We start from the raw sequence: 267313 nt of genomic DNA on the forward strand, positions 1-267313 counted from the left end.
TTTTCAGCTGTGCTACCATAATTGCAAAAGTGTTTTCTAATGATCAATTAGCCTTTTAAGATCAACTTGGATTAGCTAACACAACGTGCCATTGGAACACAGGAGTGATGGTTGCTGATAATGGGCCTCTGTACGCCTATGTAGATATTCCATAAAAATCAGCCATTTACAGCTACAATAGTCATTTACAACATTAACAGTGTCTACACTGTATTTCTGATCAATTTGATGTTATTTTAATGGACAACAAATGTGCTTTTCTTTCAAAAACAAGGACATTTCTCAGTGACCCCAAACTTTTGAACGGTAGTGTATGTGAACTGCACAGTTTAATGCGAAAAGTTTTATAAACACAGTATCGGTCTATATTGTGGTTTGGGCCAACTCCAGAGAGGGTTGTGTTCAGTACACATGAAATGGAAGAAAATGGACTGAAACTATCTGAACTTGACCAATAAGAAACACTTTGCAAAGCGTTTTGCTTCAGTGTGCCCTAATGAACAAGACCCAGTCCCCAGTATGGTAATCAGTGGTTAGCTAAGCGGCAGCATCTAGGCACTAGGCTAGTGTGTCAGTGTCTGACTGACGGGTGGTGTGTTAATAGGATGTGGATTTGGCCCCAGGGGAGGGGTTAGTATAGCCCTGATGAAACAATGAAGCTGGTCAATACCCTGCCGTCAGTGAACACTGCTGTCTAATCTGACAGCAGGGTTCTTTCTTCCTCCCTCTCTCATCTATAATCAATGCTTTTTAATGTGATTGTCTAGGCCTGAACTGATATAACAGTACAATGCAGTGTTGGCGGTTGGGTAGGCAATGGTTTAACTGAAACAGTGGTTAATAACTGTGACATTTGTGGTGGGTAGTCTGTGTTAAAGCTGATTTAACTTCTTATTCATTACATATGTATGTGGTTATAATGGCATGATATTTACAATGTTCATCAATTGGGCTCTCTGCTCTAGCTCTATTGCCCTCCATACGCAAGACTAGGTTAAGACTATGTTAAATCGTTTTGTTTTTTAAACAATCCCTCCCCCTCATCACCATCATAACTGTGCTTTATGTTACATCGCCACCTGCTGTTCAGCGTTGACATTGCATTTAGTTGTTGAAGTAAGTCCTGAAGGTCTCTGATATGGGCATCAGTTACACCTGATTCTGCTTGGGGTATGTGGAACATACACTGCTCAAAAAAATAAAGGGAACACTTAAACAACACAATGTAACTCCAAGTCAATCACACTTCTGTGAAATCAAACTGTCCACTTAAAAAGCAACACTGATTGACAATACATTTCACATGCTGTTCTGCAAATGGAATAGACAACAGGTGGAAATTATAGGCAATTGGCAAGACACTCCCAATAAAGGAGTGGTTCTGCAGGTGGTGACCACAGACCACTTCTCAGTTCCTATGCTTCCTGGATGATGTTTTGGTCACTTTTGAATGCGGGCGGTGCTTTTACTCTAGTGGTAGCAAGAGACGGAGTCTACAACCCACACAAATGGCTCAGGTAGTGCAGCTCATCCAGGATGGACATCAATGCGAGCTGTGGCAAGCAGGTTTGCTGTGTCTGTCAGTGTAGTGTCCAGAGCATGGAGGCTCTACCAGGAGACAGGCCAGTACATCAGGAGATGTAGAGGAGGCCGTAGGAGGGCAACAGCCCAGCAGCAGGACCGCTACCTCCGCCTTTGTGCAAGGAGGAGCAGGAGGAGCACTGCCAGAGCCCTGCAAAATGACCTCCAGCAGGCCACAAATGTGCATGTGTCTGCTCAAACGGTCAGAAACAGACTCCATGAGGGTGGTATGAGGGCCCGACATCCACAGGTGGGGGTTGTGCTTACAGCCCACCACCGTGCAGGACGTTTGGCATTTGCCAGAGAACACCAAGATTGGCAAATTCGCCACTGGCGCCCTGTGCTCTTCACAGATGAAAGCAGGTTCACACTGAGCACATGTTACAGACGTGACAGAGTCTGGAGACGCCGTGGCGAACGTTCTGCTGCCTGCAACCGGCATGACCGGTTTGGTGGTGGGCCAGTCATGGTGTGGGGTGGCATTTCTTTGGGGGGCCGCACAGCTCTCCATGTGCTCGCCAGAGGTATCCTGACTGCCATTAGGTACCGAGATGAGATCCTCAGACCCCTTGTGAGACCATATGCTGGTGCGGTTGGCCCTAGGTTCCTCCTAATGCAAGATAATGCTAGACCTCATGTGGCTGGAGTGTGTCAGCAGTTCCTGCAAGAGGAAGGCACTGGTGCTATGGACTGGCCCGCCCGTTCCCCAGACCTGAATCCAATTGAGCACATCTGGGACATCATGTCTCGCTCCATCCACCAACTGGTTGCACCACAGACTGTCCAGGAGTTGGCGGATGCTTTAGTCCAGGTGTGGGAGGAGATCCCTCAGGAGACCATCCGCCACCTCATCAGGAGCATGCCCAGGCATTGTAGGGAGGTCATACAGGCACGTGGAGGCCACACACACTACTGAGCCTCATTTTGACTTGTTTTAAGGACATTACATCAAAGTTGGATCATCTGTAGTGTGGTTTTCCACTTTAATTTTGAGTGTGACTCCAAATCCAGACCTCCATGGGTTGATAAATTTGATTTCCATTGATACATTTTGTGATCTTGTTGTCAGCACATTCAACTATGTAAAGAAAAAAGTATTTAATAAGAATATTTCATTCATTCAGATCTAGGATGTGTTATTTTAGTGTTCCCTTTATTTTTTTGAGCAGTGTATATTATATGATAACAACGGATAATTCAAATGTTTCCAGCTAAGGTACAACGGCCTGCTAGAAACCATCAGGATACGAAGAGATGGCTTCTCCTGGCGACCATCGTTCAAAGAATTTGCTCAGAGGTGTGTGTGTGTGTGTGTGTGTGTGTGTGTGTGTGTGTGTGTGTATTGTGTGTGTGTGTGTGTGTGTGTGTGTGTGTGTGTGTGTGTGTGTGTGTGTGTGTGTGTGTGTGTGTGTGTGTGTGTGTGTGTGTGTGTGTGTGTGTGTGTGTGTGTGTGTGTGTGTGTGTGTGTGTGTGTGTGTGTGTGTGCATTAATTGTAACATGGCTACTAAAATCTTGGCCAACACAAAATATTTGATGCATGATATTGCTGTGCACTGCAGTTTTATTTTCAGCACACCGTGCTAAAATATTCTGTCTCCCCTCTTCAGGTTCAACATTCTGCTGATCAAGCCAGATTTACCACTAACCAAGGAAAGGTATGTATGTATTTATTATTATTTATTTTTTAACCTTTATTTAACTAGGCAAGTCAGTTAAGAACAAATTCTTATTTTCAATGGCCTATATATAAAGACACTTGCACCCGTTCCTGCAATTAAAAAAGATGCCATACACCATGTTAGGTGATTTCGTAGACATTTGTCCATCTTATTAAATGTAACCTGTGTGGTTGGTGTCTTTTTCAGCTGCATGTCCATCCTCAACACTACTGAGATACATGGCTGGAAGTGTGGGTAAGGCTTCATTAGTTGCTCTTGTTGTGTTCAATGAATTGGTTTAGACAATGATTTGCCACAATCAGTCTGGGAAGACTAACTTACTTACTGCTGACTCTTCCTGTTACAAATCTTTCATAACTTCATCCAAGCATGTCGTTTGGGCTGTATTCCAATCAGATTATTCAGGTTTTTATGCTGGAAGGAACAAGTCAGTGAATAGTTGATTTAGATTTCAGTTTCAATATATTTGGATCGCTGCCTCCATTGAGACATGGGAACACATCACTAATAATTCTCCCAGGTTCCAACTCGCCTAGTCCAAAATGCAGTCTTATAAAACTGTCAACTGAGAATCAGTCTGTCAAAAACAGCTCATTCTTCAGTTAACAGCTGTGTTGTTTTTGGCTTGTGAGGACAGCTCAGGGTTTATATTGAGTAAAGATCGTTATCTCTTCTCGGTTCCCGCTCTTGGTTTCTCCTGCTCTGTGGCTCTTTAGAAATGTCCAAAAATGATACTACATGATCAAAGGTATGTAGACAGACACCAGCTCGTTGAACATTTCATTCCAAAATCATGGGCATTAATATGGGTTTGGTCCCCCCTTTACTGCTATAACAGCCTCCACTCTTCTGGGAAGGTTGTCCACTAAACGTTAGAACATAGCTGTGGGTACTTGCTTCCATTCAGTCACGAGCATTAGTGAGGTTAGGCAATGATTTTGGGTGAATAGGCCTGGCTCGCAGTCGGTGTTCCAATTCATCCCAAAGGTGTTCGATGGGGTTGAGGTCAGGGCTGTGTGCAGGCCAGTCAAGTTCTTCCGCTCTGATCTCGACAAACCTTTTCTGTATGGACCTCGCTTTGTGCACGGGGGCATTGTCATGCTGTAACAGGAAAGGGCCTTCCCTAAACTGTTGCCTCAAAGTTGGAAGCACAGAATCGTCTACAATGTGTATGTTGTAGTGTTAAGATTTCCCTTCACTGGAACTAAGGGGTCTAGCCCAAACCATGGAAAAACAGACCCGGACCATTATTCCTCCTCCGCCAAACTTTACAGTTGGCACTATGCATTGGTGCAGGTACCGTTCTCCTGGCATCCGCCAAACTGATTCGTCCATCGGACTGCCAGATGGTGAAGAGTGATTCATCACTACAGAGAACTCGTTTCCACTGCTCCAGAGTCCATTGGCAGCAAGCTTTACACCACTCCAGCCAACGTTTGGCATTGTGCATGGTGATTAGGCTTGTGTTCGGCTGCTCGGCCATGGAAACCCATTTCATGAAGCTCCGTACAAACAGTTCTTGTGCTGACGTTGCTTCCAGAGGCAGTTTGGAACTCGGTTGTGAGTGTTGCAACCGAGGACAGATGACAGATGAGCTGTTGTTGCTCCTAGACGTTTTCACTTCACAATAACAGCATTTTTATAGTTGACCGGGGCACTTCTAGCAGGGTAAAAATTTGACAAACTGACAATCCTGTGACGGAGCCACGTTAAAATTCACTGAGCTCTTCAGTAATGCCATTCTACAGCCAATGTTTGTTTTGTCTATGGAGATTGCATAGCTGTGTGCTCGATATTATACACCTGTCAGCAACAGGTGTGGCAGAAATATCCGAATCCACTCATTTGAAGGGGTGTCCAAGTACTTTTGTAAATATAGTGTATGAATATGGCTTAATGACAGTACTGAAGTTGATTGGAAATCTTTCTCTAATTTTCTATCTGATTTAACAGTGCTTTATGCAACAATTCCCCGTGCAAATAATGCTCAATATCTATAAACATTGTTTTAACTGTCTCCCCCTTTTTGTGGCAGCTCGTCTCGTATGTTCTTTAAGTATTGGCACCAGGAGGAGTTGGCCAGGCTGTTAGAGAGACTTGGCAAGGCAGCACTTGTCATCCAGAAAGGTAAGGGCCACAAACTGTAGTCTCTGGAACATAATCTCTCAAATGTCTGTCAAAGTAATTTAATTGCCATCTGTGAGATGTTGCTGCTTTTGAACTCAGGCCTGAGGGTAAAAACCCTTTTCAGGTCTGTGGACTAGGTTATAAACATTGAAATCAATCACGATGGGACATGATTAAACAAACATTACCATCAGCAAGATGCTTGCAGTTTTAAGGGCTACCTTCAGTCTTTGCGTTGCGACCCTCACCCCACTGCAAGATAGATGATGATTTCTCTGGCATACTGTCCGGTATCTTGATTTCATGGCCTGTGCTTACTGTAGCATCATTTTGCATCGTAATGTGGTCCTTTATCACAAATAGCATTCATTAATGTTTCTCTCCTCCCTACCTCTCTCTCCTTTCTATGTCTCTTGTCACTGCATCTCTCTCTCTCTCTGACATTCTCACTGTTGCTGTGTGTTGCAGACTACCGTTCACTGCGCTGCAGGAGGAAGTACCTGTCCTTGCTGGTGGAAGTGCACAGACAGAGGCAGGCCCAGAGAGAGAGGGCAGAGAGAGAAGCCAGGGAGGAGGAGGAGGAGAAGAGGAGGGAGCGGGAGCTGGAGGAGGAGATGAGGAGGCGACTGGACATGGAGCAGGAGAACAAGAGTAAGGAAGCAGAATATCTCTCTCTCCCTCTCTTACTCACCTATAGTGCATTTGGAAAGTATTCAGACATCTTCCACTTTTCCACTTTTTGTTATGTTACAGCCTGATTCTTAAATGTATTTAAAAAATGTTTTTAGAAATATGAGCAAATTTATTAAAAAAATTAAAACAGAAATATCTTCTTTACATAAGTATTCAGACCCTTTGCTATGAGACTCGAAATTGAGCTCAGGTGCATCCTGTTTCCATTGATCATTCCTTGAGATGTTTGTACAACTTGATTGGACATGATTTGGAAAGGCACATACCTGTCTATATAAGGTCCCACAGTTGACAGTGCATGTCAGAGCAAAAACCAAGCCATGAGGTCGATGGAAATATACATATAGCTCTGAGACAGAATTATGTCAAGGCACCGATTTGGGGAAGGATACCAAAAAAAATTCTGCAGCATTGAAGGTCTCCAAGAACACCATGGCCTCCATCATTCTTAAATGGAAGAAATTTGGAACCACCAATACTCTTCCTAGAGCTGGCCACCCAGCCAAACTGAGTAATCGGTAGAAAAGGGCCTTGGTCAGGGAGGTGACCAAGAACTCGATGGTCACTCTGACAGAGCTCCAGAGTTCCTCTGTGGAGATGGGTGAACCTTTGAGAAGAACAACCATCTCTCCAGCACTCCAACAATCAGGCCTTTATGGTAGAGTGGTCAGACAGAAGCCACTCCTCAGTAAAAGCACATGATGGCCTGCTTGGCGTTTGCCAAAAGATTGATGAAGAGAAAAAAAAAACTATTTCATTCATTTTAGAATAAGGCTGAAACATGAAAAAAGTCAAGGGGTCTGAATACTTTCTGAATGCACTGTATCTCCCTTACTGACAATTCACCTACTTGTTCTGTTTCTCCCTAACGCTGTTCTAATTGAGTTCTTTACCTCCACCCTTCTCCAAACTCTCTCTGTGCACGTTGACAAACACATTTCAGTCTGACTTAGATCAATAATTCAGCATTCAAGAATGTGTAATGATCCTTGTCACTCATTGTATGAGTACACTGAGTGTACAGAACATTAAGAACATTGTCCTAATATTAAGTTACACCCCCCTTTAGCCCTCAGAACAGCCTCAATTCATCAGGGGTGTCAAAAGTGTTCCACAGGGATGCTGGCCCATGTTGACTCAATGCTTCCCAAGGTTGTATCAAATCCTGTGGGTGGTGGACCATTGTTGATACACATGGGAAACTTGACACAAACCAGTCTGCCTGGCACCTACCATACCCTGTTCAAAGGCACTTAAATCTTTGTCTTGCCCATTCACCCTCTGAATGGCACACGTACACAATCCATGTCTCAAGGCTTAAAGATCCTCCTTGAGTAGCTGTAATTTTTCAATCAATACTTCACTGGAGGACTTTCTTCAATACAACACAGATATTCAATGATATACAGTTGAGTCTGCACAAGAACGTACTAGAAATGGAGTTGAAGTTCTCACCAGACCGTGACAATATTCTGAAATGCATTTAGAATAATAAACAACTTTTGTATCTTTGGTTTTTGATGTTATGGTCTCCTCCCCTTCATCTACACTGATTGAAGTAGATTTAAAAAGTGACATCCAATAAGGGATCATAGTGTTTACCTGAATTCACCTGGTCAGTCGATGGCATTGAAAGAGCAGGTGTTCTTAATGTTTTGTACAGCCAGTGTAGCTTTGAGTGCTGTGTTAATCTGGGTGGGTGTGTGTGTGTCTCAGGGCCATTCTCTCCACCTGTGCCCCTACCCAGGAAAAAGAAGCCACAGCCCCAGCCTCGCTCTACCCTGCCCACTGCCACCCACCTGGCTCCTGTCCCACGGCCCCGCAGCAAACAGTTTGAGGTGAGCCATACTCAAGAGTCTACACCGGTAACCTTGATTTTAATTGAGAACTGTAAGAAGTCATTTGCAGGAGTAATCTCATGTTGAGCCTCTCTGTTTTAAACATCTCTGGTGCTAGCCAGCACTGGCTAGCCCACAGACAGCATGTTGGTGGGAACCATGCTATTGACTGATCTTGTACCCTTTGGCAATCGATGTCCCACTCTATACCCTGACATCCACTCGCAGTCTTTGATGACTAAATTTGACCCTAAACTGAGCCTTAAACGACCCTACGATTTATGATTCCCTCTGTCTCTCCCAGGCCACTCCCTTTGACAACCTGGAGGTGCATATTGAACTGGCTGAGCTGGTGGGCCAGGTAGGGGGAGAGGAGCGAGCTAGGGAGAGGAGCAAGAAGAGGAAGAACACCATCCGCTGGTTCAAGGAGACGCAGGCCCGCAAGGTGGTCCACAATGGAGCCTTCCCCTGCTGGTTCCATGGCATGATTACACGCAGGTCAGTAAGAGAGGATGTCAAATGCACATGTATGCAAATTCTCATTCAGATTTAATTGTGGTTTTAACAAGTCTCTCTGTGTATGTCTCCTCTATAGACAAGCAGAGGATTTGATGACGGACAAGCCTGTGGGCTGTTTTCTGATTCGTGTGGGACAGAGCCGGGAGGGCTACACACTAACATATAAGTAAGACTGAGGATGACAAACTGGATTTGAACACAGATTCATCCACCAAAGACACATGAGACATTAAACCCCTAACCTCCCGTTTGGACCTCATCTTTTGTGACCTATGTGTACCCTTTGACCTTGGCCTCTCCGTCTATCCACTGTCAGGGGGGCGAACCGGTGCAGGCACTTTATGATTGAGATGCAGTCCAACGGGAAGTATGTGATCCTGGGGGAGGATAAAGCCCACCCCTCCCTGCCTGATCTGGTGCAACACCACAGCCAGGTGGGCATCAAGCCCTTCAACGAGCTGCTCAGCACGCCCTGTGGACAGGTCAGCATCGGGTCAAACCCCTTTTAGGGTCTGGCTCCTGTCAAATACTGTATTGAATATACCCACAGTTGAACAGGGTCTGCCAGGACCTGTATGCAATACTGAACAGTAACAATGCATCGTCAAACATTTATGCATTTTATGTTGTCTGGGAAGAGCCATAAGCTGTTCAGAAAGCTTATAGCAAGTATTTTATAATCTACAATCTACATGCATGGACTGATTTAATGTAAGCAAATTTGAATCTGCTGTTTCAGACATGTGACCAGAACACAGACTACGAGGACTTGAAGGGCCTGGACCTCCTGGCTACAGCCAACCACGGGAGCCCCAAGTCTGGGGAGGAGGGTGAGTCAACCCCCGACTCTGTCCACCTGGAGCTCCAGCGGCTCTTCCTGCCCCCGGGGCAGGGCCCCAGCCTGGAGTCCCAGAGACCACCTGTCCTCAGGCGGATATCTGACCGAAGACACCGGGCCGTGGCTGGAGGAGGGGAGGCCCGTGGAGGGAGTAGAGGGGAGAGAGGAGAGGGGGAAGAAGAGGAGGACGAGACTGACCACAAGAGCAGGTCGTTCCCCCGGTTGTATCCTTCCATCCGATTGGCTATGAGGGAGATCCAACAGGTGAGAGGCAATGATAAGGAGAGGGAAGAGGGAGAAAGGATGGATAAATGGAGGGAGCGAGAGATGAAGAGGCAGACTTTAATGTGTGATTGGACACATGGTGTTGAGTTGAATGGCCTATGTATTAATGCTGGATCCAGGTTACCATTGTTTATCAATGAAATTACACACCTTGAAATGTCAGTCTATAGAACTGATTGGGTACATTTTGGTCTATTGCTAGAACTTGTGTAGGTACATCTGCGTATAGATAGCAGTCATTATATGGTGTTGTTGAACCATTAAAGGGCATCTGCACTTCCTGATTTGACCTTGTTATTCATCCATGCTCATTAAGAAATGCCAGTGGCCATGGCTGGAGGCAAATAAGAGTTGTCTTGGCGGGTGTGGTTGTTTCTGCCATTCAATCACAACAGAAGGACAGTAGCTAACCAGTTTGAGTTGAAACATTATTGAAAGCAAGCTGGCAACATGCATCAAATATGTAATAGGTTTGCATGATTATGAGCTAGCTAGCTAACAGGAGCAAACCTGTCTTCAGGTACAATGTTAGCTATGCATATCTTCCTCTCTAATTTGTATGTATTTAATTTAACTTGTGCACCACCCTATGGGACTCCCAATCACATCCGGATGTGATAAAGCCTGGATTCGAACCAGGTACTATAGTGACGCCTCTTGCACTGAGATGCAGTGCCTTAGACCGCTGCACCACCCAGGAGCCCTAATAAGGCTGATGGAGCAGTTCAGAATGCTCCATCGTTCACATTTTAGGCGCAGCAATGTGCACATGGCAGTAGACCTGTGCGCAAATGTTCCAAAATTCCATTTGCGGAAAAATACCGTTCTAAAATGCACACCACTCATGCGAGCGGTTTCATGGACAGAGATGGAAATGTAGAAAGAGGGGAGATCTAAAGATGCAACAACCATCATGGGTTGCTAATATAACTAGGATAATGTCTTTGACTGATAGACAATGATAGAAAGTTGAAAGAAAACCAATAGAACAGGAGAACTCATATGAGGAAGTCTTTATAAAATAAACGTCTCCACATTTCTATGGTGCATTTTGGCTATAGGCTTTTCTTTGAAGCAAGGTAAGACATGCCTCATAATATGAAGTCCAAGTTTCTCATTTTAATAAGAGGGCGCCTTTCCTTCGGTGGGCGGGCCGTTTGGGGAAATTTTGGCAAAGTTCGAGTATACCCACTTCTCCAGGCGCCACTACACCACTGCTACTTACCAACAACACACCAGTCTCAGGGTTGATTGTTTGACAGCCCATATCCATATCCTGGCAATCTGTCCAGGTTTGTTGAATAACTTTATGGACTCCCATGCACACAGCCAAAATGGGAATCCCATTTTCACTAGAGTAGCTACTTCCCAAGAAAGGGCAAGTACGAACCACACGCCTTGTCTGGGGAAGAGGTACCAGTTGGCAAGTTTGCTTTGAGTGACCCGGTGCCCCATGTGGTCAGGGTGTACTGATTTCTGACCATTCTATTGGTCCTCCTAAGGAGATGTCTCTGCCTGCCCATGGTACTGTGCCATGCAAAGCGACGCAGTCACTTACCAAACTCTGTTTTGGACGACACTTACTTTATGAACAATAGTGGTGTGTGTAAAATCACTGGGGGGAAAAAAATAAAATAACATATTACAACCTATGTGTTGTGATAATTGCATTGTTTGCTCTATAACCTGTTAGTTCACGACCTTGATATATATATATATATATATATATATATATATATATATATATATATATATACACACACACATACAGTTCAAGTCGGAAGTTTACATGCTTCTTAGCCTAAATAAATTCAACTCCATTTTTCACAATTCCTGACATTTTAATCCTAATAAAAATTCCCTGTCTTAGGTCAGTTAGGATCACCACTTTATTTTAAGAATGTGAAATGTCAGAATAATAGTAGAGTGATTTTTATTTCAGCTTTTATTTCTTTCATCACATTCCCAGTGGGTCAGAAGTTTACATACACTCAATTAGTATTTGATAGCATTGCCTTTAAATTGTTTAATGTGGGTCAATCGTTTCTGCAGCATTTTCCAGATGGCCAGGATCAGAGCCCTCTATCTCTCACAGTACCACCAACCCCTCCTGGAGGAGGACCGGTAGGTCATAGTTCTGGCATGCAGGGCATAACATTGTGCAATATATTGTTTTTAGACATGTCTCGATCAAGTAGAATAGGGAATGATGTCAGCTCTATTAATTTACATTTCATTACGTTCCCACGCAGCCTCCCAAAACACTATAATGTTGTGCAAGTCTGAGTGTGCACGCCTTTCTTCTTGCATGTATTTTATATACATATAAATAACCAACCCCTTTTCAAATAGAAACAAGTATTTAGCCAAGCAGTGGTTTACACTGTCTTATGCTATTTTTGTGTCTGTTGCAGATTCATAACCCATGGGATGGAGGGAGTTAATGCTATTTGTTGTTTTTCCCCAACTGAATGAGTTAACTGGACCATATTCTGTCTAAGCTTTATCCATGAACAAATTATAAGGAGATACATCCTTGTTTACTAGTATTTTATTTTGTAACGATTTAAATTGATGTGTGTTAAGGGGTTTTATGTTTCTGATTGTATTGTTTGTTTATTTAAATGTAAATTATGCAGTGGGAATGTTTACATTCTGTGATTTACTGAATATTTTTATTTGTTTACATTTTAGATATCTGGTTGTCCTCAAGTTTGTTTTTTCCCCCCATCATAATAAAATCTGCATGAAAATGCTTCGGTGTTAACACATCATGGCTCTTTCACTTCAGTCATCAGTGAGTTTTTTTTTTACCGTTAAAGAATCAGCCAATAGGCACGCAGACCTGTAGAGAGGAGTGGTTTTGTTTTTTAACTGATATATTTCCATCCAGTGACCACATTCAGAGTAGTAGACAGATCACAACAGGAAAACAGGAGTCTGACACTGTGACATAGATCTAAATCAACCAAATTAGACAGTGGCATATGTCTAATCAACCAGATACTGTAGGACTCCAAATCTCCTTGATGGATCTCAGGGTTCTGGCTTTTGTGCTGTGTGTCACCATATACTCCATCCAAGGTAATGTGAAAATGTGTATTTATATACTGTGTGCACAACTCCAGTCCTTGAGGGGCATGATCTTGCTGGTTTCTAATTGATTCAGTATTGATGGATTTTCATTAGGCATTTTTGGGGATTGGTTATTCATCTGTTACTCCGAATATCATGTGAATTCTGGATCTTTGTGTAGTTCTGACATGGTTACTGTAATGAATGAACTGCCTCTTTCAGGAGCCATTCCAAAATGTTGTGTTGGGACATCCAGGAACATTCCTTTGAGCTTACTAATGCGAGTGGAGCGATATGATGTCCAACACAACCATGGTGCATGTGAGATCGACGCTGTTGTGTGAGTCCTCACCACTTGTTCTGTAATGTCACAATTTCTCGAAAGAAAATAGTGCATGTAGGCAGTGGTGGAAAAAGTACTCAATTCTCATACTTGAGTAAAAGTAAAGATATACCTTTAATAGAATATGACTCAGTCACCCAGTAAAATACTACTCGAGTAAAAATCAAAAAGTATTCGGTTTTAAATATACTTAATTCCATTTACTTTTGATACTTAAGTATCAAAAGTATAAATACTTTGAAATTCCTTATATTAAGCAAACCAGACAACACAATTTTTTATTGATCGATAGCCAGGAGCACACTCAAACATCATTTACAAATGAAGCGTTTGTGTTTAGTGAGTCCGCCAGATTAGAGGCAGTAGAGCTGACCAGGGATGTTCTCTTGATAAGTGTGTGAATTTGACCATTTTCCTGTCAAAATGTACTGTAACAAGGACTTTTGGATGTCAGGGAAAATATATGGAGTGGAAAGTATATTATTTTTCTTTAGGAATGCAGTGAAGTAAAAGTTGGCAAAAATATAAAAAGTAAAGTACAGATACTACTTAAGTAGTAGAACGCCACTGCATGTAGGGCAGGCTACTGTCTTTGCTAACACAACAACCCCATAGGCTTGCCAGAAAAGATAGACAAGCTGCTCTAACTTGATTATCCTGAAATGGCTTGGTAGCTAGTTATTAGGTTGGGAGATTGAGAACCTGACTAGCTAAAGCCAACTTCATAAAATTGCTAGGTGGCTTGTAGTATACAGAAACATTTTGTTTTTTAAAAATGTATTTATCATGAAGGAATAAATAGGCTACTGTACATGGCTTGTTCTAATTAATTAATTTACAAACATACCTCCTGTGAATCGTGCCCATCACTTGCAACTAAAATCATATCAAACTCTTTCTCCTCCTCCACTGATGACTGTCTGCACCACAGGAGGCTGCTGAAGGGAGGACATCTCATAATAATAACTGGAATGGAGTAAATGGAATGGTATTAAACAAATGGAAACCATGTTTTGATGTCTTCAATACCATTCCACATATTCCTTTCCAGTCGTTACTATGAGTACGTCCTCCCCAATTAAGGTGCTACCGGCCGCCTGTGGTCTGCACACACTATAGTGTCTAGCGTCCTGTCTACCATATCTCTGCTCCGTGGTGCACCTAGGAAGGAACCACTTACTGGGAAGAATGGGTGGTGGTGGTGGTGGGGGTACTCTTTGCCTGGTCCAGTCATTGTGCCCCCTCCTGAAAATACAGCTGACAGATCTTTTTTATAAACAATTATAAAATGAAGTTTAGTAAATCATTTAACATCTGGAGAAAAACATGTGGACAAATCTGAGCAGATCGATGGGCATGACACCTCTGGTCTTATCTTTCAAGATTCCCTATTCCCTACTTCTGTTACACATGCCAATAACCATAAGACTGGTGCGGGTGCATTCCAGATACACATTAGAGTTCCATCATCATGTTAATGTGGTTGATTAGATGCAAAATACTTCTTCAGGCATTGTAAAGATCAGAGAAGTACCTATATCTGGACTGCACCCTCAACATCCCACTATCTTCTTGTACTGTAGATTACATGCCAATGGGAGGAAGTACTGTGCAGACCCAAGAGTGAAGAAGGTCCTGGGAGTTGCCATGCAGATTAGGAAAGCTCAACTGATGCGGGAAAAACTGAACTCAATCATGAGAAGATGAGGGTATAGATCCTGCCAGTTCCCTACAGTGGAGTCACCGTGACAACTTTGATTAATGTGTTTTAAATTCAAGTTTTTTTGTTCTGTTTACACATTAAAAAAATATTTCTTTTAAATTGCCTTTTATAATGTTCATATTTCAATCATTAATAAATTAACTGTGATTTTCAATTAACCCTAATTAGCTTTTGCTTTATTAGCCAACTCAAATGTGGTGAGTGACCAGTGTAACGGATGTGAAACGGCTAGCTTAGTTAGCGGTGCGCGCTAAATAGCGTTTCAATCGGTTACGTCACTTGCTCTGAGACCTTGAAGTAGTAGTTCCCCTTGCTCTGCAAGGGCCGCGGCTTTTGTGGAGCGATGGGTAACGATGCTTTGTGGGTGACTGTTGTCGATGTGTGCAGAAGGTCCTGGTTCGCGCCCGGGTATGGGCGAGGGGACGGTTTAAAATTATACTGTTACACCAGCAATAACAACTAAAAATTGGTGAGGCTGAACAAAATGCACATGGATAGATTAAACAGCTTGTTGAACCTCCGATCAGTGAATTACTTCCTCTTCAACATAGTGATTTAAATGAGTCAGTGGTTGGTGATCTGATCCAGGGTTTCCACTCAAGCAGCATACTTTGTGTTAATTAATTACTCTCTAGAAGGCACTGCATTCCCCAAAACATTGATTATTGGGTTTACCCATGAAATTATTGGGAGCATATAGAGTATATGTGACTTATTTTACAATTCATTTCTTTTAACCATATGGGTTACACCCCAGTGAAATATGAGAAATAAAGTATTAAAACAATGGAAAGGATTTGAATGCATTATGTTTTTTAAATAATAAGTCTTTACACGTTCTTGTTGATGGAACGTTTTGAAGGGATTCCGCAAGCCTTTGCTGACAGCAGACGACATCCTGAAAAATAGTGTTTGTGCTTCTCCTCGGGTTTAGAATGAAGACTCTACTCAAGTGTAAATGTGACAGCTTTTGGCACTGCGCAGGGTGGTTGAGACGGGAGAGAAAGGTGATATGAATATCAGCAGACCTACATAGTTTGTGTTCATCAAACGTGTTGGATTTGACATTTTGAACATTGAGATATTAAAGACATGATAGAGCAGACGCATATTATATTAAGGAGTGAGATCTGTAGAAAGACTGAGTGGCTTTGGAATGTGTTGGGGGATGGGGAGAGCACCGTGTTGATTCAGGAAAGATAGACATCTGTGGATCAGGTAAGGTCAGGAGGTGAGGTGAGGTCAGATCCCTTTAAGGGAGTAATAAGGGTTTGGTATCCTGTTGCCCTTTTCTTGTTGAACCATAAGATGTAAGGATTGGAGAGAAGGAGGAGTGTCTTAAGTGGGATGTATATAACTGATGGTGAAATGTTTTGCTGTCTGAATTACAGCTGTACAGAACCTTTGGGCAGAATTAAACTTGGTTAAAAAGCTTCTCTAGTGTCCATGAGTTATTGACTAAGAACCTAACAGATGGCGCTGCGAGCAGGATTCACCACGATTTGTAGTCAAACCAAAGAGTCCAGATCAGTGGAGCAGAGCTGGCAACAAACAAGGTAGGCAAGTTCCTATATCTGTTTCCACTCATTTTGACATCTTGGGAATCTTTGGCTGAACTAATTATATGATACGGACCTGGAGAACCTAAATTTAATTCTATAGGCCCATTGTGTAACGACCAGTCGTAGCTTTATAGTAAATGATAAGGCCCGGAAGATAAACTCATACAGGCTGTAGGGTAAGTCCTAGGGGGTAACTCCCTAGTAGGTTGGCTCCTGCTAGTACTATAAAGTTAATAGTAAATCCCAGTAGGTTGATACCTGTGATTACTAAAATATAGGGTGAGTCCCGGAAGGTAAGCCCGCCAGACTGGAACCTGCGAAGGGTAAATCCGGCAGGATTGGTTCACAGCATAGCTAGAACGGGGTGAGAGCCTAGTTGTATTGGCCATAAGTGTGTGTGTGTGAATGCAAGGTTAATTGTGTGCCCTGTTGGGGTGGTGAACCATGGCAGACTATGTGGAAATAGGAAGACAAGTGTGAATAATTTTGATGTGGGTTAGCAATAATAGTGATATTTGAGGAAGTACTGGAATAGGACAAAGTCCTGTCCGTATTCTCCAGTAATAGATTTGCGAACGTGTATGTTATCGGTTCTAATACAAGGTATTAGGTGCCGGGACCAATGAACTATTGTAATGATCTTCGTCTGTTGTTAGTAGAGAGTCAGACCGAAATGCAGCGTGTAGGTTACTCATGACTTTTAATGAAGAATAATGCGGTACATGAAATAACTGAAAATACAAAAACAACAAACGAGTGAAACTAATACAGCCTATCTGGTGACTAACACTAAGACAGGTACAATCACCCACAAAATACAACGCGCACTCAGGCTGCCTAAATACGGTTCCCAATCCGAGACAACGAGAATCAGCTGACTCCAATTAGGAATCGCCTCAGGCAGCCAAGCCTAACTAGACACACCCCTAATAATACCTAATAACTCATCCAGAACGCCGCAGCCCGTCTGGTGTTCAACCTTCCCAAGTTCTCTCACGTCACCCCGCTCCTCCGCTCTCTCCACTGGCTTCCAGTTGAAGCTCGCATCCGCTACAAGACCATGGTGCTTGCCTACGGAGCTGTGAGGGGAACGGCACCTCAGTACCTCCAGGCTCTGATCAGGCCCTACACCCAAACAAGGGCACTGCGTTCATCCACCTCTGGCCTGCTCGCCTCCCTACCACTGAGGAAGTACAGTTCCCGCTCAGCCCAGTCAAAACTGTTCGCTGCTCTGGCTCCCCAATGGTGGAACACACTCCCTCACGACGCCAGGACAGCGGAGTCAATCACCACCTTCCGGAGACACCTGAAACCCCACCTCTTTAAGGAATACCTAGGATAGGATAAGTAATCCTTCTCACCCCCCTTAAAAGATTTAGATGCACTATTGTAAAGTGGATGTTCCACTGGATGTCATAAGGTGAATGCACCAATTTGTAAGTCGCTCTGGATAAGAGCGTCTGCTAAATGACTTAAATGTAAAATGTAATACACACTCCCAATTAATACAAACCCCAATACGAAATACAACATATAAACCCATGTCACACCCTGGCCTACCCAAACATATAACAAAAACACAAGATACAATGACCAAGGCGTGACAGAACCCCCCTAAGGTGCGGACTCCGGGACGCACCTCAAGAGCATAGGGAGGGTCCGGGTGGGCGTCTGTCCATGGTGGCGGTTCTGGCTCGGGACGTGGACCCCACTCCATAAATGTCCTAGTTCCTCCCCTTCGCGTCCTAGGATAATCCACCTTCTCCGCCGACCATGGCCTAATAGTCCTCACCCTGATCCCCACATAACTGAGGGGCAGCTCGGGACAGAGGGGCAGCTCGGGACAGAGGGGCAGCTCGGGACAGAGGGGCAGCTCGGGACAGAGGGGCAGCCCGGGACAGAGGGGCAGCTCGGGTCAGAGGGGCAGCTCGGGACAGAGGGGCAGCCCGGGACAGAGGAGCAGCCCGGGACCGAAGCAGCCCAGTACTGAGGGGAAGCCCGGTACTGAGAGGGAGCCCAGTACAGAGAGGGAGCCCAGTACAGAGAGGAAGCCCAGTACTGAAAGGAAGCTCAGTACTGAGAGGAAGCTCAGGCAGGTAGTAGGCTCCGGTAAATCCTGGTTGTCTGGCCGATCTAGATCTAGGTTGACGGGCAGATCTGGAAGAGACTGGTTGTCGGGCAGATCTGGAAGAGACTGGTTGTCGGGCAGATCTGGAAGAGACTGGTTGTCGGGCAGATCTGGAAGAGACTGGTTGTCGGGCAGATCTGGAAGAGACTGGTTGTCTGGCAGATCTGGAAGAGACTGGTTGTCTGGCAGATCTGGAAGAGACTGGTTGTCTGGCAGATCTGGAAGAGACTGGTTGTCTGGCAGATCTGGAAGAGACTGGTTGTCTGGCGGCGCTGGGAGGACTGGCGGCACTGGCGGCGCTGGGCAGACTGGGAGCACTGGCGGCGCTGGGCAGACTGGGAGCACTGGCGGCGCTGGGCAGACTGGGAGCACTGGCGGCGCTGGGCAGACTGGCGGCACTGGCGGCGCTGGGCAGACTGGGAGCTCTGGCGGCGCTGGGCAGACTGGCACTTCTGGCGGCTCCTGGCAGACTGGTGACGCTGGGCCGACTGGCGGCGCTGGGCAGACAGGAGACTCCGGCAGCGCAGGAGAGGAGAAAAGCTCTGGCTGCGCTAAACAGGCGAGGCGCACTGGACGCGCTGGGCCGACTGGGAGCACTGGCGGCGCTGGACAGACAGGAGACTCCGGCAGCACAGGAGAAGAGAACAGCTCTGGTTGCGCTAAACAAGCGGGAGACTCCGGCAGCGCAGGAGGGGAGAAAAGCACTGGCTGCGCTGAACAGGCGAGGCGCACTGGAGGCCTGGTGCGTGGTGCTGGAACTGGTGGTACTGGCGCGAGGACACGCACAGGAAGCCTGGTGCGGGGAGCTGCTACCGGAGGACTGGTGTGTAGAGGTGGCTCTGGATAGACCGGACCGTGCAGGCGCAATGGAGCTCTTGAGCACCGAGCCTGCCCAAGCTTACCTGGCTCGATGCCCACTCTAGCCCGGCCAATAGGAAGGGCTGGTATGTGTCGCAGCTGGCTCTGCACCCGCACTGGAAACACCGTGCGCTCCATAGCATAACACGGTGCCTGCCCGGTCTCTCTAGCCCAACGGTGAGCACAGGGAGTATGCGCAGGTTTACTACCTGGCATAACTATTCTCCCTTTTAGCCCCCCCCCAATATTTTTTTGGGGGTGACTTTCCGGTTTCCAACCGCGTCGCTGTGCTGCCTCCTCATACATGCGCCTCTCCGCTTTAGCTGCCTCTATTTCCTCCTTGGGACGGCGATATTCTCCCCAATTCCTCCTCCCATGTCCAAATCTCCAATTGATGCAGTCTCTCCCATTGCAACTGCTCTTCACGATCAACAGGGAGAGTAGGCTCAGGTCTATTCTCTGACTCAGCCACTCTCTCTCTGCGCTTTCCCCGTTACCTTCGGTTTTCGCTCTGTATAGCAATGCTTTCCTTCTCGATTCCATCCGTGTATAGCCCTCTTCGCATTGCTGTAGGGAATCCCAGGCGGGCTCCTGCACTCGCTCTGGGTCGGCCGCCCACCTGTCGATTTCTTCCCACGTCGTATAATCCCTGCTTCTGCCGTCCATAACGTCCTCCTTTAGATCCTGACAGTTCACACGCTGCTCGGTCTGTGAATGGTGGGTGATTCTGTAATGATCTTCGTCTGTTGTTAGTAGAGAGTCAGACCGAAATGCAGCGTGTAGGTTACTCATGACTTTTAATGAAGAATAATGCGGTACATGAAATAACTGAAAATACAAAAACAACAAACGAGTGAAACTAATACAGCCTATCTGGTGACTAACACTAAGACAGGTACAATCACCCACGAAATACAACGCACTCAGGCTGCCTAAATACGGTTCCCAATCCGAGACAACGAGAATCAGCTGACTCCAATTAGGAATCGCCTCAGGCAGCCAAGCCTAACTAGACACACCCCTAATAATACACACTCCCAATTAATACAAACCCCAATACGAAATACAACATATAAACCCATGTCACACCCTGGCCTACCCAAACATATAACAAAAACACAAGATACAATGACCAAGGCGTGACAACTATTTATTATCCAGGGAAGTGTGTAGTGCGATCTTAGAAAATAGTTAATAGAAGGCATGTATTATAGACGGGAGTGAATAAATCTAAAATATCCTGAACACTGTAGGGTGTGTAGGGAGTAATAACTATTGATTGACTATTGAAAAATGGAGCAAATTAGATCAAATTGGACATTTTCCTGCTGACGGATAATTTCAAATCTAATAAAGAATTCAGGGAGGCAATTATGACTTGGCATAAAACCTGAATCAAGAGCTCAATATACCAATGTTTTGATGTCAGCATTCTAATCAACAGAAAATGCATCACGATAAACCTGGAATGAGTACTGGTACTGCTACATACGGATTGGGAATGGGAGTGTATTTAATTCAAGACGATGTTTTGAGAGTGGAATATAACTCAGCTCAACTCAGACGTGCAAGGGGTTAATAGGGCCATAGAGAAAATGCCTACCTATAATTCAATGGCCAAGATAAGACAAAGAAATGTAGCGGAAAAGCATCAAAGCATAGGGAGACAGCCAGTGTTGCCAATTTAGCGACTTTGTTGCTATATTTAGCGAGTATTCAGACACATGGCCCCATCCATCCTCCTCTCAATACGGTGCAGTCATCCTGTCCCATTTGCAGAAAAGCATCCCCAAAGAATGATGTTTCCACCTCCATGCTTCACGGTTGGGATGGTGTTCTTGGGGTTGTACTCATCCTTCTTCTTCATCCAAACACAGCGAGTGGAGTTTAGACCAGAAAGCTCTAAATTTGTCTCATCGGATTACATGGCCTTCTCCCATTCCTCCTCTGGATCATGCACATGGCCAATTATGCAAATTAGGTTATGACATCATTTTGCGACTTTTAGGACAGCCAATTTCTACTTTCCTTACTGAGGAACATTGGCTGTTTTAGGTGTGGGGCTTTTGGTCATTGGAAAAGGGAGTGTAAAGTGGATATGGAGCCTGCTGTATTCGTAGCAAATGCTGCCAGGCAAGAGTTTGCATCTTTTTCAAAAGAGTAACAACTCATCGTTTTGAGATGAGCAAGTCTGGAACTTTCACCTAGTGGTGTATAGTCTCTGTTCGATTGATAAGTGGTTCATAGAGATTACAGTTTCTATGTGATGGACGACAAGACGTAAGAAAGCACGTTTTATCTAACTTTTAGTAGAGTACCGATGGGATTTACAAAAAATCCCACTTGGTATCATTTTGCATTGAAACAATCATTTTAAGGGTGTCAATTGTAGGTTATGTGATGGTACAATAATCAAGAGTGTGAGGGAAGTGTTTGTCGAGTTAAAGAAGCAATTGTGTCAAGTGCCAGCATTGGGATTTCCAAACATACAATTATCTTTTAAAATGTTTGTTCATGAATAGGAGGGACGTTGTGGCGCGGTGGTTGCGCAGAGTCCTGGGGGAGAAGAGAGAGACCAGTAAATGTACTGGTGTAAATAGCAAGACTCGGTGGCAAAAGGAGTGCCACCGTGCCTTAGGGCGGTACAGGCGACTGAAATGGTGTTGCATAACACGGCTTCCATTACAATGGGTCAAAAAGTAGATTTGTATGTTCCACACGCATTAGCAACCATAGTGAACAGCACGAAAGCACAACATGTTAGTAGTGCAAGATGGACAAAATGGGAGGTAACGTTAAATGGGGAAAATCTACAATTTCATAAGATTGATGCTTTGAAACCTGCGTCGTTAATGCTGTTGTCTGGGGAGGGTGAATTGCCTACATGTGACCCAGATCAGATTACTCCTAAACCTAGGCCTGATTTGCAAGAGACATCATTAGAATTTGGAAAAGTATTGTATACAGATGGCTCTAGTTACATGAACGCAGAAGCGAATAGAGTAACGGGGTACGCTGTGTGTGGTATGCATTTGGAGTAGTTTATTATTTCGGACAGCGACAGGAACACCAATAACAAAATGGTCTGGGGGTAGAGTCATGTGTTTGAAAGGGGAAAATGACCAGTTCCCTGAGGTCCTGGTCTTTGGGTACTTATACAGTGGTACTGTGTTCAGGCTGCATATAGAAAGAAAAATATATGTTAATAAGGGATGGCAGTTACATCAAATGGATTGTGATATAGGTATTGCTGATTTCATGTTGTGTTTTTGTTTTGATACAAATATTACCAGATTGGGATCCTGGAGTGGGAATTCTGTGAGGGGTAAGGGTGCTAACTTCATGATCTGGTAACTCTTCCTAGAGGTCACCAGTAGAATAAGGGAGTATGGAGTAATTTAGAAAATAGTTTTAGCAGTAACATTATGTTATGCTTTTTTAGAGATGTTATTAAGAAAAGGTTAATTTCATAATTCGTCATATAGTCAATGTTTGTCTGGTTTCCTGAAACAGAAATGTACTGGACTTAACTGTTGTGATCTGTGCTTTTTTTTTAGGTTATCATGGAAGGTGACGTCAGATCGTGTCTTAATGCATGGTAGGCTAATTTGACCATAGACAGTGTGTGTAGACCTCAAAACCCTCCCTAACCGGCTGAAGAAAGAGCGACAAAGGCGTGCAATGAGAGACAGTGACTTTTACCACTCCTATCTGAGTCCGAGCCATAAACCAGGGCCAGGGTGCTGAGAGCGCGTGTGGAGTGAGCGTGGAGAGAGAGAACAAGCTCAGGTGAGAGAATCCTGTACGTGGGAGAAAGGGAGGTGTCTACTTGGATATTAAAATCGGGACATTATCAAGGGCCATGAAATGTGACAGGCAAAAGTTACATGTGCCGTTGGGAAAATGAACTGTAAACGATATCTAAAGAAGACACACGAGAACGATAAGTGCCAGGTGAAGGAAAGGGGGTGGAGATTATACGCCCTGCGAACTATTTAGACTAAGAATGCATTGAGATACTGATCTTTCTTTACCAGGCCAATTATGACAGGAAAACAGGGACAAAGGGTGGCTGTAATTGAGAAGTGTTATGACCAACAATAAAAGATGTCTATAAGTTGATAAACCAGAATTTGAGCCCTAGACTCAAAGTAAGCATTGAGGTCAGTCGATCTAAATTTGGATTGGATAATTTATCAAATGTTTTAGTTGTGATTGGGATACAGCAAGAGAGAATTGCGAAAGCACGATGAGGGGTGGGGGCTCTGCCAACATTTATTTGGAAGAGAGGGTCTCCAGAAACGTATCTCTAAGTGTCATCCTGAGGGGAAGGGGTTTGTTTGGGGGAATCACTGGATGATAGCTTGGGACAACCATGAACATTGTTTTTCTTTTACCCTGTATTCAGAATTGTTATGTTACATTGCATCAATGAATGGTGCTAAGTTATTAAACATATACTTGGTTTCTCTTTTCTTTTCAAGTCAATATGTTTTTAGGTTTCGTGAAACATGAGGGTGTTCATTGTTCCAGAGGAGGGACTGATGTAGACTAACTGATTCGAGAATGTGTTAGTATGTTTATAACTGTAGAAAATGCATTAGGAGTATAATGTGTTATGGGTTAGATGTAATGATAGAGGAGTATCATTCCCAGAGACTGAATATTGATATGGGAGAAGCTCATAGAAGAGGGATAGCAGCTAGCTGTACACAATATGGGGATTTAGTTTAACATTATGGTAAGAGTAGAAGAGATAGTGGTGGCATTTCAGACACTATGGTACACTTTCAGGACACCTGTGACTCAACGTTTTGTTAGGTTGGATATTAATGAATGAATTCCAATTTCTAACAGCCGGTGAACATTTGACAGATTACATGCAGGAGATGTTCTCACGATAGGCACTGTAGGGACAGTAACGGAAGGAGCAGTATTAGTAGCGAAGGATGCTATATTGACAGCATGCAATTGGGCTACTGCGCAAATGAGGGGTATTATGAGACTATAGTCGAGGGCCATGTTGGAAGTAGCAATTGTTACTAAGTAGCAATGGTTACTTTAGTAGCATTGTTGGGATATCAGTTTATGATGACTCATGTCACATGGACTGGTAACTGGGGGACCGATGGGAGGACAGGGGATGCGGTTATTCAAATATCACAAATGATGTTGTCAGGAAACAACCCATGTGTTGCAGTGTGTATATCCTCAGGTGAAAGCAGAGATATAACCAATGGCACGGGCTGAATACTGAAGAATGAGTGTACATCAAGAGACACCAGGCGGGGGAGTTGGGACAGCGTTGGTTTTGGACACACACTACTCCGTACAGTACCTGCAGTGGTAAAGATCGTCATGTCTCTCCCTGGGGAGACTGAATAGTTCTCATGTGAAGTGAGGTTCAATTGCATAATGGGTGAGTGAAAATACCATGACAGAGGAAGCGGAGTGAGAGAGACACGATTCCACTGTAAGACATACAGATGGGTTGAGTCTGGGAGCTACTTTACACATCATAGTTGGGTTGGGTTAGATGTTTGGGTTGGGTTAGACTCTTGCTACGTAAGCTTAACTTTCTGAACATTCGAGACGTGTAGTCCACTTGTCATTCCAATCTCCTTGCATTAGCGTAGCCTTTTCTGTAGCCTGTCAACTATGTGTCTGTCTATCCCTGTTCTCTCCTCTCTGCACAGACCATACAAACGCTCCACACCGCGTGGCCGCGACCACCCTAATCTGGTGGTCCCAGCGCGTACGACCCACGGGGAGTTCCAGGTCTCCGGTAGCCTCTGGAACTGCCGATCTGCGGCCAACAAGGCAGAGTTCATCTCAGCCTATGCCTCCCTCCAGTCCCTTGACTTCTTGGCACTGACGGAAACATGGATCACCACAGATAACACTGCTACTCCTACTGCTCTCTCCTCGTCCGCCCACGTGTTCTCGCACACCCCGAGAGCTTCTGGTCAGCGGGGTGGTGGCACCGGGATCCTCATCTCTCCCAAGTGGTCTTTCTCTTTTCCCTTACCCATCTGTCTATCGCCTCCTTTGAATTCCATGCTGTCACAGTTACCAGCCCTTTCAAGCTTAACATCCGTATCATTTATCGCCCTCCAGGTTCCCTCGGAGAGTTCATCAATGAGCTTGATGCCTTGATAAGCTCCTTTCCTGAGGACGGCTCACCTCTCACAGTTCTGGGCGACTTTAACCTCCCCACGTCTACCTTTGACTCATTCCTCTCTGCCTCCTTCTTTCCACTCCTCTCCTCTTTTGACCTCACCCTCTCACCTTCCCCCTACTCACAAGGCAGGCAATACGCTTGACCTCATCTTTACTAGATGCTGTTCTTCCACTAACCTCATTGCAACTCCCCTCCAAGTCTCCGACCACTACCTTGTATCCTTTTCCCTCTCGCTCTCATCCAACACTTCCCACACTGCCCCTACTCGGATGGTATCGCGCCGTCCCAACCTTCGCTCTCTCTCCCCCGCTACTCTCTCCTCTTCCATCCTATCATCTCTTCCCTCTGCTCAAACTTTCTCCAACCTATCTCCTGATTCTGCCTCCTCAACCCTCCTCTCCTCCCTTACTGCATCCTTTGACTCCCTATGTCCCCTATCCTCCAGGCCGGCTCGGTCCTCCCTCCCGCTCCGTGGCTCGACGACTCCTTGCGAGCTCACAGAACAGGGCTCCGGGCAGCCGAGCGGAAATGGAGGAAAACTCGCCTCCCTGCGGACCTGGCATCCTTTCACTCCCTCCTCTCTACATTTTCCTCCTCTGTCTCTGCTGCTAAAGCCACTTTCTACCATTCTAAATTCCAAGCATCTGCCTCTAACCCTAGGAAGCTCTTTGCCACCTTCTCCTCCCTCCTGAATCCTCCCCCTCCTCCCTCTCTGCAGATGACTTCGTCAACCATTTTGAAAAGAAGGTCGACGACATCCGATCCTCGTTTGCTAAGTCAAACGACACCGCTGGTTCTGCTCACACTGCCCTACCCTATGCTCTGACCTCTTTCTCCTCTCTCTCCAGATGAAATCTCGCGTCTTGTGACGGCCGGCCGCCCAACAACCTGCCCGCTTGACCCTATCCCCTCCTCTCTTCTCCAGACCATTTCCGGAGACCTTCTCCCTTACCTCACCTCGCTCATCAACTCATCCCTGACCGCTGGCTACGTCCCTCCCGTCTTCAAGAGAGCGAGAGTTGCACCCCTTCTGAAAAAACCTACACTCGATCCCTCCGATGTCAACAACTACAGACCAGTATCCCTTCTCTCTTTTCTCTCCAAAACTCTTGAGCGTGCCGTCCTTGGCCAGCTCTACCGCTATCTCTCTCAGAATGACCTCCTTGATCCAAATCAGTCAGGTTTCAAGACTAGTCATTCAACTGAGACTGCTCTTCTCTGTATCACGGAGGCGCTCCGCACTGCTAAAGCTAACTCTCTCTCCTCTGCTCTCATCCTTCTAGACCTATCGGCTGCCTTCGATACTGTGAACCATCAGATCCTCCTCTCCACCCTCTCCCGAGTTGGGCATCTCGGCGCGGCCCACGCTTGGATTACGTCCTACCTGACAGGTCGCTCCTACCAGGTGGCGTGGCGAGAATCTGTCTCCTCACCACGCGCTCTCACCACTGGTGTCCCCCAGGGCTCTGTTCTAGGCCCTCTCTTATTCTCGCTATACACCAAGTCACTTGGCTCTGTCATAACCTCACATGGTCTCTCCTATCATTGCTATGCAGACGACACACAATTAATCTTCTCCTTTCCCCCTTCTGATGACCAGGTGGCGAATCGCATCTCTGCATGTCTGGCAGACATATCAGTGTGGATGACGGATCACCACCTCAAGCTGAACCTCAGCAAGACGGAGCTCCTCTTCCTCCCGGGGAAGGACTGCCCGTTCCATGATCTCGCCATCACGGTTGACAACTCCATTGTGTCCTCCTCCCAGAGCGCTAAGAACCTTGGCGTGATCCTGGACAACACCCTGACGTTCTCAACTAACATCAAGGCGCTGTCCCGTTCCTGTAGGTTCATGCTCTACAACATCCGCAGAGTACGACCCTGCCTCACACAGGAAGCGGCGCAGGTCCTAATCCAGGCACTTGTCATCTCCCCGTCTTGATTACTGCAACTCGCTGTTGGCTGGGCTCCCTGCCTGTGCCATTAAACCCTACAACTCATCCAGAACGCCGCAGCCCGTCTGGTGTTCAACCTTCCCAAGTTCTCTCACGTCACCCCGCTCCTCCGCTCTCTCCACTGGCTTCCAGTTGAAGCTCGCATCCGCTACAAGACCATGGTGCTTGCCTACGGAGCTGTGAGGGAACGGCACCTCAGTACCTCCAGGCTCTGATCAGGCCCTACACCCAAACAAGGGCACTGCGTTCATCCACCTCTGGCCTGCTCGCCTCCGTACCACTGAGGAAGTACAGTTCCCGCTCAGCCCAGTCAAAACTGTTCGCTGCTCTGGCCCCCCAATGGTGGAACAAACTCCCTCACGACGCCAGGACAGCGGAGTCAATCACCACCTTCCGGAGACACCTGAAACCCCACCTCTTCAAGGAATACCTAGGATAGGGTAAGTAAGGGTAAGTAATCCTTCTCACCCCCCCCCCCCCTTCTCCCCCCAAAAAAAAGATTTAGATGCAAGTGGCTGTTCCACTGGATGTCATAAGGTGTATGCACCAATTTGTAAGTCGCTCTGGATAAGAGCGTCTGCTAAATGACTTAAATGTAAATGTAAATGTTTTATTGGTTAATGCATCATATGATAGAGGGGTAATTGTACTCTGAACAACATGTTGAAGGCATTGATGTGAAAGCAGATACAGCGCTGAGTTACCTCAAGAGGATGTAATGCTGATTAGGGATACACACTTGCATATCAAGTGACTTGCCTATCAGGTGAAATGGAGGAGATGGGGAACAAAGTGAAAATGACATGACTTGGGAACACCTCTCGGAACCTGGGGCCGAAAGGGGTAGACTGGGCGTAAGCATGAGGAAGCTTTTTAGAGCTTTCATTTTTGTGGAACTCGGCAGGAAAGTATCTGGGAGGCATAGAGTCAGGTAAAGAGAGAGTGGGAATTGTCAGGGTCTCAGACTTTGGTTTTCATGCATATATAATTATGCATAGTTTATCACATTGTTAATACTGTTATGTTTTGTGTCTTTTTGTTGCTTTCCAAGTCTTGTGCTCTGACTCTCTTAGGAACCAGAAGGGGAAGTAGAGAATCTAAAAGCTGCTCCATATGACATATAACAAGACCGCAGATTCAGCTGGAATGGAATTTTGTTATGTGTGAAAGATGGAAATAAAAGATAGATGGAAATAAAATAGGCCATAAGTCTCTGAACTTGTAAACCTTTCGGTGAATGTTTGTTAATTGTTTGTTTAATTAATGTTTTATAATCATTGTAGTTTTTTTATTCATGTTTTATTATCATTTTTTATCCATTTATTAGTCATTTCCAAGTTTATATAAATGGCGTGGCTTTGAAATGTGTTGGGGGATAGACAGATGGACATCTGTGGATTAGGTTGAGGTCAGGAGGTGAGGTCAGATCCCCTTAAGGGAGTAATAAGGGTTAGGTATCCTGTTAACCTTTTCCTGATGAACCATAAAAGATAAGGATTGGAGAGAAGGAGGAGTGTCTTAAGTGGCATGTATATAACTGTGATGGTGAGAAATGTTTTGCTGTCTGAATTACAGCTGTACAGAACCTTTGGGCAGAATTCAACTTGGCTAAAGCTTCTCTAGTGTCCGTGAGTTATTGACTCTGAAAAATAAGAACTTAACACATGAAACATCAACGCTTATCTGTATTTTGCACATATTCATCCTCATGAGGACCCTGGTCCTGATCTGCCTCAGAGGACCGGACAACTAGACAAGCTGATCTGCATGGTTTACCAACATTGGATTAAAACAAGCTTATATATTCGGTTCTGATGGGGTACAGCAGTTGAACTAAGCTCATGAGGAATTTATAAACACATATAATTCATTCATAAGTTTTTAAAAAAACGATGTAACAACTAAGGATTCTAGCTTGAAAATAGAAACATTGATGGTGTACCTTGAGTTTAGTCCTTAACTTTCTAGGGAGGAATTTGAACCTCCCCTTGCCTTCTTTCACAGCCTCAACCTGAGGAGGACTGGTATCATTTTGGGCCTTATTGACAGAGATGTTGGCTCCAACTCATCTTTTCAGGTCTGCCGATTTGAGGGAGGACTTGACACTAAATAATATATATTTTTAAAGCCTGTTGCACAATAATTTGGGATTTAATAAACTACATTAATGCAAAAATATTTTAAACACATCTACAAATATATTTTTTGTCGGCCTAAACATTATAGTTATTGCACAATGTCAAAAACCAAGTAAACATGTTTTTAAAGCCTGTTACAGTCATTTCTGTTTGTTTAATTAACTTCTTACGGATTTTGGTCCCTGTACAGTGACCTGTACAGGGACCAAAATCAGCGGAAATTTCAGAGCGCCAACTGTTGTACTCTATAAAACTCAAACTTTCGTTAAAACACACATGCAAGGTACTCAATTAAAGCTACACTCGTTGTGAATCTAGCCAACATGTCAGATTTGTAAAATGCTTCTCGGCGAAAGCATGAGAAGGTATTATCTGATAGCATGCACTGCCTGAAATACCTGAACGAGACCTAAACAAAAGAATTAGCGGTAGCCGGCACTACACAAAACGCAGAAATAAAATATAAAACATTCATTACCTTTGACGAGCTTCTTTGTTGGCACTCCTATATGTCCCATAAACATCACAATTGGGTCTTTTTCCCGATTAAATCCGTCATTGTGTACCCAAAATGTCCATTTATGAAGGCCGTCTGATCCAGGAAAATTCACCTTTACAAGACACAACGTCACTTTTTAAAATTAAAAAAGTTGCCTATAAACTTTTACAAATCACTTCAAACTACTTTTGTAAACCAACATCAGGTATTAATAAACGTTAATAATCGATCAAATTGATCACGGGGCGATCTGTATTCGATAGCAGCAAGTCTTGAAATCATCGTCCATTTTTTCACTTTCATAACTTCCTCGGTGGACCCCAAGACAGGAAGTGCCTATACGTCATCCCACCAAGGATAAACATGCAATGAAATGCCAGTATTGGCGACATCGTGTGGAGGCTGTAGGCATTGTAAACGGGACCTCATCTATTTTCTATTGCCATAGACAATACATTGACTGGCGGATGAATATTTTTTGTGTGTTTTTGGTGAACAGTTTTCCTTGGGATTTTTACTCCTAAACACGTTCTGTTATAGCCACAGACATGATTTAACCAGTTTTAGAGACTTCAGAGTGTTTTCTATACACACATACTTATCATATGCATATACTATATTCCTGGCATGAGTAGCAGGACGTTGAAATGTTGTGTGATTTTTTACAAAAAGTTCGAAAATTCACATCATCCCTAACAGGTTTTAACAAACTGATGTACATTTATTTTTTAAATACAATTAAATGAGTATGTTGTGAATTAAAGTAGTGAACAGTTTAGCAGTAAACAAGAGAAACGCTTTAATGCACCACTATTGGCTCTCTTTCTCCCTCCTGTGGTTAATGATATATAGATTCAACAGTATCTAATAAATTGTTTGCACTTTTTGCATTTAATACTCAGCAGGTGTGTCTCCTTAATTTGTTTGTACAGCGCTGATGAAGGCAAAAGGCCAAAACCTATGCAGACAATTGTAATTTATTCATAGCCACTTGCACTTTCAATTTCTTTCCCGACTGGATTAAATGAATACTTTTTTTTTGCATTTCGGCCTCCCTGGTTTGTTTTTCATGGTTTTGACTACGAGTACCTTTTGAACTACAGATATTTTGTCTCCTACGCACCGGCAGCTTTCCATTCTAGCCTGACTGCAAACCCTCATGCTGGCTATCCCCTGATAATGATAAGGCCTACAGTCCACACACCTGGTCGGTGTCATCATCACAGCAGATGGTGGCACTCAGGACAATGCAATACAGAGTATAGAAGTTGGCCCTAATATTTTGCTCCCTTAGAAAAGATCCAACAGTGTAGCTTTTGTATCATGACACCTGAACAAAATCAGCATGGGATACTCATTCCAGCATAGAATATTATGCAGTGATAGAGCACAGATTATGGGAAATTATGTGATATTATGTTGCCCTTGCAGATTATAGTCCCTCCATCCGAAGGCATGTATGCAAACAGACATAAGCTCTGTGGTCCATGTCCTTGTGTAACACAGGGAGGATGATGGAGTCGGGCTAAGCAGTTTCTATGGCAACAGATGAAGAGCGGTGCTGCAGTAAACAGTGAAGTGGTGAGCCCTGAGACGATCAGGCTGGTTCCTCCTTGCTCCTCTCACACTCTCCCCTGTTGCGCCCATTATCTTGGCTACTGGACATTATCTTGGCTATCATTCCATTGTCAAAGCATTATAAGGAAGGCAGCTAAAGTATAGTGTATAATAGTCACACCAAGATATGTGAGTAACTAGCCTTGCACAAGCTGGAATGGCTCATAGGACCAAGAGCCTGTCTCCTGTTTCTGTAGCATGAGGCATATAGGATGGGAAGAAATCCCTGGCAGAGCGCACACGGTTGATAAACCCATTTATTTTGACGGCACCTGAGGTCACCTTTTTATTCTCCTTAGCCAACCACTTTTATAGCTTCATAATCTAACAATCTATGTACTTCGGGACAGGTTTCTTAAATATAGGGCCCAACAAACCACTTTACTTTACAAAGCCAGTACAAATGATATGACAGATAATTTTATTGGTACACTGTACAATTTGGACAAGTTGAAATATTACATTGATTAACCAGGATGCTACTATTTTCCAGAATATTTTCTCTCTCTCAAATGGCTACCATATGCACCAGAAAACTGTTTACAAATAGAAAAATACAAAAACACACACCCATTTGTGAGGGGAAAAGAATGGACAATGAAAAACATGTCGGAGTTTATAAAGCTATAGTACTTTCGTGAAGAGAAATACAAACAATGGAGCAGGATTGATAAAGGCAGCCTGAAATGAGTCGAGAACCAAGCTGCCGTAGCAATCTTGGAGATAACGGAATAGCACATGGCAAATACAGGTGTCATTTCTATGGTTCTTTCAGAGCTGATACCTTATTAAAAATAAGAATTTGTTCTTAACTGACTTGCCTAGTTAAATAATGGTAAAATACAAATAAAAAATGAGTATAGAGCGGTGGTCTGAACCACAGATCAATTCCCAATACCATCTGCAATCTATTTTCTGGTATTAAAGGCTGTGACTGTACTATATAGGCTACCTTTTGAGGAGGGATGGCGGTACATGTATTCCCACAGAAGGTGCTAAAGGTTGTTTCATACAACTCTGTGAATACATAAGCCACAATGAGGTTGGCTTATAAATAAAAACGGATGCCGTAATTGAGACAGAAACAAGACAGACATACAAAACAAACACTCATACAAACAGAGTGGATGATGTTGCCTGATGTTTGGCTTTCAAATTGAGATGTCCAACGCTATCAACTATCAAAGACAGGAGGGGCGATCAGCCACACACAAACTGGTACACTTTATACACATTCACACACAAACTGGTACACTATATACCCATTCACACACAAACTGGTACACTATATACCCATTCACACACAAACTGGTACACTATATACCCATTCACACACAAACTGGTACACTATATACCCATTCACACACAAACTGGTACACTATATACCCATTCACACACAAACTGGTACACTATATCCCCATTCACACACAAACTGGTACACTATATACCCATTCACACACAAACTGGTACACTATATCCCCATTCACACACAAACTGGTACACTATATCCCCATTCACACACAAACTGGTACACTATATACCCATTCACACATAAACTGGTACACTATATACCCATTCACACATAAACTGGTACACTATATCCCCATTCACATACACAAACTGGTACACTATATACCCATTCACACACAAACTGGTACACTATATACCCATTCACACACAAACTGGTACACTATATACCCATTCACACACAAACTGGTACACTATATACCCATTCACACACAAACTGGTACACTATATACTCATTCACACACAAAAACAGATACATGCACAGTTTTCAAACTGTCAAAAAGTGCTGTCTTGTGCTTGAACATTTAACACTGTTGGTTGTCACACCAACACATTTGATCAGCATGGACTGCCATTTCAAAAGCAACAGCAACCCTGAAGACAACTGTCTTCATCAGCACATAGTAATGTAGTTAGAACAGACTGAGTTAAGGCCACATGGGGAAAATCAACAGATCATCTCCATTAATTCAGGGTAAAGAAGGTGAAAGAAAAGTTGGTGTTTGCATCAGATGTCATAAACGCATATCAACCCTTGCTACGTCAGTTCCCCTGCATACCCAAGAGTACAATGTCCTGCTTGTCTGTTTCAGGATGACGAGGTGTGACAAGATAAGATGCACATTCCAGAAGCTCCTTGTCAGTAGATCACAGGTTGATGGAGTATGTTCTTCGTCAGCAGGCATCATTGAACTTAAGTGAAGATCTGAAGCTTTTCCAATAGGCTCCATTCTCTTCCGTTGATGGCCACCAGGGGGTAGACATGCTAAGAACCTCATGTCCAGCTTGGCCACCCCTACTCCACTCATCAAAAGAGGGAGCCACTGCGGTGGAAGTGGATCGGAATTACAGTAGTGTGCACATATGGAAGGAAACTACAATAAAGACCAGATTTTGGTTGTGTTTGAAGGATGAAAAAGGAGATATAGTAGCAGGCCTACAACAATTTCAAGTCAACAATGCAAGAATATTCACAATTTGTATTACCCACTACGTTTAGTCTCCAATAGACTCCAATTATGGAATATCCTACCTTCTATAAGTTATCTCTGAAGTCCTCCTGTTATGCACAGGGAATTTGCACTCTCATTCCATCTATATAACAGCAGGTCCTTTAAGTCAGGGAGAAGGGGGTATAAACTATAATACAAAATCTGATATGATCCCTTTAAAAAATATATTGTTAAAGTAATATTTAGGAGGAGAGCAAGTTCTATGCACTTGGAGAAAGGGTTGCAGTATCCTATTGGTCCTTTAGGGAGTGTAATTGTGGTTGTGAGCTGCATTATGCTCAGTCCTCACTCCTGCGATCTTCTGTTGTTGAAGCTGGAGTTGTTACTGCTGCAGCTCTCCTCATATGTGGGAGGGGGTTCTGTAAGATACACAGACAAACCAGAGAAACAGTCAGACTATATAGTAGGCCATTGTTCACTAATCATTGATCATCATACTGACACAGTTTGGGGGTGACTCACCATGTGTGAAGTCCCAGGTGCTGTACTCAGGGGGGAGTATGAGAGGACAGGACGTGGGTACTGGGGTGGCGTTTCCTTCTGTGAAGAAGGGGATGGTGGCCCCAGTTGACACACAGAACAGAGGTGTTGAGGTGTCATTGGCACGTCGCTGGCTGGGGGGGGAATCTACACCGGGAGCGTAGCTGAATGCACTGGGGGACATGGTGGGGGGCTGGCCGGATTGGTCCTGCTGGGAGTGACTCTTTGTGGGGATCTCCTCGCTGACTGAACCCCCTGCACCCAACACCTCCTCCAAGTCCTCCTCAGCCGGGGGCGCGCTCGGGGTAACCCCTTCTGGGCCGGGGTTGGGGCGGATGGTTGTTGGGGCTGGAGTTGAGGGCATAGATCGTGACGGGATCAAGTTGACAGCGATGTTCCCGATGTAGATGGGTAAAGTGACAACTGTCTCGGGGGACTTTAGTGATACCTGCAGCGGTCACAAGATACAATGTAAATGTGTTTAAATATCCTATCATTCCAAGATGCTCCTTTAACACTCCAATGCAGCTATTCTCATCTCAATATCAAAACATTTATGGGTAACAATTAAGTACCTTAATGTGATTGTTTTCAATTAAAATTGTAAAAAAGAAACAAAAATAGCTTCTTAGAAAAGAGTAATTTCTCAAGCAAGAATTTGGCAAGGACTGTCTGGGGTTGGTCTGAGGGGGAGGGGAAAACTGAAAACTAGCTGTTATTGGCAGAGCGGTTTGGAACGCTCTTTCTTATTGGTCTACTAATACTCTTGGTCGACCAAGAGTTGTCTGTTCTTTCGACCAATCGATTGGACAACATTTTTAAACATGCATTTTTCCATATATAGACAAATCCTGTGTTTTAATCAAATCAACTATATACACTGAACTTGTCTAATGCTTTAAGTGAACTGTTTGATGAAATAATTAAGAGACACAAATGACTAGAGGGAATCCGACGGCAATTCATTTGATTGTGCCATCTGGCTCAGACTTGCTGCACTGTGTAAAGAAAAAGAGAAGACAGCAGTGACTGTGTGACTAGCACCCGTTGTCTCTATCTCTTCCCTGCTGCAGCGACCACCACATAACATCAGTGTGTATTGCACTGTCCATGTTGCTGAAGCTGCAACATAATTACACCAATTTCTGACTGAAAAGTTCTGTTACCGAAATCCCTCATTGCTCTCTTTATGTGACACATGTATGCTTCGAATGCACGTGACCAATAGGGCCTGACCTATAGCATATCATAATCACGTCAATAAATTGGTTATAACAAACTCTGAACACCGTAACACGTAATGGATGCAGAGGAAGTGACAAATAAACTCGAAGCAGGTTGCTGGTTGCGCAGGAAGTAAAGGGGAAGATGTGTGGAATAAATTTGACCAGTTGTGGAAAATACTGGAGATCAAGAAAAATAAGATAAGAAGCAAGAACTGTGTGCATATTGGGCCTGTGTGTGCCAAACAGGCGCTGTTAGTTTACAATATAATTTTTCTGACCGTTTGTAACATTGTAAACACTAAATAAATGATTAGCGTACCAGAGAGTCTGGTGTAATTCTTTATTATTTTTGGTAAAGCCTTTATTACAGCAAAGACTAAAAACAGTCGCATTCATTCGTGAATGCAATTTCTGAAATGGAACGGTTTAGTCCTATTTATTGTTTACACTAATTAGTCAAATTAACGCTTTATTTTATTTGAAAACTAAAATGCTTGATTGCGTTTCACATCATGAGTGACTCGAATGAGGTGTGATGACATGAACGAATGAATCGAGGATTGATACAGTAGCCTATATAACTATTGAAATATAGGCCTAAGTAAGTTACGATATTAAGACTAAACAGGATGTGCTCTTAGACCTACGGTGGTTATACAAGGCTGCTATACTAAGCCTACTAATGATAATGATATAACTTATTATTATAATAATAATAATAACAATAAGGAGCTCAATGGAAAAGGAGGGTTATTATTATAAATAATAATTTCTGACATTTGGAACAGTGTAAACAACACTAACTAAATTACAAATAACATCAGAAAGGCTGGTCTAACAAAATGTATTAAGAGCATAGCTGTAACGGCTTTCTTGTGGAGAAGGAGAGTCGGACCAAAATGCAGCGTGATGATGATTCATGATATTTTAATGAAGGAAAAACTATACATGAAGAAACTACAAAATAATGAAATGTGAAAACCGAAACAGCCCTATCTGGTGCAAAGACAAAGACAGGAACAATCACCCACAAAACACTCAAAGAATATGGCTGCCTAAATATGGTTCCCAATCAGAGACAACGATAAACACCTGCCTCTGATTGAGAACCACTCCAGACAGACATAGACTTTGCTAGATACCCCCACTAAGCCACACACCCAATACCTAACAAAACCCCAAGACAAAACACACCACAATAAACCCATGTCACACCTCGGCCTGACCAAATAAATAAAGACAAACACAATATACTTCAACCAGGGCGTGACAATATCAAAGATTAAAAACAGCCCAATTTGTTAAATTGTTGCGTGAGGCTTGATGCTCACGGAATCGGTAGGCTATCGACCAAACACTTAAACAGGCAACAGAAGCAGGATCTGTCTTATTTCTGTAGATATGTATGGATGATTTATAAAGCCAGGCACGTTTAACAGTTAAGGCGATTGATTATAGACCTAATTAATTTTGCGTTTCCTCTCTCCTCACTTTTCTTAGACAATTAAGACAAGGGCTGTTTTCTCATCTCCTAACTCCGCTGTTGCCTTCCGCCACATTGTTTTCAACACCAATGTTGATGTGATCCAGAACCGAGGACAGCGACCTCTATTCAACACGAGAAAGCGCATGTGTTATAAAATAATAAAATCTTTATTTCTGTTGTACCATTGTTCTTACATATTATAACCATATACAATTTCAGTAGCACATTGTCTTAAGACTGATGGACTGGGCCATCCCCACAGCCTCCAGAATGGATCAGTCCACTCAGACAGGTGTCTTGTACACCATGTTTTTAGTTTTTTTGCTACTGCTCGACTACAAAAATCTCAGTCGACCAACAGCCTATTGACCAAACAATCGAACAGTCGACTAAATGGGGTCAGCCCTACGTCATTTTCCCAATTTCACAATCTTTTCCAACCTCATAGTGTGGAAATAGATATAAAACACAGGAAAATCACATTTTTGACTGCACAGGGCCTTTAAGGACTGTACTGACAAAAATAGCTTTGCCATACTGTATTAGGAACAAGAGATTACCATAGTTATAATCCCTGAACTCACTAAAGAAACATCAGACTGAGCATGAATGATTTACAGCATACTACATCACAGGTGCATTGGGTTAATGAGAGGATTATAGCACTATGATACAGTATGAGGAACAGTGTCTGGTTTATATTACAACTTTATTTAACTACAACTATAGAAAGAACACTGTACAACTGCTACAAGTCTAAAGCACCACTTGTGAACAACACTATTCATTGAGGGGATCCCAACAAGTGCACTTCATTGAGGGTGTTACTAACCTGGATGAAGTAATCGATCTCTATAAGGCTACAGCCGGCCAGGCCAGACTGGGGGAGGGGCGGTACGATGATTTGCTCCCGCCACTCAGCGTGTTTCCCCGCCTTCACTCCCGCCCCCTCTACCTCTGCTATGGTCCGCAGGTCGAAAACAGCCCGTTTGGTCTTATAAGTCACTTTCTGATCAGGAGAGATTCATCAGCGTGAAGCCCGTCAGACCAACATACAGATGAGACAATACAGATCAAAGCATCACATCACTTCACTTCACATCAAAATATACGGTATATCAGCATTTGCCCATAAACCAGTCAGACTATCTGTTTTGCAGGACAAAATAGGTAGAGCACATGAGACATTAAATAGGTCTTGGGTACCTGTATGAGGCTGGCCAGCACACAGCCTGTGTCCTTGCCTGACTTGTTGTGGATCTCAGTGGCTAGTCTGATGATCTGGCCTGGTGTGTATCCCCTCTGGTCACTGCAAGCCTTCATCATGAGGGTGCCCGTCTTCACCAGGAGGTAGCTGAACCTCTTAGTGGTCACAGCATAACTGGGTTGCTGGGGAGAAGCAGTCATAGGAAGGATAAAACAAGCCGTTCCAATGGACAGGTGAACAGAGCATAGAAACAGAGAAATTAGAGCTGGGGGTAAGGAGGAGTCCTCCCGTAATCTTTAATAAAAGACCAGATAGGAGTTGTGCTGTGCTCATTGTGCTGAAATCAAATCCCATAACTATCAAACTAAATAAGGCATGATCAAATAAGTGGGCACTCTATGGGTAGTTCACTGTCCTCTTCAGACATTATCTACTGTTCCAGAAGATGGTCTCCAGCCAAGTACTATATCTAGTTATTTTTTTAGGTAATTCCATTGAAATGACTGCGTTACAAAACAATTTGATTATATTGTTGAGACAGTGTTGACTGGTCATTACTTCAATGTTGGGCACTTGGTTGAGGTTGAGCAGGTTAAGTAGGTAGAAGGGCCTCTGGGCCTTGTAGTCCTTGGAGAAGCGAGGTGTGTCTATGATGGCTCTCACACGGTAAACAATCTTCCCAAAGGGCCCTTCAAAGGAGGTCGGGGCAGCCACTTGGTTGGGCAGAGAGAAATACAGCTATTAGACAGTGCAAGATTGACCACAGAAAGTTCAAGGTTGTATACAAAAATGTACTCATGGAGATAAATCATTCACGACATCAAGTGCTACAGCTACTGCATCGACATTAACCAAAGCTGTTTCATTTATTTCATAAAGCCTGTGCTGTCTGCAGATGAATCCTATAAACAAGGATATGAGATTCTAACTAAAACAGACTGGCAGTCTAAAATTATGTCTGGTCATTGTGTGTGCTTTATCAGAGAAATGCCAGTCAGTGCTTGGTCTGAGCAGTGGGAGGCAGATAGATCAGATCAGGGGGACAGATACTCAGTGCTCCTAGCAGCGCTGTCACCAAGTGTCTGTGCTCATCTGTCTGAGCTGTACAAATCCCCTCCTAAGAGGACAGGAGGAGGACACTGTTGATTTACACAGTCCAGAAAGGACAGATGATAAAGGAGGAGGGGAAGGGAATGAGGAAAGGAAACTGAAGAAGGGAAAGACAAAAATAACAATTCTGAGAGGTTGGATGGAGAGAAGGAATGGAGAATTACAGGATGAAGTTCAGGACAAACAGAGATACATCTACAGTATATCCTCAATCCGAATACATTTACAAAGGTCTTACTGGGTAATAGAAATGTCCATCTATTGTTTTCAGCTCATTCCTTAAAGCATGACAGGTGCTGATACATTCAAATTAGAATGCGTGGTGTCCACTGATTTACCCATTGGCCTTGAACCAAACACATTATTGTACATTCCTATAAATCATTGGAATAAATAGATTGATTCAATATGGTAGAGATTTCAAGGTGTACACAGAACAAACAAGTCTCTGGACTTCTCAGTATGATCCATTCTAATTCTGCACTCCGACTCATTTAAATTATAATGTCAGTAGTGGGTGCTGCACAGGGGAATTTCCTGCTGTCAATAAGGATTAGTGAGGAGCAGCAGGCTGGGTGTAAAAGGCTTGGCAGAACAGACACAGACAGGCTCCTGGCCAGAAGGAACCCAGCACCAGGGGCACTTGTCTGACTGAGTCTATGGGCCTGACAAAAAGCTCTTCCACTATCTCTTCTCCAGCATCCTCCACAGAACCAAGGGCTCCTGTTTTTAAGTCTTTACTTGTCAGTGTTTAAGTACATCCACCAATCCTCACAGCATGAACAGCAGTTTTAATGTAGCATCCTATTTGGAGGAGCTCTCGAGCCTAGATGTTAAAGCCTCCCCTGTCAGCCCCTGACCTGGCAACAAGCAGGGGGCACTGTCACTGGGTCACTGCCTGGATGATCCTGTCATCAGCTCTGGAATTATCATGTCTTCTGCCTGTTCTGTAGACGAGGGTGGGGGGAACAGCGTGGGGGGGGGGGGGTATTCACAAGGCGCAATTAAACACTGACAGGACTAAAGGACTATATATAGACATCCATCCCACCCCACCGAGCCCAGACAGAGTGGAGCCTAATGGACAGACACTGAACTGTCTGTGACCTCACACCTGCATGTACTCGAGTTCACAGTCCAGTCAAAAGAAGCATTCAAAATGTCATGTGTTATTACACAGGGGTGTGTCTGTGGGGACACAATATGGCTCTCTCGGCTACTGGCACTTGTTAACTCTGCCTTTGTGTTAGTACTTGGTCGGGGATGACTTACATGGCCAACTTTGACATATATCACCCACTTAGACAGGAGATATTGGCTGACTGAAGCAGTTAGGATTAAAGAGCAAATTTAGTATTTTATTTATTTATTTTATTTTTTATTTCACCTTTTTTTCCACCTCAACCAGGTAGGCTAGTTGAGAACAAGTTCTCATTTACAACTGCGACCTGGTCAAGATAAAGCAAAGCAGTTCGACACATGCAACAACACAGAGTTACACATGGAATAAACAAACATACAGTCAATAATACAGTAGAGAAAAGTCTATATACAGTGTGAAAATGAGATACAGTGTGAAAATGAGATAACGTAAGGGAGGTAAGGCAATAAATAGGCCACAGTGGCGAGGTAATTATGATATAGCAATTAAACACTGGAGTGATAGATATTGATAAATTAACGTAATAAGCAACCTCTGTCACGCCCTGACCTACTTATCTTTGTTTTCTTTATTAGTTTGGTTAGGTCAGGGTGTGACAAGGGTGGTTGGTTTAGTTTTTATATTGTCTATGTGTTTCTGGCCTGTCTAGTGTTTTTGTATATCTATGGGGTTTTGGTATGTCTAGGTATATGAGGTCTATGGTGGCCTGAATTGGTTCCCAATCAGAGACAGCTGTTTATCGTTGTCTCTGATTGAGGATCCTATTTAGGTTGCCATTTTCCATTTTGGTTTTGTGGGTTATTGTCTACGTGTGTAGTTGCCTGTTAGCACTCTAGTTATATAGTGTCACGGTGTACGTTTGTATAGTTTTGTTCAGTGTTCGTTCTTTATTAAAGTAGTATGTCCGCCTATCACGCTGCGCCTTGGTCTCATCAATATGACGAATGTGACAGAATAACCCACCAAACAAGGACCAAGCAGTGTGAAAAGGAGGAACAGCACTTAATGGGGAGATGGACCTGGGAGGAGATATTAGATGGAGCAGGACCCTGGACACAGCCGGGGGAGTATCGCCGTCTTAAGGAGGAGTTAGAGGCAGCGAAAGCGGAACGGCGATACTATGAGGAGAAATACAGGAGAATAAAGGAACAGCGAAGATATGAAGGTACACGGCTAGCACGGAAGTCCGAGAGACAGCCCCAAGATTGGGGGGGCACACGAGGAGATTGGCTGAGTCAGGTAGGAGACCTGAGCCAACTCCTCATGCTTACCGTGGGGAGCGTGTAACTGGTCAGGCACCGTGTTATGCAGAGATGCGCACGGTGTCTCCAGTGCACTATTCTAGCCCGGTGCGCTCTATTCCAGCTCCTCGCATTTGCCGGGCTAGAATGGGCATCCAGCCAGGAAGTATTGAGCCAGCTCTATGTTCTGGACCTTCAATGTGTCTCCACGGTCCAGTGTATCCTGTGCCTCCTTCCCTGCACTCGCGGTGAGGTGTGTGTCACCAGCCCGGTACCACCAGTGCCGGCACCGACGGGCCATAGTCCGGGGTCTACAGCGACGGGCCACAGTCCGGGGTCTACAGCGACGGGCCACAGTCCGGGGTCTCCAGCGACGGGCCACAGTCCGGGGTCTCCAGCGACGGGCCACAGTCTGGGGTCTCCAGCGACGGTCCACAGTCTGGGGTCTCCAGCGACGGTCCCCAGTCCAGAACATCCGGCGAGGATCCGCAGTCCAGAGTCTCCGATGATCCACGGGTCAATGATACAAGAACGGACTCAGTGTAAAGAAAAGCGGCGGCGTCCAGAACCAGAGCCGCCACCGAGGTTAGATGCCCACCCAGACCCTCCCATATAGGTTTAGGTTTGCGGCCGGGAGTCCGCACCTTTGGGGGGGGGGGGGGTTACTGTCACGCCCTGACCATAGTTATCTTTGTTTTCTTTATTATTTTGGTTAGGTCAGGGTGTGACAAGGTTGGTTGGTTTAGTTTTTGTATTGTCTTGTTGTTTTTTTCCCTGTCTCGGGTTTTTGTATATATGGGGTTTTAGTATGTCTAGGTATATGTAGGTCTATGGTGTCCTGAATTGGTTCCCAATCAGAGACAGCTGTTTATCGTTGTCTGCTTGAGGATCCTATTTAAATTGCCATTTTCCATTTTGTTTTTTTGGTTTGTACATGTCAGCACACTTGTTACATTTACATTACATTTACATTTAAGTCATTTAGCAGACGCTCTTATCCAGAGCGACTTACAAATTGGTGCATTCACCTTATGACATCCAGTAGAACAGTCACTTTACAATAGTGCATCTAAATCTTAAAGGGGGGTGAGAAGGATTACTTATCCTATCCTATCCTTATCCTATCCTTACATAGCTTCACGTTCGTGTTGTTGTTTTGTTCAGTGTTCGTTCTTTATTAAAGTAGTATGTACGCCTATCACGCTGCGCCTTGGTCTCATCACTATGACGAACGGGACAACTTCTCCTTTTGAAAGTGGCGTCAATATGAGTCAAACATTCTAGAGTCAAAATTGACGACAAAGTGTATATAGGATACATTTTCTCATAAAGTCAGTCTCGTCAAAAATGGCAATTTGTGAGATAATTAGGAATAAAATATAAAAATGTAAATGTAAAATATATGTCATGGAATGAAGGGTACCGTAAAAGTCTTTCTTGAGTTGGGTTGATTTCCATCCTGCCCACATGCTTACAGCTGGCAGCACCCAAGTCATCATAAATTCGGAGCGCACCGATCATAATGCCCATGGTAAACTTGGTATGACATTCGATATCCCTATGGGAGCTAGTTAGGGACCACCGGTAAATTACACAATGTACATGAGACAATATTTTTTTAAATCAATAGCTCCAAATTTCAATGACTTAACCTCAAACCACCTATAAATTGTAGAAATTCATATACAAATATTTAAAGCATTTAATGAGACAACTCAAATCTGGGCAACATGAAAATATTGCCTCATTTACATTGTGTAATTTATTGATGGTCTCTAACTATCCCCAGATGTAGGCTATCCAAAGTCAAACCAACTTTGCCACAGTCGCACACCGGCTGGCTGAAGCTAATTGGGGAAAGAAGTTGGCTAGCTTGCCTAGACACAAGACCTTAAACTGTGTTATTGAGAAGGGTGAGTGACTAACTGTGTACTGTTTTGCCAGTGACAGTACAAACACTTCCCATGTTTGACCATACACACAAGACACCCACATCAAAGCACACCTCCAAAACCCAAATCTCATTCTCAGTCGCATTTCCTAATGAGGGGAATTGAAACCGAGGCTAAATCAGGAAGTTCAGCCCCTCTTTAAGGTGAAGTGCATAAAGCACAAGGGCAGAGACAGAGTCAATAGTGTGCCCTACCTGTGATATGAAAAGACATCTCTTTATTTACCTGAACAAACTGTACTGAATGTTCTTTCGTTGTGAGACAAAGAGCCAAGGGCATTAGGCAATACTACAAAGGCAACAAACACTGTGCCTGTTCAGAAACTTCACGTTATCAGCTGTTTTACCAGTTTCCTTCAACGTCACAAACAACAGTTCTGGTATACTGTAAAGATTTTTTTTTTTAAATTGACCTCAGTATGGTTGACATGGTGGCATGCAGTTTAACAGGTTTTCCAGACTAATTCCAAACATACCTGGAATGAGAAATTGAAAAGGGAAGCTGTGCTCGCCAGCTGCCAGTGTACCTGTAAGAGAGATTTCACTTGGTCAGATAGACAAGCAAAATCACATTTAGACAGACAGACACACACAGACAAAGAAAGCAAGACAGACTGACTTAGTAGCCAGTGTAAGTTTTCACACAACCAGCATGGCTACCACTACATTCTGCAGCGATACGCCATCCCATCTGGCTTCCGCTTAGTGGGACTATCATTTGTTTTTCAACAGGACAATCACCAAAAACACCTCCAGGCTGTGTAAGGGCTATTTGACCAAGAAGGAGAGTGATAGAGTGCTGCATCAGATGACCTGGCCAAAGCATGATGTTTCCACCCCCATGCTTCATAGTAGGTATGGTGTTCTTTGGATGCAACTCAGTATTCGTTGTCCTCCAAACACGACGAGTTGAGTTTTTACCAGAAAGTTCTATTTTGGTTTCATCTGACCATATGACATTCCCCCAATCTTCTTCTGGATCATCCAAATGCTCTCGAACAAACTTCAGATGGACCTGGACATGTACTGGCTTAAGCAGGGGGACACGTCTGGCACTGCAGGATTTGAGTCCCTGGCGGCGTAGTGTGTTACTGATGGTAGGCTTTGTTACTTTGGTCCCAGCTCTCTGCAGGTCATTCACTAGGTCCCCCCGTGTGGTTTTGGGACTTTTGCTCACCGTTCTTGTGATCATTTTGACCCCACGGGGTGAGATCTTGCGTGGAGCCCCAGATCGAGGGAGATTATCAGTGGTCTTTTATGTCTTCCATTTCCTAATAATTGCTCCCACAGTTGATTTCTTCAAATCAAGCTGCTTACCTATTGCAGATTCAGTCTTCCCAGCCTGGTGCAGGTCTACAATTTTGTTTCTGGTGTCCTTTGACAGCTCTTTGGTCTTGGCCATAGTGGAGTTTGGAGTGTGACTGTTTGAGGTTGTGGACAGGTGTCTTTTATACTGATAACAAGTTCAAACAGATGCCATTAATACAGGTAACGAGTGGAGGACAGAGAAGCCTCTTAAAGAAGAAGTTACAGGTCTGTGAGAGCCAGAGATCTTGCTTGTTTGTAGGTGACCAAATACTTATTTTCCACCATAATTTGCAAATAAATTCATAAAAAATCCTACAATGTGATTTTCTGGATTTTTTTTCTCATTTTGTCTGTCATAGTTGAAGTGTACCTATGATGAAAATTACAGGCCTCTCTCATCTTTTTAAGTGGGAGAACTTGCACAATTGGTGGCTGACTAAATACTTTTTTGCCCCACTGTATATATACAGTACTACCGTTCAAAAGTTAGGGTCACATAGAAATGTCCTTGTTTTTGAAGAAAAGCACATTTTTTGTCCAGAAACAAAGACCTTTCTTCTGAAACTTGTCAGTCTATTATTGTTCTGAGAAATTAAGGCTATTCCAGGTTAGAAATTGCCAAGAAACTGAAGATCTCATACAACGCTGCGTACTACTCCTTTCACAGAACAGCGCAAACTGGCCCTAACCAGAATAGAAAGAGGAGTGGGAGGCCCCGGTGCACAACTGAGCAAGAGGACAAGTACATTAGAGTGTCTAGTTTGAGAAACAGACGCCTCACAAGTCCTCAACTGGCGGCTTCATTAAATAGTACCCGCAAAACACCAGTCCCAACATCAACAGTGAAGAGGCGACTGGCCTTCTAGGCAGAGTTGCAAAGAAAAAGTAATATCTCAGACTGGCCAATACAATGAAAAGATTAAGATGGGCAAAAGAACACAGACACTGGACAGAGGAATTCTGCCTCGAAGTTCTACCTCCCTGATTTTATTATTAAATGACATCAAAAAGATTAAATCAGCTCTCTTGACTGTAATTGTGCAGTTCAGACGGCTTAGTGGGTTGTTGGAGCAAAGTGCTTTCAACACCAAAGTTATGGGTTAATTAATCAGTATGGATATAGAATATATAAAAATAACAAGGAAAGACTATGGATTATACTATATATGTAGACAGGAAGAAAGAAAACAGAGTTGAACAGCCTGCTCTCTGGTAAAAACACTGGGTCTGTAGGTGAGAGAGGTGGTGTAAATATTAAGCAACATATTGGTGGTACGTTAATCTAACCAGCATAAATTGTGTTCTTCACAGATCACATACTGAACTCCCTGACCAGTACTAGGACAGAGCACCACCAGACAGTTAAACAGATGGGATCTGTGGAGCACAGCACATCTCTTCTCTTGATCAGTAATTGTTAGGCACAGCCATGTTTCTCATCTGAGAGGGCAGACAGAACATTTAGTGCAGGAACACCCATATGCAGGGAACTACTACTTTAGCTGATGGCAGTTTCACTAGTTTTGTCACAAGAGCTGTGGAAAATGTTAATTATCCCTTAGAGTGATCACCAATATAAATGCAAAACCACTCTTGCGGACAAAAACCCAATCGAGAGGCAGAAAGCTACATTATCATACATTTTATAATCAACAGAGATGAAGGGGGCTGTAACACGGCCACTGAAGAGCCTCTATTTAGATTCTCATTCTATACCTTATACTCTATACATGTTGAATCAGTAGCCCCAAAATGGCTTCCATAGTCCTCACCTTTGTCAGCTACAGACAGTGTGCTGCTGAAGTATTGCTCTTCCAGTGTCCATGACATGTCGTTCATTTTGTTGGAGACCCCACATGATCCCAGGCAGTTCACCTTAATGGCTGGAATGGAAAGAAAGAAAAGAGTCAATCAACTGTATACAGTTTACTATATAGTTTACTAACTGAGTCCATAAGTCCTATCATCCATAACTCCCTAAAATGGTAGTTCTCACAATGTTTTTTTTAATCTAAGTAATGAGCTGGTATAGAAAAACAGAGCCCATAAATGGTATGGATGCTACAAACACCGAATACCAGAGTTTTCAATTAATGGTGTCTTTAAATATGTTTTTCTGTTGACTAGAAGCCCAATATTCAGAGAGAATTCCCTTTAGAGAGAATACCCTGAGTCCTGGTGTGTTCACTGTGTTGTATAAAAACAGCAGCACTCAACATTCAATAGTGATGGGTTGGTATAGTTATTTGAATCACAGACTGTATTAGCCTCGCCACTCCACCTGTTCGATGGGGCTATTGATTATGTTGCTGAGACGCTAATGCAATTCAAATCCAATAGCTAGCCTTTATGGGCCGAGCCAGCCAGCCTTGCCCCATCGGGACAGGCAGACTCTACAACTACGTCAAACTTCAGGTGAACCAGATGTTTTCTGGGTAATATTATCATTATATAACCTAGATATGTACCAGGAGATTAGATCATGTTTCATGATGCTGCATACATGCAGCCACTACTAATCTGATGTCCTGTGATAAGCTCATATCTCCTTCTTTGAGAATGAACCAGAGGGTTATTTTGATCAGACTGCACACAGCGGTCACAACACATATGACGTCCCACTGGGCACACACTGGTTAAATCAACGTTGTTTCCATGTCATTTCATTGAAATGACATAGAACCAATGTGAAAAAGACGTTGAATTGATGTCTGTGCTCAGTGCTCAGTGGGGTGATGTATGGAGAGGGTCTGTGTGGTTTAAAGGCCTTTGTGTTGAGTTGCATACCGTTGGAGAGAAAAACACAGCGAATGCCGCAGACTTATTAGCATCATAATGACCCGAGGCACACCACAGACCCTCACAAAGCATGATGCCTTACTTTGGTCATTAGTGGCGGCTGCTGCAGTTGGGCAAAGGGGCTCTATTCTCTCTTAGTCATAAATAATCTTACAAAACAGACTTGATTGTGTTGTGTAGTTATCAACAGATGGAGAGGGAGGAGGAAATAGGAGAAACAGTATCAGTGCTGCCAATATTCATGTGAAACTGGTGTCGAATGGACGCCATTTTGTGTTCAATGATGGTTAGAAAAAAACATATTGGAAAACAAAATGTATTGTTTAACTGCTGTTAAACCCATCATCAGCCTGCTGTGTTCAGCCATGTTTGAGTGTTGAGATGATTATGTAACAAGTTGGGTAAGCCTGGGAGATTTTCTGAAGCCCAATTCACCAAACACAACTATATCTATCTATCTATCTATCTATCTATCTATCTATCTATCTATCTATCTATCTATCTATCTATCTATCTATCTATCTATCTATCTATCTATCTATCGTCTGTCTCTCCTCCCCCCTTCCTTTCTCTAAGGAGGAACTGAAACCTTTTGATAATGTGCAGTTGAACACAATGTTCACACAAGGTCACTTTCCTCATCTCTTACAGAAACCTGCATCGCCATAGCATCATGTTCCCTCATGGCATCACATTGTCAGAAATTGAGGGAGGGAGAAAGAGGTCAGATTTAGAGAAGAGAGATCTGTGCAGGGGACGGAAGTGGTGGCATATGACACTGTGCAGTTATGTGACAGAGCGACCACAGGCTCACACCCACACCCATGCAGAAGCCTGTGTTGGCACCAGAGACACACACAAGTAGCAGATGGCTCCCCTCCACCGGCAGAGCTTTTCTGTTCTGCTCTGGGAGAACAACAGCAAAATTCACAGTGCACAGAAAAGACCAGCGCCCTTCAAACTAACGGCCCATGTGGGCATTAAAAAAACAATGCGATCTGTTTCTCAAGCTATCTGCCCCATTTAGCATAATGCACCTACACACGTCTTTCTTCACCCTCACCCCATTTGATATCAACACATTTGTTTAAGAAACTAGGCATTCTTATTTAACTAGGTGAGTCAGTTAAGAACAAGTTCTTACTTACAAAGATGGCCTACCCGAGCCAACGATGGGCCAATATTGTGCACCACCCTATGAAACTCCCAATCACAGATGGTTGTGATACAGCCTGGAATTGAACCAGGGTCTGTAGTGATGCCTCCAGCTTTGAGATGCTGTGCCCTCGACCACTGTGCCAATCGGGAGTATGTCACTACTTCACAGGAAAGGCATTCGAACAAAACATATATTTTTTTATCAAAATGCATTCTTGGGCAGAAATGCTTTCTAGAACATGTGAACTTTCATGTGCCTTAATAACAAACTTGTAAATACATATAACATTGTTAAATTAAGAGCCTGGTTGGTTTAGCCACAGAAAAGACAGTAACCTTCTCGCTAGCCATGATTGCCTGAGATAATGGATAGGCTGGACATGCTGAGAGATGAGTTCCGATTGGTCTGCCATGTAGCGCGCTTCTGTCTATAGCATGAGCTGCTCAGAATGTGTAGGTAATCGTTTCTACTGTGCCTTTTTTGAAAGATACCATGAAGAACTGCAAAAGTGTAGCTACAGCTCTTCAGCATCTGGAGGACGATCCTGCTATGCTGACTCTCTCTGACTGAAAATGAATCAGAAATCCCTGATATAGGTCAAAACATTTTCATTGAACCAGAAATTGGCATTGTACATCGTAGAGTCTTCTGAAACGGCGATCAACAGTGTGGTTGTCACGGAAGAACTTGACTGAGTTTTGAAATCACTGGAATGCCCAGTGGAAGCAGAGTGTGATAGGTAAGGAGATGATGAAAGCCATTTGCATTGCTAATTATAGCCTAATGTTAGCTAGCTAGCTAACATTGAACCTTGTTGCTTAGCTTTAGCTACCTGCAGATTCATGCATGGTGGCTAGCTATGACAATCAGTTTGTATTGCTAGTAGCATGGGTTGGGATTATTGGCACATTCAAAACAACTGGGAACTCTGGAACTTGGAAATCTCTGACCTCCGACTTCAGTGCGTTGACGACAACTGAGAACTTGGAAAAAAATAAGCTCCTACTGGGAAAAATCATTTTGAATAGTAGTCTAACTCAGAATTCAAACTCTGGAACTCAGGCCTCTTTCTAGAGCCCCAACTTTCCGACCTGAAAATCACTGACGTCATGATTTGACCTTGTCTTGAAAGCACCATTAGGTTCATTGTTTAGCTAGCTAGCTAGCAAGCTACATGTCTAAACAAAAGACTCTGCTTTGCCAGATGATTACATGATCCATCAAGTTAGCCATGTGTATCTGTGGGTGACTACGGTAATCTATTGTATTTCAAGAACATGTGTACATGTCTAGACAATACTGACCTCTCCACTTAGCTAGATGTGGCTGGGGGGTTGTAATATTTCTTTCACATGAACCATTCATTTTGACAAGTGTGTCTGGGTAAGAATCATCTAATAATTATAAAATATTTATACAATATTTATCTGGACACTGTCTATTTTTGATATTGCTACTATGCAAATAACCATTCCACTGTACTGTTTACACCTTCTGGGCCAGCAGGTGGCCTAGTGGTTAGAGTGTTGGGCTAGTAACTGAAAGGTTGCTGGATCAAATCCCCAAGCTGAAACTGTAAAATTATGTTGTTCTGTCCCTGAACAAGGCAGCCCGGTAGGCCATCATTCTAAATAAGAGTTTATTCTTAACTGATTTGCCTGGTTAAATATGAAATCCTGTGCATGTGCAACTTAGATTATATTTGATATAGTGTGTGTTTACCGGTAATGTGAAGGACAACATGACCTGCACCAAAGTCAGATTAGGATGTAGGCCAAGGACTAGATAAAGTGTATTTTTGTTACTACTTTCATCACTTTTAGTCTTGAAATCTTAGGTTATTTACTACACTACCTTACTCAGTTTAGCACATGGCCACACATGTGAATCCTTAAAGAGATGGGTGGGGCTAAGGCTTAAGAGGGTGTGAATAATGCTGAATTGGTGTAGACAAAGAAGATTTCTCCAGTAGGTTTACCAAAACATTTGAGGTCCATTTTCTCAAAAGTGGGGTTACAAGTTTATAAACTTTCAAAGCAGAATTACTTTTCAATTGTTCCTCAACTGCAGTGTATGATATACCGTTTTCTAGCTTTGAGTCTCTACTTTTATCCTATGTAAAAAATACAGTTTAAAATGTTGCTACATAGGACCGAATTGAGCCGGTCGGTCACATTTGTGAAGGGGAGGGGCATTAAATATGTGTACACTGTACACAAACATAACTAGCAGCAGCAGCTGGCCAGTATTTACAAACCCTTGTTGAGACAAATATAGTAAATGGCAGGAACAGGTTGGGTAATCACTCTTGACAGTAGAGTTAGCTAGCTAGCTTCTCTAATCTGCTATCCCCATCACCACAGCAGAAAGACTGGCAGGCAGTAGTTGGGTTGAATGGTGAATAACCCTGTGGTAAGAGAAGGGGCAGATTGGCAGAGAAGCTGGATGGCTGCAATGGATCGGTATTTCCAGTGCCACTCTGAAACAGATGGAGCTGTTGTGTGAGTCTGTCTGATGGCATCATGACACAGGAGAACAAGGCATTAAAGGCAGAGACCACAATATGTGTTAATATGTAGCAGATGCCGGCTGCCAAAATTCACACCAGGCAGGGTTGAAGCCTTCCTAACACTATTCCAACACCAAGTCAAGGGTACCTAAGACCAAGCTCTTAAAAACATGGGTTCATTTCCTTCTGGATCATTCAAGAGTAATAAAGCTTCCAACTCATCTTTGTTCATCTTCATCTTCAATACAAACTACAAAAGCCAGCTACTGTATTTGGACCTACACTAGGGCTGGGAATTGCCAGGGACCACACAATATGATATTATCACGATCCTATATGTATTGCGATTCAATACAGTAATTTTATTGCGATTCCATGTTACAAACATATTGCTCACCATATGTCTGCTGCAGAGGGACAAGAGAGAGGCACGAGAAAACAAGTTTTGATCAGTCATGGAAATAAAAGTACTGAAAACAAATTGGCTCCCTACTTAAAAAAAAAGTGGAGATCAAGCTATGAAGGAAAAATACTTAGTGCAGGTACAGCCAACAAGCGCAAAAATAATATTGTGATATTGTCAAAATGATACGATATATTGTCAAAAATAATATCACGATATGTAACTGTATAAAATGTTTTCCCCATCACTAACCTACACTGTAAAAGCATTGTTTTTACAGTAAATTACTAGAAGCCAGTTAGTTACCTGTAAGTTACTGTAAAAAGGTACAATATGTTACTGTAAATCCCTGAGAAGCTTTGGTTTAACAGTACATTACTGTTACAGTAAAGTGCTGTTAAACCAAAGTTTTGGGGGAATTGACAGTAGCATTTCAAGCATTAGAGCAAGTCAAGCTTTTGCCCTCAAAGGTTTGCAATGCCAGGAAGTTACACGTGTCTAATGAACAGTAACTCAGATAAGGCAGCTAGCTACGTGGCATACGTGGCATCATATGACTTCCTGTCATCAAATTACATTGAGTGACAGCATGTCTATTGTCCACAGAACTATATTCCTTCACACACCTACAAGCAGTGCCCACAGGGATCACTCACACATAGTAATGTGAACAAGAGTTTAGCATCTTTAAGTCATCTCTCACCAGACTACCCGTGAAGTATTACAAACTCTACATGTCAAACAACCACGAAGAATGATCATTGAATGCATTGTGTCTTTGTCGAGTGTCTGTGTTCACTCAAACACACTGGAGTCTTTCCAAGGCCTCTTCAGCCTTCCACGGTTCAATAAGTGTGTCAGGGAAACATGGCTGTAGGCGTGGAGAACACCAGCTTCTTTTATTACAGCTGATCCCAGAAGGATCAGACAGCATAGAATACTCCATCTCTACAATACTGGGACTATTAATATGATCAGGACCTTTGACACACAGTTTTACTATATCCACTCAGTCAAGAGCTTCAAATAGTTCGCATTGTCACTCTTTCTTTTTCTCACACTTCTTCCTGTAGGTTTGAAATACATTTTTTTGTCTATGTATGAAGGGCTTATTTATACCTGACATTCCAAGCTTTCTTCTCTTCCCACAGGATTGTCTATCTTTAGCAGACACTTTCACGGAAGCTGTTATGCAATTTTGCATTACTGTTTATAATGTGTCTGTGTTATTTCTAACTTAAGATACTATAGCCCCTGTGAATGGACATGGCTGTTTAAACATGTGCTTCATGTTATAGGCCTAGTTCATCTTTTGTTACATGCCTAGGAGGATAATCCAAACATCTTTAATGGGGGAAAAAACTCCTTGGTAACAGATAGAGGGTTGTCCCAGCCTTTACTGTGTAACCAATCAGGGCCATGATATAAAGAAATGCATTTACAGAACATGACTCCTAGTGACATCACTGCATGGCAGCAATGAGTCAGCATGTGAGCCAGGCAGTAGGAACTGGCAGGGAGGCAGATAGACAGACTAACCCTCTGATAACGATATTTCCTTGTTTACGTGCACCCTGAGTAGGGTTCTAACTGGTGGAGCTGAAAACAGAGGAGCTACAGCGGGTTTGTTTAATGTCCGGCTTTTAAGAGAACAATACAGACAGAGGTAGCTCTTTATCCCCCAGCCAAAAGAAGGAGCAGGCAGACAGCTGGACACATTGGCTAAGACAAGGGGAAGATTGTGCCTGTCCAGAGGCTGGGGTTTCATCACAACTGGGTCAGGAGTATTAATGAGCATAATAAGAAGGTCTGCTGAATCTGTTGGGAAACAAGGAAGAACATTCCATGGATGGTCTCAGAGGAACCTGACGTCAACAGTAGCATTAAACACCAGCACACAAGTGAATAGACACATGCACATAAATTCCTCTAAGATAAAGCACCCTTAGATAAAAAGGGTGGAAACTTTCACAGAGCCAAATCCATAGAACTCCCCTTAGCTACAGTGGTGTTTACCACACTCATAGTGGTGTTTGCTGTGCTCATAACAGTTTAACATACTACAGGACAGCTTCTGAAGCCCTGGTGAGATGACTTGAATGTTTGTATGCACAGCATATGTCACATGTAAAGGTACCACAAAGAAAACCTTGGTAGCCTCCAGTTTTAAATTAGGCCTATTAGCAGTGCAGAGACCCCCCATACTTACTGTAGGCATTCTCAACACATCTCATCCAGACACTACTTACTGTAGGCATTCTCAACACATCTCATCCAGACACTACTTACTGTAGGCATTCTCAACACATCTCATCCAGACACTACTTACTGTAGGCATTCTCAACACATCTCATCCAGACACTACTTACTGTAGGCATTCTCAACACATCTCATCCAGACACTACTTACTGTAGGCATTCTCAACACATCTCATCCAGTCACTACTTACTGTAGGCATTCTCAACACATCTCATCCAGACACTACTTACTGTAGGCATTCTCAACACATCTCATCCAGACACTCCAGTAATACAATGCCACACTCACTATCCCCATCAAATCTTAAAGCGCTGCAAACAAGTAGAGAGAATCTGGCTTTCCACTTAGTGCTCTCCCTCCTACTCCCTTTCACTGTCTCTCAGTAACACTCAAAGAGCACACAGACAGTTTATCTAATTATCTAGAAGTTAAAATGCCTGTAAGCGAGTTCTGCACCGACAGGACTGCAGAAATGTTGTTACAGCTAAGGTTCCACAAGACTTGGGGTAGTTTCTCTCAAAAGACAAGTCCAATCGTTAGGATTTGCATTTAAAGTTAAATTCCTCCTGGATAAGCCTTTGGTTAGAGTAACCAAGAGCATCTTTATTCAGCGTAATAGGTACTACCAGATGGATGATTGTGTCTTAAGGTATTTTGCATACACCATTTTCTACTAGTATAGTAGAGTGCGAATCATTATGCTTGCATTCAAAGAGTGTGTATGTGTGTGAATGCGTGTGTGCGTGCATGTTTAGTGTGCATAAGAGGCTTAGCCTGGGGGAGGTTATATAATGCTACATGTTTATCATTTTCTCTCTGCGTGCTCCCGCTGTAGCACCATACCCAGACCTAGACCCAGACCTAGACCCAGACCTAGACCCAGACCGAGACCCAGACCTAGACCCAGAGCTAGACCTAGACCGAGACCTAGACCCAGAGCTAGACCTAGACCCAGACCTATCCCCAGACCTAGACCCAGACCTGGCCGCAGACCTAGACCCAGACCTAGACCCAGAGCTAGACCTAGACCCAGACCTATACCCAGAGCTAGACCTAGACCCAGACCTAGCCCCAGACCTATCCCCAGACCTAGACCCAGACCTAGACCCAGAGCTAGACCTAGACCCAGACCTAGACCCAGACCTAGCCCCAGACCTAGCCCCAGACCTAGACCCAGACCTAGACCCAGACCTAGACCCAGACCTAGACCCAGACCTAGACCCAGACCTAGACCTAGACCCAGACCCAGACCAGGAGTCAGAGTTAGGAGTGAATCAAAAGAGAGAGCACTTACTGACCACTATAATCTCAACAGAGGGCTGTTTATGCTTAGTCATTATGAAAAGCTGCTTTGTCTGTCTTCTCCTTTGTCCAGTCAGTCTCACATCCACTAGTGCAGGACAGACAGATACAGTACATTACCATACGAGTTTGGCCTGAAGTTCCCCTAACATACATCCTCTGTCTGAACCACAGTCTCGCCCACAGAGCATCTCACCAAGTCACCACTACTGCCAGCACATACCATGTACCATAAACTCTTGACCTCCTTTTTAGACCATGTACATTTTACCATGTGTCTTGTTAATTTCCTCCAACCATCTTGCAGAGTTCAAATCATTTGTATTTTATTGAACCTTTATTTAAGTAGGGAGTCATGCTGAGACCACGTTCTCTTTTGCAGATGAGCCCACCATACACATCAGTAAACAACTATTATGCTATACATATCTATTAGAAAATACATTCAAATCAAAACACAATCACATGAAACAAACACATTCTTCAGTAAAAGGCCCTCTAACATCCCCCTAAATTTCCCTAGAGGCACCAACTCCACCAACTTTAAGGACGTTTGGAGATCATTCCTGATGAAAGGCGCAAAGAAACAAAATGCAGATTTACCTGACTCGGTGGCGATTGAAGGGATCTCCAGGGTTAGCCACCCCTGAGTCCGGGTCTGGTAACTTATACGTCTGAAGGTTAACAAAGAGGTAAGGTATGGCGGAAGTTTTTGCAAGAGGGCTTTATAGACAAAAAGAGCGCAATGCATCGATCTACAAGATTATAAGGAGGGCTGGCCTACTTTCTGGTACAAAATTAAATGATGTGTACTGAGCCTGTAATTACCCAAATTAGCTATGATAAACTCTGTTCAAAGGCTTCAATACAGTGGCAGCTGCATTCATATAGACTATATCGCCATAGTCAATATCTAGAATGAATGTTGACTGAATGATATCTTTTCTGCTATTTAACTAAAGACAGGACCTGTCCCTATAGAAGAAGCCTATTTTAATTCTTAATTTCTTAACCAACTCATCAACATGCCTTTTGAAAGATAGCGTTTCATCAATCCAGATGCACAAATATTTATGGGACATGATCAATGAGGGCACCGTCCATAGTACGTATGCATAAATCATGAGATACATTTTTACGTGATTTGGAAAATAACATGTACTTGGTTTTAACTGCATTAAGTACCAATTTCAACTAAACAAAGGTTTTCTGCAGGGCAATAAAGGACGATTGAAGCTCTGACAGAGCCTTTTCAGCTGTGGGGGCAATAGAATACACTACAGTGTCATCTGCATACAGGTATTTATTTTTTCACAGATGAACCAATATTGTTAATATAAATAGTGAAGATGTCCCGCATACTCATGTTCCCTTTCTCTGGCACTCGACGGTCTACTCACCACCGGACCTGGCAGCCCACATTACGCACATCTGCTCCCCATCGTTATGCACACCTGGACTTAATCATTAACTTGATTACTTCCCCTTTATTTAGCCCTCAGTAGCCTCAGTCTTCAGGCAGTATTGGTTTTGTTTACGTTCAGTACGCTACTCCTGTTTTGTTTATCTTCATGCTTCTTATTATTAAACTCACCTTCTGCATCTGCTTTTTGAATCTCTGTGTATACGATACAGAATACTGCCTGTCATCTACACCAACATCACGACCAGCTGGCTCTACTGGGTACGACCATGAAATAATTCCTCCATGTTCTCCACCGCCTCCAGACCACCAGCGAGGTTCTCCATACCTATGATGGAGGGCCTCCTATCGCATGTCGTTAACCACTTGAACCTATGGGGGCGCTGTGTCATTATTGGATAAAAAGACGTGCCCGTATTAAGCGCTGACGTCTCCAAAACTGCAAAGATATTATCTGTGAGTGCCCCAGAACTAATGCAACAGGCGAAACCAAGATGAAGTTTCATACAGGAAATGCTCCAGATTCTGAAGGCGCTGTGTTCCAATGTCTCCTTATATGGCTGTGAATGCGCCAGGAATGAGCCCGCGCTTTCTGTCTATTCCCCGAGGTGTCTGCAGCATTGTGACGTGTTTGTAGGCATATCATTGGAAGATTGACCATAAGAGACTACATTTACCTGGTGTCCCGCCCGGTGTCCTGTGTGCGTAATCTGTAGGTCCATGCGCGTTCCATTTCTTCAGAAGAGAAAGTAAAAATCCATCGTGGCAGTTATCGTCGATAGATATGTGAAAAACACCTTAAGGATTGATTCTAAACATCGGTTTGCCATGTTTCTGTCGATATTATGGAGTTAATTTGGGAAACAGTTCGCGTTTTAATGACTTATTATTATTATTTTTTCCTTACCCAAACGCGATGAACAAAACGGAGTGATTAGTCGACACAAATAATATTTTTTGTAAAAAACGGAACATTTGCTATCTAACAGAGTCTCCTCATTGAAAACATCTGAAGTTCTTCAAAGGTAAATTATTTTCTTTGAATGCTTTTATGGTTTTTGTGGAAAATGCTAACACTAAATGGTACTTTAGCCATCAATACTGTTACACAAATGCTTGTTTTGCAATGGTTGAGAAGCATATTTTGAAAATCTGAGATGACAGTGTTGTTAACAAAAGGCTAAGCTTGAGAGCAAATAGATTAATTTCATTTCATTTGCGATTTTCATGAATAGTTAACGTTGTGTTATGCTAATGAGCTTGCGGATAGATTTACACAATCCTGGATACAGGTTTTTTTTCGTAGCTAAACGTGACGCAGAAAACGGAGCGATTTGTCCTAAACAAATAATCTTTCAGGAAAAACTGAACATTTGCTATCTGAGAGTCTCCTCATTGAAAACATCTGAAGTTCTTCAAAGGTAAATGATTTTATTTGAATGCTTTTATAGTTTTTGTGGAAAATGTTGCATGCTGAATGCTAACGCTAAATGGTACGTTAGCCATCAATACTGTTACACAAATGCTTGTTTTGCAATGGTTGAGAAGCATATTTTGAAAATCTAAGATGACAGTCTTGTTAACAAAAGGCTAAGCTTGAGAGCAAATAGATTAATTTCATTTCATTTGCGATTTTCATGAATAGTTAACGTTGTGTTATGCTAATGAGCTTGCGGATAGATTTACACAATCCTGGATACAGGTTTTTTTCCGTAGCTAAACGTGACGCAGAAAACGGAGCGATTTGTCCTAAACAAATAATCTTTGAGGAAAAACTGAACATTTGCTATCTGAGAGTCTCCTCATTGAAAACATCTGAAGTTCTTCAAAGGTAAATGTTTTTATTTGAATGCTTTTCTGTTTTTTGTGTAAATGTTGCCTACTGAATGCTAACGCTAAATGCTACGCTAAATGCTACGTTAGCTATCAATACTGTTACACAAATGCTTGTTTTGCAATGGTTGAGAAGCATATTTTGAAAATCTGAGATGACAGTGTTGTTAACAAAAGGCTAAGCTTGAGAGCAAATAGATTAATTTCATTTCATTTGCGATTTTCATGAATAGTTAACATTGCGTTATGGTAATGAGCTTGCGGATAGATTTACACAATCCTGGATACAGGTTTTTTTCCGTAGCTAAACGTGACGCAGAAAACGGAGCGATTTGTCCTAAACAAATAATCTTTGAGGAAAAACTGAACATTTGCTATCTGAGAGTCTCCTCATTGAAAACATCTGAAGTTCTTCAAAGGTAAATGTTTTTATTTGAATGCTTTTCTGTTTTTTGTGTAAATGTTGCCTACTGAATGCTAACGCTAAATGCTACGCTAAATATCAATACTGTTACACAAATGCTTGTTTTGCAATGGTTGAGAAGCATATTTTGAAAATCTGAGATGACAGTGTTGTTAACAAAAGGCTAAGCTTGAGAGCAAATAGATTAATTTCATTTCATTTGCGATTTTCATGAATAGTTAACATTGCGTTATGGTAATGAGCTTGAGGCTGTAGTCACGATACTGGATCCGGGATGGCTCGACGCAAGAAGTTAACCATGCCCGACTGTCCCTTCTGGAGAAGTATGATGGTACTCCATCGAAATGCAATGGCTTCCTACTCCAGTGCTCCCTCTATTTCACCTATCAGACATGAGCCTCCACCACTGAGATGTCCAAGGTTGCCACGGTCATTTTCCTGCTGACCAGACGGGCATTGGAGTGGGCTAGGGTCATCTGGGACAGAGGAGAGGAGGAGCTGGGTTCCTATGAGAGGTTCATGGCTCTGTTCAGTGGGCCTTCAACCATCCTCCACAGGGCAGAGAGGGAGGTGAGCGACCAGCAGGGTGCCCAGACCGCTGCGGAGTACAACCTCACCTTTCGGACTGTGGCAGTGGATGGAATGTGCCGGCGCTCTGCACTCTATTCCACAGTGGACTGCGCGAGGAGGTCCAGATGGAGTTGGCATGTCGGGAAGACAACATATCCTTGGAAACTCTCATCGCGATGGACATCCGTCTGGATAGCCTTCTTCGGGAGCGCCAGTGTCCACCTCGTCACTCGTCTCCCTCCTTTGACTGTCCTGAGGAAGAGCCTGAACCCATGGAGGTAGGGGCCAAACTTCTCCGCAGCCGAGCGGCATCACCGGAGACAGCTGGGGCTCTGTCCCTATTTCAGCCAGGAGGGACACCAGCTTCAGCAGTGTCCAGTGTGTCCCAACCTGGGGTCCTCTAGAGCAGAGAGGTGGCCCCATGACCATCCATCTCCCATGGTAGGCATGAGTATTCTATTATCATCGTTTTCCACCAAACCTTTTCTGGTTCCCTGGCTGGCTGTCCCTCAAGTGTTGTCTCTACAGCTCTAGTGGACTCCGGTTCCGCTGGGAACTTCATCGACCAGGCCCTTGCCTCCTCCCTGAACTTACCGCCTGGGGACCAGAATTCCCGGAGGACCTGACCTGCTTTCCCACACCCACGTTTGTGGAGGGTCCTGTGAGTCCCCTCCAGTCTATCAATCTGTCCTCCCGAATTGTTGGCCCTGTGTGTTGGGACGTATATGTGAATATTTGCCAGGCTGTGGAGAGGGAACCCGCTCATGCTATCTGCCCTCCAGAGCGCATCTACGTCCCCACGGGGGTGAGAGATTGGCTGTTGACCTGGGCACAAACATCCCTCGCCGCTGGACACCCAGGTATCACCCGCACCATCCAATCCCTCTCCAACGAACAGGTGGAGAGGACCAACTAGGATCTGGGGAGGTTCCCAAGGAGTCACTGCCAGGCCCGGCAGGGGGAGTGGGCCAGGTTCCTTCCCTGGGTCGATTATGCCCAGAAATCACTTCGTCACTCCTCCACCGGACTTCCTTCAAGGGCGTCCTGGGATATCAGCCGGCCCTACTTCCATGGACTCTGAACCAGACGGGCCCTTGCAGTGGACGAGTGGTTACGACGCTCGTCCACTGCGGTGTTGGGAACGCCATTAAGGCCTGATTGGTGGATTGTTGCAGAGATGTCTGTCCTTCTGGAAGGTTCTCCACAGAGGAACTCTGGAGCTCTGTTAAAGTGACCATTGGGTTCTTGTTCATCTTCCTGACCAAGGCCCTTCTCCCCCGATTGCTCAGTTTGGCTGGGTGGCCAGCTTTAGGAAGAGTCTTGGTGGTTCAAAACTTCTTCCGTTTAAGAATGATGGAGGCTACTGTGTTCTGGGGGACCTTCAACGCTGCAGAAATGTTTTGGTATCTTTCCCTAAATCTGTGCCTTGACGCTCTACAGACACTTCCTTCGACTTCATGGCTTGGTTTTTGCTTTGACATGCACTGTCAAATGTGGGACCTTCTATAGACAGGTGTGTGCCTTTCCAAATCATGTCCAATCAATTGAATACCACAAAATCAGTGGATTTTCTTTTCAATCTTGGGCAAGGCGTCTAACACATCAGTACAAAGTTGTTGAAATGAGAGAGGGGCAAGCAGGCGACTGGCTGACCAGGGTCAATTAAACCATAATTTCTTTCAAATAAAAAGCTGAGATAAAATGCATATTAAAAGAATCACTTATCACATTTTTCTCAGTAATGATGCCAGAGTCTGACACAACTTGCTTAGCCAGAGAAGGAGAGGAATTTCCACGCTTCAGTGCATTAACTGTTTAACATCAGCCGAGTCTGAGAAAGAATTTAGAAAGTAGCTAGATTAGTTTTCTTGGTTGAAGAAGTGCATCTATTTCTCAATATCTGGAAAAGCTGCCAATCAGCTACAGAGTCAGTTTTTCTAGCCTTGGCCCAGGCCTGATTACTCATCATAACAACATCTGAAATTTCTATAGAGAACCAAGGATTTGTTCTATTTTATACTCTAAGGTACTTAAAGGGAGCGTGTTTGCCAGAGAGATAAAAATAGATGCTAATTCAGGGTCAGGCATGCAGCTGATAGAGAAGTCAGAGTAATACATATCATGAAGAAAAGCTTGTGGGGTGAAAATGTTTCTTCATAATTATATGAGAATCAGTGTTAATCTGTTTGGTATCCCTAATTGGACAGTGATCACTGAGATTATTAGCAAAGACACCACTGGAGAAATACTTATGGGCAGGGGTGAAAGTAGATTTATGTGCCTAAGTAGATATCTATGTGCCTAAAATACTACACTGAACAAAAATACAAACACAACATGTAAAGTGTTGGTCCCATGTTTCATGAGCTGAAATAATAAATCCCAGAAATGTTCCATTCACACAAAAAGCTTACATCTCTCAAATGTTGTGCACAAATTTGCTTACATCCCTATTAGTGAGCATAAATAATCCATCCACCTAACATGTGTGGCATATCAAGAAGCTGATTAAACAGCATGATCATTATACAGGTGCACCTTGTGCTGGGGAAAATAATACACCACTTTAAAATGTCAAATTTTGTCACACAACACATTGCCACAGATGTCTCAAGTTGACAGAGCCTGCAATTGGCATGTTGCCGGAAGGAATGTCCACCAGCGCTGTTGCCAGATAATTGAATGTTCATTTCTCTACCATAAACTGCCTCCAATGACCACGCATAACCATGCCTGCCAAGGACCTCCATATCCGGCTTCTTCACCTGTGGGATCGTCTGAGACCAGCCACCCGGACAGCTGATGACACTGAGGACTATTTCTGTCATTAAATAAAGCCCTTTTGTGGGGGAAAAAATACATATAATTGGCTGGGTCTGGCTCCCAAGTGGGTGGGCCTATGCCCTCTAAGTCCCACCTATGGCTGCACTCCTGGCCAGTTATGTGAAATCCATTGATTAGGGCCTTATGAATTGATTTAAATTGACTGATTTCCTTATATGAACTGTAACTCAGTCAAATCTTTTAAACTGTTTCAATTTGCTTTTATATTTTTGTTCAGTATAAATAAAGCCTTGATCACCAGAATAATGTCATATATTTATAGAATGATCAATGCATCATCAACAATCTAGTTGACATCGGTAAAGTTTTCCCTTTCATTTCTGCTTTTCTCACAGAGCGAGGATTTCCAAATGACATCATTTCCCATTCCGATCTTGTCTCATCGCTGCAACTCCCCCAACGGGCCCGGTAGAGGCAACGGTCGAGTCATGCGTCCTCTGAAACATGACATACAAAACCGCACCGCTTAACACCCACCGCTTAAGCGGGAAGCCAGCCAGACAAATGTGTCAGAGGAAACACTGATCAACTGATTACTGAAGTCAGCCTGCAAAGGGACCAGGGCGACTGATCCGTGTAAAGGAAAGAATGAATAGGGCCATGTATCGTGAGATTTTGAGTGAAAACCTCCTTCCATCAACAAGGGTATTGAAGATGAAACGTGGCTGAGTCTTTCAGCATGACAATGATCCCAAACACACCGCCCGGGCAACGAAGAAGTGGCTTCGTAAGAAGCATTTCAAGGTCCTGGAGTGGCCTAGCCAGTCTCCAGATCTCAACCCCATAGAAAATCTTTGGAGGGAGTTGAAAGTCCTTGTTGCCCAGCAACAGCCCCAAAACATCACTGATCTAGAGGAGATCTGCATGGAGGAATGGGCCAAAATACCAGCAACAGTGTGTGAAAACCTTGTGAAGACTTACAGAAAACGTTTGACCTCTGTCATTGCCAACAAAGGTTATATAACAAACTATTGAGATAAACTTTTGTTATTGACCAAATACTTATTTTCCACCATAATTTGCAAATAAATTCATAAAAAATCCTACAATGTGATTTTCTGGATTTTTTTTCTCATTTTGTCTGTCATAGTTGAAGTGTACCTATAATGTAAATTACAGGCCTCTCTCATCTTTTTAAGTGGGAGAACTTGCACAATTGGTGGCTTACTAAATACTTTTTTGCCCCACTGTATCTGCTCCGAATTAAGATTCAACGATGTCTACAGAAAGAATGGGGTGTCAGCTATGAAATGACACATTGACTTACTGAACTACAGTAAGTGAAATTAATTTACACCCAGTAATAGAATTGCGTTAATGAAATTTCATCACGGGTCCCTGATCTGATCGCTCTCATCCAACACTTCCCACACTGCCCCTACTCGGATGGTATCGCGCCGTCCCAACCTTCACTCTCTCTCCCCCGCTACTCTCTCCTCTTCCATCCTATCATCTCTTCCCTCTGCTCAAACCTTCTCCAACCTATCTCCTGATTCTGCCTCCTCAACCCTCCTCTCCTCCCTTTCTGCATCCTTTGACTCTCTATGTCCCCTATCCTCCAGGTCGGCTCGGTCCTCCCCTCCCGCTCCGTGGCTCGACGACTCATTGCGAGCTCACAGAACAGGGCTCCGGGCAGCCGAGCGGAAATGGAGGAAAACTCGCCTCCCTGCGGACCTGGCATCCTTTCATTCCCTCCTCTCTACATTTTCCTCCTCTGTCTCTGCTGCTAAAGCCACTTTCTACCACTCTAAATTCCAAGCATCTGCCTCTAACCCTAGGAAGCTCTTTGCCACCTTCTCCTCCCTCCTGAATCCTCCTCCCCCTCCCCCTCCTCCCTCTCTGCAGATGACTTCGTCAACTATTTTGAAAAGAAGGTCGACGACATCCGATCCTCGTTTGCTAAGTCAAACGACACCGCTGGTTCTGCTCACACTGCCCTACCCTGTGCTCTGACCTCTTTCTCCCCTCTCTCTCCAGATGAAATCTCGCGTCTTGTGACGGCCGGCCGCCCAACAACCTGCCCGCTTGACCCTATCCCCTCCTCTCTTCTCCTGACCATTTCCGGAGACCTTCTCCCTTACCTCACCTCGCTCATCAACTCATCCCTGACCGCTGGCTACGTCCCTTCCGTCTTCAAGAGAGTGAGAGTTGCACCCCTTCTGAAAAAACCTACACTCGATCCCTCCGATGTCAACAACTACAGACCAGTATCCCTTCTTTCTTTTCTCTCCAAAACTCTTGAACGTGCCGTCCTTGGCCAGCTCTCCCGCTATCTCTCTCAGAATGACCTTCTTGATCCAAATCAGTCAGGTTTCAAGACTAGTCATTCAACTGAGACTGCTCTTCTCTGTATCACGGAGGCGCTCCGCACTGCTAAAGCTAACTCTCTCCTCTGCTCTCATCCTTCTAGACCTATCGGCTGCCTTCGATACTGTGAACCATCAGATCCTCCTCTCCACCCTCTCCGAGTTGGGCATCTCCGGCGCGGCCCACTCTTGGATTGCGTCCTACCTGACAGGTCGCTCCTACCAGGTGGCGTGGCGAGAATCTGTCTCCTCACCACGCGCTCTCACCACTGGTGTCCCCCAGGGCTCTGTTCTAGGCCCTCTCCTATTCTCGCTATACACCAAGTCACTTGGCTCTGTCATAAGCTCACATGGTCTCTCCTATCATTGCTATGCAGACGACACACAATTAATCTTCTCCTTTCCCCCTTCTGATGACCAGGTGGCGAATCGCATCTCTGCATGTCTGGCAGACATATCAGTGTGGATGACGGATCACCACCTCAAGCTGAACCTCGGCAAGACAGAGCTGCTCTTCCTCCCGGGGAAGGACTGCCCGTTCCATGATCTCGCCATCACGGTTGACAACTCCATTGTGTCCTCCTCCCAGAGCGCGAAGAACCTTGGCGTGATCCTGGACAACACCCTGTCGTTCTCAACTAACATCAAGGCGGTGGCCCGTTCCTGTAGGTTCATGCTCTACAACATCCGCAGAGTACGACCCTGCCTCACACAGGAAGCGGCGCAGGTCCTAATCCAGGCACTTGTCATCTCCCGTCTGGATTACTGCAACTCGCTGTTGGCTGGGCTCCCTGCCTGTGTCATTAAACCCCTACAACTCATCCAGAACGCCGCAGCCCGTCTGGTGTTCAACCTTCCCAAGTTCTCTCACGTCACCCCACTCCTCCGCTCTCTCCACTGGCTTCCAGTTGAAGCTCGCATCCGTTACAAGACCATGGTGCTTGCCTACGGAGCTGTGAGGGGAACGGCACCTCAGTACCTCCAGGCTCTGATCAGGCCCTACACCCAAACAAGGGCACTGCGTTCATCCACCTCTGGCCTGCTCGCCTCCCTACCACTGAGGAAGTACAGTTCCCGCTCAGCCCAGTCAAAACTGTTCGCTGCTCTGGCCCCCCAATGGTGGAACAAACTCCCTCACGACGCCAGGACAGCGGAGTCAATCACCACCTTCCGGAGACACCTGAAACCCCACCTCTTTAAGGAATACCTAGGATAGGATAAAGTAATCCTTCTCACCCCCCCCCCTTAAAAGAGTTAGATGCACTATTGTAAAGTGGCTGTTCCACTGGATGTCATAAGGTGAATGCACCAATTTGTAAGTCGCTCTGGATAAGAGCGTCTGCTAAATGACTTAAATGTAATGTAATGTAAAATCTGTACAACACAGGAATGCATAATTATGGATATGAATGTCATTCTCTTCATGATGTTGTATCCTAAATAGGTACACAAAGGTATGTAATAGTCACCTTTGCATATTCGGGTATTATTCTACACACTGGCTATTATTTTAATGAGCTCTGCCCCCAAACAAGACCAGGCCAAATCTGAACCAATCATTGACATCAAAGTTCAGTACAGTACAGTCGAGTTTAGTACAGTAGAGTTCAGTACAGTACAATACATTATAGTGTACTCAACTCTAGTGTGCTCTACTGTGTAATGTACTGAACTCTACTCTACTGAACTACTGTGTACTTTACCTTTCTTTACTGCACTCTACTGTGCTGTGCTGTCCCAACTTGTGAACCCAACTGTGTTTGTGACTACTATCAAATCAAATGTATTTATATAGCCCTTCTTACATCAGCTGATATCTCAAAGTGCTCTACAGAAACCCAGCCTAAAACCCCAAACAGCAAGCAATGCTGGTGTAGAAGCACTATGATTTCCCATTATAGCCAATTTAATTGCAGTAGTTCCATTTTCAAGTTTTAATCACTTAATAATTGATTGACAAAATTGATACCAGTAAAAGCACTATAACTAATTGATAGGTCTACCTTTACTTGTTACTTCTGAGAAACATTCGTTATCCTCCCTCCTCACGAGGGAGAGAAATGTGAAAATATCTTAAAGATATGTGGGTTTTTGGTAACTGAATTTGAAGGCACAAGGCAACGTTTCTTAAACTTACAGAAGGCAGACAAATGTCTCCAAAACTAATATATAATAATAATAAATAATAATATATGCCATTTAGCAGACGCTTTTATCCAAAGCGACTTACAGTCATGTGTGCATACATTCTACGTATGGGTGGTCCCGGGAATCGAACCCACTACCCTGGCATTACAAGCGCCATGCTCTACCAACTGAGCTACAGAAGGACCACAACTAAATATAAGTGTTGATATTAGTTGGCCGGGGTATTTTTTTCTGCTAGATGGTTTCTAAGTTCCCTTTTCCATCTGTTTGACCAGAAATAAGGATTAATAAGAAATAAGGAAATAAGAAATAAGGATTTTTAGGATGTAATGGTTGGAAAATTTATATTTGCCTTCATTTCTCAAAAAATATGAACTCGTAGCTTTCATTTGACACCGAATTGTACACATGTTGGTGCTCATGGGTCCTTTTACATGGAAATGACTTGAGCTGGAGGATCTGCTGAATTAGTGTGGAAGGATTAGATTGTAATTTGTGGAAATCTGTGAAATCTATGCACATCAATGTGTTTCTATATTAAGGCCTGGTTTTAAAGACTCATTCAAGTCATTTGTTTAACTACTTCAGAGCATTTCATAGAATCCTGAGCAGTTCAAACACGGGTGAAATGAATGTTGCAACTCTTGCTTACCCTTGTGCCAAATAGGAAATCATAATCAGTTTGGGTCATTTTGTGATAAATCCTTAAATACTTTTTCCACTTGATCTGACACAGCAAACTAGGTCAAATAGAGAAATCTGTGACCTGATAAATGGATTTCCAACATGATTCCATTACCAAACAACTGAATACGAGTAGCATAAACTGTTGTGTGAGATGATGTAAACTAGAGGGAGATGGAGAAATTCCTGTGGCCAGAGGAGCCTTTGTTTTGAGAGGAGAGGGGAGGGGCAGAGTGAGAAAGGGCACCTGGAACCTAGACTATTACAGGTGGAGAGGCGAAGAAGGAGAGTAGAAACCCCCTCTCTCCAGTGGCCACTGATCTTAAGAGTTGCTGGCATGGTAACCAACACACACACACACACACACACACACACACACACACACACACACACACACACACACACACACACACACACACACACACACACACACACACACACACACACACAGGCCTTCTGACCTGTCTCAGGTAACAGAAGTTGTACACTCAGTAGACTTGTGTTGGGTAGTCAGCTCAGACCCATCAAACCTTCCATTTGGTTTCCAGCAGTAGAGAGTGGTACTGTGGAATGTGTGACATTCCAGAGGAGCTACCAGCCCCACACTACCCACAACAAAACCTCTCTAGTCTCCAGCCCACCACTACTGTCTCCAGGCTGTGTTCACTTGAACCCTGGCCTTTCAAGATAATCGTTCCAATGCTTGATCAATGTTTGCATCCTTGTCATCATGAGGGTTAAAGAAAACTAGTCAGTTAGAGGAAATCAGTTAGTTTCGTAAGCTTATACAGTACCAGTAAACGATAAAACAGCCAATCGCCTGTGACATTGTGTCACAACAGATAACAGCACACGCTAAATGGAAACTCTAGCTGGTGGGTAGATAATGACAATAAAAATATAATCTGTATCTCAAAGCAGGATACCAATGTTCCTGCCTCTTACACAATGCATCAGTGGTAGGTGGCTCATCCATCCCCACCCAGGAAGAGTCTGATCTTTAGACTAGCTACCTGTCTGCACTGATCTGTAACAATTGAACAAGTTAAAGCCACTCAATTGATGGGCATCAGCTTATTGCTTACACTTGTCAAGAAAGGAAATAAACTACAAACCCCTGTCTCCAGTGCAGCCAAGTAGACTAGCCAGGCAAATATAACTTTAGGGAACTAAGTCCTGTTGGCTGTCTGTTAGAGGAAGAGATTAAGGGAAGAGGAGAAAGGAAAGGAGCGTGGGGGTTGAGGAAGTGGTGGGCTTCCACCGAGGGCTTCTGATAGAGTAGAGGTTTATGAGGGAGTTGGGGTACGCAGGTCAGAAAAGGTCCAATCATATGTCTGAGCCAAAAGGGGAGGTAGTGGGTGGTGGCTGTTAATGCTGCCAGGACTGAGCAATTCAACAATATTGTATGAAGCTTTTTTAACCATTGTAAGTAATCCCATCAACGTCTGAGGCAAAGCAATACTTGGACCTTTTGCCTCATAAGTCGTACACATCTAGCTAATTAATCATCAACAATCTTCCCTCCACACTCCTTCAGGGCTATGATTAGGACTGTGACGTTCATAGAATGATCATAGGTTATTGGTTAGACAAATGACCGTGGTCACCGTTAAAATAGTTTGAATAGCATTTGTTTTTTTAAATACGTAAATTTTCCTATTGTCTCCGCTCATGACATAGGTTGCGTTCCCCTGCAAAGACGTTGCATGCATCAACCAATGGTTGCGTGCCACATCTTCGACTGTGCCGTTGGAAACCAGATTGCTATAACATAGGATGGTTAGCTTATAGGTAAAATACCTATCCAGGTGTTGTAAGATTTGGCAGGCGTCAGCAACGCCTGGGCAGAGGAATGGGCCCTGAATGTGCTGCTGCTGCAGGGAGGGGGCATTGCTACAACACCTTGCTTGTTTCAGCCAACAAAGTTTCATCACGTTGTAAAGACTCAACGGCACGAAAGCAAGGCTGTTTTTATTTATTTACAGTTATTGGAGGTTATTGTATTTTCATGATGGTCTTCATCCATAATCTTTGGTTACATGATTATACAGTAATTGTGCCAGACCTAGCTATGATTATATCATGATTTAGTTAAACTCCTCAGTCTAGACAGACCAGGGAGAAACTGAGACCCTGGCCCTGTGGGGAAGTCTTTCTTTGTGACTCACAACCATTTACAGCCAGGAATGCAGGGACAGGGAGTGTTTGCTGAAGTGGGTGTGAGACAGGAGTCATCAAGGTTAATGCTGGTTAGTGGTTACCTAGCCAACTCATCTTCACCAGGGAATGAACCATAAAAGTTCAAACTGATTACATGACCTTACCATCCCAACAACATGTGTTTGAAAGCCTTGTGTTTTGTGGGTCTTACAGGGCAAACTGAAACAAGCAATGTCAGTCATTACATTTTAATCACTTAGCAGACACTCTCTTCCAGAGTGAGTCCATACATCATACTGGTCCCCTGTGGGAATCAAAGCCACAATCCAGGCATTGCAAGCACCATGCGCTACCAACTGAGTTACACGGGACCACATGACATGGAAAGGTAAAGAGTGTTTTTAGTGAGGGCAGTGGTTTCTGGTACGGTTAATGAGTGTTGGGTTACTGTAAATGTTTGTCTGTTTCTGTTTGCACAAGCTCAACCGAGATCCATTATCAGCCAGCTACAAACAAACAGGCTGAATAGGTCCAAGACTGATTTCCCCACCTTGCTGTTTGCAGTATGCTTAGGCTTGTACAGTTAACCCAAACAGGCATTATTATTCTCTCCAGGAGAGTAACATTCCAGATGCTAGTAACTACTATAGGCCTGCACTGTTTTATTTCTGGTTTATCTATGTTGGCCCAGTTCCAAGAGGTTATTAGATAGACTGTAGAGCTGTTTTTACCTGAAATGTTAGGTTTCATTTCCTTCAAGCCTCACCTTTGGACACTTTCTTTTCCTTACTATGTATCTGTGTTTTAAGTATTACTCTCGCTAGAGCCCCACTACTAACATCACATTGAAAGTGCAGAAATCAGGCCTTGTCAGATGGATCAGCTGCAAGAGCCAATGATATATTCTGACAACAACCTGTTTTCTGTTAAAAGCAGGAGTATCAATACAGTGTTGTTACCTTACTGTATCAGATGTCTATATTCAGACTGGGGCCCACTATGCTGCTCACCCGGGGGAAGCTCCAGTCAACACAGAACAGCACAATGAATAGAATAGACACCCTGACTCTCACAGCCACCACGTCAGATCTATAAGGGAAGGACACACTCTTATTATAGACTCCGCGGGTTTCCCTGTCACTGAATGAATGCTAAGTTGAATACACAAAAAAATGTAAAGCCTTGGTGTACCCGTGCTAGCCTGTAGTGTACCCGTGCTAGCCTGTAGTGTACCTGTGCTAGCCTGTAGTGTACCTGTGCTAGCCTGTATGTGTACTTGTGCTGAATTAATTGCAAAGAATCAGACCTAACGTTTTTTCTGGATATGGCTAGAAATGCACAACTAAATAATAACAAATTGTAATAACAGGTGCATTATTTGTGTGTGTTTATTTGTGTTTGTCTTTCTCTGCTAACTAATCAATACAGACTAATGGTCTACTCTTCATCAATAATACAGTTGGCCACTTAATCTCCCTCATCATCCATTTTACAGCTCTACATACTAACCATAGCAGACACATCGGGGGCTGCAGACATCACAGTACTTACTAATCTATTTATTGCAGTACAATACTGGGTAACTGTATACACCTCACTCAGATCACAATGTAAATACATGGCGGCTATGGAGCAAATCCATATAGCTCATATGATGAAGTAATGCATGTAATAATGGTACACATTTAGCATACACTGTATTGCCTGATACACATATTTACCCACAGAAAAGACGCACCCATGTGACTTCAATTAGATCGATCTCCTTTACTAAAATATCCTCACAGCAGTCCTGTTGCCTATAGTGACGATGGCATAATGAAACACAAGAACCAGTGTCTGATGTTCCTCAACACGATTCAGGGCTTGCTAGGGCTGGCTAGAGAAATAGACTTGGCTACACTTCAGCAGAATCATTTTAAAAAGCTCTTGAGGACGGTCTCCTAGGGCCTCACAGACTTCATGCAGACTGACTAAATGAGAGGAGACTAGGCTGATTGTGTAGAAACTAGGCAGCTCACGGACAATGGTGCGGCAAGAAGAAAGAGAATAATTTCACCCAATTTTGCCTCCTCTCGCTCTGAGGAGTGGAGCTTCTATAGGCAACATCCATGGTGGAAAAAAACTCAGAGGGAGAGATAAGACTGAGTGCTGACATGTGTCACAATGGACAGTAGGGTTGTTATCATTGCTTTAGAGTGGGGCAGCAGCAACCATATCAAGAGTAGATGGGATACATGTGTCATACATTTCAACACTGGCATTCCTAATGTGAATCTCAATGTTAAGGATAGGACACAGAAAAACACCATGTATTTCTCTTACTAATCTAAATGGATTTTGGTTGGATTAAAAAAAGGTTTATCTGTCTGGTGTTATGAGATGGATAGTGAGGGGATTGGAATTGGACTCTTCTGAATGTACAGCCTCTGATAGGAACACAGAGTATTCCTGCACCCTATTCATCAGGTCGTAATGTTTCACCAATCACTGTATAGAAAAACATGACTGGCATTACTACATTAAGACAATTTCTCAGGTCACAGACAGGGCATTTAAAACAGTCTGTCATTGATCAGATTTAGAGCCAAGGCATTTAACGGATGATGATGCCATAAATCAAATAGGGCAGCCATTGCATTTAAAAGGATGATTTCATTGATCACATAACTAAGCATTTACGTTAAAGTCAGACAACATGATTCAGACAGGAAAACATTCCTATTCAAACTTACTAATAAGATACCTGAATAACACATGTAGTATAATGTCATTTCAAATTTAGATCAGATCCATCTGCAAGTGTTCACCAAGAAAGCAAACATAGATTGAAGAGGAACTTGGCAAGTCATATGATGGATGCTTGCAGAATACTTTGCATTAGTCAGACTACATTAATGGAGGTTCTGGGAAGGGTTTCCATTTCAAGTAACCATACCTGACAATGTGGAGGGCCAAAGTCTCAATGCCTAATATATGCTTTATATCTCACTAGCCTCGTGTGCCAGTCTGTGACCTCACAAATCTGAAAACTCTGTACTGTATACAGAATTTGGTTGCAAGCAAGGAACTGTTTAATAATGTTGTGTAATGGTCATATATCAGGTGAAAGAGAGGAAGGTGCAATAACTTTTTGAACAAGGGTAATTCGTCAGGTTCTCCATTTACAGTTGAAGTCGGAAGTTTACATAGTTTACATTCCTGACATTCCTGACATTTAATCCTAGTAAAAATTCCCTGTCTTAGGTCAGTTAGGATCACCACTTTATTTTAAGGATGTGAAATGTCAGAATAATAGTAGAGCGAATCATTTATTTCAGCTTTTATTTCTTTCATCACATTCCCAGTGGGTCAGAAGTTTACATACACTCAATTAGTATTTGGTAGCATTGCCTTTAAATTGTGTAACTTGGGTAAAACGTTTAGGGTAGCCTTCCACAAGCTTCCCACAATAAGTTGGGTGAATTTTGGCCCATTTCTCCTGACAGAGCTGGTGTAACAGTCAGGTTTGTAGGCCTCCTTGCTCACACAGGCTTTTTCAGTTCTGTCCACAAATTTTCTATGGGATTGAGGTCAGGGCTTTGTGATGGCCACTCCGATACCTTGACTTTGTTGTCCTTAAGCCATTTTGCCACAACTTTGGAAGTATGCTTGGGGTCATTGTCCATTTGGAAGAACCATTTGCGACCAAGCTTTAACTTACTGACTGATGTCTTGAGATGTTACTTCCACAGAATGTTTCTTCCTCGTGATGCCATCTATTTTTTTAAGTGCATCAGACCCTCCTGTAGCAAAGCACCCCCACAACATGATGCTGCCACCCAGGTGCTTCACGGTTGGGATGGTGCTCTTTGGCTTGCAAGTCATTCCCCTTTTTCCTCCAAACATAACGATGGTCAATTATGACCAAACAGTTCTATTTTTGTTTCATCAGAACAGAGAACATTTCTCCAAAAAGTATGATATTTGTCCCCATGTGCAGTTGCAAACCGTATGGTTTTTGTCATGGCGGATTTGGAGCATAGGCTTCTTCCTTGCTGAGCGGCATTTCAGGTTATGTTGATATAGGACTTGTTTTACTGTACATATAGATAATTTTGTACTTGTTTCATCCAGCATCTGACAAGGTCCTTTGCTGTTGGTCTGGGATTGATTTGTACTTTTCGCACCAAAGTACGTTCATCTCTAGGAGACGGAATGCGTCTCCTTCCTGAGCGGTATGATGGCTGCGTGGTCCCATGGTGTTTATACTTGCGTACTATTGTATGTACAGTTGAACGTGGTACCTTCAGGCGTTTGGAAATTGCTCCCAAGGATAAACCAGACTTGTGGAAGTCTACAATTTATTTTCTGAGGTCTTGGCTGGTTTCTTTTGATTTTCCCATGATGTCAAGCAAAGAGGCACTGAGTTTGAAGGTAGGCCTTGAAATACATCCACAGGTACACCTCCAATTGACTCAAATGATGTCAATTAGCCTATCAGAAGCTTCTAAAACCATGACATAATTTTCTGGAATTTTCCAAGCTGTTTAAAGGCACAGTCAAATTAGTGTATGTAAACTTCTGACCCACTAGAATTGTGATACAGTGAATTATAAGTGAAATAATATGTCTGTAAACAATTGTTGGAAAAATTACTTGTGTCATGCACAAAGTAGATGTCCTAACCCACTTGCATGTTAACAAGAAATTTGTGGAGTGGTTAAAAAACAAGTTTTAATAACTCCAACCTAAATGTATGTAAACTTCAGACTTCAAATGTACATAGACATTATGTGAAAATTGTCTCTGGCTATAGACTGATTGCATTCTCCTATTATCTGACATGAATCCAGTTTAAGATCACTTCTAGACACACAATATAAACAATAGATTCTTTGTGTAACACCATGGAAACCTTACAAGCTGCACTCCACCTTGCCTAACCTACCTTCTCTAGAACTGATCATCCACTGTTGGTCCAAATCTACCATATCAAAAACAGCATATCTATGCAAGTCCTAAAATATTCCGTATATTTTTACTAACAATTGACCAGATTCAAATGAGAAAATCATTACACAACCACACCTGTTGACTTTCTATGATCATGGTTTTGCTTCACGACATACCGTTATAACTAGCAACAGATGTGAAACTGTGAACACTAAGCTACAGGTCATACTAAACTAGAACGAAACAGAATGCGGTAACGTTACAGTATGTAGCCTACTGTCTGATTTGATCTCTTACCAAAACAGCCGTAAACATCTGAAATCAGCTGCTGTCTCAGTCAAGAACAGGCATGTCCACTTAACCCAGCACCAATGCGCAATATGTATCAAACATAAATATAGGCTACTTCAATCCTATTTTGCATGGCAAAATACAAATAGAACAAACAATAGAACACTTTAAGGACGGTATCTTCTGTTTAGGCCATGTAAAGAGAGGAAAAGTTCCTCTCTTCCCGTTCAGTTCGTCCACCGAAATCGAACCCTGATGCGCTTCATTGAGCCAGTGATACATACAAAAAATATGTAATCTTACCCTTATATTGCAGTGAGGTACCGGTTGTAATTTTCACAGACCCACTTATGGATTCGCCAGGGCTGTAGACCACTTTGTTGTTGGTGAAAGTAATATCGAATTCCTTAAGCTTACCCATGACTCCGCAACCCTCTGCGTCTCACAACAAAAAGCGCTTAGTGGTGCGCGAGACAACGGTCTACCGCTGAAAGGAAGCTGAGCAGACAGAGCTCTCTTGGCCCAGCTGCAGCACGCACGACACCCAGTTTCCAGTAGCAGTGACGTCATTACGACAATATTTGATCCATTATTTAAAAATTATATGCGGATACATTGAATCTATTCAAGGTTGGTACTCTTCCATAACTGACCACACAATGTAAATCTTTGGTTATTTAGGTCATTGTGTTTAGGCCACCTTGACAGTGTTCACAGTACACATCCCAGTGTAGATATTATAGTAACACTGTATCTACAGTAGTAGCCAGTTTTAGCTAACAAACATTGGCCTTCTTTGCATTATTCTATATTGCTACAACTCTTTCTCAGACATCCAATCATTGATTGAGTTGAGCTCCCAGACCACATCCACTCAGTAGTAGCCTAAGCCCTAAGGATACATCAAACACTGGATGGTGGGATACCCCTCTCTCCATCCATTCATCCATCCATCCCCACCCCCACATCACTAGAAACGAGACACAGCAGGGAAATCCCCATCTCCAGAGTGTAGCTACATGCTGCTGACATCATCAGTTTGTCCTACTCAGCCCAGATTCAATTATGCTTCTGAGCAGAGGAATGTGATGTTTATAGCTCTCAGCTCTTAGCGAAAATAGTCAAAGTGTCCTGGAGAGATTGAGCTCCCAAGCTGAAATGGGACTTGTACTTTGTTCCCAAATGAAGAGCTGGTTCTGCCATATTAATCTAAGGTACGTCATCTACCATTTACTGCTTTAATAGTGCATGCACTGTAATTGGTGATATATTGAAGTGCAAGTTGGTGAAACATACATTTATTGCATTCACACACACACATGCATGCACACGTTCATGCACACACACGAACAAGCTTGCTTGTGTGTGCATGTGTATGTTTAAAAGAGAGAGAGGCGATAGAGATAGAGCGAGAGAGAGACGATGACTGAGCTGTATCCCAGTCATTAATTGCAGAAAAAGCAGAGTACATCCCATGTAATGAGACATATGCTTCCACGACAACAGACAGACACGGCCGTTGCCAAGTTACTACCGGTATCCATGGAAATGGTTTTGATCTTGTTTGAATAAGTATTCAATTTTGAAGCAGTGTGTTGTACTGTATACTGTTTATCCCCCAGGTTGCTGATTCAGACACCTGTAGAAGTAAGTAGCTGAAATAATCATCTTCTTTCACAGTCAATCCCCATCTATTACTCAATTTATGAGTAATTTACAAAATGTGTGCCATTTTCAACTACATTGGATAAATCAATCCATGTAAACGTGATGCCAGCAGCAGTCCATAGTCACATGATACGGCAACTGAAGGTGTACTGTAGATGGATGTACTTGTAACACCAGCATGTAGAGGCATTCAGCTATCAGGACTTGAAAGCAGTAGCCCACATCATATTACACTGAACGTCCTCATCCAGACACCTACTAGGTCCAAATCAGGTAAACCCATTTATAATGTAACCACTGGTCCAAATGTTGGTAACACATTTGCTGAATGGGAGGAGGGCATCCAACACAACCAGGATGTTGTCAGGGTGACCCAAAAGAGAAGTGCAGCAATTAATCGGTATGTACACAGACAAAGGCTTAGCTACATGTAGACGTATTAAAACTTAAACACTGAAAAATGTTCTTTACAGTATTTGGATTGTGACTAAATGTTCAACTAACTATCAACAAATTGCTTACCTACTATCCAGAACCCTAAACTTAAACCCAACCTCAGCTCTATACCTAAACCTAATCCCAGCATCTATAGCCTATCAGCCATCCCAACCTATCTGATGACCTGTTTGATTTCTGAGATCTGATTATTGACACCTGTTTAGAAGTATAGCAGTAGCTCACACAAGATGAATTAATCGCATTTGGCTTGATGCGGGCCTTAATTGTGCTATATAGTTTGGACCAGAAAAATCAAGCAAAAGTGTTTTTATTGCTTACTAATATGGTTCTTCGTGTTTTTATGTTTCACTACAGATCACGTCAATCAGAAATGTTGAGTGGACTACGAGCAAGTGAAGGCAGTGATCCGGACGAAGCTGAATAATGAGGGCAGGGTGTAAAGATAAGATAATTACTTTATTATCCCCATGGGGTGATTTGGGTTGCGGCTCTGTGCATACATAACACATAATCGGAAATAGCATAGACAAAAGACATATACAGACAATAAATACAGGTAGAAAAAGTGTAATTCATGAGCGAACAATGGTTCATCTGTACACTATTTGTCATGTTCTGACCATAGAAAGCCTTTATTTTCTATGGTAGAGTAGGTCAGGGCGTGACTAGGGGTTTAGTCTAGTTTATATTTTCTATGTGGGGTTCTAGTTTGTTTTTTCTATGTTGGTGTTTTGGTATGATTCCCAATTAGAGGCAGCTGGCTATCGTTGTCTCTAATTGAGGATCATACTTAAGTAGCATTTTTTCCACCTGTGTTATGGGATTTGTTATGTTATTGCACGTAGCAGCGCTGTAGTAATGGTTCGTTGTTAGTTTATTGTTTCTGTCTTTGCTAAGTTTCACTTTATTCATTAAAATTATGTGGAACTCAATATACGCTGCGCCTTGGTCCGATATTCATTCCAACGATAGTTACAGAATATCCCATCAACCAAGCAGCGTGTCCAGGAGGAGGAAGTATCCTGGACTTGGAAGAGATTCTGGATGGGAAGGGATCCTGGACTTGGGAGGAAATCCTAGCAGGATAGGATTGCCTTTTATGGCGGGAGACATTAGGAGAGAATGGAGGACAGAGACGCCGGGGTTCACAGTGTTAGCTGTAGGTCTCTATCAACCACAATGTTAGCTGTAGGCCTCTATCAACCACAATGTTAGCTGTAGGTCTCTATCAACCACAATGTTAGCTGTAGGTCTCTATCAACCACAATGTTAACTGTAGGTCTCTATCAACCACAATGTTAGCTGTAGATCTCTATCAACCACAATGTTAGCTGTAGGTCTCTATCAACCACAATGTTAGCTGTAGGTCTCTATCAACCACAATGTTAGCTGTAGGTCTCTATCAACTACAATGTTCAGGAGCCTTCCTGCTGCTGGGACAAAGGATTGTTTGGCCCTTTTTCTTTTGTACCCTGTAACATCGCCCAGTGGGGAGTAGCTCAAACTCCTGGTAAAGAGATTTCTGGGGTCCATCAGAGAACTTTCATGAAGGCTCTTATATCATAAATGACATCCAGACCTGCCTGCTTGACCCCTAGCACCTTACTAGCAGAGCTAACATGTTTCTCTGAGAGACACTAGTATTTCCGTACCAGCAAATTATGTTAATATGTTAAGATACTTTCAATAAATGGCTTGTGAAACAGTGACAATAGAACACGATCAACATTAAAATAGCTGAGTTTCCTTAAAAGTACAAATCTGCTTAGTACACTTTTCCCATTGTAGCTTGTGGTCAAGTACAACACATAGGTATTTATACTGCTCCACTACATCTGTCTTGTCCCTTAACAGTCGGCCGGGAAGGTGTAACATTTTTCCTAAAATTCGATGTGCATCTTTTTGGTCGTTGTTGTATTGAGCACTAAGTGAGAGTCGTCACACCACATGAAAAAGTCCTCCAAGACTGGCACATGCTCCTCCTCGCTACCCTGGAATAGACTGACCAGTGCTGTGTCGTCTGCAACCTTGATCAGGTGTCTACCAGGGTAGGTTTTAAAGTCAGTGTACAATGTGTACAACAGTCGAGAACGTGCACAGCCTTGAGGAGATCCCACGCTAGTGGTGCGCTTGTCTGAAATCCACTGTACCACCCTGACCTGCTGTGTCCTATTGTTAATGAAATCAAGGATTTGAAGCAGAGGCAGTAATTCTCTCATGTATGCGCGCACACACACTGCTTTTCTCTTGGCTTAGTCTTAATGAGTTATTTAAAGTAATGCAAAGAGTTTGTTTTATTAATTTGTCATTACAATTGACCTTGGGACTATTAGAATAAAGTAATTTCACATTTCTGATCATTTTTAATTTGTGTATTGCATTTAAGAAAAAAACCACATGTTTTGATTCTGAGCCTTATTAGTGACATATGTTATATGCATTTAATGTGCAGTTGTACTACAGTAGCAGTACAGAGTAACATTACTTATCAGGAATCAAGGTAAAACACAAGTGCAGACTGTGTGAAGTAACAATGTTTATTGTAACCACAGGGGCAGGTAAACGGCAGGTCAAGGCAGGCAGGGGTCAATGATCCAGAGCAGAGGCTACGGTACAGGACAGCAGGCAGGCTCAGGGTCAGGCAGAGGTGGAGCAAAGGTACAGGATGACAGGCAGGCTCAGGGTCAGGTCAGGCAGAGGTGGAGCAAAGGTACAGGATGACAGGCAGGCTCAGGGTCAGGTCAGGCAGAGGTGGAGCAAAGGTACAGGATGGCAGGCAGACTCAGAGACAGGCAGTGGTCGGGCGGGTACAGGGTCAGGACAGGCAAGGGTCAAAAACCAGGAGGACAAGAAAAAGAGGGTCTGGGAAAAGACAGGAACAACCGCTGGCGAGCTTGAACAAACTGGCAACAGACAGAAAACACAGGTATAAGTACACAGGGGATAATGGGGAAGATGGGCGACACCTGGAGGGGGGTGGAGACAAGCACAAGTGAAACAGATCAGAGTGTGACATAACTGTTTATTGCAGTTTGACTGCAATACTACAGCAATATAATAACTGCACTTTTTACTGCAGTAACAAAACTGCAGTAGAATGTTTTCCATCAAATATCATTTTTACGGAAGTCAGTTCAGTTTTCGTTTTTACATCATGGTCTCATAATAAGGCAGTTTTTCTTTATACATCCTGGTTTTATAATTACGTAGTTTTTCTTTTTACGTCATGGTCTGCATGATGACGGTTGTTAAATTGGTCCCAGATTCAGCTATGTTATTCAGCACAGACATAGTGTTTAACACTAATATATAGACAGCAGGGTTAGAGTTGGGGTTATGTCTATGGTAAGGGTTGAAACAGGGTGTAGACATGAAGCTGGGGTTAGGTTGTGCCAGGGTGTGTGGACATGAAGCTAGGGTTAAGGCTGAGCAATGGAGTGAACATGAAAATACAGTTAAGGTTAGGGTGCTAAGGTTGAGCCAGGGTGTCAACATAGGACAGAAGGAAAGTGTGGAGAGACATGGCAGATGACAGTGAGCAGGCCTCCTCTTGCTGAATTGTTGGTAATGAATTAGCTAACTTAATTCAATGCATTTGCTGTCTTATTTGACTGGTTGTCATGTGTTGTCAATATATTCAAATAATTTACAGTCAAAGGTTGTTTAGCTCGTGGGAAATACTCATGCCATTGTCATTCATGTCCAGTATGAAGGGTGACAATTAAAACTTGCATCATGATTCCATCTAGTAGTGATTTTAAAGAACATGCGGCTTGTAATTCAATTCAGCTTCATTTTATTCAATCTCAACTTCAAACAATAAACATTAAACAAACTGAATAATATGCCAATTGGACCAGCTGTAATTACCAAAGACTGAAAAATATAATTAACCTTCAACCTGCATTCAAGTAATGACTCTTTAAAGCATCCAACGACAAGTATTCAATATAAAGCAATGTGCCAAGTAAAGCCCCCCCCCCCAGCCTAACAATGCTGGGGCAATTGTGCGCCGCTCTATGGGAGTCCTGATCACGGCCGGTTGTGATACAGCCTGGGATCGTACCCGGAGCTGTAGTGATGCCTCTAGCACTGCGATGCAGAGCCTTAGTCCGCTGTGCCACTCAGGAGGCCCCCAACCAGTAGTCTTAAGTATAGATTTATTTGGTTACAATATAGTTCTATCGCACAATCATGGCAAATCTAAGGGACAGTTTCCACCAAACACAGGATTATATGTGTCTATGAGTCTGGTCACTCTCTCATGTACTCTCCTCTTCCTCCTCCATCCCGAGCAGGCAGGTTCTTGCGATGGCACCCGTCACGGCATACGGGTCACAGTTGGCGGAGGGCCGGCGGTCTTCAAAGTATCCCTTCCCCTCCTGGGCCACCTGGCGTGGGATCCGGATGCTGGCCCCGCGGTTGGCCACACCAAAACAGAAGTCATGGATGCTGGAGGTTTCATGTAAGCCTGTGAGGCGTCTGATGTTGTCCTGGCCTCCGTGAGGGTCGTACACACATATGTGCTGGGAATGGCGCTTGCTCAGCTTCTCAATGGCCTGCTCAATATGTCTGTTAGAAGAGGGGAGAGTTTAGGTGTTGGACTAAATTATGTAGTTACACAGCCTCAGAAACTTACTTACAGTGCAATAATGTTTTTGCAGTCATACTCACTGCAGCCCCCCTTCTTCCCGCATCTCCTTTGTGCTAACGTTGGTATGGCAGCCCGCCCCGTTCCAGTTCCCCTTCATTGGTTTGGGGTCCAGAGTGGCTACAACTCCAAAGTCCTCACACACACGGTGCAGCAGGAAACGTGCCATCCATAGGTGGTCTCCCATCTCTATCCCCTCACACAGACCCACCTGGAATTCAAACTGAGAGAGGGAGATAAAAGGAGAGTTAGGAAATATTATATAGCAATCTGTAGAACCTTCCTGAAAGACTTGGCATACAGCATTGTAGCAAAAGTTAAATGTTTACCTGAGATGGCATGACCTCAGCATTGGTGCCACAGATTTTGACTCCAGAATAGAGACATGCCTTGTAGTGACACTCCATAATGTCCCTTCCATAGGCGTTGTCTGCACCAACCCCACAGTAGTATGGACCTGAGAGAGAGAAATAGAAAAAGAGAGAGTTAGATGAGATCAAAATCAAAGGCCTATTTGATAACATTAGGACTTATAGTAGGACTTCTAGAAATACAAAGATATATTTCATATATATAGTGATTTTCCAATTGCTTAAGACCATTTACATTATGAAAGGACACATGGTAAAATATAGTAGGGTCAGTCACCTTGGGGTCCTGGGAATCCATTTTGGGGCCAGCCATAGGGGCGACCATCCATGCCCAGGAGAGTATACTCCTGCTCCATTCCAAACCAGGGGATATAGTGCTTCACTTCCTCCATCATTTTCTTACAACCTGACCGCAGGTTACTCTCTGTACACGAGGGAAAAGGTGTATATTGCAGGGTTAGTTTGACTGATAGGAATATGAGACAGTCAAAGCAGTCAATTAGATAGACAGCAGCTTCGATCATAGACCAAAACCATTTGGTCTCCGTGTCTGTCAACTGAAGTAAGAAAAGTATCTCTTGTTATGTTTACAATTACCTGCAGGCAAGCGGTTGTACTTCAGGACCTCACACAAAACCAGTTTGTTGGATTCCAGTGTAAAAGGGTCCCTAAACATCGCCACTGGGATCAGGAACATGTCACTGTTGGATCCCTCGGCCTGGTAGGTGCTGGAGCCATCAAAGTTCCACTCTGGAATATCTGTCAATAGCAATACCAACATTGGGGCGGCAGCGTAGCCTAGTGGTTAGAGCGTTGGACTAGTAACCGGAAGGTTGCGAGTTCAAACCCCCGAGCTGACAAGGTACAAATCTGTCGTTCTACCCCTGAACAGGCAGTTAACCCACTGTTCCCAGGCCGTCATTGAAAATAAGAATATGTTCTTAACTGACTTGCCTGGTTAAATAAAGGAAAAATGAAAAATTAACATCATGGAATATAATGCAATGTCCTAGATATACAGTGCCTTGCAAAAGTATTCATCCCCCTTGGTGTTTTTCCTATTTTGTTGCATTACAACCTGTTATTTAAATAGTTTTTTTATTTGGATTTCATGTAGTGGACATCGTCCAAATTGGTGGAGTGAAATGAAAAAGAAAAATATTTTGAAAAAGTTTTTTTGGGGGAAAAAAAACAGAAAAGGGGTGGGTGCATATGTATTCACCCCCTTTGCTATGAAGCCCCTAAATAAGATCTGGTGCAACCAATTACCTTCAGAAGTCACATAATTAGTTAAATAAAGTCCACATGTGTGCAATCTAAGTGTCACATGATCTCAGTATATATATATATACACCTGTTCTGAAAGGCCCCAGAATCTGCAACACCACTAAGAAAGAGGCACCACCAATCAAACAGCATCATGAAGACCAAGGAGCTCTCCAAACAGGTCAGGGACAAACAGGTCAGGGTTATAAAAAAATATCAGAAACTTTGAACATCCCACAGAGCACCATTAAATCCATTATTAAAAAAATGGAAAAAACATGGCACCACAACAAACCTGCCAAAAGAGGGCCGCCCACCAAAACTTACAGACATGGCAAGGACCACTTTAAGCCGTACACTCCACAGAGCTGGGCTTTATGGAAGAGTGTCCAGAAAAAAAAGCCATTGCTAAAAGGAAAAATTAGCAAACACGTTTGGTGTTCGCCAAAAGGCATGTGGGAGACTCCCCAAACACTCTGGCCCATTGAGACTAAAATTGAGCTTTTTGGCTATCAAGGAAAATGCTATGTCTGGTGCAAACCCAACACCTTTCATCACCCCGAGAACACCATCCCCACAGTGAAGCATGGTGGTGGCAGCATCATGCTGTGGGGATGTTTTTTATAGGCAGAGATGGGGAAACTGGTCAATTGAAGGAATGATGGATTGGGCTAAATATAGGGATATTCTTGAGGGAAAACGGTTTTAGTCTACCAGAGATATGAGACTAGGACGGAGGTTCACCTTCCAGTAGGACAATGACCCTAAGCATTCTGCTGAAGCCACACACTTGAGTGGTTTAAGGGGAAACATTTAAATGTCTTGGAATGGCCTTGTCAAAGCCCAGAAGTCAATCCAATTGTGAATCTGTGGTATGACTTAACGATTGCTGTACACCAGTGGAACTCCATCCAACTTGAAGGAGCTGGAGCAGTTTTGCCTTTAAGAATGGGGAAAAGTCCCAGTGGCTAGATATGCCAAGCTTATAGAGACATACCCCAAGATACTTGCAACTGTAATTGCTGCAAAAGGTGGCTCTACAAAGTATTGACTTTTTTTGGGGGGGGGGAATAGTTATGCACACTCAAGTTCTGTTTTGAGTGTGCTGTTCTTATTTCTTGCTTGTTTCACAAAAGTTAGTTCTTTTGCATTTTCAAAGTGGTAGGCATGTTGTGTAAATCAAATGATTCAAACCCCCCAAACATATATTTTTATTCCAGGTTGTAAGGCAACAAAATAGGAAAAATGCCAAGGGGGTGAATACTTTTGCATGCCACTGTACATATATGGTCACTGTGGGGACGACGTTGTCTATGTTTGTAAGAAGGAATCAGGAGGATAAAGTTATGGTCAGATTTGCCAAATGGAGTGAGAGGGTGTGCTTGGTATGTGTTTCTGTGCACAGGTGACATGCTGGTAAAAATGGGGTAAGACGGATTTCAGTTTCCCTGCATTCAAAAGGCACATCTGAGCTATCTTTGTTGAAGGTGCATGGTAACAATTGAATAGCATTGAATAACAGAAACCCGCACTGCTCTTGCTAGTATCACTGTTCTTTATTAAGCTTTACTCATAGGCCTGAAGGCCTTCGTCAGAGCTTTTGTGAGTGTTCAGTGCATCGAATATGTTACCAAATATAACAATGTGCATTTCAGAAATATTCTAATAAAGTATTGCCATAAAACATATTAAACATGTCTGTAAAACCAAAATGAGGACATCAACCTATCAAGTACCTATCAAGTAAAAACGTCTGAGTAGGCTGAAATGGTTTTAACTACAAGGCATTAGTTCATGTTCACATTTATGACATAACATTCATGGAAATTTCATCATTAAGACATTTTGGGAATAATGTCTAGAGGGTGTATTGCTCAGAGTATTATTTATATCCCCTCTGTCTGATATCTTGACTTTCTCTATACCATAAAATCTAAATGTAGAAATGTCATGTTTTTGGTCATTAAAATGTACTGCAACAGGATAATAATCCCCGTCGTTTCTCCTGATTTAATTTATGTTCACTAATTCTCTGTGAGAATGACAGGTTGTTCCTATTTAACACAACCCACATGGACATTTAATCATGTAGATAACATGGGTGGAGGAGCACGTAATAATGTCATTTATTTGGAACCGTTTTCCTGCATGTGGGTGGCAAAAATATTCACACATCACCACATTGTTGCACTGTGCTGCCTCTGCATTTATAGCTACCATTCCGAAGAGGGCGTAAAAGAGCCTGGCTCATTTTCTTTTGTGGCTGGCAGTTGGCATAGACCAACTTGTCACGTAAATTTCGACCTCTCCTAGATACAATAAATGGTGAGTTCTTAGCAGACAAAACTGGGTCCGAGGATTAATCATGCCAGTGTTTCTTGACAGGTCGCCCACTTTGCGGGAGCTCAAAGTATATGTGGTGGTGAACATTACTGAGTGTTCTTTAGCTCTGGAGCAGTGGTCACCAACCTTTTCTGAGTCAAGATCACTTTGAGTCAAAATGTATGCCGAGATCTACCGCGCTGATTTTTTTTATTAACATGATTTAAAAAATGTAAGCCTATGCAACATTAACCAATTAAAAACAGTACTGTAGCAATGATGTTTGTGCCGTAAACTATAGGCCCAATACATTATCACGCATACTGGCTTTGCTTGAATTTACCTGCCAATGAATTGTTCGGGACATTTGAGGTAGGCTATATGATCACACCGGTAATTGATCCATTGTTGTATTACTTGTGAGGCACAGCTGAGTGAGCATACATTTACATAATTTGCTTTTTATTTTACTGGGCTGATGGTGTCTGCATCTGATCGTCAGTCTCAGATGCAGGCACTGATTTTTTAAAAAGGGACACCGTCTTCCAGTTGATTGCGAAACTCGAGTCTCACCGGATTATTTCTGCCTCGTGCAAAAAAACCATGTTGTTACTCCTATGAACAGAGAAAGTGAAATATTCCTTGATATTAAAAAAATACCCAAACCGGTAATAATAACAACAACGCCTATAGATACTTTCCTACTCATTCATTACTGCTGCACTGCTTGTTGCAGCGCTGAGTGGAAATAGGAAGAACGAGTATTTAATGGCTTATAAAAGTGTTGAATACAAAGTGTTGACAGTGCTGAGTAAGAATTTAAACATTAACTCACTCATAAAAACAGCAGCTCTTTGCTGTATTCGTTGACAGTCTCCCCCTAGTCATTGTTTTAAACGTTTTGAAATCTCACAGTATAAATTTTGCTGTAGCTTTCTTTTATGCCTGCTACATTACTGCAGACTCGGTCATTTAAGTAATCTGACTGGCCAGCGGTGTGGTAGTGCACTTGATTTCCTCTCCAGGCCCACCGGAAGCAAGAGTTTGTACCTTCAGACACATGAAATGGCAACAGTTTGCCTACCCGGCGCGCAGGGCAGCTGAATTGGCTGCACCTACCATCAACAGCCCTAGACAAATAAAAAAAAGGAACACAAGGCTTTATCGTTGTTTTTTTACAGACATTTTTGACAATTGACTAGTTGTGAGCTAGAGCTGCCATCCCCTCCTGTGGGGAATGCTGGTGTGCAGACTCGACATCTAATGTGAGATAAATACAGTCTTCTGTTAATCCCGTTATTGGTGAGATCTTGTTTGTAAAATCTGTAGCTGATGGCAATGTTTGCACTATTCCTGCGACCACTGGGCTGCTTGGATAATTGCCTTGTTGTGTTTTATGTAATTCAAGCTAAATGTACAGGCATGTATGGCACATATGCAGCAAAGGTAGTCATATTCAGGCTGTGAGATAAGGTTGTTTAACGTGGCATGCTCCAGATTTGAGTTAATATCCCTTTGGAGCACCAGTGTGGGATCAGTTCTATAGAAACGTTAATTACTGAATTGAATCTCTTCTCTGTATTTTTCATAGTCTAAAACGACCACAGCCCCCAAATCAAAGTGGACACAATGCAGATAGCCCGGTTAGCCAATGTGTGGGAGCACTGGTTGGTCGGCCCAATTGAGGTAGTATGTACATGAATGTATAGTTAAAGTGACTATAGGTATATGACAAACAGAGAGTAGCAGCAGCAAAGATGAGTCTTTCATTAGTTCATTGAGTGCCTGTTCTTCTGTCCTAGTGAGGTTCTTCTGAATATGGTTTGTTTTTCTCGAATATACGGATATGGCTTCTTGTTCGACTAACCTAGAATAGGTATTAAGCGAGGAGTTGTAAACCATAGGACATAATTTACCTTTGGGCTTAAAATGAGTAATGGTTCTTTGTTGTCAGTTTCTCTGCATTAAAATCACTGGCAGTGCTGCCTCTGGATGTGCATTTCTAGTTTGCTAATGGCCCGATACAGCTTGTTGAGTGTGCTCTTAGTGCCAGCATTGGTTTGTAGTGGTTAGACAACTATGAAAAATATAGATGAAAACTCTTGGTAAATAGTATTGTCTGCAGCTTATCATGAGGTATTCTAACTCAGGCGAGCAAAACCTCAAGACGTCTTTAACATTAGAGATTGCGCATTAGCTGTTGTTAACAAAGAGACACACAACCCCCCTTTATTAACCTTACCTGCAGCTGCCGTTTGGTCTTGATGATGCTTAGAAAAACCAGCTACATGTATATTATCCAATTTCTTGTCAGCCATGACTTCGAGAAATATAGGGTATTACAGTTCCTCAGGTCCCGTTGATAGACCAGACCACAGTGAAGCACAAAACACTTGGCCCATCTCACAGAAATGTACATTGTGGCATGCGAAAGTATTCACCCCCTTGGCATTTTTCCTATTTTGTTGCCTTACAACCTGGAATTAAAATTGATTTTTGGAGGGTTTGTTTAATTTGATTTACACAACATGCCTACCACTTTGAAGATGCAAAATATTTTTTATTGTGAAACAAGCAAGAAATAAGACAAAGAAACTGAACTTGAGCATGCATAACTATTCACCCCCAAAGTCAATACTTTGTAGAGGCACCTTTTCAGCAATTATAGCTGCAAGCCTCTTGGGGTATGTCTCTATAAGCTTGGCACAACTAGCCACTGGGATTTTTGCCCATTCTTAAAGGCAAAATTGCTCCAGCTCCTTCAAGTTGGATGAGTTCCACTGGTGTACAGCAATCTTTAAGTCATACCACAGATTCTCAATTGGATTGAGTTCTGGGTGTTGACTAGGCCATTCCAAGACATTTAAATGTTTCCCCTTAAACCACTCGAGTGTTGCTTTAGCAGTATGCTTAGGGTAATTGTCCTGCTAGAAGGTGAACATCCATCCCAGTATCAAATCTCTGTAAGACTGAAACAGGTTTCCATCAAGAATCTCCCTGTATTTAGCAAATTCCTTCAATTCTGACCAGTTTCCCAGTCCCTGCTGATGAAAAACATCACCACAGCATGATGTGGTCACCACCATTCTTCACTGTGGGGATTATGTTCTCGGGGTGATGAGAGATGTTGGTTTTTCTACAGACATAGTGTTTTCCTTGATGGCCGAAAAGCTCTCATCTGACCAGAGTACCTGTTCGATATGTTTGGGGAGTCTCCCACATGCCTTTGGGTGAACACCAAAGGTGTATATTGTTTTCATTAAGCAATGGCTTTTTTTTCTGGCCACTCTTCTGTAAAGCCCAGCTTTGTGGAGTGTACGGCTTAAAGTGGTCCTATGGACAGATACTCCAATCTCCGCTGTGGAGCTTTGCAGCTCCTCCAGGGTTATCTTTGGTCTCTTTGTTGCTTCTCTGATTAATGCCCTCCTTGCCTGGTCCATGAGTTTTGGTGGGTGGCCCTCTCTTGGCAGGTTTATTTTGGTGCCAGGTTCTTTCCCTTTTTTAATAATGGATTCAATGGTGCTCCGTGGGATGTTCAAAGTTTCTGATATTTTTTCATAACTGTTAGTTGAGAATTATCTGTTAATTGAATGATTAGAATATTCCCCCCTGAAACATATAATTGTATGGAATTGATTAGAATGTATAAAATCATCATCAATAAATGTGTAGTTCTCGCCAGAATTAGGGTAAAGCAATATGTCTTTATGGTATTTTAAACACAGACTGTCTGAGCTTGGTGCCGACCTGACTAGAGGTTTGGGAGAGTACAGGAAGTACGTCTCAAGGACAAGGTCACTGATCTCTGTCGGCTGGGTAGAGAGACAGACAGTGTGTGCGTAGCAGGACATTGTGTGTGTCTGTATGTGTGTGCGTCTTTGTGTGTATGTGTGCACGAGAAGTCAGTATATAATGAATTGTTTTGTATTCTTGACTTTAGAATGTTCCCGTAAATAAACCTTTTTGACTATTTTAGCTGGGCCTCCGTCTGTTTCATTCGACCAGGACCTTACACATTCTGGTTTGCAGACTGAGAGTAATATAATTAAATTGGGTTATGTACCTGGAGAACATCATTCTCTTATCAATTGTTCCTTCGAGCCGGATCTCAATACCTGCCTCTGTCGTCCCAAGGAACTGCTGAAAACCATGCACGGGCGGATCCAGGATCCGTAAGACCTGACCTCTGAATTGAGGGTTTATTTCAGGCCAGTGGTGAACTGGTACACGACAGAGTTGGTGACGAGATCCAACCTACATTGCTTTTCCCAGTCTTCAAGACAAGGTCAGTAATCTTTATTCACGAATTTGGGGGAATAATTTAAGATATCACCAAGCGTCACTTTTGTGTACGTCGATAGTTAACTAATTGTGCAGGTCCGCAATGACCTGAGGTACATGTGCACTACCATGAAATAAAACTAGCTTAATAGATCTGGTCACCTTTGTGACGGCCTGCAAGGTTTGTTAAAGCCGGATTTGAATAGGTGTTGTGAGATAGGACAGGAATTTTGTACAAATAGGATAACTTAAATGTTTAATTAATGTAGTATTAGCCATAGATGAAATTCAAAAGACATACCTAAATAAAGTCCTCATGAAAACTGGTTGATAGACAGTGAGGATATTAACTGGGTTGTGTCTTTGTGAAATAGACGGTAATTCTATGCGAACAGGATAACCCAACCAATTAAAAAAACTATACTGAAATATATTCTAGAAATTGCAGGGAAGCCTAATATAGCGGAGTAAGATACGAGATATTAACTTTAAAAGTACTTCTCCACAACTTTGTCCCTGACCTGTTTGGAGAGCTCCTTGGTCTTCATGGTGCCGCTTGCTTGGTGGTGCCGCTTGCTTGGTGGTGTTGCAGACTCTGGGGCCTTTCAGAACAGGTGTATATATACTGATATCATGTGACAGAACATGTGACACTTATTTTGCACACAGGTGGACTTTATTTAACTAATTATGTGACTTCTGAAGGTAATTGGTTGTGCCAGATCTTATTTAGGGGCTTCATAACAAAAGGGTGAATAAATATGCACGCACCACTTTTCCGCTTTCCTTTTTTTGTCATTTTTTTAAACAAGTTATTTTTGTAATTTCACTTCACCAATTTGGATGATTTTTCTGTATGTCAATTACATGAAATCTAAATCAAAATCAGTTTAAATAACAGGTTGTAATGCAACAAAATAGGAAAAACGGAGGGAGATGAATACTTTTGCAAGGCACCGTACATATCTCAACCAGAAGCCATCGATATCTGCACTGAGCTAAAGGCTAGAGCTGGACATTAATCTTGAAGCTTTGAGGCAAGCAACTCTGAACCATGCATGAGAGCACCAGCAGTTCCGGACGACTGTGTAATCTCACTCGCCGTAACCGATGTGAGTAATGCCCCAGTTTACATTGTGACGTATTTCGTTATGCCATAAGTCATCTTCACAGAGTCTTGTCCCACTACTGAATGGACAGTGTAGTGTTTGTATTGCAAGATGTAGAAGAACCTGCCTCGTCACAGATCACATTTATTTTCTGACATTGCAAAATATGACCTTTTCATTCAAGACAGTATAAATATATTGTCTCAGGTGATAATAAAACATGTTTTGTTAAGCAACTTTTTCCTCAACTTGTTTCTTTATAGCATGTCAAGCTAGCTTGCAGCTGAAAGCTATGCAAGGTTGAAGATACCATTGTAGCTAGCGACCTCTACCTAATAATTATCATAAAAAAACAAATGTCATTACCATCACAATAAACTTAAACGGTAGGCAACATTCATATAATATAGTTGACTTAACAGACAGGAAGAATGGGTAATTGCTAGCTATTCCATAAAGCCATCACTGAAAACGGAATATTTTCATCTACTTCTGTTTGGTAACTTCGTGTTCTTTGATGGACTCTGGCTGAACGGAAGACGACGCAAAGTTTGAAGAAAGTCAAAGTATGCAGCCTTCAACCGCAAGGAGGGGAGTTGCTTTTTCACTCCATTGTGGTCGTCCCCATTGAAATGCATGATAGCTGGCGCAACATGCTTATTTGTAATGTGAATGAGGTTTGAGATCTTTAAACAGGTTAACATTCACAAGGACGTGCCAGACAGATTACCAGGACGCGTACTCAGCGAATGCGCTGACCAGCTGGCAAGTGTCTTCACTGACATTTTCAACCTCTCCCTGACCCAGTCTGCAACACCTACATGTTTCAAGAAGACCACCATAGTCCCTATGGCCAAGAACGATAAGGTAACCTGTCTAAATGACTATTGCTCTGTATCACTCACATCTGTAGCCATGAAATGCTTTGAAAGGCTGGCCATGGCTTACATCAACAGCATCATCCCAGAAACCCTGGACCCACTCCAATTTGCATACCATCCCAACAGAGCCACGGATGCAGAAATCTCTATTGCACTCCACACTGCCCTCTCCCACCAGGACAAGAGGAACACCTATGTGAGAATGATGTTCAATGACTATAGCTCAGCGTTCAACACCATTGCGACCTCCAAGCTCATCACTAGGCTCAGGACCCTGGGACTGTACACCTTCCTCTACAACTGGATTTTGGACTTCCTGATGGGCCACCCCAAGTGGTGAGGGGCAACAACACAGGCACCACACTGACACTCAACACAGGGGCCCCTCAGGGGTGCGTGCTTAGTCCCCTCCTGTACTCCCTGTTCCCCCATGACTGCCTGGCAGCGCATGACTACAACACCATCATTAAGTTTGCTGATGACACAACAGTGGTTGGCCTAATCACCAACGATGAGGAGACAGCCTATAGAGAGGAGGTCAGTGATCTGGCATTGTGGTGCCAGGACAACAACCTCTCTCTCCTTCAATGTGATGAAGACAAAGGAACTGATCGTGGACTACAAGCAATGAAGGGACGAGTATGCCCCATCCACATCGACAGGGCTGTAGTGGAGGGGGTCATGAGCTTCAAGTTGCTCGGTGTCCACATCACTAAGGAATTATGATTGTCCACACACACCAACACAGTTGTGAAGAACGCACAACAAAGCCTCTTCCCCCTCAAGAGGCTGAAAAGATTTGGCATGGGCCCTCAGATCCTCAAAAGGTTCTACAGCTGTATCATTGAGTGCATTTTGAATGGCTGCATCACCGCTTGGTACAGCAATTGCTTGGCATCTGACCTCAAGGTGCTACAGAGGGTAGTGTGTAAGGCCCAATACATCACAGGGGCCAAGCTCCCTGCCATCCAGGACCTATACTATATATTCAAATGAGTGGATTCGGCTATTTCAGCCACACCATTTGCTGACAGGTGTATACAATTGAGCACACAGCCATGCAATCTACAAAGACAAACATTGGCAGTAGAATGGCCTTACTGAAGAGCTCATTGATTTTCAATGGTGTACCTTTATAGGATGCCACCTTTCCATCAAGTCATTTTGTGAAATTTCTGCCCTGCTAGAGCTTCCCCAGTCAACTGTAAGTGCTCTTATTGTGAAGTGGAAACGTCTAGGAGCAACAACGGCTCAACCGTGAAGTGGTAGGTCACACAAACTCACAGAACGGGACCGCTGAGTGCTGAAGCACATAACACGTAAAAATTGCCTGTCCTCGTTTGCAACACTCACTACCGAGTTCCAAACTGCCTCTGGAAGCAACGTCATCAGAAGAACTGTTCGTTGGGATCTTCATGAAATGGGTTTCCATGTCCGAGCAGCCACACAGAAGCCTAAGATCAGCATGCGCAATTGGACTCTGGATCAGTGGAAACCCATTCTCTGGAGTGATGAATCACGCTTCACCATCTGGCAGTCCAACGGACAAATTTGGGTTGGGCGGCTGCAGGAGAACGCTACCTGCCTGAATGCATTCTGCCAACTGTAAAGTTTGGTGGAGGACGAATAATGGTCTGGGGCTGTTTATCATGGTTCGGGCTAGTTCCAGTGAAGGGAAATCTTAACGCTACAGCATACAATGATATTCTAGATGATTTTGTGCTTCCAACTTTGTGGAAACAGTTTGGGGAAGGTCATTTCCTGTTTCAGCATAACAATGCCCCCGTGCACAGAGGTCCATACAGAAATAGTTTGCTGAGATTGGTGTGGAAGAACTTGACTGGCCTGCACAGAGCCTTGACCCGAACACCTTTGGGGTGAATTGGAACGCCGACTAGGAGGTTGGCCTACTTGCCCAACATCAGGGCCCGACCTAACTAATGCTATCATGGCTGAATGGAAGCAAGTCCCTGCAGCAATGTTCCAACATCTAGTGGAAAACCTTCCCAGAAGAGTGGAGACTGTTATAAAAGTAAAAGGGGAACCAACTCCATATTAATGCCAATGATTTTGGAATGAGATGTGCGACGAGCAGGTGTCCATTTACTTTTGGCCATGTACTGTATATACCAGGCTGTGTCAGAGGAAGGCTTTAAAAATGGTCAATGGCTTCCCGGACTATCTGCATTGACGCTTTTTGCAATATTTTGACTAGTCCCATACTGTACGCTGTTGCTACTGTTTATCTTCTATCCTGTTGCCTATATACGTACATTGCCAGCAGCATACCACCCCACATCCCACTACTGGCATTCTTCTAAAGCTAAGCAGGGTTGATCCCTGGATGGGAGTCCGGATGCTACTGGAAGTGGTGTTGGAGGGCCAGTAGGAGGCCCGCTTTCCTCTGGTCTAAAGAAAATATCCCAAATCCCCAGGGCAGTGATTGGGGACATTGCCCTGTGTAGGGTGCTGTCTTTCAGATCGGATGTTAAACAGGTGTCCAGACTCTCTGTGGTCACTAAAGATCCCATAGCACTTATTGTAAGAGTAGGGGTGTTAAACCTGGTGTCCTGGCTAAATTCCAATCTGGCCTTCATACCATCACAGTCATCCAATCATCCCCAGTTTACAATTGGCTCATTCCTCCTCTCCCCTGTAACTATTCCCCAGGTTGTTGCTGTAAATGAGAATGTCTTCTCAGTCAATTTACCTGGTAAAATAAGGGATAAATGAATGAAAATATCTAACTCAATTAACTTGTACCCCTGCACATTGACTTGGTACTTACCCTATTTATATAGCCAAGTTATCTATACTCATTGTGTATTTATTCCTCTTGTTATTATTTTGACAAATACATTTGATTCAATGTGTTACCCTCTATTCCCTGTGGCTCTCTGTCCAGGGTGCGAGTCTTGTTCCTCAGCCCCTCCCCGGAGCCATCGATCCAGATGTAGGTGACCTGACACAGGTCCCCCTGTGGAAGGGACATGTAATGCTGATGGATGGCCTTGTTTAGACGAGAGCTGACTGACACAGATGCCATGGCTAAGTGTAGAGTCTGAGGGGGTCAAGAAAACAGAGAAACAGACACTTAGAACACATGCGGTATAGTGACACATATAGTGGACTGGCAAAAAGTGCTCTTCACTGACAAGTCGCGGTTTTGTCTCACCAGGGGTGATGGTCAGGTTTGCGTTTATCGTCAAAGGAATGAGCACTACACAAGGCCTGTACTCTGGAGCTGGATCGATTTGGAGGTGGAGGGTCCATCATGGTCTGGGGGGGGTGTGTCACAGCATCATCGGACTGGACTTGTTGTCATTGCAGGCAATCTCAACGCTGTGCGTTACAGGGAAGACATCCTCCTCCCTCTTGTGGTACCCTTCCTGCAGGCTCATCCTGACATGACCCTCCAGCATGACAATGCCACCAGCCATACTGCTCGTTCTGTGCGTGATTTCCTTCAAGACAGGAATGTCCGTGTTCTGCCATGGCCAGCGAAGAGCCCGGATCTCAATCCCATTGAGCATGTCTGGGACCTGTCAGATCGGAGGATGAGGTCTAGGGCCATTCCCCCCAGAAATGTCCAGGAACTTGCAGGTGCCTTGGTGGAAGAGTAGGGTAACGTCTCACAGCAAGAACTGGAAAATCTGGTGCAGTCCATGAGGAGGAGATGCACTGCAGTACTTAATGCAGCTGGTGGCTACACCAGATACTGATTGTTACTTTTTGATTTTGACCCTCCCTTTGTTCAGGGACACATTATTCCATTTCTGTTAGTCACATGTCTGTGGAACTTGTTCAGTTTGTCTCAGTTGTTGAATCTTGTTAGGTTCATACAAATATTTACAAATGTTAAGTTTGCTGAAGAAAAGAAAACGCAGTTGACAATGAGAGGACGTTTCTTTTTTTGCTGAGTTTGTCACTTCCTTTGGTTCCTTCCCCAGACGTCATTGTTTCTGTTTCTTGTCTGTGCGTTGTTCGTGTTTCTTGTTTTGTATTGTTTTTATTTATTATTAAATGATTCACTCCCTTAACTTGCTACCCGACTCCCAACGCCTACATTACAGAGTGACGCCTCGCCAAAGGGAAGCATCAGGGAGCGTTTTTTTGTTTTTGATTTGGAGGTGATGTCGGGTTCGGGGTGTCAGAACCAGAGCTACCTGGGAGGTCTCAGCCGGTTTGTCGGATTCCCATGCTTCGGCGGATTCGAAGGGTTCCCCTGCCTCAGCGGGATCGATTGGCTCCCATGCCTCAGCGGGATCGACAGGCTCCCATGCCTCAGCAGGGTGAAAAGGTTCCCGTGCCTCGACGTAGGCAACCAGGGAGGTCTCATCAGGCTCTCACACCTCAGCTGGTTCATCAGGATTCTGCGCCCTAGCAGAGACGACTGGTCCGCACCTGATCTTTGGGATCGTCCTTGTTGTTGGTGTCCTGCGGTTGGAGGCGAACACGCCGGGGAGGCGGTACTGTCACGTATGCTCTCCGGCTTCTAGGTCGCCATGCTCCCGTGCCTCAGCTGAATCGACAGGTGCCTGCGCCTTAGCAGAGGTGACTGGTCTGCTCCTGATCCCCGGGATTGTCATCTTGGTCGGCATCCTGCGACTGGTGCCGTGCATCTGGGAGGGGGTACTATCACGTGTGCTCCCTCTCCGGGCTCTAGGTCACCAGGCTGCTCGTTATGGCACACACCTGTTACCATCGTTACGTGCATCAGCACATTATGACACTCACCTGGACTCCATCACCTCCTTAATTACCTGCCCTATATGTGCCACTCCCTTTGGTTCCTTCCCCAGGCGTCATTGTTTCTGTTTCTTGAACATCAAGTTCTTATGGAGTTATTACACAAGTGGAATAAGGAACCGTCACTATTCCTCTTGTGTACAGTAGTTAAACTCTCAGCTCATTCCTATGTATTTAAAATACAATTACTAAAGTATTATGTGACATGCTACTACAATGTTGCTCCAAAAGTAGTTACAGTTCTATTACACAGGCACAAGAACAGTTTCATGTTAAGTGTTACTGAGAATGCTAACAGTAACAAAATATGGCTATTAAGTGTTGAAAGGAAATGTTAATATCCCAAAACCTCCTTCAAGTATAGCCACAGTAGGTGGAAAATCATGTTTGTATTCTGAGTAAACTATCCCGTTAAGATGGTATCGTGTGTTTGAAACAGATGGACAAAGTTTTTTTATAAGCATCCATCTTGCTGTTTGCAATGTTTGTTTACTTCTACTTCACTACATTCATAAAGAAAAGAATGTACATTTCACTCCATACATTTTCTCTGACACCTAAAAGTATTTTTAGAAGGCTTAGCAGGACAGGAAAATGGTCCAATTGACACACTTATCAAGAGTACATCCCTGGTCATCCCCACTGCCTCTGATCTGGCAGTCTCACTAAACACAAATGCTTCATTCACCTAATTTCAGTTTATGTGGCAAAACAAGCAGTCATTGTATATTGAATCATTGTACCATTTTAACCGCTGTGAAATATATTTTCAATAACCAAAAATATTGTACATTCAGCTGTTTGAAGCTGTACAAAACCGAAAGTAAAAGATGCAAAAACAAAACTCCAGAACTTGGGGATTGTGAAGAGACCTTTGCTGGCATGTCTTGTGGGGTAATGAATGGGTGTCCAAGCTGTGTGCTAGTAGTTGATGCAGACACCTCGGTGCATTAAGCATGTCTTACAAAAACAAGTAATGATGAAGTCAATCTCTCCTCCACTTTGAGCCATGAGCGACTTACATGCATATCATTAATGTTAGCCAATTGTAATTTTCAGAGGTAGTCCAGGTGCGACGAAACTAGAGCCTGTAGGACCTGCCTTGTTGATAGTGTTGTTAAAAAGGCAGAACAGTGCTTTATTATGGACAGACTTCTCCCCATTTTAGCTACTGTCAACATGTTTTGACCATGACAGTTTACAATCCAGGGTTACTCACAAGCAGTTTAGTCACCTCAACTTGCTCAATTTCAACATTATTTATTACAAGATTTAGTTGAGGTTTTAGGTTTAGTGAATGATTTGTCCCAAATACAATTGCTTTTAGTTTTTGAAATATTTAGGACTAATATATTGTGAAACTAACTGCAGTATGTCGTAGGAGTTTCACTTTCTATGACATAATCTGTACTTCCAAAGTTATTATAGAGAAACATCTTTACTTACTGTTTTAAGTGTGAAGTAAGGAGAATTGATTATACTGAAGCAGTGCTCTGGTCTCTCTTCCTCTCTTTTCCTCTCAGCCTTAGATCATCCAAGTCGACTGAGACAGTTAAACCGGTTTAGGGTTTTTCACAGGTTATGTAAATGAGCTTGTTGTGACGTAGTCTCATCACTGACATCTGACTTATCAATCAACCAGTTTACCTTCTTTGAAGCTCAGTGTCTTTCCTAGAAATAATGACATGTTGTTAAACTTGTCTCTAAAAAGGTTTCTTTAATCTACATCAGGCTTTGATTCGTTTATTTAACCATGATTCAATTTTGTAAGCCTTGTAATGTAAATATAGTGTCTTGTGATCAGTGGTGGAAAAAATACTAAATTGCCATACTTGAGTAAAAGTAAAGATACCATAAAATGACTCTAGTGAAAGTCACTTTGTAAAAATACTAGTTGAGTAAGTCTAAAAGTATTTGGTTTTAAATATACGTAAGCATCAAAAGTAAATAGAATTGCTCAAATGTACTAAAGTATCGAAAAAAGTAAAAATATAAATCACTTAAAATGTCTTATATTAAGCAAAACAGCACAATTTTCTTGTTTTTTTAAAAATTAACGGTTAGCCAGGGGCACACTCCAACACTCAGACATCATTTACAAAGAAAGCATTTATGTTTAGTGAGTCCGCCAGATCAGAGGCAGTAAGGATGAGCAGGGATGTTATCTTGATAAGTGTGTGAATTGGACAATTTTCCTGTCAAAATGTAACGAGTACATTTGGGTGTCAGGGAAAATGTACTGAGTAAAAAGTACATTATTTTCTTTAGGAATGTAGTGAAGTAAAAGTTGCTATCACTGCTTGTGATGTAAATATACTGTTCCGTGTCAGAATATGTGCAAAAAAGGGCTTAAAACATGCATAAGCACTGACCCACTCAAATTCCACAATGTGTTTCTATGTGCAAACACTATCATACATTTCTTAAATTCAGTTTCAATTCTTGAGATTATACATTATTAATCACTAAATGAACATGAAAACCCCTTATAAAACATACAACCAGATTTAGACAAACATTGACATTGGACCAGTACAACTGAGGCAGCCAAAATCTTCCCTCCCACGAGAAATAAACATGAGCACCCACCTGTGCCATCATAGGCAGGCCATCTGCTGAGAGAGGACTACGGCTGTTTGTTGATCCAGGCCTTGTATGCAGCTCAGTGCACAGGAACACACAATTACACAACACGGGCCAGTAGGGAGAAGGATGGCTCCTTGTTAAACGTACCTACTTTCCACTAGGCTGGCTTTTCTAATACGGACCCAGTTTTCTAATGACACTGACTACTGTTCTGACATTGGGGGCTGGCCAAAGGACAGAAGGGGTGGGTATTTCGGAGTCTGTTTCCATGCTGATGAGGCACAATGCCCGAAGCACATGTATGCTGACAGAGTCAACATCTACTGAAGGGAGATATCAGGTGTCTCTTGTGTATATTCAGATAATATTCCAGGCATAATGAGATTGGGAGAGACACTATGTAAGCATAAACTGCAGGAATCATCTTTTGAAAGGTAAGTATGAAGCCACTAAATTCAAACATCTTATTTTATAAGAAAAAGATGCCGAATAAATGCAATGTGTTTCACACAAAGGAATGCTGTTTTGCAAGCCATTTCACTGATTCCGCCCCAGTCATTACCATGAGCCCACAAACCTGGTGTGGTTCATTGTGGTTGTTTTTTCAGTTATATTTGATTAAAGCCACATCCACAGTAGACACACATGGTGGTCTTTACTGTACATTAGTGTGAACATGGCCATGACAAACATTTCTTTATTTTCTCTGGTGGCACCTAATTGGGGAGATTCAGATCAAATCAAAGTTTATTTGTCACGTGCGCCGAATACAACCAGTGTCGGTAGACCTTACAGTGAAATGCTTACTTACAGGCTCTAACCAATGGTGCAGAAAAAAAGGTGTGTGTGTGTAGGTAAGTAAAGAAATAAAACAACAGTAAAAAGACATTTGAAAAAAGAGTAGCAAGGCTATATACAGACACCTGTTAGTCAGGCTTATTGAGGTAGTATGTACATGTAGGTATCGTTGAAGTGACTATGCATATATGATAAATAGAGAGTAGCAGAAGCGTAAAAAGAGGGGTTGGCGGGTGGTGGGACACAATGCAAATAGTCTGGGTAACCATTTGGTTACCTGTTCAGGAGTCTTATAACTTGGGGGTAAAAACTGGCTTGTGGGTAAAAACGGGCTCATGGTAATGATTGGAGTGGAATAGGTGGAATGGTATCAAATACATTCCATTTGCTCTGTTCCGGCCATTATTATAAGCCGTTTCCCCCTCAGCTGCCACCTGTGCTCAGTGCAAAATAATGAAGTGTATAAACAAAAAGGACACTTAAAATTCCTGGATGCATCTGAAAGACTCTAGCATTATTTTTAAGGTGTGGTCAGAAAAACAGATACTAAAGGGGAAAAACATCTGATTTGGAATACAAAACACCAAATAACATGATCAAATATGACTAACAAAATCTAGATGAACAGATACGTATATACACAAACAGTGGAAAATAAAGTAATATTCAGCCTTTCCACACTTTCACAGACATTTCCTCATGTTGTACTGTTGACTAGACGTAACATAGTATATGTGACAAAATGTCGCCGACAGAGAGGGCTGCCTCGCTTCTAGTCCTTAGGAAACTTTGTAGTATTTATTTATTTGTAATGTTTTTTTTCTTACATTTTTAGCCCAGAAAATCGTAAGTGTTATTACATACAGCCGGGAAGAACTATTAGATATCAGAGCGATGTCAACTTACCAGCACTACGACCAGGAATAGGACTTTCCCATGTGGATCCTTTGTCCGAACCACCCAGGGCATTTGAGCTGATTCCAGAGGCTGACCCAAAACCACGCCGCTAGAGAAGAGGTAGACGGAGCGGTCTTCAGGTCAGACTTCGGAGGCGCTCACTGCACCCACAGCGTCAGAGTATATTAATAGCTAATGTCCAAGTCTCTAGATAACAAGGTAGAAGAAATTAGGGCAAGGGTTGCTTTCCAGAGAGACATCAAGGATTGTAACATATGTTGGGGATGAATCCAAATTAGTTAGGTAACATTGATAAATAAGATGTTTTATTTACATAATAATGCTTATGTGAGATATTTGTCATTAGGATGTTTTCTTTTGGATAATACTGTTGGCAGTTGCATTTTCCTCTCTTCTCCCAGGGCTTAGTCACTAGGGGCCCAGAGAGGGGAGAGGTCAGGCTTGTCTTCATATGTCAATATATCTGTTAAACCATGTGATGCTATGAATAATATCAGAAGGGGAGGAGGACAGAATGGAGGCTTTGTCTTTCTTGTCTGTAACTATTGTATGTCCCCTCTGAGGTATCTTGATTTAGTATATGACCTAAGAGGCTCACTGTCTTCTCTGATCTTGTCCAGGAGGGGGTGTATTTGAGATTGGAGTATCTAGAATTGACAATTGATATATGCCATTGGATGAGGTAATGGTTTGGTAATATGAAGTACCAAGAACGAGAAGTAGAACCTTGTCTAAGAGAGCAAACTGAACGATAATTTATAGCTAATGCTGTCTGGCTATGGAATACTCCTCACATTTAACATTTACATTTAAGTCATTTAGCAGACGCTCTTATCCAGAGCGACTTACAAATTGGTGCATACACCTTATGACAACCAGTGGAACAGCCACTTGCATCTAAATCTTGTTGGGGGAGAAGGGGGGTGAGAAGGATTACTTACCCTTACTTACCCTATCCTAGGTATTCCTTGAAGAGGTGGGGTTTCAGGTGTCTCCGGAAGGTGGTGATTGACTCCGCTGTCCTGGCGTCGTGAGGGAGTTTGTTCCACCATTGGGGGCCAGAGCAGCGAACAGTTTTGACTGGGCTGAGCGGGAACTGTACTTCCTCAGTGGTAGGGAGGCGAGCAGGCCAGAGGTGGATGAACGCAGTGCCCTTGTTTGGGTGTAGGGCCTGATCAGAGCCTGGAGGTACTGAGGTGCCGTTCCCCTCACAGCTCCGTAGGCGAGCACCATGGTCTTGTAGCGGATGCGAGCTTCAACTGGAAGCCAGTGGAGAGAGCGGAGGAGCGGGGTGACGTGAGAGAACGTGGAGTCGCAATCAAACGGCTCAGACACGAGACGTATGTGGCAGGGTCTACAGAAAATCACGGACTACAAAAAGAAAACCAGCCATGCCACAGACACCGACGTCTTGCTTCCAGACAAATTAAACACCTTCTTACCCGCTTTGAGGATAATACAGTGCCACCAAGGGCTGTGGGTTCTCCTTCTCCGTGGCCGACGTGAGTAAGACATTTAAACGTGTTAACCCTCTTAAGGCTGCCGGACCAGACGGCATCCCTAGCCGCGTTCTCAGAGCATGCGTAGACCAGCTGGCTGATTTGCTTACGGACATATTCAATCCCTCCCTGTCCCAGTCTGCAATCCCCACATGCTTCAAGATGGTCACCATTGTTCCTGTACCCAGGAAGGCCGCCTCAATATGTCCACAGACGATGCCATCGCCATAACACTGCACACTGCCCTATCCCATCTGGACAAGAGGAATACCTGCAGTATGTAAGAATGCTGTTCATTGACTATAGCTCAGCATTCAACACCATTGTACCCTCCGAGCTCATCATTAAGATAGAGGCCCTGGGTCTCAACTCCACCCTCTAAGACCAGGTTGCAGCCAGTCAGCCAGCCCAGCCCAGCCAGTTCTCCACTGCTGTACTCACAGATCAAATCCCCATGGGCAATGTGCTATTCAATCACAGCAAAGAGATTCTTCAGCAGATCAAGCTCTTCAAACATGTCAAAGTTCCAAGTTCAAGAAGAAGTATTTTAGTCTAAGAATCCACTTAAGGGGTTGGAGAATTGTCTGAAGTTCTGCTCAACAGATGCAGTCTTCAGCACAGGCCTTCCTGTCAATCCGTACACTCTTCCCAGCAGCCCTCCTCCAGTCTCGTCCCCTCTGTTCTGCAAGGCTGGCTGCTGATCTGCCAGCTGCTAGGGCAAACTCGTTATCTGAAAGGTAGAGAGGAGGTATTAACATCTGAATGTATTATATAATATATACTAAATAGGTTAATTATATAGCTTTAGCCAACCATTGATTCATTTGGCCTAGGATAACAAACACCCACACTTTTGTTATTCATCCCATAATACGCGATACATAACCCTTGCCTTTTTCTCCATATTGGCATGGCTCGTTTGGGGGGCTTGGTGGCTTGACTCCGGTACTGCATCCAACCCAACAGTTTATGAGCTATCATTATACAGCAGGAAGATGAGTACATTGGGATCCATCAGAACAAACGGTAATGGGCTGCTGTGCAGTGGTGATGCCCATGTTGACTAATAACCCGCAGTCCCCGTGGTTATATCCGCTTGGTGGATAGGTTTAGTTAGGGTCATTAAATATTGTGTGGCTGAAGGGCAGGTGGGTGGCGGACAGATTGAATAAAGATCAACAGTACCTTTAAAAATCCAGAAAGGTACAGTACCAGGCAAATTTGGACACACCAACTCATTCAAGGGTTTTTCCTTATGTTTACTATTTTCTACATTCTAGAATAATAGTGAAGACATCAAAACTATGAAATAACACATAACACAATAATCATGTACTAACCAAAAGCGTTAAACAAATCAAAATAGATTTTAGATCTTAGATTCTTCAAAGTTGCCACCCTTTGCCTTGATGACATCTTTGCACACTCTTGGCATTCTCTCAACCAGCTTCACCTGGAATGCTTTTCTCTCAACCAGCTTCACCTGAAATACAGTTGAAGTCGAAAGTTTACATACACTTAGGTTGGATTCATTAAAACTCGTTTTTCAACAACTACACAAATTTATTGTTAACAAACTATAGTTTTGGCAAGTCGGTTTGGACATCTACTTTGTGCATGACACAAGTAATTTTTCCGAAAATTGTTTACAGACAGATTATTTAACTTATAATTCACTGTATCACAATTCCAGTGGGTCAGAAGTTTACATACACTAATTTAAACAGCTTGGGAAATGTAAAAAAATTATGTCATGCTTTAGAAGCTTCTGATAGGCTAATTGACATCATTTGAGTCAATTGGAGGTGTACCTGTGGATGTATTTCAAGGCCTACCTTCAAACTCAGTGCCTCTTTGCTTGACATCAAGGGAAAAATCTAAATAAATCAGCCAAGACCTCAGAATTGTTTTTGTAGTCTGGTTCATCCTTGAGAGCAATTTCCAAATGCCTGAAGGTACCGCGTTCATCTGTGCAAACAATAGTACGCATGTATAAACACCATGGGACCACGCAGCCGTCACACTGCTCGGGAAGGAGATGCGTTCTGTCTCCTAGAGATGAACGTACTTTGGTGCAAAAAGTGCAAATCAATCACAGAACAACAGCAAAGGACCTTGTGAAGATGCTGGAGGAAACAGGTACAAAATTATCTATATCCACAGTAAAACGAGTCCTATATTGACATAACCTGAAAGGCCGCTCAGCAAGGAAGAAGCCACTGCTCCAAAATCGCCATTAAAAAGCCAGACTACGGTTTGCAACTGCACATGGGGACAAAGATCGTACTTTTTGGAGAAATGTCCTCTCGTCTGATGAAACAAAAATGAACTGTTTGGCCATAATGACCATCGTTATGTTTGGAGGAAAAAGGGGAACGCTTGCAAGCCGAAGAACACCATCCCAACCGTGAAGCATGGGGGTGGCAGCATCATGTTGTGGGGGTGCTTTGCTGCAGGAGGGACTGGTGCACTTCACGAAACAGATGGCATCATGAGGAAGGAAAAATATGTGGATACATTGAAGCAACATCTCAAGACATCAGTCAGGAATTTAAAGCTTGGTCGCAAATGGGACTTCCAAATGGACAATGACCCCAAGCATACTTCCAAGGTAAAATGGCTTAAGGACAACAAAGTCGAGGTATTGGAGTGGCCATCACAAAGCCCTGTCCTCAATCCAATAGAACATTTGTGGGCAGAACTGAAAAAGCATGTGCGAGCAAGGAGACCTATAAACCTGACTCAGTTATGAGGAATTGGCCAAAATTCACCCAACTTTTTGTGGGAAGCTTGTGGAAGGCTACCCAAAATGTTTGACCCAAGTTAAACAATTTAAAGTCAATGCTACCAAATACTAATTGAGTGTATGTAAACTTTTGACACAATGGGAATGTGATGAAAGAAATAAAAGCTGAAATAAACCATTCTCTCTACTATTATTCTGACATTTCACATTCTTAAAATTAAGTGATGATCCTAACATTTTACTAGGATTAAATATCAGGAATTGTGAAAAACTGAGTTTAAATGTATTTGGCTAAGGTGTATGTAAACTTCCGACTTCAACTGTGTATCCCACATATGCTGAGCACTTGTTGGCTGCTTTTACTTCACTCTGCGGTCCAAACCATCTCAATTGGGTTGAGGTCGGGTCATTGTGGAGGCCAGGCTTTCTGATGCAGCACTCCATCACTCTCCTTCTTGGTAAATAGCCCTTACAAAGCCTGGAGGTGTGTTGAGTCATTGTCCTGTTGAAAAACAAGTGCTATTCCCACTAAGCACAAACCAGATGGGATGGCATATTGCTGCAGAATTCTGTGGTAGCCATGCTGGTTAAGTGTGCCCTCCTGCAACCAGGGCAACAGAGTCTGCAGGTAGACTTGCAGCAGTATGGCCGCGTTGCTAAGACGGCCAAGAGAGCAGACGGACCATATGTCATGTCGGCATCAAAAAGTCTTGGGGGCATGCTGGCTTCAGTCGTGGGTTCTGCCCTATAATCTCCCAGTCTGGGAGGACCATGTCAGCTATCATGGTGTCCATGGTCGGGTACTCCCGGAGGCCTAGTGACTCTGCGCCTGCAACATAACTCCATGGTCCAGTCTCTGCTGGGTCGGAAGCGCCCCCTGGCAGAGACCCAGCTCTCCTGCAAGGCCTCACGGAACTCAGCAGAGATGGGGACAGATGGAGAGTCATCACTGTCCACCAGTTTGATTCCCAGTGCAGTGGGTACCCGAGTGAGTAGGCTCCTCATAGACTCTCGAGCCACTGGGGGCGATGAAGCCCCGCTGCTGGCTTCTGATGGCCTGTCAGCCTGGTAGCCCCGCTCACGGTGATGAACAGGTCAACAAGGAACAGCTGTCAGCGCCATCGAAGCTATCGACCTCCTGATGCAGGGCATGCACCCTGTTCAAGGTGGTCCCAGCGATTCTGACTGCTGCCCCCGTCCAGGACTGGCAGCAGATGGGCTCTGCCTGTAGTGGCGCCGACCACGCTTCCTGGGAGGGGTATTTAGCCCAGTAGAGGGACTCACCACTCGTGAGGGAGGGAGCTCGTCCCCAGCCTGAGCCCAAGCCTGGCTGACACACTTGCGCATGGCCTCCAATCGCACCAGGTGCAGGTGTTATGAGAACACCAGACAAAACAGGCATCCAGTAGGGCGATCCACCGCCCTCTCCATGTGGCTCAAACCCAGACAGTGCATACACGAAGTATGCGGATCCCCAAGGGGGAAGTCACCATCACACAAAGGGAAGCCATTAGCTCAGCCAAACAAACAAGGCCATGAAGCAAGGGTTCTACACCCTGGGAGAGCTTATGTCATGATCCGCTTGGAGGAATAGGAACCCGGTGAGGGATAAATTACCCAGTACCTCTGCAAAAATTGGGGAAGACCCCTGTGGGAAAAGCATGCAGACAAAAAAAACAGCAACCAGGTAATGGATTTGATTGATTTGTTTTACGCGAAATGCAATACTACCTAGCCGGTTTAATATCCAAGCAGTAAAAACAGCACCATATGATGGAGTAATTCCGTTAAGGAACTCCAGTTCATGTCTCAACGTATTAGAAAGCCACGATACTCTTACACTCTGCAGGGGAAAGAACAAGAAAATGAACCTGCAGGGTAATTAGCAGAAAACCTGCGTCTTATAAATTGATATATTCTTTATACAGCTTATTAGCGTACACCTAATATGTTCCCCGTGTTGATGATGCTTATTATGCATTAAGGTTCAACCAAAAGATTACATGTAACAAATATGAAATGAAACACGAAACAATTAAATATGTGAAATTGAATTAAACAATAATGTATGTTGATGCCAATATTATGTACAACAGTACAATCATTTCTATATGATAACAATAGCCTAATTGATTTAATATGCCATAAACTATTGTTTTTTTTAACAGTTTCACCCAATTTATTCTAATTAACTTGACACAATCATTATGACACATCCCTCACTACTGAAGATATCCCTCTAGTGGTGTGGGGGCTGTGCTTTGGCAAAGTGGGTGGGGTTATATCCTTCCTGTTTGGCCCTGTCCGGGGGTGTCCTCGGATGGGGCCACATTGTCTCCTGACCCCTCCTGTCTCAGCCTCCAGTATTTATGCTGCAGTAGTTTTTGTGTCGGGGGGCTAGGGTCAGTTTGTCATATCTGGAGTACTTCTCCTGTCCTATTCGGTGTCCTGTGTGAATCTAAGTATGCTCTCTCTAATTCTCTCCTTCTCTCTTTCTTTCTCTCTCTCTCGGAGGACCTGAGCCCTAGGACCATGCCCCAGGACTACCTGACATGACTCCTTGCTGTCCCCAGTCCACCTGGCCGTGCTGCTGCTCCAGTTTCAACTGTTCTGCCTTATTATTATTCGACCATGCTGGTCATTTATGAACATTTGAACATCTTGGCCATGTTCTGTTATAATCTCCACAGCCCGAAGAGGACTGGCCACCCCACATAGCCTGGTTCCTCTCTAGGTTTCTTCCTAGGTTTTGGCCTTTCTAGGGAGTTTTTCCTAGCCCCCGTGCTTCTATACCTGCATTGCTTGCTGTTTGGGGTTTTAGGCTGGGTTTCTGTACAGCACTTTGAGATATGAGCTGATGTACGAAGGGCTATATAAATAAATTTGATTTGATTTGACTACTGTGATTGATTGCACTAATTGCACTGTAACTGAAATCTGGACACTAACTGTAGATCTATAACCTATCACACAGCCTTAACTTCTGCAGAATTAAGCATTTATTGCAGTAAAATTATACACCAAATGTAGGCATAATTTGGGCTTGGGAACAGGAGTGGAGAAGTATAATTTATTTATTTCTGCATCTTAAGAAATTGCAATGCTCACATGTTGTCTTTATCAAAAACGCATAATAAAAGCTGATAGTTCTATGCACGTTGGGTCGTGTATAATATCAGGGCGGTTGCGTGTGGATTCTTAGCAATTGCAGCGGGTGCAGGTGAAAAAAAGCTTATCCGCGCACCACATCTGTTAAGGTATTGGAAGAGGGCGGATGGCACGAGCCTGGAATGGAGGTTGTCCGAGCAGCGGGAGCCAGGATCGGTGTAAGCGGGTGGAATATTCTGTTTATTTTCAAGAGCAATTAAATAATTCCTTTTTATGGAACTGCATCCGAGTTTCATTCAAGGCCAGCTCCCTCCTAATTTGCGTGTGTGTTTGCACTGTGTTTAAACCCTTTACAATAAAGATCTGTGAAGTTATTTGGATTTTTACAAATTATACTTGAAAGACAGGGTCCTGAAAAAGGGACGTTTCTTTTTTTGCTGAGTTTAGTAGACATATCTAGGAAAACCAATGTTCCAAAGGCTGGGCCTAATATAGTGTATGAGATGTCATACAATAAGTTTTGTAGTGATTCCTATGTTGATGATGTAAAAAATATTTGCTGGTCTGTGGTGTGTACCAGACGCTGCGCTTGACACATTTATGAAATTCCAGTTACTAGTAAGCATTCACCATTAACAAAATGACCGTAAAAACGGATTGACGGGCAATTACATGGTGGAGATGCTACATATCCACTTATAACTGATCGGAAGGATAAACACTCCAAACAGCCTACCCGACCACTCAGATGTGTACACATGGTCCTAAAGCAGACTGTTGCCTCGTTTTATATCACATTCCAATGATAAAACTGGGGGGAGACAAAAATGCAATTTCAGAAAGTGAAAGTTGCACTTTCACTTTCTGGGAGTTCCTTACTAATCAGTAACCTTAATATATCAATTAAGTATAAGGGAGGAGCAAAAACCCGCAGACACTCAGCCCTCGGAGGAATGAGTTTGACACGTGGTGTAGATGAAGGGGAGGAGACTGGATTTTTAAGCCTTGAGACAATTGAGACATGGATTGTGCATTTGTACCATTTAGAGGGACATGGAGCCAATTTGACCACTTTGGGAAGAAGCACTGGAGTCAACATGGGCCAGCATCCCTGTGGAACGCTTTTGACACCTTGTAAAGTCCATGCCTCAACGAATTGAGGTTGTTCTGAGGGCAGAAGATGGAGGTGCAACTCAATATTAGTAAGGTGCTCCTAATGCTTTGTACACTCAGTGTATGTCATAAACCCAGAGTACTCACCACACTTGGCCTCGTCATCTTTATCTGCACAGTCTTCATGAAAGTCACAGATATTACCTGTTACAGTACCCCCTGTATATAACCTCCTATTGTTATGTAAATGTTTTGTGTTACTTTATATATATATATATATATATATATATATATATATATACACACTTTTTTTTTACATGAGTTTATTTAGTAAATATTTTCTTGACTATTTCTTGAACTGAATTGTTGATTAAGGGCTTGTACAGTAAGAAAGCATTTCTCTGTAAGTTCTACACCTGTTGTATTCGGTGCATGTGACAAATACAATTTGATTTGATGCTTTGATTCCCCGCTCGTGTTGGTAGCCTACTCTATTTCAATGAGACCACACATACTAGGAGCACTTGAACTCTCACGCCCAACTAGGAGAGGTAGTCTACAGAAGTTGAAGCAGCATATTCTGTGTGTGAATAATGCAAAAAAACACGTTATTTTAATACAATAGGTCAGCTAACGCATCTAAAGCAGGAAGAGGACCGTTTCTAAATAGTCTGTGGGACAACAACAAATATTTTCTTCCCAAAGTCCTCTGTCTGACCGCCCGCAGAATGAAAAATGCCAACCCTGCTGCAATGATCTGTGTCGGCACCTGCAGGTTCTGCACTCTTGTACACAGTCAGTACACAACACTATGCTCATCATGTCTTAGCAGGATCATATGGTGACAGGGGTCCCAGCAGGGTCAGACAGCCAGGGAAGACCAGCTCAGGTGAATTTTGCAGCATATTAACAATATCAGATATTGATATAAAGTTCAGAATCTTAAGTATAAAGCTACATTCTGGGATCTGGGAATAATGGTCGTTTGAATTATTGAACCATTGATTCTATTCTTGGATAATTGTCAACGGAATTTCATAATTCCTATATGTGTTCATTAATTAAAATCTATTTGTAAGATTCTTATTTGCATAAAATAGACAGAGACCAGTCTTATCAAAATTAGATAATAGTATTTATTCTCGGAGCACGCTGCCATGGAACCACGAACAACAGTTTATATACAAAATATGACGTCATTGATTATAGAATGAATCTCCTCCTCTCGACCAAGACAAAGCAGGTTCAAAAGTTAATTCCAGCTCACCAGGGCACACACATGACACACAATATAACTGGATTAACTCCTGAAGTTTCACCATAATTTATTACCACTTTAGCAGACAGTTCCAGATACGGAAAACCTGTCTAACAAAAAATGTGAGGAAGACCTGGTAGAAGCTATTGATAATGATGAATGGATACAGATATGTTTGAATGCCCAGTCATGTTCATATAATCTCAGACATATGGTGCATTCGGAAAGTATTCAGATCCCTTGACTTTTCCACATTTTGTTACATTACAGCCTTCTTCTAAAATGGATTAAACAACATTTTTCCTCACCAATCAATAAACAATACCCAATAATAACAATTTATTAAAAATAAAAAACAGAAATTTACATACATAAGTATTCAGACCCTTTGCTCTGAGACTCTAAATTGAGCTCAGGTGGATCCTGTTTCCATTGATCATACTTAAGATGTTTCTACAACTTGATTGGAGTCCACCTGTGGTAAATTCTATTGTTTGGACATGATTTGGGAAGGTACATACATTCTGATATAAGATCCCACAGTAGACAGTGCATGTCAGAGCAAAAACCAAGCCATGAGGTTGAAGGAATTGTCTGTAGAGCGCTGAGACAGGATTTCCTCAAGGAACAGATCTGGGGAAGGGTACCAAACAATTCCTGCAGCATTGAAGGTCCCCAAGAACACAGTGGCCTCCATCATTCTTAAATGGAAGAAGTTTGGAACCACCAAGACTCTTCCTAGAGCTGTCCGCCCGGCCAAACTGAGCAATCGGGGGAGAATGGCCTTGGTCAGGGAGGTGACCAAGAACTATAGGTGACCAAGAGTCTATAGCCACGTCTCCACGGCAACCCTCAGCACGTTGGGAGTGGATCTGGAAAGAGGTGGGGATGCGACCTAGGAAGAGGTGGCCTCCAGCCACGCACGCTGATGCTCTCAGGATGCCAACACCACCACCTGATGAGTGCCCTCCCTATGCACAGAGGCCTACAGTGGGGCAGGCTGCAGCCCTGTGAAGCCTAATGATAAATCTAACCTTTGTTATTTGGTTATCTAAAACGTTATATTGTACTGGGGGAGGGGCACAGTGTGGCACATTTGCTAACCCTTGACAGTAAAACTGCTGTTTGTATAAGGTAGTCGGACAAGGGCAGTAAGATCAGAAAAGCAAGCATTTTTTATTGATTCAATGTACTGTATGAATTGATACCTGGGTCCCAGAGGACATATTTGAGATGCATTCGGCAGGATGGAGAGGACTGTTTCATCATGGGAGACACCATTACTGGGAGAGTGTGCCTTCACTTTAGACACTACCATGAACCAACCTGACGTGTTCCTACGCATGAGCTTATCTAGTCAACATCGTAAATGTAAACGCATGGAGTTTGCTAAACGGCATTGGCACTTGGACTGGAACCGGTGCTTTGGTCAGATGACATGAACATGGAGTTCTGATTGCCGCTTTGATTACTTATGACTGGCCAACAACAACAAGCTAAATGCGCCACTCTCGTGAAAAGCAAGAGCACCAGCATAAATTATAAAAATGCCTCTCTCGCTCTACTGCGGCAGTTGTGTTTGTATCTGTACAGGTCCTTCTGGACAAGTCAGTTAAAATAACACATACAGTGCCTTGCGAAAGTATTCGGCCCCCTTGAACTTTGCGACCTTTTGCCACATTTCAGGCTTCAAACATAAAGATATAAAACTGTATTTTTTTGTGAAGAATCAACAACAAGTGGGACACAATCATGAAGTGGAACGACATTTATTGGATATTTCAAACTTTTTTAACAAATCAAAAACTGAAAAATTGGGCGTGCAAAATTATTCAGCCCCTTTACTTTCAGTGCAGCAAACTCTCTCCAGAAGTTCAGTGAGGATCTCTGAATGATCCAATGTTGACCTAAATGACTAATGATAAATACAATCCACCTGTGTGTAATCAAGTCTCCGTATGAATGCACCTGCACTGTGATAGTCTCAGAGGTCCATTAAAAGCGCAGAGAGCATCATGAAGAACAAGGAACACACCAGGCAGGTCCGAGATACTGTTGTGAAGAAGTTTAAAGCCGGATTTGGATACAAAAAGATTTCCCAAGCTTTAAACATCCCAAGGAGCACTGTGCAAGCGATAATATTGAAATGGAAGGAGTATCAGACCACTGCAAATCTACCAAGACCTGGCCGTCCCTCTAAACTTTCCGCTCATAGAAGGAGAAGACTGATCAGAGATGCAGCCAAAAGGCCCATGATCACTCTGGATGAACTGCAGAGATCTACAGCTGAGGTGGGAGACTCTGTTCATAGGACACCAATCAGTCGTATATTGCACAAATCTGGCCTTTATGGAAGAGTGGCAAGAAGAAAGCCATTTCTTAAAGATATCCATAAAAAGTGTTGTTTAAAGTTTGCCACAAGCCACCTGGGAGACACACCAAACATGTGGAAGAAGGTGCTCTGGTCAGATGAAACCAAAATTGAACTTTTTGGCAACAATGCAAAACGTTATGTTTGGCGTAAAAGCAACACAGCTCATCACCCTGAACACATCTTCCCCACTGTCAAACATGGTGGTGGCAGCATCATGGTTTGGGCCCGCTTTTCTTCAGCAGGGACAGGGAAGATGGTTCAAATTGATGGGAAGATGGATGGAGCCAAATACAGGACCATTCTGGAAGAAAACCTGATGGAGTCTGCAAAAGACCTGAGACTGGGACGGAGATTTGTCTTCCAACAAGACAATGATCCAAAACATAAAGCAAAATCCGCAATGGAATGGTTCAAAAATAAACATATCCAGGTGTTAGAATGGCCAAGTCAAAGTCCAGACATGAATCCAATCGAGAATCTGTGGAAAGAACTGAAAACTGCTGTTCACAAATGCTCTCCATCCAACCTCAATGAGCTCGAGCTGTTTTGCAAGGAGGAATGGGAAAAAATTTCAGTCTCTCGATGTGCAAAACTGATAGACATACCCCAAGCGATTTACAGATGTAATCGCAGCAAAAGGTGGCGCTACAAATTATTAACTTAAGGGGGCTGAATAATTTTGCACACCCAATATTTCAGTTTTTGATTTGTTAAAAACGTTTGAAATATCCAATAAATGTCGTTCCACTTCATGATTGTGTCCCACTTGTTGTTGATTCTTCACAAAAAAATACAGTTTTATATCTTTATGTTTGAAGCCTGAAATGTGGCAAAAGGTCGCAGTTCAAGGGGGGCGAATACTTTCGCAAGGCACTGTACCAGAGACCCGTGCAAATCATATCAGACCCATGAAATTATTTAGGGCGTTTTCACATATGACATTCGATTTGGTACAGGTGGATCCCAGAAGACCTCTAGTGTCAATTTTAATGCCTATCATTTTGAGAAAAAAATATAGGTTTTGTTAAACATTTACTTCTCTGAGCAATTGTATTAGTATAAAATGTAAGCATTTTCCTACTTTTTTTTAGCATACAATATACCTCAGTATTTTAATTATTTATTTTACACTGTCATTTTTGCTCATCTTTATTAAGGGTGTATATTTTAGGTCCTTGATTGAGTGTAGACTTGCCATATTTTGTACATTTTTTATATACACATACTAGAGGTTGACCGATTAATCATGGCCGATTTCAAGTTTTCATAACAATCAGTAATCAGCCTTTTGGACACCGATTACATTGCAATCCATGAAGAGTGGCAGGCTGATCACCTGTTACGCGAGTGCAGCATCAAAAGGACACTGTGGCTGCAAGGAGCCAAGGTAAGTTGCTAGCTAGCATTAAACTTATCTTATAAAAAACAATCAATCTTCACATAATCACATGGTTGATGATATTACTAGGTTAGCTAGCTTGTTCTGCGTTGTATATAATCAATGCGGTGCCTTTTAATTTATCATCGAATCACAGCCTACTTCAACTTGATTTAAGAAAAGCGCATTCGTGAAAAAAGCTAAATCGTTGCAACAATGTACCTAACTATAAACATCAATGCCTTTCTTAAAATCAATACACAAGTATATATTTTTAAACCTGCATATGTAGTTAAAATAAATTAATGTTAGTATGCAATATTAACTAGGGAAATTGTGTCACTCCTCTTGCGTTCAGTGCAAGCAGAGTCAGGGTATATGCAGTTTGGGCCGCCTGGCTTGTTGCGAACTGTTGAAAGGCTATTTATTCCTAACAAAGACCGTCATTAATTTGTCAGAATTTTACAAAATGATGGCATAACATTGAAGGTTGTGCAATGTAAACATAATATTTAGACAGGGTTGCCACCCGTTCGATAAAATACAGAACGGTTCCGTATTTCACTGAAAGAATAAACATTTTGTTTTCGAAATTAGAGTTTCCGGATTTTACCATATTAATGACCAAAGGCGCGTATTTTGGTGTGTTTATTATATTATAATTAAGTATATGATTTGATATTTCATAGAGCAGTCTGACTGAGCGGTGGTAGGCAGCAAGTAAGCATTCACTCAAACAGCAGCTCTTCGCAATGCTGGGATGCACTGCGCTGTTTATGACTTCAAGCCTATCAACTCCTGAGATTAGGCTGGCAATACTAAAGTGCCTATAAGAACATCCAATAGTCAAAGGTATATGAAATACAAATGGTACAGAGAGAAATAGTCCTATAATTCCTATAATAACTACAACCTAAATCTTCTTAACTGGTAATATTGAAGAGTCATGTTAAAAGGAACCACCAGCTTTCATATGTTCTCATGTTCTGAGCAAGGAACTTAAACATTAGCTTTTTTACATGGAACATATTGCACTTTTACTTTCTTATCCAACACTGTTTTTGCATTATTTTAACCAAATTGAACATGTTTCATTTTTTATTTGAGACTAAATGGATTTTATGTATTATATTAAAATTAAAATAAGTGTTCATTCTTTATTCAGTATTGTCGTAATTATCATTCATTACAAATAAATAAATATATATATATATATATATATATATATATATACACACACACACACACATACACACACACACACATATGCCGATTAATCAGCATTTGCCTTTTTTGGTCCTCCAATAATCGGTATTGGCGTTAAAATCATAATCAGTTGACCTCTTATGTGGTAGTGTGACAGCTCTTACATGCCTAACATTGTTTGGCACAGCTGCATGGTAGCTGTATGGCAACATCGGAGGTTAATGCATTTCAGATCACCGAGTTCACCTGACCTTATTTGATACCCACATTACCCACGTAGCGGTTGATCAGCAGTTTAAAGTTAACTGGCTGACAAAACAACATGAACGCACAGTGCGATAAAGTAGACAAAAGTTATGACAGAGGAGTTTTTCTGTTCTGAAACCAGAGGAAATTATTTTGAAAGATGGAGTGCGTTACTTCCCCTGTGTTTTGAAATTGACATTGCTCAACATGATAATAGTTCTGATTCCATGACCGGAGATGGAATTTCATACTTTATCCTGTTCAGGTACCGGTATTGTATGATGTAAATGTCCTTAGCTTCATGACTTCATGTTAATAAAGCATACATTACCATTTATTAAATCAACGCAAGCATTTATTCATTTTATGTTTAAACATAAAACGACTTCTGTTAAGTAATATGTTTTCCATCTATTGTTTCACTGAAACAAAATAGAAAATCAAGCACTGTTGTTCTGTACTGTGTCAGTCTTAGTCCCAGTTTCAGCTTTGTACTGACAGGTTTGTCTTCAGATCTCACATAATGTGATGCCACTGAGGTTCTGCTGTGTACTATTGGCCCACACTTATTGACACAGAAAGGAGATAGGCCTGAACCAAGACGGGTCCAGTGTAGGTCAATATCCCTCATCAGCCCAGGTGATCTCGTATTTAGGGTAGCGCACCTTCAGTTTCTCTGTGGAAACAGCGTGATTTGCTTTTCCGAAGCCCTGCAAAGAACAAGAAGGGAATTGAGATGATAACTTGGCTGCTAGTAAATAACTAAACTTAAGAGATGCAATATCAGTCTTACAATATTAGAAATTGTATCAAAATGTTGGATGAATTGTTATGGTCACAAATGTACTAGAAGACCCAATCAATGGGTGTACATGAGTTCCACTGAAATAACATTATTTTGCATTCTCTTACCATGGAGTAGCCATAGACGTGGATCTTCTTTGACTGGCAGTCATGCTTAATCCTTCCTCCTCCAATACATTCACAATCTAGGTGCCCTCCTTTCTCAAGCTCCTCTGCTACCTTGTCATAGATATCAGCTGCAGTGACAAAAACACAAGATCGGTACTCTACTCAAAGTTTAAGAACAAGGCTCTTGAAAATACTCTCAAAATACAACATATTTAAAAAGCACTGTGACGTGCATAGAAAACTAGTCACATGGTGTAATTATTTTGCTGTACAGTGGAGGCCAAACCAATACTGACCGACTGCTCTGGCATTTTTCAGTGACAAAGGCCCCACCTACTGGCTCGTAGGCATCAGTACAGTATGAGTAGCTACTAGGTTATGTAGAATTGGACAGTAACATGGACATGAACCATACAGCAGTTAGCTAGCTAGCCAGCCAACTCTGAATTACAAAAACATGACAATATTGGACTCTTACCATGATATTCGGCCCAGGCATATCCACGTACAATATCTACGCTCGAGTCGTCGCCGTCTTCTTTACTGTGTACTCGAATGAGAACGTATTTGAACACACCAGTCGGGTCGATTTCTGCCTCTGGAATGTTCGCAATGAGAGCAGCAGCCTTCGTTTGAGTACACATTTTTTCACGAAAATACTTTCACGAAATGGAACGTAGAGTTCTATCTCGCACAGCGGATAATTATTCAATTTGAAATAGTAGATAATTCTTTCTGCGATGATCAATGTGGACAGTTATGGTAAATGGTCTGTATCACACTTCCGGAAATAAAAAGGGGGATGGTATGATGGTACTTATAGTTTTAGTCAGTTGTAGTCAATATGACGTATGAAACACATGAATACTAACATATATTCTGAAAAGGCCACTCCATGTACAAGACATAGTTGATTTTTTGTTATCAGAATACAAAATACAGAATGAATATAAAGCACAAACAAATTATACTTAAATGTTGGGTAACATGTTGTGAGAGTGATGTTGAACATTAATTATAGACTACAATGCATACTTGTCCATAAAAAAAACTGTTTGTTAAAGTATACATAAAAAAAAGGATATATTAAATGTGTTGACAGCCGGGGAGAACTCACTTGTTATATCTCAGTGTAAAGATGATCAACACTTTATACAACATTATATCTTCTTCATGATACAGTTATCTACGCACTCTTGGGTCCAGGATTGTACCACCAGCACCCTTACAAAGAGTTTGCCATCTTTCCTCCAAACAAAGTGAAAGCAGGTGTCATTGGAAGTCCCTTATGATGATTAGCTGGCAGTGTCACTGCTTCCTTTCTTCTTCCTGCGGCAGGCTTGGAGGGAAACATACATCAGGGCGGTGGCGGGGAGAAGGACTAAGAGGAAGAGCAGGGCAGCCCAGGCTCCAGGTTTCAGGGCCTTCCTCAGGCCCACACTCTCCCCCGGCAGCAGACTGCTCAGACTGAGCATGTAGCCCAGGGCCCAGCCCACAGAGGCATCCCCTGCCTGGTGACACCACAAACACACATCTCAGTCAGCTTGGGTACACTCAGAGCATTCTGATACACACCTGGTGCACTAGTTAAGGACATTCAGAGGTTAAAGCTTCAATGGAGAGGCTGCAGCTCCAAAAACGATGCAACATTGTGAGATTTCTGGGAACTCTTGCGAAACAGACCAAGTGGACCAGGTCGAGGGTCTGGTGTTTGAGAAGTCAATGAGAGAAGTGAAAATGACATTTTCTCAAAATCTGAAAGCACTACCTAGATTCAAGCCAAAGTCTTTTTTTATTGTACCTTTTTTTAACTAGGCAAGTCAGTTAAGAACAAATTCTTATTTACAATGACAGCCTAGGAACAGTTAACAGTTCCGGGGTAGAACGGCAGATATTTACCTTGTCAGCTCAGGGATTCGATCTAGCAACCTTTCGGTTACTGTCCCAAAGCTCTAACAACAAGGCTATCTGCCGCCCCGTCTTAAGTGGTTGAATATTTTCTTACTACAACCTTGTGAAAGTGACAAACTGACACATTTTAATTTTCGTCAAAAACAACTTTATATTGAAGGAGTGCCTTTGATTTGACGGCCTGCACATGCGCAGTTTGGTGGGAGACAACCGTTAGACCTGTTCCTATGCATGAGTTTAGCTAGCCAACATCGCTTACAAGTGTGATCGGGCATTTCTATTGGAGAAGCAGTTTCTGCCTATCTTCATGCGGTAATGTCTGTACTGATATGACTTTGTGTAATGTAAAGGATTATGCTGATATCTGGAGTAAAAGAAGGAGATAGAGAAGAAAAAAAACATTCCCAACAAGCAAGCTCACCTTTTTCTGGAAGGAAATGTGGGGAAATGAGATCTCATCAAAGCCATAGCCTCTCGTGAAGAGCACCTTGGTGAACACAGAGGCAGCACAGAAGTCCTGCAGACGAGGCTCCTGATCTGGGGCCAGCACCAACATCTGAAACAGGATATAAAAATGGGGATGACATAGCCATGAAATACATGACACGCATACAAAACCATCATCCATTGAGACACATGCAAACAGAGACACTTTCTCTCACATGCATGGATGCTCACAGACAGACAGACAGACAGACAGACAGACAGACAGACAGACAGACAGACAGACAGACAGACAGACAGACAGACAGAAGGCTGCTAAACCTCATTGATGCTCATGTTACAGATAGATTGGGCTGCCTCTTCCAGTTGGGCAGGGGTGGTGACAGGGATTCCTGTAGTAGTCTGTAGGAACTGGTGAATGTAGAAGAAGGCAGAGAACGCCTGATGGACAAATGGACAGAGAGAGAAAAAAGGATGAGTTATGATTAGGGTCAGAGCTGGAGTTAGGGTTATGGCTGGAGCTAGGGTTGAGGTTAAGGTTGGAGCTGGAGCTGGAGCTAGGGTTGGGGTTAAAGTTGGTGCTGGAGATAGGGTTGGGGTTAAGGTTGGAGCTGGAGCTAGGGTTGGGGTTAAAGTTGGTGCTGGAGATAGGGTTGGGGTTAAGGTTGGAGCTGGAGCTAGGGTTGGGGTTAAAGTTGGTGCTGGAGATAGGGTTGGGGTTAAGGTTGGAGCTGGAGCTAGGGTTGGGTTAAGGTTGGAGTTGGAGATAGGGTTGGGTTAAGGTTGGAGCTGGAGCTGGAGCTAGGGTTAGGGTTAAGGTTGGAGCTGGAGCTAGGGTTGGGGCCGGAGCTAGTATTAGAGCTAGTTGAGGCTAGGATTAGGGTTAAACCGGGATGTGGGCATGAAGCTATGGTTGGGGTAAAGGTTAGGTTTGTGGTTGAAGGTAGGATTAAGGTTGAACCCAGATGTGGACATGAAGCTAGGGTTAGGGTTGATTTAACCACTGTAAACTGTCTCTCACCATGAAGCTGCCACTGATATTGGGCTGGAACACCTTATCAAAGGAGCACTGGGAGAAGGGGCAGCTGTGGAAGGAAAATATCTCAGTAATATTGCCCAGGCAATGATCATAATCGCCAGTGCCCTTCACAGACAGGGCTGCCTGGGGATTGTAACTATAGCTGGGTGTCTGGGCCACCGTGCAGGGAGAGTCAAACAATGTCCCCAGCTTCATGGTGACAATGTAGCCTGCAGGGAAGCACGGATGGGCCACTGTCCCTGTGTGACCCTGAGTCTGAGAGAGAGAGGGATTGAGTGAGTGTGAGAAATTGTTACAGTAACTTGGCACATCAAGTAGAGAGCAAGCTACAGGCATGGAGTACTATGGTACTGAGTGCCAACATCTATTGTTGCAATTGTGCTGGGATGACTTTCAAATACACACAGTGAATTAAATATGTGGTAGAAAACAATTCTATAAAACCAGTCATGGGTGGGTGGGTTTCCAATGACTAATAACAAAGTTTCTTTATTTCAATGGTCCTGGTTTACACTATGATAGTATCTTGTAACATGAACCAAGAGCTTTTCCTGAAAATGTGACATGACTGGGAAAGACTTTGGGCCCTTGCTGTACTGTATACGGTTGTTGTTATGTTGTTGTGGCCAAACAGAATGTTTCCTACCGTCACCAGGTGAGCCAGTAGGCGTTTGAGGACCTGGTCTTGTCCGTAGCACAGGAAGCTGTGTGTGTACAGGGAGTAGTCATGGCCATACAGACGTAGCTTCACCCTGTCACTCTCATCTTCCACCTCATCCTTGGTCACAAAGGTGATCTGGGTCGACGCCCCACCAAAGTCCAGCGCCCCCACCGTCTGTCTGCCCGGGCTCAGCCAACGGCCCACAAAGCCATACTACAGTGGGCACACAGGGACAAACAAAGTAACAGGAGAGATGTGTAGGTAGTTTGTCTACACTGCAGATGCAGTCATCTATGTACAGTGCCTTTGGAAAGTATTCAGACACCTTGACTTTTTCCACATTTTGTTAGATTACAGCCTTATTATAAAATGTATTAAATAATTCCCCCCCCTCACCAATATACACACACTACCCCATAATGACAAAGCAAAAACAGGTTTTTAGAATATTTGCTAATTTATTTTTAAAAAATATTTAAAAAATATCACATTTACTGTACATAAGTTTTCAGACTCTTTACTCAGTACTTAGTTGAAGCACCTTTGGCAGCGATTACAACCTTGAGACTTCTTGGGTATGACACTACAAGCTTGGCACGCCTGTATTTGGGGAGTTTCTCCCATTGTTCTCTGTAGATCATCTCAAGCTCTGTCAGGTTGGCTGCACAGCTATTTTTAGGTCTCTCCAGAGATGTTAGATCTGGTTCAAGTACAGGCTCTGGCTGGGCCACTCAAGGACATTCAGAGACTTGTCCCGAAGCCACTCCTGTGTTGTCTTGGCTGCGTGCTTAGGGTATGTGGAAATGTATCAGAAATGTATCCCGTTGGAAGATGAACCTTCGCCCCAGTCGGAGGTCATGAGCACTCTGGAGCAGGATTTCATCAAGGGTCTCTCTGTACTTTGCTCCGTTCATCTTTGCCTTGATCCTGACTAGTCTCTCAGTCCCTGCCGTTGAAAAACATCCCCACAGCATGATGCTGCCACCACCATGCTTCACAGTATAATTTTTTGTTTCTCATTGTCTGAGAGTCTTTAGGTGCCTTTTGGCAAACTCCAAGTTGGCTGTCATGTGCCTTTTACTGAGGAGTAGCTTCTGTCTGATCACACTTCCATAAACGCCTGATTAGTGGAGTGCTCTATTACGATTTCTTCAACAAATCTGATTAGTGGAGTGCTCTATTACGATTTCTTCAACAAATCTTATCTTTATCTTATCTTAAACAAAATATATTAACATTTCTTTAACACTTTTTTGGTTACTACCTGATTTCATATATGTTATTTGATAGTTTTGATATCTTCACTATTATTCTACAATGTACAAAACAAAACAAAAACATGAATGTGTAGGTGTGTCCAATCTTTTGACTGGTACTGTACATTTTCAAAGAATGCCTACAAAAGCTTGGAATGAAACTAACACAGGATACTTACGTTTTTAAGTGCTTATGGCTGCGTGCAAAGACATTAATAAGACAGGGATCGATTACAACCACCATAGATAGCAATGCTAATCTTTATATTCAAACAGCTGTATACACTAGGGGTTCCCAAACTGTTTTGGCCTGCAACCTCATTTTAAACCAAAGAAATGTTTGACCCCTCCATGTAAAAAAAGGGTGATGTAATCAACGGCCAATGTTTACTTTTTTAAATTGGGGCTATGACAATCTATTACAAATCAGTCTGACAGTACTTCAATATAAAGGAATTATTGTTAGAAGTGACTGAAATGCATCAGAAATGTATTTGGAAATTCAGAAGATCATTAGTCAATAATCACTAAAATCACTAATCAGGTTTCCATCCTTTCTAAGCCAGTAAAGAACATGTTGGATAAAAAATGTAATGACAGGCTTGATGGAGAAAAAACAATTTGTTGGTAAACTTTCTATATGTGGACAAAACAAAATATGCTGGACAAGGTGGGATCTTTTTGTGTCGGTAAAATTAATTGTGCAAGAAATGTCGGTGGAAACTCTTTTATGGGCAAATATTGATGTAACAACCATCATATCGAACTAAATTTGGAGTCAGGCGCTGACATGTTGCGACAACTCGTCAGGAAAGCATGCAGTTTACTAGCTTACAGATTAAATAAATGATGAACTTTACAGGGTGGTGAAAGTGCAAGGTGATGAGCTTGATGCTGCTTTCCAAACAATATTGAGGGTCTTATTCTGGTGACATGCTCATCAATGCTAGGCTGCCGTTATCACTACGTCATCACCCACAACCTTTTATAAGCAACAAGTTAACTAGATGGAAAAACATCTCTGGTGGGAAAATGCACATATTGTTTTCATGCAGATTTTTGAATATTCACATGAAAATCTGTCGCCAATTGGATGGAAACCTAGCTAATGATTGTTATTTTTCCCCCAGTCTATTTTAGTGCCTGGTCTTGTCCACTCAGTTCTAATGAGTCCTGCGTTGCTTGTGGGTATTCCTGAGATTTATCTTTCAGTGAAGGGGTGCAATTTATCTTGTTGCTTAAACCATTCAAAAGATACACATTTGTAGGAAGAAAACAGAAACCGCACAGTTTATTACAACCGCATCTAGCGGCTACCAGAGGTTACTGATGTGACCCCGGTTATATGAACCGAGAGCCATGTTTATTTTTTTTATTTAAGTGTTTCTCGTGACCCCATTTTCTAATCAGGTGAAAGGTGAAAGCTGGGCCATGGTACCTTGATGAAGTTCTCCAAGAGATAGTTGACAGTGACCCAGCCGTATGCTCCCTCCTCCTGGCCACTTAAGATGGCTGCCCCCTGGTAGTTAAATGGATATGACTGGATTTTATGACCCACTTCCTGTAAAACCTGGGCTGACTGGACAGGGCTGGAGATACTGTTGACAAAGTGAAATGTACTACTTCAGATATTGTAGATTCAGGATCAACGTGGGGAATGGAATGAAAAACATTACTCAGCATGACAACAATACCCTATCTACCAGACAAAGGCTACATTTCTCAAGCTTGTTGTGGACTTATTTCCTATTAGATATCTCAGAACCACAACGACTCACATTTGACCCTGATAACACAAAGATGCAGAAATGTCCATATTTGCATGTTTTAGAAACTCTTACTGCCATTTGTGTGTATGTGTTTCTTTGACCTACATTCTGTTAACATTGCATGTGTCTGAAACAGGTGTGAACAAGAGCACAAAACATGTCTATGTGTACGTCTGCATGGGTATGGGGGTCTTAGTATAACTTAGTGTGAACATGTGTCTTTAAAACAGACTGTAGGAATAAGACTGTGTGTCTGAAACAGGTATGATTGTGTTTCTAGGAGCTTGGCAGCTTAAAGGTGGGGGCCTGTTTTTGCCAGTCTGCCCTGGAAGGGGAAATCCTTACCAGTGGTGGAAAAAGTAGTCAATTGTGATACACAAGTACCAGTATAGATACCTTAATAGAAAGTTATTCAAGTAAAAGTTAGTAACCCAGTAAAATACTACTTGAATAAAAGTATTTGGTTCTAAATATACTTGAGTATCAAAAGTAAATGTAATTTCTAAAATATACATTAGTTTCAAAGTATAAATCATTTTCCTTATATTAAGCAAAGCAGAAGGTATAAGGGCACAAGGCGAGACCCAAATGCAGACACAGGAGGCAGATGGTTGAGCTCTGATATTTATTATGACAAAAGGGGTAGGCAAAAAGCAGGTCAGGTACAGGCGAGAGTCCAAACGGTACAAGACGATAGGCAGGCTCGAGGTCAGGCAGGCAGGCTCTGAGTCAGGACAGGCAAGGGTCAAAACCGGGAGGGCGAGAAATACTGGGAAAGCAGGAGCTGAGAAACAAAAACGCTGGTTGCCTTGACAAACAAGATGAACTGGCACAGAGAGACAGGAAACACAGGGATAAATACACCGTGGAAAATAAGCGACACCTGGAGGGGGTGGAGACAAGCGAAACAGATCAGGTGGTGACAGTACCCCCACCCTCTAGGGGTGCCACCTGGCGTCCTACCTGGGCGCATAACCTGGTTGACCGGGGTGTCGCCGATGGAAGTCGGCGATGAGGGCTGGATCCAGTATGTCTCTAGCGGGAACCCAGCACCTCTTCTCCGGGCTGCAACCTTCCCAGTCAACCAGGTACTGGAACCCCCCCCCTCCTGTGATCGAACACCCAGAAGGTGTTTTACCGTGTATACCGGATGGCCATCGATGACACGGGGAGGAGGGGTGTGCCTGGAGACAGAAGACAAAGGGCTGTGACACACGGGCTTAATCCTAGACACATGGAAAGTAGGGTGAATACGGAGGGTACGGGGTAACAAGAGACGGACAGTAGTGGAACTAAGGACTCTAGAGATGGGAAAAGGACCAATGAAATGGGAGGACAGTTTGCGGGACTCCACCTGAAGAGGCAGGTCCGGTGTGGAAAGCCATAACCTCTGCCCAATGCGGTAGCGGGAAGCTGGAGTCCGGTGATCCGCTTCTTGACGATACCTGGAGTTGGTCTTGAGAAGTGTTACCCGAGCTCTTCTCCAGGTACGTCGAGAGCGGCAGACGAACATCTGGGTTGAGGGTATGCGGACCTCCTGTTCAGGAAAGAGTAGAGGCTGATTCCCCTTTTGAGTGCTCCATGGGGTGAGTCCAGTGCCTGAACAGGGAACGGTGTTCCGAGCATACTCCACCCAGACCAGTTACCGGCTCCAGGTAGTTAGGTTGGTTGAGACCAGGCATCATAGGGTGGTTTCCAGGTCCTGGTTAGCTCGCTCCGACTGGCCGTTGGATTGGGTATGGAATCCGCAGGATAGGCTGGCCGACGACCCAATAAGAGTGCAGAACACCGGTCAGAGACGATGTCCACCAGGAGTCCATGGATCCGGAAGACGTGGCTCACCATGAACTGGGCCGTCTCCTTGGCAGAGGGTAGTTGGGGGAGAGGGATGAAATGGGTGGCCTTGGAGAACCGATCCACTCCCGTCAGAATGACGGTGTCGCCATCAGACGGATGGAGCCCAGTGTCCAGAGATATGAGACCAGTGATGATGAGGAACCGGTAGTGGCTGTCGGAGGCCAGAAGGAGCTTGCCATGGGGTCTTGTTCTGAGCGGTGACGAAGGCAGAAACGTTGGGAACCATTGTGGGCCACCAGAAACATAGTCAGAAGATGGCTAGGGGGAATGAGCCCATTCCAGGATCGGACTGAGTTTGGGACAAACAACCGGTCAGCAAGGTCCCCTTCAGGTTCAGGCTAGGAATGTTGTGCCTTGCGAACCATGGTTTCAATACCCCAACCCACTGAAGCCGCAATTCTGCTCCTTCCAGCCTGTGCCTCCACTCTTCCAGCGCCATCTTGACTGCCAGAAGTTCTCGGTTGCCTACGTTGTAGTTCTTTCTGTCAGATTGAGACGATTGGAAAGGAAGGCACAGGGATGGAGGTTTTGGTCCTGGACATATCGCTGGGACAGGATGGCCCCCACTCCAACATCAGAAGCATCAACCTACCACAAATTGACGAGACGGGTCCGGTCGGATGAGGATGGGTGCTGTGGTGAACGGATGCTTCAGGTCCACAATGGCTCTGTCAACAGCTGGAGACCATGTGGTAGAGGTGAGTGCAGAGAGGGAGGCCGTCAGGGTGCTGTAGCCCCGAATTAAACGGCGGTAGAAGTAGCGAACCCTAGGAAATGTTGTAACTGCACCCTGGATGTAGGTTGAGGCCAATCTACCACTGCTTTCACCTTTTCAGGATCCATTTGGACATTTCCATCAGCGATGACATATCCTAGAAAGGAGATTGTAGAGCGGTGGAACTCACACTTCTTGCCTTTCACAAACAACTGGTTCTCCAGGAGGCTCTGAAGGACTTGTGTGAAATGGAGAACGTGTTCTTGGGCAGACCGGGGAAAAAAACAAAAACAAGATATCGTCAAGGTAGACGAACACAAAACGATTTAGCATGTCCCGGAGCACATTGTTTACCAGGGCTTGGAAGGGCCCCCTGGAGAGGTTCGAAAGCTGAGGAGAGATAGGGGGCAACGCATCTTGATCGTTATATCATTAAGGCTCCGGTAGTCAATGCGCGGACACGGGGTATTGTCCTTCTCCATGAAGAAAAACCCTGCGCCGGCAGGAGATGCAGACGGACAGATGCCTCCAGTAGCCAGAGATTCCTCAATGTACTCTTCCATGGCCTTGGTCTCTGGGCCGGATAGAGAATATATCCAACCATGAGGTGGTGTGGTGCCGGGGAGAAGATCAATGGCACAATCATAAGGACGGTGCGGGGGAAGAGAAGTAGGCCGTGCCTTACTGAATACATCCAGGAGGTCATGGTACTTATTGGAAATGGCAGAGACATCTGAGGCTTTGCTTACGCCCCGAGGATGACGCCTCAGGGGACAGCTGTGCCACTTTAAAGCAGTGGGAATGACAAAACGGGCTCCAACACAGGATGGAGCTCGTGGTCCAGTCAATAACAGGGTTGTGTTTTTGGAGCCACGAAAATCCCAGATCAGGAACATGGGGTGAATCGATGAGGTGGAACTGTATGGTCATCACTGTGGTTTCCTGAAACCCGTATCTGAACAGGCACTGTGCTATGTGTGACTCTTCCGATTGAGTGGCCGTCCAGTGCCCTTGCATCCATGGGGACAGAGCGGTTGAGTGGGAATACCTAATTCAGAAACCATGGTAGCATCCATAACTTTCATCAGCCCCAGAGTCAATGAGCACCTGGAGAGACTTAGACTGGTCTCCCCACAGCAGAATCACAAAAAAAGGTGTACAGGTGATGTGAATTAGAAAACTCCCAGCCTGGTGAGCCAGAGTACTTGTACCCACTAAAGAAAATTGTTTCTTGACAGGGCAGGTGGCTATATAATGTCCCACACCTCCACAGTACAGACAGTTTGAACTCAACCTATGTGAGCATTCCCCAACCGATAATCTAGCTCTTCCCAGTTGCATGGGCTCTGGAATATCCAACTCACCCATCGCCAATGATTCTTGTTGGGTGTTTTCGGCTCTCCTCGGAAATACACACGTCTAGGATTTTCGGATTCCTTAGGGCATGCACCAACATCAACAAATGAACAAGTGTTCCCGAGGCCCGACCTCATCTCACACCGCCGTTCTCGTAGGCGCCCTCAATCCTAATCGAAAGGGGCAATGAGAGAATCGAGATCCAGTGGTATTTCCCGAGCTCGTCCTTTATCCCCTCCGACAGTCCGTGGAGGAAGGTGCCGAACAGAACCTCCGTATTCCAGGAACTCTCGGCGGCCAATGTTTGAAAATCTACTGCGAAGTCTGCCACACTACGGGAGTTATGATGTACTTGCAGTAGTCTGAGCCGCCTCCATCCAAGGCGTTCCGTCAGGGAACGAAGCCCTTCCAAAAGGTCCCGAAGTAGTGCCTCATGCCTCCCAATGATGGCTCCCTGCAGGGAGACAACGTGACGGAGCTGGTTCAAGTCTGCTGGGTCTGTCATGGCCAGTTCGCACTATAAGGGCACAAGGCGAGACCCAAATGCAGACACAGGAGGCAGATGGTTGAGCTATGATATTTATTATGACAAAAGGGGTAGGCAAAAGGCAGGTCGGGTACAGGTGAGAGTTCATAAACCAGGTCCAAACAGTACCAGGCAATAGGCAGGCTCGAGGTCAGGACAGGCAGGGGTTCAGTAACCAAGTCAGAGTCCAAACGGTACAAGACGATAGGCAGGCTCGAGGTCAGGGGCAGGCAGAGTGGTCAGGCAGTCGGGCTCAGAGTCAGGACAGACAAGGGTCAAAACCAGGAGGGCGAGAAAAGAGAGACTGGGAACGCAGGCGCTGAGAAACAAAAATGCTGGTTGACTTGACAAACAAGACGAACTAGCACAGAACAAGCACAGGGAAAATAAGCTACACTTGGAGGGGGTAGAGACCAGCAGGTGAAACAGATCAGAGCGTGACAGACAGCACCATTTTCTTGTTTACATTTGTTACAGATATCCAGGGGCACACTCCAAAACTCAGACATCATTTACAAATGATGCATTTGTGTTTAGTGAGTTTGCCAAATCAGAGGCACTAGAGATGACCACGCATTCTCTTGATAAGTGCGTGAATTAGACCATTTTCTTGTCCAGTCCGGGAAAATGTATGGAGTAAAAAGTACATTATTTTCTTTAGGAACGTAGTGAAGTAAAAGTAAAAGTTGTCAAAAAAAGTAAAGTATAGACACCTGCAAAAGAACTTAAGTAATACTTTTAAGTATTTTTATTTAAGTACTTTGCACCACTGATCCTTACCCATGGATTATTTGCATACAAAGATACTTATACGCACACACACCCACACACAGCCTGTCACACCCTGATCTGTTTCACCTGTTCCTGCTATTGTCTCCACCGCCTCCAGGTGTCGCTTATTTTCCCCAGTGTATTTATCCCTGTGTTTCCTCTCTCTCTGTGCCAGTTCGTCTTGTATGTTTCCAAGTCAACCAGCGGTTTTCGCGTTCTCCTGCTTTTTGCATGCTCCTTTTTCTAGTCCTCCTGGTTTTGACCCTTGCCTGTTTCTGGACTTTGTACCCGCCTGCCTGACCATTCTGCCTGCCTGGACCATGAGCCTGTCTGCCACTTTGTACCTCCTGGACTTGTTTTTTACCTGTCCACGACCATTCTCTTGCCTGTCCACAACCATTCTCTTGCCTGTCCACGACCATTCTCTTGCCTGTCCACGACCATTTTCTTGCCTACCCCTTTGGATTAATAAACATTTTAAGACTCCAACCATCTGCCTCCTGTGTCTGCATTTGGGTCTCGCCTTATGCCTTGTTACAGCCACATGCTTGTGCACTCACTCTCATTAACACACTATAACTCACTTGAGGAGCCTCATGCCAGCGGTGGCTCCGAGGTAGACAGGTGTGAGGTGGTGCCTGGCTCTGGGGATATCCTGCATGGCTTGGTCCAGGCAAACTTGGAGGCTTCTCCCTGCTGCTCCCTGCTGTCCCACATAACTAGAGATTCCTCCACCTGCATGGCGGGAACATGATACATTACTGTATGTAATATAGTCCGACCACACATTATAACAATTTTACTAATTCCATCCACTTATTTGGTGGTCTAGTCATCTGAGTTTATGGAAATAACTCCTCTCCCTAGACAAAGCTGTAGAAGTATATTTTTTAACTATATTCCATTTAACATTGATCAAATCGACTAGTAATAGAAAACGATGGTGGGGAGACATGCATGCACACATGCAGTAGCTACTGTACATAAAAAGAGAGCACTTGGAGGTTGAGTCTTACTACCTGGAAAGTGTTGTTTACATGAACTTCAGGAAAGCTGGTGTATTTGCAAATACTTCACATTAATGAAAGCAGCCAACAACTGTGATCTATATGAACACGCAAGTCATGTATGCAGGACAGGACTTGAAAAGCACACAGCACACTGAGTCACTGCACAACTACTGACAAATCCACCGTTGCTAGGCATCCATGTTTGTCTGCTTCTTTATGTCTAGCCTTGTGTAACGAGTTACCCGAAAGGCGCGCACACAGCACACAAAGGGAACTGTTCTTTGCCAACTGGAGTGCCAAAAAACTTCCACTCCATTTAACTAAAACAGTGTTTCTTTCCTACTCAGAGTACCCAACAAAAGTAGAATTGAGATTTTAGGGTGTAAGACTTTGGGTAACACACTATTTTACTATCATTTTGTATCTGCCTGCAATTTACATTTTAAAAAAAATGTCAATCTGTACTTTCTGGTGATTACTTCAAATAATTTGTCGCTAACAAATGGTAATATTGCTTGTTTTAATAATTTAAGAGTAATTGATATGTAAACACTAGGTAAATAGCAGACAAACACCTGGAACAATCCTTCTATTGGGACACTCTTACCCTTTGGATGGCATTCACTGTGCTGAGTGACCACACCTGTGCCGTTCTGCTTGTCTGCTGGCCACTTGTAGATGTACATAGCTGTGTGGGAGGAACCTGCGTCCAAGACTATCCCATACTGGGGAGAGGGTTGGAGAGAACAGAGGAGAGGGAGGTTAAAGACAGAGGGAAAAATATTGACAAAAATGGCTGATTCAGAATAATGTCAAAGGAAAGACAACCTAATTGGGTCTACTCTACTCCAAACAATAAAAGGCTACAAATGATCAGGTGTTTGAATTCCATCTACGCAAAGACATTTAATAGGGATAGAGGCATCTGGAAGACATTTAACTTGATTAACTATAAACCTCTTCTTTCAAATGGTGGCCTCTGTCTTTTATGACATGTGTATATATTTTGCCAGCAAGAATGTTGGTTGCATGTTTACTTCAAGATAAGATAGATGGAAAGTTGTGGCGCAAGTGAGAGAGGATGATTACAATCCATGTTTGCAGATCATGAACTCTTTGTAGTGTGTAAACTCCAATCCTGATTGTGCTATGAATTATCAACTCTAAACATCCACTTTCGGACATAATTCAATTTGAATTGCTCTCTCTTTCTGACAAGGTTGTTGAAATTTGTTTCATTCGCTGACCGTGTTTGGCAAATTATTGTTTCCTTTCTCATTTGAACATTTACACACAATTCACCATGTTTAGAGTTGACGATCCATAGCACAATCAGGATTGGAGATTAGACACTCCAAACAGCTCCTTCATGATCTGCAAACATGGGTTGCTTTCAGACCAGAAGCCTCCTGTTTGTGTGACAGCGTGCACATACACACACGCACGCACGCACGCACGCACACACGCACACACACACACACACACACACACACACACACACACACACACACACACACACACTACCCATATGACTAGAATCATTTAACTTAATCTATATTCTTTCCACTTCAATCGCCCTTTCCCGTCTCTGTATGTTTTTCCTCATGCTAAATGTGTGTTTACATGGTAATATACAGTCATTACCATAATTATTGGCACCCTTGATAAAGCCGAATAAAAAAGACTCTATAAAATAAAAAATACAAATACTGAGCTACAGTGAGGTCCAAAAGTAGTGACAGATTTTGTTTTTGTTTTGGCTCTGTACTCCGGCACTTTAATGTGAGGGTGTTTCATCCATATCGGGTGAACGGTTTAGAAATCACAGCACTTGTTGTACATAGTCCCCCCATTTTAGGAAACCAAAAGTATTTGAACATATTCACTTATATGTGTATTAAAGTAGTCAAAACTTTAGTATTTGGTCCCATATTCCTAGCACCCAATGATTACATCAAGCTTGTGACTCCACAAACTTCTTGAATGATTTTGCAGTTTATTTTGGTTGTGTTTCAGATTATTTTGTACCAAATAGAAATGAATGATAAATAATGTAGTGCGTCATTTTAGAGTCACTTTTATTGTAAATAAGAATATAATATTCCTAAACATCCATCAAATGTAAATGCCTGGAGTTTGCTAAACGTCATTGACACTTGGATTGGAACTGTTGCTATGGTCAGATTACATGAAAATAGAGCTCTTTGGCCACACACACCAGTCGTAGGTTTTGCATCAAAAGAAAGATGCATATGCAGAAAAGAACCCCATACCTACTTTAAAATATGGTGGTGGATCTTCGATGTTATAGATAGATAGGTTAGCTGACAACGTGTTGTTATATATATATATATATACAGTGGGGCAAAAAAAGTATTTAGTCAGCCACCAATTGTGCAAGTTCTCCCACTTAAAAAGATGAGAGAGGCCTGTAATTTTCATCATAGGTACACTTCAACTATGCCAGACAAAATGAGAAAAAAAGATCCAGAAAATCACATTGTAGGATTTTTTATGAATTTATTTGCAAATTATGGTGGAAAATAAGTATTTGGTCAATAACAAAAATTTATATCAATACTTTGTTTTATACCCTTTGTTGGCAATGACAGAGGTCAAACGTTTTCTGTAAGTCTTCACAAGGTAAGTCTTCACAAAGTATTGAGATAAACGTTTAACTGTTATCAAGAAATTATTTTATATCGAGTTATAAACGACTGCATTGGACCTTTAAAATGGTAATAAAATAAAATAAAAATTCATAGTAAAGAGCAATTTCTCAAGCAAGAATTTAGCTAGGGCTGTCTTGGAGTGGTATGAGTGGGAAGGTGAAAATAGACCATTTGCTATTTTGTCAGAGAAGTTTGGAACTCTTTTTTATTGGTCTATTCAATAATTTACAGAAGTCACCATGGAATGGCCAAAACTCCATCCCACCAAAACAGGCTGAAATTTCAAGCGGTGTTTTCAAACAGCTCTTACACTAAAAGTGCATTATCATAATATTCACAATTTCACAACATTGTTCCAACCTCATAGTGTCGAAATATATAGAAATCACAGGAAATCCCAGTTATGACTGCACTGGGCCTTTTGCTGTGTTCAAAACAACTGGGAACTCTGAAAAATTATGACAAAGTGATCTTCAGGTCAGAGCTCTAGAAAGAGGCCAGTTTTTTTCTGAGTTCCCAGTTGTTTCGAAAGCACAGGAGTCTGAGATTTCCAAGCTCCCAGATGTTTTGAACACTGAATTTAATACAGAATTCCAAGCATACCCGATCATCGGGTACGACTCTGCTGGGGATTGAAATCTCAACTTCCCAATATCAGGGTGGACACTCTAACCACAAGGCCACTGAGTTTGTCTACACAGCTGACATTAATAACTCAAGTGCGGTGACAATCTATCTGGCATTAAGTATAACTATCTGTATCTACTAAATGGCGAACCAGCTGATTGGCATGGCCTGTATGTTTCACCCGAGGAATACATCTTCCTGTTTTGACCTCCCAATAACCCCCGCAAAAACTATTCTGCTGAAACCGAGCTCATCCACTGACATGATTGATGGGGCAGAGGGATGGAAACAGGATAAGACCTTCAAACTTTTTCTCAACAGACTGACGGTTAACAATTTCACCAGCTAACAGGGGTGTGTGGTTGACGGCTTTGGTATGGGAAAATGATAAGAGATAGGCGATAAGGGCTACACAAAGACGACCTGTAGTAATCTCCAGCTGTGATGATATAGGGGACTTCAGATTCGTTTATTCGGTACATGAAAACTTGAGTGAAAAAGTACATTTTGTGTGCACTACGACATCACACACTGATTTTTATCTGCATCAAGTCAGTATGGTGGAAACACACCACTGGTGGGGAAATGTGCACATTTTCTTTATGCAGATTTTAGAATATTTGCATGAAAATCTTTCACCAATTTAATGGAACCCTAGCTAATGGGAGGTTAGAGGGAGAGTCTTCCAAAAACAGAACAACATGGAAATTCACCAAAAAGAAACATAATGGATATACACCACTGACAAAATATGCACTAGTAGTCATTCCCACGGTTCTAGGTTGTTAACGGACAGAACATCTGCAGGCCAGTCCTCCACAAAGAGCTGCTTTCCGCCCCCACCCCCTTTTTTTGTTGAAACACAATGTATGGTATTCATACAATTTGAAGGGTATTAAAAAGATTTATATGAGAATCAGTAGAGGTTTGATTCATATGCTTTACCTAAACAGACTGTCAGTAACACATGTAAGAAGTTCTAGTTATCATATTTTATGGTTCAAGCTGCATTAAACTACTCTTCTCTCTGAATTTTTTTTAATTTACCCAAACATACAGGGAGGGGGTTGAGCCATTGGCAATGTCTATTCAAGCGAGTGGAGGCTTCTTTCTACTTTCTGCACAAAGACCCAGGCATGCATGAGGGTATGTGACATCACACCAGACCACGCCAGACTACACCACAACCAACACACATACACATCAAGTTGCTCACAATTGTGTTGTTAGTTTGCATAAATGTAAATGTAAATGCATGCCATCATGTAAAAAGCATTCTGAAGAAGTCCAGGGGGCTGCTCCATGAGCAGTGAAGAGAGCGCACGCACGCACGCACGCACGCACGCACGCACACACACACACACACACACACACACACACACACACACACACACACACACACACACACACACACACACACACACACACACACACAGAGAAGCACAGTGTGAGAGAGACAGACACACACACACACACACAGAGAGAGAGAGAGAGAGACACCGTGTGAGGGAGACACACACACACAGAGAAAGAGGAAAGAGGTGTGGGGGAGGGGGGAGTTCCAAGGACCCTGTCTGCAATGTAATGCAGGTGTCAGGAGAAGCCCCTCGCCAACAATGCCTCATGGACTTGATGCTCCCGAACACGGTCATTGTTGCTTTGGACAGGTTGCTTTGGACACCACATTTTAGTGTCACGTGTAGAACAATGAGCCAGACATTTTACAGGATGTACAAATGTAAAGTCTTCAGTTGGCATTTCCACTCACTACCAAATATGGTGATGAGAGGATGTCCAGTGGCCAGCAGTGGGAGAAGATGGATTTTGGCCGACATCCTACTAATTTTCTCATGATGAAACATTTGATCTCCATACAGTTTTCTGTTTTCAAAACTAGACTTCAGCCGTTGCCAAAGTTTCCCAAAAATTGCGTTGTTTAGAAAGAGTGCAAGGGAAAAGTGAGTTATAGCACAAGCGCACTTCACAGAGTAGGCATTCCCTAACGTAAATCTGCAAATAAATGCTAGAATGCGCCAATAGGATCTCATTAGCTAGTGCTTGGCTCTGCCCAAATCCTTGCTTGTTCTGCCCACTATGATTAATTTGCTCCCATTGGAAACGACAGACTCTGGTCTATCTTGCATTAGTTGTACAAACATTTTGTAGTGTCAGTCACTAGGTTGTCAGCAACTCACACCCATGTTGGAACAGTTCTCCGGGTGAATAGTGATTTCAAGACAGTTAGGAACTAAAAGAAGTCGGAAAGTTGGAGCTCTAGAAAGATACCGGAGTTTCCAATTTGGAATTCCGAGTTGGATGACCGTTCAAATGTAATACTAGCTCGTTTTTGTGGTTCCGAGATCCCAATTGTCCTGAATGCACTGAAAACAAAAGTCGGAGATTTCCGAGTTCCCAGTTATGAATGCGGCAGAAAATAAGGCTATATTGACAACGGGGCAGACACATTTAATGGCCAAATAGATTTTTATTATTTTTCAGTGACTGTCCTCTCATAACTGGTGTATTATTTGTTAGGAGCTAAGAAAGGTTGGCCATCAACCTTATTCAAGTGTATGGAAAGAGCATTTTAAGCCTATAAACCTAAGATGGTACTGTAGGCTAACTGAATTGCTACACGTTTATTGTATTATTTTACGTATCAGGTGTATAGACTTACTCAAATGTTGACTGCTTGTCAACATAATTTTCTTATCAACAGTGTTATAGTAGACTTATAAATTACCCTGTCCCATAGACTATGCTATTTATATTATGAATGCGTAGCAGTGGCACATGAGGACTGGACACCGCACTGCACTCTCCATTGCACCGTTGGAAATGGGTTCATCTTACATTTCACAACACCGCATAAAAGCTGTGAACACAGAAATAACCCAACGAATCTTACCATACATTCCGGAGGTTCGGCCAAGTCCTCGGTGGGAATAGTTAGAAGAAAAATGGCTACTATTCCAAACAGTATAAGCGCAACTGGGGCGAAAATATAACGGCGTTGCTTGGCCATGTTTTGAAACTGTAGTTCTTCTTCTTGCAGATGGAATCTCCAGTGCGATGCCTGGCTTGGCAGTGAAGGCAAAGGAGAAGAGATAACAGCTTGAGTGAGGTAACTTCACAATGGGTTTGGCTTCATACAACTCACATCATTGCTACATCAATACATTAATTATATGTAGCCATATCATTTATAAATTCCTCATGAGCTTAGTTCTGTCGTACCCAATCAGAACCCAATCAGAACCCAAAATATAATCTTGTTTTACTCCAATGTTTGTTAACAAAGTAAATTACTGAACAACATTTTTAAGCCCACATTTTGTCATAATTATTTAAAAAAGATCTGTCAGAAGTATTTTGCTGATGGCGCACACTGCCTGGACCAGGTAAAGCGTAGCCTATCTACTGAATGGCTGACTGGATCAGGTAAAGGGGCGAAGCGTAGCCTAGTGGTTAGAGCGTTGGACTAGTAACCAGAATGTTGCGAGTTCAAACCCCCTAGCTGACAAGGTACAGTCTGTCGTTCTTCCCCTGAACAGGCAGTTAACCCACTGTTCCCAGGCCGTCATTAAAAATAAGAATGTGTTCTTAACTGACTTGCCTGGTTAAATAGAGGTAAATTAAAAAAAATTGTGACGTCTTTAAGTAACTATCAGATTTACATCAATCATGAACATCAATAATCAGCTGATATCCCACCCTCTTTTACCGATGTCAATCACGTCTTGAGGAAGCATTGTAGCTAGCTTATGTTGAGTGTGTAGTTGCAGAAATGAATAGGCTTATGCTCAAGAATGTACTTTTTTTCGTTACTTACAGAGTATTTTATGACTTTTGAGATATGAATTTTTAAAGTTGTTTCACCTTTTTTTTAAATTTCCCCTGCCCCCTAAAAGGTGCGTGCACAGCCCTACTAACCAGTCTAAATGGTGACATCTGTTATTGTCAGCTGCCTTTGAGCAAGGTTTCCATTTTATATTTGCATTTCAATGCTGTAAAACATGACTTGCAGATTGTGCCCTTATTTGACTATACTAGCTTGTGTTACTGGTCAGGCACCATGTTTTGCAGTGGAGCGCAAGGTGTCTCCAGTGCGCTATTCCAGCCTGGTGCGCTCTATTCCAGCTCCTCGCATTGGCCGGGCTAGAATGGGCATCCAGCCAGGAAAGAGGGTGCCGGCTCAGGGTTCCTGGTCTCCAGTGTACCTCCTTTGACCAGGATATCCTGCTCCGGCTTTGCGTACTGTGTCTCTGGTGAGTCTACAATGCCCAGTACGTCCTGTGCCAGCGCCCTGCATTTGCAGGGCAAAAATAAACATCCAGCCAGGACGGGTTGTATCGGCTTTACACTCCAGACCTCCAGTACGCCTCCACAGTCCAGTACGTCCTGTTCCTCCTTCCCGTACTCGCCCTGAGGTGTGTGTCTCCAGCCCGGTACCACCAGTTCCGGCACCACGCACCAGGCCTCCAGTGCACCTCCAGGGTCCAGTACGCCCTGTTCCTGCTCCTTGCACTCGCCCTGAGGTGCATGTCCCCAGCCCGGTACCACCAGTGCCGGCACCACGCACCAGGTCTACAGTGCACCTCGGCAGTCCAGAGTGTCCGGCGACAGTACCCAGTCCAGAGCGTCAGGCGACAGTACCCAGTACAGAGCGTCAGGCGACAGTACCCAGTCCAGAGCGTCCGGCGACAGTACCCAGTCCAGAGCGTCCGGCGACAGTACCCAGTCCAGAGCGTCCGGCGACAGTACCCAGTCCAGAGCGTCAGGCGACAGTACCCAGTCCAGAGCTTCCGGCGACAGTTCACAGACAGGAACCTCCAACGACGGGCCACAGTCCGGAACCTCCAACGACGGGCCACAGTCCGGAACATCCGGCGATGATCCACGCAGCGAGGGTCCCCAGCCCGGGGCCTACGGCGAGGAACCACAGTCGAGAGTCTCCAATGATGATCCACGGGTATGTGATACAAAAGCGGACTCAGTAAAGTTAGAAGGTTAGATGCCCACCCAGACCTTCCCATATAGGTTTAGGTTTGCGGCCAGGAGTCCGCACTTTTGCGGGGGGCATAACCTTAGTTATCTTTGTTTTCTTTATTATTTGGTTAGGTCAGGGTGTGACAAGGGTGGTTTGTGTAGTTTTTGTATTGTCTAGGGGTTTTTGTATGTTTATGGGTTTCCTGGTCTAGTGTTTTTATGTCTATGGTTGCCTAGATTTGTTCTCAATCAGAGGCAGCTGTTTATCATTGTCTCTGATTGGGGACCATATTTAGGTAGCCATATTCCTTGGATAGTTTGTGGGTTGTTATTCTATGTTTAGTTGCCTGTTTCCACTAGTCATGGAGCTTCACGGTTCGTTTTGTTGTTTTGTATATTTTTGTTCAGTGTTCGTTCTTTTCATTAAAAGAGTTATATACGCTTACCACACTGCGCCTTGGTCTTCTCATTATGACAACCGTGACACTAGTGTTGAAAAAATTAGCATTGGCATTATAAACTAAGCCTACATGGCAACTTTATTCCACAACAATTGCGGTAATGACCATGTCTTGATTTGCCCTCATCTTGTGGATGGACAATAAGACACCATACAAGACAGTATGATAGTCAAACAATCTTAATGACCTAAACAGGGATTGTCCTGTTTTGCCCATGATTTTAACACAATGTCATCTCTCATAATGTTCTCTACGAGCTGTCTGATGTGTTTACATCCCCTCCATCCCTTGGGCTCATGCCTCCATGGTAACATCAGTGATTAATCCCCTGAAGAATGGCACAAGTACCGGTACTTAACAAGTACTTTCTGCATCTACTCCATATCGCTGTCTACCTTTAATATAAGACGTAGGCTCGTCTGTACAGGAATGGTACACAAGCCAGCGGATGAATACCTTCAACATACAGTATTTTCCTTCAAGTGCGAATTCCCCTAAAAAGCAACATCTCGTTTTGTAAATGGCCTATGTGGCATTAATATTAGTTAGAAAATGTTATTATAGTGTCAAAATGGACTACAAAGTGTAAATATGATAAAGTCAGTCTCATTAAAAATTGAGATTTGTGAGATAATAGGAAATAATTGTATGTCACGCAGTGTAGGGTACCGTAACAGTTCTATGTGGGTTGGGTTTATTTTAATCCTACCCACATGCACACAGCTGGCAGCACCCAAGTAATCATCAATTCAGAGTGCAGCTGCATGGACATGTCATGCCAAATGATGTCCCCCAGCCAAATGACCTGATCATAATGCCCAGGGTCAATTTGTCTAACTCTTCCCACCTGAGAACACACACGCGCACAGACGCGCACATCAAACCTCACCCCAAAACCAAATCATGTTTGAATTCAGTCATGCTTTTCGTAGGCCGTCATTGTAAATAATATTTTTTCTTAACTGACTTGCCTTGTTAAATTAAGGTTAAGTAAAAAAATTCTTAACAGATGATTTAATGTTATGCTAAACACAACGGGCTGATCACGGAAGGGCAGTGTTGACCGTGACGGAGAAAGTTGAGTCCCTGGGTGCTTCGAATATGGAGGATGAGGACGGGAGGTTGATAAGTGTCGAGAACAAAAATGGAAAACTGTAGTTCAGTAGCTCAGAAGAAAACTTGAGGAAGAAAGTGGAAAAGTTGAAGAAACAAAGGAAAATAATCCTGGGACAAGAGAGGAGAGAGAGGTACAAAAATGGGAAATCATGCTACTGTAGTTCGGAAGGTGAAACTGACAAGAGGAAGATGGCAGCAGGGTCGAGGGAACAGGGAAAAACCCTGGGGAAAGAGAAGATGTTGGGTGTCAAGTAGAAAATGGAAAACCATACTTTCTTAGCTCAGAACGTGAAACTGATGAGAGTGACATGGAGTTTGAAGGAGTTGAAGAGATAGAGGATGACGTTTAAAAAAATTGAGGAGCAGATTCGGGAAAGTTGCAAAGTTGACATGTCTGAAGAGTGGTAAGATAGGAAAATATGACAAAAATGACTCTAGCCCAGTGGGACTAAGTTTTTTTGGGAGAAAATGTATCTTTGCCTTTTGGCTGATCCATATGTGGTGTCAGGTTGGGTGGAGAAGAATTTGGGTCTGTTGAGTCGGTATGTCACGTCTACTCCCTCTCCGGCGCGCGACGTCGCTGGTCTACTAACCACAGGTCCTTGCAATCCATCACTATGCACACCCAGCATCTACGTTACAAAATAGCGCCTCAATATTACGGAAGCAGCGTTGATCAAGGCTTCTCCCAGATGGTCAGCGAACAGGGAAACCTACTTCACCAACATTACAACCAGCTGGCTCAACTGGAAGAGGTCCTCAGCGTTCTGCAGCGTCTCAACGTTACACAAGGGGCATCACCTCCCTCGGGCGGAGGATTATATACCACCAGTCGACCTAGTGACCCAGCATCCCAGCCCATCCAGCAGTCTGTCCAGGTCAGCGAGGTGCGTTTGTCCCTCCCGGACAAGTACAAAGGGACTCCATAAAAATGCTGTGGCATCCTACTCCAGTGCTCCCTCATTTGCACTCATCAGATCGGAGCTAACACCACCGAGAGGTCCAAGGTTGCCACGGTTATATCCCTGCTGAGTGGATGGGCGTTGTAGTGGGCTACGGCCGTCTGGGAGAGAGGAGGAGCTGCATTTGTATGAGGGGTTCATGGCTTTGTTCAGGGAGGTCTTCGCAGAAATTGAATGTAAATCACAGAAAATAGATGTTGTGGTGGCAGCTGCAGAGAAGTACTTGGGTGTATGAAAGTAAAGTAAAACTTCTTACCTTACAAACTTCAGATTTCTTTGAGTGTCGGCCGAAAATATAGATTGCAATGTTTGTAGTAGGCTATGCTGCATAAACAAAAGCATCTCTGATTGCAGTTGGCAATAGGTACGTTTTATTTTTAAGTGCATCTGTACAAACAAGATAATTGAATTGAAAATCTTTTTATATCATCTTCGTAATTAAACTTAAAAATGTATACCGTGTTTGAGTGTGTGTTTGTGTGCGCGTGACATTGTATTGCACTTGTAGTACTGGAATGTCAATCTCCTCATCCTCATCAATAACAAACCAAATTCTATATACATTGTACTCAAAGTATGCATTTCAGAAAAATAAACATAATCTGTATGGTATCATTAAGCATTCAAGAACCAAAAAACAACACTGATAAAAACACAATGCATTGGCCAGAATGAGAAATTGACTAGAAGCAAATATTTAAATGATACAATTTCACATTCATAAACCAAATGCTGTTTTAGTTCTATATTTTTACCAGGCAAGTCAGTTAAGAACAAATTCTTATTTTCAATGACAGCCTAGGAACAGTGGGTTAACTGCCTGTTCAGCTCAGGGGTTTGAACTTGCAACCTTCCAGTTACTAGTCCATTGCTCTAACCACTAGGCTACCCTGCCGCCATATCAACAAATGTGTTAACTGTTTCTCCAGTGAAGTACTACAATCTATGTGTTTCATCAAAAACTTTGTCACCAAACAAATTCATACAATTATGAATTACTTTTTGTATGAGACACTCCCCACTGGGCACACCACATCATTTCAAAGTGAACATTTGGATAATATTTGGTTGAGAGAAACTCAAAAAGACAGCCAGAAATGTGTTGAATTCCCAGCGTGTTATTACTATGCTTTCAGCCATCTAAAAGCCCAACCAAATTCGAATGGAAAGACAATGTCAGATAATCTGTATTTATATATATTTATATATTTATATACAATAATATGTGTTATCACTGTGCTTCATGTAATAGCACAACCAAATGACCTGGATTGCAGTTGAGATTACATAAAAAATGGTGGAAATGATCCATGCTGTTTGAGATTCTGCACGTTATTAATGCAATTGTGAAGCTCTCCACAGACCTGCAACCTTTGCATGCTATCATCTTGAACATGCACACTTTCTATGATGACATAAGAAGACATTTATAGTACAGTAACCTCCAAATGTGGCCATTGGTGTGTTACTCATTTTAACATTGAATAAATACTGTTATATTAGTTTGTAAGATAGCGTTAACTTTAGGCTATTTGCTGTATTGCTAAAGTGATATTGAATTGTGTTTGGTCAACACAACCAAATATTAACATTTGAAAAATATGTATATTTTGTGCCAGTAGTCTGGCTTTAATTCCAGTTTGTCTCCATATAAAACAGACATTTAATCTAAAGAACGGGACTAAATCAAATCAAACTTTATTTAAAGTTTGATTTTAATTTAGTCTTATTCATTAACTTAGATTTTTGGTTGAGAAGGGGACATGAATCCAACAAATGCTTTTTTTTATTTGTAGGCAAACTGGAATTCAAGCCAAACTTTGTCAGTGGCACAGATGGAAATACCAAAGCAGAAGCTACATCTCCTTCAAATGTTGATATTTGGTTGTGTTGACAACTAAACACAATTCAATATCCAGTTTGTCTAGAGTTTTCCCTGTTAGTTAACACTATCAACGTTTCCCTTTACTGTGGCAATTGTGGTCGAATCAATGCAATATTAGTCACATTTAATGCAACATACCCGAAACAAAACAAACTATGCAAGACTTAGCATGCAAAACGAACTATGCAAGACTTAGCATGCAAAACGAACTATGCAAGACTTAGCATGCAAAACGAACTATGCAAGAGTTTTTGTTGTAGGCATACCTCATCGGAGTAGGATTCTATTGCACACGACTCAGCCCGTACACTACACAGATCCATGCGGCATAACCAATCAAAGCTGTAGTAGGCCTATATACAAATAGACCATTGCCATATATGGATCTGTGCCGTTTACTTTGAACTGGACTGTGTTTACAGCACGAGTGGTCTTGAGTAGATGCACTTGTTTTGAGATCAAAGCGAGAGCTGCATGTAGCCACGTGTGCACATTTGTAGTCAGCAATAGGGGAGTGATTGCTTCCTGCAAGACCACAAAACGTGCACTTTCCTAGACATCTTTGAAAAGCGAGTCAGGTAAAGAGCTTTTTTTGTCTTAAAGGGGAAGTGTTGTATTTTGAGACAGGCTTGAATAAGCTAAGTAGCCATTAAGCAGAGGGTAGCATCATTTGTCTGATTCTCTGTAATAACCGTGTGAAATTAATAATACATTTTCTTTTGTAAAGTGGTTTCTTACATCAAACAACACACACACAAAAAATTGGTCACCTCCTTTTATGAAAGACAAGAGGATAAACAGGTTAATGTCAAGTCCTGCATGGAATGTAGGCCTACATTGAACACCAGACATTGGCTGCATGATAGAACAGCTATTTCCATGTTAAAATGTTATGGGATGCATTTTCTCCATAGTTTTTCATGGTAGGCCTACATTATGATCAAATAGCCACAGTAGCCTAATTGGCCACTGTTAAAACTGTAACTTAAAGCAGTAAACGCGCGCTGGAAGTTGCACAGAATTTTCACAACCTTCAAGCTTGCGCTCAGTAATTTTTTTGGGGGGGGACATTACTTATATGACCTTGGGAATTACTTTGATAGCAACAGTGAATCTATTTATCTATTAAGAGATCTTTCAATAATCATTCTCACGATAGCACATTGGTAGTAGTCAGTGGAAAATATCAAAGCTAAGCAGGGCTGGGCTTGGTTAAAACCCTGGACCAACGGGTAGCTGTGGATAGATCAACTCTCCAGTACCAGGTACAGCCCAGCCTGTTGTTTTTTTTCTGACATGGATATAACATTGAAGATCTGATGTTGTTTCAAAGGTACAAATTCAACATATTTTATTCAAGGTTGACTATGTTGAAAATTGGTTACAATGATGACATAATTATGTGGTTGAAATGTCACCCTCAAAACAACAGTTGATAACTTTTTCAAATCCAATGTATTTTCCACATCACAATACGTTGACAAATTACGTTGAAACAACGTTGATTTCACCATTTTGTGCTGTGGATCATACTATAACAATTAGACCATGATCTCTCTTGTGAGAGTTTTCTGCTCTTATTCATATACATTTGTATGTACTTGCATACTGAATATAATTATATTTCAATCGGCCTTGTTGATGGAAACATCATGGGGAACATGGGGAAGCCCTTCGGTTAAAGTGCTGTGCATTGCCGTGCCAGAATGGTACTGTAGTCTTTGTTTCAACATGCCACACCTTGTCTTTGTTTCTCAACATCAGAACCTGGGAAATGGCCCTTTTTCCATTTAACCAAGATAACTGTACCTAAGCTCACAGCACCAAGACTGAAAGTTAAGCTGAGTTATCAATTCACATGGGTTCCTTTCATGTAGAAGATCTGAAAGTGCAAATTGAAGATAGACTGACGTGCACAGGGAGGAGGTTTTTCATGAAAGACCAAGTGCTGGTTGGGTGAAAAACCTGGCCCTTTGATGCAACCCCTTGACACTGGCGATGAGAAAGACTGAGGAAAGCGAGAGGGAGAGAGAGGTGGGTTTCCAAACAAATGGTAGAAAACGTTGACTTAGAGAATGTTTCTCTTCATCCTGGTAATGGGGACCCAAAAGGATTCACATTTTTGTTTTTGCCGTAGGACTACATACATGATTCCACCAATCAAAGGCTTATGATGAGTTATTTGAATCAGGTGTGTAGTGCTAGGGAAAAAGCAAAAATGTGCACCCTTTTGAGAGTATTTCCTGTAGTTTTGATTAGATTTGTGACTAAAAATCCCTTTCAAATAAGAATAGAGCATTGCCACTTTCCCAATATCAAAGGTGTAAGGACCTCATTGGACCAAATACAGGTAAATGTGAACATTACGTTACAGGCAGAATGTTTTCAAGGGGCACCAAAGGATAATACTGGCTGAATATAATATATACAAGCATGCAGACAGTTTGGCAGACAGTTATAAAATGATTAAGGGGCAAATAATACAATGTAAACAAAGTTCACCATTTTTGTATCTCAGAAAACTGTGAGTTATTAGAAAATGGTTTTAAGTGTGTTGTAAAGTGCCACGGAGTATTCCAACAAACAGTAGCAGCAATATTAACACCATGGACATTAGTTACATAAATATTCAGTTGCATCTATATATTTACAATACATGCATGCTTCCTTCTTTAGAATTGCTGCTTTAAAGGATTACATTGTCACAAAAGTTAATATTCTCACTATTAAAACATGTCCAATTTAACAAAGACATATCTAAAATGTTTAAACATGGAGTTAAAATAAGTATTTCTTAATAAAATGCTGTAGTTGTTATCCAGCAAAGTGTACCTATTATGCTGTTCACATTTTAGTCATTTAGCAGAGGCTCTTACCCAGAGCAATTTACAGGAGCAATTAGGCTTAAGTGCCTTGCTCAAGGACATTCGATGGATTTTTCACCTAGTCAGCATGAGGATTCAAACCAGCGACCTTTCGGGTTACTGGCCTAACTAACCCTTAACAGTTAAACTACCTGCCAAATCATGTTGTTAAATACTGTGAAATAATAGTGTGTGTTATGGTCCCTCCTTGTAAGTTAAATGATATGTACAGAACTTAACTTGTGTGTATACTTAAGTAATCTAACTAAACAAGATTTTTAAAACAGTAAAATGTATCTTGTAGGGTTATTAAATAGTAGTAGTATCCAGCATCACTATGTCTGCAGTAAGTAAATTAGACAACGATTGGACTGTTTTAAGCATAAATTGAGCATGAATAGAGAAAACAGATAAAAACACAGTATGTGTCAGTAAGCTCAGAACCCTAGAGCTGACTAATGCCAGACAGCTGTAACAGGTGCCACGATCAGAGAATATGATCAGGGGAGTCCTTTCTTAGACGTCGGCTCCATTGCTCCACTGCAAAGCCAATGGGACAAAAAGCTTCAGCAGTGATGGATCCAACGATGCAGCGATCTGGGGGAAGGCTCTCTCCGTTCACCCACCCTCTCTCTTTCTCTCAGAGGAGAAAATCTCTCTCTCCTTCTGTCCCTCTCACACCACTGTGCTGACAGATGGGTCGGACAAGTTGAGCTGGCCCGTGATGTCGGTGGGTGGGTACTGCTGCAGAGATGGAGAGAACATGAGAAACACAGAGCCATAGTCAGTCCCCTACAAAATCCCTAAACAAAACTGCTATAGAAAATAACACCTCTGCTCCATTTCAGTCAAAATCATCAAAGCAGAGGTGTTTTATAACCCCCGAAAGGCAGTGTGGTTAGGAAAGGTGGAAACATTTTGGTTCCATTGTTGTGTCCTCAGATTAGTACAGTGCAGCCATGAGTCTACATGTGCGAGTTGCTTGCTCTGCCTGAGGAGGGTTATCATATGACTACAGTGGAGTGGAGGTAAGGCCCAGAGAAAAGAGCACATTTGAATCAGCCAAAGGTAATCTCAACCCTACATGACTGACTTGGCAATCATTTACCCCCTTGGATGAAATAAGACAGCTGGATTGACCCACAGTCATTTGCACACAGACCAGGTTTTATTTTTAGCAGCTAAGCTGAGAGAAAAATATGAATTATGATTAAGCCCCAGTGCAATCTTGGCTGGTTCACATCGCTATCCAGTTGGACTCTTACTTCCAGTCCATATTTCACTGTACTCCTCCTGAGAAGCAGAGTGGTTGGTTTTAATGGGCATCTACAGTGCTGGGTAGCAACATACCCAGCTCCATGCAGGTGCTCAGTTACTATGGCAACTGTGACTTTGGGATTGTGTAACCTAATGTCATTGATTGTGTAATTCGTCATGAGCTTCATGGCAGGTAACATACTTGAAAATGGTAAGGATGGTTCCTTTAGCAATTGACAAAGTAGCAGTATCACGAACCACTGCAATTGCTGTGGATTGTTCCTTATCCATTGCAAATATTAACTGATCTTGCAAAATATAGAGATAGTTTTTTGTGAAGTTTGTTGCCTTCCTATAATCCCATACCATACCACTGTGCTGAATCATGCTCTCTACGAGACATGCTGTTTTCATCAACATTGTTTCCAGCATGTCAAATCAAAATCCAACTTACTTTGCCATGGATTCTGATTTATAGTATAAAGGTTGGAGAAACCTAATTCACAACACTTTTTCAAACTGTGATAAGACAAATGGCTTAAACATGTTTTTGTACTTTAAGAGGTCTTCCTTTTCAGAACAGGGACACTTCAGTACAAGCCAATCATAATCCACCGTGTACCTCCATCCATCCTCACAAAAATCCCAAATGTAATTTCTGATGCCTGTCAATTTCGCAAATCAGCAAATTCAAACTATTATTTTAGGTGTTGGTGATTGTGTCTCTCGTTTGAATCTGTGTTGATGCTTTTCTTCAAGCATATTGAGCTATATAAGTTGTTATGGTGCAACCACCACGCTAAGTCAAGTGTCAACATCATCATGGGGTAATACAAATAAAAAATACTGAGGATTTTTTACTAATAGTTAGCAAAGGACTTATCACTTAGATCTAAGAGTTGCATCATCACAAGACTTACAGGCCCCTGTTAAGATGTCCACATGTGGACCTACTTCGGGGGCCTGCTGTTAGTGGTATCCTTTAGAGCACCCCCTACTGGCCGAAGGTGGACCAGCAAAAGCGAGACACTTCAATACATCAATATTATGGCCACTACCACAATGACTTTTGAACTACGACAATTACTACTACTAAAATAATATATCTTACTGCTACTACTACTATTTCTACTGCAACTACTACTTCTACTACTATTACTACTACTACTACTGACAACAATAACATTAATTCACATGCTTGTAGAGGGAGGGAGAGAGGAGCAGTGTGGCATGTGGGTGAGGGACACTGACACTCAAAAGTCCATTAATAACCATTAATATAAAAGAAGAACACTTATATAAAATCAAAATAATAGTCAAAGACTGAGGATGGTACATCTTTGGTTATAATCTTATTATAACCTATGTGGTCTCTCTTTTTCACCATGGATGTGCGTAAGAGCATGATAACTCCCAAACCACCATCCCAACCCTCCCACAAACAGCAACAATGGTCATTCCATCTTCTCCATTCCAATAGTTGAGACCAAGTCTATAGAAAAACTCCAAGAGAGAGTGAGTATTGATTTGGATCAAAGAAGTAACATCAATGTAAATGTCAGAGATACTAGATATAAGACCAAGGGGAAAAGAGAGAGAAATCAAACAGAAACAGACCAAGAGAGACCTTTTCGACATGTTTGATTGGGCCAGTAAGTAGTCAAGGAAAAACAAAATGCTTTGATGTCTACTGTGAAACTCTAAGCTAAATCTGAATTGACCATAGCTGGTTAACTCAGATTTGGTCATCAGCCATCTATGTCTGGGTGAACAGCAGGACAGAGAATGTTGCAGGTCACTGGATTGTCAGGCCACTGTGGAGGAGCCTCCTCACCAGCAATGAGCAGGCCCTTCCAACTGGACTGTGGAGGAAATGAGAGAGCATCACACTCTTATTGTGCTGCAGCGAGGCCCCCATAGAAAGAGAGGTAGATAAAGCCTGAGTTCTTTTTACAGTGGGTCTAAGCTGCTTATACAATAAAAGCGTGATGTTTCAGAGATTCTCAAGCCGAGAAAGGCGGCAAAGAGAGGAAGACAATAGATCCACCTGCATTCACCACCTAGAAATAGACCCTAAAAAGCATGCAAAATGGACACCACAAGGACATTGAAATAAATCATTTCGTCAGACAATATGGTTACAAACATGACAAAGTAAACATGACAAATCAAAAGTAGACAGACTAGATCTAATAAAATGACTCCACGAGGAAAACCCTGAAATAGATGGTCTGTTGGTAAAAATCGACATGTTAGTTTTTTTCCAGAACGGTTGACTGACTTTGGCAAATGGCAGGACGTTGGCGCATGCTTTGAAATCAAAACCAACAACGACTGAAACAAAACGAGAAGAAGTGCAGGATTTAAGTGTATAAAAAATGGATTGAACAGAAGGATCAGGCAATCAAAGGAACAAGAGACAAACACAATTACACACACACACACACACACACACACTACAAAATCACCAAGAGACAAATTGGTCAAAACCACGTCCATATCATTGGCAGGAAAGAAGAGCAGCCCAAACAAACAAGACAGACTGCTGCATTGCCCCTCCTCCAGTACTACACCCACTAATCCCATGAAGCCAGCCCGGCCCTGCATTTGCTCTCCCCACAGCCAGCACACCAGCTCCAACCCCTGACCTGCTCTGCATCCTGCACTGCTGCCTAGCATCCTGCATCCTGTCTGCCTACAGATGGCATCTGGTTGGATGGCTGATCGATGGCAGACTGACAGACATGTGGCCATGGCTGCTGCTGAGCCATGTAGGATGGGTGAGAGGAATGGGGTTCTGGCAATTAAAAGATGGGAATGGTGATAGAAAAGACCTGAAAAAGAGGGAGAGATTGAGAGAGAAGAGGAGACAGAGGTAGAGAAAAAAAGAGAGAAGAGAGGGAAGAGTAAGGGAAGATGATGTTCCCTTCTTCATCTCCTTACCGTGTCTTTGGACGACCTACGTCTCTTGATGCTGGAGGCCAGGGAGGTACTGATGGACCTAAAAGAGGCTTTCTTTTTGGGGTCGGGGGGCTCTGCTCTACCACTTTTCCTATCCTAAAATAAATATATGTAGAACAGTTATTCATATTCTTGGGGTGGAGTGATACCTTGGTCTCAGTCTCACCCATCCACCCACTCACCCTCTCTCCACACCCTCCCCCCCCCCTTCCCTTTCACTGTCTGAAGCGATATGAGGGTGAGTGTCCTGGCCCAAAGTAGTCTCTATTGGATATTGGAGGCAACAGGAGATTTGCTCCGCTTTCAAGGGTGGGACTGGGACTGTAGTCTGTCTAATCATGTAAGAATGCCTCTACACTGTCGGCTAGGCCATTTCACCATAGTGGGACTGGACACGATGGAAAATCCTTAGCCAAGCACTGACACATCCAAATATCCCCATGTCTCTAGAAATGCATTGGAATGGTTTGAGGAGCATGTGTTGACGATACCTGTGCTATGCTGCTTTGACCATCCACTACATCCTACTCACACACTCACTCCAACTTGCACACACCCACACATCAAATAGTCACCTCCACCCCCTTCACCCAAGACACACACCCTTTCAAAGAGAAAATATACATTAGCCAGGTCTGAGGAACAACAAAATAGCCGGTATACCATGTCTATGATATGTCATAGTCAGCAGAATCAACTGTATTCATTGGATGTGCAAACCCCTGTCCAAGGTCTAGAAAAGCTTGTTATTCCCTCCCACTTATTCCCAAACCCATTTTAACCATATCCTTACATGATATTCACACATCAGTTGTGTTACGTCCCTCCCTCATCCCATCAAAGTGCCCCACAGCTACTCTCAGTCCTCTATAGGTACATGGCAGAGAGAGTGTTTGTGTGCAAAAGCTCATATTAAGGTATTCTTACATCCTGAGTCTCTAGAGAGGAAGAGGGCTGCGTAGGGGGGAGAAAAGAAAAAATAAATAAACATCCGTCGTCTTGCTATTAGATCGTTATTACTTTAAGATCCATAAGCAAAGCCAAGGGAACCAAACGAGCGAGAAGAAAAGCTGGCAAAGGAAACAACCACATTGAAAGCCATGCAGTAAAAACAAAAGGTGCTCTATAAGGCAGGGGAGCTGCCAAAATGCATACCAACATAAGATAAACAACAGATAGGTAATATATCATTTAAGCCCCTTGAGTCATTATACCGGTGGTTGGGTATAATGGAAATTCCCCCCACACCCTAGGGAGTGAAATAAATGGTTTAAAGAGTGGGGTAGTGGTTTATGGAATAGTATACTGTATGTACTATATACAGTACATTAGTAAATGGAGTTAGAGCGGGGATTGGGCCTGGAATGGAGAAGTACGAGACATTTTGGTGAGGTAGGTAGGTAGTATGTGAGGTTTTGGCCATGCATTTGTGAGGTCTGGATGGGGATGGTTAGCTAGGTGAATGGGTAAGAGATGTAGAGAGTAGGATGCATTAGTCGTAGGGGTTAGGGAGGCCCTAGGCCTAGATGAATGGGTATGAGCTGTAGAGTAAGGTGAATTAGTCATAGGGTATAGGGAGGACCTTAGGGCAGGGCAGTGTGAATTTCAGCTGAGAGCATGCAGAAAGGGACATGGGAGGATGGGAAGAGCTTGGCAGGGTTGGTAAGGGAAAGAGATAGAAGAGGAGACAAATAACATAAAGCATGACATTCAACCCAGGCCAGCACTGGACCAACACAGAACATCCCCTGTCATCAGGTTACATGACTGGGCCTCTGTTTGAGCCATCCCCAGTCTCTTAATGCCACAGCATTAAGAGGTGCTGTTCTATTGGGTGGTGTGGAAGATTGATGGAGCTGACTGGCTGAGGAGTGATGGACAGGTCACCACTCCGCTCTGAGTGAGAAAAAAGTCAAATAAAATGTATTTCCTGTTGGAAGATGACATCTAGACGTTAGTCAATGGTCAAAGTCACCTCATGTTAAAACTCCATCAATGAGGTCATGATGAGGCATAGAGACATTTAGATATAAACAAGACACTGCTCATTGCCCAGGCAACTCAAAGGATTTAGTATTTTTAATTTTTTGGTCAAAATGGTTTCTTCTTCTTGTACTTTTCAGCGTAGACTATCCAGGTCTCACATGACATCAAGCAATACTGACCGCTGGTGAAGTGCTGCGTTTGCACAGTCCCGGTCATGCAAAGCATGCTGGTCCAACGGAGAAAGAGTCCCACTGGATGCATGTGCAGCGGCTGCCTGTCTCCAATAGGAAACAACAGCCACTGGAGTGCATTAGTTCTAGTTGACATTTCGTTGATCTCACACTTTTAGGAAGTGCACTTCTGAATAAGACCTGCTACAACAGAAAAAGCGAACGGCTACAGTAGATACTGCAGCTGCTTTTAAACTAGGGATGAGGACAGATTCAGTTCATGGTGCTTTTTCAGTAGATACAAGCAAACAAAGGTGGTGAGGGTTTGGGTGAATTCCAATTCAATTAAATCAATTCAGGAAGTGACTTGAAATTCCAAATGGAATTTAGCCCAACCCTGGAATGGTTGGTTAGTTGTTGGAGATGAGACTAAGGCGTAATCAATTCAGAGCAGAAACAGTGTGAAGGATATGACAGACTCAAACAGGTTATTCAGAAGTGCACATACTCTGGAGGTACCGGTGTTTGGAAAGCGGGCATATACAAACACTTTGCATATACACAGAAGAATAAAAACACACAAATATAAACATACAAACACACAAACCAACAAACACACAAGCAGTCAAAATGACACTTGGACACCTAGTTGGAGATACCTACAGAGAAAGGAAAGTACACATAAATTGTCACCCAACCCTGCTATTACGATAGTGTGTACTGAATAGTGTGAAATATGTATTTTACTGTACTTCCTCCGTTGAAGCTCAGTAAGTCATCACATTGATGGCCTCCAGAGACATGAGGACAATATGAATAATGTTCATAACATACTGTATTAGCTTCAATGATTTGCTTGCCTCTACTACTCCAAGCATGACCCCACTACCACTACTCCAAGCATGACCTCATTACCACTACTCCAAGCATGCCCTCACCTCTACTACTCCAAGCATGACCTCACTTCTACAACTCCAAGCATGACTTTACCTCTACTACTCCAAGCATGATTTCACATCTACTACTCCAAGCATGACCTCACCTCTACTACTCCAAGTATGACCTCACTTCTACTACTCCAAGCATGACTTTACCTCTACTACTCCAAGAATGACCTCACTTCTACTACTCCAAGCATGACCTAGGCATGACCTCACTTCTATTACTCCAAGCACGATCTCACTTCTACTACTCCAAGCATGACTTTACCTCTCTAAAACCTTGTCTAAAACACAGATGTTATGCAGACCAACAGTTTGTGTGTCCCTTTCCTTTCTCAGCGGGCGCCTGCATGCATTTGTCTGCTGTATGTGCCTATACATGTAGACAGACATGAAGACAACAGTTACATCCAGTAGTAAGGTAGATGACAGACAGTCTCGGAAGGACATTGATTTGCTGACACACACTGGAGACTGTGATCTTACCGTACCTTCTTCCAGCCCTGCTGTCAATACAACAGGTGTACCACTGACCTTTTGTGAGTGCTTAACAAAGAGTCAGCATGGGGAGGCTGGCTGCCAGAGCCACATCACAGGCTCACAGTGTCCACTGCCGCCTCGTCTGCTCCCGTCAACCCCCTCCCCCGTACCCCCACGCCGAGCTCCTCCTGCTGCTGGAAAGCCAGCGCAGTGAGGGTGGGGGCGGGGGTGGGGGCAGGATGATGCGAAGTAAGGGCGAAAGAGGAAGTTGGAAGGCCACCAATGCTTCCCAGTGGAAGATATTGGAGTTAAGGGAAAATCATGTTCTTCAGCAACAAGCCGGACTGAGGAGCGAGCGCATAACTCAACTGTAGCTGGAATGGTTTTGCCTGATTAGCTTTAGACGGCCACTGTTTTGAAACGAGTTATAGACCCGCAGTATTTTCCAGAGAGGACTCTCATGTTCTGTGTCCATAAACAGTTTAGGGGAGCGGGGATTCTGGGGGATGGGGTGATGTAAATACTGGAGAAGTATAAACATCAAGCGTAGGAGAGTCGGGGTCAGAAATGATAGTGTAACAGCACACTGTTACAGCTATCAAAAAGCATGAGATTTCTCTGAGTATCTCATAGTTATGTGAGAATCTCTTTATTACCTTATTCCCCTGCATGTCCTCATCATCTGATCTTACAAAGCTTAAAAGTGTTATAGCAGCAGTGCATAAAGCCTAATTGACACCCTACACAGGCATGCAATGCAACAACGCAATTAGCTACGCAAAATGGCCGTTCTGCGGAGTTGCGTTGCATTATACATTTTGGGCTGCACACTTTTCCATATTTTTGCAACGCAAGTACGCAGAAGGGCCATTTTGCGTAGCTAATTGCGTTCTTGCGTTGCATACGTGCTAAGGTAAGTGTAAGGCTTAACTGGCTCATGCCATGAACGTGGAATGCATATTTTTGTTTCAGATTTTCTTATGTTAAAGCTACTTTTGATTTTAGCTGAACTTTTATTCTAAAAGCGAAGGGTGACGTGGGGTGGAGATGGCTCTTGTCTATGTTACGTACTAACGATGGAGTCATCGATGCGCCCACAGCTTGGCTCCCAGAGGCCTCCTTACTGTCCTGCAGCACAGAGAGGAGACATGGGGGCCGTTGGTCTAAGGGACTGGAAGACGGACCCACGGTGGCCCATGGTAAGTGCCTTAGGAACAGCTTCATCACTGAATGTGACACAGCAATCCATGAGTGACTATCACCAGTAGGCAACATGGTCAGACAGGATGCTAACAGTGACGGAAAAAAAGGATTGGTCGTACACCTGTATTGGAGGAACCTGCAGGAAGGGCTATGCTGGGCGTGTCTCAGCCCATCTCTGCCCTTCCCCCCCCGGGTGCCAGTGCTTACGGGGGGAAAGAGATGCCATACCTGCAGGTTCTTCCTCCAGACGTTGACGGCCGCAAAGGCCAGCTGCATCTGCTTCCTTCGGGCGTCTTTGTGTCGCTTGTAGGCGATCTCAATAAAGATGAGGAAGATCCCTGCTGCTATGCCTCCAGCCACCAACATGAACACTCCTGTCAGACAGAGACAGACAGACACAGGGATGGGTGGTGAGTCGCCACTCTGACACTCAGCCGCAACCCACTGACCATGACTGTGTCTGTGTGAATCTAGTCTATACGTCAACGGTTGCCCGTCCTTCCCTCGACCTGCTTCCACGTCACGCTGTCCGCTGCAAACCTTGCAAGTTTATATTAGGATCACAGCTATAACAAAAAACTGAGTGTACAAAACATTAGGAACACCTTCCTAATATTTCAACTTGCACCCCCCCGCAACTCTCTTGCCCTCGGAACAGCCTCAATTCGCCGGGGCATTAACTCTACAAGGTGTCAAAAGCGTTCCACAGTGATGCTGGCCCATGTTGACTCCAATGCTTCCCACAGTTGTGTCAAGTTGGCTGGATATCCTTTGGGTGGTGGACCATTCTTGATACTCATGGGAAACTGTTGAGCGTGAGAAAAACCCAGCAGAGTTGCAGTTCTTGACACAAACTGGTGCGCCTAGCACCTACTATCATACCCTGTTCAAAGGCACTTAAATCTTTTGTCTTGTCAATTCACCCTCTGAATGGCACACATACACAATCCATGCCTCAATTGTCTCAATTGTCTTCCTCTCCACTGATTGAAGTGGATTTAACAAGTGACATAAATAAGTAATCATAGCATTTACCTGGATTCACCTGGTCAGTCTATGTCATGGAAAGAGCAGGTGTCCTTAATGTTTTGTACACTCAGTGTATAACAACAGTAAACCACAACAAACAACTTTAACTCACTTCACGTAACAAAAGAAATACAGGAAAAAAAGGTATTGGACAAAAAAAGGCTACAGTACCTTACCACTGCAGTTTTTGTCCAATCACTTTTAGGTTTCTCAAAACCCAAAAGGGAAACCCTACCTGCCATGTTCTCAAAGGTGAGTGTGGCTGGGGCATTGCTCCGTGAGTCACACTCCTGGTATCTCACCCAGGTTTTATCTAGATCTTCCATGAATCCATTCTCATGGGAACTGCAGGGGTGGGGGGGAGTGGGCAAAGAGGTAAGACAGTTAACAAAAAGCCAAGCCATACACTCCAGAAGAGAAATCCCAGAATGCTAGTAACACAGACGACACAAACACCAGACTGACTGATAGACTAACAGACAGACAAAGGGCAGGAATGGGGAGATACAGAGAGAGAAGAGAGCTGACACAGCGGTGTCGGATGGTCAAAAAAGGAAAATAAAAAGAGAGAAAAAAAAGAACAACATGAAAACAATGCTGCTTGGGCTGGGACAGACCTGAGAATGGCCAGGGACACATTCTGTTTCCAGGGGCTGTCCTTGCGCATGCCTATGCCAAAGCCCGAACGGAAAAACAGCTCTCCCGTGGTCACCAGGTCGCACTTCTGCGAGGCTTCAAACTCCAGCACCGCAGAGTCCCAGATGAAAGCATGCAGCTTGCTGTTGGGGGGAGGGAGGCAGGGGGGAGGAGGGGGTTACGGTGCAACAGTACAGTGATTGTCACAACACACATTTACGGCTCCCCTTTGGCCACACAAAGCGTGTGAGTCAGCATTACCATCCATGTCTACCGCCGCTTGAAAAATGAAATCCAATGCCGGACGGACGACGGCGCGTCCCCCATTGGATTCCCCACCTCAAAGACGCTCGTCTTGGATAAAGCCTGAAAAAGGGTGCTCCTCAGCTCAAAATTAGCTCAACTTTAGAACGCTATTGACACAGTGCATGCGGCCCTGCTCTGAGTCTGAGCCTGGTTCTGTCTTGGCTGGATGATGGGCCTGGACCAGAGGGAACGCTGCAGTAAGACCCTCTGTGTCTCGCTGATCCAGAGGTCCAGAACCCCCAGGTCTGACTGACTGGCCCTCTCTCTTTCTCTCTGACCTGACTGACTATCTGACCAGTTCCGGCCGACACGCCCAGGCCAGGCCGGCCCGGCCAGGACTCACTTGTCGCGCACGGCCTGGATAGCCTCAGCGGCACTCTCGTAGTTGTGCTTCTCCATGTGGCGGTACATGGTGCTAAGCTCCACCTGCCGCCGGAAGTAGATGTCCACAGAGCTCTGCTTCACAGTGGCGTAGATGAACTTGTCTGATGGGTTCCTCAACTGTTGAAGGATAGGGAGGGTTGGAAGGAACATTACATTCAACACTCACATACACTTGACCAATTCTGGAAGTCTGGAAAAATTCAACATTTGACACTGCACAACCACTTACTTTACAGTTTTTTCACCCCCAATAACTTGCACACCTCGCTAAACTTCCACACATTTTACAGTATGATACCTAATATCCACAGGTTATGGAGGTAGAGATGTACTGAAAGAGTATCTATATGTATTTAAAGCAGGACTACTTCTTGATGCCCACCCTCGGGTCGTTGATGCCGGTGATGCGCTCCTCAGGCCGGTCCAGCACCAGGAAGGCAGCCAGGTTGGCAGTATACGATGCCACTATGATCATGGCAAAGCCGGCCCACACCATGCCCAAGATTCTCGCTGAGAAGCTGCGCGGCGCGCCTGGATAAGCAAAGCCCATAAAAAGTTAGAACAAGTTCACTCTATGAGACAACATATTGAATGTACAGTACAGGTCAAAGGTTTGGACACACCAACTCATTCAAGGTTTTTACTTTTTTTCATTACTATTTTCTACATTGTAGAATAATAGTGAAGACATCAAAACTATGAAATAACACATACGGAACTATGTAGTAACCAAAAAAGTGTTAAACAATTCAAAATACAGTTTATATTTTTTACATTTCTTTTATTTAACCTTTATTTAACCAGGTAGGCCAGTTGAGAACAAGATCTCATTTACAACTGTACACAGTGTGCGCAAATAAAGTAAGGAGGTAAGGCAATAAATAGGCCAATTGTGGTGAGGTAATTACAATTTAGGGATGAGGTAGGTAGTTGGTTGGATGGGATATTTACAGATGGGCTGTCTACAGCAGCAGCGATCAGTAAGCTACTCTGACAGCTGACGCTTAATGTTAGTGAAGGAGATATACAGTTGAAGTCAGAAGTTTACATACACCTTAGCCAAATACATTTAAACTCAGTTTTTCACAATTTCTGACATTTAATCATAGTACAAATTCCCTGTTTTAGGTCAGTTAGGATCACCACTTTCTCTTAAGAATGTGACATGTCAAAATAATAGTAGAGAGAATGATTTATTTCAGCTTTTATTTCTTTCATCACATTCCCTGTGGGTCAGAAGTTTATATACACTCAATTAGTATTTGGTAGCATTGCCTTTAAATTCTTTAACTTGGGTCAAACGTTTCGGGTAGCCTTCCACAAGCTTCCCACAATAAGTTGGGTGAATTTTGGCCCATTCCTCCTGACAGAGCTGGTGTAAGTGAGTCAGATTTGTAGGCCTCCTTGCTCGCACATGCGTTTTAAGTTCTGCTAACAAATTTTCTATAGGATTGAGGTAAGGGCTTTGTGATGGCCACTCCAATACCTTGACTTTGTTGTCCTTAAGCCATTTTGCCACAACTTTGGAAGTATGCTTGGGGTCATTGTCCATTTGGAAGACCCATTTGCGACCAAGATTTAACATCCTGACTGATGTCTTGAGATGTTGCTTCAATATATCCACATCATTTTCCTACCTCATGATGCCATCTATTTTGTGAAATGCACCAGTCCTTCCTGCAGCAAAGCACCACCACAACATGATGCTGCCACCCCCGTGCTTCACGGTTGGTATGATGTTCTTCAGCTTGCAAGCCTCCCCCTTTTTCCTTCAATCATAACGATGGTCATTATAGCTAGTTATTTTTTTGTTCCATCAGACGAGAGGACATTTCTCCAAAAAGTATGATATTTGTCCCCATGTGCAGTTGCAAACCGTAGTCTGGCTTTTTAATGGCGGTTTTGGAGCAGTGGCTTCTTCCTTGCTGAGCGGCCTTTTTACTGTTTATCTTTGTACCTGTTTTTTCCATAATCGTCATAAGGTCCTTTGCTGTTGTTCTGGGATTGATTTGCACTTCTCGCACCAAAGTACGTTCATCTCTAGGAGACAGAACGCGTCTCCTTCCTGAGTGGTATGACGGCTGCGTGGTCCCATGGTGTTTATACTTTCCTACTATTGTTTGTACAGATGAACGTGGTACCTTCAGGCTTTTTGAAATTGCTCCCAAGGATAAACCAGACTCGTGGTGGTCTACAATTTTTTTTCTACGGTCTTGGCTGATTCCTTTTGATTTTCCCATGATGTCAAGCAAAGAAGCACTGAGTTTGAAGGTAGGCCTTGAAATATATCCACAGGTACACCTCCAACTGACTCAAATGTTGTCAATTAGCCTATCAGAAGTTTCTAAAGCTATGACATCATTTTCTGGAATTTCCCAAGCTGTTTAAAGGCACAGTCAACTTAGTGCATGGAAACTTCTAACCCACTGTGATTGTGATACAGTGAATTAAGTGAAATAATCTGTCTGTAAACAATTGTTGGAAAAATGACTTGTGTCATGCACAAAGTAGATGTCCTAACCGACTTGCCAAAACTATAGTTTGTTGACAAGACATTTGTGGAGTGGTTGAAAAATGAGTTTTAATGACTCCAACCTAAGTGTATGTAAACTTCTGACGTCAACTGTACGTCTCCAACTTAAGTGATTTTTGCAATTCGTTCCAGTCATTGGCAGCAGAGAACTGGAAGGAAAGGCAGCCAAAAGAGGTGTTGGCGTCTGGGATGACCAGTGAAAAATACCTTGTGCTTGCGTGTGCTACGGGTGGGTGTTGCTATGGTGACCAGTGAGCTGAGAAGGCGGAGCTATACCTAGCAAAGTCTTATAGATGACCTGGAGCCAGTGGGATTGGCGACGAATATGTAGCGAGGACCAGCCAAAGAGAGCTAACAGGTCACAGTGGTGGGTAGTATATGGGGCTTTGGTGACAAAACGGATGGCACTGTGATCGACTGCATCCAATTTGCTGAGTAGAGTGTTATTTTGCAATTTTGCAAGTGACATCGCAGAAATCAAGGATCAGTAGGATAGTAAGTTTTACGAGGGTAAGTTTGGCAGCATGAGTGAAGGTGGCTATGTTGTGAAATAGGAAGCCGATTCTAGATTTAACTTTGGATTAGAGATGCTTAATGTGGAAACTTCTAACCCACTGTGATTGTGATACAGTGAATTATAGCTTTGGTGTAAACAGAGTTTACAGTCTAGCCAGACATCTAGGTATTTATAGTTGTCCACATATTCTAAGTCAGAACCGTCCAGAGTAGTGATGCTAGTCAGGCAGGCGGGTGCGGGCAGCGATCAGTTGAAGAGCATGCATTTTGTTTTACTAGCATTTAAGAACAGTTGGAGGCCACGGAAGAAGCGTTGAAGCTCTTTTGGAGGGTTGTTAACACAGTGTCTAAAGAAGGGCCAGAAGTATACAGAATCACCCGCAGCAAGAGCGACATCATTGATATATACAGAGAAAAGAGTCAGCCTGAGAATTGAACCCTGTGGCACCCTCATAGAAACAACCAGAGGTCCGGACAACAGGACCTCTAATTGGACACACTGAACTCTGTCTGAGAACTTGTTAATGAACCAGGCGGGGTAGTCATTTGAGAAACCAAGGCTGTTGAGTCTGCCGATAAGAATACAGTGATTAACAGAGTCGAAAGCCTTGGTCAGGTCGATGAAGACGGCTGCACAGTACAGTCTTTTATCGATGGCAGTTATGATATCGTTTAAGACCTTGAGCGTGGCTGAGGTGTACCCGTGACAAGCTCGGAAACCAGATTGCATAGCGGACCTGGCCTCCACAATCATCCAATCTCAACCCAACTGAGAGGGTTTGGGATGAGTTTGACCGCAGAGTAAAGGAAAAGCAGCCAACAAGCGCTCAGCATATGTGGGAACTCCTTCAAGACTGTTGGAAAAGCATTCCAGGTGAAGCTGGTTGAGAGAATGCCAAGAGTGTGCAAAGCTGTCATCAAGGCAAAGGGTGGCTACTTTGAAAAATCTCAAATATAAAATGTATTTTGATTTGTTTAACACTTTTTTGGTTACTACATGATTCCATATGTGTTATTTCATAGCTTTGGTGTCTTCACTATTATTCTACAAAGTAGTTAATAGTCTCTATAAGGAATAGGTAGGTGTAGCCAAACTTTTGACTAGTACTGTATGGCAGAGCGTCTCTCAAATATTACATTATTTATCGATGTGCAACACTAATATTTATACTGTTAATGCCCACTGGGCACAGACGTCAGTTCAACGTCTAGTTTTGATGTACATTTGGTTGAGTTGTCAACTAACGTAAATTCAATGTGCAATCAACAAAACATTTCACCATGTCATTGGATTTAGGTTCAAAGTTGAGTAACAAAAATATGAAATATCTTTATGTTGATGACTCTTTGCAAATCCAATTGAATTGCACGTTTATTTAACGTCATCACATTGATTTTGGGGTAGAAATGATGTGGAAACACCATTGACTCAACCAGTTTTTGCCCATTGAGTATCAGTATCACAAACGGATCTGTATAGTATTTGTAGAAATAGTACACTAAGTAGCTAGATAAGTAACTATTGTATTAGTAAATCTGGCCTTTACTGATAGTATTCTCCTACCTTCCCCAATACCGGAGTTAAGCAACACTCCCCAGGAGAACCACATGGCTGACGACAAGGTGAGGGCGTCTTCTTCTTCTTCTTCACTGTTTACTTTAAACCTCCCAAACGGGCTAGAGAGAGAGCAGGATATGAAGTGAGACATACACAAGCAGACAGAGACGAAAACCCTGGCAACCCCAGACAAGGAGAGTCTGTGAGTGGCAAAGCAAGAGCAAGATAGAGCACAGAAAGAGAAGGCCAGATGAACAGAGCAGTGGAATGACTGGAGCCAGTCTTCACCTCTGTCCCCTCGACCCCAGTGAGAGAAGATCTGGAGAGGTCTGGAGCATAAGCAGAGGTAGAGTATGTCACACACACAAACACAAATACACACAAATACACACAAATACACACACACACACACACACACACACACGGATCCCCTTGTACCTGAACCGGTCTAGTAGGTAAAGCATCACCGCCACCACATGCACCGAAAGACCCACCAGCAGCCACAGTGTGCTCTGAAAAGGCTGCATGAACGAGTCCAGTGTACTGCGAGGGATTTCCTGTAACACACAGCACCGACAGTCACTAACCACTTGCAGTCTACTACCACCCCATTTGCAATGAGGACTATATCAGGTGTAGTCTGGATAAACTTTCAATTCACACTCTTCATACATTTTGGGGGGAATTTGGGAACATACCTTTTTAACGAGGATGGTTAGGCCTTGGTACTTAAAAGGTTTGGAGAATTCGATGTACTGGGCTCGTTCGTTGTTTATCGTCAGCGGGGCAACAATCATATCTGCCAGACCCCCCAGGAGCTCTCCCATCATGCCATTCCACTCTTTCTTGTTGCTGTTGTTCACCTGTGGTACGTGGGCGTAAAGGGTTAACAACTAACCCAACATTACAAAGAATTTCAGAATGTAGTGTCCTTTATCAGAAACAGAAACAACAAATGAGCCCTCTCTTAAAGCCCTTTGTGCCTTTAACCCAAATTAATATTAGCAGAAATGGTCGGAATGGTATTTTCTAGCTCAGAGATGTGGTAACTGAGCTTGGCTCTCCAGAGAAGCTCCATTCAGCTCATCTTGCTTGTTCGGTAGATCCTGACAGGTCAGCGTGGGTCTCACTCTCACCACCTACTTGTCCCTCTAACACGGAGCTAAAGTCCCCAATGTAGTCGGACCCTAGGTTTCCATGGCTCTCTCGGACTGCTTTTAGTTAGTGATTTAGGGAAAGTTAGTGATTATGTCAAACAAAACCATTTTTGTGAGTTCAGTAACATACTGTAAGATGATTCTGTGTCATTTTCTAAACGTTACAAATGCATGAACTTAATTCAAAAAGCACATCTCCGAGATAGGAGATATGATTTGCTTCATAACTTAACATAATAAAATCTAATATAAATGCATGTAAATAGACAATCGTTGGTCAATACATTATGGGCCAGTGAGGTTTTCTATCTAGAGTGAACTCTGAGTATCTATAGGAACTGACCCGCTCCTGTGTTCCAAATTTCCCATCAGCCACCAGGTGCACCTCATAGGTAAAGTTCATGGTTCCGGCCAACTTGATAAGTAGATCGATACAGAATCCATAACAACATTGAGGTACAATTGGACGTCCTGTAACCAACCAGCAGAGGGTTGCAAGTTACAATCAATCTGGAGGAAATCCCTCTCTTTCTTTTAAAATATTTTTGAATAACACCAGACATGCCCAAACAGTACACACACACACTGTTCAACCAAAATCACACATACAATAATATAGCTTCACACATGTTCACTGCAAACAGACTTCACACACTAAACACAGGCTGGCACATGCCCACACTGTTTGCAAACATTAAGGCTAACAATCAAGCATATTCACGGTACATACTCACACCCACGAGCGCACGCACACGCACACGCACACACACACACACACACACACACACACACACACACACACACACACACACACACACACACACACACACACACACACACACACACACACATAAACACACACACACACACACCAATATGCCAACAATTACACAAAGGCACACTCAGCTACATGCATACATATATAGATACCTACTGTATATATATATATGCATTTCCAGTTGGTACTTAGCGGGCGTAGTAAAAGCACAGTGATAAACGTCCCTGCTGTGTTACCTGGGATGGTCTCATTTGGTCCAGTGCAGATCACCTTTTTAATATCTGCCACTCCATTTAAGGTTTTTTCCTCCTTGCAGGTTCCATCCTGCTCAGTGGGTTTCACATACACAAAGGGCTCCTGGTGTATGGTCACTATCTATAACAGACGGGAGAGAATGCTGTTTATCACACAGTGGGCTTTAGCTCACACTGACTCTGAGGGAGCTCTACATCACCAACCCTCCGGACAACAACCCCTCCTCAAGGAACACATAAAACACACACACACATACCCATGGTAGAAATGATGGCAAGAGAGAAAACGAGATAGAAGGATAGAGAAAGAATCCTGCGCAGACCCATTACATTGAAGATTCAGTAAGATATTAAGTGTTGCTTTACTTTATATATACACTGCATTTGGAAAGTATTCAGACCCCTTGACTTTTTCCACATATTGTTACGTTGCAGCCTTATTCTAAAATATATATATATATTTTAATCATCATCAATCTACACACAATACCCTATAATGACAAAGCAAAAACAGGTTTTCAGGATATTTTGCAAATGTATTAAAAACAAAAAACTGAAATACCTTATTTGCATAAGTATTCAGACCCTTTTTTTATGAGACTCAAAATTGAGTTCAGCTGAATCCTCTTCCCATTGATCATCCTTGAGATGTTTCTATAACTTGATTGCAGTCCATCTGGGGTAAATTCAATTGATTGGGCATGATTTGGAAAGGCACACACTTGTCTATATAACCTTCCAGAAGGACAACCATCTCTGCAGCACTCCACCAAACAGGACCTCAGACTGGGGCAAAGGTTCACCTTCCAACAGGACAACGACCCTAAGCACACAGCCAAGACAACGCAGGAGTGGCTTCGGGACAAGCCTCTGAATGTCCTTGAGTGGCCCAGCCAGAGCCCGGACTTGAACCTGATCTAGCATGGGAGAAACTCCCCAAATACAGGTGTGTCAAGCTTGTAGTGTCATGCCCAAGAGGACTCATAACTGTAACCGCTGCCAAAGGTGCTTCAACAAAGTACTGAGTACAGGGTCTGAATACTTACGTAAATGTGATACTTTAGACATTTTCAAACATTTCTAAAAATCTGTTTTTGCTTTGTCATTTGTCATTGTGTATAGATTGATTAGGGGGGTGGAACAATTTAATCCATTTTTGAATAAGGCTGTTACGTAACAAAATGTGGAAAAAGTCAAGGGGTCTGAATAGTTTGTGAATGCACTGTATAGGGTGAACATCATTGTTTGAGGAGGGTGAAATGCGGTACCTTTAGTCTTGTGGACATCTGAAAGCCCCGCGGTTTCTCTGTCTCTCCTCCCGGCCAGATGATCTTCCTCTGATTATTCATCACCACCTACAGGGTCATGACACCACGATTAGAGGAGTGTTGACATAATGTGTGGAGCTGATGAGGGCCAAACACAAAAGAGTCAGCTGCTTAAAACCACTGCTTTCTAATTACCATGCATACTGCTTAATAGAGAGCTGTAATAGCAAAAGATAGGAAGATCACAGTAGAAATAGCGAGAATGACTTTTGCAATAAAGTTACCTGTGTTCCATTGTAAATCCCGACTTGAATGAGTCGACTCTTCTGGTAGTTGAGAATGCTGTAGTGAGCATACTTCCTGTCGCCATCGTCATTGAACTCCACACGTCCAGTGAGGCCCTCTGGGTACTTTGATGACATCAGAACCCTGAGACAGAGAAATTAAAGTAAATGTGAGTGTGATAGTGTAGGGAAATAGACAGAGTGAGAAAGTGTGTGTGTGTGTGTATGTGTGTACGTGTGTGTCTTCCTGAATTACAATATATCATGACTTTATAAATATACCTTTTGAAGAGGGGGCCAGTCTTCCAGATGTTGGTGTTTCCCACACAGCCTCTGGGCGGCTCCGTGATGTTCTCCTTCTCAAAGAGCTCCTGGATGGACTGAGCCACCACTGCCACTGCGTCGTTGATGTGGGCCGACTCGTTCTTGCCGTTGATGAGCTGGAGGCCGATGAGACCTGCTCACATCACGCCAACAGCAGCACAAAGCCAATCAGTGACCTGCTAGGCTACCAACCATCAGGATCCTTTTACAATACACACAATAAAGGAACCTCGTGTTCAGCCATCCTGAGAAAAGGTCCAACCGCAAGTTTTGATCCAGCACCACACTCTCTGTTGCTCTATTTGTAAAAGCAATTTTAATCATCCAGTACTGGAACAAACAAGCACTGGATGTCTTTGAACCATGACCTTCATCGTGATCAAAATAGATTTTAGCTGATTTTCTTTTTATTCCTTTCTGAGAAGAGGCAACATCATCAGAGAGGAATGTATTCATATTTTGAGGTTGTTAGTGAACTTTTCCCAGCATGAAAAAAAGAGTACCTTGAAGTTGGATCGATTCAATTCTATCACCCATTTTATAGGGGTTAGGTTGGAAAATACCACAAGCAGAAAGCTATAGTGTATGTGTGGGACCAAACAAACTTACATCATCTATATTAGAGAATTGATATACAAATCACATCAACAATCCAACTTCAGCTAAGTCTTTTCATTGCAATTGGTCCGGTAGTCTTACAGACTCTTGAAAGAAGCCACAGAGGTGAGTTTAAGACAGCAACAGGTGCTGAGACATGGGCACGACGAGGGTTGCAATGGGGGGGTATATTGGTATATTGGTATATTACTAGTTCACCAGTAAACTACCAGAATTGCAGTATCTTTCAAGGATTTTATGTAATCTATCAGAAGACATCTAGTGGCCCTTTTGGGTACTTCAGATTACCACAATCGTCTGTAATTATCTCTGGCTCTCTCTCTCTGGCCTTATCACATGTAAAATACACTATATGACCAAAAGTCTATGGACGCCTGCTCGTCAAACATTTAATTCCAAAATCATGGGCATTAATATCTAGTTGGTCCCCCCCTTTGCTACTATAACAGCATCCACTCTTATTGGGTTGCTTTCCACTAGATGTTGTAACATTGCTGCGGGAACTTGCTTCCATTCAGCCACAAGAGCATTAGTGAGGTCGGGCACTGATGTTGGGCGATAAGGCCTTGCTTGCAGTCGGCGTTCCAATTCATCCCAATGGTGTTCGATGGGGTTGAGGTCAGGGCTCTGTGCAGACCAGTCAAGTTCTTTCACACCGAGCTCGACAAACCATTTCTGTATGGACCTCGCTTTGTGCACAGGGGCATTGTCATGCTGAAACAGGAAAGGGCCTTCCTCAAACTGTTGCCGCAAACCATTATTCCTCCTCCACCAAACATTACATTTGGCACTTTGCATTGGGGCAGGTAGCATTTTCCTGGCATTCGCCACAACCAGATTCGTCCATCGAACTGCCAGATGGTGAAGCATGATTCATCACGCCAGAGAACGCATTTCTACTGCTCCAGAGTCCAATGGCAGCGAGCTTTACATCCCTCCAGCTGGCATTTGGCATTGTGCATGGTGATCTTAGGCCTGTGTGCGGCATCTCGGCCATGGAAACCAATTTTGTGAAGCTCCCAACGAACAGGTCTTGTGCTGACATTGCTCCCAGATGCAGTTTGGAACTCGGTAGTGAGTGTTGCATCCGAGGAAAGATGATTTTCATGCGCTACTTGCTTCAGGACTCGGTGGTCCGGTTCTGTGAGCTTGTGTGGCTTAACATTTCGAGGTTGAGCCATTGTTGTTCCTAGACATTTCCACTTCACATTAACAATGTTTACAGTTGCCCGGGCAGCTCTATCAGGTCAGAAATTTGATGAACTAACTTGTTGGAAAGGTGGCATCCTATGATGAAGCTCTTCAGTAAGGCCATTCTACTGCCAATGTTTCTCTATGGAGATTGCATGGATGTGTGCTCAATTTAATACACCTGTCAGCAACAGGTGTGGCTGAAATAAACGAATCCACTCATTTGAAGGGGTGACCACATACTTTGTATATATACTGTTTATGAAATAATTAAAATAGATGATTTTAAAATAAAAAATAGAATGCAAAAGCTGTAAAGCATCTTAAATATAAACCATCAACTTAGTGAATACAATTGGTGTATAATATGAAGGTTTCAGCATGAAATATTCTTTATACACTTATTTGACTTTGTCAATATGTATATTTATTGTCAATGTTTTGGCGTCAAACTGGTGGCAGTCAATAGTTGGAAGAGTTGCACGCTAATTAATGCCATTGTTGATTAGATGCTTTTTTTTTCGTTATTAAGTATATTTTCTCTTGAACCATATGGTCTATCTACTAGAAAGTAATGGAGAAATTACCAAAGTTATGATAGATTGCCATAGATTTTCTGTTAATTACACAAATTACTGAAGATTCCTGTAACTTTGGTAAATTACAGGTAGCTTTGCAACCCTACACATTACTGGCGAAGAATTTTCGGCAGAGGTCTGAGCATTGTCTTACGTCAGATAGCGATACGTACCGTCTCTGCACCGGTTGACGAGCGTTATGTAGGAGTGACACCACCTAACGTAAGACAATGGGGGTAGGGGGTGTTGGAGTGCCTGGGGTTGACGCTTACGTTTGTGACGACAAAGTGACATATTACGTGAGACTTGTGCAGACTCCGGGACATAAGCAAGACCGTTGTAGCTTACCATTCTATTTCAGTTACACTTCAATGTGGGGGTTGCAAAACTGCTTTTATAAACTCATGAGAACCAAGCTATTAATATGTCAGGATAGTACAATAAAGGCAGCACGGGAAGCTTTGGATAACCCAACATATATTGTTAAGAAACACACTGTATGTACGGGTTAACCTATCAATAGTTATGACTATAGATAAAGAAATAGGTTCAGAGATACAGGACCTAACACTGTATCTTAAGAGCTTATAGTGTAAACTACTGTGACTCATTTAAAACCTTTAAACATATCAAATGCTTAAACATTTAAATGCTTAACACTCAACAAATGATCACACATGATACATTGTTCGTAAACAATGAATCCTTCATCTATGGTTGTCTCCCTAATCATAGAGGTTAAATAAAGGTGACTCCAGAAGAAGTCCAGTGTTATGAAGTGTTTTCCGGGTAGCAGCGTACGGTACGTACCATCTGGTGCCTCACTCAGGGCTTTACCCGACATCTCCCGCTCTCCCACCAGCCACACGTAACCCGAGCCTGTCATGTTCAGGAAACGGGCAGCCTTGTAAACTGCAGCAGCGTCCTCTTCACTGAAAACAGAGATGTTAAGTGACACAGGCGTGGTTACTTATCTTTCATCTAAACGCAAATCATTGCAGTAAATCACTACTGTGTGATATCATGCCAGCATTTAGCAGTAAAAGTATGTTAAAAAGTGTCAAATATAAGTCACTGTAAATCCAGTTGTGTTCTAATTAGGAGCCGGGAAAATGACTTATGATCATTTTAGGTTAAGGATCGTGATCAGAATGAACTAGATTCAGTAGTAGAGGCAGGTCAGCTATGATGGGAGGGGACTGATGAGACAAATGGGAGGTGCTGTAGTCTCACCTGGCGGAGAGGATGATGACACGAGCCTCCAGCTCTTTGGCCTCCAGAAGCAGAGCAGTTAAGTTAGTCTCCTGGCTGAACTGGAGGACTTTCTCTGCCTGTGATCGGGGCACAAAATAAGTCAAGCCAGCTACTTACCCCCACCTCAGAAACCACGCTGTCTCTTTACCTGTTGTGTTAGGTTTTGTTGATTTTTGTTGAAAAAGAGAGAGAGGAAAAAAGGAAAGCGATCCATGGAAATCGGCTCAACTAAAAAAAAGCTTTGAGGGGAAAAAAACGTTTGCATTTTTCGCATGCAAACTGAGGGTTATCAAGGCTCCAAAGAAGGACGTGCATGTTAGATAGGGGGGAGAAGAAGGTCAATGCAACCAGTAACTAAAAACAGGTGAAGGGGAGTGAGGGGAACCTTTCCCCCAACCAAAAACTGTTGAAAACTAGAGGTGCTACAAAACAGGAGGGAGTAGTAATCTGGGAAAGTGTTTTGTCCCACACTACCGGATCTCCACAAAGGAATAAACTTGCAATCTTTTTTTGTTTGTTTAGAACATGCATTCCTTTAGTTGAAGGAAAAAAAGGAATATGGTAGAAGCGGAGCGCTGTTCATTTGTTTATTTTTTTTAACGGAATAATTATAGTCTTTCCATAACAAAACCATTCTTCTGTGAAATCATAGGAATAATGCCTCAAAGTAAAAAGAAACACGTGCTTCCAAGATTTCTGGGTCGGCTGGTGACTGCTTGGGCTGGTTTCTAGTTGCTACGTTTGAAAAGTTGGTGGGCGGCGTGCATTGACCATGCAAATATACCTTAGGTCCTCGCTTGTTGTCATAGGACAGTTGGTCGAGGTTTTCATAGTTCCTTTTTTTATTCTGATGAGTAATGTGCACAGAGAAAATATGCAGACACAGAAGAATATTATAAACAGTTGAAAATGGATCGCAGTAAAGCATTCCAACAAATCTCCAACTTTTCTGCTTCAAATTGGGATCCCTTGGGGCTTGCCAAAAACATCAATGACAGCCACTGACCACTAGCAATCCTATTTACTGCTATGTCATATGCCCTTATTCACCCCCTTTCAAATACAAGCCAAGACCCTTAAACCATCATCAACAGTCATACTCTCTGAACAACAATTAGATTGAGAGGTCTATGTTCCAGATCAAAGCAATCCCAACACGTAAAAAGTCTGATTCTGCAAACTAATGCCCCTAAGGTTCTCTCCATTTTGAATTCCACTCTGCTCCTGTATATTGTGAAAGGAGTCGCAAGGCAGTCTCTTTGCCTTAGGGAGCCATTTCGCAGTGAAACATAGCATCTTCTGCTTGATAGACCTGCCAACCCTGATGCCTGAACTCTCAGCTCAGACCGTTGGGAGGCAGAGCGCTCTGGGTCTACGTCCTCTGCTACCCAAATGCTACAGTGACTCTGACACATTGGTTCATTATACTGCCTGACAAGCAAATCTGAAGTAAATCCCCTTTCCTCCATTGTATTCACACTTCTTTGAAAGGAATAAAGAACAGTTTTGCCTCAAATGTAATCTGAGGTTGTTGTGGTCAGCGCTGCTCTGTAAAACACAGCTCCCCTTTCCAAATGTTGCATGATAATGTCTTGTGTCATGGTCAGTGCACACTCATGAATCATGACATTGCAAAACAAGCATTAATCAAACTGGGACTACGGTCCTTATTTAGAATATAAATCAACTCATCTTGTAGGTAGCCTAGCGGTTAAGAGCGTTGGGCCAGTAACCAAAAGGTTGCTGGTTTGAATCCCTGAGCCGACTAGGTGAAAACTCTGCCTGTGCACTTGAGCAAGGCACTTATGCCTAATTGATCAGGTAAGTCTGGATAACCGTGTCTGCTAAATGACTTAAAAGTAAAAACCCAAATTGATTTTTCTCTAGCCCTCCACCAACTCTGTGTGGCATTATAATGCCTAGGCAACAACAACAAAATGTCTAGATGACTGCCATTGTTTTCACCAAGGATTTCCTCTCTGACTGACCTATTTTTGCTTATTCAGTCTAGTATGATATTGTATGTTGTGTCACTAATGTTAGTATTCTAACTGAATCCATTACAGCTAGAAGAGTCTCTCTACCAGCTGTGCTAGAGAAGCCCATCAAATTGTCCCTGTGGCTTGTCACAGCAGCACAGCATATAAACCTGCAAAGACCTACAGTGTGAATAGTCTGCACGATACAGAATATCAAATGTGAATAACTAGAATATTTCTCATTAAGGAGGAAATGACACATCTCCCTAAATGTGACAAACATTCTGCCAACCTGGCTAGAGGAGTCATTTCTTACAAGCAATGATAAAATCACAGTCCAAGCTTTTAACTGTGGGAACACAGATACTGCCTTACATCGTCATATCGTAGTGTCTACCATATCAAGGTTTCTGTGACATTGATAGATTCCTTCAATCTGGTAACTGCAAATCTATCCAATCTCTGTTTATGGCAGTATATAAGAGAGAGAGATAGTCTAGGGCGAACAAGATGGATTCCGGGAAGGAAGGAACAAGGAGCTATCAGTTAACCAACTATTCTTTCATCTACAGTAATGTAGGTCTTTACCATAGACAATACCACTCCACCGGTAAACTCATACATACGATTCAATTAAGTCATAATCCTTAATAACAAGATGATTTATCGACATAAACTATACTTAGTAACTCCTAATCAATCTTGATCATGTGTGAGTAACTGATTAACCACAACGTGTTTAAAATGTCCCATCTCCCTTTGGTGTGGATTATCATGAGCATGTGTCAAATGAACCATTTCATCAGCCTCTGATTAAATTACTCTTCAAATCAGGACTCATTCCACTCCGTCACACAATTACAGGAAGGAGTCCCTGAAGAGAACACGCATTAATTACAAAAAGCCTTAACTACATCTTGAGGTGAAACATACTAAATGTATGTTCAATGATGTGTTAATTGTTCCTTCTCTTTTCCTTTAGGGAACATGATCACCGGTCTGTTTTAGGCTTTAGGTGGATCAGCACATTTATTAATGAGCTAGCTACATTCCAAGTTACACCGCCTCAGAGCCAGAGGTGACTATGGGCTAAAATTATGCTCATGGTTACAACATTTATATGGGTCATTTCACTTGCATGGTCTCACAGTCCATTATCTGACAAGGACAAGGACCTTGCCGGCAGGCAGGCAAAACTAATGGATGCTGGTTTGAATCCCCGAGCCGACTAGGTGAAAAATATGTTGATGTGCCCTTGAGCAGTTAACCCTAGGTGCTCCTGTACGTTGCTCCTGTACGTTGCTCCTGTACGTTGCTCCTGTACGTTGCTCCAGTAATTGTCTGCTAAAGGATGTACATATAGTAAAACTAAAGATATGTCTTGCAGACAGTGTCTCAGGACAATCTGATATACTGCATGTCAACTATCCAACACTTTACAAGCCTCCTAGTGAGCATAACACTGGGTAGATTATCTCCTTTCCTTACACACGTAAGATCACAACACAAATATACATGAAGGATCTCTGGACCATCATTATGTTTGAGAGTCATTGATGTTTTGCAACGCCCCAGGTGTGCTATTTGGCTCCCGTTGTGGATTGGCACAGGAGAATTTGACTATGGTGAAAAGCAACATGAGATGAGTAAAAGATGTACTCAGATCAGACCACATTAGACGCTGTAGATGTCTCTAGCATTTTGATGTTAGCCAATGTTTACACAATGGTCAGTGAGAAATGTGTTCACACAAAATAAAGGAAAACAGTTACATATAGTACATAGAAGGCCTTTGAGAGTTAAACAAAGACTACACACAAAGTCACACGCACTAGGGGTCCTGCGAGCCCGAGCATCTCACCTTTGTTTCCCTCTCCTCCAGTAGGGTCTCCAGTCTCTTCTGCGCGGCCCGCCCCTCGTGGTCATCGCTGACAATCAGGATGATGTGGTTCCATCGAAACTCTCGCATCATGTCAAACCACACGTGAGCCTGGTGGGAGTACGGGGGGACAGTCCGCAGAAAGGACAAGTGGATACTCTGAGGAGAAAGAAAATGAAGAAGAATGAGTGAGAGGAAGTTACTTGCTAGTCATCCACGGTTTTGGTGACATTTCTAACATATTCATAAGGCCTTATATTAGCTATTTTGGCAGCTAGCCAAGTAGTGGAGTAGAATTGGTCTCTCTTATCGGTTTCCATTCCCAGGGACCTCTCCATCATTTCCCCCTCCCCCTTCTCTCTCTCTCTCTCTTCTCGCTCTCTCTCTTTCTCTCTTTCTCTGTCTATCCCATCTTTCTTATTCCCCTCTCTCTCTCTTACTCTCTCACTTCTCACTCCCTACCTCCCTCCCCCTCTCTCTTTTTAATTTCTCACCTTGTCGGAGTAGATGGACATGCGCGTGGTGAGGCCCACCACAGGGATGCGGTAGAAGCCTGCGGTGTATGACACAGGCGTGGGGGTGAGGTGGTCATTGGACTGGGGAGGATGACTCACCAGGATGGCATACACCTGCAGACACAAGTATGGGAATGAAAGATAACCACACTTCCTGTACAGAGAGTTGAAAGGATTAAAAAAAAGTGTATGGAATATTGATTCATCACTGCGACATGGAAATGTCACATCAGCTTTCTCCTCTTAAACCATCCTCATTTAGCAATATGACTGCTCAGTAGATAGATATTTATTTGGCTCAAACCTGAATGGCACTCTACAAACAGCTTTTTACTGCGCAACTTTATATCAATTCTTAGATGAATAGGATTCTTGAAAATGGAACATTGATCCAACTGAGGCAGAAAAAAAACATGCAGGCATGATGGTTTAGTGCGTGTAGCCTGTATGGTTGGGCCTCAAATGAGGTCTTCCATCCAGAGAGTGCTTCCAGGCATCTACCATCTGTCATAGACCTCTCATTGAGTCTCTCACATGGTTAGATCTCCATCTATGCAGTTACCAGACACTGTTTCCTGCATTTGACATGTAGAATACTGACACGTTTCTCATCCCTGCAGCCCTCTGTGATGATGAATGGAACTCAGATGTCGTGGAACGAAGGGAGATATGTTTGTAACGTAACCATTTCTGTCAATTACAATCATTACAATGAAGAGGTTCAGGGACACGGTCTGCGTGTGTGTGTCTGTGTGTGTTTGCGCGTGTGTGTCTGTGTGTGTTTGCGTGTGTGTGTCTGTGTGTGTTTGCATGTGCATCTGTGTGTGAAAGAGAGTGTGAGAATTTGAAAGAGAGATGGGGGAGACGGTGTTCCACACCTCAGCTCTCTTCACTACATGATATTGCTGCTTTCCAAAGCAACGTAACGCTTAATGTGAATGTGATGGACCAGGGATAACATCACAATACATAACTTATGAATGTTGTTTTCATTGTTAGGATTCAATTGCAAAAGTTGTATTCACATGTCCTGAGCAATAGCTATAATGACCTAAAGAAGAATCACACTTCAGGTGAAAAAGCCAGTTATTCTTTCCAGTCTAGAGGCAAAAACAATTGCATACCATGCACTCATGTGTCTAACCAATACAACATCAGTTTGCATTAATTATTGCTCTAGCAATGAACATGAACCAAACAGTTAAAACTATCAATTTCAAATGACCAAATCATAATTTGACATAATACAAACTAATCGCCCTTCTCCCCTAATAAGGTTGGTGACATAACGTCAGATCAGCCAGACATGCACCACAACTGCTACCCCCCAAATGCTTTGATGCAGTGGGCCGTTACGCATGCAGTGGGCCGTTACGCATGCAGTGGGCCGTTACGCATGCAGTGGGCCGTTACGCATGCGGCAATGTCAGCAGGGAAAACTTGCAAGATTCTGACATTTAATCTCTTGTTGTCAGATGAACTCGTGGATACATTTAAAAGAAAGCTGTAGTTTTACAAACCAATGCTAACACATTAAGCTAACGCTAGTTAGCATTGGCTCGTGAAAGTACTGCTAATTTCCTTCATACTGCACACAGAGAAATAAAACTGGTATCCCACGAGTCCATCTGACTCTGGGTAAATTGAACAAGGGCCTAAATGCCAGAACCTCGCAGTATACCTGATGAGTCACTGATTTCACTCTTGGTTAGTTAGTTCATTTCAGTGGATTTGCAGCTGTGCACACTGAAGTGGAGTTGGCCTCTCATCCCCCACAAATCTGTGTTTTTGACCCTTAGCTTTTTTTAGCTAAAAGCTAAATAGATTTTCCATTTCTAACTGCTATCATAAAATAAGAACTTTTGGATGTGATTTAGGCCTGGATTCAATCACATCAAGCCTTAATTGGCAATAGCAGACACCCCCATAGCTGTCAAAATGGTGAGCAGCTGCTCTAGCAATCATTGTCGTGAGGCCACCCCCGCCCCACTCATGTTAGAAGTTCAGAAAAAAGTGTAGGCAATATAGAAATAATTATGCTCAAATGTAAAAATAATTAAACTAAATTAGGAGAATTTCTATCATCCTAATCAGTGTAATCCAGTGTTCGAACATGTAAACAAGACTGCATGGGATTTCTGTTAATGCGACTCCTTGCAGCCAATGGCAATGTCTGCTTTAGATGTAATGCCAGGAGCTGCTTGTGGATTTGACAATGCAGTTCCACCTCTTAACACCGCCAAAACAACTGCTATGCCGATGTCGTTAAAGCATATCTGATTGAATAGGTTATATTAACCCTTGAATACATAGCTTTGTCTGACTAATAAGATACAGATATGGGGATAGAGATTTGGCCACGTCCAACAGACCATTTTCAGGCCATTTACTTTTCATGTTAGGCCACAAGTTCAGGTTTGGTAGTTACTCATTACATAGTCTACTGTTTATGTAACAACGTCATATGCATATCTGACATATAATTTAATTTCAGCTTCCATTTTCTTTCGGAAACTCGATGGTAATACCAGAGGTGACGGATCTCTGAAAAGGACGCCGTTTCATAGTATTGTTATCATAGCCTAAAGGGCTAGGCTCTAAGAGATATTGTGAGAGCAACGACATTGCTGTATTGGTTATTAAAATTGTGTAACAAATTACACGTTTCGTTTAGGAAAAAATATAAAATGTAGTCAGCTCAATCTGCTTGAAATATACAATAGAAGCAGGTGGCACTGGCACAGTGTTTCACAGGCAGGCATTGAGGTTATAATCTAGACAGATGGCATTGTCTGTTTATTGCAAATGAAGTGGTCACTGATCACAATATATCGACCTCATCTGCCCGATTACTCACGTAAGCAAGTTCACTTGAAACAGACACAGGATGATGCTGCATCACACTAAATAGGATGATTAATTTCCCTCCCAATTGTGTGCATAGGCCTCATACTAATTTGCACAGCTTAAATATAGTAGGCTTCATGATCATTTTAGCCTTATAAATGGTTCTGATTGATATGATGGACATTTTGCATAGAATAGATGGCTAAATGACTCATCTAATTAGGCAATTAATCATTTAACACCCATGCAGGGACATCGGATCCCTCCTGAGATACCTGGTTAGAGATGAGGTCCTCGCAGACGGAGAGAGCCATCTGGATAGCGTTGGGTTTGTGCGTTACGGAGATGGCGGTCAACTTGAATTTATCTCTCCCGTAGATCTGATTCGCCTGGGTCACCGCATCCTTAAAGACTTGCTCGTACCTCTTCTGACTCAGGACTGCTCCGATGTTCACTATCTTCGGTTCGCAGCCGCCCCGCGCGCAAGAGCACGAGAGGAACACCGCCAGCAGAAACAGACGCATCGTGTGAACGATCAAACCGCACAGAAGACCCCGGTTGCGTCTCTCCCTCGTGTTGGCGGGTCGGTTTGCCCGGCTTCTGGACTGCACGGTTCACCCGGTTAAAAAGACTGGAACCACCGTCCCCCTAGACAGTGTGAAAAATCTGGACAGCTGATTTATGGGAAATGCGGAGGAATGTTCATGGTCAGGACCTCAACCACTGTTGGATTATCTTCGTAATTGTCAGCAGCCTTTCTTCAAACATTTTGATTTTCTTTGTCAATTTCCACCATTTTCTTTTTTCCAGTGTCGATAGAAACGAGTCAGAGCATATTTTGCGGTGTATGCGTTTTCCTTTATGCGCTGTGTATCGCTCTCCCGGTCCTCCGTGGGCTCTGTGCGGGGCTTTGCTGTGAAGTGATTATCAGACTGATGCGACGCTTGGGGCTGCGGCTGTCCTTGGTGCTGACAGCTGTGCCCGCGCAGTGGTGCGCGCTTCCGCCGTCTACCTTTTGATTTTTCGTTGACCTTATGCTGCTAGAATGAAAAGTAAATAAAACAAATGAAGCTAATCACAGAACATAAATGTATCTTGTTTTCAACATCTCATCAATGATGTTATTCATTATAGGACACGCATCTTAGATTATGAATAGGGGATCAATGACAATCAAGAAAAAATGTGTGTCAGAACAAAAATAATTGAGATGTCAATGAAAATTGACACCTCAATAATCCAGTGACCCAGGTGATTCCAATGTGTGATTTTTTTTCTCCAACCGCATTGCTACAGCGCTCCGAGTAGATGGACCCGAGCCTGCATGCTCATTGCGCTGAAATGGGTCGCCGGTCTCAGTTGAACTGGCTCGCACTGTATTTCAACATAATTCCACATACCCAGGTGGACCAGGCCAACCCATTTTAGGTTACACCTCCCCCCTTTACATCCAATCAATTATGTAACCATGTTATCCATATTTCAACCTCGCAAATCTTGCAAACCTCCAACGCTCCAACATAACCACAGTACTTTTATGACGCTTGTCTACTGCAAGTCCCTGACATGGGGATATATAGAGATAAAAATGCCTGAATAATTTCTTGAGTTGTATCTAAAATTAGTGTCGAATAAACTATTTTATCTTGACTAATTCCAAAAGTGTGACATGAATGTGTCGTTTTATCTAATTTGTATTGACAGATGTCTATACTTGCTAGATGTTTTGTCCGATTGTGGGGTCGGGTAATGTCATTTGAAATGTCTGAATGGAGAGAGGGAACCAAGTGTCCAAGTAACCATGTGAGGCACAAGAATATCCGTCTTGCTAAGCAAATTTTCAACCATCCTGGTAACCTAGGAAACAAGCCTCTCTCTCTCCACAGTGTTACATTTCAGAAAAGTCATATTACCTAACACATTTATTGAACATAAAATACCTTATGGCACAGCTATTACTTTTATGCACATCACACTGGAAAACTGATCAAGCATAGTAGCCTAGCCTAGGTTAATTTAGACAAAATGCCATTGCAATTGGAATGTAGGCCTGCCAATAGCCTATCCTATTTCTACCCACATTAAACCCCACATGTCTCCCAGACAAATCTGATGTTTCTGGGTTAACTAGCCTACAGTGAGGGAAAAAAATATTTTCCCTCCTTAAAATGCAAATCAATTTATAACATTTTTGACATGTGTTTTTCTGGATTTTTTGTTGTTGTTATTCTGTCTCTCACTGTTCAAATAAACCTACCATTAAAATGATAGACTGATCATTTCTTTGTCAGTGGGAAAACGTACAAAATCAGCAGGGGATCAAATACTTTTTTCCCTCACTGTATAAGGTCAACCAGGGTTGTAAAAGGGATGGGCTGTTGATAAACCAGATGATTAGTGGTTAAATCTAATCCGTTTTATCTCCTTTAATCAATAGTCAATGAATTTTTCATTTAGCAGGAAATAATCTGTGAGCCCTGTTGTGTGTTTAGCAAATGTAAATGTCATGTGCACATATATTTTCAAATGAAAGAGACATTTTGGAAATGAGGTCACAATTGATCAAACTGTCTACTGAATTATGAATTACGAACGCAGAGATGGCCCTCTATGAGAGGCACACAAATAGGCTAGAGATGATATACAGTGCCTTCGGAAAGTATTCAAACTCCTTGACTTTTTCCACATTTTGTTAGGTCACAGCCTTATTCTATTAAATTGTTTTATCCCTCATCAATCTACATACAATACCCCATAATGACAAAGCAAAAACAATTTTAGACATTTCTGCTAATTTATATATATAAAAAAACATAAATATCACTAACATAAGTATTCAGACTCTTTACTCAGTACTTTGTTGAAGCACTTTTGGCAGCAATTACTGCCTCGAGTCTTCTTGGGTTTGATGCTACAAGCATGACACATCTGTATTTGGATAGTTTCTCTCATTCTTCTCTGCAGATCCTCTCAAGCTCTGTCAGGATGGATGGAGAGCTTTGCTGCACAGCTATTTTCAGGTCTATCCAGAGATGTTCGATGGGGGTTCAAGTCCGAGCTCTGGCTGGGACACTCAAGGACATTCAAAGCCACTCCTGCGTTGTCTTGGCTGTGTGCTTAGGGTCTTTGTCCTGTTGGAAGGATAATATTTGCCCCAGTCTGAGGTCCTGAGAGCTAGGGAGCAGATTTTTATCAAAGATCTCTCTGTACCTTGCTCCGTTCATCTTTCCCTCGATCCTGACTAGTCTCCCGGTAACTGTCGCTGAAAGAAATTCCCACAGCATGGTGCTAGGTTTCCTCCAGACATAACGCTTGGCATTCAGGCCAAAGAGTTCAATCTTGTCAGGACCCGGTTACGAACCCGGGTCTCCGGAGTGAGAAACAGTCACTTAACCAACTGAGCCACGAATAGTCGGCAGAACCCAGAAGATGAGGCAGACACAGCAGTACTTGAGACGGTGTATTTAATGAAGTAAAAAGTTAAGTTCTTCAGGAAAACATGTAACTCCACAACCTCAAAAGGAATTCCACAAGAACAAAGGTAATCCTCCAAGACAAAAAAGGTAAATCCACAAGGTGGAAGGTAAAGCACAAAAAGCCTCAAAAGATACTCAAAAACAAACAAACAAGAACAAAAAACAGAATTCCACAAGAGAGTCCACCGGGATCAACAAGAGTTCACAGAGTACTAGGGCTGGGTGCTAACATACAAACACAGAGCAAAGAACTGAGGAAAACAAAGGGTTTAAATACAATCGGGGGAAACGAGGCACAGGTGCAAATAATAATGGGGATCAAGGGAAAACAAAAGGTCAAAAGGCACAATGGGGGCATCTAGTGACCAAAAACCGGAACAACCTTGGCCAAAACCTGACAAATCTTGGTTTCATCAGACCAGAGAATCTTGTTTCTCATTGTCTGAGAGTCTTTAGGTGCCTTTTGGCAAACTCCAAGTGGGTTGTCATGTGCCTTTTACTGAGGAGTGGCTTCCATCTGGCCACTCTACCATAAAGACCTGATTGGTGGAGTGCTGCAGAGATGGTTGTCCTTCTGGAAGGTTCTCCCATCTCCACAGAGGAACTCTGGAGCTCTGTCAGAGTGACCATCGGGTTCTTGGTCACCTCACTGATCAAGGCCCTTCTCCCCTGATTACTCAGTTTGGCTGCGTGGAAGAGTATTAGTGATTCCAAACTTCTTCCATTTCAGAATGATTCGGAGCTCTACGGACAATTCCTTCGACCTCGTGGCTTTGTTTTTGCTCTGACATGCACTATCAACTGTGTGACCGTAACTGTGTGACAGATGTGTGCCTTTCCAGATCATGTCCAATCAATTGACCTTACCACAGGTGGACTCTAATCAAGTTGAAGAAACATCTCAAGGATGATCAACGGAAACAGGTTTCACCTGAGCTCAACTTCGAGTCTCATAGCAAAGCGTCTGAATACCTATGTAAATAAGGTATTATTATTTCACTTTTTACTTTTTTCACTTTGCCGTTATGGGGTATTTTGTGTAGATTCATGAGGAACATTTTTCATTTAATAAATTTTAGAAAAAGGATGTAAACTAACAAAATGTGGAAAAAGTCAGTGGGTCTGAATACTTTCCGAATGCACTGTGTCATAATTAGGCATAGTAAACACATTGCCCTTTTATGAAGTGTGTGGTTTCCTCAGGAATGGAAACAAAACTATTAGTACATATGGTTCTTCGTCTGTAGGATTCATTTATTCAATAGATTTCTTAAGTATGACATTGTATTCAGATCAATGACAACATCTTAAAGGGGGAGGGACATTACCCCTGCCTCAGGCTTCTCGATTGGTTTAAATAACTACATTACTGTATACGTCATATAAAGTAACTTTCATAACACGGGTGTCAAGAATAGAACAATTTAATAACAGCTCGACTGGTTTTCAGATAGCTCAGAGCCATATAGATATACAGTATGACTATCCATGGCTGTGGCTCTGGGATAGCTGTTAGACTGTGGCGCTGTGGGTGTGTGTTAAATGCTGCCTAATGAGAGCCACTCAGAGTGAAGACCAACAGCAACAAGGACTCTTGTTTGCTGGATTCCTGTAGTAGCCCTTAGTGTCATCCCTCCCTCCCTCCCTCCCTCCCTCCCTCCCTCCCTCCCTCCCTCCCTCCCTCCCTCCCTCCCTCCCTCCCTCCCTCCCTCCCTCCCTCCCTCCCTCCCCCTCCCTTCTACCCACCCACCCACCCACCTTCCCACCACTCACACATCAATACAGCAGGGCCAGCCTGCAATGCAGCCGTTATATAATGATGTGCACTGGCGGAGAACAGACGTATACAAGCAAACAGACTCAAGAGTCTCATTCCACTCCAATGAGACACACACACACTCTCTAGAGTTCTCACATGCACACACACGATCATCCACCCACACGGAGACAAGTACATACATACACTTACCACCTACACAGTGGAAGAACTCTCTCTCTCTCTCTCTCTCACACACACACACACACACACACACACACACACACACACACACACACACACACACACACACACACACACACACACACACACACACACACACACACACACACACACACACACACACACACACACACACACACACACACACGCACACACGCACACAAACACACGTCCCTCCTACACACTAACACATACCCAGGCAGCAATCTATTTGTATGCCAGCCATAACCTTTAGTTACATGTTGCAATGTGAATCAGTAGTGGCAGAACACAGGTACTCCTTTCAGGTGGGGAACCAATAATGAACAGTACACCTTTAAGATAACATTCTGAAAAGTATTGCACCAGCGTCCCTTTGCATTGCTGAGTTCATCTACATGAGTGTGTGTGTGTTCATCAAGTTCTGTGACCGTTTAGCCACATTAGTTGATTGAGAGGTGGGAGTAAAGCATTCTTCTGGTGTCAATATGTTAGCATAAATAGAGTACTGTAATTCATAGAGGCGGGTTGCCTAAGCGTGCCTTCTGAAGATGCATGTCTGATGTGTTTCCTGCATAAATTACTGATGAGCAGTTCTCCCTTTTTTTCTGTGGCCCTGTCCCAGCGGCAGTATTCCTGTTCTGTTTGTCAGAAAACATGAATTTAGTAGATGTATATGTAACAGTATATGTAACAGTATAACTTTAGACCGTCCCCTCACGCGAACCAGGGACCCTCTGCACACATCAACAACAGACACCCATGAAGCATCGTTACCCATCGCTCCACAAAAGCCGCAGCCCTTGCAGAGAAAGGGGAACTACTACTTCAAGGTCTCAGAGCAAGTGATGTCACCGATTGAAACGCTATTTAGCGCGCACCACCGCTAACTAAACTAGCCGTTGCATATACTTTAATGGAAAAGAGGTGGCTTACTTACTGATTGTTTGATTCGGGGTTGAACTAAACAAATACATAATTCAAAAGGTGACATGTAGTGTAATTGACGCAATTTAAATGTCAGAACAATCAAGCATCTAAAACCTGGATTTCTTACCAACTCAGTCTTATTGAAAACGTCCAAGTACATATCATGAAAATACAACAAGCTGGACTACAGTGGCTAGGAATAAACAGGAGGAACACACAGTAGAAGATATCCAAACTGCTAAAGTAGGACAGAGGGAAAACAGAAGGCACAGACACTGCAAGAGAGGCACTGAAATATGTTAGGCTATTTTTAAGCCACTCTGACCTTGTTCATCCTTAGATGGATGCAGTTTCACCATGTTTCCATGAAGTGTGTTCCACTGTTCATTTGTATCCTTTATGTAAAATCACTCAATCCCAGTCTAATATTATGCCAAGGTCCATGGAGGATTCCTCCTTTATTGAGAAATTTGAGAGAAACACATGGTTCATTGATGATTGTAAAATTAAAGGCCCATTGGTAAAACAGACAACACTGTTATAAATAATGAAATACAATGGATGTTAGAGGAGATTAATGTGTATAGATGAACCAACTATCTACTTCACTAGAGTGAATAACAACACTAGCACAATAACAGGAAGGAAGACAACCAGCAGACAGCTCATCTCCATCAGGAAGAGAAGCACCAGGAATATCAGGTAGCAGCATCGACAGTGTTGTTGCATCTGCCTCATCATCTGCATCAGACGAGGAGGGTACAGGCAGCATCCACACAGCAATATTGACTCCATGCGAGTCTGCAGCCTCTGTTCCATGGCGAAGCAGAGTCGTGGGGCTGGAATGGTCTCAGGCAGAGTGTCTGTGATGATGAGTCCACGTTCAGAGCTACTGACCTGGTGGTACATCATATCCTCCTGCATCCTCTGGATCTCCCAGTGAAGGAGAGGAGTTTTCTGTCGGCATAAGGGGCACTGCACCCGGCTAGGATCTGCTGCACGCTTAAGGATGGTGGCCAGACAGCAATGGCACAACGTGTGGTCACAGTTCAACAATGCCATCCGATGGTCTCCCTGAGAGTCGTACAGTTCACTGCAGATGGGGCACTCATTGTCCCCTAGGTTGTCGCTATTTCTTTGACTCCCGACACTTGTCCCTTTGCTTTGAGGCTGCTCTGTGTTGTCAAAATGGAGCTCTTGTTGAACAGATGTGTATTGGTCAGCCCCATTCGCTGGCCCTGTTTGGGTGACTGGTCTGCGAATTTGCTTGACCTCTCCCAGGACATGCTGTTGTAGAAGCAGGGGCTTTTTCACTGAGCCATCCTCTCCCTGGTCCCTCTCCTTCTCTACCTCCTTGGTTTCCTCAACCATACTTAACACTGCAGGACACCTTGCTCCAACAACAGAACAAATCATTTCCTCATGTGTCACGTCGTTCTCTGCTTGCCCCGTTTCAAGGTCACCCGCTATTCCATCCATATTTTGTTAGATAAAACTAAACAGTATTCTGTGTCAAGTTTCAGATTAGGCTGAGCAGAATTCCAGTGGCATGTACAACCCAGATCTCTTAGCTAAGAAAGTTCAGTCACAACACTCTACCTGGACAAAGCTTGACTCAATGTGAAAGTAGGCAGTAGTGTTGATGTAATGCTAGCCTCTCTGTCAGCGAAACCAACCTCGATAAGCACTTTCACAGTGATAAGCCCAAGTTTCCAGAAGTGCTAGTGGCCAAGCAGTACACTGAGCATTCCACTCAGTTCAACACATTAAAGGTTTCTTTAGAAGAGTTTGTCTACAACTGCAATAATGCAAGAGCAATCACAATAGATTTGAATATGTTTATTCTGCTGATTTACATAAATGCTGCATTTCTAGACAATGCATTGACAAAAAATAATCTTTCCAATCTGCTGTGTCATATGAAGAAAGGTGGGTTAAACACGTATTATTGTGCTATTCTACCTTTGCTAATCATTTTTCTAAACCAACGTCCCCACTTTGGGGTAACTGTGACTATTGGCCATAAAGGGCCAACTGGGATCAGTTAGAACAGTCACACTAACCCTGACCCCTGACCCAGAACATCAACACAGTCACAAAGCACATTCAGCGCTACCAGTACACTCATTCGCGGGTCATTATGCTCACACTTCCATCAGAGCAGACAGACATGTACAGTATTTGGTACAACCTAACGGCATCATTGTTGTCATAGAGTGCAGACAAAATCTGTCTCTTAGGAGCAATCTCAGAGCACAGCCAGCAACACAGCATCATCATATAATGCAAGTACATACCAATGGCCTGTATAGACCTGCACAGTCACAAAGCACTAATATGGTAATAATGTCCTGTATCATTAGCACAGTAACACCCTGTTAGCACTCTCACAGCTTTTCTCATTAGGGAGCATGTTTTAAGTCTGGAGCGAAGCAACTCAATCAAACAATATTGCCACATGATATTTGCTACATTTGAGTGCATATATAGTGCACACCTGCGGTATGAAGCCATGAAACTCCTTGGACAACCCCGCCTTTCCTCATCACAAATGGGACTCACAGCTATGTAATAGAGAAAGAACAAGCTACAAACAACAACACTGAGATTCTTATAGGACATCTCTGCTAAATGCTTTGTCAAAATGGCTTTGTCCATAAGTGATCCACATGTAAATATATTCTGCATACTGTCTTGAGTAATGACCTTTGACTATAATTGTTATCCTCATGTCTACACAGTGTGCGGTAGTACTTCATTCTACTGTTTCCACCTGGTTTTGATACTTTCTAATACTTATTTCAAACGATTCAAATTCAACATATTGGTAACTACCTGGTACCAACATTCCAGTACTGTCATCATATACTGACTGCACTGGTGCATAGTACAAAGGAACTGCATAATCTATTCAGGGGTAACGTGAGGGAACCACTATCAGTTGGCAGGGTCAATCAGCAACTGAGCTTTAAGATATTCTCCAGGGGACACAAACACTCCTGAAAGGGCCTGAAGCTGGGGCTGGGTGCCAGCTTTCATTAAACATTAATGCTTTAAGCACTCATTTTGGAACACAGTGATGTCCTCACAAGTCATGATTGCCCGATTTGGAGTTTCCTTGAGAACTTAGGCTGAAAAGAAATGACATGTTTTAAGTTATAGCAAGTTATGTTTTTTTACACTGACCTATTTTGTATGGTAGTCACAGGTCTATAATGCCAGGAGGTACAGAGATCAAACTGAAGCCTGCTGGAATCATATAACAATGTACAGACAGCACACCGCTTTCCAATACATTCCTGTTCATTCGCACAGTATAGCCTCTCACTATCAGCTACAATAAAGGCTAGGCAATTCTGGCATATCTATTCATATTGGTTGGTTCTGGTGGGTCTTCACAGGAATATGGGCTGAATCCTGTACGATTGAGATGATGATAAACTGGATTGAAGACGCCAGGAGCGATCAGAATAAATCAAAAGAAAGATGAGTGAAAAGGGAGCAGTCCTCAGGTCCCATCAATCCTATAGGATCACAGAGTAGCTATAGCTAGGCACTTAAACGAGGCCAGAGCGAATCTCACCAAGTTCCCACAGGAGAGTGTTCATTTCGTACACTGAACTGGCCAAAGATAGTCTGGTCTCTTTTTACACCTGTACAACTCTGATGGGAGATGTGAGGGCATTCAGTTGCTTTGTTTGAAATATAACAAGAAGGGGAGAAGATGAATCCTCCCACCGGCATTTTGTCTTGCTACGGAAGTCCAATTAAGTGAAAATGTGGAGCACGACTTCGGGGCTTTTGTAGAATAAGAGTCCCTTTGGGCGCTTGGTTGCTGCTCAGTTATCAAAACAATAACAAATGCTGCTTTTACTACAGCTGGTTTGCATCACAAGAACCCACAATTCATTAACCATGAAAGAGCTGACTGGCTGCTACAAAAGACTAACAATTTTCTGGTGTTAAATTCCATGGGTGTCCTCTTCGCTTTTATATTTGAATACCTTTTGGACATTGAAGGTGTTTTTGGACCAGTACCTCGTTTGGCTTTCCTGTGCTTCTTTCAGTGTGTGAGAGGTCAGAAGTCCAGCGTGTTGTGCTGGTAGCGCAGCCGAGGGCTGTTATCACTGTAAAACTGACTGAACCACCGCCTGTGTTTCTGGATGGCAGAATCCTCCTTCACCAGCAGGGGCTTAGAGATGTACTTCTTATTGTTCCAGATCATCACGTCCCGCTCAAACTGGGACATAAACCAGTCAGAACAACAAGGGGTTAGTTATATCAAAGCCTGAAATAAGTAGTGATCAATCTGACAAGAATGTTCACATAAAAAGCAAAAAACTGCCAACGAGTGACTTTTTAAAAGTCAAATTTCAAAGTCTACCGTGTATTCTACTATACTGTATATTCACCAGATTATGATGAATTTAATATTATTAAGGATACTAATAATGTGTATGAATTGACATGCATGATATTCATGGTTTTGGAATATAATGTACCACATTGAGAACAGTTTGATCATTGGCTGTACAGTACAGTTCCTGTGTGTTACAACGTGTGTACGAGAGTCTGAGGGCAGGAGTAAGCTGGGCAACATGGTGGGGATACATGGTACCTGGATGCACTCTGCCCTCAGGATGAACTTGGGCACCAGTGGGGGGATGTTGCTCTGGTAGAAGATGGTGTGGGACACACACTGCAATAGAGGCTCCACGGGCGTCACACAGTGCATGATCACACCCCGACCCAGGAAACTGTGGTCGAACAGCAGGAACACCACCCCTGGACCAACCTGGAACACACAGACATATATTACTGACACATACACATCATGTCCATGTACTAAACATAGAGTAGACACAATTCTGGACAGAGCTAAATGGATGATCCATAAAAAACGTAGTTGATTTATGGTGCTGGACACATCAGACTGAAACACTGTTATTGATACAATACTAAGGTGAATGTTAATTGCAGGCAGAGGTCTTGTACAACGTCACCATAGTGACTGAGGCAGCTCGTTTGGAAGCAGCCATGTATACACAAATCCAAAAGCACAGTGAAGCGAAAACAAGAGGTGACAAAGCTGTCTGAATGGTCAGTTTATTCCTTTGAGACGGTGATATATATCTCAGCTGACGGAGAGGCTAAAACCAAGAGCAGTCTTGGCACTGGGTGGTCTTGGCTGACACACTTGTTGACAATGATGACTTCAGCTGTGTTTTACGACTGAATTCAGCACCTCAGGGTCACAATTTTCTAAACACTATCTAGTCTGTCTGTGATTATCTGTACCTGTCGAGCCACTACATCCATGTCCAGCAGAGGCCAGTGGCGACCAAACACAGTCAGGGCATGTTTCACCAGCATCTGGGAGCAGTGCTTAGTGGGCTCAGACTCAGCTTCCCATTGCACCTGGAAATATATATATATATGTGTATATATATACATACATACATACATACATACATACATACATACATACATACATACATACATACATACATACATACATACATATATATACGCACGCACGCACGCACGCACGCACGCACGCACGCACGCACACACACACACACACACACACACACACACACACACACACATCAAGTATTTGTAGGGACACACCATAGAGGCACCATTTAAAGAAGTTCTAAACGTATATATAAGTAGGGCACAGAGTGGTAAGGTCACATGGTCAGGAAGTCCTTACCTTCCAGTCGTGCCTCACAAACTCCCAGGTCTTGCTGTTGGTGTAGCGCAGGTCAACCCCGCTCACAATGCCTGGTGTGTGCAAGTGGGCCAGGTGGGCAATATCTGCTGCATTCTCAGGGATCTCCTACAGGTGGCAGTCACAGAGAGGAAAAGGCACAGTAGACTTTCTCTTTATAAGACAAAGTCTTCAGGCTTTACTAAATAACACATTCACCTAAAGTTATCATATGGTAAATAAAAAATATACAAGTATAAAATGAAGACCTTTTCTTATCACACACACACACACACACACATCTACAACAGACAACAGACCTCTATGTGTGCGTTGATGAAGTGCTCAGTGCGGCCCCGGTAGACCCATTCCCCTCGTGTGATCTCCCCCTGCTCTGGTACTGTCCAGCCAGGTTCCTCTCCGTCACAGTGGAACCACACCAGAACCTGACCATTGGTCTCCATACTGCGCCAGCAGCGCACCTTAGCAAACTCTGGCACTAACGATCCACAGAGGGAAAATAAACTAATTCATTGTATTGCGCAAAATGACAAATTAATCTGTTTTTAAAATGTAAGACATTACACTGTTTACAATCTCGGCACTCAGAATCAAATCAGCTACTAATGTTTAGGCTGTCACGATAGATTGCAGTTGACAGAAGTAAAATCCCACATTATTTTAGCTGGATACATTATAAACATGGTTAAATTACATTACATTGAGTTGGTCGTGGCTTCTCACCTTTCTCTGCATAGGGGATCCTCACACACTTTCCGTCTTCCCCCCGGAACTGCCAGCCGTGGAACGGGCACTCTATGCTCTGCCCCACCACACGCCCCCCCACTGCCAGGTTGGCCCCCAGGTGTGGGCAGTAGGCATCCACCACATAGGCTTTGCCCTCTGTGCCCCGGAACACTGCCACCTGCTCACCTGGGAGGAACAGATTTCGGGGTCAAAAGTAAGCTGTGAGGAGCTGGGTCTTAAAATTAAATGACTACTATAATAAAATACTTGAAATATCCACTTAAAGCCAATTAAGACATATAAATGTGAAGACACCTAATTTATTGAATGAGCATTTTACTGTTTGAAGGACAACTAAAAAAATCTCTGAAAAGGCTACATTTCTCTTTAAATTCACTGGGTGTCTGTTAGATGAATTTAGTAACTATGTGTTCATTAACCAATTCAATTAAAACACTGTCCGTTTCTAAGAATTTGTAAGGTTCTTATTTGCATAAAATGGACAGAGACCAGCCACCAAATTAGTCAATAGCGTTTATTCTCGAGAGCTCTGCACATCATTTCATGTACATTGGTTTATATACCTCTCATTTCGTCATAAATGTCCCTCCTCCTCTCAGACAATGACAAAGCTGCTTTTCAATTCCATTCCAACACATACATATTGCTTACCATATGCTACACAATCTACTGCAAGCCCAACAGTTTCTCCCCTCCCTGGTTGGGGACCAGACATCTTTCCTGTTGTTAGTTTCACTGTGGTTTCAAGTTGTTTGTTAATACTTCCTCTTTGCCTATGTGCAAACATTCTTCATCAAACAGGATAGAATTCTGTTAGTTATAATTCTACTTTAAATGTATACATAATTTAGTAATTATTCATAAAAATCCCATAACAGTGTCTCCAGTAAACAATGTATTCAGGGTAACAACAACCGTATCCATAGGGTTGCCAACCCACATGGCTTGGCCTGAACTCTTCTGTAACCAACCTGTACCTCCTGGCAAGCACTGAAACTATTCTAGGATATTAAATAAATAGCTACCTAAATACATATAAACAATTGTAAACATCTGCGTTTGGTACACTTTCTTTCAATTGTAAACCATGTTGAAGGCCCTATTTCATTTCCTGGAATGAGCTTGGAATGAGCTTGGTCTGAGTTGGCAAGCTTAACAGTACAGTAAATGAAAAGAATGGACTGGGTGTGAGACAATGCCATTTATGTCATATTCTCACAATCATATTCTCAACAAAGTCTGTGTTAAATGCTCATCTGAGGTATGACCCCTGTCTCCTAAACTGTGTCACTGCATCAGAGAAGGGCGGGTGTGTTGTATGTGCGACCTACAGTATATATAGTTAAGTTGGACAGGACCGATCAGGAAGCTACAGGCACTTATACCACAAGCACGTACACCACACTAAGCCACGGCCCACTGCATAGTGAGCCATCAGATTGAGACAGTGTGGGATTGGATACGGGGCCAGAGGCCAAGCAGCAAACTAGCTGGCTTAGCTCCTGACTGTGACCCCACGGAGCTAAGATTACCTTCAGATTAAAGCCGCCCAACTGTCACTAAGGATAGGATTCAGCGGCCCTGGCAACGCTAGGCAATGAGTAGGCCCTCCCAGTTAAACCCTCGGAAACCGGGATAACGCCCTGCCGCCCAAATGACAGCAGATAGGTAGAGCAGGCCGTGACTGCAACCACACTGTCTGCAGGACGGGACAGAACTAGAGAGTGTGCAAATGTTGACTGAGATATGCTGAGAAGAGTGTCCTAGACTGACTGTGTACTGCATAAAATGGTGAAACTGACTGGACTGACAGATTTCAGGAACAGGTGTGGCTATTTACAACAACAACAAAAAGAAATGAACAGACCGGAACTGACAAATGTTGATTTGGGTCAGCAGAATCTGGGACAGGCTCTTACTGGTGGCTGGAAAACTGGCACAGAGAAAGGGGGAGAGAAAAAGAGAGGAGGATCTTGATAAATCCATGTGGGGAAGTAGAGAAATGAGAGAGGCTCCAAAAGAGAAGATAGCATCAATTTTTTTATTTAACCTTTATTTTACGAGGCAAGTCAGTTAAGAACAAATTCTTATTTTCAATGACGGCCTAGGAACAGTGGGTTAACTGCCTGTTCAGGGGCAGAACGACAGATTTGTACCTTGTCAGCTCGGGGATTTGAACTTGCAACCTTTTGATTATTTCTCCTTTGCCAAGATAATCTCTCCACCTGACAGGTGTGGCATATCAAGAAGCTGATTAAACAGCATGATCATTACACAGCTGCATATTGTGCTGGGGACAGTAAAAGGCCACTCTAAAATGTTCCGTTTTGTCACACAACACAATGCCATAGATGTCTCAAGTTTTTATAGAGCTTGCTATTGGCATGCTGACTGCAGGAATGTTTACCAAAGTTGTTGCCAGAGAATTTACTGTGGAATAAGCCGCCTCCAACATCGTTTTGGAGAATTTGGCAGAATGTCCAACCCGCCTTACAACCGCAGACCACGTGAATGGCGTTGTGTGAGCAAGCGGTTTTCTGATGTCAACGTTGTGAACAGAGTGCCCCATGGTGGGGGTGGGGTTATGGTATAGGCAGGCATATGCTATGGAAAACAAACACAATTGCATTTCATCAATGGCAATTCGAATGCACAGAAATACCGTGATGAGATCCTGAGGCCCATTGTGAGGCCCATTTAAAGGTATCTGACAGATGTATATCTGTATTCCCAGTCATGTGAAATCCATAGATTAGGACCTAATGAATTTATTTCAATTGACTGTTGCGTTTATTATTTTTGTTCTGCAGTCAGCAACAGGATATAAGATAAACAGAGTAGCAGCAGCTTGTATGTGAGTGGGTGTGCGTAGGGTCACTGTAAACCATCATTATCTAGCTACAGTAGCTAGATATGTCAGATGTAAAGTAAGCAGAATTGTGGCATGTCAGAAACAATGCATGTTGGCTAGCTAGCTTATGTTAATTAGCTCATGCTAGCTCGTTAGCGAGATAATGCCTATAGATGTAACACGGAGGTGAAGTCTACTTTCTGAATTAAGCAATAGAGTCGTTACTTCTAGAATTAATAGTGTTGTCATTTAGCTAGCTAGGCTAATCACCCTATTTGAAGCAGTTTGGCTGCAACATTTGCCCGGACTCAACAATCATAGGCTGCATCTGTCTAAGATTGCAGCTAAATGCAGTCAAATAAGGAGCATGTTGTCGTTGATGTCACGATGGAGTAAGTCGAGGTAGCGTGAAATGATACGTGGTGCCGTAATATAAATAATAGCTTAGCGATAAATTCACACGGATGCCATGTCATTTGTCGTAACCGTTATCACAAAATGGCATGCATATTTTTTTGGGGGGGAAGCGTGATACAGACATGGCAGCACTGTAACGTTACTCTGAATCACCAGGTGTCACCTAGTCATCAGCAGTTGTCAAGTTTCTCCTCCATCAGTCCAATATCCATTTTCCCTAACATTTCCATGTGCATACCCGTCATGGTTTGTGACCATTGAAATTGTGAAGCTTTTAGGGACTGATTCCGATTTAGGAATGTACGCCTTTCCGACGCACTTGTCAGTATCCGGTATTCAGATTAACCTTATTCAGTAGCGTTATTGGCTCTACAGGTGTGGCTACATTGCACGCTCTGAATAAGCTTCATTCGACCGCTGAAATCCCATCCACTTGCTGGCCAACATATTTTCTAGTGGAGTTTTCATTCAATAAGGTTTCCAGTACATGTATCTTAAGACATCCCTTTAAAAACGGGGTACATTTTTAGTTAGAGTTTTGTCGACAGACTTGAGAGACCATATATGTGTAACAGTATAGCTTCCGTCGCCTCACCTCGAACCAGCCACCCTCGAAGCACGGTTACCCATCGCTCCACAAAAGCCGTGGCCCTTGCAGAGGGGAAGGGGAAGCTAAGGGGAACAACTACTTCAAGGTCTCAGAGCAAGTGACGTAACCGATTGAAACGCTATTAGCGCGCACCCCGCTAACTAACTAGCCATTTCACATCGGTTACATATGCATATTCGTCCGTTTCAGTTGGTAGTTTTAAAATACTCTGATCTTGTAGATTTAGTTTTAGGAAAGTATTTACAGTATAAATCATTAACTGGTTTGGAGAGCCTTTACGCACGAAAGAAAGAAAATGGTGGATTGATTAATTCTGACAATTGCCACATTCAGTTCTTAGACCCAGGTTAATGTTGGAAGATTAGTGTGCATAGAATTATAATAGGGATAATAGTGTACAATAGTAGGCTATACCCTCGCCTATTGACTGCACTAACTATGGAACTGTGTGAAGACATGGCCAAGTATTGCGCCATGCGTCAGGTTCAAACTATTACAGCTTGGTCTGCGCTCCGCTCCATAACGATTTAATTCGCTTACTTGCCTTCTTTTTTTTTTTACATGATCAACTTTTACTAATGATCCTCAGCAATAACCACATGGCCACGACTGCGTTTACAGAAGAAGTAAATGAAGGTTAACAAAACAATCAAATTAAATGGAATGCTAATGTAGAGACTATTGTAACGTTCGTCCTCTTCTTCTGACGAGGAGTAAGATATATCGGACCAATGCGCAGTGTTATTATCACGAGAACACTAAACAAAATAACAAAGGAGAATGAACGAAACAGTCCTGTCTGGTGTAGACACAAAACAGAAAACAATCACCCACAACTCAAGGGTGAAAAACAGGCTACCAAAGTATGGTTCTCAATCAGGGACAACGATTGACAGCTGCCTCTGATTGAGAACCATACCAGGCCAAAAACAGAAATACCAAATCATAGAAAAACTGACATAGACAACCCACCCAACTCACGCCCTGACCATACTAAAACAAAGACATAACAAAAGAACTAAGGTCAGAACGTGACAACTATACCAACTGAAGGGAACTAACAGTAAATTGGCAGTTGAATATATGTGGTTATTAAGCCAACTGACAGTCGATACTGATAGCGGCTAATATTTAACATGATAGAAAATAGGAAACCAAAAAAGTCCTGGTAGCCTATAATCATAACATTTGAGAGTGCCCATTCATACAAGTTAAAAGGCACTACAATTTAAATTCGGTATAATGGCACAGCATTTCATAAACTCTACTAAAAGTTGTTATGTTGATATGCTTCAGTTTGCTGCCATACGATTGGTTACACATTTGTCTCCAGTGATTACAAGGCCAAATAGATCGAAAACAAGTGTCACATAAAATGTACAATTATTTTATCCAAACAGATTACTAATTTACCTAGCTCTTATCAATAGCTCTTAACAATTTGTAAATCACAGTGCATAGACTGTTACGGTTTTCTTCCGTCGAAACAACAAACGGAACGTGAAAACCTATACATCTTTTTTTAATAAAAAATAATTTATTATCTTCAATACCATTCATTCTTTACAACTCATAATTTTCATACATACTCAAATAATGGTATTTTAATTAAACTAATTTAACTAAACATAAACCCCAAACAAAACCTCAGGGGAGCATCTTCCCTCCCCGTCACCCTACAAAATACCTTTCCCTATCTCCGCGTCCCTAATCTATCCCCTTACAAATCTAAATGACACCCAGCCCTAAACCCCCCCTTCCTCTCCCGAGCAGCATGCTGCCCCCACTTCCTCTCCTCCCTCTTCATCCTCCCCCTCAAATCTCATTCCACCCTCCTCATAATCCCTTACACCCCCAATCTCTCCCTGTCTTCACCATGTTCTGCCTTGCTTCCCACAGCCCCCGTTTAAAGAGACTCATGAGAAGCCAGAGCAGAAACCTGTCCCTATCCGTCCCTCTCGCTCTCCCTACACCTCTCTCTAACCTGGCCCACGTCAATACAAAATCCCCCCTTACCAAACCTAACAACACCCGTGCCCTAGCCCATACTACTCCGGCAAAGGCACAGTCCCAAAAGACATGGCGCACAGTCTCCTCCCTGCCACAAGAGGATTTTGGACAGGTGGGGGATTGCACCAAACTATACCGGTACATGATGGAACGTACCGGCAAGCACTATGGAGGCTCAACCAATTCAGGTCCTTGAGCCTGTTGTCCAGACCCCGCGCCTGCACTCCCTCCCAGACCACTTCCGAGATGCCCACTACAGGCGCCGGACTCCTGCCTTTCTGACCTCCTCGTACAGGTGCCTGTGATCTAAACCTACTCGGGCAACTTCAACCTCAGGGTGCGCACGCAGCCACTTGGCCGCATGACCAAAGTGCCACGGCAGCTGTTCCGCCCGAGGACCCGTGTTAGACCACACCATTACGCTTCTCGCCTGATACGAGAAGAACACCCGCAGGAGGTAACCGGACGGGTGTATCACTGGCTGAGCAAGCTCCGTTAACAAGAAAGAAACAAAAATTGTGTCCAGCTTGAGGGGGAAATATGGTACCCCCCTACCTCCCTCCCCGATGGGACAGATCATGCGTGCCCTGGCGACCCACTCGCACCTGCCACTCCACATAAACTGAAACACAAGCCTCACAAGAGGCCTCCACAGACAAGCCGGCAATGGGTAGATGTACGCCAAATACAAAAGAGACGGCAACACATCCACCTTTAGGACCAGGACTTTGCCCATAAAAGACAAATACCTAGCCTTCCACATTGCTAGCTTCCTCTGTACCACTGCGATACGCATGTTCCAGTTTAGCGTCGCTGAGCCGGAGGTCTCAAAATGGACCCCGAGAATCCTCAGGGCCCCCTCACAGAGAGATAACCCCCCAGGCACATCCGTTCTACCGCGCCATCTTCCGAAAAACTTGAAGGAAGACTTTGCATGGTTCAGTACTGCTCCCGACGCTCGGGTGACATCCCCAAAGATGGCAAGGGACCTTGTCAGGCACGAGTCCTTGCACAGCAGCAAGGAAGTGTCGTCGGCGTACTGCGTCATCTTAACACGCAGCCCACCACTTCCAGGGATCAACAAGCCTTACACCCCTATGTCTGCCCTAATGGCAGCCCCCAGAGGCTCCATGTACAGAACGAAGAGGAGAGCCGAGAGTGGGCACCCCTGCCTGACCCCAAACAAGAGGTCAAAAACGTCACTCAAGTGACTATTTACACTAACTCGGCACCCCGCTCCAACATATAATGTACGAATCCATCCTATGAACTTCTCCCCAAATCCTAATCGACCTAACACTCTGAATAAAAAGGATCTATTCACACGATCAAAGGCTTTCGCCTGATCTAGCGCTGCTACCATTAAAGGCAGTCCTCTATCTTCAACCCAAGTGATGGAGTCCCTGATTAACTGTACGTTCCATCTAATAGAGCGGCCCTCTACCCCGCACGTCTGATCCTCATGGACGACGTAGGGAAGGGCTGTGCGCAACCGGTCTGCTAAAACCTTTGCAAGTAGCTTGTGATCTACACACAGCATGGTCAACGGCCGCCAGTTGCCAAGGTCTGTTACTTCCCCCTTCTTTTATAAAAGTGACAGCACACCAACAGCCATTGATCCCCCCGGGACCCCCATCTCAAGGATGGCCTTCCAGACTTGGACCACTGGTCCAAGTATACCCCAAAACTTGAGATAAAACTCAGCCGGCAGCCCATCCACCCCAGGCACCTACCCTTTTCCCATCCTCCTAAGAGCGCTCTCAACCTCTTCTAGTGAAATCTGGGCCTCCATCACTTCTCTAATGTCCTCCGGCAACCACCTGGACAAGTGTTCTAAAAACACATTTCCCTGCTCTACATCTATTTCCCTTTCCTTAAATAAACCTTGGAAATGATCAGTTGTCACCCTGACCATATCCTCTGGTTCTCTAACTATACTACCATTTTCTTCCCTAACGCCATGCATTACCTTCCTACTCTGTCTGGCCCTAACCGACTTAAAGAACATAGCAGAACAAGTCTCATTATGTTCTAGAAAGCCACTATGCGCACGCTCCAGGAAAGCTCAAGCCTTCCGCTCCTGCAACTCCCTGAGCTGCGCCTTTAGGGTTGCGGATCTCTCCCAGTCAAACGACCCGCCGAGGTTGCCTGCCTCGTATTCGAGTTCAATTAACCTTTGGATACGATCCACCTCCCTCCTCTCCTCCCTTTTTTTCCTCTCGCAAAACCCTATTATAAAAGCCCTAATCCTCACCTTAACTAATTCCCACCACTCTAACACCCCCTCGCACATGGACCGGAGGCCTTCAAGCCTCCAAAAGAAACCATAAAACCATCAACAAAAACCTGCTCCTCCAGCACATCCCGATCTAACTTCCAGTACCCCCTACCAAAGAGGCAGACTGGCGACCCCACCTGCAGGAGCACCCCGTCGTCATCCAAAAAGAAAACAGGCAACAGCCGCCCAGACAACTTACCCAAAGACCTGGGTACAAAAATATAGTCGAGCCTCTGCTCAACCCCCCTGGAGTTGCGCCATGTAGGACCGGCCATTTTCGGAGTAGTGTGCAGACCACCATCTACCAGACCATGGCAAGCCATTAGCCCGGCAATGGCGCCTGCACTGCTATCCCCCCTATTCCTAAATCTGTATTAAAATCCTCCCTATCACTAATTTCCTATTTGTGACACACAGGGGCGTCAGACAGTCCACCATCTCCCTCCTGTCTGCCACCACCTGTGGCCCATACACCACCACTAATCTAAATTTACAATCCCTTATGACATCCACCCTTATAACCCTCCCCTGCATTACCACAAAAGAATCCTCCACTTTTACCTCCCTGTGCCCACACAAAATCCCTACCCCCGATGAGTGCACCCCCCCAATACCCCAAACTGACTCCCCCTTGTCCCACTCCCTCTTAAACCTACTAACATCCACTCCATCCCTCAGGTGAACCTCCTGTAAAAAACAAAAATCAAACCCCACACCCTCCAAATAACTAAAAACCGCCCTCCTCCTAACAAAATCCCTTAAACCCCTTACATTTAATAATATAATAATATATGCCATTTAGCAGACGCTTTTATCCAAAGCGACTTACAGTCATGTGTGTATACATTCTACGTATGGGTGGTCCCGGGAATCGAACCCACTACCCTGGCGTTACAAGCGCCATGCTCTACCAACTGAGCTACAGAAGGACCTACAGAAGGACCCATTTAAACTAACAAAAGTAAAATTAGACCCCATGAAAGAATAAATTAAAATAAAATAAAATAAAATAAATTAAAAACATGTAATACACTCAAATTCTAAACTCAGACAGAAAAAAAAAACAGGAGACTCACCTGATGCTCCCCTGCTCCATATCTACCGGTGAGAACACCATCCGTACTCCCGACATCCCCCCCTCTTCCTCCATCTCACCAACCCAGGATGCAGGAATAGTGTTTGGCTCTGGGGTGCCCTGCACCCTGGGTCTACCCCCACAATCCTCCCCCTCCCCAGTGCTGCAGCTGGATTGGAAAAAAATCGGGGAGGCTGAGTCCCCAAACAAAAAGCTCCCCACCTCCTCCTGTACCCAGTCCTGAGTCTTGTTAGGTGTGTCCCCACCCAACAGAAGTTGAGGGCCTGGGGAAATCAGCAGCAACCCAGAGGTTTCTCCCCCCCCATCACTCTCTTGGCCATCCCCTCCCTCTCACTGTCGGCCAATCGCACCCTCCTCTTCATTCTCTTCTTTGGTGATGGCGGCAGTGGAGAGATCCCCCCCCCCCGCCAGCTCCCCCACCATACCCCTCATCTCTTCCACCAGGGCACTTTCCCCCCAGTCCACTTGCTCTTCCACCGTCTCCTTCTCCCTCGCTTTCTTCTCTCTCATGCTCCTCCACTCGGTTGCCTTCTTCCGCCACTTTTCCTGTTTCTCCTACTCCCGTGCCTTCCGTTTCCTTCTCTCTTCCATCCGCCGCTTCTTGCTCCTCCTCCTTCCTTGTGGCCTTCCCCTCTGGACCTGTACGCTGGTCATGAGGCGTGCTTCCTTCCCCTCCTCTTCTTCCCCCATCCTCCGCTCCTGCTCCCCTCCCAGCCGCAGACGCATATGACCTCTGACGAGCCGGGCACCCCCGCCACAGGTGTGCTGACGAGCCACACCCGTGGCACGCCTTAGGCTTGTCATAATCCCTCGCCTCGTGTTCCTCAGATCCACAAAATCTGCATTTTCTTGTGCTGCACGAAGCGAATATGTGGCCGTAGGCCATACAGCGCCTGCAAAATGGGGGCTGACGTGCATAAAACAACGTCCCTGTGTCAGCCCCCAGGGAGAACATAGCAGGAGGATGGAGGTAGCCACCATGTCCCTTTGGGTCCTCCCTGAGGAGTGCCTGGAAGCCTCTCCTCCCATTCCAAAACCCAAGGGAGTCTTTGAGGTGCCTTGCTGAGGAGACGTTATCCATGTATCTCCCCAGAAAGGCCCTCACCTCTTCGTTCTTAACGTAAGGGTTGTAAATGTTGACAGTTACAACCCTAAAGTTGTTCTTCGCCAGGCTTGTTATTTCATAGTGGCTCATCGGCCTCTCACCTCCCACTGCTCTTGCCCTTCTCAGGATATCATCGTGTTTCTCCTCTGTATATAGTGCCATGTCATATGCTCCCTCCAACGAGTTGCCTTGGAAACAAAACACGTCCTTCACCGTCAGCTTTAGAATCCCCATCAATATTATCCCGTCCTAAAGGCTCCAACTCCTTTTCCTTCCAAGCAAACCAAATCGTGTTGGCCAGCCCAATCCCAGGGACCGACCGCGTTGATGGATTTAGCAACATCTCCGCAAGGAGAATGGCGCTCGGTCTCTTCTCTTCCAAAACAAGGACAAAAGAAAAACCAAAGTGACTGAGCCTATCTGATGAAAACTAACACAGAGACAGGAACAATCACCCACGAAACTCTCAAAGAATATGGCTGCCTAAATATGGTTCCCAATCAGAGACAACGAATAATCACCTGCCTCTGATTAAGAACCGCCTCAGGCAACCATAGACTTTCCTAGACAACCCTACTCAACCACAATCCCAATACCTACTAAAACCCCAATACAAAAACACACCACAAAATAAACCCATGTCACACCCTGGCCTGACCAAATAAATAAAGAAAACACAAAATACTAAGACCAAGGCGTGACAGAACCCCCCCAAGGTGCGGACTCCCGGCCGCACACCTAAACCCATAGGGGAGGGTCCGGGTGGGCGTCTTTCCACGGTGGCGGCTCCGGCTCGGGACGTGGACCCCACTCCAACCAAGTCTTAGTCCCCCTGTAACGCGTCCTACGATTGGCGACCCTCGCCGCCGACCTAGGTATTGGACCGAGGACACGCACAGCAAGCCTGGTGCGGGGAGCTGCCACCGGAGGACTGGTGTGTGAAGGTGGCACAGGATGGACCGGACCGTGAAGGCATACTGGAGAGCCTGAGAGCATGACTGGCACAGGACGTGCAAGGCTAGGTAGGTACACAGGAGGCCTAGTACGTGAGGCTGGCACAATTTTCACCAGCCGACTAACACGCACCTCAGGACGAGTATGGTGCGCTGACCCAGGTGCCATTAAATCCCCGACACGCTCCGTCGGGCGAATATCGTATTTAAAGCACCAAACTAGCAACTCCCTCAGAACTCTCTCCTCCACTTTCCCCATTAACTCCTTCACAGTCTCTGCTTCACTCACCTCCAACACCGGCTCTGGTTCTGGTCTCCTCACGATAAACAGGGGGAGTTGGCTCAGGTCTGAACCCTGACTCTGCCACACTCACCCTGAGACCCCCCAAGAATTGTTTGGGGCTGACTCTCGGTCTTCCGTCCGCGCCGCCATGCTTGCTTCGCCAACTCCATTCTCCAATAACCTGCTTCGCACTGCTCCAGCGAATCCCAGGCGGGCTCCGGCACTCTCTCTGGGTCGACCGCCCACCTGTCTATTTCCTCCCAAGTAGTGTAGTCCCGATATTGTTGCTCCCGCTGCCGCTGTTGCTTCTCCTCATACCAGCGCCTCTCAGCTCTCGACACCTCCAGTTCTTCTTTGGGGCGGCGATATTCTCCAGGCTGATCCCAGGGTCCTTCTCCGAACAATTCATCCTCCCATGTCCATTCCTCTCTTTGTTGCTTCTGCTGTCGCTGCCTGTCACCACGCTGCTTGGTCCTGGTGTGGTGGGTGATTCTGTTACGGTTTTCTTCCGTCGAAGGAGAGTCGGACCAAAATGCAGCGTGGTAGTTTCCATATATGTTTATTAGACGAAAACACGAACAAAACAAAAAACAACAAACGGAACGTGAAAACCTATACAGCCTATCTGGTGACTACAAACACAGAGACAGGAACAATCACCCACGAAACTCTCAAAGAATATGGATGCCTAAATATGGTTCCCAATCAGAGACAACAAATAATCACCTGCCTCTGATTAAGAACCGCCTCAGGCAACCATAGACTTTCCTAGACAACCCTACTCAACCACAATCCCAATACCTACTAAAACCCCAATACAAAAACACACCACAAAATAAACCCATGTCACACCCTGGCCTGACCAAATAAATAAAGAAAACACAAAATACTAAGACCAAGGCGTGACATAGACAATGGTGTTATTTCTATCGGATGCTTTTTACAGTTGGAACCAGTAGTTTTGCTAGACCTTATTCATGGTTACCTCATGCGTAAAAGTGGTGAAATGATTAGGGAATTAAGTCAAGGTCAGAATACGGCATATCTGCAGACACACCTCCGCCACACCTTAATTTATAAACAAATAGCAGGCGAACAGCTATTCTTATGCTTAAATTCAAGGTCAGAATACCATAGAGAGAAGAATGGATAAAAAGGGAATTGCATTCCATTTACGTGCGCATAACTCGGGTCAGAATCAGGGGGGGGGGTGTAGAATAATGTGCCTGGGGAGAATTGGAGAATAATTAATCCCATAACAGGGGGAGATTTATCAACTCTTGCTGACAGATAATGAAAGATAAATCATTCCAAAATTAGCCCTTTTTCCCAGTATGGCAGTAAACACTGTCAAACGGGAATGTGGAGAGATGGAAGAATCTCCAATGTAAAAAAATAATAATAATAATAAATAAATAACATCTGGATGGTCAAAACTTCAACAGTACTGGTCTCACATTAATCTTAATGTATAGTCCGTACTGTACATGTGAATGAATACAAATAGCACTGAAGTGGAGGGCCAAGAGTTTAATTTGAGGTTTGACACAACAAGACTTTTCCAACTCTTGTGTCTGCAGAAAGAAAACATTGCAGGATAACAAAAACATTTGATTTAGCGAATCAGTGGGTCTCACTGGACAGGTTGTGTGACTTTAATTCATGTCACCCACTCGACGAGCATTCTTAAATAGCCTAATCTCGGGCCTTGAATAGCAGTAGTCAGCCTCACAATGCATTGGTGTGTGAAGAGCATTAGTTTTGGAGGTCGGGGCAGCTAAGGTGTGTTGTCAGGCCTGACACACAGCAGAGGCTTGTGCAACAAAACCAACACTTGGGCCTTCTGCTTGATTTATTGAAAATGGTTGCATCACCCTTGTAGTAAGCACAGACCACAGAGACACACAGCAGTTTCAGATGAAAGAATGGAGTAACTAAAATAAACATTAGTGGCCATGGCATCCACCTCCAGGATGCTGAAGCAAACACACATTGATGGTGATCAGGTCCCAGTAAACAATAAGGAGGTTGTCTTTTCAGATTAAATGTTTCCTAGCAGCCAAGTCTTCAACTGTTCAATGGCCCTTGGTTAAAGGAAGGCAGGCAGGCAACACAAAACCAAAATGGTCCTTCCAACAATATAGGGTTTCTCCTGGCAAATTGGCTTGGCGACATCTAACTGCACATGAAGAACAATGAACAGGAGAGGCATTGCATTGACAAGGCAAAGACAATGACCATTGAAATGTCAACAGTGAGCGCATATCAAACCATTTTCAATGATATGTATCTATGTTGGATTGTTGAGAACTGCCTTGGCAGGTTCTAAAGATGTCACATATTCAAAGTTGAAACCAATTCAAGATGATGGCAGAGAAATGGCAGACAAAATGGGCAGAGTGCAGTCAGCTAAAAGAAGTTGTGTAATTATTTGAATAATTATTCAGTAGAACCTAATTCTTGAGTAATGATTAGAAATCCAATCACAATAGGCTTGAACCCTGTTTGTCCAAATATGTCCAAATAGTTCTGCATTAATGTACCTACTTCTGTGACTAATTAGAGAGTATAATCTATTATATAACTGTCTGGAGACACCGATGACACATTCATTTCTCTCAAATCACACAGGGTTACAAATGTGCTGACTGGATCATGCAATACAGATGTCACCGGAGTCAGAATAATACATGGAATTCATTTCAGAAGTTATTTTAGTCCTTCGGGCCTAGATATTATTTGCCTAAGAGACTATTTTTTTACAGCTTTTTCTGTGTAAAGGACAGTGAATCTCAATGCATAACTGGTTTTGGCGGATATAGAGCTGAGACAAGGAAATGTACTGTAATACAAAATCAGGTGTTCAGTCAATAGAACTGTGTTATTACACCTAAGGAAATGAGCCAAAGCTGAACTTTAGAGAATACAACCAAAATGTAGTCCCTTTCTTTTACACAGTAGAGTTTCCATAATTTCAAATAGGCCTAATGGAAATACTTTAATTGAAAGAATGACTTTTAAACATCATCTGACTTACCTGATCATAACTAGGCACCTATACTGTTTATGTTGTAATATGAGACTTTGTATACAAATGGTGTAAGCTTAAATCAGGCTTCAAAAGTTGCCGAATCGTGTTGGCAGGACACTATTTGGTAGGCCTATGCACATCGTGGTGTATCTTTTTGATGTGACAATGTTCACACAGGAAATGTGAGTCAGAGGAGTCTTGGACTGTTAATTGCAGGTAGGCTACATATTTTTTATTTAACATCAACTGGATAGGATGTTTGTTTTTTCCATGAGTGGATATACATTACACAGCGATAAAAAGTGAGAGAGAAGGGAGACCTAAACAAGGACACATGGACTGTCCTGCCTGACGTGACAAGCACATGTATTGCAATCTGGAGTGAGACAGGCTATTTTTATCCTATGATGCGTAGCCTTTAATTCAATTCAACTGTGAGGTGCACTACTGAGACACTGTGTGTGTTGCAAAAAAAACATGTAGATATGCACATATTATTTGCTGATCTCAGAGACGGACATATTGTCGTCTAATCGAATGTGTTGTTGGTTTGTCTGTATTGTAGTGGGTGGCGCTGTGAATACCTAAAACAGTTACGTTCTTGACATCCCCTCGCTCCAGCATGTGAGAATCCAATACTCGATACCAGCCGTTGGGATAAACGGGTGGCAGTTCGCCAGTTTTCCGTCTCCGACGCACTTCGTTTGCCGCTTGGGCGCGGGAGCGACCGTCTTCGGCAATGTATCCAACCTCGTCGGGAGTTCTGAGCAGTTCCAGGGGGGCAAACAGTAGTCTATATAGCCAGACCATAGAAAGAAGGGAAACCCCGGCGAAGATGCAAGCCACGGCCCGGGCTGGGGCACCTACCAGTCCCGCTTTCCTCCACAGCTCCGGGTATCCACCTCCTAAAATTGAGTCCAACGGGTCTCGCACGTGCACGATGAGACCTGCTACCACGCTTATCCCTATAACTGCCATCATCTTGCCGAGTAGAGACATGCTTTGACCCTCCATCCTCTCGTGTTATTTAGCCTATAAGGAGATCTCCAGACAGAGTACACGGGTGTTTGTCCCTGGCTGCCACCCTCTGGCGGCCTGTCACAGCCGCGTCACCATGAAAACCTCTCCTCCGGTTCCGGCCACTGCAGCGCTGTCGCACTGGTTCCTGTGCCAGATCGGCAGTGTGGCTTCACAAAAAGACTGACTTAATAGTTTGTCGTACTGTAGTCTTGTCAGTAGTGGCATAAATGTTCTATAGGCTATTGTCGTGAGGCAGAGCGCCTTGGAAAATAGATGTGACACTTGGGTAATAGGCCGCGCCTCCGACAGATGAGAAGTCAAGCTTGGGATAAGAGTTACACAATAGTCTTTATACCCATGCATAAGCCAATGGAACATTTTGTAGAATTGCAGAAAATATGCTTTAAACCTGCAACACTATCTAAGCCCCATGACAAATTGTGTAGAATTGATTGCAAGAAATTAACCTTAAAGCTGCAATATGTAACTTTTTGGGCAACCAACCAAATTTACAAAATGTGAGTTACAGATCTGTCATTGTAATTGAAAGTCTATTGTTATTATTATATATTATTATATATTTCATGGTACAAGGATTCTCTATATTATACTGGCTTATTTTGTCACAATTTTTAGCATCTAGGAAATAAAGCAATTTCTGCATAGTGTACCTTTAAAACTTCAAATTTTCTCCCTGCTGTCATAAGGAGGTCACTAAAATGTTATGCAACAAGGTGGTGGGGCCCCCAACCAAAGCTTGCTTAGGGCCCCCAAAAGGTTAGCGCCAGCTATGTTTACACCACTGGTACATGCCTTCATCTTCCCTTTCTAGTCATACCCACCAGCAAATATTACATGTACAGGTATTGTTGGGTGTTCATCACTGACGAAGAATTACTCTAAACTGTGACATGTGGGTGGTTGTTTGATTTGATGTTGTTGATTTTATATGGCAGTTGGCAACAACCTTTAAGGTGCATTACCTCCACCAACTGGACTGGAGTGTGGACCTTGTTCATCTTTCAATCACTCACATGGGTATATGCTGTCATCAAGGCAAAGAGTGGCTACTTACTTTTTTGGTTACTACATTATTTCATATGTGTTATTTCATAGTTTCAATGTCTACTCTAGAATCTAGAAAATAGTACAAATAAAGAAAAACCTGAAATGAGTAGGTGTGTCCAAACTTTTGACTGGTACTGTATGTGTACATTTATTTTGCAACACTTGCACACACATGGTCTTGTCTATATGTCAGCCATATAGCTGTCACAATAGGACACTGGACCATCTCCTAGAATCTGGGGACTAGGATTTATGCTTACACCTGTCCATGTCCCGTAAATAAATATCGGATGATTTATGCAAAAACGGAGTGCTCGCCTCCTTTTTCTTTACTTGCCAGGATAGTCAATTGTTGAAGTGTCCTGTGGTAAAGAATATTGTATATATTTTCAAGTCCCTCGGCTAAGAACCTGATTCCCTTTTTGTTTCAAGCTGCAAGCTGGGCTGAAGCTGGGTACGCGTTCATGCCACTGGTCAAGATTCTGTAATAGGGTTTTTCAGTTTATAGGCTCTGGTTCTAACTGCACCTTCTTCCCAAAAAATGTCAACCCCCTAGTGACTGTGAGCAACTCATCTAATCTCGGATTGAACCATATTCCATTAGTACATTTTCGGTGATCTATGGTGGCCAAAATAAGTACTGCAACTAATCAGAGAAAAACAACTCCATTGTAAACTCTGATGCAATTTGGGTGAATAGGTATACCCCAACATGCTACTATTTCTATCACCATCGGTCTTTGATATATATATATAATAGTAAGGAGTTTATAATGTACATATACAACCATTTCTTGATAAATACAAACAAAAACACCTTTCACTGGTGACTGGACAGTATTAAAAACAGACAACAGGGAAGACTTCTTAATTGCATTAATTTACTTATGAAGAAAAAATGGTTACAATCGGAAATCCATCTGGTGGTACTAGTAGCCTTGCATTTATTTGTGACATAACAAGACCAATCTGTACAGCTGTGAATGTAGCATGATGTCAATTATGCATCAGGGAGCCTGTGCTCAGTGAGAACTACCTCAGATGGAGGGAAGGGTGTTAGACCACCAGTTCACAAAGCGCACCCTCATCTTCTCATGGACGGAGTTCCTGTTCATTTTGGCGTTGATCTCCAGGTACTTTTGCCCAGAGGTCGTGTATGCAGGCCAGGTTACAGGCACATTGGACTCCCCCTTGTTGGGGTCTCTGTGGTGGGAAAGGGGTTGAGGATGGTAAGAAAAACATAATGGTGAGAACATTCGATTTATCATCGTTTTCTATGAGGATAATATCATTTTCGAACTTGAAATGGTATTTTCTTTTAAATTGCCACACACACACTCAAAAGTTTGGACACACCTACTCATTCAAGAGTTTCTTTATTTGGACTGTTTCTACATTGTAGAATAATAGTGAAGACATCAAAACTATGAAATAACACATATGGAGTCATGCAGTAAACTAAAAAGAGTTAAACAAATTTGATATTCTTCAACAAAAAAATCAAGTGCTATGATGAAACTAGCTCTCACGAGGACCGCTAACAGGAAAGGAAGACCCAGAGTTACCTCTGCTGCAGAGGATACGTTCAATAGAGTTACCAGCCTCAGAAATTGCAGCCCAAATAAATGCTTCAGAGTAACAAACACATCTCGACATCAACTGTTCAGAGGAGACCGCGTGAATATGGCCTTAACGGTCAAATTGCTGCAAAGAAACCACTACTAAAGAACACCAATAATAATAAGAATCTTGCCTGGGACAAGAAACACGACCAATGGACATTAGACCGGTCGAGATCTGTGCTTTGGTCTGATCAGTCCAAATTTGAGAGTTTTGGTTCCAACCGCTGTGTGTTTGTGAGACGCAGAGTAGGTGAACAGATGATCTCTGCATGTGTGGTTCCCACCGTGAAGCACGGAGGAGGAAGTGTGACGTGTGGGGGTGCTTTGCTGGTGACACTGTCAGTGATTTATTTAGAATTCAAGGCACACTTAACCAGCATGGCTACCACAGCATTCTGCAGCGATACGCCATCCCATCTGGTTTGTGCTTATTGGCACTATCATGTGTAAGGGCTATTTGACCAAGGAGAGGGATGGAGTGCTGCATCAGATGACCTGGCCTCCACAATCACCCAACCTCAACCCAACTGAGATTATTTGGATGAGTTGGACCGCAGAGTAAAGGAAAAGCAGCCAACAAGTGCTCAGCATATGTGGGAACTCCTTCAAGACTGTTGGAAAAGCATTCCAGGTGAAGCTGGTTGAGAGAATACCAAGAGTGTGCAAAGCTATCATCAAGGCAAAGGATTCTACTTTGAAGAATCTAAAATCTATGTTTATTTGTTTAACACTTTTTTGGTTACTACATGATTCCATATGTGTTAATACATACTTTTGATGTCCTCACTATTATGCTACAATGTATATGAGTAGGTGTGCCCACAGGTTGGCTGATACTGTATGTATATATATATATATACACTGCTCTAAAAAAAATAAAGGGAACACTAAAATAGCACATCCTAGATCTGAATGAATTAAATATTCTTATTAAATACTTTTTTCTTTACATAGTTGAATGTGCTGACAACAAAATCACACAAAAATGATCAATGGAAATCAAATTTATCAACCCATGGAGGTCTGGATTTGGAGTCATACTCAAAATTAAAGTGGAAAACCACACTACAGGCTGATCCAACTTTGATGTCATGTCCTTAAAACAAGTCAAAATGAGGCTCAGTAGTGTGTGTGGCCTCCACGTGCCTGTATGACCTCTCTACAATGCCTGGGCATGCTCCTGATGAGGTGGCGGATGGTCTCCTGAGGGATCTCCTCCCAGACCTGGACTAAAGCATCCGCCAACTCCTGGACAGTCTGTGGTGCAACGTGGCGTTGGTGGATGGAGCGAGACATGATGTCCCAAATGTGCTCAATTGGATTCAGGTCTGGGGAACGGGCGGCCAGTCCATAGCATCAATGCCTTCCTCTTGCAGGAACTGCTGACACACTCCAGCCACATGAGGTCTAGCATTGTCTTGCATTAGGAGGAACCCAGGGCACCAGGATATGGTCTCACAAGGGGTCTGAGAATCTCATCTCGGTTCCCTAATGGCAGTCAGGCTACCTCTGGCGTGCACATGGAGGGCTGTGCGGCCCCCCAAAGAAATGCCACCCCACACCATGACTGACCCACCGTCAAACCGGTCATGCTGGAGGATGTTGCAGGCAGCAGAACGTTCTCCACGGTGTCTCCAGACTCTGTCACGTCTGTCACATGTGCTCAGTGTGAACCTGCTTTCATCTGTGAAGAGCACAGGGCGCCAGTGGCGAATTTGCCAATCTTGGTGTTCTCTGGCAAATGCCAAACGTCCTGCACGGTGTTGTGCTGTAAGCACAACCCCCACCTGTGGACGTCGGGCCCTCATACCACCCTCATGGAGTCTGTTTCTGACCATTTTAGCAGACGCATGCACATTTGTGGCCTGCTGCAGGTCATTTTGCAGGGCTCTGGCAGTGCTCCTCCTGCTCCTCCTTGCACAAAGGCGGAGGTAGCGGTCCTGCTGCTGGGTTGTTGCCCTCCTACGGCCTCCTCCACGTCTCCTGATGTACTGGCCTGTCTCCTGGTAGCGCCTCCATGCTCTGGACACTACACTGACAGACATAGCAAACCTTCTTGCCACAGCTCGCATTGATGTGCCATCCTGGATGAGCTGCACTACCTGAGCCACTTGTGTGGGTTGTAGACTCAGTCTCATGCTACCACTAGAGTGATAGCACCGGCAGCATTCAAAAGTGACCAAAACATCAGCCAGGAAGCATAGGAACTGAGAAGTGGTCTGTGGTCACCACCTGCAGAACCACTCCTTTATTGGGGGTGTCTTGCTAATTGCCTATAATTTCCACCTGTTTTCTATTCCATTTGCACAACAGCATGTGAAATTTATTGTCAATCAGTGTTGCTTCCTAAGTGGACAGTTTGATTTCACAGAATTGTGATTGACTTGGAGTTACATTGTGTTGTTTAAGTGTTCCATTTATTTTTTTGAGCAGTGTATATATCCCCCACAGGGTGTGATTACTGTATATGATTGCTCTGCAGCTCTTTCTTACCCGGTCCTGGCGAAGTTGGTCCAGTAGGCGATAAAGTATTTGGAGACATTGCGGTACTTGGGCCAGTATGCCAGGGGCGTGGAGAAGGGCTTGCCGAACACAAACTGCAGGTCATCAGCGTGGTCAGCCTCCATCCAGCTAGGGAAAGGTAGAACTATCCCGGACATGCGGCTGGGCTCTGAGAACAGGTAGGAGTAGGTGCGTGCACTTCTGGGATAGGGCATGGAGAGGGGGAAAGATTAGATATCCGATATGTGACGCTGGGACAGGAAGCAGCACATACTGGGGGAGAAGGGCTGTGCTAGAGTAACAAGGAGGTAGACTCACTGGGCATTGGAGGCGTGCAGATAGAGAGCAGCCTGGGTAGGAACCAGGAAGACGTAGTCAGTCTCGATCATAACAACAGTCTTCTTGATGGTCTCCTGACTGGGCTTATCGCCCCAGTCTGCAGTGTACTCTGCGAAAGCGCTATTGATAGAGGCCTCTCCCTTCTTAGTCAAAGAACCCAGGAGCAGTTTCACATCTGACCTTCAGTGAGGAAGCGAGAGATTAGTCTCAAGAGATCTAAAAAACCCTTCTTAAGCCAACTGTGTTAGGGACCTGCCCAAACTGATAACCTTACTCTTTTGAATACATGTTTTATTCTACTCCTACTTGTTAGTTAGACTTGGTTGCTTCTATAAAATGCTTTGTGGGTACATCTGCTGTCCCATTTAAGCTACACAATGCACATGGCCAACACTGAACAGACTACCCTCCTCCTCCCAGGTAACCAATCAGCCCAAAGTCACTCACAGAGGGAGGTTAGCGAGTGGCTTGTTGACGGCGGGTATATCTAATCCAGTGAATAGGTGGGCATCCATGCTGTTGACCCCTGCAAGGTAGTCAATGTCAGCAGCGTTGTGGAACAGTTTCCCTGGGTGATCAGGCAGGAAGTCCCCATCGATCACTGGGGAGAGGGCCAGGTTGTTCACTATGGGTGCTAGAGGAGGCAGGCAGAGAAAGATATACCTTTTAACGCTATGAGTAGGACATGGCCATCACCAAATTCCTGTGTAAAATGGTGGGCTGAGGAGATATGTGAGCGTCAGGCTAATGCTCATCTATACAGGCATCAATGCATGCAAACCACAACCTCCTTAGCATCTTTCTCAAAGTGTGCCACCGCCCCTTATTTTAACCTCAGTGAATACTCACTGGAGGGAGAAACAGCCAGGGACAGGGTACCAGCAAGGGTGAGCTCCTTAGCGTCAATGAGCTTCAGGCAGGCCATCATCTGATCATCAATGGGGCAGCCCACCTTCCCAGCAACCTAAAGAGAGAGGAGGATGAGACCACCCTTTAACAACCAACATGCATCTCTGTCAGTTTCATACCCCCCACCAATGTTACTGAAGTACACATACTATCTCTGCAAAGGCACGAGGGTTGTGGTTGATGGCCCAGGGGCAGAGAGCAACGCCACTCTGGGAGATGGCCCTGCGGATCAGCCCTTTGTTATGGGGAGAAAGCGTCTGTGTGGTGTAAAGTACATTCAAACTCAAATTAGTACATTGCATTTTTGCATTTGCTAATCTGTTAATACTGTGGACGGAGGAACCATGCCGAAAGCCATATCCTTACCTACAGTATCTTTACTTACAATCATTATATGCTTACATATACTGTATCTAACCATTTAAAAAGGCTCAACTTAAAATGGTCTAAAGTACAAGTGTTTTCTATCACCCTGTTTATTAGATCACAGAGGTCTCAGGAACTCGGCTGACCATCACTCTGTACAGGACATCATGGTTCAGAATAAGGTATCAGAAGTCTCCCGGTTCTCATTGTTAAACATATCAAATGTAATAAGCTAATGTCATAGACACGAGTTACCAGAAACTACACACTGTGACAGTAAACTTATGTTTTATGACAGGAAGACACTGAATAATAATGATATTATAATTAAGAGTATATAACATTGAGACTGAAGAAACATCCTTGTACTGGCCTTTTTTGTACTTCGACATGACTACCTTTGCCCTGAAAGCTCTGCATTAAAACTGTTAATTCTCTTTTTAGTCCCACACCTGGAAGCTGACGCTAGCAGCGCCGGCAGACTCTCCGAAGACGGTGATGTTGTTGGGGTCTCCTCCGAAGGCACGGATGTTCCTATTCACCCAGGCAATGGCAGCATGCTGGTCCCACAAACCATAGTTACCTGACATGGAAGACCGCTCTGTGAGCCAGCAGCAGTACTCTCCCTACTAACATACTGTACATCTGGCTCTCACCGAATGGCAAAAGTTTCTGACAGCCAGTTGATGATTAAAGGTTAGAAGAACACCGTATTCTTAATCAGTATTATCATATAGTGGACTCAGTCACCTGAGAATCACCACATGAAGAAAAGGTCTATGTCATACATAAGCTGATGCGGCACAGATCATACCAAAGCCACCCACCCACCCACCACCCACATAGCTAGCCAGGCAAAGCCTTAGTTGATACCTACCAGGTCCACTGGCATCTCCAGAGCTGAGGAAGCCCAGGGTGCCCACACGGTAACCCAGAGTCACCACAATGACTTTGCCCCTGTTTGCAATCTCCTCCCCGTCGTACAGATAGTTATCTAAGAAGTTCGCGCCCATAGAGCCTCCAACCAGGTAACCACCTCCAAAGATCCAAACCATGACTGGCAGCCCAGTGGAAACTAGGAAGGGAGGAGATACATTTCAATACATTTGTAGAATTACACCATAGTTATATTATTATTAGTATTATTAAACATCAGCAGACCATACTGTATCATGTTTTGATATGTGGATAAAGACATCCTACTCTTGTGACAGGTACGGGTGAAAGACACAGGTGCATGTTACATACCACTGAGGCCCTGAGGGACCCAGATGTTCAGGAAAAGGCAGTCCTCTTGGCCACGGGTGTCAGACTGGAGCAAGTTCAGCTGCATGCACCTCGGCTTGAACTCTGTAGCCTTAAGAACACCTGGAAGGAGACACAAGGAGAATCAGTCAGTCAACTGAGATGAGTGTTAGGAAGGCTAAGGTCTGATATGGTCCAATACGGCTGTCCAATATTTATTTTACAATCTGCTTCTGTATTACTAAATTGTTTTCCTTGCCTTATGGACATCGGAAGCATTATGTTTTTACCCACCATCCCATCCAGGGTGACGCTTGGGCTTCTCAAAAACGCCGGGCTTGTCAGCGTAGGGGATTCCTTTGAAGACATCCATGGTGCGGAGGAGTCCATCAGAATTGACTTTTTTCCCTTGCACCATGCCTCCCTCAGTGTACACCACTCCAAGCTACACATGCACACCCAAAAGGGCAGATACCAACTCAATACTCATTCAGTAATATATGCAAGTGTGAAACTGTTTTTATTATGCACAAATGTATTCAGTGTTGTTGTTTTATGCATGTAGTGGTGTCATTGTTTTGAGTTTGTTTTATTAGTGAACTGTTGCAAAAAAGGTGTTCAGCTGTTGAATTCACATTGCTTATCAACCTGTTGCTGATAAAGATGTCAAAAACCTGCAGTGCGAGTAAAAATACAGGTGAAGTTCTTAACCCTTTGTATTTCACTATTGGTTACTTTATCAGTATAAACAATTTCATATTTAGCCTATTTTATTTGTGAAACTACAGTGATCTCCAAAAGTATTGGGTAATGTACACATTTGTTGATATTTTGTCTCTGTGCTACACCACTTTGAATTTGAAATCATGCCCATGAGGTTAAAGTGCAGACTATCTTTAATAGCAGCTTTAATTTGAGTGTTTTAGGGGACCAAAGGTATTACGACAAATTCACTTATTTGTGTATTAAAGTATTTGGTCCCATAATCAAAGCACACAATGACTAAATCAAGCTTGTGACTCTACAAATTTGTGGGATGCATTAGCTGTTTGTTTTGGTTGTGTTTCAGATTATTTTGATGACCCATAGAAATGAATGGTAAATAATGTATTGTCATTTGAGTCACTTTTATTGTAAATAAGAATAGATAAGAACAAATACACCGCTCTGCTAACCTCCCCTGTTATTGTAAAATGAGAGGTTAGCATGTCTTGGGGGTATGACATGTGAGTCTAACTTTCTCACTCATTATTTACGACTCATTCAGGATGATCTGTCATCATGGTAGCATCCATATCAATGTAGAAGTTTTTACAAACATATTCTATTCTTATTTTTGATAAAAGTGACAAAAAAAATGACAGTACATTATTTACCACAAAATAATCTGAAACACAATCAAAACAGCAAATGCATCCAACAAATTCATGGTCACAAGCTAGATGTAGTCATTGCGTGCTATGAATATGGGACCAAATAATTAACTTTTTATTACCTGAACACACAAGTGAATTTGTCCCAACAAGTGAATTTGGTCCCCTAAAATGGGGGGACTCTGTAATTTCTGATTGGTTCACCCGATATGGATGAAAATACCCACAAATTAAAGCTGACAGACTGCACTTTAACCTCATAGTCATTGTATCACTTTCAAAGTGCTGGAGTACAGAGTCAAAACAAAACATTTGTGACTGTTCCAATACTTTAAGCTCACTGTATATTTCTACTGTATCATTATTACCTCTACAAGGGGATCAAAACCACAGATAGTTAAAAAAAACAAACATTCTAGCTACATTAAAACACCTACATTATTAACAAATATATTTGGAATTGGGTTTCAGAAAAAAAAACATTTACAAAATCTTTAATTACACCAAATAAACTAAAATGGACTTACAGTGGCGGCCGAGGCGGTCCCCAGGAACAGGGCAGAGGCAACCAAAACACCCAGTGTCATCATGCTGATCCAGAGACACCTGTCAGCACACCTTTTATACAGGAGACCCCTCCCATCTGTTCCAGCCAGGGTTTCACAATGTCCATAACCCTGAGTCATAGTGACTTCCCCTCTACCTAGACAGATGGTAACAGAAAAATAAAGTTGGGAGGGACGTTGTCATAGTAGCTTCCATGGTGGGCTCTGGTACAGTAGATGAAATGTTTATTTTTCAACTGATTCAAGATGAACATGTATACTAGTGTCTATAACCCTAAAAAAAAATCCAATCTTCCACTCTAATCAGGGACACCAGATGGGTGCAATTATCAGGTCGTAAAGAAAACCAGCAGTCTCTGGACCTCGTAGGGTAAGATTTGAATACCCCTGATATATTATACATATATATATACACATATACATACATATATATATATACACATATATATACACATATATATATATACACATATAACTATCTATATATATATATATATATAGATAGTTGAAGTCGGAGGTTTACATACACTTAGGTTGAAGTCATTAAAACTAGTTTTTCAACCACTCGACAAATTTCTTGTTAACAAACTATACAGTGGGGCAAAAACGTATTTAGTCAGCCACCAACTGTGCAAGTTCTCCCACTTACAAAGATGATAGAGGCCTGTAATTTACATCATAGGTACACTTCAACTATGACAGGCAAAATAAATAAAAATAAAAACAATCCAGAAAATCACATTGTAGGATTTTAAATGTATTTATTTGCAAATTATGGTGGAAAATAAGTATTTGGTCACCTACAAACAAGCAAGATTTCTGGCTCTCAGAGACCTGTAACTTCTTCTTTAAGAGGCTCCTCTGTCCTCCACTCGTTACCTGTATTAATGGCACCTGTTTGAACTTGTTATCAGTATAAAATACACCTGTCCACAACCTCAAACAGTCACACTCCAAACTGTACTATGCCCAAGACCAAAGAGCTGTCAAAGGACACCAGAAACAAAATTTTAGACCTGCACCAGGCCGGGAAGACTGAATCTGCAATAGGTAAGCAGCGTAGTTTGAAGAAATCAACTGTGGGAGCAATTATCAGGAAATGGAAGACATACAAGACCACTGATAATCTCCCTCTATCTGGGGCTCCACGCAAGATCTCACCTTGTGGGGTCAAAATGATCACAAGAACGATGAGCAAAAATCCCAGAACCACACGGGGGGACCTAGTGAATGACCTGCCGAGAGCTGGGACCAAAGTAACAAAGCCTACCATCAGTAACACACTACGCCGCCAGGGACTCAAATCCTGCAGTGCCAGACGTGTCCCCCTGCTTAAGCCAGTACATGTCCAGGCCTGCCTGAAGTTTGCTAGAGAGCATTTGCATGATCCAGAAGAGGATTGGGAGAATGTCATATGGTCAGATCAAACCAAAATATAACTTTTTGGTAAAAACTCAACTCGTTGTGTTTGGAGGACAAAGAATGCCGAGTTGCATCCAAAGAACACCATACCTACTGTGAAGCATGGGGGTGGAAACATCATGCTTTGGGGCTATTTTTCTGCAAAGGGACCAGGACGACTGATCCGTGTAAAGGAAAGAATGAATGGGGCCATGTATCATGAGATTTTGAGTGAAAACCTCCTTCCATCAGCAAGGGCATTGAAGATGAAACGTGGCTGGGTCTTACAGCATGACAATGATCTAGATAGACAGACAGACACACAGACACACTCATATAAACTAAAGCAAAAAAGACACGTCCCTTTCTCAAGGCCCTGTCTTTCAAAGATAATTTGTAAAAATCCAAATAACTTTAGATCTTCATTGTAAAGTGTTTAAACACCGTTTCCCATGCTTGTTCAATGAACCATAAACAATGCATGAATATGCACCCGTGGAGCGGTCGTTAAGACACTAACAGCTTACAGACGGGAGGCAATTAAGGTCTCAGTTATGAAAACTTAGGACACTAGAAGCCTTTCTATGGACTCTGAAAAACACCAAAAGAAAGATACCCAGGGTCCCTGCTCATCTACATGAATGTGCCTTAGGCATGCTACAAGGAGGCATGAGTACTGCAGATGTGGTCAGGGCAATAAATTGCAATGTCCGTACAGGCAGGTCCTCACCGGCAACAACGTTGCCTATGGGCACAAACCCACCGTCGCAGGACCAGACAGGACTGGCAAAAAGTGCTCTTCACTGACGAGTCAGGGTTTTGTCTCACCAGGGGTGATGGTCGGATTCGTGTTTATCGTCGAAGGAATGAGCATTACACCAAGGCCTGTACTCTGGAGCGGGATCGATTTGGAGGTGGAGGGTTCGTCATGGTCTGGGGTGGTGTGTCACAGCATCATCGGACTGAGCTTGTTGTCATTGCAGGCAATCTCAACGCTGTGCGTTACAGAGAAGACATCCTCCTCCCTCATGTGGTACCCTTCCTGCAGGCTCATTCTGACATGACCCTCCAGCATGATAATGCCACCATCTCAATCCCATTGAGCATGTCTGGGACCTGTTGGATCGGAGGGTGAGGGCAAGGGCCATTCCCCCTAGAAATGTCCGGGAACTTGCAGGTGCCTTGGTGGAAGAGTGGGGTAACATCTCACAGCAAGAACTGGCAAGTCTGATGCAGTCCATGAGGAGGAGATACACTGCCGTACTTAATGCAGCTGGTGGCCACACCAGATACTGATTGTTACCTTTGATTTTGACCCCCCCTTTATTCAGGGACACATTATTCAATTTCTGTTAGTCACATGTCTGTGGAACATGTTCAGTTTATGTCTCAGTTGTTGAATCTTATATTCATACAAATATTTATACATGTTAAGGTTGCTGAAAGTAGTTTATGTAACGGTTTTAAAATCACCATCATATATCCGGCAACACAGTTCTGAAAGATGTGCATCTTTGTAGTGACTTTGTGTGTTGATACACCACCCAAAGCCTAACTAACAGCTTCACCATGCGCAGAGGGATATTCAGTGTCAGTTTTTGTTTTTACCAATCAGTGCCATTCTTTGTGAGGCATTGGAAAACTTCCCTGGTCTCTCTGTTTGAAATTCCCTACACGACTGAGGAACCGTACAGATAATTGTATGTGTGGGGTACAGAGATGAGGTAATCATTCATAAAAATCATGTTAACCCCTATTATTGCACACACAGTGAGTCCATGCAACTTATTATGTGATTTGTTAAGCAAATGTTTACTCCTGAACTTACAAGACATTTCAACTTTTCATTTTTTATTAATTTAGTCTAAAAACAAAATTCCACTTTGACATTATGGTGTATTAGGTGTCGATTAATGATAACATCTCAATGTAATAACTTTTATATTCAGGCTGTCAGAAAACAAAAATGTGGGTGGGAATACTTTTTGAAGGCAATATATGTGACCTTGAGCATGGACTGAAATATCCATGGTGACTGAGTTAGATAAGATTTTTGGAGCTGTGTTTCGTGTAGCTTTTCCATTGGTTATGGTTATGTGCACAGCCAGATAAGCTACCCAACTGATAGTTTATTGATAACTGATACACTTCTCCTCAATTGATCTTTCCATTGTGGACAATAAAGGGAAAGATCACTGCTCAACATAAAAGGGAAACTTCCCAATTTTTCAACTTCATATTCATCTCCAGCACCACCCCAACATCATGTGAAAACAGCCAATTTCTATGGTAAAAAAAATAGAAAGATAAGTGTTTCCAATGACAACCAATTAGTAGGCAATGCCTACTCACAATTGGTCAAAAATCACATGATGCACACTGCTGATGTCATTGGAAACACAGTTGAAGTCAGAAGTTTACATACACCTTAGCCAAATACATTTAAACTCAGTTTTTCAATTCCCTGTCTTGGGTCAGTTAGGACTTGTTTTACTGTGGATATAGATACTTTTGTGCCTGTTTCCTCTAGCATCTTCACAAGGTCCTTTGCTGTTGTTCTGGGATTAATTTGCACTTTTCGCACCAAAGTACGTTCATCTCTAGGAGACAGAACGCGTCTCCTTCCTGAGCGGTATGACAGCTGCGTGGTCCCATGGTGTTTATACTTGCGTATTATTGTTTGTACAGATGAACGTGGTACCTGCAGGCATTTGGAAATTGCTCCCAAGGATGAACCAGACTTGTGAAGGCCTACAATGTTTTTTTCTGAGGTCTTGGCTGATTTCTTTTGATTTTCCCATGATGGGTTTGAAGGTAGGCCTGAAATACATACACAGGTACAACTCCAATTGACTCAAATGATGTTAATTAGCCTATCAGAAGCTTCTAAAGTCATGACATCATTATCTGGACATTTCTAAGCTGTTTAAAGGCACAGTCAACTTAGTGTATGTAAACTTCTGACCCACTGGAATTATGATACAGTGAATTATAAGTGAAATAATCTGTCTGTAAACAATTGTTGGAAAAATTATGATAACTCTATAGGCTTTGGAAAATTGGTTGTATAATTCGAACTTTGGTTATTACGATATATATGTGCAGACGCATTACTGGGGAGTTAGGTAGAAGCCGCTGTGTTCCATGATGCACTCCTGTTTACACGCGAATGAAGTTGTATTTATCATGCATGAGGGTTTAAGTTAACCCCCGATGCCTCCACCACATCGTGCTCTAATACCCAACTGTTGAACTTTTGGGGACAGTTTTTCCAGCGGACCAGCACCCATTTTCTACCCGTTTCTCTCTTTTGATCTAGAATCACCTCCATGTGAAAGACTTTGTCTTTACCCAACTGTACCTTCTGTAATTCCTTCTCATAAAAAGATCCATCTATAAGCTCCCCGTCATAACAGAAATACACTTGTAGACAGGGGGTATACGCGGTAGACATTGGTTAATTTGTGAACACCTCATCGCTGTAACCTTTCTCATATTTTTTGTTGAAAACACCCCTCAACTTGGATATACGTACCAAGTCACCCACCAAGTCCCCCACTTCTTTTTCTTACGGCAAAGAGGGAACAAACCATACAGATTTTTAAAGACTTGAAAATAGTTTTCAGAAGAGACCTTGGAGGGCTTCATCCGTATACTCTTATGGTAGCTGCTGTTGTACCCCTTTACTAAATCTTGAACTATATCGATATATCTATGCGTGTTGTGAGCTGTAAAATATCGCCACATCCACTCCTTCAGAGTTCTGTTAAAGTGTTCAACAACTGAAGCTTTCCAATCCGGGCCTGTAGCAAAATGTACTATATTGTGCTTCCTCATGAATTTCTGAAATGTATTATTTAAAAAAGTATTTTCCACCATCAGTCTTGCACTTTCTTGGGGACTCCTCCTTCCTTCAAGATAGAGTCAAAGGCACGGGTCACCTCTGCCCCGCTCTTATTTTTTAAGACCCTTACAAATGATATTTCAGAGAAAATATCTATAACCGTTAGCATGTAGCGATATCCATCATATTAATCTGCAAGGGCCTGCATGTCACATAGATCCGCCTGAAATTGGGACAAGGGATGAGTAGGAAAAAACTCTATTTCTTGGAAATAGTTTCTGTAGAGTATAAGCATCCTGCTCTGCTAACCACTCATTCACTTGAGCAGCGCTTAACTGGCTACCTGTTTCTTCGGCTACAGCTCCCTGTAAACACTCCTTACCCCCATAAGACCCAGGGTTAGAGGGGGTATAATAAATGGTTTTCAACATCTGCTCTGCCATCATTCTTGCTTCTCTGAGGTACGATAACGTTAATGAGCCACTTTCAAATAACAACATTTCATTTTAATTTTTAATTTTTGCAAACATCACGTATTACATATTCAGACAATTTAGGATTCATTGCAGGATACTTGTCCCCGTTTTCTCAACGATCCAAGCATGTAACACCTTGTATATTTGGTTTAGATTTACAGGCTTGTGTCGCTGAATTTTTAAAACACACACATCTGCTAATTAAGTATATAAACAACAACTATGATACATGTTACAATTAAACGGTGTTTCAAACAAATAAAGTAAAATCTTAGACAAGTTCTTCTGTAGCTCAGTTGGTAGAGCATGGTGCTTGTAACGCCAGGGTAGTGGGTTCGATTCCCGGGACCACCCATACGTAGAATGTATGCACACATGACTGTAAGTCGCTTTGGATAAAAGCGTCTGCTAAATGGCATATATTATTATATTATTACAAGGTTGTTTCTAGTTCTTCAGAATCATCCACAAGACGGGATACCAGTTGTGTCCATTGTAGACTCTCGCCCGTATGTCGTACATGATTGGCTCCATTTTTAGCACACGCTCTACATTAGCCCAGGTATTGTGTGTTGTGTAGAACGATACTTTTTTCACTTTATTTTCAATAATTTGATGCAGTTCTCTCAAAATATTTTTTATTTATTTATTCTCTCTAACATCGTATGCATATTGTACCCATTGATTTACATCTAAATAACAAATATGTATTGTCACTCGGTGTCTTGGGGTTTATTGAGCCAGAAAGTCATCACATCAGCCACCACAGCTTCCCTGTATTTGTTGTCGTCCACCAGGGTGTGTCAGATTTCTTTTCTCTTTTTTTTACATTTTATTTTTGCATTTTCCAATTAAGAACATTCAAAACAAAAGTGAAAAGATATTAGACAACAATAGGACAAGGTGACTGTAACACATGAGCGTGACAAAAAAATAATTATAATTATATATACAAACATACAATAAGAAAAAAATAATAACGAGACATTGGATCACCTGCCGTAGGCTACATATTATACATTATGTGAGAAACATTATGTGAGGATTATATATAGATTCAATCAAAGAGATGTGGGGGGAGATTCTCCATTATAGTCAAAAGGTTTCCAAATTCTGTAAAATGTCTAACTTATTCCTCAAGCAGTAAGTGATTTTCTCCAAAGGGATACAACTATTAACTTCTGATAGCCACATTACAACTGGCAGGAAGGAATCCAATTTCCATTTCAAGGCAATACATTTCTTGGCAATCGCTAGCAATATTTCTGTTAGCTTTATAGTATGGCTTTGCCTAAGATTGGTGTTAGTAAAGTTACCCAGTAGACAGACCTCCGGGTCTAAAGGGAATGCAACCCCGTAAATTGAGGATATGGTATCGCATGCCCCCTGCCAGAAACGGTGTAGTTTTGAACACTGCCAAGTGGAATGGAGGAATGTTCCTTCATCTGAGCCACATCTAAAACATAGGGAGGAGATATCTGGGTTGAACTTGTGCAGTCTAGATGGGGTGATATAGAGCTGATGGAGGAAATTAAACTGGATCAGTCTGCATCTGGAGTTCAATGTGGATGTAACCCCATCCCTGCATAGGTCACTCCATAGATCCTCATCAAGATCAATACCCAGATCTTTTTCCCATCTAAGTCGGGGTTTATCTAGCCCAGGCAGAGTTAGTCCTGACATAAGACCATCGTATACACGGGAAATGGTCTTGAACAGTGGTTGGTCTGCGTGGCAGAGTTGTTCAATAGGTGACATCTTAGGTAGGTTCCATTGTCCATTGAGAGTCACCCTAATAAAGTTTCGTAGTTGTAGGTAGCTAAAGAAGTCCCTGTTAGGCAAGTGGTATTTCTGTTTCAGCTGATCAAAAGACATAAGAACTCCCTCCTCGTAACAATGTTCCAGAAGAGTGATCCCCTTATCAGACCATGGTCTAAAGTTACCATTCTGGAAAAACATAGGGATCAATCTATTGTTCCATAAAAGGGGTTTTAGGGGAAATTAATCCCTCTCGTCCGAACAGCTCATGCAGTTTGCACCATGCCAGGACAGAATGTATGATTAAAGGGTTGTCTGCGATGGTTTTTATAGATTTTCTGTCCCATTTGTAAAACAATTCTGCCCCAGTGTCATCATTTACCTCAAGCTTTTCAATGTTCAACCATGAGGGAGAGGGACCATTGTCAAACCTCTGATCCAGAAACCTAGACTGTGCAGCCCAGTAGTACATTCTAAAATTGGGGAGGTTTAAGCCCCCTTGACTGTAATCAAGGGTCAGTTTATCCAGGCCAACCCTAAGGGTTTTGCCGTGCCAGATAAACCGTCTGGTCAGCTTGTCGAGAGAGGAAAAAAATGCTGCGGCAACAGGGATAGGGAGAGATTGAAACAGATATAGAAATCTGGGCAGGACATTCATTTTAATTCATTATTTACCCAGTAGAGTGAGAGGTAAGTCCATCCATTTACAAAGGTCAACCTCCACCTTTTGCAACAAACTGGCCTGATTGAGTTTATAGAGGTTGTTCAGATTACCATCCACCATTATGCCCAAATATGTGAAGCCCATAGGCGACCATCTAAAAGGAAACTTGTGCTTGATGGTATGATGGTCAAAGACCGACAACGGTAAGATTTAGCTTTTATCAAAATTGACCTTATATCCAGAGAAAGAACTATAACACTGTAGTGAGAGAGGGAGTGTTCTGGGTTTGTTAGAAATAAGATAAGGTCGTCCGCAAAGAGTGATAATTTATGGGTATGGGGGCCCACCTCAAAGCCATGTATGTCAGGGCACGTTCTAATAGCCTCAGCCAACGGTTCGATGGCGAGGGCAAAGAGGTGGGGGCTAATTGGGCAACCTTGTCTGTTCCCCCTATAAAGAGGGAAAGAGGAGGAAGTAATCCCATTGGTAGCAATCCTAGCTTTAGGAGATTTGTAGAGTGATTTTATCAAATTTACAAACACGGTACCTAAACCGAACTTTTCCAAGACGAGAAAGAGGTATGGCCATTCAACCCCATCAAAGGCCTTTTCAGCGTCGAGGAAGACTGCGACACTAGGTATTTTGTTTTTGTTAGCAAGGTGAATTATATCAAAGAACCTTCTGAGATTATTGGAGGACAATCTATTAATTATGAAGCCAGTCTGATCTGGGTTGACCAACAGGGGAAGACATGACTCCAGTCTCTTAGATAGCATCTTGGTGACCAGTTTACAATCTGTGTTAAGGAGAGAGATTGGTCTATAGGATGTGCACTTTAGCAGGTTTTTCCCTTTCTTGCGGATTACAGTAATCACTGCTTAAGAGAAGGACTCTGGAAAGCAGTTGTCTTCTCTGGCTTTTTTAAGTACCTCCATAAGGTAGGGTACCAACAGCTCCCTAAATTCTTTATAGAACTCTGGATGGAAGCCATCCTCCCCAGGAGATTTATTAGGAGGTAAGGATTTAATGGCCTCCAACAATTCAGGAACTGAGAAGTGTTCACTCAGGCGCTCGCTGTCTTCCCCTGACAGGCATGGGAGGTTGAGAGAGGAGAGAAAGGAGTTGATCGCTTGATTCATAGTATTTAGTATTTCTTAAAAGTATTATTAATTTCAGTAGGGTCGAAAGATATCTCATTAGTAAGTGTTTCTATGGCATTAATTGTCCTCTTACTTTCCTCTGCTTTCAGTTGCCATGCCAATACTTTGTGAGCTTTCTCTCCAAGCTCGTAATAACGCTGTTTTGATTTAGTGATGGCCCTCTCAGCTTGGTATGTGTTCAGAATATTATATTTAAGTTTTTATTTACCAAAAGCCTGTATAGATCTTTAGTCGGGCCTCTTTGGTAGGTTCTCTCTACATTTACATTTAAGTCATTTAGCAGACGCTCTTATCCAGAGCGACTTACAAATTGGTGCATTCACCTTATGACATCCAGTGGAACAGCCACTTTACAATAGTGCATCTAAATCTTTTAAGGGGGGGTGAGAAGGATTACTTTATCCTATCCTAGGTATTCCTTAAAGAGGTGGGGTTTCAGGTGTCTCCGGAAGGTGGTGATTGACTCCGCTGTCCTGGCGTCGTGAGGGAGTGTGTTCCACCATTGGGGAGCCAGAGCAGCGAACAGTTTTGACTGGGCTGAGCGGGAACTGTACTTCCTCAGTGGTAGGGAGGCGAGCAGGCCAGAGGTGGATGAACGCAGTGCCCTTGTTTGGGTGTAGGGCCTGATCAGAGCCTGGAGGTACTGAGGTGCCGTTCCCCTCACAGCTCCGTAGGCAAGCACCATGGTCTTGTAGCGGATGCGAGCTTCAACTGGAAGCCAGTGGAGAGAGCGGAGGAGCGGGGTGACGTGAGAGAACTTGGGAAGGTTGAACACCAGACGGGCTGCGGCGTTCTGGATGAGTTGTAGGGGTTTAATGGCACAGGCAGGGAGCCCAGCCAACAGCGAGTTGCAGTAATCCAGACGGGAGATGACAAGTGCCTGGCTTAGGACCTGCGCCGCTTCCTGTGTGAGGCAGGGTCGTACTCTGCGGATGTTGTAGAGCATGAACCTACAGGAACGGGCCACCGCCTTGATGTTAGTTGAGAACGACAGGGTGTTGTCCAGGATCACGCCAAGGTTCTTAGCGCTCTGGGAGGAGGACACAATGGAGTTGTCAACCGTGATGGCGAGATCATGGAACGGGCAGTCCTTCCCCAGGAGGAAGAGCAGCTCCGTCTTGCCGAGGTTCAGCTTGAGGTGGTGATCCGTCATCCACACTGATATGTCTGCCAGACATGCAGAGATGCGATTCACCACCTGGTCATCAGAAGGAGGAAAGGAGAAGATTAATTGTGTGTCGTCTGCATAACAATGATAGGAGAGACCATGTGAGGTTATGACAGAGCCAAGTGACTTGGTGTATAGCGAGAATAGGAGAGGGCCTAGAACAGAGCCCTGGGGGACACCAGTGGTGAGAGCACGTGGTGAGGAGACAGATTCTCGCCACGCCACCTGGTAGGAGCAACCTGTCAGGTAGGACGCAATCCAAGCGTGGGCCGCGCCGGAGATGCCCAACTCGGAGAGGGTGGAGAGGAGGATCTGATGGTTCACAGTATCGAAGGCAGCCGATAGGTCTAGAAGGATGAGAGCAGAGGAGAGACAGTTAGCTTTAGCGGTGCGGAGCGCCTCCGTGATACAGAGAAGAGCAGTCTCAGTTGAATGACTAGTCTTGAAACCTGACTGATTTGGATCAAGAAGGTCATTCTGAGAGAGATAGCGGGAGAGCTGGCCAAGGACGGCACGTTCAAGAGTTTTGGAGAGAAAAGAAAGAAGGGATACTGGTCTGTAGTTGTTGACATCGGAGGGATCGAGTGTAGGTTTTTTCAGAAGGGGTGCAACTCTCGCTCTCTTGAAGACGGAAGGGACGTAGCCAGCGGTCAGGGATGAGTTGATGAGCGAGGTGAGGTAAGGGAGAAGGTCTCCGGAAATGGTCTGGAGAAGAGGAGGGGATAGGGTCGAGCGGGCAGGTTGTTGGGCGGCCGGCCGTCACAAGACGCGAGATTTCATCTGGAGAGAGAGGGGAGAAAGAGGTCAGAGCACCGGGTAGGGCAGTGTGAGCAGAACCAGCGGTGTCGTTTGACTTAGCAAACGAGGATCGGATGTCGTCGACCTTCTTTTCAAAATGGTTGACGAAGTCATCTGCAGAGAGGGAGGAGGGGGAGGAGGATTCAGGAGGGAGGAGAAGGTGGCAAAGAGCTTCCTAGGGTTAGAGGCAGATGCATGGAATTTAGAGTGGTAGAAAGTGGCTTTAGCAGCAGAGACAGAGGAGGAAAATGTAGAGAGGAGGGAGCGAAAGGATGCCAGGTCCGCAGGGAGGCGAGTTTTCCTCCATTTCCGCTCGGCTGCCCGGAGCCCTGTTCTGTGAGCTCGCAATGAGTCGTCGAGCCACGGAGCGGGAGGGGAGGACCGAGCCGGCCTAGCTCAGAGATTTCAGATTCAAGGTCACTCAGTTCCGCACCGTGTTTTCTCTTCAGCCCTTTAGTATAGGAAATAATCTGTCCCCTCAGATAGGCCTTCAATGTGTCCCAAAGAATGAAGCTGTCAGGAGCAGAGGGTTTGTTTGTCAAAGTAAAAATATTGATCTGCTCTTTGATGAATGCACAAAATTCAGGTTGCTTTAGGAGTGTAGAATTTAGTCTCCATCTATATGCTCCATTTACCTTGGTAGGAATGGAGATTGATAATACCAGAGGAGAATGGTCACTAAGCAATCTGGGGAGATACTCGACATCTAACACTATGAAACAGTTGTGTCGAAAGTAAAATGTTATCTATGCGTGTGTGTCTTGTGTGGGTGTGAATAAAAAGAGTAGTCCCTATCCTGTGGGTGCAACTGTCTCCAGATGTCTAGTAAATTGAGATCTTTCATGAATGACATGGTGAGCTTGCCGGCTTTGGTAAGAAGTGAGGGTTTATCAGAAGACCTATCAAGAACTGTATCTAAGCAAAAATGAAAATCTCCTCCAACCAGTAGCCATCCTGGTGGTGCTTGAGCGACCTGAAGGAAGACATTCTGAATAAACATATGGTCATCGAAGTTAGGAGCATAAATATTCAATAGGGTCCAAGACTCTGAAAACATATGACCCTGCATCAAAACAAACCTGCCAGAGGGATCAGAGATGGTGTTGACGACATAGAAGGGGATGTGTCTACTTATCAAAATTGCAGTTCCTCTTGCTTTGGAGTTAAGAGGATGCAAATACTTGTCCTACCCATTCCCTCTTCAATTTCTTGTGTTCACTGGCTATAATATGTGTTTCTTGTAAAAACACAATGTCAGCCTTTAATTTCTTAAGGTTATGGCCTTTTACGTTGAATGTGACATATTTTAGTGGATTAAGCATAGGTTGGGTTTCAAATATGTAACTGAATAGAAATCTATCATATGCAGATAATTAGGAAATGTTTCAACTTTGGTTTGAGCACAAAAGTGACCTGTGTGTCTCTTTAGTGAGGAAACAATAAACATAGAAAAAAGGAAGAAAAAAATAATCAAAATCCCACCCACCCCGATTGTCAGACTAAAACAACAATCCCAACAATCAAACATGAATACACTTGTAGAGATACGTTGCTGCTCGCTTTCCATCTTGCTCTTACTAGCTAAACCTTGGCGTAAACTAAAACCTGCGTGCTCTCTAAATTGAAAACAAACGTTGTGAATAGATATTTATGGCTGAATATTTACTGCCCACGGTAAGGGCTGCTTGAGTCTCTTTTCGAAAGATTAACATAAATGAGGGGGAAAGCAGTGGGCCTAAGCCCACTTATTGCGTCGCCCAGTAGATATGGACTAAACCAAAATTTACTCTCCTGTAAATGTAATAGAACTCACCCCGGAAAGATACGGTTAGTTGAAAATGTGCAAATCAATTATAGTGACCGGGAGATACCAGCAGTTCAGTCCGGATAAGAGAAAACAAACAAACTGCATTTTATCCCCAAGAGAGACCGTCCTGGCTCAGACGTTGCATCTTATCCCCCAGAGAGACCGTCCTGGCTCAGACGTTGCATCTTATCCCCCAGAGAGACCGTCCTGGCTCAGACGTTGCATCTTATCCCCCAGAGAGACCGTCCTGGCTCAGACGTTGCATCTTATCCCCCAGAGAGACCGTCCTGGCTCAGACGTTGCATCTTATCCCCCAGAGAGACCGTCCTGGCTCAGACGTTGCTCAGTTCTTTGAGAAAAGTGTGCACATCTCCCGGTGTGTTGAAGAGATAGCTTCGGCCTTTGTACTGAACTTTCATCCGCGCAGGGTGGATGAGGTAGCCGGTGATGTTCTTCTCCTTCAGTGCTTTGGCGGCAGGTCTGAACTGCTTGCGACGTCTGGCGAGATCTGCGCTCATATCTGGGAAAGGCTGACCCTCTTTCCATCGATGGTGATGTCCCCTTTGGCTCTTGCGAGTTGCAGTATCTTCTCTCTGTCTTGGAAACGGAGGAACCTGATCAGGACGGCCCGTGGGGGCTATCTGGCCGGGATTTCGGAGCTGATGTTCTGTGGGCGCTTTCGATTTCCAGCTCGTTGGTGAAGTTGATTATGCCTAGGACCTCCGGGATCCATCGAGTGAAGAAACGGACCGGGTTGATATTTAGGTAAAAATAGAATAACTTTGAAGAGCTCGGTTTGTCAACGTCTGCTCAGCTCCGCGGCATGTGTCGGATTTCTTTGAGTATAAACCTGCAGGACCACAGTCTTTCCACCAGCTCCTCAAAATGGTTGAAGAAGTAGTATCTTGGAGGGTCGTATAGGGACGGATGACGGCGCTGGCTGGGGTGATTGATCTCACAACCGATGCATTTCTCTCTCTCATTACTCTCCAATCACCACGTCTAAAAGTGTGGCTACAGAGGCCTTGATGGTGTCCACAAAAATAGTACTGACCACCCCATCAAACACATCCTCAGGCTGTGTACATGTAGGAGGTGTCGGGTGTCTTGCCTGGGGGAGTAGAATGTTGGGCTGCGAGGCAGAGTGTCCTTAGGGTTTGGCCCACATGACGTATCGGAGTCATGGTATGTTGTATGAATATCCATGGTATATGCTGAAATGAAGAACCGGAGGCTTCATGGGCCTCCTTTTATTGTTGAACCAGTCCTTTGGGTATCAGGGCATGGTTAACGCAGCCGCGTACTTAGTTTTCTTCGGGGGCTGACCCTTCTGAGGATGTACCTTCTTGGGGTTCCTTTGAATCATAATCCTCAGGATTCGTATTCATTATGCACTTCCTTAGCCGAACAATGCTCTGCCGCTGTTGGCTCAAAAAGAGCGTCCAACAACTAACGTTTTCAATTCCATTAGATCCCAAATTTTAAAAGGAATAAGCATGCGCAACCTAAAATCCCCAGTCAGGCCACCATCACAAATATTTTGGTTGCGGGTTTCCTCGTTGCTGATATAGAACTCTACGCATCCACATGGAAGTCCATTCTTTCTTTGTATTTTCACCCTGTGAAATACTCTTCCTGAGGAGTCAGGGGCACCTTCCCAACGGGTCTCGTAGCCCGTGAACACACTATACCCCTTTGTGATAAATCTCCCCACCAGTTCAACCAGGTCCCTACACATCAATCATCATGACAACTTCAAAGGAATAGATGCAATATAGATATAAAATAACACACCCTCTAACACATGACAACAGGAACAGGATGTACTTATATGGCCATATGGCCATCAATCAGACGTTTGACGCGCATCGTCTACTTTATTCTCTCTACTTGTGATTCTAGTTGCACCAATCAAAGTAGTGGAGCATCGTTAAAACCATTAATCTTGGGGTGATGGGGTTCCAAAATGCAATCATAACACATGCAATTTGACCAAATATACAGTACCTTCAGAAAGTATTCACACCCCTTGCTTTTTTCCACATTTTGTTGTGTTACAAAGTGGGATAAAAATGGATTTGTCATTTTTTGCCAACGATCTACACAAAATACGATTTAATGTCAAGGTGGAAGAGAAATTCTAACATTTGTAAAAAAAAAATGCATTAAAAATAAAAACACTAATGTATCTTGATTACATAAGTATTCAACCCCCTGAGTCAATCCATGTTAGAATCACCTTTCACAGCAATTACAGCTGTGAGTCTTTCTGGGTAAGTCTCTAAGAGCTTTGCACACCTGGATTGTACAATATTTGCACATTATTTTTTTAATTCAGTCAAGCTCTGTCAAGGTGGTTGTTGATCATTGCAAGACAGCCATTTTTAAGTCTTGCCATATATTTTCAAGACAATTTAAGTCAACTGTAACGAGGCCACTCAGGAACATTCAATGTCGTATTGGTAAGCAACTCCAGTGTATATTTGTCCTTATTATTGTTCTGCTGAAAGGTGAATTTGTCACTTTGTATTGAGGACATGAAGTTTGTTTCTTTGTCACATTTTTTGCAGTTTTACTTAGTCCCTTATTGAAAACAGGATGCATGTTTTGGAATTTTAAAATTCTGTTTAGGTGTCCTTTTTTTCACTCGGTCAATCAGGTTAGTATTTTGGAGTAAGTACAATGTTGTTGATCCATCCAGTTCTCTCCCATCGCAGCCTTTAAACTCTAACTGCTTTAAAGTCACCATTGGCCTCATGGTGAAATCCCTGAGCAGTTTTTTTTCTCTCCGGCAACTGAGTTAGGAAGGACGCCTGTATCTTTGTAGTGACTGGGTGTATTGATACACCATCCAAAGAGTAATGAATAACTTGCTCAAAGGGATATTCAATGTCTGCTTTAAAAAAAGGCTTGAGTCAACTGAGGGACCTTACAGATGATTGTATGTGTGGGGTATAGAGATGAGGTAGTCATTCAAATATGTTAAGCACTATTAATCCACACAGAGTGAGTCCATGCAACTTATGTGAGACTTGTTAAGCACATTTTTACTCCTGAACTAATTTAGGCTTGCCATAACAAAGGGGTTGAGTACTTATTGACTCAAGACATTTTAGCTTTCCATTTGTAAATTAATTTCACTTTGACATTATGGGGTAGTGTGTGTAGGGCTGTGGTGGTCACAAAATGGTCAGCTGCTGATTATCAAGCAAATAACTGTTGGTCTCAAGGTAATTGACCGTTAATTAACAAAAAATACATTTAGCATCTCCTGGCTTCCTACAAGCCACTGATACAGACCTTTGGAAGATCTACATTTAAAAAAGTATATTAAATCAGTGTAATATAGCCTACATCTTCACAATAAATCCATTATTTATTTTAGACAGATCTAAAGAAGCATGATATGAAGAAAATGTAGTCTATTTCAGAAGAAAATAATAGCATACACGAAGTCACCCTTAAGTTAGGTCCTTATGTTAAGCTATGCCAAATGGCGGTGGGCTACATTAGTTAATTTAGCAGACAAGATTAGCTTATAATTCCGAGGCATTACTTTATAGTATGAAGAATATAATTGAACAAAAATATAAAAATATCAATATTTTGTCCAAACGATGAGGGAGAGCCCACATGCGGCTATTCTGTGTTGAGTGGTTAACAAAGAAATAGGTACTCAAATATGCTTAATTTAGAGTTATTAATATAACTTTAGTTCTTCAAATGTTGGGCTATATGTTTGGATTTTTAATAAATTGTAAAGCTGCATGATGAGACTAATGATGATTTGAAAAAAAGTCACTTGAAAAGGCATGAGCTCTGCTTTGTTTTTGCACAGGCTGTATACATTCCAATAGTCTCTCATTCACAATTTGACAAGTACTTGATAATGCCTCAAATTTTACGGCAGCATTTATGGCTTTTGCGGCCTGGAGTGCTGCGTTGTGCCCTTCTCCCTGAGTGCTGCACAATGCGAAGCGCCTCTCACTCACATGGCTCTCTGTCACATGATCGGGTCTTTCTCACAGGCTACAAGTGAAGACAGACACATCGGGGACGCAACTGCGCGCACCCTTATCCAATTCCGAGGTACAAATGTACTTTTCATCAGCCAACAAGATGAGTAGGCTTAACGAACAGCAAAAACACTAGCCTATGTCAATCTACTATTCCCCCATGGTCCAAAAGTTGACCTATTCTATTCTGTGCAATAAATAAATATTCCAAACATAGGTGCAATACATGGCACATTAATACAACCACAAGCATAAAAATAAAATATTTAAGCAATGGCTGAAGCAACAGATCAGAATGTTTAGCTTAAAATGTTCATAAACTATTAGGCTATTTCTTCACATTATAAGCGCAGCAATGTGCACATGGCAGTAGGCTATAAGCGCGAATATTCCATTCGCGGGAAAACACCCTTATCAAAAGTGACCGCAAATGCAATTATGGTTTTATTATAAAAGGTGCATTTTTATGGTGATAATTATCTTCCCCAAACTTGAAAGTCACACGCTGCTTCTGTATGCCAGTTAGGCTCTAAAACCTTTGTAAAGCTGATTAATGTGCTTAATTTTAAGAAGTTATTTGGCCACTTTAGTTGTGATACAAACCTGATCAAAACATATAGGCCTATGGGCTAGGCTACATGAGGAGTGTGACTATGATTCGAAAAAGTCTGAGTGATTAGAGGGACAATAGAGTACTGAGTACCAGGCAGTTAGCAAGTTTGTTAGGCTACTAATGACCATCAGCAGCAGCAGAGCTTGGAGAAGACTAATTACAGTGACTAAACGGTCACGTGGAATTTGACTGCTTACATGACTCGTGACCGCCAGTGTGGCGGTAATACGGTCACCGCAACAGCACTAATTGTGTGTAAGGCCAGTGACAAACAATCTACATTTCATCAATTCGAAATTCAGGCTGTAACACACAACAAAAAAGTCAAGGGGTATGAATACTTTCTGAAGGGACTGTATATTTTTAATACAGATTAACGCAAAAATAAGTGACATTTGACAAATTATCATATTTTGCTGGTAAAAAGAGTAGAGGTTCAAAAACATTGCAGACCCGATTTATATTGCCTGAGTAGAGGACGAACTGTGCAGGTGTTTCTGATTAATAAACAATGACATTCTGGTGGGTGGTAATATTAAAATAAAACCAGCCCTGAAAAGAAACGTAGGGAGAAAACTATTAGCACCTCATAGCATAGGGAAAACGCACAGCACTGCCAATTAATATATCAGAAGTTAACACTTCAACACCAGATACAGTGCATTTGGAAAGTTTTCCGACCCCTTTACTTTTTCCACATTTTGTTACAGTACAGCCTTGCTCTAAAATGTATTAAATAAAAAAATCCTCAATCTACACACAATACCCCATAATGACAAAGCGAAAAAAAGTGTTTAGTAACAGTTTTATCCCAGTCTATGAAATTCTCCTGCACAATCAAAAACACCTGTTTTAAATAACTATTCCCCATGGACTGGTTTCTGACCAACTCCCTGGTTTGATTCCAGGCCAGGTTGGCCATAGGAGTGCTACATCGGTGTTACAGAGAGAGGTCTTACCTGGCCTCTTGGCGCGGATGACCTGTTTGATCATGGAGGACATGATATCTCGGAGGTCATCAGAGGTGTGGGACAGACACCAGCCGTCACACTCCTCCTCCTGGCCATTGTTCCTAAAAACCATGTTTCTTATGCTGAGCCAGGAGCAAGGAGCCAGAAGCATTAGACAAACAGACAACAAAATGCAGAGATATTTTCCACTTCTACTCTATGGGCAATTCCAAACAAGAAAGGCCCAAAGATATTTCTGATGTTTTGGATCTTTCCATAGAAAGTTTATTTGGGGGAAGGATGTTAGGCATTTCTTTGAAGTCTGTATCCACAATGATTATTGAGAAATAATTGACCAAAGTTGGGAAATGCATGACATTTTGGCCTTACCCATGAACAAAAATATAAACGCAACATGTAAAGTGTTGGTCACATGTTCATGAGCTGAAATAAAAGATCCCAGAAATGTTCCATACCCACAAAAAGCTTATTTCTCTCAAATTGTGGCCACTAATGTGTTTACATCCCTGTTAGTGAGTATTTCTCCTTTGCCAAGATAATCCATCCAGCTGAGAGGTGTGGCATACAAGAAGCTGATTAAACAGCCTGATCATTACACTGGTGCACCTTGTGCTGGGGACAATAAAAGGCCACTAAAATGCGCAGTTGTCACAACACAATGCCTCAAGTTTGAGGGAGCTTACAATTTTCACGCTGACTGCAGGAATATCCACCAGAGCTGTTGCCAGAGAATTTAATTTTCAGAATTTGGCAGTATGTCCAAATGGCCTCAAAACCGCAGACCACGTGTAACCATGCCAGCCCAGGTTTCTTCAGCTGCGGAATTGTCTGAGACCAGCTACCTGGACAGCTGATGAAACTGAGGAGTATTTCTGTCTGTAATAAAGCCCTTATGTGGGGAAAAACACATTCTGAGTGGCTGGGCCTATGCCTTCCCAGGCCCACTCATGGTTGTACCTCTGCCCAGTCATGTGAAATCCATAGATTAGAGCCTATTGAATGTATTTAAATTGACTGATATCCTTATATGAACTGTACCTCAGTAAAACCATTGAAATTGTTGCATGTTACATTTATATTTTTGTTCACTCGACATAGCCATTTTTGGTGTCATTTGAAACATTTTCTTCACATCAAAAATGTTAAGGTGTCTTAAGATGAATGCACTAACTGTAAGTCACCCTGGATAAGAGCTGCTAAATTACTAAAATGTAAATAAATATCTTTGGCCAATCTCTTATGGAATCGCCCTTATTCCATGTTGGATCCTACCTCTGCACGTCCAAATCACAGAGCTGATAGAACATCTGCCTGTGGGGGGGCAGGGTCCCATCTCGAAATATCTACGACGACTCCTGGACAAACAGGAGACAGGGTAGACGGCAGTTAGCATGTGAGGTTTTATTACTGTGTCATTATTCTTATAAGTACAGTGTAACATGTAGAGCATGTGAGTAAGTTGTGGGGAAGTCTTTGGTCCAATACCTTGAGCTGGTACCTGGTTATATTAGCGTTATGTCCCCCGGAAGGGCCCTCGGGTGGCTAAATCTGTAACATTAGCAGCCTGGGGAACTGTACAACAAAGAGGGACATTAGCGAGGCAATCATCCCTAAGACACACACAGTCTCACACACACTTGCTTTGTTGAGTGTGATTGGCAGGGTATAGTTGAACGTGCTCCTATTGGCCTTCACTGGCATGTCATTTATAGTATATCCTAAAGAAAGTCACGGGGGAAACAGACAGGGTCTCATAAAACAAAGCATGAGAACTGTATTAACAAAGACTATGGGATTAAATTATATAGAGTCCCTTAAGATTAGTTTGAACCAAACCTCCACCCTGCCCCCACTCCTCACCGTGCTTGGTACTGCAACGGATCCTGAGGTCCAGCACCTGGTGTTTCTTGGCCTCTGTTGTCTTGCGAGGGTCGTAGCCAAACCTCACCCAGAGGCTCCTCCAGGGGCCTGTCACCTTAGGGGAAACACACATGTCAGGTTTGGATGGAATTTGAGTTTATTATGAGGAATTTGCTTTAATTTCATATCCTAGTGACTAAATAAGTCACTTTTTGTTTCTCTTCACTTTCTCCTTCTCCCCGTCAACCACTTCACAAGAGTTTTCAATTGAAATGAATTCTGGAATTGAACAGGACATGGCATGTAAATTGAGAGATGTCGGGGACCCAATTTGTTTTGGCCAGAATTTCTGCCGGCACCGCCCCGAATCTCATGACACAACCTTAAGTCAAAACCAGTATGTTTCAATTTTAACATCAACAAATAACCTTCAATTCATTCAAATTTAATTTATTTAATCAACGGTGAGAGAAGTAATAAATACATTTACTCAAATTGTCTTTTTCAAATTATCTAAAAAAAAAAAGTTTATAGTCCCATACTCTTAATTATTATCCAACTTGTTGTTTACATGGTGACACCATTGCAATTCCCAATAACCCTGACTTTGAATACCACTGGCGGTCTACATCTCCTCAGCATGTAGTAGGACACGATAGGGAGCAGCAGCTTCAGTTTATCAGGGTGGATGTCCATGTTGGCCTTGACCGAGTTCCGGGACCAGATGGGCCGGCTCTCAAACATCTACACACAGTGTGGTTTGGGAAAAGATAACACAGAGGGGACATCAAAGCAATGTACGCAACATTATTAAATAACACTTTATATGTGTACATTTTCCATGGGCATATACTGTAGGAACATCATCTGTATATGGAGATGTAAAGAGTATAGGCTAAATCATAGAGATAAAATACAAACTCGCCTATGGGCTCAAGTAAAGGCTTCGGTCTTGAAATAGCATTAGGAGAAAAAAGAAAGGCTCAAACTGAAAACAAAGTTATGTTCCTTTGCATCTGTGATTAACGCATCAGTGTTAAACCTTTTAAGGATCGTACCCTTTTTGTCAATTTTCGACCTAAAATGACATACACAAATCTAACTGCCTGTAGCTCAGGACCTGAAGCAAGGATATGCATATTCTTGATATTATTTGAAAGGAAACACTTTGAAGTTTGTGGAAATGTGAACTTAATGTAGGAGAATACGACACATTAGATCTGGTAAAAGAAAATACAAACAACAAAACATGTGTTTTCTATTTTTTGGGTTTGTTCCATTATCTTTGAAATGCACGAGAAAGGCCATACTTTCAGATTGGAATCTATGTGTAATTTAGATTTTGGCCACCAGATAGCAGCAGTGTGTGTGAAAAGTTTCAGACTGATCCAGGGAATAATTATATTACTGCACAATATTTTGTATAAAGTCTGCCAGGAGTTTGCCCAAATGTGCTGAATTGGTCAATTGATACATTTCGAAGTACATAACTATAGAGAACATACAGAAATGCTATGATAATTTAAAAAAAAGTAGGTTTACACACTCCCAGGAATGTCACACATGATCGATCATTAGCTTATACACTAACTGTCATACATCTAGATGGCCGGGAGGAGTGGGTATGGAGCCATAGACAGCAGAGGTGTCAAACTGTAGAGTCCAGTTCCTACATTTGAACATAAAAATGTACTTGATCAAACAAACCTACACTAGAATTTATCTCTGGGACCCTCAGGATGACAATTCAGAGCAAGATTACTGAATGTAAGTACATTATTTACCTTCAGAGGTGAATGTATGCAGACTTCACATCGGCTTGTAAAAAAAAGTAACAGAGTAACAACCTCAGAAGCCCAATGCAAAGTATATTGACCTTATTAATTTGTTCCTTTGCCTTTATGTTACTGGGGTGAACACACATCCTCTTCCAGTTGAACTTGGCAGCCTCCAGTGGCTCCGTGGGGACATTCTTGTCGTCAAAGTTGAGGAAGATGGCGTTGTGAAGCCGACGGGCTCGACTCAAACCAATCAGATTATTCCTGGATACTGTCGGGGGACAATAGCCTTCTCTGCACGGGAGACAAGTTCACAATGATTTAGCTAAAATTCATCAATACAGAGAGATATTTGCATGGCACCCCTATGAGTTGACCAATGGCCAGATCTATGAGCACCTGCATCTTTATAACAGGCTTCCTGTCTTGCTCCTGTTGTTGAACACGTTGTTGTGTAACGTTATTGAGGGGGAATTCTAATGCATTACTGCTGACACACTACATAACATGTTGATGTCCTTTGGCATATTTGTTTCTGAGCGTAACACACTACCTGTGATGAGGGTGAAACTGTGTGTAGTGTTGCTCACACGCCTGCCCCAGTGCCCCTGCTTCCTTGTGTTGGATTTCAGGTTGGTAACTGTAGTCCACAGACATTTAAGTCACAGCACTGTCCAGGCGAGAGAAAATGGGTGGAGGAATGAAGAGGGGCACAGGCTGCTCAAATAACTCATTATTCTCTGGTTTACGCAAGAGTATCTTATTGTAGAGGGATGTATGTGAGCCGTCCTTTGCTGAATGCACCGCAAGATACTGGAAGTCAGCCATCCCTACAACAATGTACAACATACATCAACATGTACACAATGAAGAGTTATAACAGCACAGATCAAAGTAGGGAGGCAATGGAAAGGAATCGTACAGTGATATAATGGGGTCAAGTGTTTGTGTTTAGGAAGTTGAACCTTGGAATTTGTATGTTGTCCCAATGACATCCAGGATGTCCATGTTGATTGGAGATTACTTAGGGTTGCCTTTGCGCAAAATCATGTTCACGTACAGCAGCAGGTTGGTGGATTGGAAACGATTTCCAAAGACAGGGTGGCAGAACGGGTCCTTGGAACGAAAGTGAAAGCGCAGCTCCAACCGCCTGCTGGGGTCAGTATAGGTCTGTAGAAAAACATTTCATTTTTAGTTCATCATAGTCAGCAGAACAATACAAATGGCGGTGGTGAGAATGGGAACAACAACATATCATGTAAGCAGGTTTGTATAGCTGCACTAGCACCTCAGTTAGTACAGTAAACGAATACGGTGTGAATTATAACATAGCCAATCAGGACAAGCTAGCTATACAGCCATTAACATTGCAAGCTGAGTAACAGCTATCAAGTGATTGATTAGTCGCGCATGCGTTGATTGACGTGTGTAGGTTGCTCACCTTGGACACCCCTTGTATACCCCCAATAGTTTCCAACATATTGTCCACATTGGAGATAATCCCTGGATATTCCACACAAACGAGTCTATTGTCCTCTGATAAGGAAAGAGTCGCCGAGCTCCCAGGCACCCCACCCACAGTGGTAAACTTCATCGCCTGCGCTGCCGGAGCCTGACGGTTATCGCTTTCATTGTAAAATTCAAATCGTCCAGCCCCGATGCTGCCATCTCACCTTTGGAGAAACAAGTTTCACCTTTTGAGCTGAGTATGTTATTTGAATTAGCAACACAATTCACAGATAGAATTGTGGTTTTCTGGTTTGTATACAATTCAAACATTTCTACCAATTAACTCCTACGGGTGGAAACAATTGGACGTGTTTAAAGTTCCAACCAAATATTGAGAATTGTTAGACAATTGGAGCTGTAGGCCTATCAGTATGTTTGATGTCAGACCATAGTTTATTTTGTTAAAATACAACCCCAGGGGTAATCGAAAAATTGTGTTCAATTTCGTGCTAGAACTCAACTCAACCTCTTCCTCGACTAGACCTAAAGTGTGTAAAGCAATTTTAAGCCAAAAGGGGCCAGTAGAGAGCCAGACTAGCTACACGGATAAACCACATTGAACAATGAGCCCGATATGTAACCGGATGTATAAATGTTAAGCATACGGTTGGCGTTTCCACTCACTGTCAAATATGGTGACGAGAGGAAGTCCAGTTGCCGGGAGTGGGAATAGATGAACCATATGGCTTTTTGCCGACATTCTGCTAATTTTCTAATCTTTGAAACATCTTATCTCCGTAGACTTTTTTTGTTACCAAAACTAGAATCAGTTAAAAAAACAGAGTGCACTGCGTTTGGTAGACTTTACACGTTGCCATTAAAAAATAAATGTTTGCATTGTTTAGAAAGAGTACAAGGGTAAATTAAATTATTGCACATAGTGTATGAATTGTAATACATAATTTATCATATGAATTACAATTTGTAACATCATACAAAGTGGATGAAGGACTAACACATACCATACAAAATGTAATGTGTCTGATTTACGTACAGAATAATACGAAATGCTCTGAGACCACGTTGTCTGTGACATCCAAGGTTCTAAAATGGTATAGTCCTCAGATTTCCCTTTGATTTATTAGTTTTAAAAAACAAACTAGGGGAGTATTGGTGTAGTGGTGCCTGGAGAAGTGGGTATACTATAATTTTGTCCAAAATTTCCCAATCAACCTGCCCGGTGAAGGAAAGGCACCCTACCCTATTTGAAAGATTTTGTGAGAAACATTGACATACACTAAAATTATAAAACCAATGAAAGCGAAAGTGGTCTTTCACAGTCAAGCCAATCCAAGCTGTACTGTGCAAGTAGGCTAACAGCAGGCCTACTATTGAAACAGATGAATGAGGCTGTCAACAGTCAGAAAATCACAGGTTTCAGATTTTTTTCTACATTTTCAGGTTTTTGCTCTCAAAGTCACACTTTTTTTTTTATATAAAACAACAAAATTGGATGTTCTACGTCCATAACAATGCTTAAAACGCATTACGAGCTCTGTGAAAAATCTAAAAAAATTTAGATTTTTAAATGCAGTTCAAATCAAAATTTATTTGTTGCATGCTTTGTAAAAAACATGTGTAGACTAACAGTGAAATGCTTACTTACGGGCCCTTCCCAAAAATACAGAGAGAGAAAAAATTGATGTATAATAGAAAAGTAATAACACAAGGAATAAATGCACAATGAGTAACAATAACTTCGCTGTATACACAGGGTACCAGTACCGAGTCGATGTGCAGGGGTACGAGGTAATTGAGGTAGATATGTACATATAGTCGGGATAAAGTGACTAGGCAACAGGATAGATAATAAACAGTAACAGCAGCATACAGTGCCAACAGTGACTGTTTCAAAATGTTGTTACATTTACATTACATTTAAGTCATTTAGCAGACGCTCTTATCCAGAGCGACTTACAAATTGGTGCATACACCTTATGACAACCAGTGGAACAGCCACTTGCATCTAAATCTTGATACTTGAGGCTGTAATACTTTACAGCCTTAATCTAAAATGGATTAAATGTCATGTTTTTCCTCATCAATCTACACACAATACCCCATAATGACAAAGCGAAAACAGGTATTAGAATATTTCCCAAATTTACTAAAAATAAAAAACAGAAATACCTTATTAACATAAGTTTTCAGACCCTTTGATATGAGACTCGAAATTGAGCTCTTGTTTCCATTGATCATCCTTGAGATGTTTCTATAACTTGATTGGAGTCCACCTGTGGTAAATTCAATTGATTGGACATGATTTGGAAAGGCACATACCTGTCTATATAAGGTCCCACAGTTGACAGTGCATGTCAGAGCATAAACTAAGCCATAAGGTCGAAGAAATTGTCCATAGAGCTCCGACACAGGATTGTGTCAAGGCACAGATCTGGGGAAGGGTACCAAAACATTTCTGCAGCTTTGAAGATCCCCAAGAACACAGTGGCCTCCATTCTTAAATGGAAGAAGTTTGGAACCACCAAGACTCTTCCTAGAGCTGGCTGCATGCCCAAACTTAGCAATCGGGGGAGAAGGGCCTTGGTCAGAGAAGTGACCAAGAACCCAATGGTCACTCTGACAGAGCTCCAGAGTTCCTCTGTGGAGATGGGAGAACCTTCCAGAAGGACAACCATCTCTGCAGCACTCCACCAATCAGGCCTTTATGGTAGAGTGGCCAGACGGAAGCCACTCCTCAGTAAAAGTAACATGACAGCCCGCTTGGAGTTTGCCAAAAGGCACCTAATGGACTCTGAGACCATGAGAAACAAGATTCTCTGGTCTGATGAAACCAAGATTGAACTCTTTGGCCTGAATGCCAAGCGTCATGTCTGGAGAACCTGGCACCATCCCTACTGTAAATCATGGTGGTGGCTGCATCATGTTGTGGGGATGTTTTTCAGTGGCAGGGACTTAGAGACTAGTCGGGATCGAGGGAAAGATGAACTGAGTAAAGTACAGAGAGATCCTTGCTGAAAACCTGCTCCAGAGTGCTCAGGACTTCAGACTGGGGTGAAGGTTCACCTTCCAACAGGACAACAACCCTAAGCACACAGCCAAGACAATGCAGGAGTGGCTTCGGGACAAGTTGGAATGTCCTTGAGTGGCCCAGCCTGAGCTCGGACTAACATCTCTGGATAGACCTGAAAATAGCTGTGCAGCAAAGCTCTCCATCCATCCTGACAGAGCTTGAGAGGATCTGCAGAGAAGAATGGGAGAAACTCCAAATATAGGTGTGCCAAGCTTGTAGCGTTATACCCAAGAAGACTCAATGCTGTAATCGCTACCAAAGCTTTAACCTTTATTTATCTAGGCAAGCCAGTTAAGAACAAATTCTTATTTTACAATGACGGCCTACCCCAGCCAAACCCTCCCCTAGCCCGGACGACGCTGGGCCAATTGTGCTTCGGCCTATGGGATTGAGCAAATGTGATATTTCAGTTGTTTATTTTTAATACATTTGATACAAAACAAATCCCAAACTATTTTTGCTTTGTCATTATACGGTATTGTGTGTAGATTGATAAAGGGAAAAAAACAATTGAATACATTTTAGAATAAATCCTTAACATAACAAAATGTGGAAAAAGTCAAGGGGTCTGACTACTTTCCGAATGCACTGTATAGTGTACATAGCTGGGCCAGAAAGTTTACAAATAGGCCGATAATTATTTAGGTCACAAGGGTCACCACCTTTGTGGAGTGGATACCTTCCAAACGTTGGGGATAGTACCAGATATAATCATCAGGTTAAAATATGGGTTAAAGATTCAGCAATCAGGGGGGCAGAGAGCTGCAGCAAAAATGGATCAAGCATATCAGCCACAGTGTATTATTCTACATTTATTTTACACCAATCTTAATTAAGTCGTCTAGCACATCAGAGATAGTGAATTGAGAGAAGTGAAAATAAAGTTTCACTAGAAGTTGATGGGTTAACCGTTGAGTCCGCTAGAGGCTGGCAGAGGGAAGAGCTGTCGATTGACTGACCAGGGTCAACTACACTACCGTTTCTCTCAAATAAAAAGACTGCAGAGATAAAATTATTATTAAAAGTGTCACTTATCCCATTCTTCTCAGTTGTGATGCCAGAGTCAGACAGGACTTGCTAAGGCAGGGAAGAAGCAGAATTTAGTGATAGACATTTCTGTTTACTTTTTAAATTCCCACTTCTGTGCCTTTAGGGCATTATATATGCTAATATGGTGTGACTCAAGATAAACAGTATATGTTTTCCATCGGCTTCTTGTTTTTTTGTATCCTTGATGATGGCTGGTGTCCCTCGGATAGGCAGTCTTTTGTTTTGACCTCCTGTTTCAGTTGAACCACTTTATATTCATTCCAACTCAGTCAAAGTGTATGTTACAAATAACTACATTTCCCACCATCCCTGAAATGGAGAGGATATTGGTGTGACAGCTGTTTGAATAAGAATCCTAGTGCCATGCTTTTCTAAAGGAGAGTCAGATAAGACGTTTGTGCTTCCTGCGTCGGGCCATATTATGAAGTTCTGTGCTTTGTGGGAGATGATGAGGCAGCGGAATAGGGTATGCTGGGAGTGACAATCTGTCGTGTGGTGTGGTGGAGCTGGGGTGTCACACACAGTGGGATCTAGAAACTCTCTGTCTCTGGGTGCGTGCTGCCGAGCCCTGTGTCTCACAGATTATGCCTGTGTTGGGTGCTATCTCTGTCAAGGGACTGTTCACTCCTCCCTGTCTTGCCTCTGGCGTGTTCCGACTGTTAGTGTGGGGCAGCCATGATAAGACTATCACACACCCACCACGCCCGGCTTGCCCTTCAATGCCTGCTGCATGGCCCCAGATTTCACCCTCTCTCTTTCCACCTCTTTCTCGCTCTCTTTTTAATTTTCACTCTCTTTCTTGTTGATCCGGCTCAGTCATTCTCCCTCCCTTTTCATCTTTTCTCCCTTCTCTCTCTCCCTCTCTCCTTGTCTCTCTTTAAATGCATCATGTATAGTCAGAAACCCATGTCTTGCAGCTGATTGTGTGGCGGTTGGAGAGACAACGCCATATTTGGATGACAAAGTGCCTACGTGCTGTGGCTATGATGGCTGCTGTCACTATTTTCATTCTGATCCACCACACTCTTCCCCCTGCTAACTGTCAATCAACTGGTATCACCACCCTGTCACTCTTATACATGATCAGAGACCTACTTCCTGTGTCCAGGCAAAATAAGAAAGCTGCTGACAGCTGTCAGTTTCACTTCTCCTTTAGTTCACTGGTCTAATAGCATTGAGATTCAAGGCAAAACATGTAAAGGCCAAACTAAAGGAAGATATGAATGTAATATTAGTAGACAACATCCAGCTTCAAGCCTCGTCAATGTTTTTCCACTTCAGCCTTCCCAGCTGGGTCTTGGAGAAGAGCATGGCTTTACCTCCAATTGGATGCTTTACACAAACAAATAATCCACTCCCTGGATTTAAATACTGATTGTCCTTTATCTTGTCTTCTTCGGTAATCTGTGTGTGTTCGGCTCGGCCTGGTCACACCACTCCCTCTCTATGTCTCCAGCTCTATTTCCTACCATCCAGCTCCTGCCTCTGATGATGTAAACATGGATGAAAGGCACTTTCCTTTAGCTGATTGAGAGTGGGGAAGTTCATATTGTTTGAGACGTAACTTTTTTTTTTTTTAATGATGGCGTCAATTCATACTTTCTATGGGCTTGTTTATGTCAAGCATTGCTAACTGTATATGATATTAAGATATGGCTGCACATGGATGTAATGGCTTCCATTGATTGAGACCTAGTAAATACTCAGTGTCTGCTAACTTAAGTGTCCTCAGTGGAGGGTTCCCATGAAATAGACCAGCCCATGGGAGACATCCGCTCTTCAGTATGTCTCCCCTAACATTTAGCCTCAGGTTGAAACACACTTTACCAGAGCACAGACCAGGGATATTTTGCATACTCATTTGCAAGTCAAATTCAACTCTGTGCCCCATCTTCTGGCCTCTCTATCTACGCGTGTGAGCGCGCGTGTGAGCTTGAGTTTGGTGTGGTTAGGTTTGAGACTGTGTGCAGATGATTGTTTTCCTGCATTACATGTTCTTGGCTGGGTAGAACAGATTTAGAGTTTTTATTTAATTTATTTCTGTTAATGTGTTGAGTCGGTTTCTGTTATCTGATTCCTCCATAAGCTCGCTGGCAAGGCAGCGGACATGGGCCTTTAGACTAGACTAAATAGTGCTGCACGATTGCTTTGTTGATTTCACCTTTTATTTCATTATCTGATAGTTTTAACATACATTTTACTTTTTATTAACCTTTTTTATTTTCTGTGGATGCATCAAGTTCAAATGAGGGATAAAATAATTTGTCTTGATTTAGTTTAAGATTTTTGTTGAGCTGGAAATGTTTAAACATTTTCAGATTTTAGCTTCATTTTGTGTGGACAGTTTAACATTGAAGTTCAAGAGAAACTTATAGTTTAGTACTTTGCAGGATTAGGATACCACGGTGCCTTAGGGCACAGGAGATGCAAATAAAGAGGGGGAGGCAACAGACAGAGAGAGAGAGAGAGAGAATCCCAGTCGAAGGTACCTGAGAAAGAAAAGGAGATAATAGAACCATCAAATACTGAATATACAGTCCCTTGCGAAAGTATTCGGCCCCCTTGAACTTTGACCTTTTGCCACATTTCAGGCTTCAAACATAAAGATATAAAACTGTATTTTTTTGTGAAGAATCAACAACAAGTGGGACACAATCATGAAGTGGAACGACATTTATTGGATATTTCAAACTTTTTTAACAAATCAAAAACTGAAGAATTGGGCGTGCAAAATTATTCAGCCCCTTTACTTTCAGTGCAGCAAACTCTCTCCAGAAGTTCAGTGAGGATCTCTGAATGATCCAATGTTGACCTAAATGACTAATGATGATAAATACAATCCACCTGTGTGTAATCAAGTCTCCGTATAAATGCACCTGCACTGTGATGGTCTCAGAGGTCCGTTAAAAGCGCAGAGAGCATCATGAAGAACAAGGAACATACCAGGCAGGTCCGAGATACTGTTGTGAAGAAGTTTTAAGCCGGATTTGGATACAAAAATATTTCCCAAGCTTTAAACATCCCAAGGAGCACTGTGCAAGCGATAATATTGAAATGGAAGGAGTATCAGACCACTGCAAATCTACCAAGACCTGGCCGTCCCTCTAAACTTTCAGCTCATACAAGGAGAAGACTGATCAGAGATGCAGCCAAGAGGCCCATGATCACTCTGGATGAACTGCAGAGATCTACAGCTGAGGTGGGAGACTCTTTCCATAGGACAACAATCAGTCGTATATTGCACAAATCTGGCCTTTATGGAAGAGTGGCATGAAGAAAGCCATTTCTTAAAGATATCCATAAAAAGTGTTGTTTAAAGTTTGCCACAAGCCACCTGGGAGACACACCAAACATGTGGAAGAAGGTGCTCTGGTCAGATGAAACCAAAATTGAACTTTTTGGCAACAATGCAAAACGTTATGTTTGGCGTAAAAGCAACACAGCTTATCACCCTGAACACACCATCCCCACTGTCAAACATGGTGGTGGCAGCATCATCGTTTGGGCCCGCTTTTCTTCAGCAGGGACAGGGAAGATGGTTAAAATTGATGGGAAGATGGATGGAGCCAAATACAGGACCATTCTGGAAGAAAACCTGATTGAGTCTGCAAAAGACCTGAGACTGGGACGGAGATTTGTCTTCCAACAAGACAATGATCCAAAACATAAAGCAAAATCTACAATGGAATGGTTCAAAAATAAACATATCCAGGTGTTAGAATGGCCAAGTCAAAGTCCAGACCTGAATCCAATCGAGAATCTGTGGAAAGACATATCAGTGTGGATGACGGATCACCACCTCAAGCTGAACCTCGGCAAGACGGAGCTGCTCTTCCTCCCGGGGAAGGACTGCCCGTTCCATGATCTCGCCATCACGGTTGACAACTCCATTGTGTCCTCCTCCCAGAGCGCTAAGAACCTTGGCGTCATCCTGGACAACACCCTGTCGTTCTCAACTAACATCAAGGCGGTGGCCCGTTCCTGTAGGTTCATGCTCTACAACATCCGCAGAGTACGACCCTGCCTCACACAGGAAGCGGCGCAGGTCCTAATCCAGGCACTTGTCATCTCCCGTCTGGATTACTGCAACTCGCTGTTGGCTGGGCTCCCTGCCTGTGCCATTAAACCCCTACAACTCATCCAGAACGCCGCAGCCCGTCTGGTGTTCAACCTTCCCAAGTTCTCTCATGTCACCCCGCTCCTCCGCTCTCTCCACTGGCTTCCAGTTGAAGCTCGCATCCGCTACAAGACCATGGTGCTTGCCTACGGAGCTGTGAGGGGAACGGCACCTCAGTACCTCCAGGCTCTGATCAGGCCCTACACCCAAACAAGGGCACTGCGTTCATCCACCTCTGGCCTGCTCGCCTCCCTACCACTGAGGAAGTACAGTTCCCGCTCAGCCCAGTCAAAACTGTTCGCTGCTCTGGCCCCCAATGGTGGAACAAACTCCCTCACGACGCCAGGACAGCAGAGTCAATCACCACCTTCCGGAGACACCTGAAACCCCACCTCTTTAAGGAATACCTAGGATAGGATAAAGTAATCCTTCTCACCCCCCCTTAAAAGATTTCGATGCACTATTGTAAAGTGGCTGTTCCACTGGATGTCATAAGGTGAATGTACCAATTTGTAAGTCGCTCTGGATAAGAGCGTCTGCTAAATGACTTAAATGTAAATGTAAATGTAAAACTGCTGTTCACAAATGCTCTCCATCCAACCTCACTGAGCTCGAGCTGTTTTGCAAGGAGGAATGGGAAAAACTTTCAGTCTCTCGATGTGCAAAACTGATAGAGACATACCCCAAGCGACTTACAACTGTAATCGCAGCAAAAGGTGCCACTACAAAGTATTAACTTAAGGGGGCTGAATAATTTTGCACGCCCAATTTTTCAGTTTTTGATTTGTTAAAAAAGTTTGAAATATCCAATAAATGTCGTTCCACTTCATGATTGTGTCCCACTTGTTGTTGATTCTTCACAAAAAAATACAGTTTTATATCTTTATGTTTGAAGCCTGAAATGTGGCAAAAGGTCGCAAAGTTCAAGGGGGCCGAATACTTTCGCAAGGCACTGTATAATTACTATTGAGAAGTTACTATATTGTGTTGTTTTAAAACCCTGCATTTTGTTGTACTGAATGATATAAAGCACACATTCACACGCCTGTATGTGAATGTTAAAAAGGGAAGTGCATGTCAGGTGCGTGTGTGGACCTAGTCCCCAAATATCCCCCTTTTTTACCCCCAGGCTACGGTCTGGGTCACGCCCCTCCTCTGCAGGACACATGTCCTGTTTGTTTAGGCCCGCCTATCCTGCTCCTATCTCTGCCATTGGCTACCTGTGGAGGATTTTGATTTGCTCTGTATCCTCACACCAGGATGCAGCCCTAACTGTTCCTCCTGAGCACAACGGACCCCGTTGCCTAGGTAATATAAATACTAATTTGCATGGCACCACAGATTTGTTTACCAACTGTACCAGACAGTGGACAGGCTGCCTGTTTCATTCCGCACCAAGACACTGATTTCTGTGACAACTCATCAACATAAACTCCTACTGCTGTTGTGACCATGTCCATGTGTATGTGTGTAGTATTTCTTACCTTCAGTAAGTATTCTTCATCACCTGAAATATCTTTCTTGGTAATTCTTCTGTGTATGGTTGTGTGGTTGTTAAACTCAGGTTTAAATTTGTTTTTGAGGCATAGTGACCTGAAAACTCTTATAATGGGATAGAGCATACAGTGGGACTTGAATACATATTAGTAATACTTGGCCAGCTACTTCTATAGAATAAGACATATTTAACTAAGCAATGATCTGATTTGCCTGTAACAGCTTAAATGGCCTAACTGGATCTGGTGTTTGAGGAAGGTGGTGTCCTCATGAGAAGTGCAATGTGTTTGTCAAAGCAAACCCGTCAGAATGGATGGGTGTGGTACGGTATGGGTAGAGGGTGTTTGAGTACTCTATCCTCTGTCTGTCTGTCTGTCTGTTGTTATACAGTATATCCCAAATCACAACACAGAGGGAATACACTTCTTCGCACTTGAAGACCAACCGTGTGACTGACTAGAGATTCAAATGAATGTGCAGACCTTTGCTTATGGGTGTGAAGAACATGCATCATACATGAGGAAGGCCTACACAGTTTGTACATTAGTGACTGAGATTTTGGAAGAATTGGGGGGTTGATCAATAATGAGGAAAAACAAATTAATTTCCTCCCTCTCCTCTCTTTAGTGAGCATGGTGGCAGGCATGGGAAGTCGATTACTTTGGCTGTGTGACATTTGAGAACCTGGTGGACTTGAGATTTGCATGTTGTTCCAGGTATAGATTTGAATGAAGCCTTACTCTATCTCTCACTGGTCATACTAGAGATTTCTGCCCCAGGCAACATGAGCTCAGCCTTGCAAAGGACTGCTACAGAGCCAGTTGGAAGACTGTCTACATGCAACCTGCCCTATGGCAAAACGGTTACACATAAAGCCTAGGTTTACAGATGTAGGATCTTAATCTGATCCAGTTTGCTATACAGCAGGAAACTAATTCTGCAGCAACAGGAAATGTGGATTAATTTGTCTATTATAATAAATGGCAATTTTTTGTAGAGGCTGATGATACATTTTTCATTAGGGCAAATCAACTCTGACACTTATAAGTGGAAATTTCTTGCTATGCAGGGAAATTCTCAGCAACAAAATAGTGATCAAATTAAGATCCTACATCTGTACCATGAGCCATCTCATCTTACTAAGCTAACACAATGCGTGTTTTTTACCGTTTGCCAGTTTTTTTCCTTCTTCAGAATGTTTGTCTATTTGTCACATGAGATTGAATGTATGATTGTTAACTCACGCTCTGCCCATATTCTTCTTTTCTCCACAGCTCACAATGATGACAAGGTTTATAATAACATCTCACAGTTTATTTGGAGAGCATTTGTTCATTCATACATACCATTGCTTCATTTTATTTGACATAAGATTATTTTATAAATATGAATGGCACACATACTGTTTGTGAACATATAATGCTTCTTCTTAAATACATTCTGCAACAAAATCACGAGACCTATCTCTCTTCACAATTGACTTCAAAGGCCTCTGTGATAAGTCTATAACCTCAATATGCACCCAAAGGAATCATATCAGTTGAATTCCATTTTATTCCATTTTATTCCTCTAGTCTGGCTGACACCAGCTTTCAAAGTCCTTTTCCTCGTTGTGTAGTCACATGGGTCGTGTCAGTCAGGCTACTGTTTCTCCTTAAGTGATAGCAAATACTTAAGTACCTTCATAATTTGCATTGTCTTATTTCTACTGGTTAGCTGCCAGCTCTGATTGACTTAAAAATGCATTTTCACAAGAAGGATAATATTCAATACTATACAATTCTTGTGTCCGTAGGGGCCATTTTTGTGTCATGATGCCCACCACGAAAAGACATCAAGTTTGGTCTTTCTTTGCTATATTGCTATGCTAAGGGCATAAGGCACGTTTTCCTCCTCCTCTTCTCCATCCATTGTTTTCAACCGCTTCACTTCAGGCCATGTTGGCTCTCATGGTGTCTGCGGAGGTCCACCTTGCGTTGGAAGCCCTTTGCACAGATCTCACAGCCGAAGGGCTTGAAGCCTGTGTGTTTACGACTGTGTGTGATGAGGTTAGAGCTCTGGCTGAACGCCTTGCCACACACCTGGCATTTGTGGGGCTTCTCACCTAAATAGGCACATACAAAAACATGTTTAAACTGTGGCATCAAATCAATCATAATCAAATATCACAGTTTCATTTTGTATTGATGCCCCTACATGTGAGCGATATTTTGCATGAGGTACAGTATATAAACTCAGCAAAAAAATGTCCCTTTTTTAGGACCCTTTCAAAGATAATTTGTACAAATCCAAATAACTTCACAGATCTTCATTGTAAAGGGTTTAAACACTGTTTCCCATGCTTGTTCAATGAACCATAAACAATTAATGAATATGCACCTGTGGAACGGTCGTTAAGACACTAACAGCCTACAGACGGTATGCAGTTACGGTCACAGTTATGAAAACTTAGAACACTAAAGAGGCCTTTCTACTGACTCTGAAAAAAACACCAAAAGAAAGATGCCCAGGGTTCCTGCTCATCTGCGTGAACGTGCCTTAGGCATGCTGCAAGGAGCCATGAGGACTGCAGATGTGGCTAGGGCAATAAATTACAATGTCCGTACTGTGAGACGCCTACGACAGCGCTACAGGGAGACAGGACGGACAGCTGATTGTCCTCGCAGTGGCAGCAGACCACGTGTAACAACACATGCACGGGATCGGTACATCCGAACATCACACCTGTGGGACAGGTACAGGATGGCGGCAACAACAACTGCCCGAGTTACACCAGGAACGCAAATCCCTCCATCAGTGCTCAGACTGTCCGCAATAGGCTGAGAGAGGCTGGACTGAGGGCTTGTAGGCAACAACGTCGCCTATGGGCACAAACCTACTGTTGCTGGACCAGATAGGACTGGCAAAAAAGTGCTCTTCACTGACGAGTCAGGGTTTTGTCTCACCAGGGGTGATGGTCGGATTCACATTTATCGTCGAAGGAATGAGCGTTACACCGAGGCCTGTACTCTGGAGCGGGATCGATTTTGAGGTGGAGGGTCCGTCATGGTCTGGGGCGGTATGTCACAGCATCATTGGACTGAGCTTGTTGTCATTGCAGGCAATCTCAACGCTGTGCGTTACAGGGAAGACATCCTCTTCCCTCATGTGTTACCCTTCTTGCAGGCTCATCTTGACATGACCCTCCAGCATGACAATACCACCAGCCATACTGCTCGTTCTGTGTGTGATTTCTTGCAAGTCAGGAATGTCAGTGTTCTGCCATGGCAAGCGAAGAGCCTGGATCTCAATCCCATTGAGCACGTCTGGGACCTGTTGCATCAGATGGTGAGGGCTAGGGCCATTCCCCCCAGAAATGTCCGGGAACTTGCAGGTGCCTTGGTGGAAGAGTGGGTAAGGAGGAGGAATTGCACTGCAGTACTTAATGCAGCTGTTGGCCACACCAGATACTGACTGACTGTTACTTTTGATTTTTTTGACCCCCCCTCCCCCCTTTGTTCAGGGACACATTATTCCATTTCTGTTAGTCACATGCCTGTGGAACTTGTTCAGTTTATGTCTCAGTTGTTGAATCTTGTTATGTTCATACAAATATTTACACATGTTAAGTTTGCTGAAAACAAACGCAGTTGACAGTGAGGACGTTTCTTTTTTTTGCTGAGTGTTTGTGCTGTAGAGCTGAAGTCAGTATCAATGACTGGGAGGAAAGAATTGTGCCATTGTTCAGATTTGTCGAACATTCATTTGAGACATATTCTGCCTGCACAGAGTTCCTTTCACAGAGGCCTCTGCAAAGTAGGATAACCAGATATGCAAATCAGATGGACATTTGTTTAAGTTTCTTTTTTTGATTTATCAGTAGTTATTACTCTTGGAAACAATTCATGTTACAGCACCTAGAAAGCAGAGAACTATAGACTGAGCCAATTGCTAAAGTTGTCTTTTAGTTTTCTGAGAAATTACAATACACTCATAAGTAATTGGATCCCTAACTTTGGTGCTATGTGGATGCTCTTCTCTCCTCACCTGTGTGGATGTAGGTGTGTTTCTTCATGTCTGACTTCTGGTGGAATCTCTTTCCACAGTACTGACAGGGGTAGGGCCTGGTGTCTGAGTGGATGAGTAGATGGGTGGAGAGGGTGGAGGAGCGCTTGAATGTCTTTCCACACATCTTGCATTCAAAACTTCTTTCCTTTGTTTAAAGAAACAGGTACAGATGTAGGATCTTAATTTGAGCTAGTTTGTTACAGCAGGAAAATAATCCTGCAGCAACAGGAAATTAGAATTATTATGTGGATAATTTTTAATGGATATTTGTTGTAGGGATTGATACATTTTCATTATTGCAAATCAAGTCTGACATTTTTAAGTGGAAATTACAGACTTTAGATACCTTTTCTTTTTTTAACACATTTTCATCCACAATTTCATGATATCCAATTGGCAGTTACAGTCTTGTCCCATCGCTGCAACTCCCATACGGACTCGGGAGAGGCGAAAGGTCGAGAGCCATGCGTGCTTCAAAACATGACCCTGCCAAGCCGCACTGCTCGCTTAACCTGGAACCCAGCGGCACCAATGTGTAGCAGGAAACACCGTACAATGGGCGACCGTGTTAGCACTCATGCGCCCGGCCCGCCACAGGAGTCGCTAGAGCGCGATTGGTCAAGGACATCCCAGCCGGCCAAAGCCTCCCCTAACCCAGAAGACGCTGGGCTAATTGTGCGCCGCCTCATGTGTCTCCCGGTCGCAGCTCGCTGCAACACAGCCTGCTGCAATACAGCCTTGGATCGAACCTGGGTCTGTAGTGACGCCTCAAGCACGGCGATGCAGTGCCTTAGACTGCTGCACCACTCGGGAGGCTAGATGCCTTTTTAAACCTTGAATACACTACAAGTTTGTATTTCCTGCTGTGCAACGAGTGATTTTATCATCACATTTCAAATATGATAATTCTCATGAAAGTACCTTGGGCTACTTTTCCATGGAAGTACACAAATAACTTAGGCAATTTGGGCACTGTGCCAGATTCCACATATCTGTTTGTCCGTCTTTTTTCCTTAACCATCTCCAACAGTGCATTGTGGGTACCTGTGAGTGGACGTTCATGTGTTGCTCCAGACTGACGCCGTGGCCAAAGGTTTTCCTGCAGATGTTGCAGCCAAATGGTCTGGTCCCACTGTGGGAGCGTCTGACATGAACCTCGAGACCATGAGGGGTTGAGAACACCTGCCGTGGCAGAGGAAGGAGGACAGGCAGAGGAGGACAGTTATCAACCTGCTAGTCACAATGTTGATGTCAGTTTAAAGACTGATGAATTTAAAAGACTACATGTGATGTTTTGAATAGGGTTATGTGACCACATGCACAACTTTCCCTCTGGTGGCTTTGTGAAATCTCTGTATGCTGTGTGTTGTGGCAGTTGAATTTTGTATAGGCCCATTAGCTATTGTCAGTCTCACAGCGTAAAGAGAAAGCTGTGACTCCACTCCTGCATATACGTACCTTGTCACAGGTAATGCAGTGATAAGTGTCAGAGGTGAGGGAGTAGTGTGTGCTGCAGTCTAGAGGTTGCTGTGGCTCAGGGCTGTGGCTGACTTGAGCCCCGTACAGGCTGCTGGCGTGCTGCAGGAGGTAGGGGGGGGGGCCCATCTGACGGAGGTCATAGGGCGCAGGTAAAGAGTCCCAGGCATAGGAGGGTTTGTAGAATGGAGGGAACTCTGCCATGTGAGCCTCTGAGGTTAAACGGAGTAAGATGATTGAGTCAATGAACACTTCCTCTGAAAAACCTTCTAAATCATATGTTGTCCCATTTAGGACCAATATGGTTCTACTATTTTCTATTCTATTCCCAACCATATTTGGGGGGGACATCATGTCATCCCTTCACAACATCCCAGCCCAGTTGGAGGGTCTCCCACCTGATAAGTAGTATGGTCGTGGAGCAGGGGCAACCGGCTGTCCTGTTGGCTTAAGGTAAGAGGGGACTGGGCGTTCAGGCTCCTGCTCATGTTTGATATAAGAATAGGGGTCTGGTTCAGGAAGGGAGGGCTGACCCACTGACTGAGGCCTGACTGGAGACTCTGGACTCTGTGGTTCTGAAGAGATCACACCTGTCAAGTCACAATTGCAAATAGGATTAATTGAGTGTCAACATAAAGTCCAAATATTTTGTCTGTAAATAAGTACATCAATGTACAGTGTAGATTGAAGGCTTAGAATCCTTCATAATGTCTATTTTGTATATCCGTGAAACCCGCCCTAACCACTTAATTTCAATAACTCCATGAATGCAGTGACAAATCCAAGCATCAATAACAGTCCAAGCATATTACTTTTGAGATACGTTTTCTAGTCCACTAGGTGTTGCACCTGTCCTCAAATGTAATTCATTTTCTATGATGTTTAACGTAACATGATAAAAGTCCCACTGTATGCTGCAACGCATCATTATGGATTCACTTTTCTCAAGTCAAATATTTATACATTATTATTTATTTTTAGCAATAGCTTTCATTTAATCAGATAATAAAAAAATACTAGTCTATGATGGTCAGGGAAGTGAAAAAATAACCAGGAAATCTAAACATGGCATTGTCACTGTGTCAATTGATTAATTGTAACTACAATTGATGAAATAACTGGCAAATAATTATACACGTTTCGTTATACAATTGTGAAAGTCTTGATGTGTCGCCATGATAATCTTGACATTCTTACTTGTAAATTGAGGTTCCCTCGGTTCGACTTCGTCTTCATGAGAACGGTGCACATTGTAAGATGCGCACCTCTTGTTTTTCACCAAAAAGGATCGTGGCATGACAACGCTGTTGAAAAAAAAATATTATGATAAAAGCTTATAGACAATTTAAAATGTTTTAGGCTAGGCCTAACATTTTGATAATATATCGTTTATTAGTTTGTGAACTTTCAAGATTTTTAATTTGGCTGGTATAACATATTTGATGGAGCGTTTCTGAGCGAGGGAAACAAAAATGTAATTACCATTACATAATTCTTAGACACATTGTGTCATATGTGTTAATTCAGTTAAGGTAGGTTGTTTAACTGTATGTTAACACTCATGTTTTAAATGTAAATATTTGAAACATAAAATAGCCAAATACTTTCACACTTGTCCAGTCATTCATTTCCATAATATGCTGTGAAGTCCAATGATCTATCAGTAGGTCTTTTTCAGTTTTCGTTTTAACTATGTATGTATCTTGAAATATAATGCTGTAAAATACAAACTTTAAAAAGTTTCGTTCCAAAAGCATATGATAGGCTAACTACGTTTAAAGCATCACTGACTTGGATAAGCTAATTGTAAAATGCATTAATTCCATTATAGCCTACATGAATCCATTTTCATTCTTCGAATGATCAATATTTCTAATAATAGGCTACATGGAATATTCGTTATAATATTATACACCTGCTGTAGCCTACTTACCGTTTGTTTATAAGAAGTAGGGAGGATAGTGCTCTTATTAAATAGGCTAGGTTAATTATTTCCCCAGTCTTAAAACATCATCCAATCTGTCGAAGAATAAATATTTCCTAAAATCCTTTCGCAAAAGTCCGAATCCAAACCACTGTAAGACATCACACTTGCTGCTCTCTTCCTTTTGCTCCCCTCCCTGATTTTCAATCAGATAATGTTGTGCAGGAATCTGACTGTGGTTTCAACCAATGAGAGAGCCAACTCGCAGGTGGAAATTTGCGTAGAAAAACATTGGCCCTGGACACAGTCCCTCGAACTGTTACAAACTATTTCAAGTTTCAAACAGTTCACAAATAAATTGAAATAATGTTAGAACATCATGACTTCCTCATGATTGTATTTTGTTTGGCCACATATAGGGCTAATGGTTTTCAAAATGGAATGAAAAATGTTAATTTGACCAATTAGTGACAGAATATTTGACAAACTTTAACATGGATTAGAGAAACAAAAATAAACAAAATCCAAATGTTTCACTCCTTAGCCTACAATTTGCAATATTTGATTTACAGGATTTACAGTAGTAGTTTCATTCTCACTGTTGTGTAAATTAAATTGCCAATACATATTGGGTGGCTAAGATTTAAATAAGCAAAACTGGGCCCCAGCACCTCCATAGATACACACACCAAACCAGTCTCCTGCGATTATTCATGTTTACACAGTCTTGTTTGCACTGTACTGTATTTTGTGTATAGCTGTTCATCAGTTAGCCTACCGACAAAGATTTGTTTCTTTCCAAACTCTGTCATAACTTTTGTCAGTTGGTCTACTCTATCCAAACTGTCATAAAGAAGGCTATTTCAGGGATACTCTTAACGAAAATACTATATATAAATATATATAATACAATGAAGTATAGATATATAAATATATATATAGTGTTACAATAACAGTATGTATAAAGCAATTAACGTCACTTTTGTAAGCTACACTAATTATATCTTAGCAAGACAGGAATTCATTTTCAGTGCATGAACTCACGATGTCATGAAGTGCAGAGGCATACTTGCGACATCATGTGGCTGTTTTTACGTCAATATATTATTCTCATACGTGCGTCTCGACTACTGTAGAGCAGGGGTATTCAACCTGGGGACTGTGGAGATACTGCAAGGGGTCCCCTAAAATATTAATATTTTTTTAAATATATTGTATAAAAGTAGAAAATATGTTTTAATGAATATCGCTAGCAACAACAGAATAAACACATTTTGAATTAGATACATGCTGTATAACATGAGAAATAAAGCTGACATCATTAGAGAAGATATTCTCAACTCCTAATATTGAGCAAATTAAACTCATTGGAGTATCTGCGTTCTTAACTTGGACATATATTTTTGCCAACACATGGCTAACCTTTGTTTAACCAGCTTAACAGCTGCTATTAGTGAAAATATGTTTGGAGTTACCTTTCTAGCTAATAGGATATGTTAGAGTTTACACTTCCTATTCCAATTATGTTGGGAGCAGGGGCGTAGCGCGAAATTCATTGGTTGGTGGGCCTGCAGATATGTGGGTGCCCCCCCTTTGCCGTGGGGCAAAGTGACAAATGTACAGTTGTATAGCTCATCTCATGCTATTTGTTACAGGGATCGCAACACTCTGCTACAACTCAACTCCCCATGGAGCGAAAGAGGTATGGGATTGTAGGTGTGAGTAAGGATGACAAAAGGCAGAGGATTTACCGTTTATTCCTTCACACGGTAAATTTGGGGAAAAGGGGCTGGACGGAACCAAAGCAAAGAAAGTAAATGTCAAAGCCCCCTCTCCTACCTTACCTGCCTACCCACTACTTACCCTCTCCTACCTTACCTGCCTACCTAACTTTTAGCACCACCTGGTGGCTAACCAAAATACAGGGGGTAGTCCACCCAGGTCTTACCTAGTGTGCATAAACAGACTCAATACTACGGGTTATGTATGTCCGCAGGCTTCTTGACTAAGCACTCCCAGGGGGGAAGGGCAAGGCACCTAGTAACAAATGAAATAATACAAACAATGTCAATAATCCCCCACAAAATGCATCCTATTGACACACAGGACATACTAATCAGCTCTATCTGAGAAACACCCACCACAGGATATTAACCCCCCAGCTCTATCTGCTCTCTCCTAACAAAGGAACACTGGCTTTTCTAGCTTCTGAAGGAGTCTGTAATTACAGACAGCTGTATACTTTGACGAGAGGGCGGGGTCAGCTCCAATTAGCAATGGGGCCGACCAATCAGCTGCTTGGGGGAATTTCAGGAAGCCATCCTATTAAATTGTATTTATTTATTTTTATTTTTATTAACAACAAATCAATACATAAAGCACATGAGGGAACACAAGCATACATAGATTACAAACAATGGACAATTGAGCTAGGGGGTACAATATCACATTACAATTACACAAGGACCTTAAGGGACTTGCATATACTTACAATTCTAACAGCTTTTTTGTTAGTAGAGCATTTAACCGTCTTAAAATGCAGTTCAATTTATTTTTGTAGGGTATGAAAATGTGGTTTTCTGTTTGTAAATTTACATTTGTGTATATGAAATTTGGCCAAAAGAATAATGAAATTAATTACATAAAAATGATTCTGCTTATTTCTATTGTATGTAAAGAATCCAAACAGTACATCTCTCCACAGTAGTGTAAAATCTTCATAAATGTGTTCAGTTATAAACCTACTGATGTCTTGCCACAGTTTTCTTACATGAATACAATGCCAAAAAAGATGCACAACTGTTTCTGGGTGGCCATTACAAAAGGAGCAATTTGAGTTGATGTTTTCCTTAAACTTCTTCATACAGTGGTTGGCAGGATAATATTTATGAATAATTTTAAAGGAAACTTCCTTAATTTTGTTAACAAGTAGGTATGTGTGTGGCAACATCCAAACTTTTTTCCAACAGATATTATCAATAAATCCATTCCAATAAGGCATGACATAAGGTATAGATAGATACAACATCCTGCTGAAACAAGGATCGTATCGCTCTGTTGTTGAATGGACCAAAAGAGAAACAAATCTTTCCTACTGATGAGTCAACAGGGTCAATAGAAGGTAGGCTCTGAGGGTCAGGTCTTGACATGTCCCTGAATAACATAGCAACACCTGAGGGAATGGCATCTAAAACAATTGCAACATTTTTAGGTGTTACAGGGACCTTGTAAAGTGATAAGAATTATTTCTGAACCAATATTCTAAAAACAGAGAGGTATTTTTATACAATATATCCCGATTATTCCATATATATCTGTGTGGAGGAAAATTGTGTTTATAAATTAAGGACCATGACAAGAACCTGCCGATGAAAAGCAGAAAGTTTCACTGGAACTTTGTCAATATTATAATTGCAAAACAACATGAAGTTAAGGCCACCAAAAGTAAAGACATGATGAGGAATACAATTCTAGATAGAAGTGAGTCTTAGGAATTGTTTTATCCAATTGATCTTGAAAGTATTATTTAAAGTAGTAATATCCAGAAAATTCAGTCCACCATTCTCACAAGTGTTCATTACAACAGTTTTCCTAATGTAATGGGTACGGTTTCTCCAAAGAAAGTTGAAAAGCATCTGGTCTATCTCCTTGCTTATTTTACGGTCAAGATATAAAGATAGCGCACCATATGTTAGTCTAGAGATACGTTCAGACTTGGTTATTAGGACTCTACCTTTTAAAGATAAGTCCCTCTGTAGCCATTGATTTAGTTTCTTCTGGGTTTTTTTAATAAGAGGGTTAAAATTTAGTACGCCTCTAGATTCAGGAAGCCATCCTGAAACACACACATACAAACAAAACCACAACACAGAAACTGTGAACGTAACACGCCCACCACAAAACATGCAAACATACAGTTTGCAATAACAAAACCTAACACATCCCCAGTTACTAAACCCGTGATAGAGCGTCGGCAACCACATTCGCTGAGCCCTTAACTTACTTTATCTGTACATTGTATCCCTGTACAATCAGAGCCCACCGCGTAAGGCGGCGGTTCTGATTGTGCATTTGCTTCAAAAACACCAAAGGATTATGGTCTGTGAAGACCAGTATAGGCAAGGCACTGGAGCCCACATATACGTCAAAGAACTGTAAGGCTAGCAATAAAGCCAGCGTCTCTTGTTCAATGGTGGAGTACCTTGACTGACACGAGTTGAACTTACAGGAGAAGAAACTGACGGGCCGATCCACTCCCTCTTCATCTTCCTGCAAGAGAACCGCACCCACCCCCACTATGCTAGCGTCTACCTCCAATTTAAAAGGTTTGTCAAAGTTTGGGGCGGCATGCACTGGGGCACTACAAAGTAGCGCTTAAGCGGGCTCAAAAGCACAGTTACAGTCCTGGGTCCACTTCAATGGTACATTGGGACTAAGCAGAGACGTAAGGGGAACGACTACCGTCAAGAAGTTCTTACCGAATGTACCCTACCGTTCCCAGGAATCTGTGCAACTGGCGGCGAGTCGTGGGAGCTGGAAAAGCAACAATTGCTTCCATTTGCCAGTTACTGGGTGCACTTGACCTCGTCCCACTTGTTTCCCTAAGTCTCTGTAGCCCAAACTCACACTTGGCCACACTTTTCAAAGTGGCGAGATGATCAGACCAAGTAGACAAATTAATTATCACATCGTCAAGGTAAGCAGTACAATTTGGCACATTCAAGAACACAATGTTAACTCGGCGCTGAAAAGTAGCAGGCGCATTACACATTCCAAAGGGCATCACAGTGTATTGTAAGAAGTTATCAGGCGTAACGAAAGCCGGGATGTCAGAAGCTTGAGAGGTCAGAGACACCTGCCAATATCCTTTTAGCAAATCTAACTTACTAACGATGGCCTTGCGACTTGGAACATCCTGAAACACATTGAGAACTATTTATCAATAGGATAAGATCATTAGTTTGAACGTTATCCAAATGATCCATTTGAGAGGTTAACTTTTTCAGCATCTCCGAATTACATAAGCGTTCACACTGCTGTAATGTATGGCGTAACTCCAACCTGTCCTACTTATCATCCTCCTCTAGGTCCCATCCAGGCTTCAGCACCGCCGCAGCCACACAAGAGATGGCGGGCTGGGCCAGTTTACCTGAGCAGCTGTCTGGAGTATCACGCATTCAGCATGTTAACATGACATGCACGGAAAGAACGCCTATGATCGGGGGTCTTTATCACATAATTGGTGTCACCAAGTTTCTTTTCCACAAGATACGGCCCAGAAAAAACGTGCCGACAGAGATGAGCCAGGGATTGGCAACAAAACTAAAACTGATCCCCTGGTGCAAAAGAACAGCCAACGGCCTTTTTGTCCTAATGCAACATCATACGTTTTTGAGAAGAGGAGAGAGGCGTGCAGTCTCTCCCGCATTTTACTGACATAATCCAACACATTTATAGGGGCGCTACTGGGTGTAGGAGATATGCTCTTTCAAAACTTTTAGTGGACCCCGTGGGGTGTGTTCAAACACAAGGTCAGCAGGACTGAATCCTAAGGACTCGTGTATAGTTTCCCTGATAGCAAATAGGACAAAAAAAGGTACAACAGAACTGATATTGCAGGTGAAGTCCTGAGAAAAATCCAATCAGGAAGTGACTCTTATTTTGAAACCCCTGTCTTTCCATGCATCCCTATTGCCCATTGAAAGGGATATCAACCAGATTCCTTTTTCTGTGGCATCCCTATTGCCCATTGAAAGGGATATCAACCAGATTCCTTTTTCTGTGGCTTCCCTAAGGTGTCTTCAGCCTTTAGACGTAGTTTCAGGCCTTTATTTTGAAGAATGAACGTCCACATTGCATAAGTGGCCAGTTGTTGGCTCTGTGTGATTTTTGCGCTAAACAGAGGTAGCCATTTTTCCTCCCGGTCCTAGTGAAAAGCCAACCGTCCCGGTTGATATATTATGGAATAGATATTTGAAAAACACCTTGAGGATTGATTATAAAAAAAGTTTGCCATGTTTCTGTCGATATTATGGATATAATTTGTAATTTTTGTCTGCCTTGTCGTGACCACTATTTCCGGTGGATTCCTAGGCATAATGCATCAAACTAACGGAGGTATTTGGATATAAAAAATATTTATTGCTGCTTTATCCGGGGTTACAGCACCCTGGCCTCCCTGTCTGCACTCACCTCGAAAACACCTAGTGTGTTTTAGTACACCACTGCTCCTATCCTGGTTCATCCTGTGTTTTACTTGCTATATTGTATTTACTTCGCCAGCATGGCCTTTTTTTGCCTTTACCCCCCTTATCTCACCTCACTTGCTTGTATATAGACTTATTTTCCTACTGTATTATTGACTGTATGTTTGTTTTACTCCATTTGTAACTCTGTGTTGTTGTATGTGTCAAACTGCTTTGCTTTATCTTGGCCAGGTCGCAATTGGAAATGAGAACTTGTTCTCAACTTGCCGACCTGGTTAAATAAAAAAATCCTGACCCTTCTCATCAGTTTGTGGTGGAGGCCGATGCTTCGGATGTCGGAGTGGGGGCTGTTCTGTCCCAACGTTCTGCCCAGGAATGGAGGGACTGGCTAGGAGGGGCGGAACATCCGTTCATTGTGTGGACCAATCACAAAAACCTGGAGTATCTCCGCTCCACCAAGCGCCTCAACTCCAGGCAAGCGAGATGGGCCCTGCTGTTTACCCAGGTCAACTTTTCTGTCTCCTTCCGACCGGGGTCCAAGAACGTCAAGCCGGATGCCCTGTCTTGCCGCTATAACCCCACGGTTACCACCCCGGAGCCTGAGACCATCCTTCCCACCTCATGCCTGGCGACGGCACTCAGCTGGGGTATAGGGAAACGTGTCCGGGAGGCACAGCAGTCCAAGCCAAACCCTGGGGGGTCCGAGATAACCAGATGTTTGTACCTGACGCTGTCGGCACCGCGGTCCTGGAGTGGGCCATTCCTCCCTGGTCCCATATATCCCTGGATTTCGTTATGGGTCTCCCCCATTTAAGGGTAACACTGTCATCCTGACTGTGGTCGACTGGTTTTCCAAAGCCGCCCACTTCATTCCTCTCCCCAAACTACCCTCGGCCAAGGAGATGGCCCAGTTCATGGTGCAGCAGGTCCTCCGGATCCACAGACTCCCGGCGGACATGGTCTCCGACTGGGGTCCACAGTTCTCACCCCAGTTCTGGAAGGCGTGCTGCACGCTCATTGGGTCATTGGCTAGCCTGTGCTCCAGATTCCACCTCCAAGCCAACGGCCAGTCGGAAAAAGCCAACCAGGACTTAGAGACTACTCTTCGCTGCCTAGTCTCTGCCAACCCTACCACCTGGAGTCATTAACTGGTATGGGTTGAGTACGCTTGAAACACCCTTCCTTGCTCTGCCACGGGTCTCTCGCCCTCGAGTGTTCCTTAGGATTTCAGCCTCCGCTCTTCCCCGAGCAAGAGGAGCAGGTCAGCAATCCCTCTGCCCAGATGTTCATCCCCGCTGTTATCGTAAGTGGAAGAGAGCCCGTTCTGTTGAAGACCACTTCCAGGTATTGGCGACAAGCGGTTCACCACCAGACCCCTGAGCCACGCTATCGGCTCGGGCAGAGGGTACGGCTCTCCACCTGGGACCTGCCCCTCCAGGTGGAGTCCCGGAAATGTTCCCCCATTTCATAGGCCCATTCCCCATCTCTGGACTTATTAGCCCCACTGCTGTTCGTCTTTTGTTACCCCGTACCCTCCGTATTCTGTTTCCAGGCCCACCCCTCCTCCCTGTGTCATCGATGGCCATCCGGCATACACGGTGAGATGCCTCCTGAGTGTTCGACCATGGGGCAGGGCTTTCCAGTTGGCTGTCGAAACGTTGATATTACATTTTTGCATCTGAGCTCCTAGAGTGTGCGGCTCTCTTTTATTTTCAAGTTTCTACTCCGCTAGCCAGCACCTCGCCTTAATAGGTGTGCGTTTCTTTTTCTTCTAGAGCAGGGCTTTCCAGTACCTGGTTGACTGGGAGGGTTATGGCCCGGAAGAGAGGTGCTGGGTCCCCGCTAGAGACATCCTGGACCCAGCCCTCATCACCGAATTCCACCGCCAGCACCCTGGTCAACCAGGTATGCGCCCAGGTAGAACACCAGGCGTACCTGGGGGGGTGGTAATTTCACACCCTGATCTGTTTCAGCTGTCTTTGATTGTCTCCACCCCGCTCCAAGTGACGCCCATCTTCCACATTATCCCCTATGTATTTATGCCTGTGTTCTATATTTGTTGCCAGTTCATCTTGTTTGTCAAGTCAACCAGCGTTTTTGTGTCTCAGCTCCTGCTTTTCCCAGTCTTTCTTTTTCTCACCCTTCTGGTTTTGACCCTTGCCTGTCCTGACTCTGAGCCTGAATGCCTGACAACTCTGCCTGCCCCTGAACATGAGCCTGCCTGCCGACCTATACCTTTGCCCCACCTCTGGATTATTAACCTGTGCCTACCCTGAACCTGAGCCTGCCTGCGCTCCAGTACCGTTGCCCCATATCTGGTTTACTCACCCCTGTCTGCCTTGATCTGTCTATTGCCTGCGCCTGTTGGATTATTAAACCATTGTTAATTCGACATTGTCTGCATCTGGGTCTTACCTTCATACCTGATAGATTTGTGTGTATTGTTGTGAATTGTTAGATACTACTGCACTGTTGGAGCTAGGAACACAAGCATTTCGCTACACCTGCAATAACATCTGTTAAATATGTGTATGTGACCAATAACATTTTATTTGGATTTAATATAGATGTTTCCATTTTAGTAATCAACTTTGCTAGCTAGGGGGGGCGGAGCTAAATAATCTAATTTAACCTACTTTATTGCACTTTTTACAACAAACGTTTCTTTCTAATACAAGATTGTAACTTTTTATATGAAAATGCCGAGTAATAAGCGACCAAAGGACAATAAATCCACAGCGGAGGCCTACTACCCACTAAACAACGAGACAGACATGGCGGGAGGCACATGCAACAACGTGACACTTACAGAACTTACCCGGGCTTTGGGGGAGCTACGTGTTGCTATAGCTGAGGATCTTAAGGCCACTATTGCTGAGCTGGACACCAAAATCGAGAGCGTCATTCGAACGGTCGCTTCGCATGGCCAGAGTATTGTGGACCTTGAGAAAGCTTCTGAATTCAACGCTGGTAGGATCGACGAGTTAGCGAAGCTATGCTCGTCATTGCAGGATACTGTGCAGAGGCTTTCTGTGAAAGTGGTGGACCTGGAGGGCCGATCCAGACGTAATAACCTTCGCGTTGTTGGTCTGGCAGAGGGGATAGAGGCGGGCTCTCGCCCTACCGACTTCTTCGCCAAGCTACTGAAGGATGCAATGGGATCGGATGTTTTGGATTCGGATCCCCAGCTGGATCGCGCACATCGCTCCCTTGTCCCAGTGCCTGCTCGCCCAGTAATAATCTGTTGTCACAGTTTCAAGACCAAGGATCTTATCCTGCGTGAAGCTCGAATGAGGGGCAACCTGTCACATAAAGGGCATCCATTCCGTGTCTATGAGGATTATGCGCCCGATGTGGCAAAGCATCGCGCCGACTACAGAGATGTCATGACTAAACTCTACAAACTCCATCTTCGCCCAGCCTTACTCTTCCCTGCAAGACTAAGAATTACCCCGCCTTCCGGTGAGAAGATTTGGCTCTCCTCGGTTTTTGACGCAGAGAAGTTTATCCAGGGATATACACCAATCCCCCGTACAGGTTAGAGTGCCTTGTTAGTGCGTGTTAGGGTCTGCTCATGGACTCGAATCCATACTATACCATATTGGGTGAAAACGTATTAAACGGGCTCAACAAGGGCTACCGAGCATGTAAGACGCTGAGCAGACCAATGGATGGCGGTCAGAGCTCTCATTTAATGTTAAATTCACTTTCATCCCGGCTGTGCTCAGCGATGCATATTTTTACTTCCAGGTTTGATCACTGACACCTTCGGACGGATATACTTATATTCCCCCACTTTTGTTTTGTTATTTATTTTACAATCCTTACATCACTCTTACTACCATACCATTTATTTATTGCTTGCAGGGGACTGGGGGTGATGGTTGGGAGGGGCAGACGCCTGGTTAGCAAGTTGATGTTTTGTGCCGTTCTGCCTTTGTCTGGCCGTGGGCCTCTCTCCCGACTAGAGTCCCACCAGCCCTCTGTAGTGCTTATGTATGTGTAGGTGTGCGTAAATATAATTACTATTTGTACTTTATTACTATTTTCTCTTAGCATTTTAGTATTATGTATGTGTATATTTTAAATCAGTGTAGATTGTTATTCTGGGGTATGAATGTTTGTATGTGTATGTGTGCATATGGATGTATATACATATTCTTTAAATATATATTTTTATATATGATTTTTTTTGTGTGGGTATGTATACATACATGTATAGATGTGTGTGTGTGTGTGTATGTATATATATATGTGTGTGTGTGTGTGTATGTATATGTGTGTGTGTGTGTGTGTGTGTGTGTATATGTGTGTGTGTGTGTATATGTATATATGTGTGTGTGTGTGTGTGTGTGTGTGTGTGTGTGTATATATATATGGGTGTGTGTATGTGTATATATATATGTGTGTGTGTGTGTATGTATATGTGTGTGTGTGTGTGTATGTATGTATGTATGTATGTATGTATGTATGTATGTATGTATGTATGTATGTATGTATGTATGTATGTATGTATGTATGTATGTATGTATGTATGTATGTATGTATGTATGTATG

At 43.2% G+C, this 267313-nt stretch overlaps 10 protein-coding genes and 1 pseudogene across 22 annotated transcripts in view; 1 reads left to right on the forward strand and 10 right to left on the reverse strand.

The window, feature by feature from the left end:
- The window catches only part of LOC118388103 (myosin-IIIb-like), a 52404-nt gene extending 40072 nt beyond the window's left edge, over nt 1-12332 (forward strand). Inside the window, 12 exon segments of the mRNA XM_052525697.1 lie at nt 2793-2878; nt 3190-3237; nt 3448-3495; nt 5297-5388; nt 5857-6039; nt 7798-7919; nt 8224-8417; nt 8515-8604; nt 8755-8920; nt 9178-9540; nt 11614-11685; nt 11976-12332. Coding sequence (XP_052381657.1) covers nt 2793-2878; nt 3190-3237; nt 3448-3495; nt 5297-5388; nt 5857-6039; nt 7798-7919; nt 8224-8417; nt 8515-8604; nt 8755-8920; nt 9178-9540; nt 11614-11685; nt 11976-12005 — 1494 coding nt within the window. The 3' untranslated portion in view covers nt 12006-12332.
- Nucleotides 12333-32038: 19706 nt separating this feature from the next.
- LOC118387572 (arrestin domain-containing protein 1-like) lies at nt 32039-75901 on the reverse strand. Of its 2 annotated transcripts, none has more exons than XM_035776061.2 (8): nt 75704-75901; nt 47124-47234; nt 44520-44570; nt 39138-39292; nt 38579-38761; nt 38205-38381; nt 34643-35108; nt 32039-34539 (listed from the first exon to the last, which is right to left on the reverse strand). In XM_035776061.2, the coding sequence occupies exons 1-8, from the start codon at nt 75819-75821 to the stop codon at nt 34466-34468; spliced, it is 1335 nt and encodes a 444-aa protein (XP_035631954.1). In that variant the 5' UTR covers nt 75822-75901; the 3' UTR covers nt 32039-34465. The 2 variants fall into 2 exon arrangements, with proteins under 2 accessions (XP_035631954.1, XP_052381658.1); XM_052525698.1 differs by lacking the exon at nt 75704-75901 and adding an exon at nt 71134-71251.
- A 5405-nt stretch (nt 75902-81306) lies between these two features.
- Nucleotides 81307-99923, reverse strand: LOC118387573 (glutamine synthetase-like). Of its 2 annotated transcripts, none has more exons than XM_035776063.1 (7): nt 99747-99923; nt 95286-95469; nt 83147-83308; nt 82827-82973; nt 82508-82635; nt 82202-82401; nt 81307-82099 (listed from the first exon to the last, which is right to left on the reverse strand). In XM_035776063.1, the coding sequence occupies exons 1-7, from the start codon at nt 99756-99758 to the stop codon at nt 81790-81792; spliced, it is 1143 nt and encodes a 380-aa protein (XP_035631956.1). In that variant the 5' UTR covers nt 99759-99923; the 3' UTR covers nt 81307-81789. The 2 variants fall into 2 exon arrangements, with proteins under 2 accessions (XP_035631956.1, XP_035631958.1); XM_035776065.2 differs by lacking the exon at nt 99747-99923 and adding an exon at nt 98604-98702.
- A 13013-nt stretch (nt 99924-112936) lies between these two features.
- LOC118387575 (14 kDa phosphohistidine phosphatase-like) lies at nt 112937-118084 on the reverse strand. The gene is made up of 3 exons (XM_035776069.2): nt 117778-118084; nt 117300-117427; nt 112937-117097 (listed from the first exon to the last, which is right to left on the reverse strand). Exons 1-3 carry the CDS (start codon nt 117941-117943, stop codon nt 117005-117007), a joined length of 387 nt encoding a protein of 128 aa, XP_035631962.1. The 5' UTR covers nt 117944-118084; the 3' UTR covers nt 112937-117004.
- A 23-nt stretch (nt 118085-118107) lies between these two features.
- On the reverse strand, nt 118108-137297 carry LOC118387574 (ectonucleoside triphosphate diphosphohydrolase 2-like). Of its 3 annotated transcripts, XM_035776067.2 has the most exons (10): nt 137151-137297; nt 136822-136989; nt 131222-131339; nt 130189-130339; nt 124049-124208; nt 121340-121567; nt 120676-120948; nt 119976-120095; nt 119632-119766; nt 118108-118810 (listed from the first exon to the last, which is right to left on the reverse strand). In XM_035776067.2, the coding sequence occupies exons 2-10, from the start codon at nt 136936-136938 to the stop codon at nt 118595-118597; spliced, it is 1518 nt and encodes a 505-aa protein (XP_035631960.1). In that variant the 5' UTR covers nt 136939-136989; nt 137151-137297; the 3' UTR covers nt 118108-118594. The 3 variants fall into 3 exon arrangements, with proteins under 3 accessions (XP_035631960.1, XP_035631959.1, XP_035631961.1); XM_035776066.2 differs by lacking the exon at nt 137151-137297 and having other exon boundaries at nt 136822-137066; XM_035776068.2 differs by lacking the exons at nt 131222-131339; nt 136822-136989; nt 137151-137297 and adding an exon at nt 128316-128761 and having other exon boundaries at nt 130189-130336.
- A 4893-nt stretch (nt 137298-142190) lies between these two features.
- Nucleotides 142191-178179, reverse strand: LOC118387576 (glutamate receptor ionotropic, NMDA 1). Of its 9 annotated transcripts, XM_052525699.1 has the most exons (23): nt 177352-178179; nt 174209-174343; nt 173697-173873; nt 170641-170703; nt 169836-169933; nt 169413-169534; nt 166174-166348; nt 165892-166036; nt 165608-165694; nt 164322-164460; nt 163651-163778; nt 162849-163013; nt 162589-162707; nt 162157-162269; nt 157926-158074; nt 157503-157660; nt 156835-156996; nt 156453-156562; nt 155417-155562; nt 155057-155113; nt 151336-151362; nt 150391-150504; nt 142191-146934 (listed from the first exon to the last, which is right to left on the reverse strand). In XM_052525699.1, exons 1-23 carry the CDS (start codon nt 177598-177600, stop codon nt 146866-146868), a joined length of 2907 nt encoding a protein of 968 aa, XP_052381659.1. In that variant the 5' UTR covers nt 177601-178179; the 3' UTR covers nt 142191-146865. The 9 variants fall into 9 exon arrangements, with proteins under 9 accessions (XP_052381659.1, XP_052381661.1, XP_052381664.1 ...); XM_052525701.1 differs by lacking the exon at nt 155057-155113 and having other exon boundaries at nt 177352-178174; XM_052525704.1 differs by lacking the exon at nt 150391-150504 and having other exon boundaries at nt 177352-178174.
- Nucleotides 178180-183888: 5709 nt separating this feature from the next.
- Nucleotides 183889-185154, reverse strand: LOC127931839 (uncharacterized). Its single transcript, XM_052525710.1, has one exon. The coding sequence runs from the start codon at nt 184937-184939 to the stop codon at nt 184061-184063; it is 879 nt and encodes a 292-aa protein (XP_052381670.1). The 5' UTR covers nt 184940-185154; the 3' UTR covers nt 183889-184060.
- Nucleotides 185155-185284: 130 nt separating this feature from the next.
- Nucleotides 185285-205857, reverse strand: zgc:92275 (cholesterol 7-desaturase nvd). The gene is made up of 7 exons (XM_035776080.2): nt 205160-205857; nt 189918-190106; nt 189494-189672; nt 189177-189302; nt 188759-188878; nt 188079-188255; nt 185285-187700 (listed from the first exon to the last, which is right to left on the reverse strand). Exons 1-7 carry the CDS (start codon nt 205587-205589, stop codon nt 187539-187541), a joined length of 1383 nt encoding a protein of 460 aa, XP_035631973.1. The 5' UTR covers nt 205590-205857; the 3' UTR covers nt 185285-187538.
- A 1665-nt stretch (nt 205858-207522) lies between these two features.
- On the reverse strand, nt 207523-219712 carry LOC118387578 (bile salt-activated lipase-like). Its single transcript, XM_035776081.2, has 12 exons — nt 219688-219712; nt 215547-215722; nt 213941-214091; nt 213650-213769; nt 213279-213476; nt 212854-212984; nt 212185-212292; nt 211976-212090; nt 211574-211760; nt 211106-211306; nt 210779-210988; nt 207523-207866 (listed from the first exon to the last, which is right to left on the reverse strand). The coding sequence occupies exons 1-12, from the start codon at nt 219695-219697 to the stop codon at nt 207701-207703; spliced, it is 1773 nt and encodes a 590-aa protein (XP_035631974.2). The 5' UTR covers nt 219698-219712; the 3' UTR covers nt 207523-207700.
- A 14037-nt stretch (nt 219713-233749) lies between these two features.
- On the reverse strand, nt 233750-239600 carry LOC118387581 (general transcription factor 3C polypeptide 5-like; annotated as a pseudogene).
- A 10795-nt stretch (nt 239601-250395) lies between these two features.
- On the reverse strand, nt 250396-256760 carry LOC118387579 (zinc finger protein Gfi-1b-like). The gene is made up of 7 exons (XM_035776082.2): nt 256560-256760; nt 255824-255930; nt 255025-255216; nt 254609-254838; nt 254195-254332; nt 253130-253295; nt 250396-251207 (listed from the first exon to the last, which is right to left on the reverse strand). Exons 2-7 carry the CDS (start codon nt 255921-255923, stop codon nt 251029-251031), a joined length of 1005 nt encoding a protein of 334 aa, XP_035631975.1. The 5' UTR covers nt 255924-255930; nt 256560-256760; the 3' UTR covers nt 250396-251028.
- Nucleotides 256761-267313: the final 10553 nt, after the last annotated feature.

This window comes from Oncorhynchus keta, chromosome 9 (genome assembly GCF_023373465.1).
Source record: "Oncorhynchus keta strain PuntledgeMale-10-30-2019 chromosome 9, Oket_V2, whole genome shotgun sequence".
Classification (NCBI taxonomy): domain Eukaryota; kingdom Metazoa; phylum Chordata; class Actinopteri; order Salmoniformes; family Salmonidae; genus Oncorhynchus; species Oncorhynchus keta.

Coding starts and splice junctions, on each gene's coding strand:
- LOC118387572 (XM_035776061.2), bottom strand. CDS start 75,821: ATGGGTAAGCTTAAGGAATTCGATATTACTTTCACCAACAACAAAGTG. Junction 44,571..47,123: donor ACTGTCTGTAGCTGACAAAG/GTGAGGACTATG, acceptor TCTCTCTTACAG/GTACACTGGCAGCTGGCGAG. Junction 38,762..39,137: donor ACCAAGTGCCCAACATTGAA/GTAATGACCAGT, acceptor GCTTCTCCCCAG/CAACCCAGTTATGCTGTGAC.
- LOC118387573 (XM_035776063.1), bottom strand. Junction 82,402..82,507: donor CTGAGGTCATGCCATCTCAG/GTAAACATTTAA, acceptor TCCCTCTCTCAG/TTTGAATTCCAGGTGGGTCT. Junction 82,100..82,201: donor CGGGAAGAAGGGGGGCTGCA/GTGAGTATGACT, acceptor CTCTTCTAACAG/ACATATTGAGCAGGCCATTG.
- LOC118387575 (XM_035776069.2), bottom strand. CDS start 117,943: ATGTGTACTCAAACGAAGGCTGCTGCTCTCATTGCGAACATTCCAGAG. Junction 117,428..117,777: donor TGCCTGGGCCGAATATCATG/GTAAGAGTCCAA, acceptor TTGTCACTGCAG/CTGATATCTATGACAAGGTA. Junction 117,098..117,299: donor ACGTCTATGGCTACTCCATG/GTAAGAGAATGC, acceptor TGTTCTTTGCAG/GGCTTCGGAAAAGCAAATCA.
- LOC118387574 (XM_035776067.2), bottom strand. CDS start 136,938: ATGGCCAAGCAACGCCGTTATATTTTCGCCCCAGTTGCGCTTATACTG. Junction 119,767..119,975: donor GTAACATGAGCATCAATGAG/GTTTAGCAGCCT, acceptor ATCCTGTTTCAG/ATGTTGGTGCTGGCCCCAGA. Junction 118,811..119,631: donor ACATTTCCTTCCAGAAAAAG/GTGAGCTTGCTT, acceptor TGGTGTCACCAG/GCAGGGGATGCCTCTGTGGG.
- LOC118387576 (XM_052525699.1), bottom strand. CDS start 177,600: ATGCGTCTGTTTCTGCTGGCGGTGTTCCTCTCGTGCTCTTGCGCGCGG. Junction 163,779..164,321: donor ACCAAATGAGACCATCCCAG/GTAACACAGCAG, acceptor GGTTGGTTACAG/GACGTCCAATTGTACCTCAA. Junction 156,563..156,834: donor GTGTCCCTGGCCATTCTCAG/GTCTGTCCCAGC, acceptor CCACCCCTGCAG/TTCCCATGAGAATGGATTCA.
- LOC127931839 (XM_052525710.1), bottom strand. CDS start 184,939: ATGGATGGAATAGCGGGTGACCTTGAAACGGGGCAAGCAGAGAACGAC.
- zgc:92275 (XM_035776080.2), bottom strand. CDS start 205,589: ATGGAGGGTCAAAGCATGTCTCTACTCGGCAAGATGATGGCAGTTATA. Junction 189,673..189,917: donor GATCCCCTATGCAGAGAAAG/GTGAGAAGCCAC, acceptor GTGGATCGTTAG/TGCCAGAGTTTGCTAAGGTG. Junction 188,879..189,176: donor TTGTGAGGCACGACTGGAAG/GTAAGGACTTCC, acceptor ATATATTTCCAG/GTGCAATGGGAAGCTGAGTC.
- LOC118387578 (XM_035776081.2), bottom strand. Junction 211,307..211,573: donor CCACTCGCTAACCTCCCTCT/GTGAGTGACTTT, acceptor TCCTCACTGAAG/GTCAGATGTGAAACTGCTCC. Junction 207,867..210,778: donor ACCAACTTCGCCAGGACCGG/GTAAGAAAGAGC, acceptor TTCCCACCACAG/AGACCCCAACAAGGGGGAGT.
- LOC118387579 (XM_035776082.2), bottom strand. CDS start 255,923: ATGCCACGATCCTTTTTGGTGAAAAACAAGAGGTGCGCATCTTACAAT. Junction 254,839..255,024: donor ACGACCATACTACTTATCAG/GTGGGAGACCCT, acceptor GTTTAACCTCAG/AGGCTCACATGGCAGAGTTC. Junction 253,296..254,194: donor ACATGAACGTCCACTCACAG/GTACCCACAATG, acceptor CTTTAAACAAAG/GAAAGAAGTTTTGAATGCAA.